Source organism: Cygnus atratus, chromosome 15, assembly GCF_013377495.2.
Source record: "Cygnus atratus isolate AKBS03 ecotype Queensland, Australia chromosome 15, CAtr_DNAZoo_HiC_assembly, whole genome shotgun sequence".
NCBI classification, from domain to species: domain Eukaryota; kingdom Metazoa; phylum Chordata; class Aves; order Anseriformes; family Anatidae; genus Cygnus; species Cygnus atratus.
This window is the reverse complement of record NC_066376.1, coordinates 907687-1157971: the sequence shown is the minus strand read 5'-3', so window position 1 is coordinate 1157971 and position 250285 is coordinate 907687. Positions and strand designations below refer to the sequence as shown.

The window sequence follows — 250285 nt, the reverse complement described above, 5'->3', positions numbered from 1 at the left end:
GAGACAACCGCGCTCTGATTGGCACCAGCACCACGGCACTGACCGAGCACCGCGTCCCTCCTGCCAGGGCTGCGTCTGGGCACCTGTGGCACCCCCCGGCTCTGTCCCCCTGTGCTGCTGCTGCTCCCAGGGCCCCCTCTGCTCCCCAGGGCGGACTGGGGGAGCCGTGGGTGGCCAAGCAAGGAGCCTGCTGTAACACCAGTGCGGCGGCGAAAAGCTGAGTGAAGCAGCAGCGTGGCACGGCTCACCAGTGCTGGCACTAAGAGAGTTCTAAATTCTTAATGACTATTATTTAAGAGGCTTGATGCAGCTCCTGGCTGCGTGCCCTCACATGCATCTGCAGGGAGCTGCCTGGCCCCAAATGTGGCGAGGGCACCATAAAGCTCTCCCTGCTCCTTCAGCACCTCTGCGGCTCCTGTTGCAGCACCCCTGCTGTCCCCTGCAGCGTCCCCTCCCTGTCCAGCCCCATGGGAGCCCCCGGCCCAGCCTGTGCTGTGGTCAGCTCCCCTCCCTCGCACACGTTCTGGGCTTCTTGCTGCAGAGACCACCATGGGGAGCCGGTCCCTGCCCGTCCTGCTGCCAGCAGTGCTGCCTGAAGCCAGGCACTGGTTGCAGGCTCTGCAGCGTTTGCGTTAGCTCACAGGCTGTGACAACAGAGCTGCTCCCCCCAGCTGCGTGCCAGGACACCAGCTTTAGTTTTTGGAGGTTTCTTGGCACACTGAGCAAAACAGCATAAAGGGAAATGGGGATGGGAGGAGGGCCCACACCGGCTGCAGGCAGGATTATTGGGAGAAATGAGGCTTGGTGACAGAGTCCAATTTCTGAGATATGTCGGCATCAGGAGGGCTGGGGGCGAAGCATCAGCTCAGGGCACAGGTGGCTCTGCCCCTGGGGCTGGGGGCGAGGACAGGGGGCTGTGCCGGGAGGAGGGCCCTGCTGCCACGAGCTGGAGTCAGCATGGGGAACGTGATGGAGCTGTGTGGGCACGGGGAGAGCAGCCAGCGCAGCCAGCTCTACGTCAGGCTGGGATCCGTCCCTGCAGCAGCTCTGCCCTGACTCATCGTGTGACTGCAGCCTCCCTGGGGATGGGGGTGTTGGCAGTGACCCCTCCTCGAAGGCTCGGCAGGCTGTGCTCGGTGATAAAGCAGCACACAAGTGTTTCTGCAAATACTCCCAGGAGAGCTGTGCACACCTAAAGGTACCTGGGTTTAGTCACTCCTCATTTTGTAACTTTTAGCATTGTTACAGGTTTCTGAGAATGTCTCTGGAAGGCAGGCTGGTCTTGAGAAGTTTTAGAAAAGTGACTGAGGGTACAGAGCCTATTGCTTTTCCAGCCCTTACAAGTATTGGTGTGAGGTGCCCCGTGTCTGTCCAGGGGAAAGGTGCTGTCCTGGGGCAGGTGTCCCCTGCCTGCAGCGGGGCAGGGTGCGGTGCCAGTCCAGAAACGAGCATTGTGGTCCTGGGGGCAAACCCCACTGGGATGGGGTGGGACACGGGCAACAGAGAGAGAAAATTAACAGGGACATAACCCAGAGCAAGTGAGTGTGGGGAGGGAGAGGGGCATGGCAGGGGCTGCCGGGTGACCTGAGGACAGCCAGAAGGGCAAGAGTGGGACAGGGCCAGGCGGAGGCAGGCAGAGCTGCATCTCCGTGGTGCAGCAACGTGTGTCCTGTCCTGCCAGGAGCGGTGTGCAGGGCCCTGCCTGCTCGCCCTCCTCCGCCTCCCCCAGCTCCCCAGGAAGCCCCAGGGCAAAGCATGTCCTTCTCACCCTGCTGTACAGGCTGCTCCATGGGGAGGCAGAATGCCGTCACAGCAGCTGGCAGGGCAGGAAGGACATTCCCGGCTTTCTGATGGCCCTGTGGGGCTGGCAGAGTCCTGCACAATGCCACCTCTCTGTTGTCAGCTCGCTTGCTTTATTCCCAGCCCAGGAAATGACCCACACATGTGCACGCACATGCACCAAGATGTGTTTTTCTATTTTTAAAAAGGGCAAGGTTGTAGAGACGCTGCAGCAAGGAAATGCCAGAACGAAAGCATCCTTGACTCAGTGCATGCGTCTGCGTGCGGGGCTGGGCAGGGGGACGCGCACCCGGCGTGGGGCCGCGTGGGCCCAGGTGAGCCGGGGCGAAGGCAGCTGCTCGTTCAGGAAGGAAAATGATGCAACCCACAGGAGGAGACAAACAGCGTGAAGATGTCACCGGGACGGTTGTCATAGCAACGCTACAAAAAATGCCAAACCAAACAAGGAGCAGAGCCGCTGCTTCCTCCCCAGGAGGACTCCCCAGGGGTGTTGGAGCTGAGGGGCAGTGGGGAGGCACCGCGGGGGTCCTGAGCGGCCCCGGCCCCTGTTTGGGGGGCAGAGCTCTGCTGGAGCGAGGCTGCAGGCCCCTGGGAGCGGCAGGGTGACCACCTTCCCCTTTCGAGAGGAAGCACGGCCCGCAGCACCCGCAGGAAGCACATTTATAGCTACAGCTGCCTCTGCGCGGGAGCTGGGGCTGGCGCCATGCTCTACCTCGGCTTTGTGCTGCGCCCCGGCTTGGTGCTGAACCACCCCGGCTTGGTGCTGTGCCCCAAATTGGTGCTGTGCCCTGGCTCGGTGCTGTGCCCCAGCTCAATGCTGTGCCCCGGCTCGGTGCTGTGCCCCAGCTGGTGACCGCTGTCCTGTAGGGGCGGCAGCGCTGCCGGTCACGGTCCCCACACGCAGGCCAGGAGGCAGGAGATGGGGTGCCCCATGCACATCCGCACGTCCTTCCCTCTTTTGCTGGTGATGCGTTCAGTACATTCATTTTTAACTTGTCAGGGTGGCTTTTAATAAAGCATCTGTAATACACGTTGTTTTTTCCTGAGTATTATTAAAGGGCTTAATTTATGCTAATTAAATACCAATTAACTTCCAAGCACTTAATGTGCTTTAAGGACACAAAACACATCTCATTCCCATTCAATTAAATTTGCGTCAGGCCTGGCCAGAGGCCTGCACCGTGTTTTTGTCAGCGCATGGATCTGCCGCACGGCCGGGCCCTGCCTGGCGCCTTCCAGGCCCCTCGTGCCATGGGGAGGGGGCTGCCCCCGACCCCCCCCACCCAGGGGCTCACCCGCCGATGCTGCGGGCGCCTGGGCGGATCGGGGCTGTAGCTGCTGCCGCTGGGAGCTGGCGAGGCCACCGACACCCACAGCCCTCCGCGATGCAAAGCACCGAAGGGGAGCCCAAGGCACCGCCTGGTCCAGAGGAGCTGCCAGAAGGCTCCACAGCTCTGCTCAGCTGCTGGCAGCCACGCTTTCTGCCGGTGCTCATGTCACTGTTTGGGTGCGATTTGTTGCAGGGCATTTGTGGGGATGGCCCTGGGCAGGGTGGGGCTGTGGGCACCCGGCACCTCACACTGCAGCTCTTTCACTCGGGATGAACACCCTGGTTCATCATTCACAAGGGGAAGAAAGCAGCTCTGTCCCTGCGGCCGGGCTCCCTGGTGCCACTCCGTGTGCAGGGGACAGCCTGGGGAGACCAGGGCGAGCAGGAGGAGCGGCTGTGGTCGGGCTGGCCACTGGCCCACTGGCTCCAAGCCCATGCCACCCACCCGGCCCTGCAGGGGTTCGACCTGTGCTCAGCACCACGAACACCAAGCCCTGACTGCGCCTGCCCCCCGCTCCTCCCCGCGCAGGGGCCGCTGCCTGCCCCGGCTGGCGGCCCTGTGGGAGGTGGCTGCTGGGGTCGGCATCATGCTGCGAAGAGCTGAGCTGCGGCGTGCAAATGTGTGAGTTAATGAGCCGGTTAATTTGGCTGAGCTTCTCCTTCCCGGCTCTCAGACCTGCCCAGCACCACCACAGCTGCGGCCCCTGGGACTGGGATTCCAGAGTTAGGGGCTACAAACCAGCAGGAGCTGGGCAGCAGCGGGGCACCGACGCTGCACCCGTGCCAGGGCTCAGAGCTTGGTGGCCAGGGCGATGTTTCCTGGCCCCACACCGCCCACAGCCACGCTCCGCGCACAGAAAGCTTCTCACTCGCAGGCAGAACAACCACCTCCCTGTTCCCCTCCCGCCACTCGCCTGGCACCGCCTGGAGCCAAGGAAAGGAGGAGCCCCAAATGTTTTCTTTTCAGATCCTGCCCTCAGAAGGATTACAGGTTTCTTGTGTGCTCCCCCAAAGCCTCATCTGAAAATAACAGCCTCCCTGAGCAGGAGCAGCACATCAAGATGCCAAGAGCATGGCTGCAGCTGAGTATGATGGATGAATGCTTTTTGGAACATGCCCCATGAAAGCTTCTGGGAATTCTCACTATGCTGTTCTGTAAAGGTTTTCTTTGCCAGCCGACAGCTGGAAAAATCACCACCTTAAAAATAAAAGGTGATTTAATTCTTTTAGCTCATTTTGTCCCTTGGGCTGAAGGCACCGGCTGCAGGGGCTGATGGACTCAAAGCAGGGGACCCCGATGCCACAGCTCCTGCTGCAGACCGACACAGCAGCCGAGGCCAGGGCTGTGCAGCAAGGACGGGGGCTGGCAGCGGGGTCAGGTCAGACGCCCCTGCAGGAACAAAGTGTCTGGTGAGGCTGCTCTGGGGCTCCCCCAGCCGCAGCCCTGCTTGTCAGGCTAATGAGGGTCACTGATGAACACGGCAGCTGGGGCTGGGGTTCCCCCATCACAGTCCCATCTGCTAATGAGGGCAGGGGCTTTTAAGAGCAGCCCCCAACACAGGGACATTCTGTGCTCACCTCCTCTCCTGGGGCTGAGCACCTGTGCCCACGTCCCACCTGCCCGGCCCGGCTGCATCCCTGTGCTGGAGCTGTGTCCCGGGGCTGAGCCGCCCCCCTGGATGAGCCCTATCTTGCTGCATGGCCGTGCCCCCCAGGGCTGCAAGGAGCTCAGCACAGCCCCAATCCTCCCCACCCAGGGCAGGTGCCCGTTTTGGCAGCAGAGGGGCTGCTCCTGGAGGGGAGCAGCCCTGGGGCGCCCAGAGCAGGGGCAGCAGCGCCCCTCGTGCTGCTGGGGCAGGTAGAGCGTCTGCCAGGCTGGCACGACTTCCTTGACAGCTCGCACTTGGGCTGGCACGTCTCTTCCAGCCTCTCATCTCCATGTGAGCCCTGGGAGCTCCCTGCTCACTGCCCCAGGTTTTGGGGAGCCCCCGTGGGTCCTGGTGTGGGGCCGGGGTACCCCAGGGATGAGGGTGGTGGGGGCTGTGTGGGCACCAGAGCGGGGGCGGACAGCGGAGGTGGGCAGTGACGTGCGGAGCTGGCACCGTGCGTGAGCTGGCATCTGCATGTAGGAGATGGGGAGAGAGGCGATGGTAAAGGGAGTGGGAGTCTAAAATATATGCTGGGGAAGCTTTTAAACCATGCCATCAGCAGGGTCCAAGAGGTGTGGGCGCAGGGACGAGCTCATGCCCTTCACTGCGGGCTGTGCTTGGATGGTGCCGTGGGGCCAAGGGATGCACCCCGAGGCCAGGTGGCTGCCCTTGCACTGCTCTATTTGCTCTGCATGTGGAGACCAAGGCACAAATGCCAGAGCAACCTCCCCAACCATTAGCATATATGCAAAGAGCACTTACGAGCATCATCACCACATGAAAAACTCTGGCAGTTTCAGCAGAGGACAGCAGCAGGGGTGCTGGGGGTGCCTCATGGGGACCCGTCCCTCAGGCAGCTGGGGGTGTCCCCAGCTCTGCTCTGGGGGCCCAACCCGACCGTCCCTGCTCTGGGACCCCGTGGTGGCGCAGGAGAGACCCCAGATGGAAGGGAACTGGGGTGGGGGTGGTTACTGCTCCGCTTCCCACCCCCAGCTTCTGCTTTTACTCCTCATTTTATTGATCTTTAATTTCTTTTCGCTTTCAGTCATCGCAGCCCACTTGGGCTCCCTGGAGAGGAGCCGGTACCAGCGTGCCTCCCGGGAGGGGGCCTGGGGCGCGGGGGCCGGGGTCTCCCCCGCACGCGAGCGCGGCGGTGCAGGGCCGGCCCCTGTGCTCCCCCCAAGCCCCTCTCCATCTGCATGGCAATTTCAGCCTCGCTTTCCGTGGCACCGAGGTGGTTCTTTGCCCAGCTTTGCTGTATTTTAAGATGGGTTCAGATAGATGTTTATTTCCAAGTAATATTTTTTTTTGGCTTTTGCCAGTGTGATTGTTTGTGGAGAGGAAATATTGAACAGAAGCCACAAAGACAAAGCCTCAGATACTAATTTGTGCTTATGCAAATGTGACAGGGGTGGAAGCCCGAGTTCAGGCACGTAACTCCTGGGCCTCGCACTCGGTGCAAGTACCGGCGGTGGGTGCGCGATCCCCCTGCTCGGGCCATGGGATCCCCCTGCCCCCCCCTGCCTGTCCCCACGTGCTGTGCCCCCCGGTGGCACGGCCCCGCCGGCCCCAGCCCTGCACCCAGCGCCGGGAGCCCGCTGCTGGTCACCATGGAGACCCGGAGGAGGATTTGGAACCATCGCAGAGAAATTTCAGCATTCCCCTGGCCATGCACAGCCCGTGCTCTCTCCTGGCTGCGGTTTTGTTCTGCCCAGCCCCAAGCAGGGCGGCAGAGCTGTTTGCAGGACCGTGCACCCCGTTTCCCCCTGAGGGCAGCCACCAAGGTGCCAGCTGGTGCCAACCCAGCACAGAGCCTGCCGCTGTCATTTCCCAGCCTTGGGACAACACCCAGGTGTGCTCCTGTGGTGGGGCTGAGTCCTCCTGGCCCTCTGAGGGGCTTGCGTCTCCTGCAGATTGTTCTTAACCTGCCCCGTCCCAGAGGTTTGCCCATAGAGGCTGATCCCACTGCTACCAGCAAGAACCTGAGGAATGGGTTTTGTTTCAGAAACAAGAGTTTCTGTTGCTGTTCGCTGCTGCTGGGTTTCTCGGTTCTTGGAGGACATTGAACCTCTGGCTGCCTTGTAGCAGCGAGGATCAGCGCAGTGGGACGGAGTGGGGTGGTGGGGCTTGGCCGCAGGTCGCTGGGTGCCCAGATTTGGGCGGAGGGGCTGCTGGAGCCAGCAGGACGGGTGGGAGCAAGGGCTCGGAGGAAGGGGAATGCTAATCAGGCTGTGTGCTGGCAGCAGCCAGAATGCTGCACAATAAATAGCCATTTTAATTACTGCACAATATTTACAAGATTGCTTCCTCATTTGGGAAATTAAAACAAATGCTCCATCAAAATGATCAACATTGTACAGAGAAGCAGAGGGCTGATAAAGAAATACATCGGCTGTTAATGAAAGTGTAATTGGCACCTTGGTGCTCGCATGACTGTCTCCTCTTCTTTGCAGCCATGGCACAAATGACAGCAAAGAGCACCACGGCCACAGCAGCACCAAGCGGGGTGGGGGCACTTGTCCCCACACCGGGGTCCCCTGCCAAACCGGGGCAGGAGGGGGGGCCTTGACAACCCAGCCCTGCTAAGGCTCTGCAGAAAGAGGACACCTGAATGTTGGGCAGGGGATGCTGAGCTGCAAAATCCCTCTTTCATATAGACAGGTTTCTTTTGTCTGTCTGCCTGTCCTGCCTGCATTACCACCAGGAGCTGGCGGTTGCTGGTCCCAGCTCTGGCTGCTTTGAGGCCCCTCTCCCGATGTTATTCCCCAGGCTACAGGTCCTGGGATCATGTGATGAGTTGGGGGACTCATGCTTAATAAAAAAGGCTTTTCCAGCTAAACTGGCCATGGAGAAAATGTCTCAAAATGTAGTCATGGATGAGCATGGAGGATAGAGTGGTTTGAGAGCATTTGAAGTAGGTAAGACCTTGTTGGTACTGAGGGAAGTAGTTGCCACCAGCCCCAGCAGTGGTGATGCTGCTGGTCCGGGTGGTTCCCCAGACCTGAGAGAACTCCTCTTCCTCCCCGGTCCATTCTGCAGAGCCCTGCTGTGCATGCTGCAGCCCAAGGGCTTGGAAACATCTGGATCTGGAGAGGCAGCCCCGACCTTGGTCCTTTGCTGGGGGCTTGCGTGACCTGGCAGCCCTGCACATGGCCGTGGTGTGGGCTTCCAGCACCAAGAGCTGCCGAGATCAAAGCGCATCCCACGGGGATGACAGGGTGCCCACAGGGCTGGCACCTGGCCTGGCCCCCCGGCACCTCCCAAGGTGCAGAGGGACCCGTGCTGGGGTCCCCGTGTGGGCACCGCTGCAGTGGTCCTGGCACCGGCGAGCATCCCAGCCTGGCAGGGACAGTCCCTGCAGGGTGGCGGGGACACCCTGGGCACCACAACCCATTTCTGGGCTGCCCCTTCCCTTCCCCCTCCCCGCGCCTTTATTCATCTCCCCTTCTTCCTTTTTTTGCAGCGCTTCTGTTGCCATGGGAATGGTGATATCAGTGCTCGGGGTGGGGCTTGGTGACACTGATGAGCGCGGCACAAGCCCGTTTATGTAACGGGCGCTGCATCCCTGCTCCGGCCACGCTGGCTCCAGCTGGGCTCGCAGCGGGATGAGGCACCCAGCACCCCACGGGGTGGCTCCCAAGGGACCGAGTTCTGTGCCCCCTGCGCCTCCCTGTGCTCGGCTGGGTGGAGGGAGCGGTGGGCAAGGGGGTTCGTGGAGAGGCAGGGACAGAGACGTGCGGCTGCAGCCGCAGATCTGGGCAGGTCCACAGCCCTGCCCGGCATTCCTCCCAGCCACGCAGCGCTGTCCTTTCCTTCTCCCACCGGGCGTGTTAATTACAGCCTGTGTCAATGGCTTTTACTGTTTGATCATTAAACCAGAGAGAACATCAAACAGTGTCAAAGGGAAGGCTCGTTTCCTGCACGGCCAGTGAGGTTTAGAGGACAGGTACTGGCGCTACCGAGATGCATCAGAAGTGGGTCAGGCATAAGACTTCCAAGGACATTTGAGAAAGCAGCAGGAATTAATTATGTTCGGATACCTGCTGACAGTCCAGAAGTATTTCAGGGGAGGAGATTCCACCTCGAACGAACCAGGGGAAGAAATGTCAGGAAGGCCCTTCATCTGCCAAGCGTCTGTTCATACAGGAGCGCACAGGACCCCGATGGGACATGGTCCAGACTGAGCTGGCAGTGCCAAGGGTTTTACCTTTTGCTTGCTCCAGGAGCAGCAGTCCGCAGGGAGGGTGCCGGGAAAGCCCAGGTGACAACTCTGGGGCTGTCCTCAGGCCCCAGCACTGCCCCAGGCTTGTGGAAGCGAATGGATATCGCGGATATCGCAGAGATTAAAAAAAATAGTTTAAAGGGAGAGGTGGGGAAAGTGGCCAGCTCAGCGGCTGTTCGTGAAGCACAGACCTTCCTTGGTGTCAGCAGAAAAATCCCGCCCAGCTGGTGCCCACTTGCCCTGCCTGGTGCTGGGGCTGTTGGCAGCCGGGGCAGGGTCCTGGGGTTGGGCAGGTGGCCCCGCAGCCCCCTGGTGTGCTGCCTGGGGTGTGCTCGGGGCAATGACACCTGAAAGCAGCTGAATGAGCCCTGGGGCTGCTGTCCAAAGCGAGTCATTTAGTGAGAGAGGAGTGAAAACCTTATGCTAATGTTTTCCATTCAAAAATTCTTTTGATTTCTAAATTAGTAAAGCAGCAGGTCTTTCTGGGGGATTTCCTTTTTCTTTTTCTTTCTTTTTTTTTTTTTTTGGCAAAAAGTTTCAAATATTTCTGGAAATTCATCCACAGGTAGGTTGTTCTGTTTTCAAAAATTTTCTTCATTGCTTTTCTTGTGTGTGTGTGCCCAGGCCTTCGAGGCTGAGGCCCCTTCCCACCAGAAAGGGCCATGGATGGGGAAGGAGGAGGGAAGCCTGGGGTTTCCCAAAGCTTCCACCTGCCTTCGCAGCCCCCTGCCCTGCACAGTGCCAGGACTCACTGCTGCAAGCACACGGCGGGGGGCAGCAGGACGTGGGGGCGGCGGGGCAGGATGTCAGGCACGCCTGGCCCCAGCTCTCATCTGTGCCCTGCCTCTGTGCCGGAATAATCTCTGGTGGAAAATAACGAGTGATAAAAGTGGTGAGAAAAGGCAAACCGCACCCCGCACTGAAGGGAAATCTGTGCTTTATCGCAGACCTGGTTTTGCTGGGAAATGACCAGAGCAGCTGGAAAAATCCAGAGACCCCAGACCAGAGCTGCTCGAGGGATAGAGAGCCGAGTAGCAGAGCAAAGCCTTAGCGGGTTAAGCCAAGGCCAACCGGTGTTCACTTGGAGTGAACAAGCAGGGAAGAGCCACCTCATTTTTCATGAAGTATCTGTGAGAAGGGATTTACATGCTCAGGGCATGCCAGCAGCAGTGCCAGGATAAGCTGGGGGTGGACGAAGGCCAAGGCCATGACAGGAACATCTCTGAGGGTTTCCATCTCCCTGGATTTAAGGCATCCAGGTGACGGCATTCCTGAAGAAATGAGCTTTGGAGCATCCCCAGGCTGGCATCCCGGACCCGCAGCGGGGTGCCTTGGGACACTGCAGGCCCGAGGATTTGCTGGACTCCTGCAGGACCTGGCTGGAGTCGATCAGCTGGAGGTGGCTGTAAGTGGAAAAAGCGAATGGCTCGGCTGTGAGGAAAGCCCTCCCGGAGGCAAAGCTTAATGAAGAAGTCGTTGTGCATTGGGATCAGACCTGCCGCCTGTAACCGAGCCTCATTGTTATTTAAATTGGGCTCCTGGCAGGGCTGGGTGAATAACTTCATGATCAGACAATTCTTCTGAGCAATGAGATGAACCGCACATATAAAGCCTGCCGTCCCTTACGAGGAGGAGGACTGGAGAGAAACCTGGTTCCCCGGGGAATGGCAGCTGGAGCAGAATTGGTGTGCATCCAAACAGCCTCAGATGAAGCCACCCCGAGGGGCGAGAGTGCTGCAAGGTGTGGAGGCTGCTGCTGTGTGCCCTGGGCTTTGGGCTGCCCCACCTGCAGTGCTGAGCTTGGGCTACGGGCAGGATGTGTCCCGGGGAAGGGTGAGGGGACCCTGAGCATGGCCGGGGCTGTGCCAGGCACCCCAGCTGCACTGCTGCTGGGATGGGAAGGTCGCCCTGCACAGGCACGGTGCTTGCTGCCGTGCTGTTTGGGCTGCACTTCTAAAATCCAGCAGAACGTTTTCAGAGCTGTCCCTATGTCTTCAGTGCTTTGCTACCCAGAGCCCAGAGCTCCCCTTTGCACGCAGGTAAAACACGTGGCAGGCACAGTGCCGCTCTGGCTCCCCTCACCACACAAAGTTCACTCAGGTGCTCACCTGGCTCACAAGGCAGCAGAAAATCCCCACTGGCCTGGATCAATAGGAAAAAGTAATGCCTGCTTCCTATCTTCAAGTCAGAGGACATGAAACCCTCTTATTGATCAAATGGTTTTGGAAACGAGCAGCAAAACACGGAGGATTTTACCACTAGCTTTGTTTAACCAGCTGTGCAGGAAGAATGTTTGACGTGGGCCACTTTTGGGTACATGAAACAGAATTAATGTTGTCCCTGAGAACCCAGCAGACAGGAATATGAAATATTTAAATTGCCTAACCATGTTTGTGATGTGCCGAACCACGCAAGCACCCAACGGGTGGCTGCGCTTCCCATGCGTGGAGGTCTGGAGCACTCGGCTTCTGCAGCTTTCGTGTCGGGTTTGGTGCCTGTGCCCTTTGCCTGAGTGGGAGACCCAGTGAAAGACATGGTTTGCAGGGTTTTCTTATCTCATTTATTCATCTGCAACGTGCTCTGCCTTGAGCAGTGATGGAAAAAATGTTTTGGGCCCGAAAACCAGTGCTGCACATCTGCACATTGAGCCAGAAAGCAGCTTGCAGCCCCGGCTCTCCACTGCTGCTTCTGGCAGCTCCATGCTGGGACCTGTGACCCCAGGCTTCTCTGTGTCCACGAGCCCTAGCAGAGCAGCACGAGGTGGCTGGAAGAGCCTGGAAACCAGGCACAAGCTCTGCTTCTGCTGAAAATGTTCTCTGGTGTGATGGGAAGATGCTGTCCTGTCTGCTCTGCCCTGGGTGGGTGGATTTGGGGTGGACAGGGCCCAGTTTAAGAACGTTTTTTGTTGCATCCCCTACCCTCTGCCCATGCATTCCTGCCTGGACAGGCTATGCAGAGGTTGGCATGTGACAGCTCTCTGCCAGCTGAATAACCTGAGTAACCCGTGCTCTGCTCTCTTCTCTGTGGACTGCTAGGGTTAACATTTCCTTGCTCTCTTTGCAACGGCTTTCCTCATCCCTGCCCAAGATTCTGCCTCTGCTCCATGCTTTTGAAAGCCTCCCTGTGTGAGTGGAGCTGCGGTGTCCCCCAGCAGCCCCTCACCTGCAGGCCTGCCCGATCCGCTCCTGCACCTCCACGTGCATGCAGACCAGGAGGGGACAGCAATTCTGCATCTGCCCTGCCAAATCTTAACAAGGCCGCTAAAAATGTGAGCAGGAAGTAAATGAGAAGTGATTGCTTTTCAGGTCTGAAATTGGAGCAGCGGCTGCTCGCACCCGGCTGTGCCTCTACGGCTCTCCCATCACCGGCGATGGTGTGAGGGTTTATGTAACGCTCCCGCGCTAACGTTCGGGCTGCTTTGTTTTTACAGAGGCTGGCTGAGGATGCTCTCGCCACGGTGGGTGTGTAAGTAGGTCTCTCCTCACTTGAATGCAGCTTCTCTCTCCCCCCTATATCCTCTTTGCATGGAAGATGTGAAACATGCAAAAACTGTGAAAGCAGAAAGGGAAACCCCAGAGCAGCTGACCTAGCCTTGGGCGCCAGGGGAGCCCCCCATTCTCCCCCATCACACCTGGGGCAGACCAGGAATCCTCGGGGGGTGCCTGGTGGGGGCAGCACTGCCGGGGGATGCTCCAGGTGTGGGAGTGCCCAGGTTGCGTGGCTGAACCCTGCACAACCCACAGCATCGCTGTGGGTGCACTGTGCTCAGGTACCGCTCCAGCAGCCCTGCTGCAGGCCCCACAGGAACAACAACTGTGAGCCACAGGAGGCTTTTCCAGCCCTGATGGAGTCCTAAGAAAGAAAACCATGGGGGAGGGCGGAGTCTGCACTTTGTTGGCATAGACGGTTTGGGGTGAAAGCTTTTAAAACTCTGCTTATATCTCCCCAGACCGGTTACTGCCTGGCTGCCCCATGGACAGTGCAGCAGCCCTGGCTGCATGCAGTAGGAGCCACCCCCTCCATCCCCTCCACCCAGAGCAGGCGGCAGCCTGGGGCAGCAGGGGTGCTCCTGAGGGTCACCCGGCCTCCAGGACCCCATCCCCACTGGCCTTCCTAGCACGCTGCGGGGTGAGGCAGCATCTGCAACAGGCGGAGGCTGCCGAGCGCTGCTGAGACACCTTTATATTTAATTAGAGCTTGACTCTTCCTCCACCTGTTTCCTGTGGAGGATTTAGGTCCCTAAGAAACCCACATGGAGAAAAAGAGAAAATCTGTTTTCAAGCTTCTTTGAATTCTTTAGGAAAAGCCAATCTGGGCATGAAGGGAAAAGCATCCCTACAGCAGTGAAGGCTGGAGGCAGTGGCAAGCCTGCCGGGACCTTGTCTGCCTCCCATGAGAGCCGCAGCTCCGCCACGTAACTCCTGTCCATGCCAGGAGCGTGCCAGGCTCCTGGGTGTGTGTGGGGGAGGTTCCTTAGGAAATGGGGAGAATTTGCCTCTCCCCACCTCTCCCTCTCCTTTGCAGCATCTTTGGGGATGCTGCCTCTCTGCTGGACCTGTGGTGCTGGAGCCGCCTGGGTACAGCACTGCAGTGGGTGGCTGATCTGAACCCCGTGGCTCTGGCTTCCCTTCGGGAGGACTCGTGGTTCTGCCTCCTACAGCCATGGTCCCGCAGCCTGGAGCCAGTCCCCCCCAGTCCCACATTTCCCGCAGCGAGCGGCAGCCCTGCAGCATTCTCAGCTCTTCCCCTTCCACCAAGCAGATCCCCGGTTGCCTGTGGGAGGATGAGGGCCCTTCCTCAGGATATGAATCACGTCTCTATGGAGCTGCTCCTGCACCCGTTGTCTCCGTGTCTCCCGCAGCGCGGGGCTGCTCTCCCCCCGGTGAGCACAGCGGGGCCGCAGGGAGCGAGGAGCCAGGTGGCAAAGCTGTGTGCTCCCCGGCGGTGCTCTGCTGCTGCAGGCAGGGGCAGGAGAGCCCGCTACCCTGATTTCCTCAGCTACAAGTGGGGATGATGCCAGCCCCCCCAGAGTACTGGAGCTCTTAAATATGTGTGGTTTTTTTTTGTTTGTTTTTTTAATAGACATTATCATATTTCCCAGACCTAAAAGAGTGAGTGCAATGCTCACCTTTGTGCAGTGAGCAAGGTCCTTCCAGGGGAGGAGTGAGCTACGGGGGCAGTGTGGCTGAAGCACTTTTGTCATCAGCTCCCTGCTCTGCCTGCCTGGCAGGAGCCAACGGCGAGGGAAATGTGGTAGAGAATCTGCAGTTTTACGGAAACAGGAGTGAACGGTGCTGATTTCTCCTCTGCTCCATGCACTACACTCCCTTGAGAGTGCTGGTTTGGAGTTGTTTGTGTGTTCGTCCTCTCATTGCACCTGTGGGGACTTTACTTGCATTAATAAATACAATAATTTCCTCAGAGGAAAGAGCTGTATGGATGTTCAGCCTGACATTTCAGAGTGCTGAGGGGATCTGGATACCCAGCTCCCATGAAAATCAGCACGGCCTTGAAAATCCTACCTTTAATATAATGTGATTCTCAGTGCGTTAAATAATGGAAATGGTAAAATAAGGGAAAAAAAAAAAAAAAGGCAAAAAAAAACTCATGAAAGCAGGAGCTGTACCTGGCTTTTGTACTTCTTGGCCCAGCAGAGGGAAGAAAGCTTGCACATGAATACTAACATGAATATCAGTGCTTATATGGGGAAATGAAAGACATCTTCTCAGTGGTTTGTGCTGCCGCTGGGTTTCATATGCAACAGCTATGCGGGCTGTGTTTGGAAATGGGTACATGCATTAAAAGAACAACAAAGAAGGAATAAGCAAAGCACAGTTAAAATGAGAAGAATTCAGCCTAGTATGGCTACATGCTAAGTGTAGCATGCACTTAGGATAATATACTAGTTTCCTTCGCAAAAGTACACAGGAAAGGAATCAAAATGACCTGTTATTATTTTCCTTATTACTCCCATTCCTTTGCATGTGTGAAGAGTTATTTCTGCTGCGAAATTTCCATGTGCAAGCCAGCAGTGAATAGGGCCTCACCCCCAAGGCAGGAGGCGCCCCGCAGCGAGGGCTGGCAGCACGACCTGGAGCAGAAAGCACCACCTTCGGCCAGCGCTTTCTCTCCCCCACCGCGGGAGCCCTGGGAAGGTTCCCCTTCATTTCCTCATGACAAAATCGCAGCATGAAGAGGGATGCCTGCAATTTATTTCTCCTTCTTAGCATTAAAATCACATGGTGCTGGGTGTTGGTAACAAGCCTGTCTGTTTATGGAAAGACAACATCAGCAGGACAGGTCAGCTATGTTTTATTATTATAATGAACCCTTTAAAACAGCTGCATAATAACAGCTCTGGGCCTATTTCTGGTAAGCCTCCTGTGCGTTTAATTCCATGGAGCTCGAGGGGCTTTCTTCAGAGAAAGAGCCCGTGGGATGGGGGGTTGGATCACGGCAGAGCGGCGATGGTCTCGGTCCATGGATGGAAAGCGATCACACGGCTGCAGAGCCAGAATTAAATCCTGCAAATGAGAATTTTGACATGTTTGTTGTTCACAGAAATATTTTCATTCATATGTTTTAACTAAAGTTTTCTTCCATTTTGACTTAAATTTTCCCTTCCTCAGCTCCCAAACCAGGTGCGGTGCAGCACTGGGCTGGCACCAGCAGACCTGGATGTTTCAGTGACCCTCTGGGGAGGAGGCTGATGGAGCTGATTTTCAGCGTCCATGGACACAGGCAGGTAGCAAGAAAGATGGATGGCAAAAGCAGCTGGAAAACTCCTCCATGCGGGTTAGCTGAGGTGTTTGCAGTGAGCTGGGTAAAAGAAGGTTTTTGTTGGATGTAAGTTCAGAAATCAGCCCGAGAGGCGGGCTTTGTATCCACCGTGCCTGTGTGTGCCCAGCACAGGAGCCACCCTGCCCAGGCTGCTGCTCCCCTGGCTCATGCGGTGCAGAAAGTCAGGGCAGGCCGAGGTAATTCTGGCCTTAACATTGCAAAGCATCGGAGTTTGGGAAAACAGCATCCTTGTCACTGCCGGTCCCGCAGCAGGCACTCTCCAGTCGGTGTAGATGCCTCCTGCGCCCGACCTGAGGCCGGGACTTCCCTGCGGCTGCTCCTGGTGCCGTTGTTGCCGCCCTGGCAGCGCCGCACACCCGGGCCCGGCCCCTGCCCCTGCCCCTGCCCCTGCCCGTGCCCCCCGCCCGCAGCAGTGCCGAGGGGCGCGGTGCCGAGCGGGGCTGGGGGCGCGGCGCGCCGGGATGCAGGTGCGGTATGCGAATGAGGCAGTGGGCGGGGCCCCTCTCGGCCACGCCCCCCGGACCCCGCGGCGCGGCGCTATGCAAATCAGCATGCAAAGCAGGGGGCGGGGCTCGAGCCGCGCGGCGCCAGCGGAGGGCGGGGCCTGCCCATCCGAGGAGGAGCTCGGTATGCAGATGAGCGGGCGTGGCCGCCGCGTTATGTAGATGAGGGGGCGGGGCCGCGCCGGGCGTGTGTCGGCGCCTGCCGCCAGCTGCAGCCAGCGGTGCCGAGCGGCGCCAGCCCCGGCCCCAGCTGCAGCGCCCGGGCCGGGCCGGACCCGGCCGAGCCGAGCCGGCCGCCCGCAGCCCCCGGCCCGCCGCCCGCAGCCCCCGGCCCGCCGCCCGCAGCCCTCAGCCCGTTCCCAGCATGGCCGAGCCGCCGGCGGCGCCGGGCCCCGAGGGCGAGGAGGGCCCGGTGCGCTTCGCCCGCAAGGGCGCCCTGCGGCAGAAGAACGTGCACGAGGTGAAGAACCACAAGTTCACGGCGCGGTTCTTCAAGCAGCCCACCTTCTGCAGCCACTGCACCGACTTCATCTGGTGAGCGCCCGCCCCGCGCCCCCCGCCCCGCCTCCATCCCCCTGGTCCCCCCCCGGGACCCTTCGACCGCCCCGGGCCGCTCCCGTCCCCCCGGTGCGCCCCCTCCCCAGCCGGGACCGGGACGCCCCCTCGCAGCCCCCCGAGCCCTGCTCGCGCCCCGTCCCCGCGCCGCTTCCCTCGGCCGGCCCCGGACACCCCCTGCCGGCGCCGTTCCCCTCCCGTCCTCCCCGGGGTCCCCTCGGCCCGGCCGCCCGAGGGGTGGTCGCGGTGCGGAGCCGGTGCCGGGGGTGTTCACCCGCCTCTCTTCCCGCAGGGGCTTCGGGAAGCAGGGCTTCCAGTGTCAAGGTGAGTGTCGCGCACCGGCGGGGACGCGGGGCAGGGGCCGGGGCATCGCTGGGGGGGCTGCCGGGGGGGCGCCGGGCAGGGCCGTGCGGGCAGCGCCGTGCCCGGGGTGCGGAAGCAGCTTCGTCATTTTCTTACCCCTCCCGAGCGAGCGCTTGGTGCTCTAACGCTGCTTGCCGGTCAGGTTTTGTTACCGGAGACAAGTGCCCAAGGCTTTAGAGGAGCTCACCCCAAAAAAAAGGCAGAGGGAAGTTTGTTGTTCTTAATGCACCTAACATGAAAATGTGTTATAGTGGCAAGCGGGCTGCATGCCGGCTTGGTGGCAGTCCGCTGCCGTAGCTACGCAGTCGGGAAGAACTTGAATGGCTTAGTTGTGTTGCTGGGGAAAAAAATGAGGCTTTATAACGAAATATGTTGCAATGGCTTCTAGGTTACTACAACCAGAGTTCTTTGTTCTGACAGTGCCGGGATTCTGGAAGGGCTCTTTAGGGGTTTATGGTGAGCCCTCGTGAAATTAAGATGAATTAACCTGGTTTTATTGGTTTGGTTGCTTGGTGCTCCTCTAGCTAGCCTGGCTGGGGGCATCATGCATGCTCGCAGACAGTGTAGTGAATCCTGGCTGTGATGGTGCCGGTCACACCTGTGTGAGGTTAAAGTCAGGGCTTGTGATTCAATCAGGGTTGATGCTTGCAGTTGCTGGCACTGAAATTTTGCTCTAGTGAGTATTTAGAGCAAAGCTTTATTTTGCCGGGTGGCTGAATCCCAAGATAAGGTATTTTGCATGAGAATATAACCACTGTACAACTCAAGCTGTTATTGTGGCACTGTCTTGGCATACTTCACTTGTATCTGGACCAGAAAACAGCACCCCTGATGATGATGTGGCACAGGATTGAAACTCAGGGTGTGAGGTGCCACAGGGGATCCAAGCCTCGGATGCTAACTCTGTCTGTACTGCACCTGGGAGTTGGGGTGGCTGCAGGTGGCAAGGTTTTGTCTTGGGTGCTCTGGGGAGCATCTCTGCAGATGATCTTACAAGCTCTAGGCCAAACTGAATGGTGCTGCTGCTCATCCATAGCACCTGCTTAAGGGTGTAACCTTAAAGTACCAAGTGTCCCCCTGCCACCTGTCTCAAGCCCCCTCAAATGCCTGGGCTGGTGCTGACAAGCAGAGGAAATCAGGTGTGGAGGCTAAAACATGTCCTGGTGGTGATCTTCATGGTCATCCTTTCCACTGGTACCTGAGGTTTCATACATGGGCAGTTGTGTTACTCGGAGGAGTTTAGTGTAGCCTGTACCTCATTGTGGGGCTTCTGAGGCTTACCCAGCCATTAATTCTCTGACTCTCCTTGTGGTGCATGCAGCACCACGGCAGGTGTATTGGTACAAACACAGCATCTCTGAAATTGAAGTTCCCTAGAGAAGGCTGTGGGGGGGGTCATCTACTGGTGGGGCAGGAGTTTTTCTTTCTTCCTCTGTAATTTCTAGTGCTTTGCTCGGTTCTACCTATAGTATTCAATATCAGATAATTTGAGCCTTTTCAAGTCTCTCTTCCAGCCATTGAGAACTATTGTCCAAACCTGTAATTGTGCACTTGCTCCAAGGTTTAACCTTAAATGTTTTAACTAATATTAAATCAGTCTCCAGTGTGAGGTCGGTAAATGGGACCCATAACGGTAGTCTCAGATGTGCTAATGCACAGCAATTGGCCAGGAATTGACCCTGCCCCCCAGATATTAAACAGAGCAATCCTCCCTGTGGTTTCTTGAAGCAGGAGGCTTTACGAGCTGCAGTAACACCAGTAGGATTCCCATTAGCGTGCTGTGCTCAATGACATTTCCAAAGGTGTGTGTGACTGGTCTATAACATATCTTTCTGCCTTAAGAAACCACTTTCCAGGTTATTCTGGTATTACAGACATGAAAACTACATTTCTGTATTACAGTAAATTTTGCAGGCTGTGGCGTGTAAAACAGACCAATTCTTTATTTCAAACACCTTCCAAAAATCAATGCTCTCTCAACTTCCATGTCTGCCCCCTCTGCGGGGTTCTGAGATCCTGTGGCACAAGTGTTGTGATCAGTGCAAGCTGTAGCTCAGCCTGTGGGTGTGATCCTCATTAGAGCGAAAGCATCTTGCAGCTGGTGCCGTGCGATGGAGGCACGCGGTGTCCCCGAGTACAGCGCTTCCAGGTCGGGAAGGCGAGCTCGAGCCCCGTGCTGCTGTCACGCACCATCTGCATGGGCACTGTGGCTGCCCTAGGGGGGAGATGGCTGCTCACAGCGGTGGGGCGCCAGGCCCAGCACGGGGCCTCGCTCCATCCCCTGAAGTCACCAGGCTGCTCACTGGGGATCCATCGCGGCGGCTGCTCAGGCTGTGTGTGACTCCCCCTTCAGTGGGCTGCTGGGGTTGTGCCCCGTCGGTGTCCTGCAGCCGTTGCTGAATTTGGTAAATGAATCAAATCTGCAGAGAAGAAAAACCTCAGGACCAGCTTTTGCTTAAGGGTTCTCTTTCTTCAGCTGCATGAGGCTTACCGTAAGCTTTGATTCTAGGTTTTTAGCTCTCTTATAGAATACAGCTTCGATTCAACTCAAACAACTTCCCCAACTATTTTATCCTATTGCTCAGTGATTATGGGTGGAAATGTAGCTAGAGCACATGGCTGTCTTGTTTCTGAGCTGTTTCCTATTGCCATGCTTGCTTAAGTAGGTTCTCACCTGTGCCCTGATTTCTTTCTAGGGCATTTGCAATAATTAGATTGTTAATTAGCTCATTACTTGTGACTTTTGGCAGGACGTTTGCAGAAACTGACTCTTTGTAGCTTGAAATACTAATGGATACCACAAATGCCACTTAATTGCTTGCTAATCTCCTTATCCTTGCGTGCAATCTCCTTCTTATCCTTGCATACATCTTAAAACTCCTGGGGCTAATGTCTTTCCTCAGCCCAGCAGCAGGTCTGTGTGCCGGCTGCCTGGAGGTGCGGGGCTGCTCCCCGTGGTCAGGGCTCGGTGCCAGGGCACTGGCAGTGCTGGAAGGCACGGATCTCAGTGCTGTGCTGTGGATGTGCCTGGGGCTGCCTGTAACAGCCTCTTGCTGGGGGGAAAGCTCGGTGTGCTGGCCTCGTGTCAGCAGGAGATGCAGATGGGGCTTCTAGCTATGCCATAAGGATCTGTCAGAGCTGCAAGGTACGCTGGCTTTCGTGTGACCTCGGCAATGACAAAGAGAAAAGGGTGCGTGTTCTCCCCTCCACCTCCTTCCTGGATTATGAAATCCATCTGTCCGATACCATTACCAGGAAACGTATGAAGAGGGCAGAGAAGCGTCTTATCTGCAGGTTGTCTGGGTGAAAGAATGGTGTGTGGCTAAGTTAATACTGATGGCTTTGCTGTCTCTGTTCCCCTAACTTCAGAAGGGTTTTGAGGATGCCAAAGGAAAGGGAACTCATTTGAAAGCTGTAGAAAATGCTGTTCTTGGTCTTGTTCTCAGAATGTGCTGATTTAGTGAACTGCAAGCTTTCTCTTCATCTTTTTTGCTAATGTTCCCTATTTGCCATCCTTGGGGTATATTTCTCTGTTGTCCAAACAGCTCTTGGTCTCTCTGTGGATCAGGGTGCTGGCTGTGTTGGAGGCACTGTGAGGAGGGCACCTGCCCTGGTAACTGCATTTGTTCAACCTGCAGTCACCATCACAGCTGTTGGGCTGTGCTTTCACCTTGGGAACTTGGGAAGAAGTGCTTGTGTAGAGGTGAAGAGCCATGTAATGTGATTCTCACTTACAAGCAAAAAATAACCTGCATCTGTTACTGCTTTCACGTGTACAGAGTAAGTAGAAAAGATCTTGGAAAGAAGAATCTTGGTTCCTTAAGAGGAGAAAGGGGAAAAAAAAAAAAAGGCAGCATCGTTTGGTAATGGACGCTTGGATCTCATGCAGAAACTTTTCTGTGTAAAATGTTTACTTCTTATCCCTAGCTATGGCTCGGTAAGCAAAGATACCCTTCAAATTTGTTCTCTTTCCAAACTTAATGCCAAATATACTTCCACATACGTTTTCAATTCAACACTTGATGCAAAAACAAAGTAGCTGGAGAATGTCAGCGCTTACCTTTTAAGCGAGTATTTCTCTCTTGCTATCTGCCTTCAAAACCCACCCTTCCTTCCCCCACCTCTGTGCTGCCCTCCAGACGGAAGTGAAACCCATCAGCTCTAGCCTCTTGAGCTGCAGCTCGTGGTGGTGGTTGTCGCCATTAGCTCCATGCAGGCATTCAGCGTGCACTTTTATTGACTGTATTAAGCAAGTGAGAAACAAAAGCAAAACAAACTCCAATCATTCAGAGTTGCCTCAAAACCAGTAATTTCGTGTCAACATATTATGCACAGTGGAGAAATGTTAGTGTTCAAATAGACTAATTAAAAATGTTACCGCAATTACTTTTGCAACACAAATGATGCTAATTATATAATGCTGCAGAAATTGGAAACATAATTTTGGAGGATTTTCGTGTGCCTTGCAGTGGTAATACAATTCTCAGTGCTGTAGCAATGAAGTCTATGGGCACAGGGAGCCCCGCTCTTGGGCTGCTGGGGCAGTGCATTGGAGCAGGTAGAAATAGAAAGGGGAAGTCAGTCTGGTCCCCTGCTCGCTGCGCCAGATGGTCTGTGGTTCTGCAGAATTGTGAATAAAAACAGAGCTGAGAGGGAAAATGGGAAGATGTGCCCCTGGACATTTTGGCTGAATGGTCAGGTCTCCTTTAAAGATGAGTGTTAAAGCCTGTGGCCTGATCTGGTTTCCCTACTCCTGCTCTTTCCTGGACTAGGTGCTTGCAATTCTGAAGAGCACCTGAGGAAGGAGATATGTTTTGGAAGGAAATCTGGACTTGCAGAAGCCTCTTGCAGTGTCGGGTCCATGGCTATCAGGTTCAGCAGGGATCACTTGATATGTTAAGCCCTGTCAGTGTCTCCTTACAGTGCAGAAGGTTCGTTTTAGTTTCTCAGTGGAAGTGGTTTCTCTTTGCCCTCCCCCTTTGTAATTAGCATGGTAGATTTTTTTCTTATCTCCTGAGATAACTGTCATCCTAAAATGATCTTCAAACTTTGATAACGAAGCGGGCTGTTTCCTTCCTAGGGTATCTGCCACTGACCAGTGTCAGAAACAGGCTGGGCGGGGGGGTCTCGGCTGGCTCCTGGGCTGCTGTGGGTTTGCAGTGAGCTGCTTTGTCACTTGGGGCTCCAGCGCAGAGGTTAAGCCGCCCTGGTACATGAGCCTTCATGATGATGATTCTCCAGCTGTTGAGCCTTCCAGGGGAGTTTAATGCCTGGGCGGTCCCTAAGGAGACTTTTCAGCAGATGGCACAGGCTTTTCCGCATATCTGCTAGCTCGTTTGCATGCGATCCTACCAATTCCCTGGGCTCCTGGGGTGTGTGTAGGGCATCCCCACGCAGCAGTGAGGGTGCTCTGCCCTCCCTGGTTCCCTGCTCCAGGCTCTGCTGCTGGCCTGGGACGCCCGGTGGGGTGTGCAGTGTATCTGGCTCCTGCTCGCCTCTGCAGACTGACCTGCGGGTGGGAGGCACTGGGGCCACAAACCGGCAAGACCGCCCATGTTTGATTTCTGGTGTGGGATGGGATGGGTTGAATCTCCTTCCAAAGTTTGGTATAGATTCTGTTAATGCAGGGCTTTATCCAGACACTCGAGCTAGAAGAGCTCCACTAGCCCTTCTGCTGTGTTACTGCTCTCCCAGCCAGCAAGCACAGCTCCTCAGCCCTCTGAATGCGTTTGAGAAGACCAAAATCTAAGAAACCTTGATACACTCATCAATGCTATCCAGTCCCCCTTTGGATTTATCAGCAAATAAGTCGCATGATCACCGTGACTAAGAAATTAACTTCTAACTGTGCCCGTTATTTAGTTCAGGGCAGAACTGCTTGGAACACATAATTAAGAAGTGCACAATCAGAAGGGAAATGTTAAAGTGCTGTCTCCTGTTCTGCCTCGAATGTGTGTGGTAATGAGGAGGGATGCTTGTAATGGTGGGTGGGATGGGATTTTGCCCAAGAGAAATGTTTGGGTGGATTATTCCTGCAGAAACCAGCTGTGCAGAGGATTAGTGCTGTACATTAACATAAACAGAGCGCTGGACCTGCCAGAGTCCAGCTGTGGGTTGCCTTCTTATGCATGTGGTGCAAGGCTCCAAGATGAAGGACAACACAGAACAGCAGTGGAGGGTGTTTGCAGTGCTGTGCGATTAATTCCTCTAGAAGGGCTTCATGAATCATTATTCCAGAAGTCCAGAAATTAGAGCCATTTAGAAAAGGTGAGTAACAAGCTCCCTGTAGGAGAGGAGTAACCGTAGGTTTTCTGGGCAGCATGCTCCTTGTTTTTGTCAAGGCTTGCCATGTAAGGCAGATTGCTAAGAACAAACCTTCTGGAAAAGGCACAGAAACACAACTGTATAAGCAGGGCTCCTTGCACAGCGATCCTGGGCGCAACCTTGGGTATGCTGTCTGACAGGCATCAGCATGTCATCTGCGATAGCCAGGCAGAGGAAGGAGGGAGGCGAGAGCATGGACAGATGACCCCCCTAGCTTTCCAAGCAATGCTGTAGAAAGCAAAGCGAGGCAGGTGACTTGTTCATCCAGGAGCCCCCTGAGGCAAAGCAAACGAGAGGTGAGATTACTAGTAGAGAGGTAAAATGGATGGGCAAATGCTCTAGTCCTCTGGACAAAAATCTCCCCGAAGCATTTCAGTCCCATCAGACCTTACACGAAGGGCTGCTCCCTGGCACAGGACTGCTGCTGATGAGCTCACCAGGAGCGACCTGGCCCTGCTCATTGCCGGCTGCCCCAGCCTGCCAGGGAAGCCAACTTTTCCACAAAAGCTGTAGGAGAAGTGGGGGAGATGAGAGGAAAGCTCCAGCCGTGTGGCGCTCAGTAGCAGCCAAGCGCTTTGCATTAGGCAGCAGTGGTTCCTGCAAGTCGCGGCTCTGGCTGTGACTTCCCAGCGAGGCAGTGTTCCTGGCCGCCGAGCTGTTTGGTGAGCCTCGCACCGGTGCTGTGCGAGGGCAGAGGCAGCCCAGCACCAGGTGGGCTCTGCCAGGGCCAGAGGGATGATTCCTGTGGGCATGGTGCTGTGCTGACCGCACGGAGCTGGGCTGGGGGTGAGCTCCCTGCACCGAGTCGAGCACTCCTCCCACGTGTCTGCCTGTGCTCAGGGACCGGGACTTGCTCTGACCAGCCGGAGGGAGGACCCTGTGCAAGCAGCTCCCCTGGTTAGGGGTCACTTGTTTGGCTTCTCCGTCCGACCCGTCCCGGTGGCGGTCACAGTGCTGCTGCACAGCCGCGAGCTGCTGCCGCACAACAGCTGCTGCCCTGTGAGAGATGCTTCTGCAGGTTTGCAGCCTGCAGAGCCGAGGAGGAGGGAGAGCAGAAGCCTTCCCTCTCCATGAGCAGCAGGTGGTGGGCACGCAGCCCGGGGTGTGCGGGGCTCTCCATGGCTTGTGGCCGCTTGGTGTTAGCGCTGCCATGCCCTCTTCTGATTACCTCGATGCAGGCTGTGAGTGATTTATCGCTCCTGTTCTTAGATCAGCCTGTGTTGGAGAAGTAAAATAAACTCAAACATTCTCTGCATGAGGGGGCTACCTGAATCCTGTATAACCAAACAAACCAACAACTTGCAAGCAGCTGTCCTTTTTTTTTCCTTTGGAGGATTACTTCGCTGTTTATTGATACAAGAGAAAGCAAGACCAGCACATACGGGATCACACTTCATACAGTAGCTCAGCTCTCACCATCGCTTCCGATAGCTGATTCTGTTTCCCTCTAAAGGGAAATGCATTTCATGAAATCGTGACAGATGTATTCCTGCAGGTTCAGCTGAATGCTGCCAGCGTGCTTCAGCTCAGTATTTGCTGGCAGCGGTGGGCACTGTCTGCTGGCCACGTGCTGATCTGCAGTGCATAAATCGCCTTGGGACTGTTCCCCTGCAGCCGCCTCATCCACAATGCAATGTTCATTGTGAACTGCAATAGGACTGGTCTACCTCTTCCTGGGAAGAGGTTCCTGGAAGCCCGTTAATTCCTCTTCTTGCTTACCAAGTGCCTCTTTTTCTGGAAGTCACCCAAGGCTGGACAGATGCAGGGACAGCACTAGCTACTCTCCTGTCAGGTGCTGATAAATGCTGTTAATGAAGACTTGAGTCTTCCCCTTGCTGCTGCTCGGGCATGCTTGAGCTGCCCACGTGGTGTATCTATCTGCTGGCATGTGCCAGCTGAGGGAAGGATGCGTGCGGGCGCGTGCCTGGCGTGTGCCCTCAAAAGCCCGGTGCTGTCTGGGCAGTGCTTCGTGGCGTGTAGCTAACCTGAGGCAGAGCTGTGTGCTTTTGAGAGGTTTGGGCTGACTTCCTCAGCTGGTCATAGCTGTCCTGCTCTTCCCATCGTGTGGGGGAAAAATAGTTCTAGCATGGTACTTGAGTCAGCAAGTGTTTGGTGAACTGCTGTAGCCTTGTTAGCCTCCTGCGTTCCGAGTTTAACTTCGGTAGCACAGGAGGACGAGTGCCACCGTGGCCAAGTCTTCCTGCTGCAGCTGAAGCGTGGTGCCTGCTGTACATCTAGTGCACTCCAGTTGCATCTCCTCCATTAATTCACTTCCATATTTGGTCTTGCTTTTGTGCCAGGTTTATACATCTTGTTTAGATGTGCCAAGCAGAATATGCTCGCAGCTGATCCTAGCTGTGCAGGCAATGCTTGCCAAAAGACCCAGTAGTAGTACTAGGTTACAGTATCTGCAAGCTCCTGGGCTTGCTGACCTGAGGTGCGTTGCAATACAACCCATTAAATTGGCTCTCTTGCATCCAGCTGAACCTGGTCTTCCGGAGAATCAGTCTACTTGCAAACTTTCCTCTTTGTGTAGAAGTGCTAACTCCTCTGAGCAAGAAAATCTTTCTTGTTCCAAGCAGGTGATTCTGGGGGGCTGGTTGGGGAAATAGAGGCAAAATTAGTGGCTCTGCAAGAGTTCTCTTTGAGCAGCTGGGCTTGAGGAGGGCTCGTGGTCGCTGGTGCAAGTTCACGGGTGATGTGTGCAGAGGGCAGGTGGGTTAGGCAAGCACGTGTGCTCTCCTTAGAGCGATGGAAACTGCCGGCTGCTCGGGATGGCTCTGCCTCACTCTGTTGGGTGGGAATCGCATTTCAGAGCTTCAGTCATCCTTAGCTCTGATCTGGTCTTCCTACATTTGATATTTAGTCAGCAGCAGTGAAGCTAAAAAAGACTGTAATGCCTCAATCGCAGCCTTCAGGCGCTCCTTGTCTCCTGCTTGGTGACGCCGGCCGGTTCCTCCCGTCACCTGTTGCCACGTGGAGTGATGCGCCAGTAATAGCTTCACCTTTAGAGAGAACAGCTAAATACCTCTGTTCTGACGGTCTGAACAGCAAGCGCATTTAATAGTTGACACTCCTAGTGCATGAACAAATGCATTTTCATGATTTCCAATTATAGCAGAAGAATGAGAGAGTGCGGTTGTGAAGAGGAGGGAAAGTCGTCCTGGCTCTTGTGAATGGCTTAATGCAACTCTGCTCAGTGACATCGCTGTGAAGTCAGGAGTCAGTACGAAGGCTGTTCTATAATATCAGTGAGAAGCTGGAGTGAGGGGGAAGTGGCCCACGAATTTAATTTGCATCACTGAGTGGATTAGCTCCTGACGCAGTGCAAAGTCATTATTTACCACTAGATCTGCTGCCTTTATCAGTGCAATGATTTGGGGAGAGGCTGATTCAGAGATCATTACATCTCGGTGTTTCACTTGGCGGGGACCGTTAACACTTGCCTTGTAAGCAAAATGATGGCGCTTGTCAAGATTGTTAATATTGTGCCTACCCAAAGAGGCTGAGTAATTTGTTTTTAGGTTTTCTTTCTTTCCATTTTTTACAGTCCATGCTTTGCCTTAGTTCAGGAATACTTGGAAGCACTCCATAGCTTGCCAGTACCCTAGGGTAGCCAAGAAGAGAAGGCTGAAGGTTGCCTAGGTGGTAGGAGCGGTGCGGCCCCTGTCCCTGCTCCAGTGGGTGCCTCTCCCACCAAGCAGCACGCACTGGGGTCGCGGTGGTGCCGGCGAGCTTTGGGAGCGTGGCGTGGTCTCAGCTGCTCTCGTCTCCACCATGATGCTGGAGCTCAGGCGCCTTCAGGCACAGCCGGCACGTTGTCACCTCCCTGTACTGATGGAAGATTCATGCGCAGCTTGAAATAACTCTCCGGGCTGTTATTTATAGGCTGGTGTCGGGCTCTGGAATCTGCTTTTGCTGTGGAGCGACCTCTGCTATGTTGTCATGTGGAGGTTACCTCTGCTGGAGGCTTGGTGTTCGCTTCAGCCTTTGTGTGGGCCTCTTCAGGAGAGCAGTCATTAAAGTAGGGGTTATCAACTTCTCCAGGCTCATTTGGTATCTGGAGAGTTCATGGAATAACTGGCTTTTGGGGGCTGGTTGGAGATCAGGGCCCTCTCATGCAGCAGCTGCAATTGCAAGTGGAGAGAGCTGCTGAGAGCCCAGCACTGCCCAGAGGGGACGTCTGTGCACAGGGGGAGTTGGGGCTGGAGCAGGAGACCTCTGCTCCCTATTTCCCTCATCTGCCATGGGAGATTGCTGCTCTTCTGTTTGCAGCCCTAGGAATGGTTGTAAAACCAAACTAATTCGCATTTGTGTGATCATGCAGCTAAGGACTGTCTCAAATAGCTCAGTCCATTAACTTCCAAATTTATCTTACTCATTTGTCTTTGATGGAGAGGTGCCTCAGGGCCAAAGTCTTCTGGAAATGAGGCTTGTAGGTCTGTAGCAGTAGCGAGTTATTCTCCAGAGTGAAACGAAGTGACCTTCATGGCAGCTGAGAAGCTGATTTCAGAGATTGCTTCTGGGGCTTTCCCTGCCTCAGACATCAGCATCTGCACTCCCATGGCCTGGCAGCTCGTCCTGCAAGCCGTCCCCTTCAGAGTCTGGCACATGTTTGTCCCAGAAGCCTTCTACTGTGGTGTCACCTCCTTGACGCCATCTCCTCCCAGTGGGAGGGAGGCAGCCCTGTCCCTCACCACAGCTGTGGTGTTCTGCGGGGTGGCTGTGTGGTGGAAGCAGAACTTTGTGCAGAAGCAGAGGAGGTCTTACTTCACCCTCAAGTTTTCTCTCTCATCCTTGGACCTCTCCAGGCACCTGGACCCTCTCCGTGCCACCGTGCATGGGGTGGGCTGAAGGATGCTCCTTGCCCCGGGGAGCATATGTCTTGAGGGCCGACCCCAGTGGCTGCAGCTGTGGGGCCAGCAGGGGAAGGGGAAGCAGGAAGGGCTCCCGGCATGGCTTCCTCTGCCCGTGGAGGAAGGAAGGGGCTCCCCGGCCACATGGCACACAGGCAGCCCGCAGGCGTGCGGGGGTAGCTGGGCTAGGCTGGGCACTGAAGCCCCTGGCTGGGGAGGGAGCAGGGGTTTGGGCAGGGCGGGCTCTGGGGAGGCCATTCCCAAGGGCACCCTGCAGGGTTCACAGCTGAGATGCGCATTCGCTGCTGGGACATGTGGCAAGGTGTGAGCCCTGCTGGCAGTGGGATGTGAGCTCTGCTCCAGGGTGGGGTGTCCCCTCTGTCCTCAGCCTCCGTGGGGGGGCTGCAGAAGGCGGGAGGCTAGTGAGAGAGGTGTCCTTGAATCTGCCCCTGTGCCACGTAGCCAAGGGCAGGGTGAGATGTGCCAGGACATCGGCCCGTGTTACTCCTTGGCGGGCAGGGTGTGGGCAGATGCGCGGATGTGGCAGTGGTCAGAGCAGAGCTGACCTGGTGTCTCCTGGGGCTTCCGAGGTGGAAAAAGTCTCACTTATTGGGTCACTTAGAGACTCTGGATCTGGGCTTTTGGCAGGAGGAAAGGCTTTAATTAGCTGCTGCTCAGTAGGGCTGCTATTAGATCTTCTGAGCAAGATGCTGCTGGACTGGAAAAATGTAACAATAGCTCATTTGCTTAGGAAACCATTATGGTGATTTGCATTTCTGTTGAGTACTAAACCCTTGTAGAGAATCTCTTCTAAAGTAACTTCAAACTGTACAGCTTAAGTTTCTTCCTTCCCCAAAACTCTATGAATATCTATTTTAATGCCAACCAATTTAGAATTCGAATTCATTTGTTTTGGTGTTCTTATCCTGATGTAAGAGAAGAAAATACTTGTCTGGGCTGTGGACAAATGCTGTCATCAAAAGCTGCATGAAGAATGGCTTGCTTGTCTCAACCTTGGAGCAGAATTAAATTCTCCCTCATCGTATACGTAAAACCATTTTTTTCTTTAACAGCAGTCCCTCTGTTGACCCAAATACTCAGGAGATGCGTACAGGCATAGAAAGCTTTGCAGAATGTTTTCTGAATCTCATCTCTGCTGCCGATTGAAAATAAAGTGCTTTGAAATGCATTCTGTGAACTTTGTGTTTCTGCCTGTGTTGTCAGCTAGCCCAAGGTGACGTTGAGCGTCGCCAGCACAAGAAAACGAGCTCGTGGCCTCGAGCTGGCAGTGAGAGGCTCCAGGCTCCACGCACCCATCTGGCCAGTGGGCAAGGGCAGAGAGCTGCCTGTGGTGGGTCAGGGCGTGGGAGGTGACAGCCCTGTCCTGAGGGTTTGCAGGGGGCAGAGGGGGCTCGTGGGCTGTCCTGGGCCACTCTCCTCTGCTGGGCTCTGGAGAGCACAGGGCTGGCTTTCCTCAGTGGCACCTCCTCAGCTTGCTCGGGAGCCTTTCTGCATGGATCTTTCTAATTGATAACGTTGCCTTTTTATCCTTTAAAAAAATAAAAAAATAAAAATTGTTTTGCTGAGGTTTTTCTGCAAGTGGTTGCTGTTCCTGTCCTAAATACACGTTAGAAATCTCCAGCTGTTTTGGCCTCAACATGGCTCACTTCAGAAGAGAGAAGTCCTTTGCCCTCAGTTGGGCTAGAGTTTGGCCCAAACAACAAGTGACTGGGCAAGGGGCTCGTCTTGTTGATCTGGTTTAGCCCTTTCCTCAGGCAGGTGTGAGAGCTGCTTCCTGTGTGGGCAGGAAAAATGGGATAATAGCGCTGTGCCAATGTGCTGATGCTACCTCCCTGACACTGGCGGGGAAGGCGTCTGGCACGGGGGGGGGCAGCGGGATGTTCCCCCTGCCTGCCTGCAGGAGCTGCACGCAGCATCCCTGGGCAGCGCTGCTGATAGCTCAGCAGCGTGGCAGAGCCTCCTGCAGAACCCGCTCCTCTCTTCTAGGCATTGGAAATCTTGAAGAAACTTAATTTCTCTAGTGTTACTATTATCTGAATCCAAGAGGATGAAAATAAATGACTGTTGCGAAGGGTAGACTGACTCACTTTCTAGTTCTCCTGTAAATTTCCATTTAAGTTTCAGTTTAAGCTCAGGTATGAGGGGAGTGAAAGCTAGTAATTTGTGACAAAAACTTCTATTTTAGATCACTGTAGAAGAACTCCCTTTCTAATTGCAGAAATTATAAGGCTGTGATTCTTGTAAAGGAATACTGAATCCAGTAGTTACCTATGAATTGCCTTTCAGATGCTTCTCTGTAAAGCCAGCAAAACAAGCCTTATGCACGGTAACTTGTGCTTTGGTACCTTGGTGCTGCTTGTGCCGGGGCTGCGCAGGGCAGCCCTGGTAAGTGGCACAAGCCAGGAGCGCTGCCCACTGCCCCATCACCGCCTGTTTGCTTTGGGACCTGCTGTTGCTGTCTGTGTGATGGCCTCGAGCTCTTGTTCTGGAAACCACTCGGCCCCTGCCCACCTCTCTTGTGCTGGCTGTGATTTGTGGGCTTTGTCTTCCCTCATTTGTACCCCCTTCAGGTTGCAGGGTTCCAGCCTGCTTCATAATTCCCCATGTTAGTGATTTGGTAATTCCAATCACTTTTCCCTTTTCCTGGCCCCTGGCCATGGGAGTTCAAAGGGTCCACCCTCTTCCCAAGGGGGTGGAAGTGCATCCCTCCATCCCCCTGTATCCGTGGGGGCTGTCTGGCAGCAGCATCCTAGCTGCGGGCACACTGCTTTATCTTATTCCTGAATCTGCTGCCTTGGCTGCTGTGCGCTCCAGCCTGCAGCTCTGCTGCAAGTTCCTCCCTTATTGCAGGCTGCTTGGCTATAATTTCTATTCCACCATGTCAGAGTGAAACAAAAATACTTCTTTAAAAAGCAAGAGGAAAATCATGTGAGTACCCAGTGTTATGTCAGCATTTAGAGAGGGTTCAAAATGACATGGCCGATCTGGTAACTTCCCAAGGGGGAAGCAGAGGCTGCAGGCACAAGGGTGTTCTGCCTTCCTCCCTGTGTGTGGGGATGCTCGGACAAGTGCTGCGGGGTGCTGGCTGTGGCTGGCTCTTGCTCAGAGCAGGACTGCAGGTATAAGCCTGCGCTGGGCCTCCTGCGGCTGTGAGAGCTGTGGCTGTCCCCAAACACTGCTCCTCCGCCCTGCACCTGCATGCACAAATGGGAAAGCTGCTTGGAGCTTTGGGGATGCAGCATGCTTGGAGGTTTTGGCATGCCCAGCACTGCCTGTCCCTATTCAGCCAGCCTCTGCACCTGCTTCCGCTGTAGACAAGTACTTGTGTGGTGCCAGTGCTCTTTCTCTTGTGCTTCTCCCTCTTGGCATGGGCGATGCCTGTAACCAGCTGCATCGTGCTTCAGACCAAGAAGTGCCTTCTCCCTCCGTCGCTGAAGGCAGGCTCCCTGGGATGCTCCATTCCATGCTCCTCAGCAGCACGAAGAAGTATTTCCCACCCTTCTTTAAAACAACTAATTCCCCGGATATATTTTGGGGATATATGCTCTTAGGCAGCATTTTTCTTTCCATCCTCCTGCAGTCACTTGCATGCAGTAGCTGCAGCCCTGTGGAGCCGGCTGGGAAGTGCTCTGTTGTTCGGTGGGGCTGTGGGATGGAAGCACAACCATCCCCTCCGTGTCCTTCTGTGCCCTAAATTAGAGCTGCAAGATGCTGCAGTGGGTCCATATGGAGACTTCTAAAATAATAGCTGTCAGCTCTCTGCTGAGTTGTATGGGGTGCTAAAGCTTTTGGCTTTAGGGATGACAGCAAATGAAAAATGCCGATCGGCTCTAGCCAGACCCACTGCCCATGTGTCTTTATCCCACGGGACGTGTGTGTACTTTGAGATGATTGCTCTCGGGATCACGGTCTCCTAGCTGTTATCCTATGACTTCTGAGGAGCTGCTGTTACCCATCGATTTATTACAAGGCCCAAGCTGACCTTTCAGAAGAGCTAGGGTCAAATGGTTTCTTTTAAAGCTGATTGTTCACAAAACTTCCAGGGCAAGTAAATGGCCCTGCAATGCAGAGTTCATGAGTGTGTGCCTGAGTGCTGGGGCAGTTGCTGCATAATTGTCTGGGTTTTGTAGTTAAGGAGGTGTCGGGAACCCTGCTGCTTGTATTTAAATTCATCTTCCTTGCCTGTTGGTTTTGATGTGCTTTTCCCCTAACAAGCGGGGGCCAATGGATGCCTCATAAAGAGCTCATCTTTCCATCACTGCGGAGACCATTGGGCTCCTAATTACTCTGCAGTGGCCTTCTAGAGGTTGCTGCCTGTCAGGACAGCTGTTCCCATTTGATTGGGTTATTGCGCATTCAGGTCTTGTCCTGTTTAGGTTTTATTTGCTGTCCAGGCCCTTCTGTACAGGAACTGCCAAGCCATTACATGGAAGTGAGTGGTTTAATTGAGGAGGCTCATGGCTCGGCATTTCTGATGCCGTCGGTGGGAGCAGGAGCTGCGGGTGTCCTCCAGCAGAGCCAGCGGGGAGCAGCGCTGGTACCATGCGTGCTGCTAAACCAGGGAGAGATGCCTGTGCCCAACCAGGGGCTGTAATAAACTCATGCTGAAATAGCAGGGGAAGTGATGGTCTGCGAGCACTGCTTTCCCCTTGCCTGTTAATGGAGCCGTTATTCTTCACTTGGGGTGCAGCCGGTGGCCCCCTCTCCACAGCGGTGTGGAGAAGCAGCTTGCAGCAAGAGCTGCTGGGGCCGCACGTCATGGGGATGGCTGTGTCAGGCAGCAGCAGTGGGCTGCTGAAATCCATGTGTTTGCTTTGAATTCAGTTCTGCTGGGGCTTGACTGGAACCTTTGGCTTCTGTGGAGCAGAATCGGGGCTTTGCTGCCACTGCTGCTTGGTGCCATGCACCTACAGCACTGCTCCCCTGACACCCCTCTTCCAAGGTGCAGATCTCAGCTGTGCTGTCAAATAACATCCCACAATTGCCTTATTGCTGGCTTTGGAGGGAGCAAGAAGGACGTGTTAATTACCCTGCTTTGTGTGGAAGAGCTGAGGGAGAAGTGCGGGATGCCGCTTGTTTCTCCTGTGACATCTCTGGCTCCTGCGCTGCGATAATGCACGCCTGTCCTGGTGCTGCTGTGGGCACATGGGCCCCACTTGTCACCAGTGTTCCTCTGCCTTTGGGTGGGATGGGGGGCTTTCTGTCTTCACCCTGGCAGCACCGATGTTCAGCATGTTCCCCTCGCACCAGCTAATGGGGTTGCTCTTTGAAGTGTCCCCTGGCCACGGTGGCTGGGGCTCGGCCGTGTCGCTGTTGTACCCCACAGTATTGCTGTGTTCTGAGTCCGATCCAGAACCTGAGTTTTCACTTTCGCTCTGTGCCCTTTAGGCTGTAGAGTAGACTTCAAAACAAGCCAGAAGCTTAAATGAGGATCTAACCACACACACTGCAGATGTTTGTGTGTAGGGTGTAGTCACAAACTTTTTTTTAAACTTGTTGGCATGTATGTGACTGGTGCAGGGGTACACCCTGGGCGGCCAGCTGGGGCATGGAGCGCCTCTCCTGCCTTTCAAGGGGAGCTGGTGCTCGGCCTGGGGGTGTCACTGTACCTGGATGAAACCTTTCCATGTAGTTCAGCTTATTTCCTTGGACTATGGTGTTGTGCTGCAGGGCTGTGTGTTCGTCAGCCCGCTCCAAAGCAGTGTAATCGCATACCTGCTGCATGCGGTGCTCTGTTGGTCCTTCACAACCCAGGAGCATACATGTTACTTCAGGCTCAGAGCTGACCTCTGTTTTTGTAAAAGCTCAAAGACTGGTGTAGCTGTGCGTGGCCTCCTGGCTGAAGTAACACAGCACGCAGATTGCAAAACCCGAGGTAACGGCACCCAGCGTGTGGGATCACAAAGCTGGTCTGTCTTCTTGACATCCTGACGAGAGCAACGAAACCCGTCCACGTGAAACACAGCGCTCCTTCAAGGCAGCTCAACGCGAGTGGGTGCCTGGCACAGCCCACGTGGGCAGGAGTCCCTGGCCAGGGCTGTGCTGAGCTCCGCTTGCCTGCGTTAGTTGGCTGGAAAAAGTCAACGGAAGGCACCGACAGCCTGGCTTCAAGGCTTCCAGCTCCTCGCTTCTTCACAGATTCTCCTGAGGGCAGCCGAATTCATCAGCCACCAGGCGTTGGTGCGAGTGCTGCCTGTTCCTTCCTGGCTGCCAGCTTCTCAAATGGGGCTGGGGCAAATGCGTGTTGCGTGAAGTCTCTGGCTGGCTACAGCCACATTTGTTTTGCAGCTTTTCCTATCACTTTTGTTGTTACTGCAGTCAATATCCATCTATCTCTGTGCTTCTGGCCTGCTGTGTAGTGATTTCTCTTTCTGTGAAGACTTGTGAGTGAGCTGGATTGAGGAAGGGGTGGATCCCTTGCAGAATCTGCACTGCTTCAGCTGCAAGAAGAAATATTTTGAGGTTTGACACAACTTTAGCAGCTTCTCTGCAGGGAAAGCCGGGGTGATAGAAGTGGTAGCAGGTCAGGTTGTCTATTTTTAGAAGTCCCGTTTAATTGTCTGATGTTATTCTTGCAGCACTTGTAGCTGGATGGTTAGTTATTTACAGCCAAAGTTTATTAGCGTGACCCAGCTCCTATTGCATGCTTGTATTTATTAAACAACAGATCTCACATAGAGTCCTGGATCTTCGTGCTGTATCTTGGTTGGGAGAGAGATGAATGTTGTGAGAAAGCACCCCACATCTGTGAATTTTAATGGCAAAGAAACGTTACAGTTCTTGTAAGTCAGTCGTCTGCTCCTCTCCCCCCATTACCGTGTGCGGGTGAGTTCAGCGAGCATCTCCGGCCTGGGGAGGCTGTGCTGAAGGCTTCTCGCAGACGGTGTCTGCTGGCAAGCTCTGCCACCGTCCCTGAGCTGCTGCAGCTCCATTGCACTTGTTGGATTTGGTTTCATGCTCTCATATTTCATCTCAGTTGCGTAAAGGAAGCGTTCTCTGCAGTAGCGAGGTCTTTAACTAAATACTTTTTATTCACATAAGTTAGTGATAAAAAACTGTCGCTTTTGCCTGTTCCCGTGCTCCATAACGGGTATATTTGGTGTGTAAGGAGCCTTGATTTGAGTCACCAGACAGCTGCCTGTGTGGACAGAAGGTGCCATCTGCACGCAGCCTGTGATGTTTGGGGTGTGGGGGTCTCCCAAGGCTTTGGGGTTGTGCCTCTGCAGGGAGAGGACTTGAGGCAGCCTCGTTCCCATGAGCATCTACAGCAGCATGCTCTGCTCCTACCAGCTCCTGAGATCTGATCCTCTGGGAACCACTTTGCAAGCAGACGTCCCAGCATTTGATTGCACAGCACTTCCCTGCACCCCAGCAGCACTGTGTGGTGGCAGAGGAGCATTCAGGTCCTCCCCAGTCCCCAGGAGTTGCAGCAGGCCTGGGGAAGGCGTTGCTGCTGGGCTTTGGGAATGCTGTAGCTCAGTTCCCTGTTCTGCCGCAATCTGCCTGTGTAACCTTGGGGTCCCTTAGCCTCGGTGAGCAAATTATACTCCGGCCTCTTAAAAAGAGAGTGGGAGGATAAATACAGTAAAGGTAGCAAGGTGTTTGCCTGACCTACTCCACCGTGTTCATCGTGCACAGACCGGGGATGGAAGTACAGCTCATTTGTGCTGCGGCTCTGGCTTGCTGCATCGAAGTCACCGGCTTGTTCAGTCTCATACAAATGCTGCTCTTTGCCCTCTGCTCCTTCAGGTGTTGGTAATGGCTTCAAGTGTTCCCACAACTGAAGCACGACTTCTGCAGTCACCGAGGCTGAAGTAAAACTCTCAAAAGTCAACACCTGATGTCTGTTGAGGAGCGCGGTGCCCTGACACCAAAGGCCTGGCTGTTGCGTTGCCGTGTGGCTGGTTCTTAGAACAAGCTGCTGCAGAAGACAGGAGCCAGCGTACCAGCGTTACTTGCTGCGTCCCGCTGATGCAATTGGCTTTGTTTAGGGTCTGGAATATTTTGGAGCATGCTGGTTTGAGTGAATAGTTTTAATTAGTTACATTCTTAGGCTGTGGTTTACTGTGCTGACTCACTTCCAGCTCTCTGATAACTTGAACACATGACTTCATATCAAGGCAGAAGAACAGAAAATAACATGAGGGAAGATGGCAACACACAGCCTGGGTGCAGTGTATTCCTGTAGCCTCTGGGTTCAGCTTTGCAGTAATGGCTTTAGGGAAGCCAGAGCCAGGCTGGGCCTGGGGCAGCGGGTAGGTGGGACCGGACTGGAAGCAAAGGGAACTCAAGGATGGCAGGCTTCTGCTCCCAGGTTTGCAAAATGGTAGAGAAAAAGGCTCCAGTGTCCATCTAGTGCAGAACTGCGGTGTCCATTTGCTGTTTTCCCCATTTCCTCAGGCAAACACAGCTCAGTGGCTTGGCCACACCAGCACTTTGGAAGCTTAGCTCTCCTCTGAGCATGTACGTGTGCTGCTCGGGCAGCTCAGCTCGGCGCCGTCCTCCCCGCTCATGGGAGAGCAGGAAGCTGCAGCGCGGTGCCAGCCGTGAAGTCCCCTTGCGAGCTCTGAGGTTTGATCTGTGGTATTGCTTCCCCAAAGCTATTTCTGGAGCCCGGAGGTTCTTGTTAACAACTGTGAACTTCAGTTGTGCTTGGTGCCTGGCACAGCGTGAGCATCGATGCTGGGTGTGACTGCGCGTCCTTCTCAGGGTCCTGCTTGTCCCTGTGCTGAGGAGGTTTTGGGGTAGGGGCTGTGATGGAGGCTGCAGGAGAGGTGTTGAGCTGCTGCAGACAGGCAGCGTGCGAGAGCCTGGACACCCTGGGCTCCCTGCTCCTGGAAATTCTGCAGTAAAAGGGAAGTCTGGCATATGCTTAGTCTCTGGTGGTTTTGTCGAAGGCTTTGTCCCTAGTTTTTCCCTTGCAAAGCAGCCCAGATTCTTCTCTTGGCAGAGGACCTGGTGCCATGCTCAGCCTCTCCTTGCTGCCACGTGGGGATTCTGGCTCTAGTTGCACTTTCAGTGCTGGAACATCGCTCTTCTGGGCTCCACCTGGCTGGCAGCATAGGTTTGGCCTCCCTTCCATCCTGCACTGGGACATCAGGGCCGAAGCAGACGTACCCTGTTGCAATAAAGCTCGCTACGAGAGCAGCTCAGGATTTGTAAGCCGGCTGCTGCTTGGGCAGCGCGGGGCTCCCTGTATTCCCTGGGCAGCATTCCCCTCCTGCTGCCTCCTCGCCTGCCGTCCGGCACGTTGCATGCGCTCTGTGGAAGCAAGACTCTGCTTGCGGCACTGGCCCCCAGTTTGCAGCCAGGGCTGGCGAGCTGGTGGCTCTGCATCGTGTCTCCATCGGCAGCATCGGGTTGCCAATCGTGTGTCCCTGGCCACCAGTGGGGCCAGCAGCCCCCTGCAGCCCTGGCCAGGGGCTGCGGGGTGGCTGCGAGCGGCTGCTGGCGCGGAGGAAGGTGCTCGTGAGTGGGAAGGCTGGAGGGGGAGAAGCTCGCTGCTGTTCCTCCTAATTGCTCTCCCACTTCTGTACCTGCGCTCGCGACGAGCTGTCTTGAGTTGTGTCCCTGGGGACGCTGCCTGCCTGTCAGTACCCGGGACGCTCCCCTAATCGGGCAACTTCAATCCCATCCTTCGCTCTGCTTTGACTCGGTCCGTCTTCCCTTTGACGTGAGTGATCCATCCTCCTCTTGCCACAGCACGGGGCGCACCCCTGGGCCAGCGTGGGGGAGCTGCGGGGACTGTTCCCCCCAGCACGGATACCAGTGAAGGAGCAGGATGCTGCTCCCTGGGCATCAGGGCCCTCCGCCTGCTGGGAGCCATTTCTGTAAGCTGACCGTAGTCCTGAGCTTGCTCTCTGTCCCTGCCTTAGCCACGGCCAGGTTTGCTGAGCTGCTCCATGCAAGGCCTCAGTCCTGCTTGTCCTGTTGGTGCTGAGCAAACGCTGCAGATGCAGCCTTGAGGTGCTGAGGAACTGGTGCCCCTGACCACAGCCTGCACACAGAGGGAGGCTGGAGCTCCCATCTGCTGTCCGAGCCAGTTTTGATCTTTGCTGCCTTCCATTTTCTTCACTTGTGCCCTTTTTTCTCATCTGCCCTGAGTTTGTTGCTGCTCCCCCAAGGTTGCACTGTTCAAATGACAATCTGACGCAGCAGTGAAGCCTCGAATGCTGGGGATGAATTGTAGCTGTCTGCACCCGGTGGGAGAGGTTAGATTTCTGGAGCTTCTGTGCATCAGCTGAGCAACGGTTCCTGATGAACCATTTTTAGGCAAGGAAGGTCAAAATGCTGTCATTGAGGGGAAGTTTCTGCTGCAGCCTGCAGAAAGATGGCAGCTTTCACTCCTGCTTGCTCTTTCAAGTATTTTTTTTCCTCGCTTAAAGAAATCCTTGCTCCAGACTTGCTACTAGAAACTGGTAATAAAACTTGCAGAAGGTTTTTCTTGTAGATGTGGTGAGGGTGTGCAGGAAGAGCTTCCTTGATCTGTGTGGGTGGTTTTACTTGGTCTGGGGTTGTATAAAGCCTCTTGGGCTGTAGTCCTGCAGGCTTTGAGATGGAAACCCTGATTTCACCGAGACGATGGTGTGAGGCTGCCATGTAACACAACTGAGTAGTAGCAGCCAAACCAGGCTGCACTTTGCGCGTACTGAGGTGTTGGTGGGCCTCAGGTGGGTGTGATGCAGTGAGGCTTTCCGTGGGGCACATCTCCTGAAACATGCGAGGGCTCCCGCAGGACGAGCATTTCTGTTGAGGGAGACAAAGGCTCTGCCAATGCTAATGTGACGCAGTTATATGCAGAAGCTGGGTCAGTCCTTCCAAAATCAGCATTTACTGACCTGTTTGTAGCCCCTAAAACCCGTCACATTCCCTGCGCAGCGTGCTGGGCTGCTTGGAACTCCCTTGCTGGTGTGAACCTGGAATCCCGACATGCTGGAGCTGATCCTCCAAGCGGGGTTTTGGTGGTTTTTCTGGCAGCTGCAGCTGGATGGTGAGGGGTTGTCTCCAGAGATGTCCTGTCTTCACTGTGGCTCCACCTGCCCCTGGTGGCACCGCAGGACTACGCGCTCGTCTTTTTGCCAGCACATGTGCCAAAAACCAGACTTCTGTGGCAGACTTCTTTTGAGTTTTATCCAATAAACTTGGTCTAAGCTTGTGCAGAAAGCCTCCAGAGAACACGGGTGCTGTGGGAGGCAAAGCTTCCGAGTCCTTTGAGATCAGTTCATCCGTGACGTGTGACTCTTTCCGCGTGGGTGCTGGGTCCCGCAGATTCCCGTGGGGTGCGTGGCACGTCAGTGTGGGTGCTGGCTCGATGCGGCCGAGGGGCAGCGTGGGCCCTGTTGAAAGAGCAAGTGGGACAGCATATTTGTTGTTCCCAGGCTTGTTCTGTGCTAATGCCGGGTCACTCTCAGGGTTGAGCCAGCTGAAAAACAAATATCCAAGTCTAACAGGAGTGAAACCAAAGGGCTGCATTGCATTATCATGCATAGCATTATCATGATTACTTTGGGATAAAAAGGAGCTTTCCTCTCTGTAGTGACCCAGCTGTAGTCACCCAGCAGTTTTGACCTGAGGGTTGACTTCAGGCTGATCCTGCAGAAGGTTAAGGTTGTGTTTTTCCTGGTCTTTATATCAGTAGAAATACTGATGCCTGAATACTGCATCACTGGCTGGTCAGGAATTCACAGGAGGGCTGCTGATGATTCCCAAGGGAAACGTTCACGCACTGGTAACTTTTGCTTCTCGTATGCCCATCTGAAAGCTTTTTCCCTAGAGAAAATTACCAGATCAGTAGTGTTTAAACACTTGCTCTTTGCAGATGGCACTGGTCCCTCTGTTTATTCCCTGCTATCAGAACAAAGCTTCAAAAACCAGCTTGTTTCTGCAGCGGCACCCCTGGAGCTCCTGCCAGATCAGACTGCTTTCTCTTGGAAACTTCCCTTAATTCCTGGCCTCCCCGGGGTGTGGTGCCGGCTCCCCTCGCAGCCTGGCTGTGAGCTCCTCCAGCGTGCAAGGTGTGGGGCAGTCTGCCCGTGCTTCTCCTTGTCATGTCCTCCAGGTGATGGATATCAGCAGAAATCTGTATGCGAAATACCTCTACACCCATGGCATCTGAGAGCCATCCTCAAACTCTGCCGTTGCTACGGGAACGGGTTTTCTCGTGTTTGAATGTGGATTTAATTCTTTCTTCTCCTCCCTGCTCCCTACTAGTTAAGACACTCAGATGGATTTTAAGTTGCAAATATAATAGTCTTTCAGATTGTGCAGGGAGTTCAAGAATATTTTTTGCTAATGAAAGAGCTGCCTGAACTCTCAAGGGATTGAATGAGATTTTTTTCTCAATACCTACTATGAAAAGCCAAGTTTACCAGCGCTGTGTGCCTCAGGGCTGCTCCCTGTGCCACCTGCATGGATAATTAAGACCTTTCAGGTTGCCATAGAGAGTGGTTTTGCTTCCAATATTGTATCAATTGATATTTGGGATGTTTTTCTTTAAAACCACAGGAGCTGGGAATGTTGTCTTTATAGCACGCACAGGTGGCAGATACAGAAGTGGAGGATTTTCTGAGCGCCGTGCTTTCACAAGCCCTGTAATTTGCAGGAGGGCTCACCTTAGCTGTGTGGGCTGGCACACGAGTGGCTGAAGGCCCGGGGGGGCGGTGGCAGCGGTGCCCCCCCTGAGGACCTGCGATGGGGTGCATGCTGCGGTGCCCCCAGTGCTGGGGGTGCGTCAGGCACGGCAAGACACAGCATCTCCTAAAAAAGTGAAATGATTCACTGTTAGGTCTAAGGCTGAATGAAAATGGAGATGATGATCAAAACTGTAGCTATTGCTTTTCATTTAGGGTTTTAACAAAAATTGTCCAGAATGTTCCTTTCCCCCAAGAGTGTCTGTCAGCAGCCTGTTCGAGGTGTAATGGGATTTTATGTATGCCAAATCCGGATCTTATAATGGAGCAAGCAGCTTCAGAGGAATTGTTCCTCAGTCGTCAGCCAAACTGAAAATAATTTGGCTTCTTCTTGAACTTAGCACACTTGAGTGGGTATTACAACTTCAGAAGAATAATATTGAAAGAGGAAATCATCTTCAGTGCTGAGAACTTGTTCTGCTCCTGGGAGTTTGCTCTCTCTTGCTTTCTAAAACGTGGTGTTGATGGTGGTGGCTTGTTCAGGTGGCGATGAAACCCACACATGCGTTCAAATTGGAGCCCTCCACGGAGCCATGCTTCACCTGGCGGCCAGGCCTCTTGCCCTGGCAGGGTTGGGAGCTCAGCAGCACTGGAAAGACAAGCAGCACGAAGCTTTTCTGTTGAGTTATAACTTCAGAGAAAAGAGCTTCTCTGAAGTGTCAGGCCCTGTGTGCTGAGGTTTTTTTGGTGGCATTTCTCAGGGTACAGACTGGGACAACAGCAACTGCAGCACGATGTTGTGGAAGCCAAGGGGCTGGCTGTGCCCGTGCAAACACTGACCTTGGGGAAGTGAGGAGGCTCCAGTGGCATTGGGACATTGCTTTCATCATCTCCTTCCTTTTTGGTACGAGCAGGTGGCTGTGTAAGCCTGTAGCTCCCCAAAGCTGTAGCCTGTCTGATGGGGGATCAGCAGCAACGAAACGTTTACCAGGTCACTTCAGGCTCCTTTCCATGAGTTGGTGCAGGTGGAGGAGCCCTCCAGCAGGGATGCCATGTGGGCCGTGCCAGCAGGGTTGCCACGTGGGTCATGCCAGCAGCACTGCCTGTAGGGTCTGGGGTCTGCACGGGAGCGTCCTGCCCCGCAGGAGCTCACTGCAGAGCGTGCTGGGCTCCTGGGGTGCGTTTTGGGGAGAAGTGCAGAGCTGGGAGCAAGCCAGTGCTTGTGGGAATAGAGCGCTGGTGGCTCAGTGAGGATGTCTCCAAAGCCTGTGGCTTCTCCTCGCCCACAGTTCGTGAAGGTGGAGATCCCACAGGGTAAAGCAGGAGGGGGCTCAGGCACCCGAGGAGCCCTTGGTTCTCCCACCCGCCTGCCCGTGTGCTCCCAGAGCTCTGGAGATGCAGAGGGAGAAATAATCCCATTAGTAATGAATATGCTGTGTTCAGCCTTTGTCATCCAAAATAATGTTGTAATGAAATAGAATTATAATGTAATTATTATTAATGTCGCCAAAGTTGGAATCGGGCTGACGCAGGCAGGGAAGTGTCATGTTGGGCTGCTGCTGAGCAGCACTGACCTGGTGGTGATGGAAGAGGAGGAAGATCCTGGAACAGCTGAAGAGGAATGGTGATGTAACGCAGAAAAATATGCAATGAAGAAGGGGATTTAGCAATCTAAGTATACTCTGCTAGAGAACTGCATTTATAGTGAATTAGAATCCTGGCAGGGTGTAGAACAGACGCATTTTTTGGGAAACACCTTTTAGTGGGTGTGTGTTTCATGCTCCCGGAGTCTGAAGGGCAGAGAAGTGCTTCCCTGGGGGCGGCTGGCAAATGAGTTTGCTGTCCTAGTCTGAACCTGTTTCCTTTTCTGTAGCTTCAGTCTGCATCAGTTCCAAGATAAATAGCCTGTGTGGTGTGCAGCATTTCACTGAGGGACCGCGTTTATTCTAGCTTGGAAAGCTGTGTGCGGGGGTCTCAGTTACGGATCGGGCAGGATCTGCAGTGTTCGGAGCTGGGAGCAGCCGGGATGCCAGGAGATGCAGGAGGGGGACGGGTGCAGCCTCGGGGAGGAGAGGCTGCAGTATCCCATGCTGAAGGGCGGCCACGATGAGCTCCCCCTCACCGTGCTGAGCCTGGGCTGCACAGGTGAAGGGAGCTGAGCTCTCGTGCCGTGCTCTGGCCAAACTTCGGGGGGCTTCATTTTTATAGCTGGCAGATCTGGAGAGAGGAACCAGGAGCCTCCACAGCCTGGGATGAATGAGTGTCGCATCTGGCAGCCCCGGCAGCCCCCTCTGGGTGCTGGGATGTCAGGCACCTGGGTTGGGGCTGTGGCAGGGTTGGGGCAGGCTCCCGGGGAGCTCCGCAGCAAGGAGCGGGCTCTTCAGCTGAGCCTCTGCAATGTGTTGTTACTGTTTATACAAAAATAACAAATCTTTCCAAATATTTATTACTATATCATGCGCTGAGGAGCGGGTGCTGTGCATTCTGAAATGGAAAGCCGCCCCCAGGCAGCTGCCAATCTCCGCTGAGGCTAAGCTCGAGATGCGGGAGCAGGGCAGGAGCCAGCAGTTGGGGCAGCCGTGTGCGGTGCTGGGGGTGGCGGGGGGGCACGGGGCTCCCCCTGCCCAGCAGGCGGCGTGCAGGGCTGAGGACCCTCAGGAAGGCCCAGCACAGCTCGGTGCTGTGAGGGGCGGCTGGGGGGGTCTGCATGGAGGTGGGATGGCTTTGGGTCCGCCTGCTGCAGCTCCTGCTCTGGTGAGCTGACCTGGCTTTGTGGTGTGGAAGCATGTCAGAGATGAGGGTGAGCAGCTCTTCAGCTGAAGGCCAGGTTTTCACTCATAAAGCAAGCCTGAGGGTCACGCTGGGTGCTGTGAGCTCCTGTGGGGTGCTGGCAGGTGCTGCTAGGTGTCCCCCAAGCCCAGCCAACAGCTTCCCGTGGCTCAGCACAGAAGTTTTTCTTTACCCTGCATAGCAAAGGGAAAATGGGAAGAGCCCTGTGTGAAAGAGGGAGACCTGCCGTGGGTGTAAAAACAAAGCGAAGCTTTGTATTACTGAAATCTGCCCTATTTCATTTATATGAAGTACCATGTAGCAGCTGGAAGAAATTTCAGGCAAGTTTAAATATTTTTATGGTTCCCTTTAGGTTCTTATGTATGGCTTTTTTTTCCTTTCATTGCTTTATTTTAATAAAATAAAGTGAATGCAAAACCACCTTTGGGCTAGCTGGGGATGGCCTGCATTTCCTGTGCTGAGGATGGTGCAGGTGCTACGGCAGTGCAAACATTTATATAAATCTGCTTCCCTTGGTGACAGCAGCTGCCCCGTAAATCACCTGGGCTTGTAGCAGGCCAGCCGTGGCCGTCTGCGTGGTGGTGCTGCCCCAGCGCAGGCTTTGTGCGGGGGTTAGAGTGGCCGCTGTGCTGAGGGATAGGCTAAGTGGCTTGTCCAAATTCCATTAAAAATGCAAATGGATTCTTTCACTGGGACAGAGTTGCATTAAAAAGTAGGCCATATCGTAAACATTAATAAAGTCATATTGGCCAGCAGGGACGTGGATGTGGAAAGTGAGCCAAAAAGGCTCTTTGCAGAGCTCCGTGTAAATAAAATGACTCTTCTCTTTTCTCTTCTCTTCCCCTCCGAATGCTGGCAGCCTAGATAACGTTCTAATTGAACACAGTGACATGAGTGCCATGTAATCATACAGGACTGTTGCCCAAGAAGAGCGAATCCAATTCATAGTTTGATGGTTTTGTTTGTGAAGCAGAAGCTGAACATACTGGTCATTTGGAGCTAAAGCAAAATTCAACTAAACAGTAGTTTAATTTAAACAAAACAAAGCCCTAAGGTCTGGCTTCCCTCCCCCATCCCAATGTGTTTTGAGATGTGTCCCTTAGCGGGATACTGCAGGCAATGTCTGATTCCTGCTGCTCCCCTGACCTTGGTCAGGTGTTCATGTGCCTCTGCACCACCGGCTTTCCCCAGCCCTTGGGTCTAGCAGGGTTCTGCCTGGATTTTACCCCGAGCTGAGTTCTGGAGCTCCCCCATGCAGGAGGCAGCTGCCCCAGCAGCAAGGTGACCCCCCCGCCCTGCTCTGCACTGCGCACCGCCTGTCTTGCAGCATCAATAAAAACCTTGTTCTGAGCGGCTTTCGCTGGAGGGAGAGCAGCGAGCAGACGCAGTAAACCTACATGTTGGAAATGTTATTTTAATATCTTAGTCGTATAGCATCAAAAGGAGTGCCAAGTACACTAGAGATCTTGCCAGCTGCAGCCCTTTGAATGTCTTAAAGGCAGTAATGTTGCTGTATAATAACATATAGTGCTCCAAACTGTCATGAGATAATGGCCTGTTTTCAAGGGAAGAAAAACAACAAAAAACCGTAATCTACATCCTTTCCTGCAGCAGTGTCGTTGTGGCGTGTGGGGGCTGGAGTGTGGTAGCACTCATCTCATGAGGGTCAGCTCTGAGGGATTTTGCTGCTTGCAAGCCTCCCTCCTGCCAAGTGAACATTCACATCCCGGCTGCAGCCGAGCCGGGGGCAGCGGGGCGAGAGCAAGCCAGGCTGCTGGGTGCCTGCCCTGGCCTGGGCGCAGCACTGGGTGCCCCGGTGGGAGCCACAGGGCGAGCATAGAGGGACCGGGAGGGACCAGGAGGAGCCCATGGCCTTGGTGGTGTGGATGGGTCGGGCTGAGCATACCTAGGGCGAGAGACATTGGTCCTAGCCACAGCACAGAGCTGCTGTGCTGCCCTGCTCGGTTCACCAAAGCTGCCTTTTTTTTCCGTTTATTTTTTTCCTGCAGAGGAAGTGGCTGGATTTCTTATCAGCACGTCCCCATCTGCAGTGCTCTCAGCAGGAAACCTGCGAGACCTCCCGAAATTCCCCTGTGGAGTTTGGGACTGAGCAGACACAGAACAAGGCAGAGCAGCTACGGATGCTCCAGGCATCGCTGCTGGGCGCTGCAGGGCTCCCCTGTGGGCCCCGCTGCAGGTGCTGAGGCAGAGTTGAGGCTTGGCAGGAGCGAGCATGCGCTGGCTGTTGACGCAAAATTGGGATTTTGCGGCACTGTGCCCAGATTTATGCCAGAGCTGGGCAAGTCATTGTGCTCTGTGGTGGTCTCTGAACTGCCATCAGGTCCTTGTAAGCCTCAGACTTGCCTGGGGGAGGCTGCCTGGTGCTGGGGGAGCCCAGTCTGTGCCCATGGGCTACCCAGGGTCCCACTGCTCAGAGTTCAGGGTCACCATGTGGGAGGCGTCTTTCTGCTGCTGGGCCTGTCCAGGCTGTCCTTGACCCCCAGCATGGGAGGCCAATGTTTGATAAATGGCTTTTTGCCAGGATTGGAAAATTTGCAAATCATTAGGGTTTTTTTTTGCCTGCCCTCCTCACCATCTTTCCTCTTGCTGCCTGGTGGGAGGAAAGGGTTTAATGTCAGCAGCGTGCTGTGAGAATTTCCAAGGAAATCAGCTGTCCAAGTACAAAACGTGTGGGAGTTTCTTCATTTAACAATGTGAAATTGGGCTAGAATGGTGCGAGGAGAAGGGCAGCAGGCCCCAGGGATGGGGAGAGCCATGCGGAGAGGCTGGGACTTCAGGAGGGTTTGGGATTGTCTCATTCTCATTTTTATGAGTGAATTAGGGAAATGTGGTTTGGGCAAGTGCTTCTGGTGGGATTTGCTGTGATGAAGGGGGGGTGGGTGGGGGACTGGAAGCTCACCTAGCGGAGAGGCCTCGGGGAGGCTGCTCATGGCTTGGAGCCCTCCCCTTGCTCCTTGGCCCTGGCAGCGTGGCGCGTGCCCAGGCACTGGGCCCTTTGCACTGGGATTAACAGACATCTCACGTGGGCAATGGGTTTCCGAAGCAGCAAATTGCCTCTGCAGACAGCCTGAATGCAGCTCCACGTGCTGGGGCCGCAGCCCTGCCCCACGGCTCCTGCCGTTTGGTGTGGGTGTTCTGGTGCTGCCATGGAGCCTGGGAGCCTTCAGCACCCCATGCCCTGGGCGGCTTCATGTGAGCATCCAGCTTGTGTTAGGTGAAACTGGAGGCACTCAAGGGATGGGGTGTGCGGGTCCCTGGGGCACTGGTACCTGGAGAAACGTGGGCAGCAGCTCCTGGCCTGCCAGCCCCAAGCCCCCCGTGGCAGGCAGGGCTGTTTTCTGTGCCCCCCTGCTGGGGCACGAGGGAGGGATTGAAAACTGCCTTGGAGACTTAAGCTCATCACATTAGCAGTGTCTGCTGGGGAACACAAGTGATGTGTGAAGGCAAGCGGCAGTGAACTGAAGCTGTAGAGCCTGGCTTTCTCTTCCCTTTGGTGTCCCCTTACAGCACGCTGTGTGGCTTTGCTTGCTGCTGCAGGTGCCCTCAGCAGGGCGAGGGCTGGCTGGCCGGTGACTGCGGCCACCCCTGCTGCGCTGCGCTGCTCCGCACCCTCCTTCGCAGCCAGAAACCTTGGTGCTGGCACGTGGCAGAGGCACGCCTCGGCTGGGTTCTGGGTGGCAGTGTGCACTCTTGCAGCAGCCTGGTGCATCTGCAGAGAAATGCTTCGAGCGGGCCCCCCGCTGTTAGCACAGGGAGAACCACGTTAATGCTGAGCCCCCCCTCCTGAGAGGCACAGCGGGGAGCGAGCACTGGGGCAGGCAAACAGCCGGCTGCTGCTGTCCCCATGGAGCAAACAGCTCCTGGGGCTGCAGGCTGTTGTGGATGGGCATTTGTTCTTGTGGCTGCGTGCCATAGTTATAGGAATTGCTTCTCTAACGGTTTTGGAAAGCCGCTTGGTGGGAGCTGCTGGCGGAGCTGTGCCCTGCCGCGTGAGGATGCCCTGTGCCTGCCTGCAGCTTGTTGGGGCATTTGGCGCTGCAGATGCACAGGGAAGTGGTGACCTTTTTAAAGCAGGGAGATGGTGTGGTGAGAAACCAGTAATGCTTCACTTTTCCTTTTATAAAAGGACTTTTTGGCGAACTTTTTGGCAAGTCTGTTGCTGGCTGACGTGGCCACTGATCCCCATGCAGCCCCTGTGAGCCCACTCCCTGCTTGCCCAGGGGGCTTGTGGTGGAGTGGGGAGGTGCCGAGCATGGTGGGGGGACTGTGGAGCGTGGGGGGAAGCACAAGGCAGCAGCAGCCCCTGCAGATGGGAGCTGCTGCCTCCATATTGCGGCTGGCAGCTCTGTGGGACTGCCCTGGCCCTGCCGCCCTCCTGGCCACCACCAGCGGAGGTTTGGGGCCCCGCTCCCTGGTGGGAGAGCACACTGTTATCGGGGCAGGGGAGTCACAAACTAGAGGAAGCACCTGCTCTGCTTCAGAGCTGCTGAAGATGAACCTGCTTTCTGCCAGAGCATTGCGGGAGGAAGTGGTTGAAATAACAAGATAACGTCCAGCGCACCGCTCCGCGGGGCTGGGGAGGGGGCAGCAGCACGGTCCCGCACCCTCCTGGGGGCTGCAGGAGCAGGCACAGGTGGCCAGGCCGGGCAGCATCGCCCTGCCACGGGCCGGCTGTGGCCAACACCACGTGCTGGGGTGGTGGTAGAGGCTTTTGCCATCCTACCTCGTGGGAACAGGCATGCAGCAGGTGGAGCTTCATCTCCTGCCATCTGGCGAGCCCTGCGCTGTCTCCTGGGCTTGGAAGCTCCAAAATGTGCTGGCAACGGGGGTCGTTAGTCTGGCTGAGGTGGTGGGGAGAGATGCATGCAGGGTAGGTAGGAGTGGAAGTGCTGGAGGCAGCATTTGGGTTCAGCACACGCAGCAATCATCTTCCGACCTCCTCATGCCCTGGTCTGGCCCCCTCTGGCTGCAGGCACGTGAAGGGTGCCCAGCGGTGTGCTGCTGGCCTGCAGGGCTGGGCAGGCACTTGTGGCATGGGTCTGCAGGAGGGAGAGGGCAGAGATTAAGTGAAAAGCGTCTTGAAACTGTCTTGAATGCTCCCGTTAGCTTCTTGATAGGCTGCAAGCATGGGAGGTATGTTAATGTCGGGAGTCATTTGTGCCTGCATTTAATGGTGCTGTCAGGGCAAATTAGTGCCTTGGGTTCTTGTCTTCTGAGCCAGGCTGATGCTGGTGAGCGTTGGGTTATTTGGGGAAACTGCTGGTGGTGAACCAGCAGGGAGCTGAGGTCAGAGCTGAGAAACGCTCAGAGTTTTGTTGTAGGAAGCCTAGGACCGTGGCACAATCACACGACACGATTGCAGCATAAATCCTACGTAGGAAGCTTCATGTTAAGAGGACCCTGGCTAACTGCTGCGTTCCGTTGTACTTAAAGCAAGCTGTTACCATATCTGGGTGTTTAAGAAACCATTCAAACATCACTTTGTATGTAGAGAACAAAAACTCCCAAGATGCCGCGTGCTCAAAATAAGCCAGAGGCAGCAGCAGGGAAGTCGTTAGTCTTTATATCGGCCGAAAAAATATTTTACTGTTGTATTCAGGATGTTTTTTTCCCTGCACTTCCTGAAAAGCAAAGGGACTATGCAGCAACTCTGACACTTCAGAGCAAGTCACAGGGGTCATGCTGGTGCCTCACCAGGTTATCAAAGCTGCTCAGGAGAGCCTGGAAAGCTTCTCTAGGAAGGACTTCTCAGGCCTGCAGGAGATGCAGCGTCTGGAGGACACGGCACGATTGCCTTGAGAGATGCCCGGGGAAAACTTGTCCTGACGGGTCAAGGTTGGGCTTTGCCTGGGCTCTGGCAGTTGAAGCAGGAACTCGCTGGCACGGCAGTACCGTTACGTTGTGATTGCAGTATGTTAAGGGCTGTGCAGATGTAAAACAGAGCCCATGCAGTGCAACTTGCTCCTGCAACGCAGCGTGGGGCAGCAGGGCTGGGGTCCGACCGAGGCACAGCTGCATGGGGGGTGGCTCTGACCGCTGGAGCTAAAAGTGCTGCCTACCATGTAAACACATGGGGTCTAGGTGCTACATGGTGTGTGTTGTTAAATAGAGAAAATATGCTAAAGTGAGGTGAGAAATAACACACACCTGTGCTGTTCTATTGGTTTAGGTAAGTTTACTTTAGTTTCCACACATTTGGATTAGTCTGAATTATAAAAATATATATATATTTTTATATATAGTCTGAGAACAAGATTAGACCTCTCTGTCTTTTGAGCAGTCTATAAACGCCTTCCAAGCTTTGCTGTACAGTAGCTCTGTGTTTATGATCCAGTGTTGGTTGAAGACCTTAAATCCTTTACATTTGTAGGGCCAATTGTAAACTCCAGCCCTTGGACCCCCTGGTTGCAAGTTACTGGAGGTAACCCAAGAGTTCCTCGAGGGTAACCAGGAGTAAAGCAAGGACACTTCTGGCCAGGGGTGCTTGGGAAACTTCTCGTCCATGTATGAGCTTAGCTCTGTACCCTAAATAGAATATCTAAAGGAAATGACTGCTTTATCTTGCAACATGTGTTCAGCATAAATGCCTCTTGCTTTAGTGTTCAGAAACAAAAAGTAGCTCAGCCTCTCTTGATCTCCAGTGCCATGGAAAATGAATTGTAGTATTGGAACTGTGAAGCCTGTTGACCAGCATCTATGGGCATGATGAAATTTTCTCTCTACTTGGCTTCCATCTGTAGGTTTCAAATGTATTCCAGGTTCAGGAAAGATGCAATCTGTGTGGAACCTGCCTGCACCCCAAGATGCCGTGGTGCTTTGTAGTCAGTGCGATGGGGACATGCTGGGAGGGGATGGTTACAGGTCAGCTACTTAAATTTCTTCAGTGTAGGCACGTGGCTGACCCCTGATCCCATCATCCTGAGATACACAAAGTATGCACGATCCACAATTTGTATAGGAAACTGATTTAATGTTGGTCATTTGTAGAAAAGGCTCCTTAATCCACTTGCTTTGGTTAGATGTCCTTGTTACAAGCTGGAGTCACCCGCATGGTTGTTCTGTGGGTTCTGGTGCACCACTGAGGCTTACACGACACCAACTGTCTAGGCTGATAAGCCCATAATATTCCCAAAACAGATCTGCGCAGATACGTGCACAGATACATCTGTGCCTCCGTGGGACTTTGAGTAGCAGCTGCCCCTGCAGATCCTCCTCAGGTTCATGAAGGGAGCTTGCAGAAACCAGCCCACATCTCTCTCCCGGAGCTGTGGGAGTCTCTTCATCCTCTATTTACAGTCTGACACCCTGTTACTCGTAACAGGCTAATCCTGGGTCTGCAGAGTTTGAAAGACATCTTTTTGAGAAACTGTCATTAATTTTAAATCCCATCTGTGAAAGCATCACTGGAGGTTACCCTGGTTATGTCAGGCAAGCCTGACGAATCTGCCGCTGGAGTGAGCGTTTTGAAACGCTGGCAGGGCTGGGAGGCAAAATCACGTTGCGGTCAGATGCGGGGATTTTAAACAGCCACCAAATTAACCTGGAGCAGTTGGATGGTGCAAACACAGTAAAGCTTGCAGCAGGTATGGGGGTTAGCGTGGCTTTTCCTTGTAGCTGCAGAGGCCGGGGCAGCACTGGCTGCTGGCGAGATGAGCGCTCCCAGGGCCCAGCGCCTGGCAGAGGGGAGCCACGCGTGGGGGTGCCTGGCACAGGAGAACCAAACGTGGGGGTGCCTGGCTGGAAGCTGAGCTGCCCCTGGCCAGGATGGAGCGGGCAGCTGGGGCTGCTCCCACCTCTGGTCCTCGAACCACCAAGAAGTCCAGAACCAGCCCGGTGCCTCTGAAGCCTCCCTGCCTGCCTGAAGGTGAAGGCAGTGTTATCTGGGTGTTGCTCCTTAGTAATAGCCCTGATCTCCAGCTTTGGATGCGAGACGATGTTCAGAGTATCCAATTTTAACGGGGGGGATGAGAGGAAGAAAAAGGGGAGTGAAGTTCCCCTCTCTGCTTTGGCGATAAGTGACAAAATTCAGCTTTAACTGAGTTACATTATTAGCACTTTGGGGACTGGGTTTTTATCTTCCTTGAACAGGATTAATATGCTCTTACGGGAAAAAAAAAGTCTTCAAAGCAAGCTAGCAGCCGTCTTCCAGGGCTCTGAGATGCAAATACAATAATTGGGATGATGGTGGGTTACCTGCATCTGGGTTTGCCCTCTTAATGTCTGACTTGCTCTCTGGGTAGGATTGATTCTGCAGGGATACCTCTCCATATTTCTACCTCCTCTCAAGAGGCTGACCCGGAGTTTCAATTACAATATTAAATTACCAGGTCACCAGAGTTAAAGTAGGCTGCCAAGTTTTTAACGATCTTCTCTTGTCGTGTGTGTTTTTTTCCAAGCCTCCTTTCCATCTATGCACTTTTAATTGAGACCATCTGTAATTTAACACATCGCAGCAGCGAGCCCAAGAAGCGAGCGAGCGGCGAGTTGTGTAACTGGTGCACTTGAGTCAGGATTTTAAGAGGACTCCGGTGTTAATTCTCTGGGGACTGCTGCAGCTTTCCACTTCCAGTGCCTTTGTAAGAAATCCAGAACTAATTTCTAAGACTGTTTAATCTGGTCCCTCAGGGCCTTGATTAATCATACAGTACTTATTTTTCATCTCTCACTGGTGGAGATGCTGAAGGTGCAGCTGGGGGCTGGGACAGGTCCTGGAGCTGTGGCACGGGTGTTTGTGGGCAGAGCTGGCCTCGTGGCCCCCTGGAATGCCCAGGGGACCTTGACCTGGTTCCCTGGCAAAGGGACCTGGCTCTGAGTGGGGCTGCGGCGTGTTGCTGGATGTCTCCTCGATGTTCCCTGGTGCTGGATTAAGGTAAATAGCCATTGTCTGTCAGTTCCTCATGGAGAAGCCTCTCATCTGCTAAACTCTATCCAGCCCCTGGGTGCTTTTCTGCTGCCTGTGACCCAGACCTCAGGCAGCAGCAGAGCCATTCCTGTCCCTGATGGCTCTGCAGCCCTGCCCCGTGCTCGTGGGCTGAGGCTGTGCCCGACCCCTGCATGCCCTGCCAGGAGGCTCGCAGTCTGGGCTCCAAAGAATCAGGTTGGGGGATGTTAACACCGAAAGAAACAAATTCGAGCTTGGAAAATTACCTGTTAGTGTTGCTGCAACATGTCACCTGGCTATAATTAAAGATTAGAGAATAGTACGTTTCCCTCTGGTTCATTCAGGGCAGCTGTCAGGGCCTGCGTGTGGGCAGCTCCGCTGCGGGTTCGGTTCCCCTTGTTCCGTGCGTGGGTCTCTGAAACAGCACCTGGCACGGTGAGCGGAGAGGGGGAGAGCAGTGCCTGCGAGACGTGCCAGGAAACGTACGGGCAGCATCGTCCTCGCTGCTCCGAACTCCTCGCCTGGCTCTGGGACAGGGGTGCACGGCCCCACCACGCCGTACCCGTGGGCACTGCGCTGTGCGAGGAGCCCACCCCAACTGGAGCTGGCTGCCAAGCAGCCCCCCTGCCCCTCCCTGGCAGCCAGAGCCTGGCTTGGGGTGTTTCTGTCGAATTTGGTGGGAGAAGGAAGATCTCTCCCCGATCTGAGCTCTACTGCAGTCATCGTCCCCTTCCCCGCCCACACCTATTATATTGCCGTGGATGATTGATGCTCCTCATCCCGCCTGGCTTCATTACATTCATTGTCATGCAGAGTGTGTTGTCAATTCATTACTGGTATTTCATATAAAAGCTGCAGACTTTTTTTGAATGTTTTGTTCGTACGTACTCAAATCCTTCTAATAGTGCATGGCTGGGCTCAAAATATTTAACCCCTTTAAAAAAAGATGAATATTAAAGATGCCTATTTTGGAAAGGAGCAGTGCAATGGCCTTCCTCCGCCTGCTCTGCAGCACGGCTGCTGTGGGTGCTTGTGCACGCTGAGCCCTACGGGTGCTGGACTCGCTCTGTTTTGCTGATGAGCCATTACCCCTGGGAGCAAGAAGTGCCCCCTGTACCCCCAGCTGCAGCACCTGAATGCTGCTGCTCGCTGCTGGGCACTGACTTTTTCACCTGGGGGGGGTCCACGCTCTCCTGCACTCCCTGAGGGCTCCTCGGGTTCTGCTGTGGCTGTCGCAGGAATGTGCATGGCCGGGGGCTCGGGGCTGAGGTCAGGGGCTTCATGTCCTTCGGGGAAGGGCGCGTTCTGAACACTGCCTCCCCTGTGGCGCCTCTCCTCCTGGTGCCCTCCCGAGGGCCTCGGGTGGGTGCTGCCAGTTCGGCTCGTGGCCCAACTTGTGTTGGGAAGTGCTGCGTTCGGCCAGCCCTCGTGTGTCAGAAACACCTGAAGAAACTGGAGGAGCCCAAAGAGCGAGCGAATTCACAGCCAGCTCCCAAGGGAAGATGAAGCAATGAACGCCTGCACAGCGGAGGGCTGGGGGCAGCTGCTCCGTGGAGCCCGGGGCGAGCCAGGGGCTCGTGGCCAGCCCCTGCACTGCCAGCAGCTGCTGTGCGTGCCGTGCTGGCCAGGTGCTCGTACAGGCTAAATTATTCAGTCTGCAAGTGAATCTCTGTTACAGCTTGGTACGTGAGAAATGCTGATGAAGTATTTAAATTCTGAGCCATTTTTCTCTGAGTTGGGCCGAGGCTCTCTTATGTAAAATTAATGTCGTCGTGTCTCTGGCAGTGTCTCTCAGCCCTGGCCTTGTGGTGCTGCTGGCCGGCCTGAGGGAGGTGGGTGCTGGGGCTGGGCTCTTCCTGAAGCTCCTAGACCCTCCCTGGCCCAGCCTGGCCCAAGCGAGTGCTGCCCACCTTCCCCTGCCAAGCAGCAAGTGACAGAAGTGATGTGGTCCCTGCTCCCCTATCTGCCGGAGCAAAACAAAGCTGTGCCAATTGCTTTTATAATGGCTGGAAGATTGTGTGGCTTAAAAAAAATAAAGTATCATATTGCTTTTACTTCAGAAATACCAGGAAATGCAGTTTTATCTTCCTGGCACTGAATGACAGGTTTCACAGCACTAATTTGAAAGGCTGGGCCTCTTCAAATCTGTAGTGAAGGTTTCTTTGTGCCATTAGTGCAGAATTAACTGGTCTGAATAAGAATTGCTTTCTTGGATTGAAAATTATTGTAGCTGTTCAGGCAATCACAGTCTTCCAGGGAAATAAAGCCGGTGAGACCTCTCAGAAGAGAAGCCTGCTGTCTTGCTCTTTTCTTCACCTATTCCTTAAGAAAAAACCAACCCCTTCTTTTCTGTAAGAAACTGAAACCACACAAATGCCTTTTGCCACTCCTAATCTCCTTCACCCCCTTCATCTTTTGCTTGCAGTTGGCGGCATCTCCTCCCTTCTCCCTCTGCCTTCTGCCCACCCATCAGCTCCCCCCTTCATGCCAAATGGCACAAATGAGCAACAGCCCTCGTGTCTGTCAGGGGACTGGAGTTGTTCATCGTGCCTTGGGACTGCTTTGCCATGGTGAAGGCAGACATAAGCCTAGTGAGTGAGGGCCCTCTTCTCTTTGCACTGAATTCACTGCAATTCATGGCCCTTCCTTCCAGGGGCAGGGTGGGAGCGTACTGCAGGGAGGGTTTGACTTGTGAAGTGCCTGCTGCAAACCAGGGGAGTATTGGAGCAAAGAAACAAAAATGTACCATGGGTTTAGCTGCAAAACCAAGTAATTGGAAAGTGACAGTAATTGCTCAAAATACGAAACGCTCGGGCACAGCCACCAGCTTGGCATCCTTGCCCTGCAGCTTGCGCGGATCTCACCGTGGGCCCGAGGGGTGGCTGCAAACCAGCGCGATGTGAGCGAAGGGAAGAGCAGCTGGGGCAGCCTCCCCCCGGCCGGGCATGGCTCCGACCCTGGGTGGCATCCCCAGTCCCAGGGAGCTGCTCCGGCAGCGCCTGCTCCGACCCCTCGGAGTCCAAACCAGCCACTGCGGTGCTGCTCCAGCGGGCGCCCCAGAGCCCAGCCTCTCGCAGCCGTGTCCTGGCAGTGCTTTGTAGAAAGGAGCCGTACTCCAAAAACCCCAGGGCACGTCCGTTTTTACTGGGTAAAACGGAAAAACTGCTGAAGTCTGATGGGGAATTAAAGATATTTGTTGCATTGTAAGGACTCCGGGAAGCTTTTAACCAAAGCTGGGGATTAAATCCAAATAGCACAAATTTTAGCTCAGCTTCTCTTTATGTGCTGTAAGTGATTAAAAGCTGTAAAGCGCTGTCAGAAATTTAGGACTTCCCCTCCTGGAAACCTTCTTTCCCTCTATTTTACAATTATCATGCTTCGCTGACTGTTTGATATACCAAGTCTTAGTTTTTAACATGGCAACGGCAAACGGAGGGCTGCTGCTGGCTACGGTGCATTTCCATGCATCATGGAGGCAAAGCCGGGCTAATGCGTCTGACCTCGTGGTTTGCCCAGCGTAGGTGGATAAAGGCAAAGCTCCTTTAAAAATATCTTTTTTGTTATTTTGTTTTCTCCAGTTCGGATGATCAGAATTCCAGCCCGTTTCCTGGATCTCCTGTTATTTATTTTAATGGAAACATTATCCAAATGAGAGTTTCCATGGGGTTGCAGGGGAGCAGCTACGCACTGAGATACGCTCAAAATAATCTTTGAGTTTCATGATATTAGAACCATCTGCTAAATTATGGATGTCAGCTCTCTGGGGAGGTTTTTAACTCCTCACTGAGCTTGATTTTTAGATGAATCTTGGTTGATCTTTATTCTCTCTCTGTTAACTCTCCATCTGTCTGCCTTATTTGACATACTGTATCTGGTATGGTTCTTGATGCCTTCAGAACTTTCCTCTGCCCAACAGAGGATGACAAAGGGCTTTTCTTTGGTGGGAATGTATATTCTGGGGAAAATGTACTTGGAGGGGAGCAAACATTGGAGGTGACTTCCCTGAATTATGCATTTCGTGAAGGGCTTGGGGAAAATTGATTAGCCCCTTCTCCACAACGTCAGAACAAGGAGTTCATACAATGAAATTAGAGCATCAAATGGAGATCAAATAAAAGGCAGTGGTGCTTTATGTGGCATCCAGTTGCTAGGCAAGGTTCATTCTTGCAGGAAGTCATTTGTCACAGTGTCTGGGTTTTTGAGGAGGGCTGGATACCTTCCTGCCAGCTAACTGCATTTTGTATGGGAGATGAGGCTAATCAAATCTCATGTGGCAGGCTCCAAGCTGATAGCGTGCAGGGGTCAGGAAATGATTTATCATCGCGAGCCAGCCACGCTTGGCGTGCCAGGTGCGCCGCAGGTTTGTGTGCTCTCCTGGCATCCTGCAGCCCTCGGCTGCGGGCTGGTGCCAAGACCCCTTGCAGACGGCCGGGGGCCCGTGGCGGAGCTGCAGCTGCCGGGAGGCAGCTCTGGGGCTCTCCTGGCTTTCCTGAGCCGAGCGGAGATGGGGCGCGCCTCCGCTGCTGCCCCTCCAGCCACGGTCACCCAGCTCCTGCAGCATGCCCAGGGGTGGTGCAGGGCAGCCTTCCCACGGAGCGCACTTCCAGCACCCCAAAAAGCTGATCCAGAGCCCGGCCAGAGAAGGCTGGAGAAACAGGGCCCCAAAGTAGCTCTCCAAAGGTTGTAAAGGGGCTGAGGATGGAAGCCTGAAGTCTCTTGGATATGCCAATACCTTCAGAAACAGAAGCACTTGGCCAGAAACTGAAAAAAGCTCCTCATCGTGGTCCTGTCAGCGTCCCTCCCCAGGGACAGCTCTCTCGCTGTGACAGCCGTGGTGGTGTGGGCAGGCGGTTCCAGCACTTGGACATGTCCCAGACCCGCTGCCGCTGCCTCGGACCCACACCTGGGCTGGGAGCAGCACAGTGTTGGGGACCCAGCTCCGGAGCCTGGGCCTGCTGCTGCTGTGCTGCCTGCTTGGACGGGCTCAGCCAGCTCCAGCACTGGGAGTTGCAACTAAAACACGAACCCGGAGACTGCTCCAGGCTTTGGTATTCCTGGGAACACGCATCCGGGCTGGCTCCCCTCGGTAGCCTGAGTGCCAGTATAAGGAGCTTAGTGCTCTGATGAAGGCTTGTCCTGGGCAGGAGGCGTTGGACTGGGAAGGGTTTTGTATTCTAAGAGCAAATCTTTCAGCATTGTTGTGTCTTTGGGCAAGCTGCCCAACTGTCTGCTTTTGGAAACTCATGTGAGTGGAGACGGAGCATGTGAGGTGAGGTATCTTGCATATGGTGGGGAAATTCTTTGCATTTGTTTACATTTGGTAAACAGAAGAAAATACTCGGAATGAGAAAGAAGGTGTGCGTGCAGGCGACACAGGGCAAACAAGCCCTCTGTTTGCTGTAAATAAATCTGGCAAGCCAGAGGCGGGGATACCTGCCTTGCTCGTTAAAGGGGTGGAATTAGCAGTTGCCAGGGCTGTGTCTGGTCTGCCCTGGCTTCGGGGCCATGGTGGTGACGGTGACCGCGGGTGGGCTCTGGCCTCGTGCGCTGGGGCTGCTCCCCACACCGGGGGACCAGCGGGGACCTCAGCAAGGAAATGCTGCGTGGTGGCTGCATGCCTGGTTCCTCGCTAACATGGGGGGTGCCTGTGAGTGATTTCATGTGCCAGAGTGTTCCCTGCGTGCCTCCTGTTGGGGCTGGCTTTTCCCCGCAGCTCTCCCACACGTCAAGGTTACTGTACCTTAACGCAGGACTGTCTGCTCCTGGAGCTGCTGCGAGGCTGTGGAAGCATCAGCTCTCCTCTAATTGTGCTTCATTTAGTGTCAAGGTCTGTCAGCTCTTTTTTTTTTTTTTTTTTTTTTTTAATTTTTTTTTCACTTTCACTGGAGGTTTCCTTTTTAGCTCTGTCCCGCCGACCACTGCTGCAATCCAGGTGCAGAGGTGAGACCTGGCAGTACAGCAGAGGCAGTGCTGAAGTCAGCTCCAAGATTAGCGTTCATTTTGTAGCTCAGCTTGGTCACCAGCCTTGTGTCTGTGATACTGAAAGTCCTCAGCAATTAGGGGGCTTCCACCCGGCAGCTCGTGGCAATATTTCTGCATAGTGCAATCAAATGCTGGGTTTGTCCCTCCTGCCATCGCTGAGGACTTACCAGGGGGCTTCTGTCTGCTGCAATAATTTGCAGCATTGTTGCAAAACACGCAAACCTACAACTGCTCCCAACCGCACGCTGTTGTATAAAGCTTTAATTTGCTGGCCTGTCTCCCTGTGTTCAGCCTCCCGGTTTGGCTGGCTGTCAGCATCCTGGAGCTGATGGATGTTCTGCCTCCTGCCGAGCTGTGCTAGCAGCCCTCTCTTCCCCCAGGAGGTCCCTTCCCATGCTGGAAGTGCAGCTGGACATGTGCTGTGCAATGCTCGTGCTCTTGGAAAGCTTCTTAATTCGTTTTTGCTGGCTCTCGGTTTCTGCGATCAGTTTAGGAAACAGCTTTATAGTTTTCTTGGGGATTTTTGAGCAGTGGTTTAGGCAAAGAAGCTTATAAGTATCTTTGTTTTGGTTTTGTTCTTTTTGGTGCCCACCCTCCCTCAACACCATTAGTATTTTCTCTCTTTCCGTCCTTCAAAATAAGGCTCTTTCCAAGGGTCTGGAAATATCCTAATGATTTTGTGAGTTCTTAGCTGTGGAAACCAACCTTCTTGGAAACCTTTCTTCTTCAGCCAAATGCACGGCTCGGCTGCGAGCTGCCTTGTCCTGCAGCTGTCTGCTGGTGCTCCTGAGCCCCGGCGCGCAGCTCTGGTGGAGCTGCAGCCAGCTTGCTCGGGCTCCTGCAGCCCCTGCCTGAGCAGTGCCGCAGGTTTCTGCTTGCTAGCGCCAGAGCTGCTTCAGGTAGAAATTCTTTTCCCAAGCCGTATCCAGGATCACAAGGAAAGGAGAAACTTGATCTTGCTGTGATGCATTGGTGCAAGTTGCCCCAGATCTGAGAAACTGTGCTGCAGCTGCCGTTAAAAGTGTGCGTTCCAGCAGGTCCTGTAAGCCTGCGGAGAGTATCGGAGCTAGAGGACTCTGCCTCTCGTCGTTTGTAGGGTTTTCAGTTCTTCACTTCCCCCACGACAGTGATGTTTCGCCAGTTGCCTGTAATAGAGATAGCACTAAAGAAGAATTTAGGGCCAGTAAGCAGTCTTGCATTATGCAACAACAAATGGTAAAGGTTAATGTTTCATTTTGTTGGATATAAATGACTCAGGACGTTTGTAGCTCACCAGTGGGATTTGATAACTTTATTATCATATAATAAGATTTACAAATTAACTGTCTAATTAGCAACCTGGGAAAGCTGCTGCTCGTACTGTAGTTTCTACGCTGACAAAGATGCAAAAACTCTGATGTAATGAAACCAAGCACGGCGTGGGAGTGCCCGCCCCAGCGGTGCTCCGTGGGGCTGCCGGTCCTGCTGCCGTGCTTGTGGAGCCTCCGCTCGCAGAGGGGGAAGCTCCCGCTCTCTTTATGCTATCACGCACGAGTCACGGGAGGAAAGATCTATCAAATCTTCTTGTGTCTGCCAGGTGGGATGCATGCTCATGAGTTGAGGCAGGATTACCTGCATAAGCTCCTGTACCTGATTAATTCTCTTGGATGGTTTTCTGCAGAGACTTATATTCACCTAAGCATGCATAAAATGTTTGTGTGGATTTTTTCAAGGCTTGCAGAGCTTCGTTTGAGGCGTTGGGTGCGAAGCCCACACCACTGCAGTCAGCAGAGAGCCACTTGCTTTGGATGCGTAGGCAAGCGTTGCACTTCATCATCTTCAAATGGATTTTCCTTGCGAACTATATTAATATTGATTGCTGAAGAACCTGCTACTCTTGCTAAATATTCGGTCGCCACAAAGGTGGCCTGCAGTGACTTTGAATATCATTTACTTAATTGAACTGTAGTATGGAATGTTTTGAGGACGCTGCAATCATTTTTCCACTTGGAGAGAAAATACTGCATTTCTAATACATTCTTTAGGTCCCTGCTCAAAGGGCAGGAGGTGTTAACTGGGTGTGTATATTTAATGCCTTCTTTAATAATTAAACTCTTCAATAGAACCTTGAAAAAATAAGGGGAGGTTGTAATAAGAATCTGGCATGCTTTTGAGCTTCTCAGGTGCTGGCTTTCTAGTCTCTTACCGCTAGAAATGGGTATTTCCCCTCTTCTGCTCACGCACGTGGAAAGGTGAAATGAGCGTGTTCTGTTTTCACGGTTTCTGTCAAGGCAGAAGTGAATAGCTAGCGCAGGGCTTGTGTGTGCTTCACTCTCGCTTCAGCCATCCTCTAGGCTGTCTGTAAGGATCAATCACTCACCGCGTTCTCCTTTCCCTTACTTCTTCGGTATTCCCTCCTTGTTTCCCCTTATCGCCTAACTTCTGCCTGACAAACGAAACATGTAATGAGCAGAGCGTGAGAAGCCACTGCAGATTCTTCATGCACAGCAGTACTTAAGGCTTGAATTTTTTAATGCTTTGTTTTTAAACCAACTGCAATCAAACCCCACAGTTCCACTGATGTGCTGTATCTCCTGGCTGTGCGATGCAGGCTCCAGGGACTGATACATCTCTGTTAAGGTGCTGGCGTAGCAGGGCCCTGGTCTCATCTGCCTGACGCAGGGGATCCGGGAGCGTTGCTTCGAAACCAAAGCACCACGGGTTTCTGCCAGAGCAAAAATAGAAAGGTCAGATTTCTGACTTTCCATAAACTGAAGTCAAAGTGACAGCCTGCCCTCTCCCTATTCAGGGGAGGTGTGTGTGAAAAGTAAAACAGAATATACACAGAAATAACTAATTTGGTGAAGCTCTCCTCTAGCCCGCTCTTACAAGGGGCAGGAGCAAACCTTGCTTTAGTCCCCGTGTACCTCGTGTGCTCAGCGCTGCTGGTGGCAGCGTCTGGGGAGGGCACTTTCTTCAGCATGGTACTGAATTGCAGGAAATTTGTCACCGCGTGCAGCGCTGGTTTAGGTGGGGTGAGCTTTGTGCTCGGGGTGGTGCTCCTGTTATTCAGGAGGGCTTTCCACAGAGCTGCCGTGGGGTTAGCTCAGCAAACTGACAGTGCACCGCGTTACGTGGGGCAGTTGAGAAAAGGAAGGAGTGGTTAGCCGATGGAAGGAGTGTGGCAAGAAAACCTGTTGCAATGCCCAGCAGCTTGCTGTGGTGGAAGAGGAGCGAGGTTGCTTCTCCCGGGGGCCCTAGGGGCAGAGCGGGGCTGGCTGCGGGCAGGGCGCAGAGCACAGGGCAGGGCAGTGCTGCTGAGAGCCCCGAAGGCAGGGCCAGCATGCACACAACTGCTTCTTTCCTCTTCCAGCCACGGCCACCCCAAAAGGCAGGCAGGTTATTTTCCTGAGGCAGGAACAAACATTGCTGTCCCTGAAGTGCAAAAGCTGCTTAGGTGCTGGGGAAGGTGGAGCTCCGAAGGACTTGCTTTTCTTTTTTTTACATACTCTTGAGCGTCAGGTTTGCATTCACCAGCCTATTTTATATGGCACTGAGGAATGGCATTCGGCAGGCCAGCCTGGTAAGCTTGCTTCTTCAGCCCAACCAAATTACCCCATTTCTGCTGGGAACCTCCTGCAGCATCAGTGTGCAACTCCCAACAGTGCCCGCGCTCCGGCGTGTCGGGGAGGCTTATTGAGTTTATACACACACTTCAGGACAAATCTTTGCTAATAGAGTTCTAATTTCTTCCTTCCTGCTTCCCAGATGCTTCTGTCTGCGTATACAAATGACAGAAATGGTGAACAATGTTTTCAAGAAATGTTTATTTGTTAGACTCAGAAAAGCAAGTGAGAGGTCCTGTGAGGAAAGAGTTCCTGGCAGCTGCTGTGCCTCTCCAACCTTCTGTGTTTGTTCTTTTCATAATGAAAAATGTGAAAAGGAAAATGAATTTAAAACTGTATGTAGCAGGACACGATAAGGGGATTCTGAGTTTAATGGGAAACGTCACTTGGTTTCTCCTCGTTCCTTAAGAACAATCCTATGCGGATGCAATTGAGACCTGTTTCGTTTAGGTGCGCCTCAATTTGCTTTTCATGCTCAGTTTCTCAGAATCCCCTCAGCCAGCGCAGCTCGTCTGTTGTTGCTCTTGCTTTTGGCATAACTACAGCCCTTGGGAAAAGGATGTAGCAGCAAGAGAGCTCTAAGACACAGCTGAGCTCAGCGCCCAGGTTTCACTCACACAAAGCACAGACCGACACGGCTCGGCTCTGCTAGGAAAACCAGCAGTCCCCAGGGCTGGGACCGGCTCCTGCGAGCGGCGCTGCCCGCAGCGGTGGCTGGTGCGGGCGGCCTCTGGGTGCCTGTCGCTGCAAGTAAGGTGTGCACGTGGCGTGGGGAAAAATTAGCCTTTAAGTACAGAGCGTTGGCTGCACAGACTGCAAAACACTGCTGGCGGCTTCAGATTAGTGTGTGCTGTCAGGGTTTGCTGGTTTAAGGGATGTGGATTTAGCTCCGGATACTCATGCTTGAAAGTCTGGGTGATGGCACGTTGGGATTAATTTACTGCGCCGCTCCCAGAAGATTGACTTTGTCATCTACGTGCGTGTGTGAGGAGGGAGAAGAGGGAGAAGTACGTGTCTTCTGGTCTGGCAAATGGAGGCTGTGGAGTTACTAAAGAAAAGCAGGGCTGTGGGAGGAAAATTGCCCACCTGTTCTCGTCGGTACAGGCTTCCATTTTTGGACACATGAACTTTTCAGCTCAGATATCCACGTATGCCAGTTACTCCCTCTTCTCATACATGGGGGTGACCTCAGCGTGCTTTCAGCAAGTGACAATGAGCTCAAAGTGAATGTAAGGGTTCCCAGCCCTTCTCTGATGTTTCTTCAACATTTTGCTTTTGCTTAGTTTTACTGAAATGCCTGGTCCAGTTGACAGTAGTCGATAAAGAAATCCGTAGCAGAATTTTAAATCTTAAAAAAAAAAAAAAACAACTGCCTAGAGTCCTAGATGCCTCTTCTCATAAATCAACCTAATTGCTTTTTATTTTTTCAGTTCTGGATTCATGTGGTGCAAAATCTCAACGCGCCTCTGATGCTGTCCCTGTCTTCTCTCTGCAGTTTGCTGCTTCGTCGTGCACAAGCGGTGCCATGAGTTCGTTACCTTCTCGTGCCCCGGCGCTGATAAGGGCCCTGCCTCTGATGTAAGTAACCAGCCCAGTGCCACGACTGGTGTTTGTGTCGCTTTGTTTCACAGCACTTTGCAGAAGGCATTCCTCCGGCTTTCGTGGCTGACGACACTTCTGTGACGCTATTTCACGTGCACCTCTAATTCATTGTTATCATAGCTGTGTGGGCTCCTGTATATTTCGAGACACTCAAAATATTTTCAAATCCCCCAATAACTTGCTCTCAGCAGCTCAGGGAGAATGTGCAGGAATCCAGAGACGTTTCAGTCTGGGACAACAGCCGATAGCCTTACCTCATCTCCCCTGAGTCACAGCCTCAGCTTTCCCATCGAGGGGCCGCCACGTGAACTATGTTTTATGTTTCGGGTTAATTAACATGCACAAAGCACTGACCACTAAAAAGATGTATTAATCTTCCCGTGGATGACTTTAGCCAATGTGCTCTGAGCTGAAGAATGCTCTCTCTTCTGGCAAGGTTTGGCTCAATGTGTTGATCAATTCCTTTTGTCGTAAGTGGTATACCTGGAAGAATTAGCTGTCATTTAAAAGGTGCTTACTGTGTTGGAGTTAAAAGATGCTTACTAGACTGGAGTTAGCCTCAGGATATATGCCTGTCCTTGTTCCTCCTCAGCTCATTACTTTTTTTGAAGGCATCACTGCCCCGCATCATTGTTTAGGTGTCGGTTCTGCACTGCCCTGTGTTTGCTCAGCGTTACCGGTTCCCGCGGCTCTCAGCTGCTCGCGTGCAGGTTCCCTGGTGCCAACCTGGGGCCCTTATCAGGAAGAGCAGACGTCGCTTTTTCAAGACTCTGTTTCGTATCATCTTGCAGGTTTAATTAAGCTGGTACATATGTTTGTTGGTCTACTCAGGAAAAAACCTGAAGACACATGTCGTGCTTGCTTGTGATTTGCATGGTGGGTGTTGCCTCCTAGGCTCTGACTCCCTCAGACAGAAAACACAAAACTCACAAGGCAGCATCATCAAGGACAAAAAAAATAAATTACTGGATAATACCAGTTTAGATGTGACTTTCAGAAAGCAGTAGTGATGTTTCTTTAAACAAAATACATAAAGCAAACACGACCGAAAATGCAGAACACTCCCCCTCGCCCCCTCCCAAGCCAGCTGACTTTATGTCCCCATCCTTATTTTCACAAGGGTGTAATTTTCTGGTGGATCCCAGTGCTTTCGGGGGCGAGTGACAGAGCTGGAGTAGCAAAGCAGAGCTCACTCAAACCTCTCTGCACGGCTCTGCCAGAGCGTTTCAGGTCTGTCTGGCAGTTTGTGTGTTTTACCGTGGAAACTGGCTAATTTGGGGAACTGCTAGGAGAAAAGAGATTGAATTGGGGAAACTACAGTGCACCAGAACTCTCACCCTTAAAAATAGAACCAGTGGGAGCAGGAAGTGCAGCACACAGCTGAAGGTGGGGGCTACACACACGTTGTCAGTCTCCTTGCCCGGAATGGGGCTGGTGCTGGGATCTGGGGAAGTGCCACTCGCCTGGCTGGCAGAGAGGGGCAGACCTGGGCAGGGCGCAGGGCAAGTGCTGTGGGTCTGGGGGTGTTTGAAGCTGGGACATGTCCTGCCCGGCCCTGGACTTGAGGATCCTCCCTGGCCCACAGGAGATGTCTGCAGGGGAGACAGAGACTGTTTGTGCCGGTGGGATAGAGTCTGGGGGGGCACGGAGAAGGCTGAGCGTCAGTCAAGGTGGTCTGGGATCCTTTGCCAAAACTGCTTTACTTTTCCAGCCAAACCAGAACCCAGGCTTACTGTCTCCCCCTTCTGCCTGACTTCTCCTTCTGTATGAGTTTACTGGGTTTGGAGCAATCCTGGCTGGGCTTTGGTCCCGAAGAACCAGCAGGGTAGCTCCATCACGGAGCTGGCATCAGGGACCCTGGCAGCAGCGATGGGTGGGCTGGTGCCTGACGCCCCCAGGCCCCAGCACTGCTCTGGAAGCTGCTCGCTCTGCCTCCAGCAGAGCAGTGACTTTATCTCAATGCCCAGCCTGGTCCACATGTACAGTCTTTCGGGTCAGGTGGCATTTCTGCATCACCACATGGGGGTCAGGAGCTGGACTGGAAGCACACCTCTGAATGCTTCGCAAGGGCTCACGTGTGTGAGCAGCTGGCTCCGTGGCAGCACAGAGCATGCAGCCAGCTGACAGTAAGGGAGTGTGTGCTTTCTTGCAATGCATCTTGCTTTTATCCCTCTTAAGGCTCATAGTCGAGTCCCAGCTTGAATTTCACAGATTTCTTGGGGCGTGTTTGCTCACAGCTCCTCAGCCTCAGGCTGCACAGCACAGTGCCCTCCAGTGTGCTGAAGCCTTCCTGACAGTGCTCCTCGCTTCCAGGGAGGATGCTTGGCAGAGCGGTGGTGTCAATGTGCTGTCAAAGGAGGAAGAGGCAAATGAAGCTCCTGGGTGTTCCCAGGGCTGAGGGCAGGGAAGCTGCCCTGCTTGGTGCCTCCCAGTTCTCCGGGCTGGAAGCTGGGTGCTGGGAGCACTGCTCTGAGGCTTCTTGGTTAAGGGCAGTCAGGAGCATGCTTCAAAGCATGCAGGGCATTAAGCCCGTGTGTAGCAAGCCCTTCTCTTACAACATCTCTTGGAGCGGCCGTTAGCTCGGCTCTCCTCATGCAGAAACTCTGCCAGAGGCTGCGCTGTTCTGCTGGGACGTGGTGCTCGCTGCTCTCCCGGGCTGCATGGTGGGACTCGTGCGCACTTTGATAAGCCCACTTTTATTTTCACTTCCCACCAGACAATTAGACAAGGTACTCTGTGTTGTTTTTTAAATCGCCCCCCCCCGGCACTTTGCATATGGCTACTGCTTTTCTCACGGAAGGCTTTCAGCTCCGCAGGGACTGCTGCTAATTGCAGCGTATTGGTAGCTATTGAACCTTACAAATCAGTTAGTGGAGGGGAAAAGGAGATGCGGTAGAGATGCTAACCTAAGGGAGACTAGCGCGTCCCCAAATGCTCTGATCCTGAGGACTGCTGGTCCGTGGCACTTCTGTATGAGGAGGAGGGTCCGGAGCGGCTGCTGTGCCCCATCTGACCATGTTGAGCTCGGGGCATGCCGCAGCATTATTCCTGGCCCCGGTGGCAGACGCGCCCCTGGCCCGAGCCGTGGCAGTGCTGTGACGGGCTTTGCAGCGTGCAATTTCTCTGCAGCACGCTGCAATTAAGTCCGTGGTGACGAAGAGGGGGCGAGGTCTTCCTTCCTTGCACAGGGAGGTCTCTGCTCACCCACCGGGCTTCCTGTGCTGCCGGGAGGCTGCCGAGGAGGCTGGGGGGGCGTGAGCGCAGCCGGCTCCGGGGGCTCTGAGTCACCCCTGGAGGCACCCGCTGCCTCTGGAGCCTGGGCTCTGATGCTTGTCATTGAAATAGCACTGAATTTATGTGGCTAAAAACCAGTGCAAATGGTCCCCCTCTGCTTCGCCTGCCCCAGGGTCTTGGTGTCGGGGCCAAGGGGCAGTGGGAAGCTTTTCTGCCTGCTCCGACTGTGTGGGGTGGCCCAGCCCAGGGGTTCCCCAGGCACCTACCTGTCCTGGTGCTCTGTGCTCGGGTAGGGGGGCAGGAACATCCCCCGGCTGCTGGGAGAAGCATAGCCCAGCCGTCTACCCTTGACACCCTGCTCCTTTTTACATTGTGGTCTTTATACTTTACCTTCTTAGAAGTCTGTTAATAAATGAGGGAAAACCTTTTCATCCTAGCACAGGAATGTGCTCTTCTGTATGCACACTCCTGTGCTAGAATTCAGCACGCAGGTCAGGCAGCAGAGCTGCTGCCACCAGTGGTCCCCCTGCTGCCACCCTGTGCTTGCAGAGAAGTGCAGGGTGCCCAGGGCCGCTCGTGAGCAGCCAGCACAGTGGAGGCTTTGCAGTGTCCTTCACTGCTAAGTGGTGTCACGCTGTGAGATTCCTTCCAGCTGTCGGCTGAGCTCTAACGCGGGCACTTTCTCTCCTTTACTCTGTCATCTACAACTCATAAAGAAAATGGCAGCAAGACCCACTTGTACCCTGCAGACCTGGCTCAGGCTATGAGATGTATGTCATGTATCTAAAAATATATACATTTAGGTATATATTTAGATATTTGTGTGTGCAGAGATGAAATTTGAGGCTGCTGTAGCTGGAGGAGGAGATGCTGCTTGAGCAGAGCCTGGAGGCTCCCGCCCCGTCTGCCTGCAGCGGCAGGTGCTGGCTGCTCTGGGCAAGGAGTGGGGGGCTGCTGAGGCTGGGTGCTGAGCACGACGTGGGGTGGGCCGGGGGTCAGGGCAGGACCCCAGCACCAGCTCTTTGTTCCCGCTGGCCTGGACATGCCTGGAGCACCAATGCAGAGCATGGTCCCGTGTTCTGGCTGGTGCCAGAGGGGGCCTGCTTGCTTTTCTCCTGCTAAGCATAAAGCTAAAGCCCATCTGGCTCTGGGTGCTGACTTGAGGTCTGTTTGCTTGAGTTCTGGGAGCTGCAAATAAGCGCCAGGCAGCACGAACGAGTGGCTGGGGTTGCTGGGGAGCCGCACGCTGCCCCCCAGGTGCTGGCCCCTTGCCCCTGCTGCAGCCCCGGCCCTGGGGCGCTGCGCAGGGCTCACAGGCGGCAGAGCTGAAAACTTCCTGACGTGGTGCGAAAGTGGCAGAAAGGTGCCAGCAAACGTGACTGCAGCAGAGAGAGACGGAACGAAGGATCCTGAAATGCTGAAACCACTTAACCTTGTTCAAGGAAAATGGGGTTTGGCAGTGGGAGAGCTGCGAGCCAGATGCCACCTCCTGAGCCGTGCGCGGGAGCTGGGCAGCCTGCCCACCCAGGCACCGCTTCCTCGTCCTCGCTCATCATCTGGACAGCAGCTCACAGCAGGCAGCAAAGGCAGCAGGTGCCAGGGAGATGTTTTGCCCATTTCTGTGTGGTTTTGTCTGGGGGTTGATGTCATGCTTTCTCCCCACCAGCCCTGCCCAAGCTGGAGGGAACAAGCAGAAACGAGAAGCATCTGACAGCCTGGTCCCGGTCCCAGTGTGCAGCCCCCTTGGCCGGTTGATTACCAGCAGTTTGCCTCCACGTCCAACTGTGGGTTAACCGTGGGTAGCCTCTGCCTGGAAAGGGAAAGATCTAACTTAAATCTAAACTGTCACATTTTTAGAGGTGCCACTTGGAACCAGGACGTGCCTAAAGGCCCCGGATCAAATTATCTATAGCTTGCCGTTATTGCTCGGTAAGTGTTGCCACTGTGGCTCCTCAAGCGGACATGTAAAGGCTGCCCAGCTGGTGTTAGTTCATTTTTAATACATTATTTCCAAAAATGGAGAGAGGAATGCAGATGCTCGAGACTTAAAATAGGGAGCAAAAATGGCCCTTTTGTACCTGGATGTTATTTTGTGAAACTCTGGGAGATCTTCTGTTTTGTACTCCTGGATGCCTGTCAGGTGGGATTTAACGGGGGGATGCATGCAGGGCAAACTTTATTCCTTCTGCACTGGCAATCAGGCTTCTTGCAGCAATTTAATCCTTAAGAAGCTTTGAATCAGGAGACAGAAAACTGCTTTGGCAAATAACAATGCCTTGTCTACATTGGGAATCAACTGGGGACAGGGCTTCCTTCCGAACTAATGCGAAGCTTGAGTTTTCCTCTGCTCTGTTGTCACTAATAACCATGGCATGAGTCTAGAGCGACCTGTAATTATGTCAAACACTGATAGAATCTAGGTTGTAACAATTTTAGCTATGTTTTTTTGGTCTGTGGAGCAATCTGGTAACTGTCATTCCTTTCACAAATACTAATATCCAATTAAATCTTGCAGAAAGAATGAGTTTAATTTATCGCATTTGTTTAAACCTTACAGTATGTTCTTCATTACAATGGGCCACGTGTTTTTGCTGAGCTGGCGAGGGAAGAGATCATCTCCCTGAGATGGCATCCCCGTGCTCAGCATCCGCAGGGTCGGTGCGGAGCAGCAGCTGACACGGGCGGTGCTGTCGGGAGCTGCAGACATGGGATGCAGCAGTTTCAGCCAGGTCCCGGGCTGGTCTGGGGCTTGTAAGCCCCGCTGGCTGCTGGTTCTCATCCCCAGAGCTGCTGTATTCTGGTATGCTGGCCACAGAGCCAATGGAAAAATATATTTTAAAAATTTCTAACTTTTCTGCTTGATCTCTGTATCTTTTAGTACTTCATAGTTACTTCAGGATCAATGAAAAAAAAAAAACAACAACATTTTGCATCCTGTGAAGTACTTGTGGTACATGTGGATGCTTAATTCTAAGCAGCTGGGTGATATTAGTTACCTAAAACTATTGTCTGTTCAAAGCTAAGTATGTGCTGAAGTGTTTTATGGGACGGTGGTTTGTGCATGTCTCAGGCATATGGCCCTGGGAGGAGGCTGACATTTTCCACTTTTCAGAGCGTAACAAGACTGCAGAGCGGTGAAATGTCAAAGTCTTTCTGTTATCGTTGACTAGTTCTGCTTTGGAGCAGTTTTCTGTTTGATCTGGTTGTGTTTGAACCTCCTGGAGGAACGTGCATGTGTTTAACCTTGCAAAGCCTACAGAGTATGAGTCTTCCACCCAGGAGAGGAGGACTAATTATACAGAGATGATAGGGCTTTTAAGTAAAAAAAAAAAAAAAAAAAAGCTTCTCACAATGGAGACTGAAGCTCTAGATACAAATGCTGGTACTGAAGCTGCTGGGGCTGTTTTCATGCTAGATTGGTCCTAAGTCACGGCAGGATTTTTTTGCTTTTGATGTCTGGAGATGTTCCAGTGGGTCTGTGTTTTGGCCATCAACATTGCTGAGGACAGTACCTTTGTTATGCAGCTGACTAGCTGAAGACAGTGGTGCTTTTGCCATTTACTTCACTAATTCAGTCCAAATGTGCCCTGTGTTGGGCTTTGGGGTGCTGCTGCTTACAGCCACACACTGTGCCCATGCTGCACTGTGCTCAAACTGCTGCCTGCCTTGCATTCCTGCCGAAGGTTTTAGCTTTGCCATAGTCTTCATGTTAATGTTGTTGAAATCCTTATTAACACAAACGTATTAAGCTGTGCTGTTCTTTATTACAAGCTCTGACACTCCTGTGTTCTCCTGTTTGCAGGAGGCAGAGTTAGCATGCCCATTCAAGCTGAAGTTTTCTGAAATATGGCAAGGTCTTCAGGAGCTGAAATCAGGCATGTGTAATGTAATGCAGTTGGCAAACCTAATTATAGTCAGAGCTATTAGTAGAATGCATAATTATTTAAATCGTAGACAAAATAATCATGAAAATGACCTCCTTTGCATTATCCTGTTAAAGGTCATCTAATCAAGATGCATTAATAAATATCCGAGTTGCTCCAGGAAGATAACAGGCCACTGTAGCTTCATTTTGATTTTGCTTTTAATTTTTCCAGCACTTGCAGCTTTAGGATAGGATATCTGCGGTGCTGTTGGTGCGGTACCCATGCCCTGTCCACACTCTCTGCTTGCTGGAGGCAGAACCATTTCATCTTTGCCTTGGACTCCTCCTTTCGTGAAAAGATCCAGAATTGTGTGTGTGTGCTGAAAAACATATTGTCATTTACTTTTAGAAGAGAGAAGCTTCATGGGGAATGCTAGAGCTGTGGCCCTACTGGTGCTTCTAGAATCAGTGTCAGTGGGTGCTCCTTGTCCTGCATACGCCCATCCCTTTGTGCTTCCCATCACCAGCTGCCACACCAACACTTGCAGCAGGGGCAGGGGATGTTCCTCGACTTGCCAAAGCTTGCATTATTCTCTGGAGCATCTGGGTAAACGTGTGATGGCAACAATTAGCAGCGAGCTCTCAGCGGCAGCAGAAGCAGACGCCGCCTGTGCTGCCCGAGAACCGGCAGCTCCTTCAGGTTTCTGCTCTCCGGGCTGCGTCCAGGGGCGGGGGCTGCAGCCAGCCCCTCCGTGCAGGACGGCAGCGCCTCGCTGCAACTTGCTGCTCGCTTTCGTCGTGCTAATTAACTTCTCCAGCTCTCGGCGGGTGCCATCTGCCCCTCGTGCAAGGGCACATGCTGGCTCCTCCTGCAGGCGCTGCGGGCGCAGACGGCCGGTGACAGTTCCTGTGGGATGAAGATGTATCGGCGCTGCTCCCTCCCAGCACCTTCTGGTGCTTCCCTGGCTCCGCCAGAGCCGAGTTCGTTCGCCTGCCAGTTTGCACTTGTCTTCAGCCCTGCAATTTGAAAAGCTCTTCTCTCATTTCCTCGGGGAGCTGTGTGTGTCTAGTTACGTCTGTTAAGATTGCAGCCTCCCGTTAAATGACTGGGTGGGAGACTGAGGTTGGGTCTGCGCCCAGCCTGCATCCCCAGAGACCTCCTGGCTTGGTGTGTGCAGAGCAAAACGATCTGGGGGGCAGAAGCGGGTGGTGCCACACGTGCCCACCTGAGCAGCATTGGTGAGGGGCATCCAGCAACAGCGTGTCCGGCGGGCTGGGGCAGTTCGGAGGCCTCCCAGTGCCCTCGGGCAGCCTCCAGGCTGCAGCCTGTGCAGACAGGGCTGGGGGAGCCTGCTCCATGCAGCTAGCTTAAACAGGAACAGTGGCTCTCACACCATGTGAACGATTAATAAACATTTTTAAATAATGTTGAGATGCTCGTGCTGCTTGGGGAAAAAAAGCAGAGTTTGTCTTTTTGCTGCTCAGTAAGCGGAGTGTATTTTATTCAGTGTTGGCAGCAGCAAGAGAAGAATAACTGTCATCTGTGTCCCTTTGTGGTTGTCTGACTAGCAGATGAGATCTTTTGTCAATAAAAATGTATTAAGTTGCTGGAAGCTGCCAAGGAAAGCCGCCAAAGGCAGGTTTTACCTGCGGCCGTGTGTTTGACACTGAAGCAGCGCCAGCTGCGATGCTCGTGGCCGTGCCTGCACAGCCGAGCCCCCGGCCCTCCAGTGCCGAGGCCTGGTCCAGCTGCGGTGCTGCGAAGGGTAGAAAAGCAAGAGACCTGGAGGCTGGGGCTGAGCGGCTGCAGGGCTGGGACACGGAGCCTGGGTGCAGGCAGGCGCAGAGCTGCGCTGTGCACAGCCCGTCCTCGCCAGAAGCGCCAGTCCCCATCGGGGTGGCCGCAGTTGTCTTCAGTTTGTTGCCCCCCAGCTGCATCTGGGTTTCGCCAGCAAGAACGCGTGCAGGATGAGGATGCTCCTGGAGCTTTCTCGTTAGTGTTCCCGATGCCTCACAGTTATCCTCCCTGGAGGGAGCGCAGGCTTTGCTTTCCAGTGTCACCTTCAGAGTCACTGTTAGGTCGCTCCTGTGCCTCTGCTGTGAGTTGCTCGTTATGTACCACGGGGGACTTTCCCTGGGGGAAATGTGGGAGCAAAGTGCAAGGTTTTTGATTTAATGTCCGCGGGTTGGGATTCATTAGGTGCAGACAGCAAGCTGTCACTGTGTTGTATGAGCTCTGCTATTAAGCTGCCTAAATTGCTATGAAATTCACTTGAAAATAGTCTCTTCACATGAGCTGCGTTAATTCTTCAGAAGAGATAATTTACGGCTTTCTCTGCAATAAGATATGGAAAGCAGGGGCACATAATTTTGGAGCAAACCTCAGTGGCTGTTCTGTAGAGTCCAGCAAATTTTGTCAGTACAAAGGATTAAAATAGCATCACCATCCTCAGCCTGGATGCCTGCATCCCAGAGGAGAGGAGATGGCTGCGCGCTGCTGAAGGACAAATGGTGCCGTGGTGTGGGAGAAAGCCACAGGAGCTGGGGCCTGGGATTTTTATTATTTATCTTTTTTATCATCATGAGGAAAGCAAAGAAACTGAAGTGCCCTGCATGTGTGACTTATTTTAAAGATGAACCTGAGTGAGCTGGGTATGTTTTTAAAATATTTTATGGCTCAGGCTTCTGGGCCTAAGGAAGGCTCTGGTCCCCCCCACCTCTCACCTTCCCCGTGTTGAAGGCAAAGGCATTTCCTGAGCTACGTCTCCTCTTAGCCAGGTAAAGCTGAATTTACTGCAGAAGTAAATAAAAGCCCAAACAGCACCCAGTGCACTGTTTGCAGTTCTGGGTATGACAAAGGTGCTCTGCTCGCACCCTGTTCGTGCCCTGGTGCTGGGCCTCTGCTGCGATGCTGTCCTGACAGAAAGAGCCACCGGTACCTGCCTGCCAGGAGCTGCGGGTGAATTGTCAACCTGGTCGCTGCTCCCAGCCGCCGGCTGCACGCCGGTGGAGAGCACCGGCTCCTGCAGCAGCCCCCGCGGGAAGGCACGTCTCGCACCGAGGCAGTCATCCAGCGGGCTCGGTGGTGGGTATGACCCTGACGAAAGGCAGAGGCGACGACTGAGATCTCTGCAAGTCAGAGATGCAGTTCTGCAGTAGCTCGTTGCACACCAGAAGCCTGCTGTCGAGCCGAGAAGCAGGAGCCTCTCTGGTGGGTAGGGACCTGCCGGTACCGCTCAGAGCCAGCAGCTGCTCCTCTTGTTCCCTGGCGCACGTGCTGACCTGCTCATTTCAGCTCCCGTCCTCGGGACATGCAGGCATCTCTCCACGCGGAGGATGACAGATCTGTGGCAGTGCTGATGAGAAAGGTCAGAGCTTCTCGGTGCAGTAAAACACTCTTAATGGCATTTTCTAATTCCGCTCCAAAGAAAGCTTTTTCTGTCCTGTTCTTTGGGGACCGCGCTGCTCTGGTAGGAGTGAAGGAGGAGCAGATTTTCTTTTCTTGGCAAACTTCGTTTTAACTGTTCTTGTTTTAAGTCTCTCAGCATCTGCATACGCAGTGATCTCGTCATCTCTGTCTCTGCGGTACAAAAATAGGCTCTTTGTGTAAAGACTTCAGCCTTGTTCGAAAATGATACCCAGAATTTCCAGGTTCTGGCACGTTCCAATGCACCACTGAGGGTGAGGCAGGTCCCTCCTGCTCCCTTGTGCTCAGGGAGCAGCCGTACCTTCCCCGAGCCCATTCCTCCGTCACCCTCGTGCCCTGCTGGGCTCCAGCCCTCGGCTGCCTCCAGCTGCCAGGTCTCTGCAAACCAGCCCCTCGGGGGTGGGCAGCAACGGGTAAAGCCCCAAACGCCCCAGTGATGGATCTGGCGTCCTCCGAGCGGAGGATCTCTGCCCCGCAGCCTCGGGACGCTGGGGGCTGTTTGGAGATGCTGCGGCTGTTCCACGGCAGCACGTCTTGCCGCTGAAGCACTGCTCGCTGCGTGCCTGGATTGTCTCTCTCTGACTTCTTTGAAACTCCCAGTTCCAGGGGGAATTTAAAATCATTTGCATGAGGTGGAAACTGTCTCGTTTTGCATGAAGCTTGTGTTTTTTATGAATGACTAAAGCTTTCATTTGCCTAAACAGGAATATCTCTATAAAGAAGGGAGCACAGAAATTGGAGCGCTCGGGGGCGATTCCTCCCCGTGCCACACGCTGGGGTTTGGCGGGCCCGTGGCTCGTGCTCGAGGTGCCCGGGTCCTGCTGGCATCGCCCCGGTGCCATGAGGGCAGGGGGTGGTCGGCCAATGCCCCCCAGCTGGGGCTGCTTGGACCCAGGGGTAGCCCTAACATCAAGACTTAGGTTATCTGTGCTCACTTGCATCTCTGGGGAATGTAAAAGGCTCTTGAAGGTACACTGTTACTTACCAAACTGTATTTTTGGTAGCTGGAGGTTGTCAGGAGACGGGTGAATTGTGAACCCTCTTCTCAGGCCTCCTGTCACACAGCTGACAGGTGAGCTGCTGGGAGGAGGCGTCTTGCATTCGGTATCAACAAGAGGTTTGCTTCAGGTGAAACGTGAGAGATTTCCAGCTTCAAGTGACATAAATTTGCTGCAGCTTGTACCTAATCCCTTGCACTTAACAGGTTGAATTAAATGAAGCTCAATTACTTGTCCGTCTTTCTGGTATCGCTCAAGTTATCTGTGACACTGAGAAAGAATAGAGAATATTAGTGGTTAATGCAGCTGAAAGCTTCAGTGCAAGAGTGGTAGGAAAATTAATTTAAGGGGAAGGTACTGTACTGGCAGCTATGTCATGCTAGGCTCTGACTCTGCTCTTTATTTATTTACTTAGCCTATAGTGTCCCGAAGAGGTGACTTTCCTCATGCCTGGGCACCTTTCCAGGCCATTAGAAAGCCAGTCAGCTCAAATGACTGAGCCAGGAGCTGTGCCTCATCCCTAACCTCTAAACAATTAACCTGAGATGAAATTAAGCCAGCCGACACTTGCCGTGGTCTTGTCCTTGCTTCAGCTCTGCTCGCGGCGTCTGAGGACAGAGGTTTTTGAACGTGACCCCCCTCAGGTTAGGGGGGTCTTGCTGAGAGCCTCTTGGCTGCTGGGCCCCCCTGCTGGCAGAGCAGCAGGAGGCCGGGGGGGCCTTGGGGCCGGACCCCCACTGAGGCACCAGGGTCACCGCGGGAGCTGGTGCTGGCGGGGCGAGGACGTGCTGCTCGCAGAGCCCAGGAAAGGGCATCCTGGTGCTGAGGGCTTCCTGAAAGCAGGGCCCTGCTTGCAAGGCTGCACAAGACTGCAAAGTGACTTCAATAAACCAGGCGCTCCTGGCTTGGCATGCAGCGCTGCAGGAGCATCGGCAGTTGGCTTTAAGAAAGCTCCAGACATTAGAAGTGTTCCTTATGCTGCTCGATTCCCTCAAAGCGTGCTGGGGAGGGGTGGGTACCAGGGCACAAAGGAGTTTACTGGCTAGTCTTAGTACTGGTGGACATCACGGGTGTTTTTTCTTGCTTTACCCCGCTGGGTTGCCATGCATCTTGAGCGGTGTCCAGGCCTTCTCTTGGTTCTCTACATACCAATTTCACCTGGTGTTTGCTGTGCTAAGACCAAGTTATTTAAAAACAATAAATCCCTAAACAAGCCAATGCCTTGCTTTTTCATTGTTATAGCAACACAGAGAGAGAGTAATAACGCTGGATCTTGGTGGCTGTTGGAAAAGGTCCACATCAATCGGTGGCTGCTGACTGAAGTCCATTAACGGCACCTCTGAAGCCAGCTGGCATGCAGAACACAGTGAACGGAGGTTCCCTGCCAGTATTTGATGCAAGTTTATAATCTTTTTCTTCTGTTTTCCTCCTAGGATCCCCGGAGCAAACACAAGTTTAAAATCCACACGTATTCCAGCCCCACCTTCTGTGACCACTGCGGGTCGTTGCTGTATGGGCTCATTCACCAGGGGATGAAATGTGACAGTAAGTGGTGTAACTGGCAGCTGTAGTTGCAGCAGAGGAGGCAGAGCCAGCAGCGGGGACCTCACCTGGCGGCGGGGTCTGGGGGTGCCGCTGGCACCCGGAGAGCAGGGGCAGGGGCACCCAGCCTGCTCCAGCACTCGGGTCTGCAGAAGCCTGACCTCAGGCACAGGAGCAGCTGGGGAGTTACACGGAGAGAAGGTGGGGGATGGAGGAAGAGGGGGGATAGGGAGAGAGATTAGTTACTTTCCAAGTCAATCTTGTACATTCCTATTTAAAATGACTGTGAATATACAGCGTCTGCTTACATGCTTACGCCGTCTGCAGGGAACAGCATACTCTGGTGCTCACCATGTGCTGGTTTTCTCATAAATATAGAAGCTTGCTGACTGTTATGGGAACAGTGTATTCATTATCACCTTAAAATGTTACCAAGTAGAACTGAGTTAGTTTAACATATACATATATATATACAGGTAAAGGCATGGGGGTATTTGATGCCTTTTATCAAGTCCTGGTGAATCCAGCTGAATTCCCAGCATTGCACCATGGGTGGCATGGAAGAGAAGTCTGATAAATCAGTAAAATTCTTGAGTAATTAGAGCAAGGGCTAAAAGCCCTGCAGTCTGTAGGCGAGATCCAGGGATGCTGGTGGGGCCCCATCTCTGTGCAGTGCTCTGCTGGAGTCCCAGGTCTCTGGCTGGGTTTGGAGGTCCATTTGCTGCGTGTTTGTCCCCGAGTCCCTCGCAAACATCCTCACTTAAAGGGAGAGGGGTTCTTCCCCGCAGCCCACCCCCAACTCCCCTGTGAGCTGTGGCAGGACAACAGGAGGTGCTGAGCAAACCTTTCCTTCTCTCTGCAGCCTGCATGATGAACGTGCACAAGCGCTGCGTGATGAACGTCCCGAGCTTGTGTGGGACGGACCACACCGAGCGCCGGGGCCGGATATACATCAGGGCCGACATCGAGAAGGATGTTCTAACCGTTGTAGGTGGGTGCGTGGCACGGGGACGAGCCCTGCCCACGGGCTTTTCAGGTCCCGGGAGGGAGGGCTGGGAGCTCCTCCAGTCCGCTCTGCCCCGTGGAAAAGCGCGGTGTTTGTTTTGTGCTGCCCGTGTGAGAGCCAACGTCCATTTCCGATTATCTGTCCATGCCTTTAACGGTCTCTGGGCCTCTCGGTGGGGATTTGGGATGGCGTTTTTGCCTGGCTAAAGCCCTGCAGCATGCGCTCAGGGCTCTGGAAGCTGCAGCGTGCCCCCCATGCCCGAGGTGCTTGCTGTCCTCCTGGCTGCTGCTGGGCCAGAGGCTGCCCCGCCCCGTGCTCCTGGGGCAAACAGCGGCCACCCCCTTGCCGGTACCCGCTGCCATCACCCCGGCTGTGCCCGGCGAGCAGCTCGAGTGCCGCTGCTCTCTTGCAGGCTCTGCCCTTGGATGTGTGGGGCTGGAGCCACAGGCAGGTGGCTGGGGAGTGCAGGCAGGAGCGGGGTGCGCAGCAGTTCCCTTGGAGGTGCCTGAGAATGACTAGGCAGGGGCACAAGCAACCTCAGCCTTGCATAAGAAAATTATTTTTTCCCTTAAAGGAGAGCTTCACTGAAACATGGGACTTTCTTTTACGCCAATACTGCTCTCTAGGCACCTTGCTCCAGGGGACGAGGCAGGACTTGTACCCAGCCTCTCATGCGCCCAGGCTGAGTGGATGGGCATACAGAGCTGCCAGTCCCACGAGCACAGAAGGCTCCCAGACACCGAGGTGGTGTTCCCGTGGCTCGGGAGGCAGGGCAGAAACTCCCTCAGCCCTTTCTGTGCAGCTGGAATTTCTTTTCTTCAGCTGGGTTTGAAAGACTGTTTTATTTCTGGCCCTTTATGGAGGTGTTGGTGAAAACATGTCATCCGTTGGCTTTTCCAGAAAAGCAAGGAAAATGTACTGTGCTCCCCAGCTCTGCTGCATAGCTAATGAAGGAGTGGGAGCACTTTGAGAGTGGAGAGACTTTGTGCACTCACTGCTGAGTTTCCTCCTACCTGACCAGGCAGGTGAGGGCCTTGGGCTTTTCATTGCAGAATTCGGAGGGAGGTGGAAATGTCCACCCAGACCCAAGCAAACGTGGCACTGGCATTTGGGAGCCACGTGTGTGCAGACTGCCGCTGGGCACCACAGTTTGTGCTGCTGGCGCCTGCTTTGGCTCACATCCAGTAGGGCGACAGATTTCCGTTCCCCCAGTGGCTGTTTGCTTCAAGGAGGCAGAGCCTGCAGATAATTTCTGGGTTTGTGGCGGTGTGTTTTTGGCAGGGAGAGGCCAGAACCTGTAAAACTGGGGCATGGTTGCAGCACAGCTCCTCTGGTGATGCAGCCCAGCACGGGGCGCTGGGGAGATGGGGCTGAGCCAGCGGGGGGCTTTGCTGGAGCTGATTCCTGGTGGGCGATGCCCTTTACACATTTCCTGCAGAAATCCTGGTTCGGGGCAGGCAGGGAGCGACAGCATGGCACCACCAGCTGCGGTCCTGTGGCAGTGGCTGCTGGGGATGAAGCCTCGTCCCCGGGGCACCTGTGTCCCCCTGGGCCCCACACGGGCACATCCGCAGCTCACCGGCACCCGGCTGGCCGAGCCCGGAGGGCTGAACCCCGAACCAGACATGAGCAGCATCCTCTTTGAAGACAGTGCTTTACCGAAACAATAAAACTAAAGCCCCCCCTGCTGCCAGCCTCACAAATCTGTCTGCATTTCCAAACCCTGCACACGGTCTCCCTGCTGCCAGCTCCTCTCTTCTCCTGGGCAATTTCTTTCTGCTGCTTCACGAGGCAGTGCTGGACGCCGTAACGTGCTGAGCTGTTGGGGTAGTGCAGGGCCGGGGTCTGTTTTTGAGGGGCTCTTGATGATGCCTAAGCGCCAGTGTACCTGGCTGCATGGCAAAATGCAGATTCTGGTGCTGGGGCAAGATCTTTTCTCCATCCTGTCGGGTTTGCAGGGCCCTTGTCCAGAAATCTGTTAAGCTCTCCCGTGGCCCAGAGCATCGCAACTGGAGCAAGAGATGTGAAAGGTCCCTCGGTGCTTGGCTGTGGTGGCAGCAAGCAGGCAGCGTGAGCTTAGCAGGAGCAAGTGCCTGCAGGTGGCAGCATGGGCATGGCATTGGAGCTGAGGAAGTAAATGCTTTTATTTTTTCCTTGGTTTGAATTTGACAGGATTTGCGAAATGCTTTTTGGTAGCTTGTTTTTCTTTTCTCCCTCTTTCTCTGACTCTTTTTCTTCTAATGATAACCTTTTCCTCTCGATGGAAAATGCGGCTTTTTGGTTAAACAAAATGTGGTGTTTGATCTGAAATGACTTGTTTGGTCAGCTAGCAATATGCAGAACTGCATCTGCTCATACCCCCTTTTTGAAGACCATGGTTTGCCCCAGGCAGTGTTTCTCCCTCCCTCTGAGACCTCCTCTGCACGCTGGCAGCAGACAGGACGCTGCTGCTCTTATCAGCACAGTGGGTGCTCGTGATCCTAATCTCACAAAATGAAAATCAATAAGAAAGGAAACATGTTGAAACATAACGCGAACATGCTCTGTGAAACTCGCTGCCGCAAGGTGCAATTTTAACCACAAACCTCAACATGACATGGGAAAGGAGTGGATGTTTTGCAGGGACGCAAGTTCCAGGCTTATACGTAAGCTGTGGTTTCGTCGAGCTGTGCTCTCATTTTGCTGCTTTATAGCACTCGACATGGTACAGTCCTGTCTACAGCAGGGTCTGTAGATACTAAAATTGTAAAAAAAAAAATAAAATGCTAATACAAGAAAAATCCAAGCTCCAATATTCTTAGCTCTAAAGAACTGGGATGAACCTCAAAGCTATGGGGTGGATGACTGGAGAGAGCGGCTGTGTTGGTTCCCATGAGGCTTGGGTAGTGGCTGTTGGGCGAGACAGGAGATCAGAACGCAGCAGCTGAAACTGCACATTGCTCCAGGTCCACGAAACGTGCACAGAATGGTCCTGGCTGGCTCTCGATGGAGTTGACTTGTGCCAGCTGCAGTGATGTGATCAGGAGCAGCGCTGGCCCCGGCTGATGCCTGCTCTGAGGGCATGGGCGAGAGGCTGGTGGCAGGGACCCAGCCCCATGCTCCCAGGAACGGGTGCTGGGCTGGGGCTGCTTGGCTGGGCCCGGAGCTGCCCCTCCTTGGAACTCCAGGTTGTGGTGTTAATCGCTCCTTGGTGTTTGGGGAGCGGCCCCCTTACGGCTCCGGTCACACTGTGCATTGAGTGCAACTGTATAATGGTGCACCCAAGAGTGCAGCTTTGCTCACTGCAATCAAAGCCCTGTGAGTGCAATTGTCTGCTGCTGCAAGGGTGTTTCTGAAGCACCGGGATTTATTGGTGTTCCCAGTGTGTAAAAATGCATGGTGTTGTCTAATAACAAGGTATCTGGACAAATAAATGGCACCTTCCTAAGGCTGTGGCTCTGCGCCGTTGCCACAGGCTTGGTGCGTGTCTGCCCAGCTGGTGCTGGGACAGGTGTCTGGGGGCCTTGTTATTAGGGCACAAAACAACCTGCATCCCACCCAGCTACGCAGTTCTGTACATGCTCTTAGAGAGTGCTGTCTTCTCTCCTGAAGCACTGGGGGCTGTGGGAGCACCATCCACGTCCACAGGCGGTGACTGCAAGCCCAGGGGCATGCGTGGGGCCAAGAAGGAGCAGAGTGGGCCGGTGCCAACCCAGCTGGGTCACGCTGAGCATTGCTTTGGGCTGCGCACGGTGCAGGGGGTGCCAGGCCCAGCTGGCTCCCCACGCTCAGCTCGCTCGTTTGGCATGGTTGGTGCTCGGCACAGAGCAGCGTCAGTTGTGCGAGGCGTCCTACGTGGTGCCTTAGCAGGAGGCAGGCTTTGGCTCCAGGCCTAATTAGACAAGATGGATTTGAGCAGAAGGAGAAACGTGTTTGGACGTCCAGCACTCCTGTGCAGTTAGACGGGCTGGAGCTGAAACTTACCTTCAGCGCTGGCAGAACAGGACGCAGGGAGTGGATACATGAGGCTGGGACACCACAAGCAAGTGGCTAGAAATGGCTAATTGTGCTAGCAGGTCTGCTTGCTGGCTGCATGATTTTTAGTGGCGACAAAGCCTCCTTGCAGCCAGTGCCGTGCCATGCAGCTGCAGGACTGGGCCCCGCTGAGCCGAGCACCCTCCGAAGCACCCAACCCGTGCCAGCCGCCGCGCGCACAGCCCTGTGCAGAACTATAGTGGTGAGCTGCCGGAGATAAACCTCAGCACCTTGGCTTCCTGACATCAGCACCGCTGATTTGGTAATAGCCTTTGGAGGCTCTCGCCCTTTCAGAAGGGCAGTCACATGTTGGGTGGGATTTTCCAGCTGGAAGCTTGGGAGCGTGCAGGAGCCGACCGGTGGCTGCTGAGGAGCAGAGGGGGCCGGGAGGTGGCGAGGATGGCAGCAGCTGCCCTGCTGCACCCAGCCCCAGGAGGGCTCTGTTCGGTTGCTTCTCCTTTAATGGCAAAAAGATCTCTGTTTCTCTCACCCACCACGTAAACCACAGCAAACTCACACTTATGGCTTTGTCATACTAAGTAGGTAGTGTGGGCCGGGTTATTTAGCTTGAGCTGCCTGATGAAATAAAAGTGATTTTTTGGGCCTGGTAAACAAAGTGTTTGGGTACCTAGAAGTCCTCCGAGACTTGTGAGACTGCCAAAACAAATTAAGTCCTTTCAAAAGCCACCTAAAAATGCTTCATTGACTTGGGCAGATTTTACCTCAGCCACTTCAGGACTCTGGTCTGTTACGCTCAGCAAGCCTACAAACACTTGCACTCAGGGGTTGCTGGGACTCCTTGTTTCACCTGGAATGCAAAGAGGATCCCCTGGGGCTGGTCACGGCTGCTCTGTGCCCACAGGTGAGGGCTGGCCAGCTCGGAGGGCAGCAGTGCAGCCGGGTTACGCCATTCTCTGACCCCACGTGTGGCATGAACTCACAGCCAGGTCTGCAGGCAATGAGACTCGCGAGTGCAGCGCTGATCCCAGTGCACGGGATGCCGTGCGCACCCGCGGGCATGCGCGATCTGCTGCGATGCGGCGGCAGGACGCTGCCGGGTAGGAGCGATGTGCTGTGTGTCTGTGTCGTGCCTAATGTGGAAGGCAGAGTGATGGAGTGTGACAGGGCATAATTTGGCTAATGTTGGACAACAGCAAATGTATATTCACAGTCTGTGTTCTGTTCTGGGCTTTGATCAAGTATCTTATTAGCAGGAAAAGACTGCTGGATAAAGTGGGAAATTGTAGCAAATTAAAATGTCATCAAGGCGTTGCACATTTTTGCTTCCATAATAGAAAAGCTTCCCAATGCAGATTATTTTGAGTCTGTTGTATTAAGAGACATGAATATTTGAGTTTGGGAAACAGAGAAGCAAGAGCATATGAAGCTAAGTCATTGCTGGGCTCAGAGTCCATTAAATCTGGCGCTTCTCAGCTCAGACTTCTCAGAGGCAGTAAGGTGCACAGAGCTTTGTCGTGGAAATTGTTTGATATTAGCAGCAGGAAGGACTCTGCTTGTACATCGCTCCTGCCGTGCCTGTCTCCAGTGGGAGATGGGGATTGTTCAGTGCTCTGTAACTGCGGCCGAGGTGCGTGCTAAGGCAGAGCACGCGTTGTCCTAGTGCAAGGGTTGGTGGTTGTGTGCCCTGCATGTGGGGCTGGGAGCACCACGTCCCCTTGCTATGGTCCATGGCCCCTGCCCCAGGGAAGGGGCCTCCTTTTCCTGCCCTTACTGGGGCTCCCAAGCTGCCCTAAGTTTTGCCAGCGCCCGAAAGGTTGGCGCAGGCTGCTTGGACTGAGCCTTGCTATTTACTGAGCTGATGAAGTAAAACACTGACCAAAACTGAAACCAATTATGCCATGATTAGATAAAAGAGCTGGAAGTGCATTAATTAATAATCACCAGCCCAGGAAGATTCGGCCATAATGAGTCCTGTGCCTTTTCTATTGTATAAGCATGTGCAAATATATTCCTCTGCGGAGCATTAATTAAATGTTTTAATGCACGAGGGTGCTAATCTGAGCGCCAGGTGTGCACTGCAGTGTGGCTGCTCCCAGATGGGGATGGTGCCTGCTGCTGGAGGGAAGAAGGTGCAGTGCTGTAGGAAGTCTGCCCAAGAGCCTTCCCCTTCCCCAAAATCCTGTCCAGGAGGTGTGAGATGGGGGCACCGCTGGCAGTTCTGTGCACGTTGCTGGCTGAGGCCACGGTGAGGTGGTGGGGCGGCCAAACTCTGACCTCCCCTTGCAACGAGAGGGCTTTCAGAAGTTTTTTTCCCTGGTGTGCAGTGGGAAGCAGAATGATCTGCACTAAAAGTGTTCCAATGGCCCTGCTTACTCACAGATGAAGGTAAAGGATTTGGCAGCCAGTATAAGTTGTCTTTAAGAGCTGGGTAGGAGTGGGTTTTGTTGTAGGCCTTTTTTTTTTTTTTTTTTCTCCTTCCACGTAGAAGTGAACCCCCATATGGCACTGCATATTTAGCAAAGAACTTTCTGGTCTTTCTTTACCCGGCATATTAATTTTGCCTTCCCATGGAAACCTGGTGCTATCGGCGGGCAGGCAGGTGGCTGGGCCAGCTGCAGCCCTTTGCTGCCCGTGGCTGGGGTGCCCCTGCCCGGTGATGCAAGCCCAGAGCCACCCTCCTGCACCTGCCACCACTCCAGCCGGCAGCTGAGCCCAGCACGAGGCGATGCGGGGACATCTCATCCCAGGGCAGCCGAGTGCTCCCCTGCCAGGACTTCCCCGTGCTGTGGTGCCCACCATGCAGGAGAGGCCACCCTCCGAGCAGCCTCGTGCGATGTGCACGGGGAATCGGTGAAAAATCAGGCTTGTCTGCCCATGCTGCACCCGTGCCGTTGGAGGCACAGCGATGTGTCACTGCGGGGCGAGCAGCGTGCACACGGCGTCAGCGGGGCCGCAGCCCAGGCACACCCCTGCTGTCCTTGTCCCTGCGTGCCTGCACAGATGTGTGCGGAGGTGGTCGTGGGCACCGCTGACGCTGCCGTGGGCAGGTGGGGGCACCATGGACTGCCCCTGCACGCCCCTTCCCTTCCGCAGCCCGCGGTGCTTTCCCCAGGCAGGCGGTGCCTGCGCCCACATCCCCCCCAACGCTGGCGAGGCCCCGCGTGGGGCCGTGCACCTCCCACGATGTTCGCCCGAGGCCGCAGCAGCTTCCTCTCAGCAGGTTTGGTACCCAGAGTGGTTTAAGAGCACCTGCTCGAAATGAGACCATAATTTTCTTACTCCTTGCTATTAATAATGATGTTACTACTTTTCAATGGTGCACAAAACTGTCAGAACGTAAGAGATGTCAAACTATTTTACATCAAATTTAACTGCCAGAGAAATGCCATAAACTGAGAGAAGCATATTTACTCTAACACAAGGTATCACTACAAGGCTTTTTAAACTATTTTTCTTTCACTTAATTGTTTTCTGCGTGAAAACAAACAAACAAACAAAAATCAGAAAGTTACTTAAGGTCAAGCAGAAGCATTATTTTTTTTAATGAAAAGATATTATTATTCCCATTAATGAAATTTCTAGGTCTGCATGCTGAGATAATAACATGAGGTAATCAAATCTCATGCTTCAGGGCATAAACTGATTGACTCTGAGGGTCAGGAATTATTTTTCCTGTTCCATAAAGAACTGAACAATGGCCTGATAAATTACACAGACTTATTCATTTGTCTCTAGAGTACGTTACCCTGGCCGTTTGGACGGTGAAAAATGAGTCGAAGTCAGAGCCTTTGCATGACTCAGTGTGGCACGGTGGCACGTCCCCGCGGCCGGGCGCTGGGTCCCGCAGGCAGCCGAGGTCCCAGCCCTGCGGCCGTTCCCCCGGGCAGCGAGGGCAGGGCACCGAGCGCTGCGAGCTGCAGGAGCTGCTCCCGTGCTTGTGTAGGAACGCTCGGGGGCTGCTTCCTGTACGGCCTCGTTGCTACTTGGGTAGTGGTTTGTCAGGCCCCGCTGTGGGACTTCTCTCCAATACGTTTTCGCGTTTTATAATTCAAGAACAGGGCTGTAAAGATTGTTTGTTTGTTTGTTTCGTATCTAAAAGACACAGATAAAAGCTTATAATGGTGATGAGAAACTGTGTTCTTCTTCTCCGATAAGGGGTGAGGGAGAAGAAGGCACTCTGGCTGGATCAGTGCAGAGCCCTGGCAGGGTCCTTGGAAATTAAACTCATTACTTAGAGATTTCACACAGCAGATTGTGAGCCTTTCTGCTTGGACGGTACAAAGCTTTCCACAGAAGATTTTGACTGAAAGTCCAAATTAAGCTGCAGAATAACTACTGTGTATCCTCTGAAGTGCAGAGCTGGTATTTATGTCCAAACTTTATAAAAAATGATTCATTTATCAAATGGCACATGAAAATAATTGTCAAGACATTACAGAAATGAAGTCATGCTGCTTGTGTCACAGCAAGGAGCTATAAATGGAGGGAGGCACGACTGCTCAGGCTGCTCTCACAGCCCCGTCTGTTGTGCGGGTGAGGCTGGGAAGAGCTGTTCCACCCGCGGTCGCCAGCCCGGCACTGCTGCGGGTTTCCATCTGTGCAGGGGCAGCCCGGGGCTTCTGCAAAGCTGCCCGTCGCCTGGGCTCCGCAGAGCACCGCAGCAGTACCTGGAGAGCCCCAGAGTGGTGGAGGTGGGAACGGGCCTCCAGAGATCACCCAGTGCAGCCGCTGCCCAGCAGGGTCACCCAGAGCACGGAGCACAGGATGGCATCGAGGGGGGTACTGAGCGTCTCCTGAGAAGGAGACCGCACAGCCTCCCTGGCAGCCTGTGCCAGAGCTGTCAGCCTCACAGTAAAGAAGTGTTTTCTCACGTTTGGCTGGAACTTCGTGTGCTTCAGTCTGTGCCCACCGCCTCCTGGCCTGTCTCTGGGCACCACTGAAGCTTGAAAAAGCTTGAGAAGATTGAAAGCCGTGCGGGTCCTATGTTCTGCTGCCCCAGGGATGCCCGGTGTCTGCGTCTTGGTGCTCTCCAGGGTAGGAAGGGTGCATCCTCCTCTCTGGGCATCTCCAAACGGGCACTTCGAGGTTGTCCTGGTGCCCTCAATTCCTCGGGAAGACCCCTCAGCATCTGCCCTGTGGGTGACTTCTGATTTTGGAGCAGAGCCGAGTGCAGGTCCGTGGGTGCTGGCGGCACCGTGGGCGTTGGGTCCTCCTGGGGGAGCTGTGGCTGGGCACAGGAACCTCGTGTGGCACCGAGCTGGTGCCCCCATCCCTGACCTGACCGACTGCTGGCGAGCCTTAATCTTGCAGTGAGGGCATGGGGCCTGTCCTGGACATGACAGCGTCCTCTGCGAGGTCTCTGGACGCTGTGTGTCAGGGTTTCCGAGGCTGCGAGTAATGCAGTCATTCCCTCCCCTTCTCTCGCAGGTGGTGGGGAGGCACTGGTTCCCGCACTGGTCACTGTGGGAGAAATATGTGGGGCTGGAGAATCGATAGGGCTGCCCGGGCACCTTAATTGGGCAGCAGGCAATTCCCGGCAGGCTTGCCTCTCTCTGTCTTGCGAGCTGCTGTCAGGCTGTCGTGTTTGATAAATGAGCTAGTTTATACATGCAGATTTGATTTTTGGCTACAAGTTTTATTCCATGGAGCTGGAAATTGGGCAATGCTTCAGGAGGACAGCAGGAGATTGCAGATTTTGGAGCATTAATTCCTTTTTTAAAACTATCTGGCTCCCAACCTTGCATCAGAAACTCCTTGCTGGTGATTTGGGAGTGGAGCAATTGTTTCTACTCTCACTGACTCTCTGAAAGCATCTTTTAGTTCCTGCAGCACCTCACAGCAAGCTGAGTCCTCTCCTCTGGAATAGGGCACGGGGCAAATCCGTGCCCCGGTGGGACTTGCTGCATTGCTGCTGGAGGCAGCCGGGGGGGTTCAGGCATTTGGGCAGCTGGGCCTGCCTGCAAGCACCCAAAGGAGCTGTGCCTCCCTGCAGTGCAGGGTCAGGGAACTTCTGCTTCAGTTATTTCCAAGCAGCCTTTCCCCTTCCTAGGGCTGTGCTCCACCGTGTCCTAGAGGGCGTTTCAGCTCTGGTATCTCTGGCAGTCTCTCTGCTCAGGCTGAGGGGGAGATAAGCTCCTTCTCCCAGAAGACAGGCCCTTTTTGATTCAGTCCATGGCAAGACACTTAGATCATCCCCGTCGTATTTCACTTGTCAGAGCCACAATCCAATTACAAGCCTCCTCAGTAGCCCGCAGGTTCGCCCTCGCCCTCCTGTGCTTGCTGCCCTTTGGTCCCTCCTCATCGAGAGCGGCTGCAGGCAGCCCCGCTCCATGCCCGGAGGAGCGGCCGTCACCTCCCTCGCTGCAGCCAGCGGCAGCCTGGGTGTGCGGGCCTGCAGCAGGGGCCAAGCAAGGACCCTCCCTGGGGAGCCCACTTTGTTTGAAGACAAATTTCCCAACACAAGCGGCCCGGCTGTGTCTGCCTGGCGACTCCTCTCTCCCCCTTCCTGCTGCCGAGTCCCCGCTGCTGGCCGTGTGGCTGCTCTCCGCTCGCCTCCAAACACGGGCACCCCTTGCTGTAGCCTCGCTGCCTCTGCTCTTAGGAGGTCAGGGGAGAGCAGAGCCCACGCTCAGCTCAGCCTCTCCCCGAGCTCTTGTGCTCAGCTGGCACTGGGAGCACAGCAGGAGCCGTCCCGCTGCCCAGCCCTTCACCCGCACCCCCAGCCCCTTGCACTGGCCTTGGGGAAAGGCGGGTGATGCAGCCTGCTGGAGCGCAAGGAGGTGCCCGAGATGAGGACCTGCTGTGTGCACCAAGCCCTGCGAAGCCCCTGCGGGTGCTGGCTGGGCTTTGGGAAGGGGCTTTTTGGAAAGGCTGAGCCCTGGGGCGAGCTGGAGCTGCGAGGGCAGCAGCCGCATGCTGCCACTCCTGAGAGCGCAGGTCGGTGCTGCTCTGCTAGAGGAAAAGCAGCAGCTTTAAACTGCTGCAGGGAAAAGAAAGCAAACAACAAATCATCCTGTCAGAAAATGAAAACAGCCTGTTGAGTCGATCCTTCAGCCTCCGTTGTCCGTTCGAGCTCTATGCTTGGTGTTGCTAACTCTGCCGCTTCTTATGTAATGCCCGTGTCTGCTCACATTCAGCTTTCATTCTGTTTTTAATCGCTATTTTCATACTTGTCGTTGGCACACGGGGATGTTGTCTAGGTTTCTGGATATCTTTTACAGTTTGAGTATTGAATTTAATCCTTTTTCTCCTCCTCAGTAAGAGATGCTAAAAACCTAGTTCCTATGGATCCTAATGGCTTGTCAGATCCCTACGTGAAGCTTAAATTAATCCCTGACCCCAAAAATGAAAGCAAACAGAAGACCAAAACTATAAAGTGCTCCCTGAATCCTGAGTGGAATGAGACATTTAAATTGTAAGTACAAGAAAAATGTTTGAACTTTTAAACTAATTTTTCTCACCCCCTAAGAATTAATGTCATTGTATTTCCTCTGATTTAATTATTCAGAGAGGTTAAGCTGATTCAACTGAGAAATGATTCTTTTCAGTCCCGTAAACGTGGCTCAGAAATGCTCAAATTTCTGCTCTGTCTCCTGACCAAAGCTGAGTGTTTTGGGAAGGAGCTTCACGTTCTCCATTTGAAACAGATGCTGTCAGGAAATCAGTGTTAAGAGCTGCCTTGTTGCTGAAGGCCATCCCTTCATGTTGCACCCACATGCTGATGGCATGTGAAGGCTGTGGTGGCGTAGCAGTGGCTTCCAAAAATCAAACATCCCTTTTCTTTCCTCTCTTCCAGCCAACTGAAAGAGGCAGACAAAGACAGAAGGTTGTCTGTGGAGATTTGGGACTGGGATCTGACCAGCAGGAATGATTTCATGGGCTCCTTGTCTTTCGGGATTTCCGAGCTGCAGAAGTCTGGTGTTGATGGATGGTAAGAATGCAATTGGTTTAAAAGCGCAGAGCTGTGGGCAAAATGGTCTTTTTGTACCCGATGGGAGAAGACACGGCAGCCCCTTGTTCTCTTGGCAGCCTCCTTCCCTTCAGGGACCTTCTTTTGTGGCTTCTTGTTGCCACAGGCACACTGGGATCGCTTCAGGGACGTGTCTGGTCAGCACACTGTTCGTGGCCACGAGGGCCGGCGCTCCCTCTGAGGTCTCAGTACAGAGGCTTCAGAAGGAGAATGTATCGGCTGCCAGGAGAACGAGCATTTTCCAGCAGCTTCGGGTTGGATTCCTGTAACTTCTGTCCTGGGCTGGCAGCACGGCCTCACCAGCCTGAGCCTCTGGAGGCGAGTAGGGCTAGGGCTAGGGCCAGGGGCTCGCGGTACCTGCCTGGCACAGCCGTCCCTGCAGCACGGAGCAGCAGGAGCGATGAGGGGGGCGCTTCAATAAAAGGAGGAGCGCTGCCCAAAGCGTGTAATTACTGTCGCTCGTTACCATACGAAAGATGAACGCAGTGGGTCTGCAAAATCACACTGAATGGGTCTGTTCATTTCCATTTTATCTTCCCCAGCAGGATACATGCCTTATTCCCTTGCTTTTTTTTCCCCCAGCCACTGATGCCTGAGAGCTTGTGTTACTTTTCCACGCTTGCCATGTGAAGTGTAGTAATTGAAAATAGATATTGTATGTCTTTTGGAAACCAAAACCGGTGTGGCATTAATTTGCGTTAGGTGAGGCGAGAAGACACCCCGGAGGGTGTGCTGCCTCCTCCCGCGGGAGCGCGGGGCTGGGGCCCTGCTCAGGGGGAGCTGCGGACCTCAGACCCTCATGCCCCGCTTAGTGTAGAACAGACCATGATTGAGGCATAAATTCTCTTCTGGGGGAAAAAATTGTCACTTCCTCCTAAATTTGCAATCATTTGTGAAGCTGCGTGTGCCTCAGCTGGGGTTGGTGCACCGCCTGTTTCTAATGCAGTGCAAAGTGTGATGGTTTTCCCAGCCTTTTAAAAATCATGTAAGTGGAGATCTAAGTAATTTTCCTTGTCACAGTATTTGGCTGGAATAAACTCTAGAAGGAGCTCTGATGTATATTTCATATCTAAACTACTGCAGTTAATGGAGGAAACGAGCTCAGAGGGAAGAGTCTGTCCCTATATTATGCAAATAGCGCTTTGTTCATTCAGTGCAGACACAGGCTCTATAGATAACACCCAGCTGATAACTGCTCCTCTCTGGCTGCCGGGAGAGGATGCGCTGATGGAGCCAAAGCTTTGCCTGCGGCTGTGTAAAACGCCTCAGATCTGAATGACATTTCCATGATTTCTGATAATTGCTGGTTAAACTCTTCCCCTTCCTGTGAGAGCCCCGGCTGTGTGCTCAGGGCTGTCGGTGCCCGCCTGGCTCCCGGTGGGGTGCGCGTTGTCTCCAGGGAGCCGGAGCTGGGCTCTGCCCTGGCCAGGGCAGTGGTAGGGGGGAGGAACCCATGCCCTGCCTTGCCTGCGGGTTTGGGGCAGGATGGTGCGTCCGAGGAGGCAGCGGTGCTCCGTGCTGCACGGCAGGGGTGTGCTGGCCGACCCCCAGCCCCCTGGGGGTCCCAACAACAGCCCTTTGCCCGGGTGCACGTCTGGAAGCGTGGTGGATGGAAGGTCTGGGGGTGCGAGGTTTGGGGTCCTCCTCACCTCGGGGGTCACCTGGACACGGGCACAGGCGGGGAGAGCCGGTGCCCTGCCCTGACCGTCTCGCTGTCTCCCTCCAGGTTTAAGCTGCTGAGCCAGGAGGAGGGAGAGTACTTCAACGTGCCTGTGCCTCCCGAGGGAGAAGAAGGAAACGAGGAACTGAGGCAGAAATTTGAGGTGAATTGCCTTTTCTTGGGAACTCATTGGGGCCGCAGGGAAGGGTAGGGCTCAGCACCCCCTCCTGCTTTGTGCTGGTGCCCGCGGCCAGTGCAGCACAGCCGTCTGCTCCACACCGGGCCTGGGTGCTGTCCCCAGAAGGCACACTGTTGGTTACGTTAGCTAAAAAAAGTCCCTGAAGAGTTGAAGCTTTCCAGCAATGGCTTGGCTCCGTGAGGTAACAAACAGGGACCTCGCTGCTCCATTCGGGAATGGCAAAGTCCCGGTGCAGCCGCAGTGGTGCTTTTTGAACAGCAGGTCACAGGTCTCAGCTCACAGCTCCCAGTGTTCAGGTGGGTGAGACATAAGCGGCTGACCGCCAACAGGACGTGTTAGCAGGTCAGGAGCTGTGCTGTGCTCTGGGCATGTGTGCCCCATGTGCGCTGAGCCCTGGCGAGTGCTTAGCTCTGCAGCACTCAAGCGTGTGGTAGCCGTGCATGTTTATATTTCTTTCCATCTGCACAGAGATGCCTGCAGCTGGTTTGGATCTCAACGAGGGGTTAACAACACTTGGTGTAATGGTCACGTTTTAATTCAGGTCTGAAGGCAGCCACCTGAAGACAGGGTGAGGGCAAGCTGGGAGAGATGAGCCAAAGGTGGTCATTTCTTAAAAATTGCTGAACAGCACGTTAAAGCACAAGGGTTCAGACGAACCAGGGGCTGCAATGAAGTGTTCATTCACACACGACTCTCTGCTGGGATTGACAGGATGTTTTTTAATTGTAGCACGTTGATCAAGCCATCCTTCAGGAGTACTTCATTCTAATTTGAAAATGCAGTGACCTCCCTGTGCATGTCTCTGGCTTTGCGTGTGGTGGCAGCAGACAGTGGCTTAGCTGGGAAAGGGAACAGTTGTTTCTGGTGGATGAGGATGTGAGAGATGAAAATAATTCTTTGGCACTTATGTCAGGCTGAAAATACAACAGAGAATATTGCACAATGCACAGTTTTGTGTAATGTTTGCTTTGTGCCTTGTGCACTGCTAAGACTGCTTGATCCCATGTCTGCTGTGTGCAGGTAGGAGTCTCAAATCCCATAATTTTTAAGAAGTCATTTCTTCGTACTGCGAGGAAAGCAGCACAACAAACATCGCCCTTTCATTTGCATTGTTTCAGACGATTACTTTCTATTAGGATTACATAACTCACTGTGTTTGCCAAAATGAGTACAGCAGCTAGAAGAGGAGACACTTACTTCGGTTAATGTACTGCCAACACTATTTTCCAATTAAAGAGGGATGAAGACCCTGGGTATGCCGGGGTGGCCTGATGTCACTGTGCTCCCAGTGTCAGCGTGTGCAAACGTTGATACAGCAGCTGTGCCCTGGCTCTGAGGTGCAATAAAATAGCATTTTTTGGTCTGTTTTTTTTTTTTCTGTCATGCTGCTGGTTATGAATTATTACCCCTAAGATAAATTAAGATACTGATATAATTGGATTTGCAGGTAATCTCAGAAAGAAACCCTTTCTTGCCCTGTTGTACATTCTGGTGTGGCAGCCTCTGCGCCCTGCCTGGTGTGCCGAGGCTGCGCAGGGTTTCTGAGAGCCCATGGCTCTGTCGGCTGGACACGGCAGCTGTGACCCCAGACAGGCTCTTTGCACCAAGCTGCTACCTGTCAGAAGTGCTGATGGGGTTAGTGGAGGTGTAAGCCAGGAACAAGAAGCCAGTGATTTAGTTTTTGATAACGCAGGTAACCGTCCTTCCCCTGGCGTGTAGCACTGCTCTCGCAGCCCAAATAACTCCCCAAAGATGCTTCAGGGAGTCTATTCACTACTCAGTAAGCCATAGAAGATTTTGCTGCAATGATTGATCCAGACAGCACTGAATTAATAGATCTTTGCCATTTTTTCAGTACAGCTAAAATCTTCACAGAACCCTGAGGATGAATGTAGCACATCTGGAGCCTTGCCTGAAATGAGCCATACACAAAATAAAATATTTGCCCTTACTGATGTCGGTATGAACTCCCTAACTCTAGCATGGGACTGGAGAGTCAGTTCCTTTCTCTCAATGCCCTTTCTTTTTTTAAATCTCACTTACATATCTCTTTTATATATAACTTGCCTGAATATCCAAGAAAATAAGACAGTTCTAATGCAACAGTTGACATACAACCATATGCCATGGTTGTCAGTTCGGCAGAGAATTAGCTACCCGCTTTTCTTACATTTCTTGATGTTCCAGTGGTGTTAAAACGGTATGTATGGTGGAAGTCACAGATGGCGAGCTGACTGCATATCAGAAAATGTACCGTCCAGAAGTGTCCCTTCGTGCTGCCAGGCTCTGTCTGTATCCCCACCCTACTGCATCTTCCCCTGCTTGCACCCTCCACTGTGACCAAGTCAGCGCTGGAGAGAAAGAAATCCCTGAGTAGCTTGGCCATGGCTCGTGCCAGCTGCCCCGAGAGGTGAGAAGAATGCAGTGGGGCCTGCTTGTAGAGCAGCAGCCAGGGGCCGGCATGCCGTTCCAGAGGATAAGGGCTAAAAGGAATCCTTCGATCGATCTGTGTTAGCGCTGCTTGATCCTGTCTGTTCCTGGGCAGCACAAATCAATAGGACCAAGCTGAGGTGTGCGTGACAGGTTTATATTTTGAGTGGACTTGGCATTGCAGAATTGCCGGCCGAAAGGACGGAGGTGTCAGCCTGCACGGTGCCGCGGGCGTGCTGCCTGCCTGCCGAGCTGCCTCTGCGGGAGCAGTGCCCCGCTCTGGCAGCCTGCAGCGTGGCTCCTGGCCGAAGTCCTGCCTGTGCTCTTCCTGCAGCCTCATGTCTGCAGCGGGCACGTCCTGGGCTCCAGCAGAAAGCCTCCTGAGACAGCAGCCCCGCGTGAAGCCTGGCAGCACACCCGCTGCCAATTCTGCTCGGTCTTTATCAGCCGGTTGCTGGGACAGCTTGATAGATGTGAACATCAGCTGCTATTGCATAAATTTAGATGTAGGGAATTAACTGTGACAAATGGAGTTGGATAACGAAGGTCAAGTGCTTTTTTAATTATTATTTTTTTGTGAGCAGTATTCGACATGCTTCAGTTGTAAACCTTAAAGAGGTCTCAAAATTGTGTCAGCATTAGGAGTGCATTAAAGAACAGGTTAAGGGACTTTTTTTACTCACTTAGAGGTGGACATTAAAGACACTCCATAGCAAAAACCAGACACCACTTCAGGGTGCTGATCTTGACCTCTCCCTGACTGTTATCTTGAGCTCTGTACTTGAAAGACCTTTTTCACTCCTGGCCTAGCTGCATGCTGAGCCTGTTTGATCAAGGAAGCCGTGTTGTATCTGTATCCTCGCCTCCTGTGAACATACTATGATGTCGCAATTCAGGTCAAGCACAGGACTGAGTACGACTGCAGCAGCAGCTCTTCAGCCGCGGACTTGGTGGCAGCAGAGACCTGGAGTCGCTTCCACGCTCGGGTGCTCACCTGGGCACCCGCTGGTGCTGCTGGCAGTGCTGGGACTACAGCTGGCGAATTTGCTGGAGTGAAGCAAATTAAAATCTTCCTCCTTACCCCCTCTTCATGCTCACCTTTCCCGCTTGGCTCGGGAGCAACAGCATCATCCTCCTTGGGTCCAGCTTCATTCAGATTCCCGTGACCAGTGCCGGTGCTGCGGTGTTGGAGCTGCAGGCATGCAGGAGATAAGTGTTTGTCTGAAACGCAGAGGTGTGCTTTTGGGTGTAATTTAATGGAAACACGATGATTGCCCTTGAATCTTGTTCAAGCTTGTTTTCGCAGAGGTTAATTTAGTGTCAAATTTGATCTGACAAGATTGTTTTTTAACTGTGATAGAGTAGTTAGGGAAGCTTTCACAGAACATGACTGTTTTGCCTGCTGATAAGTACACGTTTCTTTTACAGATAGCTTTGGAATACAATAGGGTAAGGATTGCTGAAGGCAAAGTCACACAACATGAGCTGGCTCTGCGACGACGCAAAGGCTGGTCTTGTTTAGTCGCACACATTTGAATCCATCTTCAGCCAAATTAAATGAGCAGCTTTCAGCCAGTGCCATGGCTGTACACTTAGAGGTTTCTCCTTCAAAAGCAGAGATGGATAAGGTGGGGAGTGTCCAAGGCTTTCTGCTCTTCTGATCAGAACTGTGATTATTGTTTTACTTGGGCAAGATTTCAGAGATCTCTGTGCCAAACATCAGGTACAGCCATTTCTCCCTTGGCATGGCGCATGCCAGGAGCTCCAGGTGGTGGGGTGGGCAGCAGGACCGCCAGGGCAGTGCCGTGGGGCACACGAACTGACCTTGACTAAAATGCTCTAGCAGATAGCCCCTTGTGCTGGGGAGGTTGCAACAGCCTAAAGATTGCAGCTAGGGAGAAACTTTGTACTTTTAGAGGGTGGCATCCCTGCCCATGGCAGGGGGGTTGGAACTAGATGATCCTTAAGGTCCCTTCCAACCCCAGACATCCTATGATACATTCAGAGAGGTGACTTTGTTTCCTTTTCTATGTACAAACTCTTTTGTTGTTGTTGTCATTGTTGTTTTCCATCTGAAAGCAAGCATCCTGTGTGTGTTGCTTCGTTTGCAGCAGTTGCAGGTATCAGGCTGTTGAATGATTTCAGCCTCTTCCCTGGGGCACTTGTTCAGAGCTGCATTAGCAATTATGATGTTTGCAAATCCTTGAAACTGTACCTTTAGTTTTCAGTGCAGCAGTTTTTCAGATGTTTGTAGGTGCTGCAGGTGACCTTGAATGGGGAATTTTAGAGCAAGGAGAACCTTGCAATAACCAATTAGCAGCTGCAAAGGCTTGGAGATTACTTGTGAGGCTCCTATCTGGAGGAGCTGCGAGCAGCAGTCAAATTGAACTGCTGGAATTGGGTTAATGGAATTTCATGCTAGACTGAGCACAATGCAAGCCCTACACCGTGGCATATTTCTAAAAATTAAAACCGAATAAATTGTGAGATAGTTTTTACAAATTGTGGTTCAGCAAATTAGATAGCCCCTGGACCAATGAGGTGCCAAGCAACTGATGAGATTTTGTGTTTAAAAAATGTGGGGTTTTGTGAGGGCTTCTTAATAAGCAATTGTGATTGAACCAGCTTGTGTGATTGCTTGGGGATGCAGAAGTGCTTTCTATTCTGCTTTTTTTTCAAAATGAATTTGTAGCTTCTTACGTTCAGCCTGAACTGGCACAGGAGTGCAATTCTCTTTGATATCAGATAGTAACAAAGTTGGAGCTTGATAACAATTCCTGTATTTCACAACAATATATTTATATTTACCTGTCATTTTCTCATAAGGTGAGAGACAAAAGTCAGCTTTGTGAAGGCAAAGCTCGTTTAAGGCTCTGTTTTATACTTGGATGGCCTTGAGCACGTTATGGGTTGGCATTTCTGAGGCAGTGCTCAAGGTTTAAGACACTGAACGCTCCTGGCCGCGGTGCAGTTTTCCCATCTGATGGCAGCGGTCTGTAAGGATGCCCTCCAGAGCCGCCGCCGCTTGCCAGCGTTCCAGGAGGTCGATGCTACCTGCACCTCGGGTGTGGTCCTGGGACCCCCGCTCTAGCTTTGCACCCACCCGCGGGTGTTGTGGAGGTCCCGTGGGTGGCCGTTCAACGTGGGAGAAGCTCCCCTGGCTGTGAGCAGAGGACGGACGGACGCATCCTGTAAGCTGCAGGAGGAGCTGGCAGCTGGAGTGCCCGGGGATGTGGCTCCTGGATTCTCACGGAGCTGAGCTGGGGATGAGCTGGGCTGAGCCACGTGCTGTGTCTGACCCGCACCCAGGGCACTTAGGGAGGCTTCCATAGTTTGGTGTAGCTTTGAGCTAGCAAAGAGCTAATTAACGTGGGATTTCAGGAGCATTCTCTATTTTCATCATGACATTTCTGCACGTTGTTTTCAGTAATTTTTCTCTTTTCTCCATCTCTGTCCCTGCAGAGAGCCAAGATTGGCACAGGGTCCAAGGCTGCAGATGAGAAGACAACAAATGCCATTTCTAAGTTCGATAACAACGGGAGCAGAGATCGGATGAAACTTTCAGATTTCAATTTCCTGATGGTGCTGGGAAAAGGAAGCTTTGGAAAGGTGTGGTAGGACATATGCATTTGCACGTTCTGTATTTAAAATGTTTGTAACATTTCTGAGCAGTGGCCGTGTGGCTGCTCTAGCCCAGGAGTCTGGAGCCCTGCTCTGCCCTTGCTCTGCCTTGTGTCTGGTAATTGGGGTTCGGTTGTTGGCTGCCTTTGGGGCTCTGGTCCTGCTGCGTCACAGTGACAAAGACTTGAGGTGTCGGGTTAGACCAGCACCACAATGAGACGCTCCCTTTGGGAAGCAGGGTGTGTACTGTGTCTTTAAAGCTCGTTTATTTGGGCTTTTTTTTTCCCCCTTTAATAATTACAAATATACATGAACATTTTAATTAACTTTCCAGGCTGGTTATGAGTGGTAACAGAATTTCATTCTTCTAGTAATTATGTGACTCGGAGCCTTCATTTTTCTTGGGGTGTTGCCAACTTTGTCATGATTTCCATTAGAAATTCCAGTCCCCGGACTGCTGCTGTGACTTCAAAGCCCAGGCCAGGAGAAAGGTGGCTGGCTGCGTGCACCAGCGCCGCGTTCGTGGCTGTGACAGATGGCCTGACGCTGCTCTGATTAGCGAACTGCCTTAATTGCAGGGAACATTGCTCTGCCTCCAGGCAGATCTCTGGAGTGGAGGCAGGACAGAAACAAGAGGGGAGCGCTGCTGACACACCCGCAGCGTGCACAGGGGCAATCCTGCCTGTCCCGGCTGGCACCCCGTCACTCCCAGCCTCCTGCCGCTGGCACCTGAGCTCTGGGAGCTCCCAGCCTCTGCCCGGAGCTTGCTGCCTCCCTGGAGGGGCCCGTGGAGAGCTCAGAGAGGCACTGGCACAGCTTTAGCAGAAGGACGGGGGCAGCTCATGGTGGTGCCCAGCATTCAGAGCACCCCCGTTGCCCCTGCAGGCGACGCTGCTGTCGCCCTGTTTTACACGTCTGTTGCACGCTGGCGACGTGGGTGAGCAAGCAAGCACAGTGCTAGTGCCCATGCTGTTCCAACCATGTTCAGCGGTGCAGGTGATGGCGCTGGACCAGCTCAGTTGCTTGCAGGTCACAGCAGGCGCAGCACACAGCTCAGCTCTACTCCCGCAGCTGCCGGGTGCTGGAGGCAGCCGCGGAGGTACGCGGAGTGCGGGGGTGCCTGCCTCATCCCAGCGGAGCCAAAATCCCAGCTCTGAACACCACTTACTGCTTTTACCCTGCCTCCCTCTCTCCCTCCCTCCCAACAAATAATCTCTTTTAAAGTCTGCTGCTTGGCATCTGGAAGCTGTAGTTGTTTTTTCCCCCCTCTTCCTTCTTTTAATTTGAGAAACATTAGCAAACTCTTCAGTCGGCATCATGGCTTATATAAGGGAATGTGTGACAGAAACTGTTCCCTGGAACAGAATGTTATAAATATGCTAATTAGCGCTTATTAAAACAGCACATTGGTTTGTACGGGGAGATGCTGCAGCCTCACCCTCACGTGTGCCTGCGCCTCGCCAGGAGCCTTGCCCCGCGTTTCCGCTCCCGTGGCCAGAGCGGGCACTGCAGCGTGCTCCGGCGCTGCGCTCTGCTGCCACCCAGTCTCTACTGCGTGGGTCCCCACAGCCCCTGAGAGCTCCCCGAGTGTGACCAGCGGGGTGTCAGTGAGCCCGTCGCAGGCGTCAGCTCGTTAACCTGGTGGCACCAGCAGCCCGGATTTGCTGCCGTGTGTTTTCCTTCCTCCTCTGCTGTGGCTGTGCAGGATGAGGAGTACCCATGTGTTGGCCTTGCTTTCTCTGCGTTCAGCATCAGAGTATCTCCAGTTATTATGCTGGAGCATTCCCAAACAAATACTGTATATTACAGGAATAAATCAAGTTAAATATTAGCTCTTTGTGCACCAAAAAGAAAAAAAAAAAAAAAAAGCAGTTTACTTTCCAGAGAGTGAGCTGGCAGATGAAAGTCCCCACTGAGCCAAGCAGCAAGGTCTAGGGGATGGAGGTTCAGCTCTGGTTTTGCACTCTGGAAGACCAGAAAATCACGGGATTGAACACCTCACACGGGCATGCATAGTTACCATAGGGGTGCTCAGCAGCAGGATGCGGGGCAGCCCTCGGTGTCCCTGCCCCAGCTGCTCTGGGGCTGCCCCCAGCTGCCCCCTGCCTGGGCTGGGCTGGCTCTGCAGGCACCCCCGGAGCTGCAGGCGGTGGCAGTCCCCCCCCCCGGCTTGGCAAGGGGATGGGAGATGTTCCCGATGGAGGAACACAGCGCTTGGCACAGCCCGCCCCGGGTTTGCTTTGCTGTAATATAAATAGAGAGAAGTTAAATTCTGGGGCTTGCTCATATTTTTGTAGCTAATCAATCTGTTATGTTATCAAACTGTCAGTCGTTTTGGGGGGGTTTAAGGTGTTTTTCTGAGTAGGGCTGATACTTTTGCCTCTGCTGTTATGGATTAGAGTGCAATGGGAGACAATTTGACAATTTTTGTGTCCCATGAAAATCTTCATGCTGTAAAGTGCTCTCCTGCCCCATCCTGATGTAGAATGTGTCAGAGGACTGGTACCTGGTGCACGCAGGCAGAGCAGCGGCCAGGGCCCAGTCTCTGGCTCGCAGAGAGGTGCTCCAGTCCTGGGCACCTGCTGCATGGTGCTTGCATGCCGCCTCCTCGCAAACACGCGTGTCCTGCGCAGCGTGGTTCAAGGCGTTAGCAAACTGCTCTGGGTGAATTCACTTGTCCTAATCTTTTTGTGTTTAAAAAGCAAAGGGTACAAATCTTCCTCGCTGTCATTAGCAGACGTTGCTGAAGCCGGCTCATCGCTGGCTGTCCTTCCCCTGAGAATTCAGCTGTATCCATGCTGCAGTCACCATAGGAACCGCGATGCCAGCGAGCTGGAGCCAGCCCTGCCGGCGCACCGAGAGCCCAGAGCTCGGCGCGGAGCTCAGCCTTGTGCACCAGGACAGGCTGTGGGTGCCGAACCTGCACCGTGCCGGCACCATGCCGCGGAGCAGCTGCAGGCAGGGCCTGGGGTGCTTGCCCCAGCCCCGCAGGCTGCGAGCTGCCCCGCCTGCTGCTCGGGGAGCAGGCTGAGTCTGCTAAGGCTCACAGACCTCATGCTTGTCGGGCAGGGTGCAGGAGGTATTTTTGTGACGGGCTGTAAAGCAGAGCCTGCAATCCCATCTGCATATGCAAATTCGGAGTGATTACAACATCCTGAACAGCATTAGTCTCGATTTACACTTCTGTAGCTGCTCGCTCTGCCAGCCCAGACGTGAAAGAGCGATACAGTAACGCGGATTTCTGCATCCCCCTTGCACACACCCAGACGTGCACTCGCCCTTGCCCACCGAATGCCCCTCCGCGATGTGTGCAGTACTGCTGATTTGTAGGCAGCTGCAGAGAAGCCCTTTTGCATTTTACATGTCAGTAATGCAGGGCTGGTTGGCTCAGCTGTGGCTCAGGACTGCTATGTCATTGGAAAGCTACTGCATGAAACATTTACAGTCCGTGTAAGCCCTGGAGCAGTTTTTTGCATTAATTCAGTGCACCAGCAAACCTCTGCCTCTCACCCCGCTGCAGAGACCGAGCGCGCTGGGAGCTGTCCCCTGGTCGGTGGGGACGACTCGGTGTCACCCCCCGCTCTGCCTGGGATTTTCTCCCCTACAGGCCTCCAGTCAGCAGAGTTCAGTCCCCACAGCACTATTTACTGCTACCAAACCCCATCCTTCAGCAGCCAATTTTATCTTTACATTTCATCTTTTTGTAGCTCCAGGGAAATTTCCTGGTGTGTTCATCTCCAAACACACTCCGTTACCAACAACAATGCTCTCTCCCCTGAGAGTCCCCAAGCAAAATATCTTGAAAAGCACCAGGATGCTTTCCAAGCTCTGCTCCACGCTGTGATTTCTCTGCTTCCCAAGTGGACTCCTCCTGCTGTTCCCCCCGGAGCAGTCCATCCCTGGCAGTAACAGATGCTAGGTTCAGAGATTCCCTGTTTTATTTGCTTTTTCTCTGAAAGGGTTATGGGTAGCAAGGTACGTCCGCACACTGGTGACACTGCATGTGATCCACTGACTTCCACATAAGTCTTCATTTTCTCTTAACCTGTCCTTGGAGTGGCTGCTTCTCTTTTCCACCAACTTTGAACTGCCAGGGCCCAGGTGGGCTCTCCCAGCCTTTAAAAAATCAGCCCCGTATTTTAGCACCTGTGCACAGCAGCATTGCTCTAGTGCTTGTGCCCCGTGCTGCAGAATCTCAACTTTCTTTAAACATCAGCAAGTAAATAAATCCGTTGCTGAAGTCGCTGCTCTGCTGTCAGTCTGCTTTTTAACACTGCCAATGGATGAGGACGGTGTGTGTTCGCTGCAATCCTGTGCCCCGCTGATGAAAATGTAAATGTCAGTGGCTTTTCCAAAGCACTTGGCGCTCAGAAGCCCTGATGCCTTCCTCGGCTAATCCTGACAAGCAGAGTGTCAAGGACAGCCAGCCTGTCACAGAGCCAGAGCCAAGCGCATGAAATGAGCCAAAGAGCCACATGCTTTTAAAAAATACTCCCTAAATGTGACTGTTATTTTTGCTCTAACAAGTGGGCGGGCAGCAGAGACCTCAGCCTGGCAGCTCGTTGCTGCGGCCCCTGCCTTGCTGCCTGGGGTGGCAGCCGCCGTCCTGTCCCCACGCCTGCTCTGCCCCAACAGGACCAGGGGGCCAGGGGTGGCCACTGGCCCTGCCGCGGGGCAGCTCCGTGCCCGGCTCCTGCTGCCCTGTGGGGACAGCCAGGGGCCATGGTGGGGACAGCCAGGGGCTGTGGTAGGGGCAGCACGGTGCGGGTCGTCTCTCCTTAGCCCTGCCTGGGACCCGCCGGCATTATCGCTGCAAACCTGCTCCAGGGAGGAACGCCTTTCAGTTCCTTGCAGTTCCACCCTTTTGATGTCGAGTTCTCGTAATTTATTTTCAAAACATCCTGACTGCTGTTCCTGATGTGACTGGAGGATTTCAACAGACTCCTCCAAATGTAGAGCAATTCATTTCCACTGAGCTCTCAAATCAAACGTGATGCGAGACTGAGGGAGAGGAGCTGGGATGCAGCACACTCCCGAGCCCCCTTTGCTTTGCTGGCAGCAGGAGGAGCAGCTTACACTGACGGAGCGTGGTGGAACGGCTGGGGGGATCCTCGCTGGGGCGGGTGTGATTAATGAGAGAAATTTGCACCAGCAGAAGCGGTGCATCCCATTTATTGCAGTAAATAAATCTGCAAATGGGTGAAAATGGTTTAAAAAGTGAGGTTGAATGGTTTCTTCTGATGAGAGGGGGATTTGGCTGGGCGATGGGCTGGCACGTAACGAGGTTTTGGGCTGGCATGTAATGAGGTTTTGCTTACTGTGCGCTTTGTGGAGGGTGTTTGCGAGGCAGAGAAAATCTTGCTGGTTTTTGTGTACTATTAGCTATGTACTAACTTTTCCACTGCAAGTTTTTACCATTAAAAAAATGGTAAAATGGTGAATGGTCTGGAACTGCATCATGGGCAAAGCACCTCGGGCTGGGTTCACCAAGGGGACTGGGCCATAAGGATGTAAATGTGTTACCTGTTATGGCAAGAGCTCCCAAATACTTTTGGAAACATCGCTGGTAGCTTTCTGTACCATTTGGCACCTGAATCTCTTCTGAAGGTTGTAATGAGAACTGCACAATACTAAGCGGACTATAGATGTGGCAGATGTGTGTTCACCGACATCCCACACGTGTTCTCTCCCCGGCGCAGGTCATGCTGGCAGAGAGGAAGGGCACCGACGAGCTCTATGCCGTTAAGATCCTGAAGAAGGATGTTGTTATCCAGGACGATGATGTAGAGTGCACCATGGTCGAGAAAAGAGTGCTGGCTCTCTCCGGGAAGCCTCCGTTCCTGACCCAGCTTCACTCTTGCTTTCAGACGATGGTGAGTGCCGGCACCCTGCCCGGGGAACCTCAGCCGTGCTGCTCTGCGTGCCCAGGGCAGGTGGGGAACCCCTGCACCGGACACGTTGGGAGCCTGGCACTTTGCAAACCAGGTGTTGTTCTCTTGGCTTCGCTCATGAGCCAGTGGGCAGAAACCCTCTTCAAGACTACCAGCATTGCCAGTGTCCCAGGGCTGATGCTTTCCTGGGCTACTGCTTGTTTATGCATTTTAGCTTTTCTAAAATGTGCCATTGCTTTCAGCAAACTTATAATTTGCTCGATTTGCTTGCAGAAATGCCTTCGTGAACAAAGTGTTTGTGTGTGCACGTTAGGCTGGAGGCTGTAATGGAGAAGATCTGCGCCCTCGAGATTTTTTCATTAGGCAACTTTTGATTGCATTGATGTGGTTTTGCAGCCCTTCAGAAGGCCCCCTGCCTGTGATTGGAGTTATGATTCAATAGCGAAGTGCTGTGCTTTATCTCTGAATTCATTCTTGTGATCAAAAATCAGAGTAGGCAGTGAAAACTAATACAAAACACAGGAAATTCAGTTTGAAATGGGTGTGCTATTGAGTTTGTACAAATCAGAAACGGGGATGGGGAGTGGGGAAGGGGGACTTTTAAAGCAATCTGTGGGCAGCCATTGGGCAACCTGTAAATGAAAATGTCCAGGTATGTGTCAGCAGGAGCGGGGAGAGGTAATCAGTGCAGCCCTTTGGAACGACGACAGTGCTATCCAGGAGGATTACATTTTAATATTATCCCAGAAATTTCATTTACCAAACACATTCAGTGTATTTAAAGAGCGTGGACCAGCTTTGCAGCACAGTAATCAAACTGTGGCAGGAGAACCTATTTCACACAGCATCTCTGTGGCATCTGAAGTGAGTCAGTGCGGGATTATTCCTGGCAGACCTATAGTAGCTTAATAGTAATCGTATTTGTAATGTAATCAAAATGTATAGCAGGGTGTATTATCAAATGCTGGCACAAAGCACTTTGATTTCTGGGAGCACAGTCCAGAGCGTCCTTCTCAGCCTGGGCTGTTAGCTCAGCTGACAGCTGGGGGAGAGAAAAGCCTGAAATCTGCGTTTTAAAGAAGTGAAGATAAGCGATGAGAGAACTGCGTGGGCCCGGAAGGAGAGGGAAGCTGTAGCCCCCTGGGGACCAGACTGGGGGGCCCTGGGGCTGTCCCCAAAAAGGTGCAGGGTCTGCACGTGGGCTGCTGGGAGGTGCTGATGTAGCTGGGTGTACCCGGCCTTCCCTTCCCTTCCCTTCCCTTCCCTTCCCTTCCCTTCCCTTCCCTTCCCTTCCCTTCCCTTCCCTTCCCTTCCCTTCCCTTCCCTTCCCTTCCCTTCCCTTCCCTTCCCTTCCCTTCCCTTCCCTTCCCTTCCCTTCCCTTCCCTTCCCTTCCCTTCCCTTCCCTTCCCTTCCCTTCCCTTCCCTTCCCTTCCCTTCCCTTCCCTTCCCTTCCCTTCCCTTCCCTTTCCCCTGGGGCTCAGCCCCAGCAGAGGCACTGGGAACAATAAATTCCGGCTGGACGGGGACTTGGTGGTTGTCCCGGCACCGACTCCTGTTCACGGTGCGGAGTCAGGCGGGAGGTGGACAAACCAAATGGTTGATCAGAAGGCGGCGTTGGAAAGAGCCCCTGGAGTCGTGTGCTGGCTGCTCCAGAAAGGGGCCCCGTGCCGCCAGCTCCGTGCGGGCGGTGTCTCAGTATCTGCACCTTGCTGCTGCTCGGTGAGCTCGGGAGCTCCAGACTTGGAGAGACCCTGTCCTTCCTCCCACGGCAGGAGCAGGACAGATCCGTCTGCGTCCCCCTGTTCCAGCCTGTGGGCTGGCCAGCCATCTGGCTGCTTTATTCGTGATTTTTTTTTTCCCCTGAGGCAGCATCATTCTCTTCTCCACCCAAATGAGGAAAGCTCGAATCCTGCTTTTAGAGCTCAGCTGGCTGTTTCAAGAGACCGTCTTTTTAATATTCTTCCTCCCTGAAGTTGATCGATATATTTAGGAAGCAGCTGCAAACAAGCACAGTGTTGCTTGGCCTTCCAGTTCCCGTCAGCAGACAGTGGTGTGACAGTGGCTGCTGAAGGTGACCTTTCCCCCATGCGTGGCTGCTGCGCCGCGAGGCTTGGCAGAGGCGGGCAGGTGCAGAGGGGTACGTGTGGCATTCCTGGTCCGCTGATGAGCTGAAACCCCTCTTCTATCCCATCAGTGCCACGTGTTTTACATAGCCTGACTGCCCCTCGGGTGCTGTTCTTCAGTATCGTTAAGGCTGCAGCTGTCGGGGTGCCCCGTGCAGGGCCAAGGTGCTGCGCCCGGCCGAGGAGCCGATTACCCCCATTACCCGAGCGACTCCGTAGCCGTGGTTATGGGAATGCTCACATTTGCATTTCTTCTGGGCTCCTTGTCCTCAGTGTCCTAAAAGCAGGACGTGGCTTTTTTAAGGAGGAAATGAAGTGAAGAATGAGGATTATTATGTAATGCCACGAACCTGGAGCTCTCCCAGCGCTTCAACCTCTGTGTCTCTGCTTTGGGGTGTCTGCAAGGAGGGCTCGGGGCCGGGGCAAGCCTCGCTGCCTAGGGCTGTCCGTGGGCTCCTGCACACTGGGGCCCCGTGGGCAGGTTTGTGAAGGTTGTAGGGAGCTGGTTGTTGTAGGAAGGGTGACTCAGGCCTGATGTGACAGCGCTTCGCTGTTCCCATCCGCAGCTGACGTGCGCCTGTGCTGGAGCACAGATGCCTGCTGGTAGTAGGGAAGATCCATTTGGGCGGCCGTCTGTGCCCCACTTCTGCAGGCACTCAGGCGGTCCGAAGACGTCGCTTTTCCCTCCCCCAGGAAAGCTCTGTGCTTGTGGCAGGGGGAAGCTGACATGTTTAGGTTGGTGGTTTTGGCGGTCCTGCATGATTTTCTTCGGAGACATTTCCCATTTGAAAAAAAGAGCTGTGAAACATCAGAGGGAAGTGGCATTTCAAGGGCATGGCTCCTCCAGGGTAGAAGTGTCCCTGGCATTGAGCTCCCGCCTGCCCAAGGCTCCCGTGCCTCCTGGGACTGGCAGAGCTCATGCTAGAGCTCTGCTCGGGATGCTGCATGGCCGGACACAGCTGCTTTTGGTTTATTAACCCACGGTTCTGAGCTTTGTGGGAATACTCGGGTCTTGTTTCTCGTCTTGCTGATCTCCTTGGGCTTGGGGCAGGACACAGTGCGAGCCCAGGGTGCCCCGGCACACGGGCTTGGCTTCCACTGGCACAGCATGCTGCAGAGAAAACCACGACTTTTAAGAGCTTGCCTGGAACTTTCTCAGGTCTGTGCCTCTGTTGCTGCCACAGTGTGGAAGCAGGGGAATGCTTTAATACCAGCTAGGTGCTGGCTCATCAAATGCCCTGCAAAATGGGTTCAGTGAAGAATGAAAACTAATTCGTATTAACGAATTCATTGCCATTAGGCAATGAAAAACCTCTGTTGTGGGAATTCTTCCACTTGCTATCAGATCTATCTGCAGAAGTGTATGAGGTTCAAGTCCAGAGCACTGGAAAGGAATTACCACATCTGTCTCACGGGCTCCGTATGAACACAAACTCCACCTGCACCCCTTGGGGAGGGCAGTAATGGTAATTGTATTGCCATGAAAAATACAGACCGGAGCTGTCAATTGCTTTGGCCATTATTTGTGACCTCTGCAAATTCCCTGCTCTAATAATTCTGCTGCTAATTGTTTTCTTTTTTTCTTTAGGATCGCTTGTATTTTGTGATGGAATACGTGAATGGTGGGGACTTAATGTACCAGATCCAGCAGGTTGGGAGGTTTAAAGAGCCACATGCTGTGTAAGTTCAACAGACCTAGTCTGATACCTTCAGGGTAGGTATTTGATGTATTTGTGTCAGTCTCTGGAAAAACAATCCAAGGCACAGGCTTTTGTGGTGCAAGTCCTGAGCAAAAAGAGAGGGGAAAGGAAGGACAGCAGGAGTGGGAAGATGCAAGACAATTCTTTGGTGCTAAGGATGCCAGTGCCTCCGGCTCCTCTTTGGGGTACATTGCACTTATCAGTGGGTAGATAACTGACCTCCATGCACGTACCAGACAGGGAGGTTTGGGGGAGGCGCAGGTGTAGGGGCCAGCTGAGGGCTCCTGCCCGCAGCGCTGCCCCCACACCTCGGTTCTGCCTGCGCACGCCCCTGGGATGTACGAGGGACATTTGGGATTCGGCTGCTCTGCAGGGGTTGCCAACCAGGGTGCTCACTGGTGGCTTTTGTCTCCTGCTCCCTGTGATCTGGACAGAGTGGAATGTGTTTGTGAAACCCTTCATATGCTTAATTAAATAACTTGAATAGTGAACGGAGCCCGGATGGGTTTGAACCAGCATCAGGCACACAGGGCACTCTGTAGCTCTGGCACAGCCCTCCGAGACCCAGAATATTCTTCAAAGAAAACAGTGGCAGTGCATGTTATCCCCTCTGCCTCACCAAGATGACAAATAACTTCTCAAGCTGCATTGCCAGCACACAGTAACAAACAGCCATAGATCCCAGCTCTCTCTTATAGAGAATTTGTGTAACGAGAAGTGACAGCCCCCTGCTAGCCCACAGCAACCTGATCACGTCTCTGCCCGATACGGAGCGGAGGGTAGGTTGTGTCCTTCTCGTGTGATGCTTGTCTGGTATTTTTATGTTGTGGCTGTCTTTATCCTTTGGTCATGTATGCCCAGTGTGTTTCTTCTAGGGCAATTGGATCTGAAAGGTTTTCATTTTGATTTATCTCCTTTAATTATCAGTCCTTCTTTTAAATCTTTCATTTCAGATTCTACGCTGCAGAAATAGCCATTGGCCTCTTCTTCCTGCAAAGCAAAGGCATCATTTATCGGTAGGTGAGCAAGTTCCTCCACCCTCTCTTCCCCAGAGAACTGCAGCCGGAGCAGGTTACAAGGACAGCAATGCAGGGGCTGGCCCAGCTGCTCCAGGGCCCTCTTGTGTGCCACTGCCACAGGCGGAGGTTGGCGGCTGTGCACTGGGTGTGCGTGCCCAAAACAGGGCTGGGAGCCTCGTGGTGACACTGTTTTTTCAGTGTGCTTGTCTTTGTCCTGGTTTTATAGGAAAGAGAGCTCATAAAAGCAGCTTTGATTCTTCTTTTGCCTCTGCTCCATGCGTTTCTCTCCATACAACGCATGCCACTGGCAGCAGGAACTGACTCTGAGCCACGTGTTTTGCTGCAGGGCACTGTTTTCCTATCATTAAATTAAAGTAAGTGCTTATGGAGGGGTTATTCTAAGAGCTCAGTGCAAGTCTGTCACTTATAGTCAGATACTAAAACTTCTTTTCCATTCGCAATATGATTTACAGCATCCAAGGTTAGCTGGATGACTGCTGAGTGCGGGGCCATGCTCCGAGGCTGCTGGTTAAGCACTGAAACTCGTGAGCCACTGCCCTTCCCAGCTTGGGAGTATTCCCAGCGCCCAGGGTAGAGCAGAGCATCCTAATGAGTGTCAGACAGCATTAAGTGCTTGCAAAAAGGAAACGCCAGCTGCACTACTGAGTTGTGAGTTGCTGGAGTTCTGAAGATGAAAGAAGCGGAGCAAGCCTGACGTGAGGGATGATTTTTGCCATCAGCTGCTGCAGAGAGAGATTCTGGGTCTGCCAGTCCCCAGTGCCCCTTTCTTCCTCCAAGTCTGAACACAGACTCGTGTTCACTTGTCTTTGGCCGATCAGGGCTGGAAGCACTGACTAGAAAAAAACTATCTTAGAAAACAGCAAGAAGTCGTAAATTTTGCTGTTCCTTCTCTTATGCTCTTACCTAACTAAGCAAAGTTGAAGCATGCCAAGCAGAAGTATTTAAAGTGTATTTTTGCCTGTCGAATGTTTTTGACTCCAAGAGCAGCCCGATATACTTTGTGTGCGAAGCACGTTACGACAGTGACACTGTTCTGCTGTAGCTTTGGTCCCAGCCCTCCATATGCTTTGGTCCGTGTTCACAAATTGTGCCCCAAATGCCGAGTGTTTGCCACAAAGCTGTCCTTCAGCTCGGAGGACCCATCCTGGTGAGGGCAGGCAGCGCTGGGAACTGGTCGGGGATCGTCTCGGCTGGAGGCACCTCCGGGTTGTGCTGGGGAGCAAAGCTCTGGTGGGAACGGCCACGGCCACCACAAACATGCTGTGGGCGAGGATCAGAGAGAAACAAGGCTGATTTGTATTTTCATGGGGGAGAAAAGCACAGGTGATACAGGGACTTTTGCTGAGTAGGTACCTTCTTATTTGTTGCTGGTGAGCTTTAAACACACTTTGATTTTCATGGGTGCGAAAGAAAGAGCCATTAAATCTGTCTCCCTGCCACACTGAGAGGATTTTCTGTCATACACTTAAAAGCGATTTGCCCAGTGTGGTGTTCCTGCGGGTTAAAAGTAAAATAAACACTTCATCCTGACATCGCCGGCTTGTTTGTACGCATTTCCCCACATGTTATCCTACAAAGAGCCTATGTGAGACGAGGCCGCAGCTCGCTCCCAGGGGTCAGGAGGTTTGTTACTGCTGCATGGCCTCGCTCGTGGTCGTCTGTGTCATTGCTTTACTTTGACTTTGTAGGGACCTGAAGCTGGACAACGTGATGCTGGACAGCGAAGGGCACATCAAGATCGCCGACTTCGGCATGTGCAAGGAGAACATTTGGGACGGGGTCACTACCAAGACCTTCTGCGGCACCCCTGACTACATCGCACCCGAGGTAGGAGACCTGCAAGGCAGGAGGTGTTTGGGGACGGCGCTTCCAGGGGGGAGAACCTCCCTCCGAGGGAGAACCCGCTCAGCAGGAGCCACCGTGCTCCCGTGGGGTCCGAGCGGGAGCCGTGGGGAAGGTGCCGTGCCGGGGAGCCCACGTCCCTGCCGGCCCCAGGCTGGGAGAAAGGAATTACCTGTGGGTAACGGTTCCCTGGGAAGTGGAGATTTTTGGATCCCTCCAGCTTGCTGCCTGCAGGAAGGGCTGCGTGCCTGGGGAGGAAAAGTGCCCTGCCCATGCCTCGGGATCACTCCACTTGCTGTGTGTTTGGTTATCGCTGGCAAGATGAAGTCGCACACGGCACTTACGTGAAGTGCTGTATGGGTGCAATTTAATGTCAGATTTGTGAAATTCAGGTAGGTAATTATTCGCAGACGTCTGTTCCCTTGAAATAAAAATATCCCTCTGAAATCTCACTTTGCTGAATTTTCAATGATGAGATTAATATTTATTCATTTAAATATTTTAGTGAGATTCTCTTTGCTAGGACAGTTAGGTGCACTTGTATGCTAAGCTATGCTGTGTTTTGCTGCAGCCAGAGAGGCTTTTAATTACTAGTTCAAATGTGTATTGCGTATCCTCGTCCCACCAAGATTAATATTGGTGTCCTATTGCTACGCAGCTCTCTTGCTCTGTGTGATTAATACTCTTTCAAAGCAGGACAAATGACCGGTTCTCTTGGTATTTGGCTGAGCATTATCATTTACACTCTTATTTTCTTCTGCTTGCTCTTTTTTTTTTTTTTCCCACAAGAAAAACAGGAAATGGGAAATCAGGATAAAAATCACTGGAGTGTCCAGGGATCCCATTAAAGCCTGCTACCAGTAGGTCTCAGAAGAGAAAACATACACGTCCCCTCCTTCACAACTCAAAGTGGGGCACCGAATTCCATCGTGGCCTGCTGCAGGGTGGCCAAGGCAGTGGCAGGGCCCGGCCCCATGTCCTGCAGGGCAGCGTGTCCTCCCCATGGGACCCCCGTTTTGACCTTTCCTGGCACGCGGCTGGCGAGGTCAAATTGCAGACTGGTTTTCTCGGAGAATTTCTTCCAGGCACTGCTGTCTTTTTGGGCCTTTCTGGTCTGCGCAGCTCATACCTATGTTTCCCCGAGCGCTCATAACCCATCCAACACTCATGTGGGAGGGACTCAAGGTGCTCTTGGTGGAGGGATGTCGGAGCTGATGCTCGAGGTCTGATCTCAGCAGGATGTGTGCGAGGCCGAGGCCGGCCTCCAGGCTGCGTGAGGTGCCCGGAGGCTGGGGAGGCTGCACGCGGAACCCCGAGGCTGCGGGGCTGGAGGACGGCCGTGCGGGGCTGGCAGACCTCTCACACGGGCGGCACGCGATCGGCATTCGTGCCTGAGCGCGTGAGTCTTTGCAGAATAGAGTTCAGTAATTGAGAGGAATAAATTGGGTAATTGTTTTGCATTAAGTAGCAGATGGCGAAGCCCAAGGCCTGTCCAACCCCGAGCGCTGAAATGCCGCCCGTCAGCTGCACCGAGCAAACGAGCCAGAGCCTGGGATGGGAGCCCCTGGGCTCCGCACGCAGCCTGGGCCGAGCCCGCCCTGCTTGGGGGCAATCCCCGTGCCCTCCTGCAGGGCTGTTCCGTTACGGAAGTCACGGGATTTCAGATTTTACAAAGTAAATCGTGGAAAACATAGGAATATTCATGTTTTGGTGCCTTATCCAAAATACATTTTGATATTAGAAATTAAAAACAAAACCCGAAATTACGTCAGCGTTGACTTCAACTGCAAAACAACCGCATTGCTCAGCTAAGGGTGGTGCTGTTAGGTTCTGTTAGTTTTTGCCGTTTGTTTGTGTGTGTGTGTGAGGGAGGTTCTGTAATAAATAAGAGAAAGCAAACTGGCAACCTGGAAGGCAGAGCGTTTTGACTACCCATATTCTGTAAGCGTGTTTTGAAGGGCCTCAGACTGTACACAGAGGGCCAAACTCTGGGTTATTTCAAACCAACTGCACTGAAGTCAGCAGAAAAAAAAATATTGCATCAAGGTAACCACAAAGAGCTCCTGCTCCTGCCCCTGTTGAAGCGACATGCCTTGCTGTGAGTGCTCTGAAAGGGCACAGTACATGTGCTGGAGTTTTGCCTGAATCAGAAGGAATCTGTCCAAAATCAGAGTGAATATTCTGGTGTGGGTTTTTTTTTCCCAATATTTAGTGCACATCTATAGAGTGATTTCTTTTAAACTTACTGGATCCTTGGCCTATTGTGTGTTCTGTTTATAATTGCAATTTCACACTATTTTGGAGAATCGAGTCTCAGTAAATAACCTTGTCCTTTTGACCCGGACTACAGCTTGAAATTAGTTTGCGTTGTGCCAACAGGTGAGAAACGGACGTGTAATCCTGCTGTTTGTGTTGTTTTCAGATAATTGCTTATCAGCCCTATGGGAAGTCGGTGGACTGGTGGGCATTTGGAGTCCTGCTCTATGAAATGTTAGCTGGCCAGGTAATTGAATTTTAATTGATTCCTATGGGTTGGTGCTAAATTCCGTTGTGAGCATATGCCGACGTGCAATTTGTTCTGGTGCTGGCAAGCAACGGGGGCCTCAGCTCCATGCAGGAGATGGAGCTGGGACCGGAGCCGTGCCGTGGTAGTGAGGGGCTGCGCTGCTGCCCCCAGGGGCAGACAGAGAGACACCGCTGAGCCTCTGCTTGCTTTGCTCTAGGCTCCCTTTGAGGGAGAAGACGAAGACGAGCTCTTCCAGTCCATCATGGAGCACAACGTGGCCTACCCCAAGTCCATGTCCAAGGAGGCGGTGGCGATCTGCAAAGGGGTAAGGGCTGGCCGCTGGTGGCCGCGAGCAGCGGGTGTGCTCCCGTCAGGCTGCGGGCTCCCGGAGCAAGTTCATTTGGGTTGTGGTGGATAAAGGCTGGCTAGGTCCTGATGTTGCGTTCGTGGTTGTTGCTTGGGGCTGAGCCTCATCTCAGCCAGACAGTGTTAAGCAGGGCTATAAATATGTTTTTGTGTAGGAATTTTAAAATGTTAGCTTTTAATAGTTAATATTTAAAATTTCTGAACATTCTATATCTCAAAATAGTGTTTCTATCTACAAATGACACATCTTGCATTTAATGCTCCCACTGCTGTCCCTTTCCAGTTTTGGATTCCGAGTTGGTGTTACAAACAGGATGTTTGCTTCTCTAATGGGGCAATGCTGCTGAAGGAGTTCCACGCTCAGACTGGGTCCCAGGGAAGCAAGGCTTCCCCGGCCACTTGGCAGTCACCTTCAGCAGAACACGGTGAAATTGACGCCTCGATTTAGAAACCACACTAGTGACTAAAGGGGGAATTTCCACAAAATTTCCTCACCTTCCTTCATTCTCTTGTCGGTGTTTTGATTGTGGCATGAGGGGAAAGCCTGCTGGTTTTGTGTCTGTGCAGGAGGATGGGAAGGTGCTGTGTAATGCTGAATGCCCTTATCCTTGCCGTGCCTGAGGGAGTGATGCTTCTGAGCAAGCAGAGGCTGGAGCAGGGATAGATCTTTCTGCCTGCTTTGTTTTCTGTTGCATCAGTCAAAATCTGAATGCTGTAAATAGATAAGAAAAGACCGTGATTGAAACGTCTGCTGGGTGTAGCTCTAATGGCTTTTCTCACTTCTGGAAATGTGAGGCTGAATAGGAAGAAATTTAGCCATGCGTAGGAAAGCTTGGTTCTTTATAAATACTTGTCCTTTGGCAATGCAGTGGTTCCCTCTGCACAAGTGCTGTTGCAGGGAAGTGTGCAAACACTCGTGATGTTCTTTGCCGTCACCAAGCTGCTACACCAGAATTTTTTCTTAAAAATATGTGCAGTATTTAGGAACCATCAATAAGCTGGAAACAAAGTTTTTATGTTTTCCCCTCAAATACAGGGAAATACATTGGGGTTCCCCACAGAGCCATTGAGGCCGTGCTGTTTGGGTTGCTGTGTGGCAGGTATTCTGGGAGGGCACAAAACCAGCCTTGTGTCAGTCCGGAGGAAAGCAGTGGAGAAGCCCTCACGTTTGAATGTGAGGGACTTGGTACTTTACTGCCATCCTCTCCCAAAAGGATTGTAGAGGAATTTTGTTGCTCCTACACAGTTTCACTCTGGCATGTGGGTGCCAGTCATCACTTGCTGTGGATTCGGATATTGCGTTGTACAGCTCGGAGATGAAAAGCATTTGATGCTGAAAGCCTTGCATCGGCATGAGCCAAGTAACAAGTGTTCATCAGAGCGAGTTGGCTGGGAAGCAGGATGGAGAGTTAACCAGAACACAGCTCCTTGACACTACAGTCAGTGCCAATTAGTAGATCAAATGGAGCACTTTCCTTCTCTGCTGTCAGCTCAGATTTTGTTCTGAAGGCTGATGCAGGAGCTGTTGTTTCCGTGGTGCAGGTACTTAGTATTGCCGTCTGAACCCTGGCTTGGTTATGAGGACGCAGCTCCCCCATCACCCAGGCTCCTGTTTTGAGCTCATGGAGCAACGAGCTTGTGCATGCACAAGAGTATTGGCACAAATAACCAGCCCTTTTCCTTCCCATATGGAGGGCTTTGACTGTGCCTGAGGAAAGCAGCCCTTTCCAGGTGAACAGATTGCCTGTGAGCATAAGCTCCCTCCTTAATCTCTGCCTAGTAGCAAAGGCATAAAATGGCATGTTTGCCTCCCCAAAGTTTACAGGTATTTAGAGCAGTGTTTCTGCTGGTGGTGCTGCCCCAGAAAGGCAGATAGTACCTGCTGAGCGCCCTGCTTCACCGCAGTGGCCTGCGGGTACAAAGAGGGTGGCTGAGAGGCTGCGGGCGCTCTGGGGCAGCCACTGTGCGTGCTGCGTTGGGATCAGCCGGAATGCCAGGAGCTGCTGGGGTGCTCTGCCGGGACGGGGTGCTGGCACCGGTCTGGCAGCAGCAGGGCTGTGACACCCCCCTTACTCTGCCCCTCGGTGCGAGGCGTGCACTGCCGAATGAAGCCCATGAACACGTAGCATCTACTGGCCTTCAAGAGACAAAAAATAAAGCTGCAGTGAGGGAAAGCGCTTGAGTCCAGGCTTGGACGTGCCTGTATTTAAGCCACCAACATCAGATATCAGATATAACATCACATTGCAGGTGATTTGCATCTTTCAGCATCCTTCCTCATTTACAGAAGTTTGAAGGGGTTTGGTGCATTAGTGTGGGGATTAAATCAACTTGTTCCTGTTTAATACAAACAAAGCTAAATGCTTATCCTATGTAAGCCAGGAGAATCAATCTGCATGTTTATGGGGTCCTATATATCAATAACAGATGGTGCCTTCATGCTCACATGAATAAAGGCACAATAGGAAAACAAGAAAATTTAATTTTTTGATGCATATATTGAAAATACTGAATACGTGTGTTGTAGTACAGCTCTGTTCAGCTTTACAGGCAGGTACATGAAGTAGAAAATCCTTTATGATTCATTAATCAGGCTGAGCTGTTCTGACTGTGGTGTGCATTGGTATTGCAATGAGGAAACCGGGTTTAACACCAACACTTCAATTTAAGCACGGGGGGTGTGCGTGCAAAACAACTCCCAGCACAAAGCAGCAGGTAAGAAACAAGGTTCTGGCTGGGAGAAGCTAATTAGTAAATGAGCAGAGGCCGTGTTTAGTGGTGCGTGAGGGCAGTGTCTGTAGAACAGAGGGGCGCTGAGGGGCACAGCGGCTGGCAGACGTGTTTCCTGGCGCAGGCAGGGGCCTGCTCTCCCCCTGGGTCACATCGGTCCGGCACCGGGGCCCGGCGGGTTTGAGTCCCCTCCGGGGACGGGAGCAGCCAGCGGGGAAGGGGCTGGTGCCCCCCAGCCTCCAGAGCATTTGCAGCGTCCCTGTGGTGCGTGCTGTGCAGATAGGTGACCTTATGTCCCGGCACCTCGCCCTGGGTGAGGCTTTCACAGCTGAATTTTATGCATGGGCATCTGCGAGCTTTAATGTCTGCCGAGACGCAGATCCTGCAGACACAGACCTGCTTTCCCTCATTGCCTCAGATGATCTCCGGCAGTAGAAGTTAAAGAGGTGTGTGCATGTGTTCAGGATCGGCACGTAATAAGCAAGACCCAAGAACAGATTTCTTTCCATGTTTGCTGAATGCAAACTAAGCAATTTGCAGCGACAGCCAAATCACTAAATCAGTTTATTAGCACATTTCAGGCTCTTGAATTGTTGTCAGAGACTTGCTTTAGAAAAACCTTATTGAGACACAGGATGCTTTTTATTTTCCTGCTCTAGTACAGCTAAGCGGGATCTGATTGAATTGTCAGGATGCTGTCCAGAGCCTGGCAAGGGGATGAAAAGATCCTCTTGTTTTGCTGAGCCTGCGTCAGCCTGAAGTGGGTGTAGCGGGAGGCAGCGCTCCTGCCCTGCCGGGTCTCCTGCCCTGTGCCCCATTCCCCTCTGCTGGCAGCGGCGGTGCCACCAGACCCAGCCCGACCTGACCCACCAGTCTGTGCTGCTCCGTCAGCAGCTTCTTCCACCTTGCCAGGCATCTTATGCTCAGGCATACTTTCTTAAAAGAGGCTGCATGCTGCAGTGTCAGAGGAGACCTCATTATTTACCTCCCAAAATAAAACACAAGTTTGAGAAGAATCCCACCGCTGTTTCTGCTGCTGCCCTGCAGCCCCCAGCCCCTCCACCCGTCCCCCTGTGCCCCCCATACCCGTCCCTGCAGCGGCTCCTTGCTGGGGCCCGGCCCTCCCGGCTGCTGCTGGTGCCAGACACATCCTTGCCCGAGCAGAGGCAGGGCTCGCCAGCTGGAGAACCACTTGTGCAGCTTGCGAAGCCTGGCGGCCCCTTGCTGGTTGCAGGTGGGCTTCTGGGGGTTGCTGGCTGGCTGGAGAAGGTCTCGCTCCGTCAGTATTTGAGCTGCAGGTTGCTGTGGCAGCGGGTTCGCCGTGGATGGAGCCCTATTTGCCAGCACAGTGTTTATCAGCCCTGCTCTCACTTGTCATTTGTTAGGGTTTTTTTTTTTGCCTTTTTTTTTTTTTTTTGCTTTTTAAGTTTCTGGGTGGTTTGGAGGGTTTTGTCTGTTTTGCAGGCTGCTCCTTGCTTTCAGGTCCCTGTGGAGCAGTGCTTTTAAAGACCAGCTTCCCTGGACTAGTTCATTTCGTGCAGCCATGAGTGCGGTGGCAGACTCGTGTCGAAGGGCGCGCAGCTCCCCGTGGCCATGGGCATGCTGGGCAGAGGCTGCTCGCTGCGGGGGCAGCTCCGTGCCCTGCCTGGCCCCACGCTGCCTGCGGCCCCTGCTGCTCAGGCTGCCGTGCTGGTTGGTGTCAGGGGACGCCTGGGTATAAAAACCTTTCCTGCTACTCGTCTGTGGGGTGCGGTGCAGGGCCAGCCTGGCTTCAGCCTCTGCACGGCCCAGGGTCATTGCAGACAGCCCTGCGTTTAATAAAGCAGTCCTTGTGTCGCAGGTGCACGGCTCATGTTCTCCGTGCTCATCAACTGTTCTAAATCTCTGGAATCTCCATCTTATCTCCAAACACGGCTCAAACAATGCCCCCCGGATATTAATGTTTGTACAGCCGCCCTTGATTCCCTTGGCCCATTTCACTTCTCTTATTGAGTCAGTGAAGAGAAGTTCAGATGATAAACAGCATTAATGGGTTGTGTGTGCTTTTTTCTGCGAGTTGACTCCTTCGTTAGAAATGCGTCTCTTGTCTGTGTGGCTGCAGATCCAGAGAAGTGGGGGTTCTGCTTCTAGGGCTAATGAAGCCTTTTGAGGGCAGATTGTTCATCTTAAATGGGCAGTGGCCTTTAAAATTAATTATGCAGCTGCTGAGAAGTTTGCCACCAAGCAAGCTGAGTGCTAAGCAGCTTGTTCGCACCCCACTGCCCCTGTTAGAGCCGGCTGGCAAGGCTGCAGTGGTGCTGGCAGGGCTTCTGGCAGCCGGGCGCTTCTGGTGAGCGGTTTCCTTCCGCGAGGAAGAGGAGCTGTGCTGCTCCCACCCTGCTCCTGTACCTGCGCTCTGCTGCGGCCTGCTGCCTTCAGCAGCTGCCAGCCAGCCCCGTCCCTGGAGCTGCTCCTGCTTCTCCCTCCATCCTCTGCCTCCAGCACCAAGCCCGCAGAGCATCTCGGGGCTCCCCGGGCAGGCTTTGCGCATCGCGGGCTGCCCTGTGCCTGCGCGCTGGGCATCACAGCGTCACGGGGACAGTGCCCTCTCCTGCTCCAGGCCCTGGAGATGCTTTGTGGAGCCGCGTGGCACTCCATGAATGACCGCTGCTGCTTTTTCTCTCCCGCAGCTGATGACCAAGCACCCTGCCAAGCGGCTGGGCTGTGGCCCAGAAGGGGAGCGGGACATCAAGGAGCACGCCTTCTTCCGCTACATCGACTGGGACAAGCTGGAGCGCAAAGAGATTCAGCCTCCCTTCAAGCCAAAGGCTGTAAGTGTGACTGTGTTAAGTGTGCTCCGCCTCTCCCCCTCTCCCGCACGCTCTTTCTCTCCTGCACAGTCTCCCACTCACGCTGGTGGGTGCACACGCACACGAGCATATGTGCAGGCGCTGCTCATCTTACCCGCAGTGTGGAGGTATCACTTATTTATCCGTTCAGAAGATCACATATCTGTAGATTTGGCACATGGCAAACAACTGTTGTGAAAGAATCACTTGCTGTACCACCTGGATGCTTTGTCTCGCTCTGACTTACAGGGACAGCAACACCACACATTTCGCTCGCAGATTTAATCGCGTTGCAGTGCTGTCACTTTGTTATCTCAGGGGTCAGTCTTTCTGTCTTCTTTTCTCCCTTTTTCTTAAGCTTTTCTTCCTTTTTCCCTTTCCTTTTCCCTTTTTCTTAAGAACAGGTTTTGCTCTCTCTCTTTTAAATCTAAACTTTATTTTAACATCTAGCTCAGCAGCATCGTCTGCCCCAGTTGGTAACGAAGCTGTGTTTCACTCAACACTTTCTCTCCAAGGTAAACTCGTGGAAGGCTGGAGCCTGACTTGGGTGTGAGCGCTAATGCGGAAATGCAGAGGAGTTCTGCAAGGAGAACGTGGCTGCTCCGTGTCGTGCCTGCCTCTCTCTGAGATGGGTTTCACTAGCGAGGGACGTGCTGTACGCGCTAGGGACTCGGGAGCTCTGACTCTCTCAAGCCCTGCAGCAGCATGGCACCACGTATTTAAATGTCAGACAGATATTTTTGCAAACTTAACTCCTGCATAGTGATGCCTTTGCACAGACCTGGGGGGCTGCTGTCCCCAGAGGCTTTCACTGCAATACCCACAGCATTAACAAAGAGAAACACGCTCCTTCCTGCGTCAGGAACACGGGGATCCAGGCTGCAGGGCAGCTTGTGCTGGGTGCGGGCAGGGGTCTGAACCGCAGCCGGTTCTGCTTTCCAACAGGAGCGGCGTTTTCGAGCCACTAGCCTGTGTAGGGTAGGCATTACTGGGAAAGCATTGACTTTGATATCAAAGTGCAGTAGTACAGAAGTGTTTGGGGGCCATTTGCACACGCCCTGGTTTGTTTGCTTTGGATGGGATCTAGCCTTTGTGCTGACGGTGCTCAGAGACCAGAGCAGAGTGGGTCTGAGCTCAGGTGGGGCAGCAGAGCGCTCCAGGGTGCAGGATCCCAGGCTCCCGAGGCTTTTCCTTACCCTGTAAGAGTCTGTTTCTCCTGAAGTCTGCGGCTGCTGTTGTTTCTCACCTCTGTGCTCGTTTGCTGATGGAACTGGTGCTGTGTCCCTCCCCTGCTGTCTGCCCTTTCCTCCTGCGCAGCGCACTGTTGCACTGTTTGCCGTGTGTTGTGACATGGTGTTACCTCTTGTTTGTCTTGTTACAGCTGAAAACAATTCTGTCACAAATGCCTTCTCACTGTTCTTATGTTTTAAAATATGCAAATTTTATCTTGTTTTAAACGTCTCATTTCTTTAAGAATCCTTTTGATCACGGACTGTGGAACAGGCACCGGTAAGCTGTTGCCTGTTGCCTCTCACCTAACGGCTGCTGTTGGGGAAAATTCCGTGTTTGATAGGGCAGGAAGATTAGTAGAAAGGTAGGCGCAGTTGATTTAGGATTTAGGTAGGATTAAGACAACTCAGGTACCTGCTGATAGCTGATATTTCAACAGCAATGCATCTGTGCAGAAAAAGCTGCTGCTTTCATGCCATCTGTGAGCGCAGATCAGAGCAGCACAGCAATGAAAATCTGGGTTTGGGCAACTTCAGAATGTATTAGGGTGGGAAAGGCGTTGCTTGCTGCTTCTGACCTTTAGCTATTTGTGCAGGGGCCTGAGCACCTGCTAGAGGGGGCGCTTTGTGCTTTTTACCTCTGCCTGAGTCCTTTTCCTTTTAAATCAGCTTTTATAAAGATACGGTTACAGAGATTGCTGGCAAACCAAAGTTGGAAGACGCTGAATAACACGCAAATGCTGTGGGCTCAGTACCTGCCCACGAGCTGCAGGAAGCCCCCGGAGTGGCTCAAGGTGTGGACACCACCCCAGTTTCGCAGAGGTCACACAGAGGTGTGCTAAGCACCATGCCAACAAATTTTGCTTAGCAAAAGGTATCGCAGCTTGGTGCTTGCTCATCGCTCAAGTAATAAAAGCCCCCCTTGCACACACGGCTCTGTGCTGCCCCTGCATCGCTCCCCAGGGGACAGCCCCGGGCTGCAGTCAGCTCGCCGCACAGCCCTCCCTGCTCAGCAGCACGTCGGCATCTTCTTTTATGCCATGTTTCTCTGTTTTTTTAGCAGTTCTGTGGGCAGTGAGCATGGGTGCAGGTGAGGGCTTGCCTCACCTCCCCAGTGCCCAGTCGCCAGGGAGGGTTTCACCGCACCTCTCGCAAAGCTGCAGCCAAGAGAAAAGCGGCCGCTCAGCCCTCCGCCTGACTCGGGCGTTGCATACCCTGAGCTGAAAATAAATTCCCAAGAGCTCGTGCGTTGCTTTGTGCTTTGTGCTTTGTGCTTGATTAACCTTTATCACAGAGACGGTAACGAGACAGATCAGGGTCTGGGTTGTCTTTGGCGTGCAGAAAGTCAGCGGTTTTGACATGGGGCTGTGCTTGGCTGCTCCTGGGTTTGGTTTGTGCATAACAATTCCTTTCAAGGATCTGCATTTACCCTGGGAAGTGTATTTACACTTGCCTGCTCTCTCCATCTCTTATTGAGATAATTATTGTTTTTGGTATCTAATTACTCCTTTACTTTACATAAAGCCTAGTGATTTGAAAAGTCTCCTCATTTTGAAAGCATTGAAATCACATGGCAGAGCACAGGATTGCTCACAACAGGACAGTGGTTTAAAAATTCGCTTTTAATCTAATAATTTTTAATAGCATAAATGAATATTCCTCTAATTACTTTGAATTAAATGATAGTGAAATGCCATTTATAGACCAGGATTTGAAAACACTCCGGTTCTCCTGCCTGTGCATCTTAGTGGCTGCAGTTTCAGTCCCGGGGGAGGAGACCCAGGGACACGGGCAGACATGTGCTCGCCAGGTCATCTCCCCAGGGGCTGTGGCTGCAACCATGGTCTGGGCCAAAAAACTGGGAAAACGAGGGCGTGTTCGGCCTGCTGGGAATGCAGACTTCATCACAGCCCAAAAACAGCCATCCTTGGCTTTCTGTGATCTTTGATCGCGTCTCAGGGATCAATGGAAAATATTTTATGATGCCTTTTGTCTCTATTTGAAATCAAGCTAGAAGCTGATAAAATAAAAAGGCTATCTTCTAAACTGACAGTTTTATTTCTGCTGCTAGAAAAAAAGTCATTTTCTGGTGGCTATAAATATTAGGCAGGACACATTGGGGATTTATGTAAGATAAATTCCCACCCTCCCCCTTTCTCCATTCAGGATGGAGTGATGCCTGCACATTAATAAAGTACTAAAGGCAATTTTTTACAGCGTGGCTTTAGATAAATGTAAAAATTCATACAGCATGTCTCCCGTCCTTTAAAGAGGAACTTAATTTTAGAAGCTGTAAGGGATGGAGCTCCTGCGGGCGTCGGCCGCATGCAGCCCGGAGCAGTAGGACCCTTCTCCCTGCCCCTGCGCGCGGGCAGCCCTCGCCTCCGTACCAGGCGGCTGGCAGGGTGCTGCCACGGAGCTGCTGGGGGCGAGCAGGGTTTGTGTTCCACCAGGCACCTGGTGGCCTTGGTATGAGTGTGCTGAGCGGCACCTCTCCAAGCTAGTTTCAGCTGCTGTCACCATAACAGGACAGCACAGATGCATGGTAACAGCCTTTAAAAGCTGTGTTTGGGGTTGGATGGAGCTTCTGTAAACCCGAAGACAATTTCCAACCTTAAAGTATTTATTTTATCCATGAGAAAGCACACCCTCCTCTTTGGGAGCTATTTGTTTTGTTGACCAGGCAGTGTTATACATCAGAACAGAAGGTCTGCAGGAATAAAAACAATCTTCACAAATCTGGACACAAAACATTATGGATAGGTGCAAGTTCTAAAATTTTCCATCCACATATTCTTGCCTTAGTGCATTATGGTGAGAATTATCATTTGCCAATATGCATATTAAAAGTATATTTGTACCTTCTATCCCAATAACTGGCAGCACTTTACAAGGATTAGTTTTTAAATCTTTCTGATGGAGTTGCTTTTGTTGATTTTTTTTAAGACAGGACATTTCTCCTTAGAGAAAAGAAGGCTAGTGCTGTCAGACATTTCACATGAGCTGCCTCGCATGTCTCCACCAAGATCTCGTGAAGCTAATAGGCAATGACAGCTATATTTTCAAAGCACTGTAAAGCTTTCAGTGTATATTGGATGTTGATAGAATCTGCAGGTGAGCTGCTTATTACCAGGTAAACCCTGCTATGTCCCGTGTTACCGCACTGATAACCTTAAGCACTGCAGACTTTCTCAGTAATCTCACTCATAGTGTATTTTATCTCAGTGCTGAGGGGGAAGACTGGTGACAATGTGGCCTTGCAAAGCCCATGTCTCTTTGTTTCATGATGTTAGCTTCCAGCCTTTGTGGAACTGGCAACTTCAATTTTGGGAATTTATTTTCTATTTTGATGTTAATATGATGGCTTTCAGGAAGGCGTTGGGCTGATGCTGACTTGTCAAACATCTAAAACATGCTTTTGCAAGAATCTAAAGCAGTGCTTGATTGCGTGGTCTGCAGTCTACCAGCTCTTCCCAAAGAAACTGGAGCTGTGATGGGCATTGCTCCAGTTCCTTACGGTGGGAATTACCAGCTTCTCAGGAGCCCACCCTGTGTTAGTTTCTGGATATCTGTGAACTTCGCTGCTGCCCTGCATTAGAGAGGGGTTGCTTTCGGCATTTGAACCACCCAGAAATGAGGTGCACTGCCTCAGCAATGCCCGGGAATGCTCCTGCAGACGAGGCTCTCGGGGCTGTCAGTGCGGCCACGCACCTGCGTTACGGGGAGCTGCGACGTGGCCCTCGGACTGCCCCCAGCCTCAGCAGAGACAGGGACTGGGATCGGACACGGGCTGCAGATGGGGACACTGGTATCGCTGGGAGGATAACCAGAGGTCAGTGCTGCTGCTTCATGGGCACATCCCTGTTAGTTTGTGTCCACCTGTTCCTCCTGGGGAGGAAATTCAGAGAGAACATGGGGAGAATTGCCTGGGGTAGGGTCTGTGCACCTAGTAGGGCTCGGTAAGGTAGGACAAGAGCAGCTAACCAGCCGGGCCTGCCAGTCCTCTCGCTTTGCTTGTGTCTTGTGACTTCATTATCCATCCCCTTACTGGCTTTCTGCTGTTGGTTTTTGTCCCGGGCTCTGTGTTTTCTGGTGCATGGACTCTTACCCTGTCTTTGGAGAGGCCGTTTTCCACCGGGGTCTTTGTGCTTTCAATAAGGAGCTTCCACAAGGTGGCTCCTGGAGGGCATCATGTCGGCAGCATCGTCCCGCGTAACCGCAGCGCTCCGATGAAAGGCCTCTTCAGAGGCTGCATGAAAAGGCTGCTCAGGCTCCTTTGGGAAGCCCTCGTTTTACTACTGTTCCAGTAAACTGGCTTGCACTGTGTTTGCCTGTTCAGTTATGGGCATTTTGTTCGGATTTTTGGGTTTCTTTTTTGCCTAACTCCTCCCCTGGGTAACACCGACTCATTTTTGTATCAAAATACTTGAAAAAGAAGCTGTGTTTACCCTGAGTGCTGCAGTTACATGGCCACAACAGCACGGGAGGGGGGTAGGAGGGGGAAGGTGCTTCCAAGGTCTCCGAGTGCTGAGTTAGAAACCGTGTCCAGCTCAGGGCCATGGCAGGAGATGCGCTGGGGAACAGCAGCTTGACAAAGGCAGGCCAGAAGTGGGCTGTGGACATGGACATGCAAAATAGAAGGATACAGTGCTGTGGAGGAATGGGCTCAGAGGCCGGACGTGCAGGTGTTCAGCACGGCTGTAGCTGGAGTTAAATTGACTCAAACATTACCTGTTGAACTTTTTTCGGAGACTAGGGAATAATAAGTGTCGCACTTGTTGCGATAAGAATGTGGTAAGAGCTGCCAAAAGAACACAGCAGTGGAGGCTGATGGATGTTCCTCTTGTCTTCCCTGAAGCCTCCTCTCTGGCAGAGTAAGGCACTGGGAGATGTTGAAGTTTACATGTATTTGCTTTAATATTTTATTACATTTAGTCTGATGTTTATTAAAAATGTAAATCTGTTTCCTCAGCAAATGAAAGTTAAATACCAGGAGGAATTGTCCCAGCACTTTAGGCATGTGTTCTCCGTAGGGAAATGGATGGGGAGAAGTGACGGGCTGAGCGGTGCTGGCCTCTGCATCTCTCCTGGGGAGGCAGGGCCAGGAGAGCACCGTTTGTGTGACAGCTCCGATAAGAGGGGGAGTTCACCAACCCTTAAAGCGGAGTCATTAGCTGCAGTTCATACGGGATGTGACATGCATGTGATAGGTGGTAATTGAGCGCAATTTGTGGCTGCTGCAGTAACCCAGCATCCACCTGTTTTTAGCTATTGCTATTATTATTATATTAAATAATCACTTGCAGCACAGGAAGTTACAGGACCCTTGTTTTGATTGCTAAGAAAATTAAATAAAGCGTCTGGCACGTCGCCCTGCTCCCAACCTCCCTGGTCCGCTGCAGACGGAGGTGCAGCCAGCCAGGTCCTCGGCTGCTGCCTGGGCACCGGCTCCAAGGCAGCCTAGGGTGATGCTGCCTGGCTCCAGGGAGCTCTGGCTCTCTCAGGTGGTTTTTCTGCCCCGCAGCACTGTGCCAGCTGGGCCGTGCCACCAGGCTCCACTGCTTTTGGGCTCTTCTGTCACCCGGCGATGCTGGGAGGGAGCTCGCCAGCCCCCCTGGCTTCCCTCCCCGCCTCAAGCAGTGTTAATAGCTGCTTTCAAGGGCAAGAGAGAAATGGCTGCAAGAAGGGTGTTTAAAGACAGCCAGCCTTGTGCAGGTGCTGTAGAGAGCTCTCGGGATGCTCTCTACAGAGAACTACACGGCTGCCACGTGCACAAAGCTGCCAGCTTGAGCACCCCAGTGCCCCAGCTCCTGCTGCAGCGGCTGGGCTCTACCTGCCCCTGCCCAGCCCTGGCCAGCCCTCCGTGCCCGGCAGCAGCCTGGGAGCAGCGGGGATGGGGCCTCGGTTGTGGACGAGCGTCCAGCAGACACATCGGGAAGGGACAGAGCAGGCCTGGAAATTTCCAGCAGCACAGCTGCCTGCACCGAGCCTCCAGCCAGCAGTGGTTTATCCAGGAAGAGCTCTGCAGAAGGTGAGAGGCCCTCTCCTTGAGCAGCAACAGGGAGAATCATCTAAGCAGCCCAGGCATGATGAAAACTTGCAGTTCCCAGGACAGGAGGAGTGATCAAGCTCAGGCACATATCTGGCTACAACCTAAAACTGCAGGGGTCTTTCAGAAGAGAAACTGCGTGTGCATGGCAGTGTGGGACAAGGTAGGGGACTGCATGCAGACAGGGGAAAGTCAGCAAGTAATTGCATTCCCATCTCATTCCTCTCTTGCAATTACTTACCATGGCGCACCCAGCAGATTTGTGTCGGTCTCTGGCTATTCCATGAGATACCATCACCTGACAACTAACAAAACCCATGAGTGTTTTGCACCTTTTTCTTTTCTGCCATTTGCTGCGTTGAAATAACCCGCTCTGTGAGGTGTGACTGGGAGGGGTTGCTGCAGACCGCATCCCGTTTGCGTTTGCTTTGTTTCTCCACCCACCATACGTTCTTTTCTTCCCCTCTCATAGTGTGGACGCAATGCTGAAAACTTCGACCGGTTTTTCACTCGCCATCCACCCGTGTTAACACCTCCTGACCAGGAAGTCATCAGGAACATTGACCAGTCAGAATTCGAAGGATTTTCCTTTGTTAACTCTGAGTTTTTTAAACCTGAAGCCAAGAGCTAAGTAGCTGTGCAGATCTCATTCCTGCATCTTTATCATCCAGTCCCAACTGCTGTTGTGGTGACATTTTCCATTGCAAAAGCTGCGTTCATGGTTTTTCTTTAGTAATACTACTAGAGTGACCATATTTCAAAGCCAGAAGTGTCTTCACATGATTTGGGGCATGCCTGAAGGGTAGGTGATGTGCAGTAAGTAAACACAATGTTTTTATGAAATTTTATTTGTAAAAAATGAAAATAGTGTATTGGCTAACAGGTTAAATGGACAGATGTCAGCCATGACGATTAGGAGGAATCTCTTAACCATGTGCTTTGATTCCCTCTCCTCCCCTTTTTAATTCTTTTAATATAATCATGAAATTTTAATCTGTTGCTTTCTTAGCCTTAGTGGCAAGTAAGTGGTTTTTTACTAAGCCTTTCCCCTGGTGCAGGCACACATCCTGCAGTGCAGGTGCTGCCAGCTAAGCCTGTAAGCGCCTCGTAAGAGTGGAGAGTTGGTCAGGAGAGCTGAGATGCTGCAGATCCTTGCTTCTCTGGTAGTTCTACCACGTGTTGGCTTAACCCACCACGGAACCTCCTGCCTCCCCCGTAGACTTGTGTGGGCAGGCACCGCTCTCCTCGTTGGGTCTTCAGTAGCAGTGATAAATTATTAGGGAAGCCAGGTCTGCTGTTTACACAGATTTCTCCTGATTGTGCAGTTTCTAAGTAGCATTTTTATGATCAAAAGAAACATATCCAGTTGTAAACAGGAAATATGAAAGAGCTGCTGTAGATGCTTTCAAATCCGTGGTCACCCTAGTAATTATCACACAACATTGGTTCTCATACCAAAACATTTTCTTTTTTTTTTTCTTTCAAATGCCAAAGCAATTGATTGAGTTTGTTACCTGCGCTTTAAATGTGTCAAAAATGGTATTAACACAAATGAGATGCTATTTAACATTGAACAGTATTGTGAATTCTGATATGAAGCTTGTAAAGAAATTTGTTTCAACTAATATTCCTACTTTAAAAAAAATGCCACTAGATATTTAAATTGCCTAAGTTTTGTTTCTGGCATCAAAGAAAAGTTTCAGGACGGATGCATTTCTCTAGGAACAGTACCAAGCGTACAGCTTCCTTTTATACTGTTCTGCAGATGTTCGTGGGCTATCACTTTGTATCGGTCTGCTTTCAGTTGTAACGTGCCAATTTTTTTTTCCCAGTACTGATGATAAAATAAAAAATGCGAAATAATGTGAAAGAAACCTGCATTTGTTTGGAAGTAATGAACTTCTACAGGCCTGGGCTCAGGGATGCCGGGAGCGCCACGCTGCAGGCTGCCAGCCGCTGAGCTGGGACTGTGCCGGCTCCGCAGTGTCCGGCGAGCAGAGCAGGCAGGAGCACCTGGCACAACGCTGCCCTGCACCTCCCTGCTCCGTCTGCCCAACGTGCAACGCCCTGGGAGCATCTTCCAAGCATGGAGGAAGTGCAGAGGCTGTGCATCAGCAGCAGCAGCCAGCATCGGCCAGCGGTGAGCCTGCTGAGCGGCCTCACGTGCAGGAGGAGAGGCGTTTTTTTCTCTCCGCTGTCCCTCGGAGGAAGGACGACTCGGACATCGGACAGCCCTCCTGTGGGTGCTGCCGTTTGGGTATCTCTTTAAATGTCTTGAATGGAGACAGTAGCAGTGTGCGCTTAGGATTTCTGGAAGCTGCAGTCGCAACTATCTCGGTGAGGCAGCATGCCGTGTGTCGGTGACTCATCGCCCTGCCTGCTCGCTCTCAAAGGAGCAGTTGTTGAAAGCAATTGGCAGTTTCAGCTAAAGAGGGATTACAGGTTCCTGCTAGCATCCCTTCTCCTGAACACATGCAGAATTTCCTTTCTGTCTTTGGAAACCCACTTCTGCTGAATTACCGCAGTTGTGAGCTCTGCAAGATTTTTCTGAGCAGCACCGGATGGCAGCAGTGCTCACGCCAGCAGGAGCCAACCCCAGCTGAGCCCGGCGTGCAGGAAGGGGCTCGGAGGCTGCGGGGTGAGAGGCTCGGGATGGGGACAGGCACTGTCCCACCAGCACCATCCAGGCTGCACGGGGCCAGGTGTGCCCTGCAGGAGCCCGGGTGCTGCTGCCACGCCGTGCCCCCATGCTGCTGTGCCCTGCTCCGCCCTGTCCTGCCCCGCACCTCCTGGAGCCCCTGAGCCCTTCACTGGAGGCGTTTTCAGCCTTGAATTTCCCCATCCTTCTCCTCTCTCTGTTTACCAGATCTGTGTAGCCATTCCCTACCTGCTTACAAGCTATTCGTCATCTTTGACAGAGGCCAAATTGCCAGCAATTTCAGACAAAACTCAAGGTAAGAAATCAGCAGAACCTGCTTTGCTGCACTCACAGCTGAGCTCTCCTGTTTATGCGTTTTCCTGCCAAGGCCATGGAGGAGCGAGAGGCAGAAGCTGCGGGAGGAGGCTGTGCAGGGGGAGCCGGCAGCCCCGAGCCCCTTCCCAGCACAGCGCCGCCAGTTCCGGAGCTCTCTGCAGCCGACAAGACACAGGTTTCACTCACCCCGAGGGCTCCCAGGCTGAGCATTTGCTGCAGAGAAGCAGCCCCCGGCACCACCAGCACAGACTGCTCCGAAGGGCTGGGGACCACCATGGCAGGTTGCACAGGTGCCAGATGTGCCCATTTTGTTCCCCTTCACAGCGTTCCTGCTCAGGGAAGCTCCTGGCTTGGTAGGACAGCATTGTCTGGGTGCTTGTTCGTTCGGGTTGATGTGGCCCTCAGGAACCATTTGACAGCTCAGCATCCCGAGAGCGTGGCAGGAGCCTGGTGCCGGCACCACCTCCTTCCTTCTGCACATGCTGGGGTCTGCCCTACACTTACACTTCTGCTGCTTCCTCCTTTGTCTGGCAGAGCTCTGCATCTGAAGTCTCCCCTTCCCCACTCCTGCTCTGTGCCCCCAGATCCTCCCCTTCTTCCTTCTTGGCGTTTGGGAGGCGAGTGCAGGGCTGTGCCAGCTCCAAGCTGTCTTGTCCGAAGGGAAAGCTGCAGCCCCAGCTCCCGCGGGGTGAGCAGGCTGGGACCGCTGGAGCCAGCAGGGCAGGCAGGGTTCAAGGCTTTGCTCACTTGGCTGTGCATCTACCTCCTGGCTTTTCTCCAGCTCCTTCCTTGCTCCTTGAGCTCCGTCCCTGTTTTTTTTCTGGCTTTGTCTCCTCTTGGCCATCCTTGGCTCTGTCTGCCCTCTTGTCTTCCTCACAAGGCTGGAGCTGCCTCAAAGCAATACTTCCCATGGGGAGCAGCATCCCCACGAAGATGTGGTGGTCCTGGGCCACCACTTGAGTTGGAGCTCGTCTCCAGAGGGTCGATGCAGCTGTGGTGGAGAACATGTTTGTGATGCGATGCTCCTGTGCAGCGCCGTCAGGAGCCAGGGCTGGGCGGAGGGCAGTGGGCCGGGCTGTTTGCAGTATTCTGGCCATGCTCCAGCTCGGGACTCAGAGGTGTTGACATCTCTGCCCCACCACCAGCAGGCACCTGCAGCCCACAGCGTGATTCTGGACAAGAGGAGCTGCAGTTAAAGGGCAGCATATTGCCCGCTGGATGCTTCATGAGTAAAGAGCCGGTGGATGGCTGTGGTGGGGAGGGCAGGCCAGGCTCCCCTGGCACTGCAGAGGCCCTGGTTCAAAGACAGAGGATGAAAAATGACCATTTTGCAGGTTCCTACGAGGCACCGAATTTGTAACCTGCAGGGCCACTTGTCCAGCCCGGCAGCTGCTGGCACAGGGGGCGCTGGCTGTGGGGCTCCCGAAGCATCCCAGCCCTGGGGCTCCTGCTCCTCTCTGCATCAGCCTGGCCTTTGCCATAGCCCAGCCTTCAGCCAAAAGGGAGCCACCATCGTGGTGCAGGAGTGCCCATGGGGCCAGCACAGGTGCCCGGGGGAGGCTGGGCACTGCAGCGAGTCGCAGGGATCTGCTGGTAATTAGGAACACTGGGAGAGGATTGTGAATGACTGAGTTTCCTCCCCATTTAAGCTCCTATGTAGAGACACTGCTGGAAAGCCCTTTGTCCCTACTTGCTTTAACAGCAGCACGGAGCAGCGGCGGTTTCACAGCCCCACATTACGCTGCCAGCCGCTGCTGCTCTGCAAGGAGCATCCTCCCTCCGTGTGCTGCCCTTACGGATGAAGGATCCTGGGTGCTTATGTGGGATCTTCAGCGCCTTGGTTTCCCTTTCAGCCCAGGCTCGGTAACGTCCTGCAGCCAGAACGCACCTTCACTAGGCAGAGGGACTGAGTGACGTGCTAATAGTAGGTTATTGGTGCTGACTGAGACAATGACTTCTTTTTTTTTCTTGTTTTTTTTTTTTCTTGGATGTAGTTGCAAAGTTGTTCCTTTTATGAAATTAAAATGATAAAAGGTTGCATATGTGGAATTTTCATTCTTTGAGGTTTTGAACTGCTGTGTATTTTATATGTACAACCCTGGAGCAAATCACATCCTCACCTTAAATTAAATCAGTAAAACACTGCGTCGATCAGTACCATATCATGACGTAATCTAAAAAAATCAAACTTAAAGTGAAAGGAGCTCTTACAGCTGATCATTTTGTGCAAATTTTGAAATCGTATTGAATGTTTACTTCCATCTCGAGGCGTGTTGCTTCCTCCAGGCTCCTCCTTGCGGGTGTGAGTGCAGTGCTGGGTTTGCATGCCGGGAGCTGCCGCTGTTCTCTCTCAGAGCCAGGTGCAGGGGTGCTCCCTCCTGTCCTCCACTCTCCGGTTGTGTGTCAGAAGCGAGCCGGACAGACGTCGCGCTGCCCTTGCCCATGGTGCCGGTTGTTTTGTTGCGCAGGGGCTGCGGCCGCGTGCAGGGGACCCGGAGCGCTGCTCCCAGTCGCGCAGCGGAGCCCAGCGCTGCCCCGCTCCTGCGCCCCGCGTTACCTGGTTTAACTCTGTGCTTTCCGTTTGACAGAAAGACAAACGAGACACTTCCAACTTCGACAAAGAGTTCACCAGGCAGCCTGTGGAGCTGACGCCCACCGACAAACTCTTCATCATGAACTTGGACCAGAACGAGTTTGCTGGATTCTCCTACACTAACCCGGAATTTGTCATTAACGTGTAGTCGCGGTGCAGACGCTGCCCTCCCTGCTCCCGCAGCCAGAAACTTCAGCTCGCCTTGTAAATACCGACACTAGTCTTCCGGGATCAGCAGTGCATACATACATACCCTCATCAAAACACGACGACCGCTTGTTTTAGGAGGCCTCTGTATGTGTGTGACACTTGCTAGCTTGGGTTCCCTAGCTGGAAATGTGCGGGGTTTTGAGTTAACAAGCAGTAATACTTCTAGGAACTGTAGTTGGTGGTGACTAATAGAGTTTTTAAACAGAAATATACCAAATTGCTACAGTCTTTGTAATTTTTGAAATCAGATGCTGAAATTCTGGTGAACTTAGGTATTCACAAATTGTTTCCGTTGAATGCTAAGCATGGTTGATATTTTAAACCGTTGTGCTGAAGCTTGCAATGACTGTGAACGTGTCTTAGAAGAGCCTTTTGTTCGAGACATGGATACATTTGATCAGTGTGGAAAAGTCTGCTTGTAGACATACTTATATTTTTAAATGCCTTGTACATACAGTCACACCGGCTCCCTGAAGCTGTCTTCCTCCTTAGCCTGCTGTAAGTGTGTGCATTTCACCACATCCCTTCCTATTACTCAGGCATTAAGACCACAAAATGAATTTCATTCCGGTTCTTGTAAATCAGAGCAAATCTTTTTCTAAGTGAAAGGTGGGATTTTTTTTTTTAACATCTGGAACAGTTTGCAGTTTTGATATACTATGTCAGCACTCCCATAAATCTTTCTCCTGTTTTTTCACAGACACTGTCGAAATTTAACAGCTCTGTAAAGGATATTAATATTCTACCAAAACAAAACACATTTATATTCTCGGTTTACGATTTACCAACTGAAAATATGCCCGCTACAGAAGGGCTGTACTGAGGGCTATTTATAAAGGTAACTTTTATACTTTATACCCTCTGCTGTTATCTTAAAGGCTCAAAATCATGGATTTTACAGGCATCTTGGTTTACCTGATTTCAGCCAAAATTCCTGGTGATTTTATTCAGTAATCCAGGACCTTCTGCATTGTTTCAGAACCCCTGACTCCCAAGGGGAAACCGCAGCCGACGCTTTGGCAGCGAAGCTCGCTGTGCATGGGGCAGCGGGGCTGGGTGGTGGCTGCTGCCCGCAGCAGGACGAGGGCTGAGCGTGTGCTCCCGTGACACTGCTGCCATTCCTCTCCTGGCACACACGAGTTCGGTTGGTTTGCAAAGAAAGCACGTACGTTTTTTGAAATACGACCAATTCTAATGTAAATACACATTACTTCATGAGTACGGGGAAAAAATGAGGGTGGAATTTTCTGAATCATGAGGAATCTTACCAAGGAAATTCTGGTTTGTAGATCTTTTATAAACATCAGACTCTACCTTTTGAAATTCTTTTTTCAATGCCTCATTAAGTGAAAGGACTGCTGGAAGCTAATGCTGGTGCCGCAGCTGCTGGCTCAGTGCCGCGAGCAGGTCTCCTCATCCCGTGACCAAACTGAAGGCCGGCCCTGCCTTGTGCGTGTCGGGGTGTGTGAGCTGTGGCTGTGGTCTCAGGTACTGAGCTGGGCTTGAGGAAACAAAACAAAACACAGAAAAACTGCAAATTGTGCCAGATGGACACGGGGGCTTGTGGGCAACTTTGCATCAGACTAAGACCGGGAAAGTCGGAGTTAGTTTCTGGTGAGAGTTCCCATAACCCCAGCACACGTCTCAGAAGACGTCTTGCCATCTTCTGCAGACCACAGTTGATGTTCAGAGCATGTATGTTACTGTAACTTTCAAATCTGTTGCTGCAGAATTAGTATTACTTAAATGGTGAATGTTTTTAATTTGTGTACCTCCAGACCCGAAGACGCTCCCGCGGTCCGGTCGCCCGTGGGTTACTGTGGTACTGGAGTACTGCGATGCTCCTGGGGCCAGGAGGGCACCCGCGGCTGTACGGGATCGATCCACGGGCACTGCTGTAGAGGGAGTTGCGTCTTTTTTGTCTGGGACTCGTGTGTGTGTTGGAGTGACACTTCTGCATGGAGCAGGCTTTGCTTAGGTGCGGGGCTGTGCCAGGAAGGCGTCCTGCCCACGGGTGGCCCAGCTCCGCCGCGGGGCAGCCGCGGTGGCACGCGTTGGGTCTGTGTGCATCTTCGGGATCCTCACAGTACAGTCTGTGCTCCAGGGAGAGCTTAGCAAAGGCAAGGTCTGAAGCCCAGGGAAGTCTGCAGGATGGGAGCATTTCTGATGTTGCCCATTCTGCTACTTTCAGTGCTCTTGGTTTGAGGTTTATTTCCAGATTACCTGTTTCTTCTGTGCAGAAATGTAAAATGGAATGTGCCTGGCCCTGCACAGATGCTGGGATTTATACAAACTCCTCCAAGGAAGGGCAGAGTGACAGTGGTTGACTCACTGTTTGCCGTAATTTGATGATTTAATCTTCACTGTTGGATGAGGAAAGCAGTGCTTCAGGAAGATGCTCAGATGTGAGCGGCTCAGGAGGCTCTGTTAGTCACTGGGGGCTCTGACACGTGGCTGAAGCCCAGTAAGACGATACCGGGCAGTGCTGGCAGGCAGCTGCAGTGCACCCCAGCTGTGTGACTGCTGCAGCAGCAGGGGGACAAGGGGACAGTGTGCTTGCGCCACTGGTGGGGCAGGAGGAAGGTGCTCACAGGGACAGAGGAGGCATCTCAGCCTGCAGCTACAGGCAAGAGAGAAAGCCTGGGGCTGTGGTACCCCATGGCCCTGCCTGCATGGCACAGGGCATTAGGGGCAAGCCCCACGTCCCCACAGGGCTGTGGTGGGACTGGCAGGGGTCTGGGGGTGGGACCCGGAGCTCCGCACCTCCAGGCCCCAGGTGCAGGAGGAGGAGACCGGAGGAGACATGAGGCACTTGTGGCCACCCCCTGCCAGCCGAGGACAAGGACAGCAGGTCCCGACCTCCACCAGGGCTGGTCGCACCTGGACACCGCAGGTAAGTGGGGTGCAGGTGCCTCGGGAGGTCTCAGCATGGTGCGGGGATGAATCCATCCCCAGGGCTGTTTTTTCCAGCACTGATGAGGAATAGGCCAAGACTCCTTGGGGCAGGGGCAGATTCCCACTCCTGCCCGCTGGGATGTGCGGGCTGCTCAGTGCCTGCACCTCCCCGGCGTGCCCTGACCTTCCTTCTGGGAGTGTTACCTAAGGAAAGGCAAGAGGGCTGTGGCTTTGGTCCTGTCCTGCTGCAGCTTGAGGTGGGAGCAGGGGGAGGCTGCTGGGTGCTCACATGGCCCTCGGGGACAGTGGAAGTGATGGGAACAGAGCAGGGCAGCAGGGATGGGGGAAAAGTGGGGCTGGGTCTCGGCCAGAAAGCGCCTGGTCCTGGCGGTCTCTGCAGCGGGCTCTTGGGGGCTGGGAGACCGCAGGCAGACCAGGGTCAGCTACAAATTCTGATCTGCTCTGAGGGCTGCCGGGCAGCTGCATGGGGCTGGAAGCAATGCCAGCCGTCCCGAGGCAGGCACTGCACAGCCTGGGTGAGCTCAGTGCGTGTCTGGGCCAGGACTGGCAGCACAGCAGCACAGCCCCAGTGCAGCGGCTCCCCGGCCACCCCCTGCTCAGCGACTGTGCCGCTGGGATGCTGCTTACACGGGGCATGGGGGCCCTGCTGCCACCGCTGTGGTCCCCTCTGGCCAGACATCAGAGCAGTCGTCTTCTCTAGATAAGAGAGCCATCACCAAATGAGTTACTGACCCTTTCAATCCAAGTAAGAAATGAATGCAAGTTTGCGTGGTGGCAGACCCCCATGGGTGGTCTCAGAGATGGGATGGTGAGAGCAGGTTCTAGGCAGCAGATATGCTCTGGTCATTTAGTCCCAGGATCTCAAATAGAAATTGTGATTTCTGGCGGAGAGTGCAAGGATATAGCTGTTCAACTGGTAGGGCTTACATCTGGAGTGTGGAGCTCACCCACACAAGTGCTGCAGCTTGTCTGCTTTCGCAGTCGCAGGTGAGCCATTGAGCCTGCAACAGCAAAAGAAGCAACAAGCATCTTGCTCCATGCATGGAAGTGTCATCCAAGCTGTTTATTTCTTATCACGTTCAAACTGGCAATTAAAACAAGGAAAAAAGAAAAAAAAAATGTTTATTGTTGAACAGTTTGTGTTTGTGAATTTGATTTCACCTGCAAGTATTTGATGACTTTTCTACATCCTAGACTACCTGCTCTGTGTTTGTCAAAGGATTCTCATAAAGACCTCCTTTTAGATGGGCATATACTCTTTATTCTATTTGCTGCATGTATGAAAAAAATAAAATATATAATTTTAAAGAAACTGTGAGAGCTTGGTTTCCTTTGCCTGCAGGACTCTGGTGGGTGTGGGGAGGGCCAGCAGGGACACCACAGGACCCTGTGGATGGGCAGCTGCCTCTGGGGCAGCCACCCCGAGGGGCCCCGCTGAGCAAATGTTGAAATGTTCAGCTTTTCTGTGAAGAAGGTGCGTATCCTTGTGGCTGGAGCGCATCACCAGATATACAGGAGTGCGATCCAGGCCTGGAAACCTTCAGCTGCGGGTACCTAAAGACGCGCTTAGACCAAGGGGAAGGGAAGGTGCTGGTTGTTTGGCTCTTTGGTCACTTGCTAAATAAGGTGGGTTACGGCAGATGCTCTGCCAACCAGCCCATGAACGCGTGTTCCCAGTCCCCACGCACCACGCAGTGGGCTCGGGGAGGCAGGCAGGATGTGCCCTGGCAGACCCTCTGCAGGCACTTTGCCGCTTGGCTGCAGGCAGAGGACTGCACCTGAGGTCCGGGCTGCAGAGGTGCTGGGGAGGGAGCGTACCTAAACAGGGGCACAATGGAGCTGATATGGAAGCCAGCAGTTCCCCCCTGTTCCAGATAACCAGGAGTCTTGCTGACACGCGGGGCCAGCAGAGCTCTCCCAGATGGCCCCTGTTTTGCTGGGGTTGCATCGGGAGCTGGTGCCCGCAGAGGAATCAGCATCCCGCTGCTCTGTGCTGGCCCCAGGCTGTCCTTGTGCCCCCGGGCCCATCTCCCCTTGGACCTGTGAGTCCCTCTCTGCTGCTGGCTCCAAGCACAGCTCCTGCTTCCAGCTCCACCATCACCATCACCCCGTCCCCTGGCTGCGGGGCTGGCGCAGCGGCCAGGCAGGGCAGGGCGGTCAGCAGGGCTGCGATGGTCTCCAGCAGCCCCAGTGCGTGGTCTCGGTGGGTCCAGTCGAGCCCCCCTCTGGTTCAGTGGTCAGCCCTGACATGCCCATTCCCAGCATTTCGGAAATGCTTCTGAGCTTCAGTTGTTCTGGCTTCTGCAAGTGAAACATTTGGTTTTGTGACACTTTCCTTAATTACGGGAGCTAATGACAAAACCATTGTGACAAATGACTCAGCTTTTGATAGTGAAGTTAATTAATTCTGAAGGTAGAGTCTCCATCAGAGTATCTGGAAAAACCCGATTAAGAAGTCTGCTTACCCGCTGTAATATGGGCAGCAAAAACTTCAGTCCCTACAACTTGCCAGGTAAAATTCTCCCCACCGCGGCAAGGGGATGATCTGCTTGGAGCAGGGATAATAATGGCTAGACATTAGCACAGCAAATGCCTCCTGAGCCATCTCTCCATCCATCAAAGGCATCAGGAGGAACACAGCCTCATTAATGTTTGAATGAGTGACCAGAAGCAGCTTTGCGTTAGACTCTGACCTTCAAGAGCCGTCTCCCTGAAGCCATCTTTCATCTCTTTCATTTGCATTACAATCCTGTTTGCCTCATTATTCGTTATCCTCTTCTTCTTCAAAGAATTTAAATCAAATCAATTAAATTGTGGTGGGCTGGAGCAGCAGCAAACCTTTTATGGGGGCTCAGCACGGCCCAGCTGGACTCAGACTACAAAATATCTCTTAATCTACTGCTATTTGTTCTTTTATTACTTCTGTCATACAGTTGCCTTACAGAATCCCTTCGATAATCTTCCTCCTTTCCACCCATCCAGTTGCATTCATGCTTCGTGCAGAGGCTGGTCTTCCTGTGACCTTGGGACTGGGATTCCCTCGGCTTCCCTCCCGCGGGATGGGATCGGGCTGTCCCTGGCGGGGCTGCTGCGATGGGAAGATGTGGAACTGCGCACCGTGCTTGTACGCTCAGAGCCAGCACGGAGCAGCTGGGGAACCCTGGGGCCCTGGCATGATGTTTGCTGTCCCGTGTCATCCCCTTTCCTGTCCTGGACTTGTTTTGTGTACCCAAGGTATGAGAACAGGAGGAAAAAGCAGACGCAGTTGTGGTGTATGCCAGCGTGCGCAGGCAGTGCATGCACAAGCAGAAGTGTGGGCAAAGTAACGTGGGCTTTAGCATGCAGCAGCTGCCAGCACATTCACCCAGCTCTCCGGAGAGTCTGGATGCTGTTTGTTTCCCCATGCATGGCCACTCCTGCGTAGCCTTTGCATGTTCCCATGATAAGGAGGCTTAACAAGAGTGGATTTCTGTTTCTGTTCCCTGCTATTTTTATTGCTACTAAACCGTAGGAAGCCCAGCAGGGAGCTGCAGAGCTGGTAGGCAGCCGCATAGGCTCGCACTGAGTGAGCCAGCTCGGGTGCGGGCAGCGGGCTCGGGCTTGCCATGGGTGCCTGTGCAGCGGGTGGCAGCCCCCTGCCCCCAGCCCTGCCCCCGTCTCACGGGGTGAGATGTGGGTGCTGTGTGGCCACCTGCCTGCAGCACCTCGGTTCTTTGTGGGGAGCTGCTGCCTGCTGCAGCACCACGGACACGACTGCTGTGAGTCTCAGGGCAGGCCAGGCACAGGGCATTGCTCACTGGGGCCACAGCCGGGAGAAACGCCCCGAACGCAGCTGCACGTCATGTAAGGACACGCCAGCCTCACCGCTGGATTCCTTCTAGAGCAAGTAGATAGCAACCAACATTTCCAAAGCACGTGCGGATATAAATAATCCAGTCGTAGGAGTGGGGAAGGATGAACTCATGTGCCAAAGGCTCCGGAGTCCTTATCCCCTTGCAGCCCCCAGGAGCAGGGAAATGAAGTGAAGACCAGATGAGGCTGGAGCTCAGCATCTTGCTGCATTGCTAATGACCTAAACTCGCCTTGTATCAGCATCTCTCTTCCTTCAAGGAAAAAAAAGCTAATCCAGCTAGGGATTATTTCTGACTACCTACTTTCTGTCACTTTGCCAATGTAAAAGCGCCAGAGCTTTCATCACTGGATTTGGAAGGACAAAGCCTAACAGATCTTGGTTTAGGACATTTCTGTCTGCAAGGACAGCTTGGTTTTTTTGTTGTTGTTTTCTGGTTTGTTGTGTTTTGTTGTTGTTTTTGCACAAGTTGTCAAGTTTTTGCAGCAGGGTCTGATTTCCGTTATGTGTTTCTACTTTGCCCAGCTCAGAAGGGTGCAGGTCCATGAGCAGGTATCTGGTGACGGACACGTCATTGACCAGCAAGGGGTGACAGGAGCTGGAGCCAGACGAGGCCAGGCTGCTCAGGGCAGGGCACCGGGCTGTGCTGCTGGAGCACACAGAGCTGGAGTTGCAGGTCGGGGTGGCAAGGTCCCCAAATTCTTGTTGAATGCACAGCTCAGTGAACCCCTTGCTTGTCCCCTTGTCCCCACATGTGGCTGCTCTGGGCAGAGCTCCAAGATCACTCCTGTTACTGGCTTCTCCATGCAATGAGCGGTAGGAGGGGTGCAGGGGTGTCCCCGCCACCAACCCGTCCAGGGGCCACCAAGATCCGAGGTGTGGACTTTGGTTCTGTTTGAGCTTGCTTTGTTAAAAGCCTAGGAAACGGTACATGTGCACTCTGCACACACCTACACACACGATGTTAAAATAACACAATTAAGGCTGCAAAATCCCCCACTCAGAATGCAATTTGCAGCCCCTTCGCTGTAGGTGTGAGATATCTTTGCTGCCTCCTCCCTGGGACGCCTGCCTCTGCACAGGACGGGGGCCCGGGAGGCTGCTGCTGCCAGGCTCTGCCCCACGCACCGCAGGGCTGGGGGTGGGCGGTGGGACCGGGGGGGGAGAGGGAGCTATGTGTGGCTGGGGCAGCATCCTGGAGCCACGCTGTCTGTCCCTGCACCTTGCCCCAAGCCACCTGCATGGCACCCCTCAGAGCCCTCAAAACAAGCCTCCAGGTGCTGTCAGGCACGGGGCTCATCTCGGTGTCACCAAGGTGTGGCCTGTGACCATCACGTGCTGCTGCCAGTGCCAGTCGCAGATCTGGGCAACTACTATAACCCCTCCTCAAAAAAAAAAAAAATAAAATAAAATAAAAGCACCACGGGAGAAAATTCTGTGATTCAGCTTGGGTGGATGCTTCTGGCCATGATCCCTAACTGCCTGTCCTCCTCCTCCTTCTCCTCTTCAGAGATCGATGTCCATCCTCCCATCCCGCTGAGGACTGCTGCTCTCCAGACGGAAATGCTGGAAGAGCACTAGCTGCTGGAGCGATGGCCTTCAGAGTCAGCAAAGGCAGCGAGCAGGGCAGAGGGCTCATGGCGGAGTAGGAGAATGAAGCCGGGCAGTCAGCACAGCCCGTGCGCTACATGCGCTGGGGAGAAATAGTGTGGCATTATAATTAAAATGCCCTACCTAATGAGTACGCACAAAGGAGGTAATTTAAGGTTGAGAAGGGTACTTAATTTCCACACTACTTAATTTCTCAGTACCTCATTTTTTGGTAACCTTCATAATTTTCTGTTTGCGTTTTGAGAGTAAATAACTAGTATTTACAAGTAAGTGCATACAAATGAGAGCTGTAGGAGTGCACACTATCAGGTAAATCGTACGCTTTCCTGTCTCACCCGCAGCCCTTAAAAGAGTTTTAATTCAAGAGGTGGATATGTTATAGGGCTTATTTGAAAGGTCGCATGAGTCATAAGCTCATCCAACTGCCTGCAAAATCGTTTGAGAGCGATGCGGAGCTAGCGGCGAGCCAGAGGGTTTAACAGAAGCGGCGTGGGGCCCCCCGGGATGTGGCTGCTCACGGTCCCCGCTCCGGGCCGCCTCCGCCACGGCCCGGCCCGGCGCTGGGAACCGGCCTCGGGCCGGGGCATCCCGGGGCGCCCGCGGCGGGGCCCCCTACGGGTGCGGGCGCAGCGGGGCTGTGCGGCCCCCAGCCCCCGCAGCCTCCCCCGGAGCTCCCAGCGCGGAGGGGAGAAGCGGGGGGCGGCGGGGACCGGGGAGCCGGGCTGCCCCGGCCGGGGGTGGCGGCGGCGGGGTGACACCGGGGGGTGGCACCGGGGCGTGTAGAGGGGTGGGGGGGGGGGGGGGCGGGGGCTGCCCCGCCCGGTGCCGGCCCCCCTCCCGCCCCGGGGCAGTCCCCGCCCGGTCCCCGCCCGGTGCCGGCCCCCCCGGGCGGCGGTTTCCCGGCGGCGCGGCCCCCCCGCGGCCCGCCCTCCCTCCGCTGCCCCCCGCCCCCGCCGCCCCCCGCGGATGCCTTGGCCGGGCGGCGCGGGGGAGGCGCCGGGAGAGGCGCCGCGCTGCCGGCCGCGGGCGCACGGCGGAGCCGCTCCGCTCCGCGCCCCGCTCCGCGCCCCGCTCCGCTCGGGCCATGCCGGCCGGGCGCCCGGGGGCTCGGCGGCCCCGAGCAGCGCCGCCGCGGGGCCCCGGCTCGCCGCGGGCCGCGGGGGCATGAGGCGCCGAGCGCGGAGCGCGGCGGCGGGCGGCGGCGCCGGCCCTTCCCCTGCGAGCCGCCGCCGTAGGATGAAGCAGCATGAGGATGTGTGACAGAGGCGTCCAGATGCTCATCACCACGGTGGGAGCCTTCGCAGCCTTCAGCCTGATGACCATCGCCGTGGGCACCGACTACTGGCTCTACTCGCGCGGCGTGTGCAGGACTAAGTCCACCGGCGACAACGACACGAGCCGCAAGAACGAGGAGGTGATGACCCACTCGGGGCTCTGGAGGACGTGCTGCCTGGAAGGTACCGACCGCCCGCCGGCCGCCCCGCCGCCCCCGGCCGCTCGCCGGGGCCCTGCCCAGCCCAGAAGTTCGGGGGAGGGCGGGGGCGCCCCGGGACCCCCAGCGCCGGGCCCCGCGCCCCGCGCCCCCCGGCGGAGCTCCCCCGGCCGCCGGCCCCGGCCCACGCAGGAGGGGCACGGGGGGCCCGGCGCGGCCGGGGGGAAACTTTCTCGCTGGCTCCCGCACACGCAGGACGCGGGGTGCCGGGGGCGGCGGGGAGCGGGGCTGGCTGCGGGCAGCCGCGGTGCCTGCCCCGAGCGGCGCGGTGCGGGTGCGGGTGCGGGTGCCCGCTGTCAGCGCGGCGCGCCTCGGGCTGAGCGGCCACAGGTCCCGCTCCGGGCCCCGGGGCTCGCCTTGACGCCGGTCGGTCGGCGAGCACGTCCCCGCAGCCGCTCCCCAGCGAGGGCTCTGCAGGCACCGGGTGCAGCCAGCAGTCCTGCAGCCCAGCCCCAGCGGCATGGCAGCCCTTCCCCTCGGAGCAGCAGAGCGGGGCAAGGTGTCGTGCTGCTGCCCCACCGCTGCTTCTCCCTCCGTCCCTCGGGGACTGCGCCCCACGCCCCACCTGGGCTGCCCCACGGCCGGGCTTCCACCTGCCCGCCCTCGCAGCTTCGCCCCGCTGCCTTGCCCCTCCCGCAGCAGCAGCCCGCTGGAGAGGCTGCTGCGGTGGTCCTGCAGTGCAGACCCCTGCTCGGGGGGCGGTTGCAGCCCAAAGTTCCTGGCTGAGATTTACACGAGCAACAGCAGGCAGGGCTTAACCGTGAGCCTGAGTGGAGCCTGGGTGCTGGTACCTGTGCAGCAAAAAATGGCCGATGGAATCACCCTGGGCACTAAGTTTTAACATCAACGGCAGTAGTTGGTGGCCTGCAAGCTAACGGGGAGCTGTGGTCCTGGTGGTGTCAGGCTCCTCCGCCCCGGAGCAGCGCCTGACGGCGGGGGCCAGCGAGCCGTGGCAGCTGAGCTGCGCCTGCCACATCGGAAAGTTCTCGGTGAGTCATGGCCCCAGATGCAGAAATCTCCTGCCTGTTCCTGGTGCTCAATCCTAGACCCAGTGAAGTCAATCGGGGCTTTCTTATTGATTCAAGGAGGTTTTGGATCATGCTCTAATTCCATAATAAATAATTGGAGATAATCTGTCTCCCTTCTCAGGCTGAGGGAACACAGGAGGCAGCAGGCAGGGCTGTGAGAGATGGGATCACTGGAGGCATGAGTAATTTCCAAAATTTGTATTTTTGCTGGCTGTGGGTTTTTTTCAGTGGATGCTTTATGCTTCTCTCACTGCCATAAATCACTGCTTTGGAAGAAGCTGGTGCAACCCTGGTCTCTTGGGCACAGCATGCTCAGGAAAGGGCTTAACGGTGCCGTGCCGGAGCTTGGAGCTGAATCACAGGTCAGTGCCCCAAGCCCGGGCACAGGGCAGGGAGCAGCAGGGATGCACTCACTGCGGGGCTCATCCCTGCCCGCTGCTGGCTGTCCCTCGTGGGCCGGGCAGGAGCGGGCGCAGAGCTCTGCACAGGGCCCTGCTGGTGCTGCGCATGGGCACAGGCTCTGGCATCCCTTGCGTGTGGCTGCAGAGTGCGGGCGGGCAGTGGGGGCACCCAGTCGAGATCTGGGCAGAGGGGTCCCACCCGGAACCACCCCACCACCACCCCACACCACCCCGTGCTCAGCGGAGCGTGTGAGGCCACCCACCCTGGCGCTGGGGCCACGCAGTGCCACTCACCACCGCCCAGGTGTTGCTGGAAAGTGGCCGCATGCCTCGGGCTGTGAGCTGAGGCGGTGCTGGGGCAGCCTCCCTCCCCGCAGGGCTGGGCTCCCCCAGCAAGGGCTGTTCCTGCAGCCGCTCGCCCTGCCATGGGGAGCGGGATCTGCGTGGGGCACACGCCGGGGGTCCTGAGGGCAGCAGGTCGTGGGCCTGCTGCTGGCTGGGCCCCGGATTGCTGCGTGCTCCTTGTATCTGGCTGGAGAACCAGGAGCGTTGCACTCCATCATCCTGAGCTTGGAGTGACTCTGGTCGGTGGAGAGGGCCCATTCTCCCAGCGTGCAGGCTGCTTTGAGCGCTGAGCAGAGCCTCTGCTCTTTGGGAAGCGCCTGGGCCTTGAGATTTCCACCCGCAACAAGGGTTTAACGTGTGCTGCGACGAAGGAATTAGATGGAGAGCTCCGTTCCCTCGTCTGGCTGAGTGTTGAGAGCAGATTATTAAAATGACCAAAGCGAGCGTTGGGTGCTTGCTACGTGGCAGCTGCTCTTTAAATACATGTCAGTCACACACGCAGTGCCTGTGTGGGAGCGCCTCGCATCACGTGGCCCTACAAAGCCCATGGGCAAAAGCGGATATGAATGAAGCCGCAGCAGACCTCTGTAGAGACACCCACGCTGGAAAACACAAATTAGTGACTGACTTGGTACCTGGAGTCAAGGCAGGTGTTCACAGACGGCTGTGCTAGAACAGCCTTTGTTTTAAATTGCAGTGTTTGGATTGTAACGATCACTTTTCTGACAGGCAAATACTTCGCAGCTACCTTATTGTACTTCCCACCCAAATGGGACAGGGGCAGGTTGCTGGTGCCCTGTGGCTCTGTCACACACCGTTTTCTTTGGCTTCCTTTTTGTCACAGAAGGCAGGGAGCTATGCCAAACTTTGGGGATGCTGAAGTTGAGAAATTGCTGTTTAGGCTTGTGTTGTTTTAGGCAAATAAAAGAACTATGGTTTTCATCAAACTTAATTAAATTCAGCATCATTAAACACTGGGAGCCTCCTTGGGCTCCCTGCTGCACGGTGCAGCTTGGGACTGGCTCCATGGCACCATGTGGGCATGGAACAGGCAGAGGCAGAGGGAGGATCCGGCCGGGGCTGTGTGAAATGCGGGGTTTTGAAGATGATGTGGTGCTTTCTCTTTCCTCCTCCGTCAGAACTGGCAGGAATAAAGTGCTCTGTCATTTCTGGAGAACCACGAGCGCTGCTCAGCTGCCTCCCGGTGGATACTCCGGTGTCCTTCTGTCCTGTCTGTCCTGTCCTGCCAGCCCATCTGTGCTTCGGCCCCCTTGCCGGGGGCTTGGAGCAGTTTTAGAAGACGTGGCTGTAGGGCCATTCCTGAGCCGCGCTGTGCCTCGGGCCTGGACCATCCCCAGTCCCCACAGCAGCAGGAGGACGGCGTGTGCCAGCAGTTCACTCCCTCCGCTGACCTCAGAGAACTTTTCCTGTTTTTTTTTTTTGTTTGTTTTTTGTTTTTTTGTGGAACCTGTCTAGGTTTTAAATATTATTGCAGGTACTGTGAGTGGACGACAGAGGCAGGGCTGGGACCTGCATGCCCCAGAGCCGTTCCCAGAGCGCCGTCACCTCGAGCGAGTCCCCCCCCGCTCCTGCGTGCCAGCCTCTCGGCAGCCGCAGCACCGGCACGGTGCTGGGAACAAACGAGCTTCGCTCCTGCTCCCCTCTGGCAAGGCTCACAGCTTCCTGCTCTGCCTTCTCCTCTGTGTAACTCCTACTAATTTTCCTAACTTTCTTTGAACATAAAGATTAATCTGTGATATTTAAGCCTCGCTTAGCCACACAAGCCATTTATCCTTATTTCTGCCTGTTCTTAATAGTTGTACACCGGTGGGTACATCTTCATCCCTTTTAGCTCCAGGTGGTTATCCAACACCACCCCAAGTCCTTTCCATGCTGCTGCCTGTCAGGATGTCATCTCCAACCCTGGAACTACAACTTGTTCTCCTAAATGGAAAGCCTTGGACTTGGCTGTATAAAAACAGCCCTTGCTAAATGAGCCCACCGTACAGAGCTGCCAGATTGCCCCATGGCACCTGACCCACCTCCATCATTCATTGGTACTCCAGTCAGACTTTCCTGTGCCATTTGCACCTTTTATCCACAATTAATTCGTGTTATCATTAATAAAGACATTGTTATAGCTCAACACTCTTCTAGTAACAGATCCCACGTACAAATATCCCACTGGAAAACAATTTATGATCTCTGCAATCTGCTTGCCAGTCCCTTTAGTAAAGTGATGTTGATTCTGCATAATGCTATTCTTTTACTTTTTCAGGAGAGCTAAATCAAATAGCTTGTGGAGCACTAAATGTATTATGATAATGGCTTCCTTTATCAACTAAATTGGTAACTGTAACAAGAAAAATGTATGATGTTTGATGGATCTATTTTCCATGAGGCTGTTAGCCATGTATCACATCCCCTGGCTCCTCCCTGCTGCTGCCTCCATGCACTAACCCAGAGCTGACACTGAGTAATACACTTCCTACCATTGCCATCGCTTGTGATGACCAGCACAGTCTAATTAAACATTTACCAGCTTTTCCCGTCTTCCAGAAATTCACCAAAATGCCAAGATTTATTAAAATCCGTTTTAGATCTATTGTTTCAGACCTTGGGCTGTTCTGCTAATGCTCTTGGGACAAAGTTCTTTGGTCCTACCGATTTCATGTTTACACTTACTAGTCTGTTTAGCATCCTCCCTAATCCCTGATGGGATACGGGAGCCTATTTGTCTCCAGGTACAGGACAGAAGTATGCGATGAATAAATAATTGTGTCACTTCTGCTTCGTGACTGACAGTTGTACCGGCCTCATCTAGTAGTGAATTTACACCAGTTGTGAGGCTCCTTTCTTCTAACACATCTAAAGAGTCCTCCTTTTTTTGCTTAAAGCTTTTGGTTGCAGATTTATTTTAACTGATCCCAGTGGCTTCTACCAATATCAGAAGTCCTGATTTTTGATTGTTTAATTGCAATGTTGAGCTCCTCTCCTCGGCAGGTCTGACAGAAGCTTGGGGTGTCAGGGAGGCACCCTGCCATAGCTCCCAAGCCACAGGCGTGGCTCTGTGTTGACATTTTTCCCCCAGTCAGTTGTGCCCATGTTTGCTTTTGGCTCTGCTGAGCTGAGCTGGTTTGCCGCGAAGGCATTAAATTGGGCTGCAAGCAGCTGTGCCTGGACGGCCACCAGCTCTTTGCCTGCTTCCAGCTCCTCTCAGTCCCTCTGAATGAGGCCAAGCAGAGAATTTCCCCAAGGTGACAGCAATATTGTTTCTGTTAGGAAGTTGTTATCTTTAATTTTTAAAAGCGCCAAGCAAATGTCCCTGAGATTGCAATCATCCATGATAGAGCGCTTTTTCTCGCTACTCATTATAGGTGGGTATTTAAGGAGCTGCTCATCCTGTTCCTCTGTCTGGTTGGTGTCTGTAATAGATTCTCATCAACAACCCATCCTGCAATCTAACACTTCTCCGTGGCGCTCGTGGTCCGGCTCCGCTGCGCTGCCAGCAGCGCTGGTGCTGGTGTCTCCGGTGCAGCTCCAAGAGCTTTTTGCTCAGCCATGCTGGCATCCTTGGCACGTGGCGGCTCCGTGTCACCGCAGGGGCAGCCCCAGTGAGCGTGTGTCCTCTCTGCTCCACCCTGTGCAGGCAATGCACGGGGAGACGGGAAAGCCAGCAGTGTGAGGAGGGACTGCGCGGGTTGGGGAGCATCGGCATGGGCTGGAGGTGATGGATGGGGAGACGGGACAATGTAAGGGCATGGGAGCGCTGGGGAGGATGGGTGGGGTGACAGTGTCCTCTTCCCCACAGTACGAGGATGAGGAAGCATCAAATTAAACTGTGTTATAGAAATTAAATAACAGAGGCACCTAAGATTGCAGCGATGGGTGAAGGTGAGGAGGGCACAGTTACCCATCTGAGATGACCTGAGGAAGTTGCCGTGCCACAGGCTTAACCACCCTTCCCTCCTGCCCCAGAAAGCCTCTCCACACAGAACAGCACTGAGCACGGGCAGGACACACACCCAGCGCTGGGGTCAGTTGTGGCACTGGGGTCAAAACAGGACAGGACAAATGCGTGGAGCATGGGGTCAGCAATCTGCGTGTGATGCCCCTGACTTGGGGAATCCCTAAACTTTGGCTTGGTGGAGAATGTGTTGAATAGGCATTAATTACTGTCATCTAATGGAGATGGAAGTCAGGCTGCACCTCTGGCCTGCTCCAGCCCCATGTGCCTGTGGCATGTGGCCAAATGCCAAGAGCCATAAAAAATCCTCCTGGACGGAGCTGGGCCCACGCTGCCTGCCAGCCAGCGCTGCGCTTTCAGGCAGCTGTGCAGCCACATCTCACTGATGGTTTGAAGGTACCCAGTTCTGTGCCTCGGCTCGCTCCCACCAGCTCTGCTTTGAGGAATTGGCGCATGGGACAGCGGGTGCAGAATTTACCCTTGTGGGATGCTGCGGCATTTGTCAGGACAAAAATCCCATCATCCGGGGTGGTGTAGGGAGCTAGCTCCCACATTGCCTGTGAGCAGCACGTGATGAGTAAAATGTATGCTGCAAACAGCTCAGAAACAGGCATTTTACTGCTGCATAGGCGTGGTGCAGAGTCTGTCATCTCAAGAGCTGTTACTGTTTAATAGAGGTGGAAGTCTGAATCTGAATGAGGCTCAAGTGTTGTTTTTTTCCACGCAAGGTCACTATCTCCATTATGGCTGTAAATAATTAGGGGTGGCTAATGAAGGCTGAAAGCCCGAGCACTGGGGCTGGTGGCTGGGGAGCGCGGCCGTGGCAGGGAGAGGCCGCCCCGTTGGCCGGATCCTGCCCGCTGCCCGGGGTGGCATCGCTGGCACTGTGTGCACGGGGACCGGGGAGAGCAGCGGCGATGCTTGGCTCCACCGCCCGGAGTTACACGGCTCTGGCAAATCACTTCTCTTTGCGGGAGCTTTTTGCCTTTCATAGTGTGCAGGTAGGCACGGTCTGGGTGTATTCATTGGTGCTGGTCTCACACAGCTCCCAGGAGGTGCACAGCACCCTCACCGCTGGTCCCGGGGGTGCAGACCCCTCGCCAGTCACTTGCACAGCCCGGCCACGCCGCGCTCCCTGGCACCGCCGGCACCTCTCAGCGGTGCAGGGTGGGGGGCCAGGCGCAGAGATCTGCGAGCCCCCGCGATTGCCCGTGCTGTCTGGGATGGGATGGGAGGAACCAGCCATGGTGTTAAACTTGCTCAGTGCTTCTTGCATCTCGGTGGTTAGTTTTCACATGGAGCTCACCATGGATTTTTAATGAACACGAGGTACACTTCATAAATAGACATCAACCTCCTTTTCCAGGAAGATCAAAATTGCTCTTATCATTCTACAGGTGGATTAACCCATAAATACGGGGTGGCACGCGGCAGGCCGGGCTGCATCCCTGGCTCACCTTGCCGACGAGGTCTGTGCCTGATGGAGGCGCACTGGCAGGGTGCAGGTGTGGCGTATCCGCTGCTAGGAATGCACACCTGCACCTGAGGGTGCCTCAGAGATGCCCAAGGGGAGGCGCCCACCCACTCACGGAGCTACTGGGACACACCACAGGCAGCCAGCGGGGCCGTGCCACAGGGTGCGAGCAGCCGGTGCGCGCTTCGTGAGGGGTTCCCCGCACGCATGGGTGCTCGGAGGAACCGGGGGGCTCTGCCCGCCTGCTCCCCTGCTCTGACCTTAGTAAGGGCTGGAACTGTGCTACGGCATCTGAAAGTCACTTTAATTGTTTACATGACCCTTGGAAGAGGATTGCAGTTGGTGCTTGGCTGCACTTTGGCGTGAGACTTGGTGTTGAGATGGAGGCTCCCGCATCCCATTCTAGGGGCTCGCTGGGGGCTCCACTCTGGCTTGCACTTGAGCTTAGCACCACGAGGTTTTGTTGCTTTTTTTCTGAAGGATAAGCACCCTGGGGAGCACAGCCGTGTTGCCATTCATTTCATGCAGTCCTCCAGCACGGTCTGTAATGAGCCACAGCTCGCTCTGGGGGAACGCAGCAGCAGGCGTCTCGAGATATTTCTTTGATTAAGAAGACACCTGCTGTGGTAAAGAAAGACAGTGCCTGGGTGACAACTGGTATCTTCTCTTGGCTCATGTGCATCGGCGGGGCTCTGTGCAGCTCTGCAGAGAGGAGAGGTTTCAGAATGGTGCTGAGGAGCGAGCACGAGCACGCTGCCTCACCGCGCCGGGGATCTGTTATACAACCGCGAGTGCAAACACTGCTCGTGTCACGGGCTGCCAGGCTCAGCCCTGGTGACTCAGGGGCGCTTCATACATTTTTCTTATCTGGCATTTGTGTTACCTTTTAACCATCTGCTTTCAGCAGATATTTAACAGTATTTTTCAAAATAGGAAGTTCAGGCCAGGTATGCTCCATGCTTTGAGCTGTCTGACGTCCTTTGGACTGGTCATATTCGACACAGTCTGCAGAACATCAACTTCTCTTGGACGTTTTCTGAATCAGAGGCACATCGTGTGACCAGCGGTGCACCAGTGCTTGGGCACAGCATTTCCTAGCCAAAGTTATTGAGCACTGGCTGCCCTTGCCAGCTCTGGGCCCTCGTCTGTCCAAGGTAGGAGGGGATGCAAGGCAGCAGCTGCCTGAGGAGCGCTCCCGTGAGTGAATGCCTGCTCGTTCATCACCACAGCAGCACGGTGACAAAGTGTTCTTATGGTAACTCGGTATTCTGCATTTGCCTACGTGCCACTGGCCGCCAGGCTCGCAGAGGCTTGTGCACGCTGCAGTCAAGGTGCACGCGTGGCTGTGGCTGCCAGGAATACTAATTCTGGAACTGCCGCGGTCCCTCCTCCACCCCTGCTGCTCTGGCCATGCTTTGGGGCTGCCCCCCGGTGCTGGGGCCGCGCCGTGCCACGGTCAGCCCGCCAAACAGAGCCCGGGTGGAGCAGTCCCATTGCAACAGGGCTTTGCTGCTGTTTGAAATGTGTGGTGTGACAGCTGAGATGTGTTTGTCTTCCTAACACTTGCAAAATTCGCTTGCACACTGGATGACTGCATTTGTCAGGCTTGAAAATATCCTTTTTTTTCATAGTCATCATGGAGAGAGGAAGGAGAAATTATTATGGCTGCTGAACAGGTAATATCGCATGATGATGTTCTCAGATATTGCCTGTTTCTTATCTCCTGACACCACAATCTATAGACAAACCTGGCACTGTCGGGCTGCAGAGGATGCTCAGCTGTCACCACATCGGGTTACTGGGAGCCGCGTTGCTTGATCATACAGAGAACAGGGCCACACTGCGATGGCAAGGCAGGCAGGGAAAGGCAGAGAGCAGGCAAGGAAAGCGGCCATGAGGCGCAGGAGCAGGAGCAGCACCACACCAGTGGTCCTGCTGCCTCGCAGCGGGCTCTGGGTGTTGCTTTGTGCCACAAGGTTTGTGTTCCAAGGGCAGGGTTGGGCTGGGAGCAGGAGCCACGGCCCCCGGGGCAGGAGGGGGCAGCAGGCAGATACCTGAGCTCCGGGAAGGTGAATGAGCAGCACAAGACATGACTCAGCCTGCGGAAAGCACTAACAAAAGGCAGCATTTGAGGGTGACATTTGGGCTCGTGCCTTGCAAATGCTCACTCTTCCAGTTTATTTGGTGATTTGGTAATTGTCCCATAATTGTACCTTTACTCTCAATTCGTGCCTGGAACTGTAAATGGAGGGGAAAGCAACTCCCAAAGAGGTTACTGACAAGTGACTACCCTTTTAAAGCATTCCTGATTTTAACTTCTTAAAATCAGCATTGCCTTATGCTGCTGGGACCTTGGTCGTGCCGCTCGTGTCCTCCACACCCACCCCACAGGCCCCAGGCTGCCCCCTCCTTCCATCCCCACAGGGCTGCTCCTTGGTCAGGAGGGAGCCCGGAGCAGAACCCCCCGTGCCAGGCTGGCCGGTGTTCGCCCAGGTTTTGGCAGCTGTCAGTGCTCCCGTGCAGCAGCAGCAGCACATCACACCACGCCATCACACGGGCGATCGCAAGGGGCTGCGCGAGCAGCCGGGCAAGGTGGCTGCCCCTTCCTCACACAGAAGCCGTTTCCCTGTCGTCTTTGCGTGCTGTCCTCAGCCTGCAACAGCTCCAGCGTTGCCTTCGCAGCCAGTCGAGGTAATGACTGCCACCAGGCTGTGCAGCATCCTTGCCAAGCCCTCCATTTGCCGGCAGCAGCACGCCGCTCGCTCGGCCTTATCGCAGCACGGCAGCCGTGCAGAGCTGGGAAAACGTGGACAGGGGCAGTACCCCGGGGCGTCCCCAGCAGCAGGACTCGCCTCTCGCCCCCACCAGCCTGAGGTGCTGCCGCGAGTCAGTGGGCTGAGGACAGGCTGGCCACCTCATGCAGCCTCCTTCAATCCACTCCTGGGGAGTTTCTTCTCATTCCTCAGCATGCTCCAGCCAAGGAAGAAAGTGTTTTATCTGCATTAGTCTTTGGCCTTCCCTCCAACAGGAAAAGCTGAAGAGTAATCCTGCCTTTAATAGGATAGGAAAATGGCAGTCCGAGGTGTGAGATCCCTTCGCCTGGGGGAGAGACAGGACGCGTATCTTCTGCCTCTGTCACCAAACAACTGAAGCACGCTCCAGTGAGGGCGTGGGGATGGCAATGAGACCTTAAGGGAGGTGGTGTGCATGCTCATCGCATTCATTTTCAATAATATCCAGGCTGCACATCGCCCAGCCTGCCCCGATCCCCGTTGCTGCTGTGCTAAGCGTGTGCCCCGCAGCTCGGCCAGGAGGATGCGGTGGGAAGGTCCCCGCAGGGGCTGCCGCGAGAGGGGCTCTCCTGACTGAGCCCCAGCACCCGTGTAGACACATGCCGTGTGGCTTCTGTATTTGTCCCAGCTCTCTAACGGCTGAAGTGACAGACTGACGTGTCAGCGCCTCCGCCGGGAGCCGCGTTCTCGCAGCCGCAGCCTGTCGGCACCGAGCGGGAGCTCTGCTCCCCAGGGAGCGAACGGTGCGCTGGGGTGTGCAGCGGGTGGCACTCTGCCTGCTGAAACGTGCGGTGCCCACATCTGTCACCTGCTCTTGGTACGTCCGAGCTGGTGTCCGTCACCCTGCGGTTTGGTGCCAGTTCGGTGCTGGTAAAGCTGCAGCAGCCTGGCGCTCACATTGCGTGCTGCGTGCTGCACCGCGAGGGTCTCAGGAGCGGTCCTGTCTCTTAAGCAAGGGGGTTTCAGGATACATGAGAGCAGACACTCACTTAGAAATCATTTGCATTGTCAGTTTGGATAGATCTCATCCCCAGAATGAGCAACAAAACAGGAAAAGCAGAATGTCCCATTGGCATCTGGGAGCTTTGTGCCGGGTTCTGGGTTTCATCTTAGCTAGCTCCTCTTGGGCTGTAGCAGCGCCTGGCTGTGTGTCGTTTCAGCTCCTCTCATGCAGAACTTATTTCCAGGGTCGTGGTGAGGGCCCTGACACCCCAGCACAGACGCTGGGGCTGGCCCCAAGCTGCACAGACTGCCCCAGCCCTGCAGCCCTGCCCTCGGGTGCAGCCTGGTGGCCTCCTCCAGCCCCAACCACAGCAGGTGCATCAGCAGGAGCGAGGGCAGGTGTGTGCCACGAGCATAAAGCAACACCCAAGCTGCTGAGCTGCAGCTGTGACAGACCCATTAAAAGTGCTGCTACAGGGTGCTGCTCTCCCTGGAGGACGTGTGCCATGAGCTGAGTGAGGCTGGGGGCAAAGCCGTGCTCCCTGTGCGAGCCTGAGCCCAGGGCAGGGGAAGGGACCTGCGGGAGCAGCACAGGTGGGGGCGGCTGCATCGGTGGGGGGCACAGCCCTGCTGCGCTCGGAGCCGAAGGCAAAACATCTCCTAGCTTCAACAGCGGTAGGGTGGGCTCTGGTGCGTGAATTAAGGCAAAGTGGGAAGGAAATGGAAAGCACTGGCACCAGCTGTGGAGCTGTCTGCTTGCCTGTGCTTCTCAGGGTCTTTTACATTTTTTTCTTCTTCCCCCCCTCCTCAAATTTATATCAGGTTACTGCCTCTGAAAAGGGAAGAGCCGTGTGGGAGCTGGAATTGTTTCAAAGCCCTGCAGTTTCTCTAGCAAAATGCACTGTGCTTTGAGGTGGCTTTGAGGCGCTGGGGGAAGCTGAGGCCCGTTTGCAGTCGAGGTAAGTGGAGGAGCTGGGGGGGCTCTGACTGCAGCGCTGGCCTGCATGTGGGTGGGCAGAGCAGGAGGCTGAGGCAGCAAAATCCTATGTGCAGGCAGGAGAGGGAGGTGATCACCCAGGGTGGCTCAGGAAAGGTGCTCGTGGTGCCCTGGTGCCCCTCAAGTAACAGGCAGAGCACCCCCTGCTCCTGCAGCCCTCCCTGTCCCCACTCCCCGGGCACCAAGCATGCCGCTGCTCGCACAGCTCAGAGGAGCATTCCCAGTGGCAAAATATTCCAGAATGTGGTGGGCTGGAACAAGTGCTATTCAATGGAAAGCGCTCTGAATTTCGGGGAACTTGGTCGTGCACAGGAAGGTGCCTCTTTGTGGTTGTTTTTCCTTTCCCTGGCCGAAGGGACTAGCAGAGCCTCTGCTGCACTTCACGAGCATTCCTGCTCCTGTGCCAGCAGCTGAGCAGTGCAATGCCCCCTGAGCTCCCTGAAACAAATAGGTTTTGATGGATGCAGTCCCTTTTAGTGCATCAGCTGAAAACTTCAAATATTTATATTGTTAGGGAGATGTGACAAGAAGTATATAAAAAAAAAAAAAAGGTGTTTGAGTGGCAATCCCATATTTGAAGTTCAAGTACTTAGCTTCAAATCAGCACTATAAGAGAAAGAAAAAAAGAAATTTAATATCATTTTTGCAAGGAAAACAACCTGCCAAGCCTCCTCCCAGGCTAAATGTGCTTTAAAGATTGACTGTGTGGCTGTGAAAACTATTGATGAACTGTAAACATGAAAAGATCGCCCTGCTCGTGGCCTGTCAAAAGCATTAGGTTGGAAATGCTCTGTGCTCCGCTCCAGCATGACTCACCGAGTCCTGAGCAAATGTGTTTATTTGTAAAGATCCTTATTTCAGAAATAGTGACCTTTTTAATGCCTCGTGCAGTGAGCTCAAAAATTCTAAATTGCCTTTTGGCATCTTCCTAGTCTCGCTGAAGCTCTGACAGCGCTTTCCATGGCGATTTACATATTTTTAGCCTTGGTAGTCTGTACTGTGTGACTCCTTTGAAAACCAATTTACTTTTCACAGCCCTCAAAATGCAGTTGGGCATCAGTGGCGTGGGGCTGGGACCAGAGCGTGCAGGAAGGCAGGTGGGGAGCCACGGTCCTGCCTGCACTGGGAAGCACCAAAGCCTGGGGCCATGATCCCTGGCGAGCTGACTGCTTGCTCTCACCCTGAAAATCGCCTGTCTCTGGGCCCACCTTCCCCTCTTAAATCTTGTTGCGGTTTTGCTGCTGGGCAGAGACCTCTCTTGGAAGGGGTGGGCTGTGCTGTGGGAACTGGGCTCTTTACGGTGCTCTGTCCCAGCCTTCTGCCTCTCAGAAACCTCGCTGTTTAACGTCCGCCTCGAGCACGCAGTGCTGTTAGCCACGCGTCCGAGCAGTCACTTCACCTTGAAATAGGGAAGAACCTTTTGGTGCTGTCACTCCATGCTGTGGCGGGTGGAAACACCAGCTCAGCTCTCCCACCTTCACCAGGCTGCCCCAGCTCTGGCTCCCTGCTCGCCTGCGTGTCCCCGGCGTCCCCCTTTGGTGGCACCAAGGCAAGTGGTTACCAGCGGCCTCGCTCACCCCATGCCTCGGCCCCGTGTTTGTGGTCCTTGTTTTGGGTGTCCTGTCATTGCTCACCATGTGTGATGACGGGAACAACATCCCATCCAGCGGAGGTCTGACTGCAGCGACCTCCAGGTACTGGGCTGGGGACCCCCAGGGGCTGGGGCAGGACCCCTGGCAGAGCTGATCCCCCCCAGCACTGTGCAAGCCTCAGTGCTAATTGCTCGCTCGGCTCTTTTGGCGTCTCTGAGCGCTGGGATGTGACTGCTGCATATGAAATGTCGCACTTGTTATAACAGTTATTTAACGTTTCTCCGTCCTGTGACTAACGCTTCTGCCGTTTTTGTCTAGGAACAGGAGATAGCATTGCTCCTTTTTGTTGTTGTTGTTCATCCTAATGTATCAGGGAAAGATGTTTTGATGGTTTTTCTACTGTTTGTTTGTGTCCTTTATCAGCGCTCTACAATTTTGAGTTGCTGATTTAAATTCAGAGTTATGAATATCTCCTTTCTTCTTTTTGTTGGGCATGTTTTTATTTTTACGGCTGTTTACGTATTAACCAGGCAGCTTTTAAACTGGTGCAAACCCACATCTCCGTTATGAATTTGGGGGTAAAACGCTCATTCTCTATTCACAGCTGTGCTTTTATGTTTAAATCTATTCTCTGAACTGATTTGGCTTATAATTGTTTTCTGCTCTGTGAATTGGCCTTTAAAGCGCTGAGAATATATGTTAGTGCCTTGAACTTCACTCTGTTTGCCCATAAGAAGTGTAATCAAGCCACGATTCCTTGGACCTGAGCAGCAACTAGTTTTTAATTTTTTGATCCATTCCCTTTCAGCTGTCAACACAGTCTAAAATAGCGCTCCCTGTGTGAGATGCCATGCTTCAGAGCTATGAAATTGTCATTTGTAGGTTTTTAGAAATTCAGAGGACATTTTAATACTGGCGAAGTGAAACCTCCAGCTTCCCATCATAATGCAGCTTTCTCTGCTACTTATTATAAATAGGTACTTAAGCAGCCTCTGGTATAATCTGTCCTCTGGTACAGCTCAGGGGGCTGAAGCAGACACCAGAGCACCACAGCTTGTTCCTTCTCTATATATTAATTCTGGTTAAACAAGTGGCCATTAATTCAGACAGGATCCTTTTTAGTTCTTTTTTTGATCCTTGTTTTTCCCACCTTGTCCTTTCTGAGTGGGTTTTTTCATTGATTTTTAGCATTCTGGTTGCACAGATCTCTCCATAGGGTTCAGAAATGCTACATGGGCCAACTGTACTCCAATAAATGAGCCAGTCCTGTCCCTTTGGTTTGTTATCCCAGCTTGCAGCCGTGATGTGCAGGCAATTAAAGGTCTGCCCTTTGCTTTCCTGACAAATTTTGCTCTCGCCACCTCGGTTTCATACTGGAGGAGGATTTGTTTGTGCCCTGGTTCCTCCCTCCTGTTTTGCTGCTGGCTTCATGCCCTCTGCGGGGCTGGTCCTGGCTGGAGGGTGGGCGTGCAAATGCGAGCTGCTGTGTTCCACGCAGGCCCCAGGAGGATCCCCCTGAGACGTGGCACAGAGATGGAAGGTGCCCCCTGAAGGGCTGCTTTCTGAGGAGCTGGGCAGCAGTCCGACCAGGGGCAGGGTCTGGACATAGTCCTGAGTCCTGCATGCAGCTCTGTAATGGCCGTGATGGGGAGAAATGGCTGTGAACGCGGTGGAGCTGGGTTAGAGACGTGCAGCAATGAAGACCAAAAAGCATCGCAGTGAAAGACCAAGGGAGAGAAAACAGCATGATTTGGTGCGTGGAATTTGTGTCCAAATAAGAGCAGGAAAGGGCATGAGTTTCCATAAGTTAAATGAGAGTCCATTAAGGCAGCATAAATGATTGTGAGGAGCGGGACGGGGCGTGGGGAAGCAGAGCCCAGCATTAAGAGGAGCTGCAGGGCTGTCTGGGAGCAGTGGATGGGTGCTGAGCCCAACCTTCTCGCTGGGCGGAGAGGCAGAAGCTCGATGAAGCATTGCAGTAACGGTGCCTGGTCCCATCTGCGGGGCTGATGGGGCTGCATGGCTTTTGGAGGTGGAAGCTGGGCCTCAAACCCTTGGCAGAGGCCAGAGGAGCGTGGGGCAGGCGGCAGAGCTGTGCTGGGCACCTCGGCTGCCAACAGCAGCCCCCCAGCCTGGGGTTGGATGCGGCCAGACAAGAGGATGGCATGGTTAAAGGATGAGGATGGGGCCTGGGGTATGTGGCTGGCTCTGATGGGGGTTCAGATGGGGCAGTTCCCTGCAGCGGCTGGGAAGGGGAAGGTGGGGGTAAGGGGGCTGAGATGAGCCCTCCTCCCCCGGGTCAGTGCAGAGATTCCCCCACTGCCGGGTGGAAATACCTTCCCCAGTCCTGTTTGTAGAAAGCTTCATCATCCAGGAGTCTCCCGGGGCTGAGCTGGCCACCCCAGCTACCGACAGCCAAAGACCAGGCTGAAAGCTCATCGGTTAACCCGCCTGAACCTGATGTTTTTGAAGCAAATGAGGGCTGGATCCCGTCCTGATGGTCCGTGCCTGAGCCTCGGGCAGACCTAGCTCTGACTCCTGCCTGTCTCTTGCCATCAGTATCTCTGAGCTGGCAAACAAAAGATTATTTAAAAAAAAATCCTAGAGTTGTATTAATTTAAAAGGATAAACTCAATCAGCAAAGCTCATTACTTTCTAGCACATGGTTTATTTACACTGATTCTGGTTGCACCAGCCCTTACTTTGCTATCGTAGGAATGTCAATTACATTTCAAAATAAAAATCAATGTTTATTTGCTGTTAAAGACGAAACAAGAAATGGCTTCCTCAGGAGTGCTGGGAGCTCCCCCAGCCTGCTCTTGGTGCTGGTGCCCTGTGCCCCAGGGGCTGCCCCAGCTGCCACAGGGGTTTCATGCCGCTGACCTCTGGGGGAAAGCCCCCAGCCCCCAGCAGCTGCTTTCATCGCTGGGCATCTGCGGTCCTTGGTGAGCTCGGCTGATGGGAAGGAAGCCCAGGGGAGTGTGGGGGTGACCTGAAAGGCAGCTCCAGTGTGTTACCTGATTACTTTTATAATGAGAAAACCAAAGCTGAACCCTCGAAGAGTGCTAGAAATTACCCATCCTTTTCAAACTTTTTTTCCTCTATTATTCAGAATTGTTTTGCTTTTCTGAAGTGCCTTGTGTAGGTTGTAGCAACCCCACAGATTCCAGAATGGGAGATGATGAGTCACTGTCAAAATGTAGATTTTTTTTTTCCCTTTTAGCAATGCTGAGGGAGTAAAGTCTGTGACATGCTGAGCGCTGGAGCATCCCTGGCTAAAACTGGCAGAAGTTCCCAGTCCACCCGTTGGAGCGAGAGCCTGGCCGTGCCCGCAGCTGCCCCCGCGGGGATGCCTGGGCCCCCCCAGCTCCACCACAGAGCTCTGGGCTCACCCCTCAGCGGGGTCTGTGCCGGGAGAGCAGCGTCTCCAGCTGGCAGGGGTCTGGCAGGGGGCTCACGCAGTTTGTCCTCGGGGTGTTCCCTGAAGGGAGGGGGCTGCAGAGTCCTGCTACGGGTGGCCCAGGGGGGGCTGCAGCATGTGGCAGAGCAGTTCTGTGTACCCCCAGCCCCTGGGTGCCAGTGTGTGCCTCGCTGAGCTTCCCATGGCAGCGGGCACCAGGCCGGAGCATCCTACGGTCAGCCTTGGCCGGGGGGCGTGAGCCTGGGCACTGCTCCCTGCCCCTCGAGCCGTGGGTCGCCGCTGCCCAGGGATGGGTCCTGCTGCACTTCTGCTGCACATGTTCCAGCTCCTGTCTGAAGCGGCGTCAGCGCCCGGCCGGCGCTGTAACCGCAAAGCCCGCCTCTGCCGCCTCCTTGCTGTTGCACTTGTTTAATTTGACTTGGGGTTTTTCCACTGTTTTTTTACCAGGAAAAAAAAATCCTTCAGAAAATGCATATCTGTGTAGGTGACTCTGCTGAGACACCAACCACCACCACAGAGAGGGGGAGAGGGTGTGAAAGAGACAGAGCCAGGTTCTGCGCCACCGCCCTGGTGGGGATCTGGCGTGGGGCCACCGCGGGGAGGTGCTGGGGGGGAAGCTGGTCCTGGGGGGAGCGGGTGTCCTGCTGCTGGGGCAGCAATCGGGGAACCCATCCCAACCCGCAAGGATCAGAGGGAGTTTTCCAACCATCACATGTGCTTCGTCTTAGTTTAACTTCTCGCCAGTGAAGTTTGTGCAAGCAGATGCGTTGTAAGGAGGTGACAGCCCATGATCCGAGGGACCACAAAGCTGATCTCGTGGTGGGGGCAGGTTGCTCACCTGAGTCCCCAAGGCTACTGTGGCTCTGGGAGCAGAGCAAGCTCCAGCTGAGCAAACGCCTTCCCGAGGCAGCTGCATTCAGCAGCATCCTCGGATCAAGCAGCTCTTCCAGCTGGGTTGCCCTCACCCCTGGTTTGAGGAGCCCGTAACAGCCCCACTGCCTTCCCTTCCCCAAGCTGCTTGTGTTGCGTTTGAAACCCATCTGTGCTGAAGAGGTAGCGGTGAGGAGGTGAGTGCTGTGCTGGGCTTTGTTTCAGAGGAGCTGGGGGCGGCAGGCTGCCTGCAGGCACCGTTGCTCACATCCAGCTCTCGGGGAGAGGGGAGCAGCCCAGGGGTGCCCCCAGCCTTGGGGTGACTGGCACTGGAGCGAGGGCTGGGCAGAGCTCTGCTGTGCTGGGGCATTACCCTACGTGAGGGAGCAGCGGCCCTAACCTTGGTCTGTCCCCACCGCTTAAATCGGGAGCGCTGGGCGGTTTGCAGGGAGCTGCTTTCAGGCAGATGGTGAGGGCTCAGCCCGGTCTGGCAGCAGCATGGTGCATTTGGGGGTTGAGAGCCCCTTGCCAGGACAGGAGCGGTGCCCTGCAGTAGCTGCTCGGTGCCACCGACCCGTGCCGTGGCAGCTTGTCCCTGCGGTGGTGGCCGGGTCCCACGCAGCCCTGAACGCCTGAGGTTTGCAGCTCCACAGCAGGGACCTTGTGCAAACAGCCTCGGGATCCCTTGCAGAGCGTGAAGCTGGGGAAGGATAAAGATGAATTTCCTTCCAGCTCTCCAGGCATCTGGGAGGTGGGTGGAAGGTAAAAAAAAAAGATGAGCCTTGAAGTTTTAATTCCTTAGAGATATTTAGGTACCTTGCTCTTGTTACTCGAGGGAGCTGAGTGCCTGAGCTCATAACCCAGCACTTTGTAGCCGAGCTTTGACCTCTGTTTCTCCAGCGGATGTTAAATTTCAGAGAACTTTGGGCACAGTGGCCACACCACTTGCTCCATGCAGATTAGGCCTGATACGTTGTCGTTGGGACAGCCGTTCCTGTAGACCATGACTCATGAGACAACTTGCCTGAGCTTACCAGGACGTGCCAAGAGCCGAGGTCTGAAATTTGACCTTGCAGGAGGGCTGAACTCTCAGATCGGGATGTCAGGAATTCTGCTGTCATTTAGGAAAGGTGTTAGCTCATCTCCCCAGGTCTTAGTTCCCACACTGAGGGAGCAGCAACAGCCAGAATAGTGCCTGAAAAGTGTTTCACTGGATGAGAAGTAATGAGATTTTTAGAACCAAAACTAGAGCCTTTTAGTCTTTTGGCTTTCCAGGTTGCGATCAATATTCTTGGCTGTATTTCCACCATCAGCATCGTGAAAATCATAGTTCTGTCGCAAACCCCTCCTTCCCCCTCCAATAACCCTCCCTGGGGGAAAGTGCTTTGAGGGGAAAAAGACCTGAGATAAAATCAATTAATTGCCTTTGCATTCTCTGATAAATGTAGTGCAGAGAGTAATACAAATGAACTAAAGCAGCAGCAACAAAAGCCTGCTGAAAGGAAACATTACCCCATAAGAGCAGCCTGCTCTGGGTGCCAGGCAGGTGTTGGTGGTGTGCAGGGGCAGCTCGGGGTGCTCCGACCTGATGGGGTGAGAGGGATGGAGGAATCCTGCAGAGGGTGAAAAGGAGCCCAGCGGGGGGGAAGGGGATGGATGCCTTTTCAAAGTGAGTGAATGCAAAATATGTTATTTGAGTTCATCTCCTCCAAATTAAACGTTACCTAAAAGGCAGGGCTGTAGTGAGGCTGGAGTAAACAGGCAGATACACTCTGTGCAGCTGGTGATCCAGTTCTCATGTGAAGTGTCCTGCAAGGTTCCTCAACTGGAGAGGGCTTCCCTGCCCTGCCTGGGGACACTGGGGGCACCCTTGCAGCTGCCCACCCAAGGATGCCCCTGGATTAAAGCAGTACCATTAAATCAAGACCGTGAACCGAAGCTCACTGGTGGTGCAGAACATGGACAAATGCTTCTTGCGGACTTCCAAGGGCTTTCTGTGAGGCTGAGCAGAGAGGGGAGGAGCAGACAACTTGAGGCAGGTGGCACTCGGTCAGCAGCAAGGCTGGGGATGCTCGTGCTGCCCCAAGCCCCCAGAGGGTGCCCAAAGTGATGCATCCTCCCGGGCCCAGAGGAGCAGGAGGGCAGGACCTGCTCAGGTGTCCCCCACCCCGGCTGCTCCCCCGACTCCTGCAGCTGCCGCCCGCCCTGCACCACTCGTCCATCACTTCCACAGCTGGCTGGGCTCCTCCAGCACCACAGAGGGGCAGGGAGCTGCTTTGTGCCCTCTTACACAGCGGAGGCTTCAAAACAGCCTGCGCGGGGAGCGCGGAGCTGAGCTGCTGAAGGACACGCTCCTGGGGGCTGGCCTGGCCCAGCGCCATGGTGAACTCATCCGCAGAGGGCATGATTCATCCAGAGCTCGCCCTACTCAGTACATCTTGGACACTCAGTGCCAGCGTATTTTACTGCTGTTGGCTGCTGTTAGGCTTCCCTGTGCCCAGCCCTGGGGGATGCTCCTCGCGGCCGCGGGGCTGTGCAGCCAGCGTCTGGCTGCTGTGGGGCTGTGCGCGGGTGGGGTGCAGGGGAGCAGCGAGCTGTGCGGCTGTGACTCCCTCCTGCAGGAGGGACTGAAGGAGAGCAAAGCAAGCCAGCAGCAGGGAGGGAAATGTAATACCACAAAGGATTAGCTTGCTGGCTTCACGGCTGGCTCTCCTCCAGCTGCCTCAAACCTTTTTTCCCCAGGCTCCTCACCACTGCCTGTTGGCTGGGCACTGTCCACGTCTGTTTGCACATCTGAGGGGCACAGAGCATGCACTCGCATGGGGAGAGTTGGGCTTGCTCATAGTCCTGTGTGGTGGTTGTGCCCCGTGGGTTAGTGAGAAGGCAATGAGGATCTGGTTGTTCGGCACGGAAAAATGCAATGGGAGAAGCTGGCCAGTGCCAGAGCAGGCAAGCAGAGGCTCTGGAGCAGGGCTGTGCAAGTCACAGTGAGAGGAGCCAGCTGCCAAACAGCCCAGGCCCTGGGCAGGGAAGTGCAGCGATAAGCTAAGTTGGCTAATCGGGATTCACACTGACAGGGAGAGAAAATTACCCAGATCCACCACAGAGGCGGCTAAGCGGGGAATGGATAACCACAGCAGTGTTCTGCCTTCGCTCCAGCTCTCCCAGCCAGCAGATGAATTAAAGCCCAGGTGGGGTGACTCACGCACGCGGAGCAGGGTCACTTTGCCAGCACGGGCATCAGCTGTGGAAATGCCAGGCCAGCGGGCTGGGCTGAGCCCAGCACCCCCAGAGCAGCCCCTGCCCAGCAGCAGCTCACCCGTTCCTCCTGCAGCGAGAGAGGAGCCCAGCTTCAGGGAACGTGGGTGGTGTCGGGGAGGCAGCTGTACCCCGAGCAGCCCCTCGGGCAGCATCGCTGCGCTGGGTGCCATGCACGGGCCGGGGCTGAGCCTGCAGCAAGCCAGGAGAGCGTCCCGGTGAGTCCCAGGCTGGTCCTGCCCCGGTGCTCTGGCAGGGGCTGGAGGTGTCTGGGGGTGGGTGCCCCAGCACTGCCCCCGACTGCAGCCCTGCCGAAGGAAAAGTGGGCAGGGGGCTCCGGAGGTCCGACAAAACCCAAACCCTCTTCCTTTACACCCGCGGTGCTCTCGTTAGTAGGGCTCCAGCTGTAAAACCGGGAGAAAGCCCCGAATTTCGAGTTGTCTCCAGGTGGGCTCAGGGCGCGTGGGAGCCCCGCGGTGCGAGCAGCCCCCCCCGGTCCCCCTCCCGGAGCCCCTCCTGCAGCCCCCGGCCGGGAGCGCGCTGGGGCTGCGGGGGCTCGCTGCGGTGGAAGCCCCGGCGGGGTGTGTGTGTGTGGTGTGGGTGTGTTTTGTGTGGTGTGGGTGTGTGGTGTGCGTGTGTGGTGTGCGTGGAGCCCGGGCATTTGTTTGGAGCTGGGGCGGTCTCTCCGCGCCAGGTGAGCGCGCGGTCGCCGTGGTAACGAGCATCGGTAACGAGCATCGGGAGCAAAGGACCCGAAATAAATGTCGGGGCGTGAAAGGGATGCGGCGGGGCCGGCCCGGGCTCCCTGCGGCCCTCGCTGCGTGCGAGCCCCGAGGGCAGCGCCCGGGGGTGCGGGGGGAGCTGCCCTGACCCTCCTGGGAGGGGGGGGCTCCCTTGGCCCGGGGGTGGGGCAGATTTTGGCAAACCTGCTGCAGGGCGAGGGGCTGGCTGGTGAGGAGCATCGCGAGCCCCATGAGCACTGCCCCTAAACAAGCCTCTAGACGTGCAGGTTGCAGGCAGGAGCTGCTGTTCAGTCCTGCAGCTGAGCAAAGGCTCTGTTCCTCAGCTGGGAAAGTCATTTCTCAAAAAAATTTATTTTTTATCTCTGTGGCAATCAAAGTGTTTCGGTGGGACAGGCAGCGCTGAAGCAGAGGTTGCACATCCCAGCTGGGAGCAGCAGACGTAGCTCCCCTGCACGTACTTTGCATCCCAGGCTGAGCAGCGTGACTGCCATGGCATCCTGCAGCTGGGGGGCTGCATCCGAGACTTGGTCTCCAAACTCCTTTCCCACGTGGCACCAAGGGAAAGTTTCCTCTTGTTAATCAGATAATGAGTGCTGGCCACATGACCCTGCCAAGAAGGTTATTTCAGAGGGAAATGTCCCTGTCTTGCGAGCCAGTGCACTTGGAAGAGATCCTGTACCATCCTGCACGGGGCTTCCCTTGCTAAAGGGAGCTTTGCAACCACTGCAGGTCAGGGACAGCAAACTGGCACAGCACAGTGCAGGCGGTGGGCTTGGCTGGTGCCAAGACAGAGCAAGGACCTGCCCCCAGCTGGGTGACAGCTGGGGAAGAAAGGGAGAGATCTGGGGGGTAGCTTGGGGTGCCTGGGGCAGAGCCTGGCTGGCGGGTACGGGGAGAGGGTTGGAGAAGGTGCGTGGAAAGCCAGGAGCAGGGGAGGAGGAGGAGGAAGGCTGTGCCGAGGCTGCTGTCCTCACCGTGCCCGATGCCTCCCCACCCGTTCGTGCCGCCCGTTCTCAGCCTCCCCAGCGCCTGCAGTTCCCAAAGCAACGGGAGCAGGCGCTTCTCCCTCCAAAGCCGTGTCTCTGCTTGGATGACAGCTTGCCACCTCCGGAGCTTCATCTCCAGGCTTTAATTGATGCCTGTCACGATGTTCAGCTCCCCCGAGCTGGTGCTGGAGAGCAGACTGACGGTGTGCTGCTGGGGGTGCCGTGCGGGATGGCTTCTCTCGCCCAGCGCCCTGTCCCCCAGCAGCACATCCTACGAGAGAGGGGACACAGGCAGCGTGGCCTGACTGCGTGGCCTGGCGCTGCTGTCGCATAGAGCTGCTCCCATCGAGCCGCTGTGGGCTGGAAAAGCCATCACCAAAGGTGGACACAGCCCTTCTGAGAGGGATGGGGCACGGGAGAGGAGCAGCGCATCTTGCAATGGCTTGTGGCTAGTCAAAAGTAGGTGGCACACCAATACAAGCGGGGGACAAGTCCCCAGGACCTGCACCACTGCAGTGCGCGGGTGTGAGATGTTTGCTGGCAGGGCCACTGCTGCCATCTGTCCCGCACCAAGCTCTGTGTGAGTGTTGGCAGCTTTGTGGAAGAGCCATAACCCAAATGGGATGGCAAGAGGGATCCCTCCCACCTCAGCCTGCCCTGACACCTCGGGGAAGTAATGCTCTGTGCCTCTGTTTACCCATTTATAATGTCAAGGACAACATTTGTCAATGCTGCAGAGAAAGCACCGTGCATACCCTTGCACTTGTTTGCTGCTTGCTCTGGAGAAGGCAGCTCTGAGAGTCCTGCAGACAGGAACCACCGCAGCTGCCCGGACCCTGGAGGCGCTGCGGTCCCACCCAGCCCCGTGTGCACCGAGCCCTGAGCTGTCCCCAGCAGCGCTCGGTGCCTTGGCGGGCTGCCACGGGGAGCAGGATCTCAGCATCCACAGGCGGAGAAGGGCTGCATCCATCAAAACAAATCCATAAGCGCAACTGGGCATAGCCAGATTTTTTTTGTTTGTTTTAATGCCTTTAATTTCCCTCTGACTGCACATCGGTAGCACACGGACTAGGCTGCTGGATGGATGAGCAGAAACAGTAAAGGAGAGCGACCGTTCACAGCCAGTCTCTTCTCCAGGCTGCCCCACCAACACGTGTGACCTGTCAGGATCTGCCCTCTGTGGACACCCCTGTGCTGTCCCCATTCTCTTCCTGCAGCGTGACCAAGTCCCCAGTGCATCACCTGGCTGAGCCGGGCTCGTCCTTGGCTTTCTCCTTTCATGGCACAACTGCACCACTTTGGCACAGGAGAGAGCCGGGCCCTAAAGCACAGCGAAGAGAAAGCCAAAGCAAACAGGCATTCAAAGGCAAAATGCTTTTGTTTTGCTTCAGAGCCAGGAGGGGGGAAAATCAGGAAAAAAAAAAAAAAAGCCTTTTTTTCCCAAATGCTAAGTGGGAGGCCATCAGATGCCAGAGCATCTGTCTCCTTCCCCAGGGCTTCCAGGCAGCGCTGCCGGTGCCCACCACGGCGGGGCTGCGCTCGACCCCCGCTCTGGGTTTCGGGTGCGGGAGGAGGGGGGCAGCAGGCGTGGGGTGTGGGGCCGTGGGGTGTGGGGGTGTGGGGCCGTGCCGTGGGGCGGGTGGCTCAGCCTTGGCACTCGCCTGTGATGCTGGTGCTTACCCATGGCGTGCGAGTGTGTACAGGCGTGTGCCTGCAGTGCAGGGGCTGCGTGAAGCGGGCTGGAACTAGGTAAGGCCAGGTCTCCTCGGTGACTCTGCCTTCTCCAGCATCTGCTGTGGTTGCCAGCATCCCAGGCACAAAGCAGAGCTGAGAAGCAGCAAGGAATAGAAAGCAGGCGAGAAACCTGTTGTAGTAATTTAGATGAAGTTATCCATGCCTCCAAAAATCACATCTCCAGAGTCAATCTGTGCCCCAGTGTTGTTATTGGGCACAGAGGGGCAGGCAGCCGGTGCTGGTGGGTGCTGCTGGTGAGGGGTCGTGCTGCCCTTCGCTGCAGGCTGCTCCTGCGCACCACCTGCCAGCAGCACTGGCTCTGCAGGGAGGATTGCAGCAGGAGGGCAACACCGAGGCTCACGGGTACCCCCAGGGAGGGGGGGCTGTGGCTGGGGTCACTGGGCAGCCCCGTGCAGCGCTGCCCCCAGCACAGAAGGATCTGAAGGCTTCCTGGCTTGTGTCTCCTCAGGAACCTTCCGAGGAGTGTGCAAGAAAATCGACCACTTCCCCGAGGACGCGGATTACGAGCAGGACACGGCCGAGTATCTCCTCCGTGAGTCCACTTCTGCGCGCTGCCCCCAAGCCCCGTCCCCAGCAGCCCCCCAGCAGCCCCCAGCTGGCAGGAGGCCGAGGGGTGGCAGCCCCGGCTCCCCCCACGGCGGCACCCACCCGAGCACACACACAAAGGGACACGGGCACTGCCCAGCCTGCCAGCAAACACGGTGACAGGCTGAAAGGTCTGCACGGCAGAAGGGCGCCTTTAACACCTACATTTCCAAGGAAGTAGGAATGAGGCAGCGGGTGCAGGCAGCAGCCTCGGAGGCACTGACGTCTCCGGGCTGCCTCAGCTGCTGACACCCCGGGGGAAGGGACCCCGGCACCCCCTGCCCCTCGTGCCGGGGCTGCTGCTGGTCCGGGTGCTGCGCTGAGCTCCCCGTCTTGTAGTGCTCTGCGGGGAGCCATCGGCTCTGCTCACCTGGCTAGGAGGGGAATGTGCCGAATTGGTTTGCAATTTTAGGAGCTGAGCATTTAAGATCTTCTCCCACCCCCTCCCACAGTTAAAACAAAAAGTCTATTTTAAAGCCCCCAGAATGGCATTTTAATGGGGCTTCTGTATCTCTGTGCTTTTAATAAGGGCCCTAAGAGAGGGATGAGAGCCCAAACCAAGGCACGGTGTATTTTAGGTGCCTTTTCTTTAGCAGCAGGTAGTGATTTGCTGTGTTAATTATTCGTTGCAGTCGGTTTGGAAGCTGAACTTCTGATAGGGCAAGTAGAAAAGACCCTTCCCTGCATAGCTCTGGTAAGTGACCCCCGAGCGTGCAGACAGGCCCTGCCCGAGCTAATCCTGCTGATTTAGGGATGGAGCCCGGCCTGGGGCTACAGCACCAGCCCTGCTGGGCTTTGGGTCTTGGGCTTTTTGTTCATTTAGATAATGTTCCTCCCCTACGTCAGAAAACAATTTTAATAAGTAAGTAAATGCAGCTGCGGTGGTTTGGGGACCCAGGTGACAGGTTCCTGACCCCTGCGGCTGGCAGTACAGTGCCTGTGGCTTCATTGGCAGCCCCTTGAGATCTGGGAGGTTTTCTGAAATCCTGAGGATCCAGTCTTATCCACAGCCAAAACCCAGAGGTGCCGTGCTTTGTAATGAGGAGGGAAATTGCTAGTGCTAGCTGCATGACAAGGCTCAAGAGGTAATTCCTTGAAATAGTGTAGGAGAAAAAAAAGAAAGAAAGAAAGAAAAAAAAATCATTGTTTTAAAGGTTTTGTGCCTGGAGGCCTGAATCACAGGTGTTGCGTGGTTATGCAGGACTCCAGAGCAGCTCAGGAGAAAGGAGCAGAGGACACCCAAGGGGAGCGGTGCTGGGCTGCTCCCAGAATCGCATCTGTGAGGCCTGCGAGGGCTGGCTCGTCGGGCTGGGACCCGGCCTGTGGCTGCCAGCCCCCCGCGGGGCAAGCTGGGCTGTGTGCCGCAGAGCCCGGGGGTCCCTCCCCAGCAGGGTCCCCAAATCCAACCCGGCCCAGGGCTGCCATTGGGCTGGGGGTGCCAGCCCCTGACCGTGCCCCCATCCTCACCCCGCAGGTGCGGTGAGAGCCTCCAGCATCTTCCCCATCCTCAGCGTGGGTCTGCTCTTCTTCGGCGGCCTGTGCGTGGCGGCCAGCGAGTTCTACAAGAGCAAACACAACGTCATCCTCAGCGCCGGCATCTTCTTTGTCTCAGCAGGTAGGAGCTGCCCCGCGGGGCAGGAGCGGGGGCTCTCCGGGTGTGCTGCAGGTGTGCACGTGGGGACCTGGGGGGGGACAAGGGGAGCTGGTGGCAGGCTGGGGGTCCTCCCAGGCACAGGGGGACTCAGCCTTGTGAGCGGTCCCATCCTGGGTGAAAAGTCCTCAGGGACAGTGAGGAAAACCCACAGCGGCCCTTGGCCAAGGGGCCACCTTGCCAGAAAGTCCTTTAAATCCCACAGGGTGTCACTGGGGGACCCCAGCATGGGTCAGGTTTTGGGGGGATCTGCCCTCAGCCACCACAGAGCACCCGGCCCTGGGCAGCAGGTGGAGGGGCTGCCGCAGTCCTAAAGGAAAAACAACTCTGCCTTGAGAGGCCGTTCCTTCAGGATTGCTCATTTCTCTGTGCACTGTTCCCCAATGCTTCCACTGATAATTTTATGACAATGTCTTTATCTCAAGGAACTGCTCTATTTTGTGTTTTTCTTCTCCCCACAAAGAGACAAATTACTCTCCCTCCTTCGGCTGGCAGGAGCCGCTGATGCAGATGAGAAAACAACAGAAAGAACATAATCGATTCATTAAGTAAATACAGGAATGCATCAGCCGCTCCTCAGCCTTACGACACAGCCCCACGGCTCTGCTGGCAGTGCAAAAATTGCCCAAATCCCAAACAAAGTCTCCAGGCTCTGCCAGAACTTAAGAGACGGAGCCGCTTTGCTTCCTGGAGCTCTCAGCTCTGACAAAATGGGGCTGGCACCCCTTGGGGCACGGGGACACTCCCGTCCCCCCCATCCCTCTTCCGCTGCTGGAGCAAGCGCCTCTCCCTCTCCTCCCCAAAGGTCTCAGTAACATCATCGGGATCATCGTCTACATCTCGGCAAACGCTGGGGACCCAGGGCAGAGCGACTCCAAGAAGAGCTACTCCTACGGCTGGTCCTTCTACTTCGGCGCGCTGTCCTTCATCATCGCCGAGATGGTGGGGGTGATCGCCGTGCACATGTACATCGAGAAGCACCGCCAGATCCGCGCCAAGTCGCACTCGGAGCTGCTGAAGAGGTCGGCCTTCACCCGCCTCCCCACCTACCGGTACCGCTTCCGCCGGCGGTCCAGCTCCCGCTCCACCGAGCCGCGGTCCCGGGACATGTCGCCCGTCAGCAAGGGCTTCGGCACCATCCCCTCCACCGACATCTCCATGTTCACCCTCTCCAGGGATCCCTCCAAGGTCACCATGGGGACGCTGCTCAACTCCGAGCGGGACCACGGTTTTTTACAGGTCCATAACTCCATCCCCAAAGAGTTCAAGGAGTCTTTGCACAACAACCCGGCCAACAGACGAACCACGCCGGTCTGAGCGGGGCCCCGCCGCCGGGCAGCGTGCAGAGGCGCTTTGTCAGGCTGCATGACATGATCCTCGTGACGGTGTAACCCGTGAAACCCCGTTTTTAAGGACAACCCCAGCAGGCTCCCCGTGCCCCTGCCCCGGAGGGGATGGGTTTCTCTCTCGAGGCCACCCGCCCGGCTGCCCCGCGGCCGGGCTGGGACTGCCGCCCGCCCCCGGCACCGAGGGCACCGCGCTGCACCGCGTCCCCGGCCATGGCGCCCCTGAAGACTGGCTGGGGGCTTCCCAAAGTCACCATCGTTAATGTTGATAATAACCACAGTGTTACCTTAGCTGTATGTCCCCACGGAAATGCTGGCGACAGCCCTGTCTGTGAGAATCCCCATCCGGTAGTTACATTTAAGCGAAACTGCCTGGAAGTCCGGAGTGTGAAGCACTCAGTGGGTAACGTAACGATGCTCGTGTTCCTGAAACCATGTCCCCTGTTGTGATGGATGGAGTGCTCGAGCTGGGTTTCTTTATGGCGTTTCGTGCATGCATTAAATAGCTTGGAATTCAATTTTGTCATGTCGGGTTGGAAAAAACATCCTTTTGCAATTTTCTCTGGTCTTGAAAGGGCTTCTTTCTTTCCTTCCTTCCGTCTTTCTTTCTTTTCTTTCTTTCTTTCTTTCTTTCCTCCCTCCTTTTGGTGCATTCTGACCATGAAAGGACTCAGGAGCAGAATTCCTCCAATGACTGGTAGCAATTAGCCAGCATTTAATTAATCTCTAATGTTGCAAGAAAATGAAATAATTCCCTAAAATTAATACACGCGCAGCCACAGAATACTCTCTGGGCGAATCAAGAGGCAACGCTTGACCCGGTGGTACTTCGGGAGAAGCTGAGTTTATGGCTGGGCCTCCGGCTATGGTTTGTATGCTGTTGGTGTATGATTCTATAATGAACATGACCAGGAGATTAATGAGAAAAATAACAATAAAATTGTCCAAGTTTGGCAAGCAAGTTACTTGGCTGAATAGGCCACGTGTGCTGACCCTGCTGTGGGCACCAGGAAAACCGTGCACCGTGCCTCGTGGGCGTTTCTCCCATGGCTTCGTGGAGGGGCTGAGATGGGGAGGGGGAGATGCTCGGTGTCCCTCCATACCGGACATTTTTGGGCACAAGCAGCGGCGGGGAGAGCACCTCTCCCACCCCACCGGGGCTGTGGCGTGGCCCCGCGGGGAGCCACCAGCACAGGCAGGGGGAGGGCACAGGGCTGGCACCGTGCGTGTGGCCGCGGGTCTGTCCAGAGCAGAGCTCAGCTGCAGGAAGCAGTGCCTGAGTGGCAGATCTTAGCATGACGTGTCACTTAATTGAGGTCTTATTTAGCTGTCTGACAAAACCGATGGATTTCTGGGGGGTTCGTTAGGTGACCGCAGGTGCTGGGGGCCAGATGAGCCCCGTTTGCTCTCCGAAATGGAAGCACCGGGCGCCGCTCCGCGCTCCTGGCAGCCAGCAGCCCCGTGGCGTGGCCGCGCGTGGCTCGGGGCTGCATGAGGGTGCCTTGGCTTCGTCAGGGCTTATTTGCTACTATTGCAAGGGGGTGGTGGCAAGGAGCCCTATTCAGATGCTAATTAGGCCTCTTAATTGCCACAGTCGCTGATTGCATGTATTAAAAACAGCCGAGGAAGTGTAGCATTCTGATCCTAGGGAAATATTTAAAAACAAAGTAGTGAAAGGGCTCGCTGCATAAAACGCAGAAGCAGCAGCATTTTAATTTACCTGGCAAGCAATCGTCAGCCTTGCGAGGGCTCTCTGCAGCTCCCAGCATGCAGCCTCTTTCATCAGGTGGTTGCCCTGTAAGAAGGCCGCCTGAGCACGTGCAGGGGTTGTTTCAGGGAGCTATCCCAGTGCCCCGGACCTCTGACAGTGGCTCTGACAGTGCTCACCCAGCAGCCTTATCCCCTCAGACCCCCTAGCAAATGGCCCAACCTGCCCCATCTGACAGATGTGGTCAGCATAATGCCAGGATCAGTGCGTGCTGAGGACTGCCTTTCAGCGGACCTTTAGGGACTCTGCTAACAGAAACCCCGGTGCTGTGCGGGCTGAACGCCACAGCGAGACCCCACTGAGCCCACGCCGGATCTGGCCGCAGTGGGCACAGAGGTGCTGACCCCACGCGGTGTTACCAGTGCAGGGGCAGGAGCCTGCCCTGAAGCGTCCCTGCCTGCTCACGGGGGCACCTCTGGGCTGTGTGCACGCACGTGCACGCTTTGTGGCTTAAAGGAACATATTTTTCAGACTTAAATCTTCAGAAAACATTCTCCAGCTGAGCCACCAAATACTGCGGGTAAGAAACCCTGGTTGTCCTTATCAGGAACAGCGAGGCGTGTGAACAGGGTACATTTTTCATTAAAACCAAGCCCCACGCCAGCGGAGGGTCGGCTCGGCAGTGGGGCTTGCCCACAAGTGGCAGAGCAGCGCGCTGGGAGCCCGCGCAGGACGAGTGGGTCCAGGGCTGGTTCGGCACGGCAGGAGGCATTGATGGCCAGGAAAACACATGGCCAGCTGCAGATGGATTAGCTCCCGTGTCGTGGCAATTGTTAATAATACAACCCAATAATATAACCCAATAATTGTTAATAATATAACCAGCAGCCGTGCTGTTATAATTATCAATACTGTCGTCACTGCGTTATTTACTGCCATTTTGGTTGCCACCAGGAGCAGCCATTTGTCAGGGGCAGGAACGCCGCGTGCCACCTCCTGGGCAAGCGCAGGACTCTTGGTGCCTCAGGTGTCATTAAAGCCACGTTCAAGGCAATTTGTGTTGCTGTTGTTTGTCTTGAGGGCCAGTGAGCCAGGAGATGGGTCGGCAAAGGATTGTGCTTTGTTTCAGAGAGAAGATCGATTTTCCAAAGTTAATTAAGTTATCCCCTAAGTCACGGAACAGAAGCAGGAGGTGCCCCCAGTACATGGTCCAGTACAGTGGGGTGGCCAAGAGGCAGGTGGTGCAGGAGCAGCCAGACAGCACAGGTTTGCCTTCCTTGAGGCTAAATTTGTGAGCTGAAACATTTGTTTGTTTGTTTCTGAGGCACCCTAACTCCAGCTGTTGTTCTTTCTGATGTCATTGTCCTTCTTTTGTTTCACCCAATGCAGCCGGCTCACCTCGCCCCGGTCAGCACAAAGCGCCGCTGGTGCTGGCTGGACAACTCGTACAGCCGCTGTGTCTGGTGCTGTGCCGGGAGGTGTTAAAGGCAAAGAGGGACAGGACGGGGAGCTGGCTGCAGAGCAGCACATCCAAGCCCTGCTGTGCTGCTGTCCTTGCTTGGAAATGAGACCCTGCTGCTGGAGGCTGCTGTGCAGGGGAGGTTTGGTTACCGCTGCGGGAACCCATCCGCCCCACCTGGGGCAGCAGCAAAACATCCCCTGCGTGGGGACCCTCGGGCAGCCCATGCCAGAGCAGCCCACGGTGCTCCCCGTGCCGGCACCAGCAGGAGCCTGCCCCCATCACGGAGCAGACACCGGGGTTCCGGGCTGGCAGCCCCTCTGCCCCGCCGACGGGCGCCGCCGTGCCGCTGCCTCCACGCCGCAGGGGCTGAGCCGAGCCGCAGCCTCCCCTGCGAGACCAAGCCGCTTGTTTATGGAGGGAGGCCGGGCAGGCGGTGATTGAAGGTGTTTACTGCCACGTGTAATATCTTTCCTTCGTGCCGATGTCTTTCCCCTGAAAGAGAAAATCAATACCCAGGCTAAATCTGGAGGCTTCAATATTTTTCACAGAAGTGCAAATCAATATGGATTTCTTAACAAGTTTAATTTCAATACCTGAAAGTGCACATTCTGCCTATTTCCTGACCTTTCCAATCCTTTGGGGAGGAAGATTAAAAAGATTTGTTCAAATTCAAGAAATTGAATCAGCAATTGCCCTATTACCGTTTTCTTCCTGCCAGACCTTGATAAACAGCGTGATAGCCCGCCATAGCCAAGTGGCCCGCTGCACCTCACCCGGTGCCACTGCTGACACAGCCGTGCCGTCCCACCCTGACCCACGAGGCGCATGTCTGTACCCTGACACCCAGAGCTGCGGCCACCGCAGGACCAGCAGCCCCGGTGGCAATGAAGGGACAGGAGCCAGCCGCGGGCAGATGACCCCACTGCCCCTTCTCACGTCACACAAACCAACCCAAGCCTACACTCGCTTTTGAGCAGCTTGATTTAAGGGTGCTGCAGTGCTCTGGAACAGCTCTATATTTATCGTGCAAAGCCTTTGTGCAGTTTTAGATCATCGTGTGATCACTGCAAATACTGCAAAATGAGCGCAAGCTGTAGGCTCGTCTCACCTGAGCTAAAGACTTCAGGTAACGTTGTGATTGCCCTTGGAGTGATCCCGCTGAAAAGGTAAAGACCATGCAGTTACGTTACTGAAGCAAATGTGTCTGCGAAGGTCAGCGCCTGCTATTTCAATGTCACACCCAGCAGTGGCTGTTGCCATGGGTTACTCGCCTCTCATCCTGCACAGCAGGGAGCTGCACGGGGGGTGCGCAGCGCAGCCCTGGGGAGCCCGGGGCCGGCCCGGGGCAGCAGGGCAACGGGACGGGGACACTGCAGCCCTTGCAGTGGTCGCTGTGGGCTTATGTTCTTGCTTGCTCAACTCGAAAACTCAAGGGAGTTTTTTAATTGCTGCATTTGTGTTGTGGTAGACAGAAGACCCAGCTACAAGTTGCCTGCTGCCAGCCGGTAGAAGTTGCCACCAATACAAACGTGGAGGGAAGACGTCACCTGTGGTGGCTGCAGCAGAGCTCTTCTTCTGACCCTTTTTTCCAAGTCCAGATCTGCAGGTACCTCCGATAAACGTGCAGCTTCCCCATGGTTTGCTGTAGGGGAAAGCTCCTTAACTCAGTTCCTCCAGAGCCTCTTTGGACCTCTTGGTTGTTCCTTTCTCAACATTGCCCTTTGCCCTCTCTTGCTGTGATTTGTTTGTGTGTTTTATTTTTTTACTGTTAGAAATAGCTCATGAAAGCCTAGGTAAGTCCTAGCAATTTATATCATGTGTTCATTATTTACTTGATGGACAGTAATGGCTTCTGTGGTGCCATTACTATCTGTCATCTAAATCCAAATGCTGAGGTGCTTTAAAGGGCAGCCTTTCATTCCAGGGCTGCAGTAGCTGCTCCAGCATCGTTATCTTCTGCTGCGAGAGCCTGCACGCCATAAATCTTTGGCTGGCCATGGCCACTAACTCCAGCTCTTAAAAGTTCCTCAGAAAATTTTCAATGAACGAGACTTTCACCTGCTTTTAGAGTGAAGTCTCATTGCTAATAAACTTGTCACTCTCCCATGAACCTCCCTTCAGTCACTAGAGAAGAAAAACCTCCTTGACGCAACCGCACTTGCATTAGAGGGGGGTGTCAGGAACAGGGGTGCTGTGGGGGGAAAGCAGGCTGTGGGGGGGGGCCTGGCCCAGCCCCCCCGATGGGTGCTATAGCCCTGGGAAGCAATGATGCAGGTAAGTGCAATTATAAATTAATTAGTGTTGGGTTTCATTGCCTGCTCCTGCCGGTGGCTGCAGCCTTGCATTGATGGTAGCTGAGGTGGTGTTTTTAAAATCAAGCATTCCTCCCTTTTCCTTGATAAACTGATTTCTATCAGCAGTCCAAAGGAGCTTGCCAAGGATATGAATTATTCCAGGCCTGCTCTCACCCTGCCCAGTGCAGGACAAGTCTGACAGTGAATAGTGCCGGGATTGCACAAACCGTCCTCCCTTTCTGTCTCTTCTAGGCTTTGTCACCACAGTTTTTGGGCTGTCTGGTTCAGTCGGGCAGCCTCCTTCCACCAGTCAGCATCATCCCGTGGCATCAGCCTAGAACAATTGCAGACCGAGCTGTAGGTGCAAGGCAGGGCAATAATTTGTGCTGTTAGTCTAGGTTATCTGATGTGCAAAGTTAGTGTCTCAATTAATGGAGGGTCAAATTTAGCAGTAACTGAAGGGAACGGAGGCGCCTTGTCCTCACTTGCACACACCTCCTCCTAGGGCCAACCGGCTGCATATTTTTGTTCTGTTTTTGTCCATTTACAGCATTTTTTTAGCCTCTTATTAAGCAACTTTCTCTCCATCCTCTTTGGTTTCCTTAGTTACTCCGTTCCTTGCAGCACCGTCAGTGCTCACAGTGCTGCCACAACACCGGCGTCTCCTGTGCCGCCGGGAGCCGCGGAGCCGGAGCCAGCCAGGGGCTGCCCGGTGCTGGCACTGTGGGGCCGGCCACGGGCACACGGCCACGTCTGCCTTGTGGCAAAACTCTCCGGGAGATGCAGCACTGGGAAGTGCTCACAAACACACGCGGAGGGCTGTAGCCAGCCTGCTGGGGTATTCCAGGAGTGCTGCACCAGCACCTGCTGTGCCAGCACCGTGGCTGCTTGCTTCTAACCACAGCGGTGGCCCTGTCCTGTGAAGACTGCATCGTCCTGGGGGGTTCAGAGCCAGCAGGGATGCTGGTGCCTCCCTCTGGGGCCGTGCGCCACAGCCGTGCCTGGCCCAGCCCCGTGGCACCCCGCACGGCACTGCCGGCTGTGCCTTCCTGATGGCGCAGGCTCTCCTTGGAGAACCCAAGTTTCTGCTTTCTTTAATAACCCCTAGGTCCACTGGAAAACTGCAATGAGTAGCGTTAAGAAGCAACTTGGTAAGTTTATTTTGATGAAATACAATAATTATCATGCTTAGCAGCTGTTGCTATTTAAAATAAGAAAAAACGGGGCTTGCATTGAAAATGTTTTGTAAACCATGTGCACCAACAATCTGTTCCAATGAAACCAGCCATTATGGAAACCGTATAATAGCAGGAGCTCATTATGGAAAGTTAAATTGCAAATCATATTTTGTTTCAAATGAGCTAGATGAATGCATAATTTGCCTCAAAGAAATAGTTTTGCAGTTCTCATCCTCCTGCCAAGAGCTGAAGCTCTCGGGCTGCAGCTGCTGGAGCGGCCTGATTGTCCATTTCAGACTACAGGAAGTTTTGGTTTCAAAGGAAGATTTGAAGTGAGAAGGGGAGGAACAAAAGCAAAGGAAAAAAAGGCAGAACGCCACCACCGCTTTCATAGCAGAGCTGTTGCAAGTGCTCAGCAAGTTTCCTACAGAGACCCCAGCACCTGAGGGGCTGCGCTGGTTGGATTTGAGGGCAAACAAGCCAGGGAGAGGACCCACGTGGCTGGGGCCGACCTGCTGTGACCCACGGGCAGGAGCCACCGCGCCTGGCACAGCGGGGTCTGGGTACTGGCTCGGGGGGGGTCACCGCAGGGTGACCGAGGGGTCCTGGCCCTTCCCACTCCAGAGCTCACAGCACCAACTTCCAGCCTGAAAATATTCTCCTTCCCTAGCAAGGGCATCATTCATGAGCATGGAAGTGGTTATTATCCTTTAATCACTGGCTCTGTCCCAGTGACTCCTCGCAGTCCCCGTGCTGGTAGGAGGCGCACAATAAACGTCGTCAGAGCTCTGTATTTAGACTCATCCATTTTCATCAATTAAAAGCAGTAGTAAATACTCCAGTGAGACTCTAAAGGCTCGCCTGCTCCTCCCCGAGGCCCAGGGGCTGGTGAGCACCCGCGGCTGATTGTTCACTATGGGAGCAGAGCACTTTGGTGGCTCTGGGGACGCAGGTGCTGCGTGTCCCCAGCCTGCTGGCCCCAGCTGCCCGGCCTGGCCACCAGCACCGAGGGGCAGACAGCGGCTGAGAGCCTCCCTGGGAGCCCTGCTCGGTGTGCTGGGGACGTCAGCCCCTGCCTGTCGATGTAAACTATGACCGCTGTGCTTTACTGCCAGCCTTAAAAGAGAGCATGTGTAGTAATGAAACTTGGCGGGGGATCCTGACATGCCCCTATAAATCCTGCAGCTGATGGGGAGTGGAGCAGCAAGCCCGCAGTCCCTGGGAGCCTTCACCCTCCTGCGATGAGGCAGTGGCCAGGACATGGGGGCGAGCTGGGGGGTGGCCATCACCCACGGGACGGGGGCTGCAGGGCTGCGTTTGCCCCACTCCACGCTGCCAGCGTGGCCATGGGCTGCAGGACAGGGGCATTTGCCCCCCAGCAAAGGCCAGGCTAAGGGGGGAACCCCTGAGTGCAGTGTTCAAGCAGCCAAAGCATGACAGCAGCCTGTCCTAAAGTCACCACCCGGGCACCCCCATCCCCATTCCCGCCCCCTGATGCTGCAAGGGCTCTCCGAGGAGTGTGGAGGTGCAGCGCGAGAGGGCTAATTGGGGCAGCACTGACTGCACCTGCACCAGGGGCTGGGGCAGCTGGGGGAAGGACCAAGGCAATTTAGCCAGGGCTGCAGGACCTGCACCCAGCCCCGGACTGAGGCTGAACTGAGCTCGCTGCATCCCCTAGGGTGCCCGTGTGCTGGAGGAGCGGGAGGGCTGCGGTGCCAGGTAAGCTTCTCATCCGCTCATCCCTATTATCAGCCCTGCAAGCGCTGTTGGTGTCAGGGATGTGGCTGAGCAGAGGGTGCTGGTTTAAGTCATTCAGGCTTGCAGCAAATGAAAAAGCAAGAAATTGGCAGCAGGTAAATTGTTGCTATTTGAACCTATAAAATAATGGAGAAAGAGCAAGCACAATGAGCAGTACCATCACGAGCCAGGATGAATAAGGAGCGCAGTCTCCCCACGCCCCGGGGAAGGCAGGCAAGCTTTGCAGAGTCCTTAAACGTGCTGTATATCTTCACAGAGAATTTCAAGCCAGTTAACCTAGCAGCAAACCAGCAAAAATAATTGAAAAGGCTAACGAGTGTTCTGTAACCTTCAAGTAAATAACAAATATTTAAAACTTCAGGCTCTCCTTTTTTTTTTTTTTTTTTTTATCATGGGCCCTTTTTGCTTGTGCAGCCTGGAGCTCAAAGAAGATAGGTGATTTCCTTTTGCTTCGCAGTCTAAATTAGCCTCTATTTCCTGCCCCTTGTCAGCAATATGCAGCAAGCTAATTACTTCTTGCTGCTGACAGGTGTCCTCCCTGCCTGGCTGGTACTTAGAGCAGCCCCTTCCTCCTGCCCTTTGCCTTCGTGGCTTTAGCCCTGGTGACGTCCCCGTTCTTGTCACCAGAGCAGCCACATGTCCAGCTCCATCTGCAAGCCTCATCTCCCTGTCCCAGCACCCTGTGGTCCCAGGGTTTCGTGCAAGGTCTGGTGGCACCCAACACGTGCAATGCTCAGGGCTGGGCTTGCGAGGAGTGCTGAGGGTGCCCAGCGCAGACTGCCTGAGCTCTAGGAGCAAGACATGGCATTAACCCCACACATCTGCATCCCTCACCCTTTGGGTGCACAGGGTTTGGGCTCAGAGGGGCTGGGTGCCCATGGGATGCAGATCAGGGCACAGATCCCCCTGCTGCAGCCTGGGCAGCCCATTCTCTGTACGGCCCGGGGGCGATGGGGCTCCACGGTGCTGGGGTGGGGACAGCCCGTGCCCTGTCCTGCCGTGCCACAGCCCAGCCCTGAAACACCAACTCCCAGCCCCGCAGGCAGAGTGGACCTGCAGCAGCACCGAGCCCATCCCAGAGACAATTTCATTAAACATTAAAAACAACAGCTGCTCACAGTATTAGGGAACGCTTAAAGACAGCAGAAGCACTTTGCAATTAAAATGTGTTTATCTTAGGAAAGAAATCCCAGGAACTTGTAATTAAAATGTTTATACAAAGGGCAATATTTCAGAGCCTGCATCTTTACAAACTTCCTTTCTGGAAGCAGCAGGAGCTTGGGTTAGGCTGTCCCTGGGTAGACACCGGCCTCAGCTCTCTGCCAGGGCTGGTGACGGCACGATGGGGCACCATGTCCTGGGGCATCGGAGCAGCTCGCAGGAGGCTGGGGCAACCAGAGCAGCCCCAGTACTCCAGCTGTGGAAGCCCTCACCCATCTGTCATGTCCGAGAAGGTGCAACTTGGCATTAGCCGAGGCAGCTCCTCCCAAGGTCCAGGTGCTGCCAGGCACAGCCTGGAAGGCCGGGACACCTCCTTGCTATACAGGTGCTGCACAGGCAGAAATAACCCATCCCCGGAGTGATCTGGGATGTGCCCGGGCTCAGACCTTCACTTGCACCACTGTGGGGCTGGAGGTTTCTCCAAAAGCTCTTGCAGAGCTGGCAGGCTGCTGGAGCTGGCTCCAAGGGCAGCCAGCATGCCTCAGCAGCTCGGCCTTGGGCGGTGGGCTCGGTGCCGGGGGCGCTGACCTGCCCCACACATCAGGGGCTCTCCGGGCACTCAGGGCAGGTTCTCACGTGAGCAGCAGTAAATATGCGGTGGGAGGCCTCCGTGGCTCCTCTGATGAGGTACAGCACTCCCTCGGGTTCCCAGGGGAGACAGGACTGGGCTGAAGGCCAGCGATGTGAACTTGGCCAGTTCAAAGTGCTTCGAGTGCTGCTTTGATTTGTACACGCTCTGCTCCTCTGCACATTCACTGCAGTGCTTCTCCCCTGTGCAGGCAATTCGTCTGGCTGCTCTTACAGGATTTTTCTCTTTTGTTGCCCTTTTTTTTTTTTTTTTTTTTTTTTTTCCCAGTTCTCCTTTTGCTGCCATTGGGGTTTTGCTGGTGGTTCTCCCACCCTGCCAGGCACACAGGACTGCAGGGCTGGGGTGAGACCAAAAGGACCCAGGGCTGCAGAGCCCAGCCCTGGGTGAGTTTTGGGGTGCTGGGACCGCAGTGTGGGGCTGGCACTGACTGGGAGGCAGCACCCAGCAGCCTCCCCCTGCCCACACGGCCGCCATTGCCCCTCTCTGTGCCTTGTCTCCTACCGGGGGTCTGCTCCCCCACGTGTTGCAGTGCCACCCCAGGAGCAGAAGCAGCAGCAGAGCCACCAGCCTTGCCAGGCTTGGAAAAGGAAAATCCCATTGGGCTGATTTCCTTCCCTCTGCCCCACCACCAGTCTTCGTGGTGTGTTTTGGTGTGTTCCCAAGCTTTTTGTGCCTCCAGTTATGGCAGGTAGGAACCCCTGTTACAGAGCAGAGGATATGAAAATGTTATCTGGAGAGCTGTAAATTTGTGGGCCATTACAGCCCACACATGCTTTGAGGCTTGCCCTGAGCCAGGAAGGTCTGCAGCAAGCGTGCAGCCCCTGCTAGGACCTGGATTTTAAAGCCTTTTCATATTTATTCCACAGTGATAACAGAAAATAGAAATAAAAAAATAAAACCAGAACAATGGAAGCAAGCTGGTTCTGGGCTGCTGCAGAAGCCATAAATCACTTTCAGAATGCGTCCCAGAGGCTCTCACCTCGGGGTTCAAGTGCCTTTTAACCTCTCAGATCACTGAAACCCGGCAGGAACTCTTTGTCTTGCTATTGTGAGGTTTGTAAGCATCTGATAGTCCCAAACAAGCTGCAAACCCTAAACGCAGGCTGCCTGGGGATACGCGATCACCTTTGGAGATGGTTAAACATCCTAACAGAAGGGATGAAAAGTGTTCTATAAAGCGTGATCTTTTCAGACAGCATGGAAATCACAGGTCCCAGTTCTCTTACAGACAGCACATGGCCGTTGAACAGCGAGTTGGAGCTGCAGCCTGCATCCCTGGGCACAGGAAGAGGTGTCCAAGCCACTTCTCTCAGCCGATGAAGGAAAGACGGGGAAAGACGTGGGTCGTGGCAAACCTTCGGGTGTGGGGCCAGGCCCCACAGAGCATCGCTGCAGGCACCCAGAGGCTGTGGCAGGCTCGGGGCGGGCAGGAGGCACCCCATGGACAGGAGGCACCCCATGGACAGGAGGGACCCCATCACCTGCCCCCATCACCTCCTTTTTCCCCAGAGCATGCCAGGGGGCCTGGCAGCTGCACAGGGGCTGCCCCCGGCCCGGGGTGAGCTGAGCCCCTCGGACCCAGGCCGGCCACGATGTGCCACGACGGTGCCAGCAGCACACGTGGGCACCGAGCCGGCCGCATCGGGCAGGGAGCACCTGGAGCAGGCGGGGGTCTGGCTTTGCCTGCAGTGGCAGGGGCAGAAATTTTGCAAATCCCATCATGTCTTTACCTTGCTCTCTCACAGAGCCTGAGATTGATTTCCCACACTGGGTGTATTTAGGCTGTTTGTTCTGTGAGAAGGCAAATTTGGGAAGACTTACTATTGTGCCGGGCCTGATGAGAAAACCTTGCCAGACGCGGCAGAGCTTCCCTCGGCTCGCGCCCTGACGGCCGATAATTGGGCATTCAGCGCAGCGCCGGCTGCAGATCTGCTCTGCACCCAGCCTGCACAGCCCAGCTCTCTCTGACTCGAGTCACAGCTTAATCCGAGGCTGCATCTGGAGCGCGTGACAGCGGCTTCCCGGAGCACGCAAGGGAACGCGCTGGGGGATTTGGCTGAGATGCTCGCCTTCAAAGCAATTAAAAGCTGCCGCACTGGAAGCCTGTATTGATTGTGGTTGCAACTTCTGCAACCAGAGCAATTTGCCTTTGCACGTTGTGGCAAACCTGGCAGACAACGAGAGGCTGCACGCAACTGGCTGGGCCCTCAGAGGAGCGGTGGACAGAGCCTGCAAGTCCTGTAAGTCCTTCCCCAGTGCCACAGCTGGCTCAGGCCACCCCTTTTGGGTGCTCTTACACTGCAGTAGCCCCCATGGGCCACCCCAGGGGCGCTCTCCCTCTGCAGGAGGGCTCCAGCAGTGAGCAGCCAAGGAGTAAGGCTCCGACCGCCCCTGCCTGCTGCCAGGCAGCCGCAGCGAGGGGTCGGGGAGCGTGGGGTAGCCCGGGACACCCACGAGCAGTGGTGGAGACACCCTCACGTCCGCGCTGTACTGCTCCTGGGGGAGCTGCAGTCCCCTCTGCAGGACATCCCGGCTTGGCGCTGGGGTGTCCTCGAAGCTCACCACCTCTGTGCCTCCTGGAGCCGGCGGCGTGGCCGAGAGGGGCTCAGGGGTCAGGAAGCTCGTCCGCAGCGCAGGGCCCTGAGCTGCTGGGGCAGCACTGAGGAGCCTGGAGCAGCCCTGGCCGGGGGCAGCCTCAGCCCGGCTCGGCTCGGCTCAGCCCAGCCTCCCCATTCCCACCACCAGCAGCACCCACCCGCAGGTGCTCCTTCGGCTGCTCTGGCAACAGGTACCCACTCCAGAGCTCTTGTGGACAACAATGAGCCCTGTCATTATGGCCAGCAATTAACTTAACACTTGTGGTCTGAGGCAGGGTTCCTCTAACCGCTGTTTTGCAGCCTGCACATTTCCCATGGTTTTATTCCAGTCACCCCGTCAGAGCTCTTTCACAGGGCATTGGCAAACATCCGTCCGGCACGTTGCTGCCTGTGATTCCCTGAACTCTCCTACAAAGAACAGTTTCCCAGGGAAACAAGACAAGAAACAGACCAAAGGAACACGAGAGTCCCGCTTCCTTCCACCACCAGAATTACAGATCAGCAGTTTATTCTGTTCCTTCCCTCTCAAAGCACCAAGTCACCTGCTAATTGGCATCAGACCTCAAAGCAGCGACCATTTGCTCCTTTTCTTTTTTTCCCATCAGTTCTTAAACCACGTTTGGTCCCACAGAGAGGAGAAATAATGTATGGGGAACCTGTGCTCTTGTCTGGCAGCTAGAGTAGTCCCGCAGAAACAAGCAGCCTGTTTTGCTCAAAGCCGTAGTGGCTGCTTCCTCCAGTATCACTTTTGCAGCCTGGGCCAAGGCTCAGAGGTACGATTGGCCTCACAGCCCAGCACGGGGCAAACGCCCAGGGCCGCACACACGTGAGGGCAGGAGGACACTCCGAGCGGCCTCGGGAGAAGCAGGAGCATGACCAAGGCACAGCATCACCACGTCTCTGCGCGTTTCCAGCTCACCTCAATGTCCATAATGGTAACACATTTTCGTCCTTGTTGGCAACAAACCGAGAGCCTCTGAAGGTGTCACTACAGCCCAGGAAAGACAGAACTCAGACAGGTGATGGGAAAGCTCAGTGGGAGCTGCTGCTCAGTCTCAGGCAGAGATCTGGGGCTGTTTCTCACATCCCAGTGCCCTGGGCCATGGGTCAGTAGCACCTGGCTCTGCTCCAGGGCTTTGTGCAAGTCTGCCCTGAAGCAGAAAGTGTGAGATGGGGCATGGAGACAGGCAGAGGGAAGGGCCAGGGCCAAGGATGGGGAGAGCCCCGGGGTCTCAGGTCTGCACCCTGCCCCATGGGGAGTGCTGTGGCCCCACTGTTTTTTGCCCTCCCCTGGGCCCCAGCACAGAGGCTCCTGGAGCTGTGCGAGGGCACGAGGCAGCGCGGGAGCCGCTCGCCCCAGCAGCACGGCACGTTCCAGCTGGCAGGGGAAGCGGCGATGTGTCTGTGAACTTGGCACGTGTCGGCGGAGACATACCCGGGAGAGCAGTGCCCCAGTGGAGAGCCTTCTCCTGCACTGCTGAAGTGCACTTGAATCCTGAAGAGCCCCGGCACTCGGTCTGGGTGCCACAGCCAGCCTTTCTCTGAGCCTCTTTGACTTTCTATAACACATTTGCATCTCTCTTGCATGTTTTTATTTCCCCACAGCCGCTAGCTCAGCAGTCAGTGGTGTCTGGCTCCCTGGCTCTCCTCTGACATCGCTGTCTCAGTTGCATCGAGGGGGATGGAGCACCCTGCTGAAGGCAGCCTTGACTGTGCAGCCGAGCTGGAGGTACGGCTGCTGCCCTCCTCCCCAAAGCCACAGGAGGGGACCCCAAGGGAGAACCGGCCTCCTGCCCTGCCATGGGGGCGGGTGGTGGGGACTGAGCTGGTACAGGATCCCCCCAAACCATTCACAGGAGAGAAATGGGGTGACCGTGCCTGGACAGGCGACATGAGTGGAGGTGGCTGGTCCTGCGTACACCTTGCCGGTACTCAGCACGGTGCCCAGCACCAGGTCCAGACCTGCAGGGGCAGGAGTGCTTCGGTAACAGAAATTCTGAGTGCTGAGCGAGAGCCAAAGTCTCTCTGTGAAATCTACATGACAAATACAGGACTTGCTGCAGCTGCTGTTCATCGCCTGTGTCCTACTCCTAGGTCTGATCATTATTTTAATGAGCTGCAGCATCTCGTAAAATGCAGCACAGAGAAAATTATATTAAACAACTGTGAAAAGAAACCATTCATTTCCATAATGTCTATGTTTTGGATTGAAGGGGGAAAAAAAGACTCCAGCAGTATGACTTTTCCTGCCGAGCCACAAAGTGGCAGGTTGCTCATTAGCTTAGATCATTGCTGCTCAAAATGTAATCATCTTTAAAAATGATTAAAAATGTAAACCTCTCCAATAAAAAGCATGGATGCCAAAGCAGCAAAGGGCTTTGCACTTCCAGAGCCCTGGGGGTTTCACCATGATCTCTGCTCTGTCCAGCCTGCAAACCCCGGTAGTGTTCGGGGTAACAGCTTGCAGCCTCGGATCCTAAGATGTGCCGGAGTCCCCAGACCTTGGCCAAATCTTTCCATCTGCTCTGTCCTGAGCTCTCCAGAAATGCAGCCCCGAGGAGGGGCAGCAGCGTGCCCCCAGCTCTGTGGGGCCCCCATCCTCGTCCCCTCCTCCTGCTGCCTCCAGTGCTGTGGCTGCAGCACCCGGAGCCCCTGCAGGGAGTGAAACTGCCCTCTGGACAGCCGAGAAGTGAAACTGGGGTAGGCAGAGCGAGCAGGATGGCTCCTTCCTGGTAACACAGCTGACAAGCGCACACTCCACTTGGATGCGGAAAAAGAAGCAGCATCCATGTCTTTGCAGATTTTTCAGAAAAAAGAAAAAAAAAAAAGAAAAAAAAAAAGCCAGGATTTTTGCAGAAGAACATGGCTGTGTGTCATGGTTATGGTTTAAGCCAGGTGCTGGAGCCTTCCAGTCTGAATTACTGTGTGGTCCTGTGCTGCATCCCACACGTGCATTCTACCAAACCAGGGCCGGACAGAGACAGGAGGTCGGATGGGACCCGGAATGGCCGCAAATCTGCAGGAGCAGAGCAGAGCACGCGGCTCGGCTCCCTCCCAGGACTCATTAGTGGAGCCCATTAAAGCTTATGCTACACAACCAATGCATGAACCAAGACGGGAAATGAGCATGAAATCTGATTGCAAGGTTCGTCAGAGTTGATGGACCTGGGCAGCCGGAACAGCTGTACCTCGAAGGAAGCTGGGGCGCGAGTCGTCAGGCTCTTCCAAGCATTGTTAAATAATCATCTATAGGCAATGATTATTCATGAGCACAATGAAGATTATCATTTAGAATCCTTAACAATTCAGCACAGCTCCTGTTTGATGTGGCGAGGCTCTAGCAGTGCATTTGCATTAGAGAAAGTATTTCTACTTTTGATGGAGGAGAAGGATTACAGGAGAAATCTGCATAAATTTATTGGTAAATGTCATTTAGCATATGTCCAAATGTAATTTGTCACTGTTTTGTAGTGCAGACTGTCTGATTCACACAGGGCTTTTTTTTTTTCAATAAATAACCCCTGGGACAGAATTACCTCACTGGAAGGAAGGGGATATTAAATCACCATCGCTGCAGGTGACCAGCGGCTGCCCGGGGCAGGCCCCAATGCGCTGCCACCCAGCCAAGGGGGCAGAAGTGCCCTTGGTACTGGGGGCTCTCCTCCTGCCCCAGCCTTGGCGCTGGCAGCCCCCCAAGGCCGCTGCCCCTGGGGACACGGGCACACGCTATGGGTTCCCCAGGGTCATCACCCAGGCCCGGCAGCGAGCTGCAGCCCCGTGTCCTCCCCCAGACTGCCACCTCCGCCTCGGCCCCGAGGTCCTGGCAGCCCCGGTCCGTCCCCTCGGGAAGGATTTCCCGGCAAATCCAACAGTTTTCCATTCCCATGGGCCCTTTCAAGACTTCTGTTTGGGCTCATTCTGTTCTTGATTAACTCTCTGGAGGCATGTTCTTATCCACAGAGGCTTTTCCAGCTGCCTTGGCTCTGATGTTTGGTTTCCCCTGATCTGCTTGGTGTTCCCCGTGGGATACGAGGTGGTCTGACACACTGGCTGTGACGGGGTGAGGGCTTTCTGAGGAGTGGGAGCAGCTTCTGAGGCAAGCTAGGAGCCAGTCCCACAAAGCATGCTTTCTGCAAGTGCACCAAGGGGCACGCAATGCCCTGAGGCAGGAGGGCCCCTGCACCGTCAGCAGAACCAGCCCATGGCTGCGTATAACGGGACCTTGCAGCCCGTTCCCTGAGGAAGTCAAGCCTGAGAACCACAAATTTCCACCTGCTTGGAGTTGCGGCCCAGGAAGGCTGAGGGTTGACGCAGACCCCATGCTGGGGCAGGCGATGTCCCATGCTGTCAGACGTCCACTCCCGCAGCGATCGCCACGTCTGACCACCGCCACCCCGCTTCCACACCTCTCCCAAGCAGGCAAAGACAGGCTCCATCATGACTGCCTGATACGCCTTATCATCTTGTTAGCAATTAATATTAGCATGGTAGAAATCACTAATATGTGATATACAATCATTAGAATTCAATATAATTGCCAAGTAGCTCTTTAACTCCGCATACAAATGTGGCTCCCCCTCCCTGGGTGAGAGAGCGATGCATGGGGACGAGGTCATCCCAGGAGCTGGGTGAGGTCAATGCAGCCCAGCTGAGCCCAGTGCAGGGCAGGATCTGGCCTCCCTCCAGCCTGCTGGGGCTGGCAGCGCACCACAGCTGGGCTGGATTTGGCTCTTGGTTCTCTGATGTGCCTTACTGCAGGAGCACGTGGCCTCTTCTCCTCTGGGTCTTGGATGAGGTAGGAGGGAAATGCTTCTCCCAGAAACAGCAGAGTGCTTCATGTGTAGCTGCAGGTGCCCTGCAGATGAAAAAGGAAACAGAGGGCTTTGCAGGGGCTGCCCCACCTGCACTGGTGCTGGATGCAAGACAGGGGCTGTTCTGTGGGCGTGCAGGGGGCTGAGGGCACATGGCTGGCAGAGCGGTGGGGTTTTGCTGACCCTGGGGTGGGAGCGTGGCCTGGGAAGGGGTGGCTCTGCAGAAGGCTTTGGGGTCATGGCAGGTGATTAGTGGCACCAGCGTGGTGCTGCAGCTAATGGGATTCCGGAGTACCAGTACTTGGGAAATGCCTGAGTAGTATCCACAGAGAGGATGTTATCTCCATACAGCACCAGTGGGACCAGCGCAGTGTCGTGTCCCGTGCTGGCGTCCGTGCTCCCAGCGAGATGTTAAGAAGCTGGAGAGTTCTGGCAGGAGCTACAAGAGCTATTCAAGGTCTGAAAAGCTGGCATGGAGTGAGAGATTAAAGAGATCAGCCTATGCCTCTTGTCACAGAGGAGGTTAAAAGCTCACTTGACTGTGGTCTCCAAGTACCTCTGTGTGGAAATCTGTGAGAACGGATGGCAGAAAAGGTGTTTGTCTGAGAATGATTTAAGCTGGACATAAAGTGCACATTTTAACAAAGGGTGAAATTAATCTAGGGACAATTGACCCAAAGATGCCCAGCAGGCTTTGAAATGGAGGTTGCAAATAACACCTGATTTTGGGTTGCTGGTACTGAGGGCAGTGCAGCAATCGCAAGCGAAGCTCATAGGTCAGCATGGTCCCAGAGGCCTGGCAGAGGCAGCCCATGCGGATGGCTGTTTGTCTGTGGGGTTGGTGTCACCTTATCAGCGAGGGCAGGAGCCCAGGGCCCGCCGAGAGCCCTGCCCCGGGAGGAGCCGGCTCCACGAGGCGATGTCCAGCGACCCAGCAGCGAGCCCAGGACAGCTCCGGCCAGGAGCTTACCTTGCGCAGTATTTCTTCCTTTTTCTGAAGTGTAAGCACGGAGGCAAAAGTACCTGCGTAGCAGGGGCTGGATGCGGACGTTATCTCTGAGGGATTAACGGCTGCTGGTGACTCAGAACTGAGATGACTCAAAGCAAGGCAGCATCCAAGGGATAAAGCCAACCACCCCATCGTCAGCCGATTCCACAGACTCAGCACCGTCTCCTGAGCGATTAGTGCAACTGCACAGGGAGTTTGCAGAGCAGCAGTGCTCCATTTTGGCACTCTGTCTCCTGAAAGTCGGTGTCTGTATCCTGTGATAGCAGCCGCACAGCCAGCCAGGCCCGGTTAGGGCTGGGAAAGGAGGGCTCTAGAGGCCGTAAAGAAGGTGCCTTTGATCCCCGTAATTAACTTTGATTTAAAATGTACTGTGAAACTAAGAATTAGGAGGAAAGCTGGGGTTGCTTTGATGTGTGTGTGGGGATGCGGCCAAATTTGTCCAAGTTCAGGCACACCATGTGCCAACAGGAAGCCCTGGGCTCCCTGTGCCCAGGAGAAGATCCAGCCTCTGCAGAGACCATCCAGGCTGGCAAAGTGCCACCAAGGTGTCCGAGTCTGTCCCCACCACAGGTCTCTTGCAACCAAGCAGGGAGAGCCCACGAGCTCCTGCAGCCAGGGCAGCATGAGAAGCTGAAAAGTCCTTGACTTAGTGTGTAAGCACTGCCCTGCAACAACTGAAACATCAGTGTGTTATCAGCATTATTCTCATCCTAAATCCAAAACACGGCACCATACTAGCCACTGTGAAGGAAATTAAAACTCCATCCAAGCCAAAACCAGGACATCCCTGAAGCAGGTGCGGATTTCCAGTGCCAGTGGCAGATGCAGGTGCTGGAGCTGCGAGGCTGGCTGAGCACAGTGCAGTGGGCAGGCAGGGTCCTGCTGTCCTCTGCCCTTTTCCAAAATCCCACAGGGATGAAATATTCCTTAAATGAGATCTAAATCCTCCCGGGTTCCAAGTGAGCAAAAGCACACACTTTAGGAGCCCCACTTTGCAGGCTGAGGAGGATCCTGGAACCCTCTGAAGCTGCCTGGTTGTGTGGTTACAGCTGCACTTCTCTCAGCAGCTCTGCAGTCACAGACTTTCCTGCCCACTAGTGCACTTCAAGGCTTAATTAATGTTTGAGAAGCAATTTACAGATGAAAATTGCAGACATACAACAATCCCAAAAGACAGGTTGGTCAGGAAGAGGCCTGACCCATAACGATGCTTTGCTAAATGTTTTCTGGTGACACTGACTCATTAGAAAACAAATTTCTGTTGCAGGGGTTCTTGAGCAGGGACAGAGCCCTGACAAACCCAGCTGGATGGAGCTGCTGCTGCCCGGTTCCTGTGTGCCTCTGCAACAGGACAAAAGCCGCTTGAAATTTTCTTCCCCGTTGCCCAGGTTGCCAGGTTTCCACAGAGGCATTGCACTTTTGGTCACAGGCAACTTTGCAAAGGAACGGTAGGGACAAGAGATTCCAAAACCTCTGAGCATTTCTGGTGATTTAGAGCACTGTGAGAACAGCATTAAACCTGTGGGGGGAGTTAAATCCCTCATTAATCTCAGGAAATGTATGTGACATTGCCAAAAAAACTGTAGGTGGTCCTGTGAAATCAAACTGTTCCTCCGTGTCTTAGGCGCCCTAGGTCCCTTTCCTTTGACTGTTCATTATTTCTCCTTCCTTTCACTTCGTAAACTGCAGCACAGTCCCTCACAGATATCTGTAATATTTATTAGCACTTAAAATATTAAATAACACCTCACTTGGGCCCCTGGGCCCATTTTTCCTGGCCGGTGCCACCCCAGCAGCCATACATCAGCAGAGCAATGGAAGCACGGTAATGTGCAATGCTGCTGGACAGATGGCTGGTGGCGCGGCCCTGACCATGGTGAACAGGTCAGACAGACCCTAATCTTTAAGGAATCATCCCAGAACTGTAATGGATTTTTTCATGAAAAAGTAACTGGACAGTTTACAGGAGAGCATGCAGACACTGATGGGTAAGAAGGCTCCCAGGAGCTTTAACAAAGCCAACTTCCACCTCTGGGTTTTGAATAGAGACGAGCAGATAATGGCTGAGCTGGGAAAACCACAGGGCAGCCATGGGATGCTGGAACTCTGGGCAGTAAAACAAACTTGCGGTATTTCTCCAGTTCTCAGGTACAGGTACAAATGTCACAGCTAAGCTTCTCCTTAACTATTCCAGCAGAAGGGTCAGTGATTCAGTTAGGGATGTTGGCAGGGCACAAAATAAAAGAATTCTGCTTCTTCATCCCATAGTTATTCTGTATTGTTCTGGGAATAATTGGAGGATTCACAGCTCCCCAGCTGGACTATCAATCCAGCACATTTCACATGCATTCATCAGGCAGTGCCCAAATCACCATTTTTCAGTCTTGCACTCAGAACAATGGGATGGGATATTTATTAAAAACAAGAGGATGTGTTCTGATTAGCTTTGGTCTGTTTCTGACAAAGCTCCTTCTATTTACAGTGGCAAAGATAAGGAAAAGTCAGTATTTCTTTCTCAGCTGATACTATTGTCTTAGGAGAGAAAGCTGGAGGGGCAGAGAGCCGAGGATTGCTGACACCAGGCGTGCACCTCCCCTCCTTCATGCTGCACTGGCGTTTGGGATTCTCCACCTGGCCTTGCAAAGGCATTCTCATCTTGGGAAGCTTTCAGAATCATGAAACCAGAAATTTGAAAGCTTCAGTGACAATTCCTGGAAACTATCCCAGGGATTAAAAAATGCCCATTGGGAACCCCAGCCTCTTTTCTAACCCAGAAATGTGCCCAAGTGAAGTGCAGGTGGGTGATCAGAGCTCTGCAGCACTCAGAGCAAGTGGGGTCTTCAGTCCCTTTGCAAGCAGATTATCATTCCTCCTGTTTTTGTTGGCAGAATGTGGCTCAGCATTAACAGCCTGTTGCCTTATATTTGACCAAATCCCCTTCTTCTTCTCCCCTCAGAAAACAGTTTTATAAAGCCCCGTACAAAGACAGGGAGCTCCAACTCTGTCAGCTTTTACGCTTAGCGGCTGGAAAGGTGTGCTGCACAGACAGCTGCGGACTGCCACCGCATAAGGAATATCCTGCCTGCACAAGGCTGGCTTCGATCCAGGATGATCAGAGTTTTAAGCTTGTGGCTAAGGGGGAAAATCAATAGAATTGTACAGAAATCAGATCCCACAGGTGCAATGTGGAACTGGAACCAGCAAAGGGTCGATACGGCTCAAGTGAGGACCTCCCCGCAGAAAACCGCAGTGCCATTTCCACCTGTGAGCTTTGGTTTCAGGAGGAAAAAGCAAGAAAACCTTCTGGAGACTTTGAAGTATCCTCAGAGCTGGAGAATATGATCAAGATCACCCACGGTTCATCCACTGCTCTGGGTCTTAATGCAGTGTGCAGAGGGTTATACTAAATGATGGCACTTTTCTCCTTACCCTTAAAGTTTGTGAGCATTTGAGTGAAGAGAGCAGCTGTGGATGTGTCACACTTGGGAAGTATGCTGGTTTCTGGCACTGACCATAAGTGGTTTGTGGATATGAAGGTTAAGATGGGAGCTTGGTGAATGCGGTGTGCTGCCACCTCTAACGTGGTTCCTGGCTGGGTACAGATGTGGCCGTGCTGGTTCAACACCTGCTTTCTCCCTTTGGTCAGCAAGGTGGAAGTGCAGACATCTGCATGATGCTGCTCTTGGATGTCCAGATGCCTTCATTTACCACCCCATGGGTTCCAAGTTTTGATCACTGTGATCAAAATGTATTAAGTTACCAATAGTAACAAGTTGGTGTGATGTAGTTGTGAGTCACGGTTTGGTGTGTGTGTGGTGTACGCACACAAGCTGTACACAGAGGAGCTGAACAGAAGGGAGCAGGAGAAGAAAAGAACCAGAGGTTGGTTTGTTGTTTCTTGTTCACGCTTTTTTTTTTTTTTTTCTTAGTGTACTAATGGTATTGTCATCCGTAACTAAAGCTTAGCTTTAACCGGTGCGTGCTCACAGCATGTTACCTCAGAAGCAGCACTGATGACACCGAGCTGTGGAACTGTGACATTACAGAGCCATGTGGATATTCCAGCAAAACTGGCCGTGTGGGCCGTCAGCTCTGTAGGTGCTGGTTTGTGCTCTCAGATTGCTGGAGAGCCCCAAATGCTTATGGCAATGCAAGCTCCACTTTTCTTGTGTAGAGCTCACACCTAAAGTTAAATAAATAAATAAATAATTTTTTTTTAAAAAAAAAAAGGAGGGGGAGTCTTTGCTCCCAACAAAACAAACTGAAGAAAGAAATGCAAACACAGACCATCCCACTATGCCAACCTGCTTATTTACATGTCTTTTTCCGACAGACTTACTACTGTGGCTCTGAAGTTATTCAAAATATTTTGCCCTTTCAGGTTTCAAGAGCTTTTTTGCTTGTTTGCTTTTATACAGTTCAGCTGTATAGCAGGTACTTCCCAGACATTCAGGAACATTTTTGTCGCAGGCAGCGCTCAGTCCAAATGCTCGGGTATCTCAGAATGAAGCAGCACGGACAGCTCGGCAAAAGCGTGCTCGGTGCAGCATGGCAGAAATGTGCAGAGGAATAAGCTGCTTCCAGATCAATAAAGTAGTAAACGAGAGGAAGTTTCCTACACAGCTCCTAATAATCTGTAATGGAAAAACTATGAAACTATGTTTTAACCAAAATACCTTCTTTATTGCTCTTTTTTAAACTAATCTGTGAGTCTGACCTAAAACAGTAACAGCAAACCTTGGGTAACTTATGCTTTAGGTTGTTTTGCGGAACATGGAGGACAATTCACTGCTGAATGTATCTGAAAGCAAAAGGGTTAAAAGTTGCAGAAGTAACTTAGAGCTACAAAAATAGTCGTGATGCCAGCAGGTGTACAGAGAACACCAAGCCACAATGCTGCTTTCATATTTGCCTAGACTTTCAGAACGTAAACCAGCTCTCTCTGAAAGCCACACAAGTGTTTTCTCCTCTTCCTAGGAGGTTCCTTATGTACTTTTTAAAGTTATAAATGAATAATTCTTCATCTGCTGCAACAACAAACCGATATGACACGAACATTTCTGCGGAGCGTGGTTAAACATCATTTAGGCATGTCAAACCCTTTGTGTAAGATGAATTTGTCTCAGTAACAGCACGGCAGCATCAGCACGTGCGGACCTGGTCTCGGAGCCGCTCCCGGGTGTAGCCAGAGGCACAGAGCCATCGGCTGTGGGGATACATCACCTTCTGCTGCATGAGCAGGCCCTACGGCAGGGCTTCATCAGGCATTGCATTCCTTTTGGGACACCTCACAGCAGCTGAGAAGGGCTGGGACTATGTGGTGCAACGTGCCGACCTGGCGCACACTCTGCTGATTCAAATTTGTTCCAGAGCTTGTGGAAGAGGTGAGTTTGGCCCAGCAGACCTTACCCAGGCCAGGCACCATCTGCCTTCAGTGGGCAGCAAAAACCCAAAGGGTAGCATAAACGCAGTGTCATGTGTGCTGTCTGATTCAACGTGAGTGGGACTATGCCTACAGCCGGTTCTCAATGTGTTTATATGAGAGGTGAGCCAGGGTACACAGGTCTGGTGCTTATGTGGAAGCTAGTTTAAAAAACCAGTAGTACGGATGTGCTGACATTCTTTCACGGAATTATTAAAACCTCAAACAATCGAGTGGAGACAGACTGTTTTATGCACAGCCTGCGTAGGCTGCAGACCCCACATACTTCACAGCCCAGTCCCCTCGCACACGCAGGTCCTTTTTCCCTGGAGCGCACGAAACCCCCGAATGTAATCTGTAGGGTTTAGATACCAAAAGATTCCTAGCCTAGCAGTTTAGATGAGAAATGTTTGTTTGTTTCTTTGCCTGTTAGTCTTCCCTATTTTTACTTCAGAAATGTACCTGGTTTTAGGTTGGTTTGTTTCAGATGGCACTGCACCGCCTGATACTCTAAAGTATCAGGTTTAAAGTATCAGGTATAAAGTTTATCTGCACAGACTTGGGTCCAGAGGATTAGGAACAAACGCTTGTACAGTGAAGGATTGCACTCCGAAAGTTTGTCGCTGTTTAGTGATAAATGGGTTGGCTATTGAGCAGCACAGAACTATAAACAAACGGGTTTAATCATGACGTTAATAAAAATACGACATCCACAGGAAGGTGATTAATATCAATTGTGTAGTTTGATGTAATTTATTAGCAGGCAAATACCAGGGAAAGGAAAAAGGTGGGCGGGGGGCGCGAGGGACACGGCGCTCTGGGGGCTGGAGTGAGGCGGCACGGGAGGGGGGGACACGGGAGGTGACACGGGGGGTGACACCGTGAGGCGGCTCCGTGAGGTGACACGGGAGCTGACGCCATCGCACACCGTCCCCCCCGGCCGCCAACGGCCGCTCCGCTGGGGGGCGCGCGCAGCCCTTCGGGGAGGGCGTGGCGGCGCCGCCCACGTGACGCGGGCCGCGCGGCCGCTTTGTCATACTGCGCTGCGTCACGTGGGGTGGGCGCGGCGTGCCGTTGCGCACGCGCAGTGCGGCGCCCGCGGCGGCCCGTGCGGTTGGCGGCCGGGAAACCCCTCGGAGGAGCGCCGAGGCGGGGGCGCCGCAGCCGCCATAGCGACCGGGCCGGGCCGGGCCGGGCCGGGCCGGGGGGCGCCGCCGCGAGGGGCCGGGAGCGGAGCGGAGCGGGACCGGGCCGAGCCGAGCGGCCGGGAGGAGCCGGGGGCGCGTCGCCGCCGCCGCGGCCCAGCTCGATCGCGAGGGCCGGAGTCGTCGCGGGGCGGGGGCGGGGGCCGGGGCCTGGCGGCGCCGCCGCCGCCATGGAGCGCTGAGGCCTCCGCCCGCCCAGCCCGGCCCAGGCCGCGCGGCCTGCCCATGGCGGAGCGGCGCGGCCCCTGAGCGCCGCCCGAGCCCAGCCTCCGCCGGCCGCCGCCGGCCCGCGCTGCCCTGCCCCGCGCTGCCCTGCCCCGCCTGGCCGCGGGGCCGCACCCGGCGCCGAGGCCGTGCCGCCGCCGTCCCGCAGCGGGCGCCGCCCGGCCCCAGCCATGTCGTGCGTGCACTACAAGTTCTCGTCCAAGCTCAACTATGACACGGTCACCTTCGACGGCCTCCACATCTCCCTGTGCGACCTCAAGCGCCAGATCATGGCCCGCGAGAAGCTGAAGGCGGCCGACTGCGACCTGCAGATCACCAACGCCCAGACCAAAGAAGGTGCGTGGGGCGCCGCGGCGCGGCTCGGCCCGGCACGGGGCTCGGCCCGGGGCCCGGCTGGCTCCTCGCGGCGCCGGGCGGGGGCCGGGGGGCGAGCGGAGCGCGGCGGGGCCCAGCTCGGCAGCCGCGGCCTGGATGGAGGCCGCAGCCCCGACGGCTCCGTGCTGGGCGAGGCGCGGGGGGACGCGCGGCTGGGGCGCCCGCGTAGCGCCCGAACAAGTTTTGGGGGCTTGGGGTCCTTCGAACTCTTCCAGCTCAAACGGTAAGGGAACGCGGGAGGGCAACTGCTCGTGGCAAATTTGCCAGGTTTATTTGAAAATCGATGGAGAAAGCTGAAAGCGATAGGAATAGGACAGATGGGTAATGTATTTGAAGAAAAAAAAGTGGGTTTGGTGACTTCCATATACTCCACCATATTGGAAAATCAGCTTTGTGGCTGTTGTGGAAACGGCTCGCTCCCAGTGTCTTCTGTTAAGAGTGTATCTGTGACCATCAGCTTCACAGACCCTTTAAAACCACTTCACCCACAAGCGTTCTCAGTATGTAAACTATACTTTGGAATTTCCTGTTAACGCAACCTGTTTTTTCACCGAAGACATTGTCATTCAAGTGCTATTGAGCATGGTGTCATCATTCACTTGTAACTTTTTTTTTTCCTGGTTCCACGTACTAACCATGTTAGGACGCTGGTGAAGGGTGATGGCACAGCACTTACAGAGAGCATAATAAGAAATTCTTGGAAATGTCATAAATTCTAATATGGTGCTCAATTGTCAGTGATGATAAAGCTTTTATGTTGCCTAGTATGATACTTTAGTTTATAGCGGTGATCTGCCATCTTGATAAGTTTGGATGCGATTAAAGACTTTGGGATGTCACTTTTCAGAAATAAAAAGAATTCTGAAGTGTTTTCATTTCTCATACAGTAAACTCTTTTTTTCCTGTTCACCTTGTGGTTCTGTGACATTTTTACAGCAATCTTTTCTTTAAAATGTGTACTAGTTTTTTTCCTTCTCCTGTTTCACAGAGTAAAATTCAAATTGGGTAATATGTCTGTACACTGCAGTAACTGTAACTTCAACCCTAGCCTTTAAAATGATTGGACTTAAAGCTCGCTGATTGTCTACAAATATTAAAAAATATATGTTCTCAGGAGGATGTCTGTAAAGGGACTTAACAGCACAATGTTCAGGGGCTGCTGATGGATTTTGTTGTGTTGCATGACACATAGGTAGATACATTTCAGAAGTCTTGATTTTATTTTTTTATAGTAGTATTGAATAAAATTGTCAGAACCTTTTGAAAAATGTTTAATTTGTTTTAAGGGCTTTGCTACAGGAGGGTCTCTAAACTTTGTCCGCGGTCGCTAATGTATTGTAAGTTTCACAAATACTAGCGGGCTGATTGGCCAGCTGTCTGAAGTCTCAGTTGTAATAGCTGTAATAAACAGCCTTAAAACCAGAAAGTTGGATGGTAACACTGTGATGGAGCCCAATTACTGCTGGGGGGGTGGGGGGGTGCGAAGCCTGTTTAAAAAAAGTTTGTTTTCAAAGCCTTGTTCTCATGCATGCCAGAATCCGGGGAAGAAAAAGTATCTGCCTCAGTAGGTTACAATGTTAAGTGCAGTGTTGCCTAAAGATGGAGTTAAAGCATCTCTCTTAAAGAGCATCACTCATTTCAAGGCAGTAAGATCCTCTTCTAGGTACCTTGTGTTGCTCTTAGACCGTTGTGATTTATTTTTTTTTTTAAATAAATTCTAAACTTGGTGTATTAGCAGCACAGATACTTACTGAAGTTCTTGTAAGGGTGATTTCCACTTTAAAAAAAGAAAAAGGAAGTTGAAAATTTCATTTCTTACTAATTGGATGTAGATATTTAAACGCGTTGTTCAAAGATAAAGGAAAAATTAAATTAGGACTTCTGCCTAAATGACATGTCTGGAATTCTTAAATATGGGTGTAAAGCACTGGTTTCTTACAACTTCTGTCTGTGTAGGAGTTCTGAGATGTTAAAATGATATTGGAGAGAACAAAGTGAAGCTTACGAATGGTCTACTTGTTCAGGTGTGTCAGAATACTCTGACCTTTCAAAATGCAGTAACTGTCACTCTCATAAGGGAATTCTAGTAATCAAAGGAATGCTAGTATAAGCTGAAAGTAAATAGGAACTTAAATATCAGTGGAAAAAATATGACCTGATGAACTCTTTCAGAGGCTGGGAAGGCAAAAAGGATGGTGGGGACCCATTTCAAAAAAAAAAAAAAGGCCTGTTCTCAAGAATGAGTATTTAAACGTGACTCCTCTTCGTTTGATCTGAATTTGATTACCGTCTTTCACAATAGATATTCTCACAACATCCGCATTTTTTGTGGAAAAACTGCAAACTTTAGAACTCTTGTTTCTTGAACAGGCTTTTTCTGCCCTAAAGCATTCTGACTCAAAAACACTTGGAGAAGGTATAAGGAAAGCATTTCTATCTGGCAGAATAAATTTAAAAAATGATTAACTCTGAACTGGTCGTGGTGAGATGAATAGTTTTAAGGAAGAATAGTGTTTTTAAAAGACACTCTTGAACCCGGGACTTTCATGAGTTCATTGTTGCAGCCTGCACTTGACAGCTTTAGTAATGCCCGATGTGATGTCTTAAAACTCATGCTAACTCCAAAATCACTTGGTCTCGCTGCTGAGGTGTCTACTGAAAGGTCAACAATATGCAAATTTAGCACATTAGATAAGACATTTAAGCAATTTTTAAACCTCGTCCTTCACCGTACAAGTTTACATTGCAGTGCTAGTATCAGGGATTGCTTTGGTTACACCTCAGTGCAATTAATTCTTGGGCTGCCACGCAGTGTTATTATGCAGAGCCTTCAGAAAAGATGTGGAGTTCCCGGTTTCCCTGCTGAAGCTGAGTGTAAGTCATGTACCTGTTCAAAAGCTGTTGTGGAGCTCGGGTGCAGTGCCGGTCTGGGAGTCAGCTGCTTGAACTCTGTCACCAGCAGGTTTGGGATCCATCCTCCTTGGGAGTGTGGAGTCAGCTAGATTATTGTCCCTTTGCCCAGCGCTTAAGGCAGGCTCAGTTTGGTCGATCTTCACCTTGTCTCCGGCATTGCTTCCGCTTCCACCAGTCACAGGCTGAAGTGGCACGTGATGCCACTAAGGCATTAAGGCTTCAGACAGTCAGTGTGGTCAGATTAATGACTCAAAGTTTGTTAGATTTGTCAGCTCTTCCTTTCAAGACCATGATGACACAAACGAAAGATCTGTGAGCCATTTGGGCAACTGAACTAGCTAATTCAGGAAACGATGGTGTGCCAGTGGTAGCTGAGATCGTGGATACCTATGTTGGTGGAAGCTAAAAACCTAGAAATAGTAGTCCGCCCCATCAGTAAGGGTGTTCTGAGGCAGTGCTTTCAGTGCCAGCTGCAGAGCTCATTTTGCTTGCTGCAAAGTGTGCAAATGAGCATTGATAAGAACAGAGTTAAAATACGTTCCCTCATCTCATTTTTTAAGTGCTAGGGAGAAAAGGCGTTCTTGGGAGTTGCACTGTTTTCTGGTAGAGACGATCTTGAATGTTGCTGGTGGTCGTCATCTTTTACTCTTCAAATCCTTCCACCGATAGTATATTGTCTCACTATTAAGCAAAGCTTAGATGCCTAGCAAAGGTGGTTTCACCTACAGGGTTGCTCTCTAATGATGTTTTTGAAGAGCACGTGTACTTTATCCAGGTGAAAATACTTCTCTACGTAGTGCTCAAAAGATGCTCTCTGCAGTCCTGCCAGACTCAACATGGTGGATTAAAACAGGCCATAAAACCCAGAACGAACTTTTTAGAGTAACTCGTTCATAGTATACATTTGATGCAAATTAGTAAAAATATCAGATTTTCAGGTTTTTATACTATTTTTGCAGGAAGGTCGCAGACATGCAGGTTTTGAATTGAGATTTCTACATAGGTATGAGGCAGCAAATCAGTTTTTTTTTTTAACTTGTTTGCCTCCATTCCTTGAAACTTTTCTTTCCCTTGTCTCTTTCAAGTATACTATCTTCTTATAAAAGATACAGCAGTTTTTACACTGTTACGCCTGTTCTGCTTAATGTAACATCCATTTTTTCCTTCGTTTTTGCAAGCTTTCTGTGCTAATCGAATCCATATTTTTAATCACAGGTCAGGCTGACGAAAGCCCAGTAGCCAGTTACTGGCTGGCACCATCAGTAGAACAAGTTTTGTACCGTAAGGGAATAGCAATCAACAGAACGGTCACCTCCTGCTTTGCCGAACGCTTCTGCTCGAGCTCTGCTTGGACAAGTGTGAAAAGTGGCCTTGTTGAGTGTGATCTCACCGCTCGTTTTGCAGATGTCCCGTCACGTGGGGGGGCAGGGTCTGCAGAGTGACACTATTTTGCAGATCCTGGGAGTTGCCAAGTCCCTGCTAGGGGATATTGCTGCCCATGGGGAACAAGCTTCTGCTGGGGGATGCCAGTTCAGTCTTAGAGCTGTTAGACTAAGCTGGCCTCTGTTAAATTCAAATTAGGCAAACAAGTTTCCAGAGACTTCGAGAATAGCTCTTCAGCTTTAGCCCTCGTCCGATTTTAAAAGAAATTAAGTTTTTGCTTTGCGTTGTTTTACTTCACTTTTATTAAAATTTCATCACCAAAACGCATTCAAATAGTTAAGACAAAGGAAAAATAAAGGTACTAAAGCCAACTGGAATGGGGTCCTCTCACAGAAGTAACTCAGCTACTCACTCTCCTGGATGTGATCACTCTTCCACAAATTCTCTGTCACAAGCAAATTGGATAATTTTAATTACTAAATACCAATAAGTGTCCTATACAAATGAAGTCTTTCCTTCATGAGGAATTATTGCTCTTCTGTTGATCAGTTTAAATATGTAATAAAAGCACAGATGAACATTTAAAGTAAATTCATTCTTACATCATTTTGTTCCTGGCTGGCTGGAGCTTTCTTCAATGCACACTTAACATACAGACTGAAAGCGAGGAAATTTATGTATGCACACGAGGATAGCTTATTCAGAAGGCAAATGTTAATGCATCTCTTCTAAGGGTCAATAGATTTTCACAAAATACTAAAAGAGCACTTCTTCATCTGTACCATAGATGTTTTATGCTTGTTTGAATTGGCCTGTCTGCAAGCTTGTTTAATTTGTGGATAAATCCCTTGGCTATAGGAGACAATAGTTTACAGTCAGAGCAGACTTATAGTGGGAACAGAAATGAAGCATATTTTCACTGTTAAGGAAGAACAGACATTTTAAAAAATGCACAAGTTTTCTAATAAAAGCATAAGTTCTCAAAGGAAAAATGTGTCTTTTTGGAATAGTTATGGCTGTCATAATCTGGTATGAAAGTGCAAAAATTTTACTGTTTTTTACTTGTGAGCCTGGGAATGGTGGATAAAAACTTCAAAAACAGCTCCTCATAATATTCCTTGTCTATAGATGTGTCATGCACAAACAAAACAGTATCTTTCCTGTTTCTTTCAGCTGATGTCCAGGCAGATGCAGCTGGGCTAGTCAGCTGTTCTCATGTTTACAGTGTAGGAGAGGTGCCAGTTGTAACCTTCTGCAGAACTTCCAAATTCTGCATGTGGCACAGGCGTAGCAAACTCTGATGTTCTTGTGGAGCCGCTGTTGCTTATCCCAGAGCTCTGACGTCTCCATCCAGTGGCTTGTTCTCTAGACCAGCAACAATGCAGTACGTGACGTCATTCAGCGGGTAGAAACAGCTACTTTGGGAACTGCAGCTCACCAGATCTCTCAGTTGCTTATCTAGGTCTCAGTATTCCTTGAACGTCTCCAAAAAGTCCTATTTCAGGCCTTTCTTGACTGCTAGCTTTGTAATGGTTAGATTTTCCTTTTGAGAAGAGCTCTAGGAGTTGTTTCAGGATATATGACTTCTCAGGATATATGACTTGCTCCTGTTTGCATGGATTTCATTAGGAACTGTTTGCTCACACAGTTCTAAACTGCTGTGAAGTTCAGAGGAAGTCTGCTCTTTGGTTCCCTTGGGGAAGATCAGGAATTAGTTTCAGCTAAAAGATTTCTCAGTTTTCTGTAGAAGCATTTTGTCGTCTGGAAATAGAAGTAACATTTTGATTTCAGTGTTGAAATGATTCTCTGGTAGGTGTGTTTCAGTCTAAAGGAGACTTGTCTCTAGGAAAAACATTCTGAAAAATGGAGCATAAATTATGAAATATTCTTATTTTATGTTTGATCACTGGGAAAACCACCCTGACAGTGCGTGACTAGATACATGGTGTCTTTGATTTTCACACCAAGGTTCTGATTCGGTCTGCAAAGGTAAGGGCTTTTAGTATTTAAAACTGTAGGTAGGTTATAGGGATTGGCTGCTGATAGTGCTTCAAAAGGGGTATATCTGACTTGTATAAGTACAATAGAAAAGCCATTCTAATAGAGAGATCTGCGTGTTTCAAGCTCACTCGGTGTCTCGGGTAGTTGGGGGGCCATCCTATGTAAAAGGTCAAAAGGTTTTCTCCTTTTCAAAAGAGCAATATGATGTGAACCAAGGTAAAGCATGGATAGCTTCAGGCACGCTGTTTTCTAAAAGCTTTTTGAAATCTGCCTTTGTAAGCAATTTTGAGTTATTTTGCTCTGCAAAAAGTGACTGGAAAGATTTCGCCCCTTTGCAGTTAATTCTAGCCAGGTAATTAGCTTAAGAGGAGATGTACTACTTTCATTTGAGCCAATTCTGGCCTGTTTGTGAAAGCAAGCGAAAAAAAACCACGAAGATTGTGTGAGAAAGTTTCTAGCAATGCCAGTTTAGTTTCCACTTAAATTTAAAGCCCTGAGTAGCTGAAAAGCCTGGTGGCTGTTGATTAATTAAGCTCCAAGAAATGGACAGAGTTGGCAGGTTCTCTTCTCCTGTGTTCTGTCTCAACCACTAGCAGCAGAAGTGAATTGGGTTTAGTTATCAACTATGAAAGCAATGGCTGAAAGTTTTCAAGCTTTAGTTAAGTCCCTGTGCCATTACAGGGCAAGCTAATTGGGCTTAAGAATTTGGTTTATGATTGTGCTGTGGTTTCTTTTTCTCCAAAACTCTGCTGGTGTTACAGCCTAATAGAAGTAAAAGCAATTTAATCAAGAACAGGAAAGAACCTCATGCAGTAGCAGGGACTCCCCTTAAGAGACCTTTGAGACCGTTTTCCTGTTGGCATTCAGACTAGTTTAAAAAAAAAAAAAAACACAAAACCCATGATCTTGCTGCTTATATTTGATTATAAATGTAAAGACATTTTTAGAAGCAGACTGTTACTTCAAGACAATGAAAGTACATTGTTACATGTAAAATTCCACTTTTATATCTGTAAAAGGGTGCTCAGAAGTGCTGTCTAATTACATATTAATATGCATTCTTATTGCTAATCTTTTTCTGTGTTTGTGGTGTGTTTTTTTTTTTTAGAATACACAGACGATAATGCCCTGATTCCTAAGAACTCGTCAGTAATTGTTAGAAGAATCCCTATTGGAGGAGTTAAAGCTACCAGCAAAACATACGTTATGTAAGTATCCATAAAGCATTGCATTCTTTGTGAGGGTTTTCTTAACTTACTTTTTGATTGATCTTAGTTTGTGAGAGGCATTCAGATTGTATATTTCTTGTAAAAGGTGCTGTTAGTTTTTGTTGTAATGGAGTAGATTTTCATATATCTGTCCCAAAATAGGCTAATATTTTTAGACCTACTAGGGCATTGGGTTTGAACTCCAGCAGTGGTAACTTTTAACACCCATTCTATTGGCTTTTTAGGGGGGAGGTCATTTTCTGAGACCTGAGATCTGAATGGGTTTACATCCCGTTTCCTCTACAACAGGAGATCCCTTATTATATATATTGCTCTTCTTTATTTTACAGTTGACACAAATATGCATGGTGCTGTAAATTTATAACTTGTTCCCATCTCAGTAGAGTCTGCTTCTCAGTGTGTGACTTTCTTGCATTTTTGTTTTTGGGATGTGGCAGGTATTCTTATGGCCCAAACCTGCTATTTTTGCATACTAGCAATAGAGGAAGGAGCAAGGGTTGCCATTTGGTGAGCCATGCAAACAAGAAGTCTCATACATAAGTGAATTTTGTTAGCTTCCTAAAGACAGTGGTTGTTTAAGGCAAGGGAAAAAAAAAGAACAATGTCCTTAAGTTTATTGCCTTTTGTGTCTGTACTGTGAAGGCATAGCTAAAGCTTGCCTTACTGGAAACTCAGTAAGCGGTTCAGCATGCTACCGTTACTAGTTATCTTTCTGTTTCACCCGAAGCTGGTATCTGTGCTCCAGGTTTTCACCTGTATTCCTAGCATTCATGAAGAACAGAGAATCACATGTATTGATTAAAATTAGGCGTTCAAACGCATTCCTGACTACAGGATTAGTGCTGTCGTTCATTTATTTGTACAATCCAGTTCTGCATCAGCCACATTAGTATTGTTTGAATGGCTGTCTTTTCCAACCTCCTTAAAGATATGCCCCTCCACCGCAACTGGTAAATGTTATTGGTTTGTGGTTTTGCTATGCCTTTTTAATGTTGGTTCTCAATAAGTAAGGTGTACTGATGAGTTACGGTATGTCTCTAACAAACTGTCCAGCAGCATCCTGGTACCCATGAAGCATTTGCATGCAAAAAAGTTGAATTTGTATGGCTCTGCACATGAACTTAAGCACATTGCTGCTGTAAGTAGCTGTAGTGCTTTCAGGCTCTACCTAGCAATTCTAGACCCCATATTTTTGTACTTATAAGCATTGCCTTGTCTTAGGGCGTAATTTAAGTACGTATGCTTAGTGCCGTCTTGTCAGTGCATCCTCCATCTCTGGTTGGATGGCACCCTCTCCTGGTATTGTAATGCAGTTGTAAAATTAGAGGATAGATGCTGCTAGCATCAAAGATCAATTAAATACCTGTATGTGGGGATAAAGAATTGCACTGCTGTTCTAATGTTGAAAATTAACCAGGCAGATGAGCTTTGTCCCTAGCTGGAAATATTACAGAAACAAGTGATGGAGTAGTTAATGTTTAGGAATTATGAGTGTATGCTGCAACGGTGGAGAGGCCTCCAAAAATGTGTTAACTCCTCTTGTAGCATGTTCCTCAAGGTAAACATATGAAGAAACCATTGTGTGGTAATCTAAATATTTCCTTATACTTCCTCATCGTCAGGGAGTATGTGGCTCTAACTGTGAGCCTAGTGGTTTTCTAGCAGTGGCAGGAAACACGAGCCTTTCAATTTGTACATAAATTCCACAGCAGCCTTTAATTGCCTCTGCTCATGGGACACTTCGGATGATGTATGAATTGTTTGTTAACTATATTAGTGGTTGCATGCCTGATTCATAAGTAGCATGCAGATACAGATCAATCAGTATGTGGAATCTCGGCAAGTTTTCAAATGTACTAAAGAAATAGTTCCTAAAATATTGTAGCATTTTCAAGATTATTTTAAAGCAAATTATGGCAATTAAGACCTTTTTTTTTTGTCACAGGACTCCTAAATCGCACAAAATCCTAGAAACTGCTTTCAGGTGACATTTCTACTACTATTTTTAGTCAATGTAGCATATGTAACACGTTTAATATTTTGGCACTTTCATGGCTAAATATAGTAGATATCTGAACACAGTGCTTGGGCTTCCACAAAGAAACACAGCTCTAAAGACTATGCTGCTGTCATTTTTATTTTATTCCTTCCTTCATCAGATGACTGTTTTTTTGTTTTGTTTTGTTTTCCCACTTGAATAAACTTGTACTTCAGAGTGTCTAGACTATCACTGTTCTTTCTTAGAAATTAAAGTATTGTATCTGGTACCTAATTGTAATGCTAAGGATATACAGATTGGCTAAAGCTAGCTTCATGCTTAGAACATTGATTAAGAACACAAAACTGTAGTACAGACTTCGTATTTTTGCTCCTGATACAGCAGAGACAAAATACCTGAGGACTTGTGCTTGCACTGTTGTGTTCTGTATCTGTAAATCTTAAAATAATATTTAACAAAGTAGAAATGAGATTGTTTTTAGTTGCACTGAATGTACCGAGGGAGAACAGTTTATGTATGTGAATAAATTTCTACATTCATTAGACTACCAGAACATAATGTTTCGATGCTCAGGTTTTATAACCTGTTTTCACTGCTGTATGTTGGATACAAGTGCTTTCTATTAAATTCTGATCACCTTTATTTCTTCTTTTAGAAGTCGAACTGAACCAGTGAGTGGAACATCAAAAGCAGTATGTAAAAACACAATCTCACACTTTTTTCTACACACTGCACTTAATTATAAACAATGTAGCCTTGCATTAATTTTCCAAGTATTAACTTAATATATTTTCAGCAAAACATAGTATATGTTGTAAATACAATGTATTTGATTCAGCATAGTAAAAACTGAGTAATGCCATCATTTGCACAGTTCTAATGTGAATTTTGGTATTTGTGCCTAGTAATGCATTGTATTTCATATTGAATATGCTAGAATATTTCCTGTATGACTTTGTGTTGTACAGATACTGTATGATCATTTTTAGATCATGTAGGTTTGAGGTTTGCACAATTGAACATGGTGCCATGTTCTACATCTGTCTGTCTATAGCTAGTAATATGTATGTTTGTATAGGTTGTTGTGTGCTTTTTGTTTCTTGCAATAAAAATGTTTGGAGTGTATTTTTTGCCATTTTCACATTGTATCACTTAGCTTTTGTTTTTAAATACTTTTTTGCCTAATGGTTTTTGAAAATGTTATCAAAAACCACTGAGAAACCATTATTGTTAAACTCGGTATTGTTTCTTATTTCTGACTTGGGGGTTCAAACAAATACCAAAACCAGCATATCCCATACAATTTCTGAGGACATTTCTGTGCAGCTAAATAATTCCTTTTTGTGTCCTTAAATACTCAAGTATTTATTCCTAAAACTGAAATTGAAGTGATATTGTTTGGGCCCCTCAGAGTACATAAATGTCTTGAAAAGATGTGAAGACATGAATTTAAATATCATTGCTACACAAAGTGGTATTCTAAAGTTCTGTGTTTGGTCTTTTGCTTTATCTAATAAAACAGTTTAGTTTAATAGTTTGACTGCAAGCGGAAATATCTAAAACCTGGTATAAAAATTTTGGCACAAGGTTAGAGCCTGGTGCATTTGTGGATAAAGTCCATGTCATCTTTCTTAACTTTCATCTGCAGTATATTTTTGGATCTGGGTGGCTTCAGGGTTGGATGCTGCTTTAATTTCCCAAAGGTTAAGCCTCCCTTTAGTATACCACCATTTTGAATTTCCATTTGGAAAAGGGGGCAGCATTTTTCTTCAGGCTTGAAAACACGCTGTTACTCTGCTGCTAAAATATAGATAAGTACATGAGGAAATACTTGATTGGTAATGGTCTTAGATACTGATTTGCCACTTGGGTCAAATATTATGTATAACTACGGATTTCAAAATAGTTCTTACAGTATAAAAATTACTACTCGGTGTTTTTTATTTTTCATCTTTATTTTAAGTATAACTGCTTTTTTCTTCACTAGAATGGTGTGAGGCATTACACTAACCCTGGATCATTGGATCTGATCACTCATTAAGCTGTTAGGATAACTTAATCTAGAAATTCATGAACTCTGTGTCTGCGTTCTGTGAAGAATGCAGCCTCTGGTTCCCATGGAGTGGTGTGCAATCAACCTCAGATGAAAACCTTTTTAAATGTAGGTCTGAAAAGACTTAAATCTGAATCTGACATCCGTAATTCTATCACCGATTGGTTCGAATTCCTTTTTCGACATGAATGCCTCCCGTTGTGAGTTCAAGTTAGTTTAACTGGCCCAGTGACCCTAGTAGTTAATGTAATGCATTTGTGTAAACCACGTTTATAGTATTTGATCTAATTCAGATGGGTTTTTATTTCTTGAAAACAGTTATTTTCCTTTTTGTTTACTAGCATGTGTATAAACACAAATCACATGTTCATAAATAAAGTTAACATTCTTTTAGCCTTGTGTGTTCCCTGGCATGTCTGTATTACATTTTTAAGTAGCATCTGACCATAAGCTAACATAGACGTCTCAAAAAATAAAAAAGAAAGAAAGAAAAAAATGGGAAAAAGTATCTGGAGTGGTGGGGGGAAGACTTAGTGTTAGTTAGAACAGATTAAAGTAAATGGAAGAGAAAGCAAAAATATTCCCCTCTTGTTTGCTCTGACTACCTGATTTGGGCTGTGGGTAGGCATAGGGAGGGTGGAAACGTCCTTGGAACTCTCTCTTTACAAGTCTTACATATGGATGGAGATGGATGGGTACTTAGATATGAAAATTAAAGATTACTGTAAAAACACTGCAGTGTCAGGCACTTCTAGTGTCGGAAGCACAGTGAGATTTGCTTTTAAAGCCAGCTCAGATCTTGGCCTAAAGTTTTTGTTTGTTTTTAAATATATGTATTTCTGTATGTATTTCAAAGTAGAGACAGAATCTTAGTGTGGTAGGAATAAATTACTGGAAAGCTCACCAATTACTGTTAAACAGTAAAGCATAAGCAGCAAAGTTAAAGTGAGTAAGAAAAACAAAAAGGATGCACAAAAGCTTATGGCTTGAACATTTTTTCACTGTCTTGCTGTTTTATGTTAGCTGTTATTTTATGCTTCCAAATTTGTAGTGGTGTCATGCTGTTATTACAGCCAATCAAGGAAGTGGATCCTTTTTGTTTTAGCATTAGTATTTCAACAACTGCAAGCATCTCTGTTTATCCTTAGAGTCTGCATAAACACACAGTTGTGTCCCCTTGTTTCAGTGCCATTGAATGCAACTGCGATCCTTTCTGGCAGGATTTTCAGTTTAGCTAAGATCTCGGGTTTTAGGAAACCACTATAATTTGGATATACCACACTAGCAGCAAAACTAGCCTTTTCCCTATTTTCTGTCCCAGTTTCTGCTTGCCGTTTTTTAGCTTCTGTTTAGTCTTCTGTATGAAATGAGAGTTAATACATTTGGCTCTCAGTTCTGTTTTCTTTCTCTGATTCTTCTGCAGTATTATCTTAGGGCTGTGTACTAGATTCATGGAGATTTGTTTCTGCTTCACTAATTTGAGGGACTGGCAGGAGCTACTTCAATGGAAATGTAAAGATTAAAAAAAAAAAGAATGAAAAGAATGCAGGATTGTTGGAAGATGGCCATTGGGCACACTTACTCAATAGTGCATTGTCTGTCTGCTGCTTTTGGTACCAGTTTGGTAGAAATGAGTGCCATCATCTCCTTTAAGAAATTAGACTGTTGCCTGCAGGCTGAACAATATTGTTTCCTAATAAAATATAAACACTAATTAACATTTTATTAATCGTTTTGTTTCAGTAACTGGTCAATACTAGACTGTTTAATATCTCATTAGATTGCTAGGCTCCAATAGATAACTTCCCTAATATTTTAGTTGCCTCTGAAAACACACAAAATGGTAGCAGTTGTGCCTCCCTCGAGAGACCTCTTTTTTCCACATGTAAAGCTTCACAGTACTTAATCAGACATCCTTTTAAACATAACTAAGTACAAAATCTTCTGAAAAGAACGGAAGTTGAATCTTCTGGTAACAGTTGCAGTGGAAAAAAGGTCTCTTATTCCAGGTCTAGGTCTTTTCAAAGGGACAATTTAAAAATATGTTCAGTTAGTAATATAGTAATGTTCATGTGTTTTTCCAAACATATAGGGAAGGAATGATTAACTAAAACCAGTGCTTTACTGGAGTAAGGAAACATCTGCTGCGGGTCGATATTTTTTCCCCTACAGTCTGCTAAAGCTATTGCCTTGAGTTCTTCCACCATGTTAGGTAGTAGAGGACAAGAGTGTTGGGTTTTTGTTTTTTCAGGGAAGGGTTTTTAATCTTTTTTGATCAATTTTGTGATCTCTTGAGGAGAGCTGTTCAATTTACATTCTGAAATTTTATTCTACTTTTTTTTGAACAACTTATAATAAGCAGAATTTGGAATGTCTTTCTGATAGCGTTAACTGGTGTAAGCTTACTGCTGCCTGTGACATAATTCAATAATTCATAATACTGGAAAAGGAAAGGGAGTTACTGTTTTCAGTTGTGGAAAAACTACACTTCGGTGTTGGTTCTCAATAACCACAGCAGTCCATTGTTAACTAGTGGCCTTAAGAGCTCATTCCTGCAAGCTGTTCCTGTAGGTAGCTGAGAGTGAGGAGAGTGGTTGCAATAGGAAAAAAAATGACAGGATTATGTTCTGAATCCATCTTTCATTATCAATAATATGCTTTATGTTTCTTGCTCTTGTGCATTTAGTACTAGGCTGCTATCTGAAAACTATTTTTGGTCTGATAGCAAGGAGAATACTGAATACTCACACTTTCCAAACTAATTCATAGTATGTGGTCTAATAATAAATAATGCTAGAAATTAGTTTTCTCATTTTTTATAGACTATCATGGTAAACACCTTAATTTCAATGATTTAAGGAGGTTTGGGTTTTTATCTAGGCAAAGTGATGGGTTGTTTTTATGACTGATGTTTTGGATTGGTATTTTTATTAGGGTTTTGTGGGGTGTGGTGAGTTTGGCATTTTTAAACGATGTGAGGGGCAGAGTTCATGGTTCAGAGCTAATATGCCTGTGCTTTATTTTCACAGGCAGCTACTGTGTTCACAAAAACATAACCCTGTGCATTTAAAAATGATGAAACGTTACGCAATTGGTTTACAAATTACACTGAAAATAAGTTTCCTGTAGTGATGCTTCCTTCTCAAATATTTTTTTTGAAAAAATCTTTTTAGCAGAAAATTGACAGTTTCCTTACCCCTTTGACTTTTATGCAGCTGTGAGCATTTGACAAAATTCCCTCTGAGATACTCTTGAGCAATAAGTTGATCTCAGTTGGTTTGGTTGTTTTAGTTTCTTCTCGTTAACCGTATAGACACTCTTAAACTCTTGTAAGTCTGGACTTTGTTTTGAACAAATACAAATTACACTAGGTTAGAAGTGCCTCTTCCAGAGAGACACAGATGATATAGTGCAGACTTTCAGACTACAGTAGAGGTTAACTGTTGCTATGTTTTGATTGTAGAACTTGAATATGTGTTTAATTTTTTGTGAACAGATTGATGACTCTTCTGCATCTATTTCTCTGGCCCAGCTTACTAAGGTATATATATATATTCTTGTCAAATATTAAAAAAAAAAAAAAAGTGTTTGCTTCCTATTTTAAATCTTATATTGTGATCTATAGCTGGCTTACTGTTGTAATTTGAAAAAAAAAAACCACAACACTTTAATTTTTAATAAGTTAAAGTATTTATTTTAACTTTAAAATGTGTGTAAAATTTGATACTATCCTGTAAAGAGTAGTACCCAGTTTGGGAAGATTGAAGGGGAGTACCTTATCAGCCTCAACATAATGTTGCAGTATTATTCATCTTCAAGACACAAAGAAGAAGCACTTCAGAAGCTGTTTACCGTTTTTCATACGTTTCGTTAATTTTTCGTTGGAAACTAACACAATTTTTACAGAAGAATTTAATTGGCTGTAAGTTATGGACATTTCAGGGGGGTTTGCAACAGCCAAAATACAAACATTTCTGTAACATGGACAATTGCATGGTTTTTTTTGAATTTCTAGTCTTCATAGATATAGATCCATTCTTGAATGTTGCACAGTTTCATAAGTTGTAGAATATATAGTGGGCAACACGATCTAATTTGTTTGAACACAGACTGTAAATTGTGTAAATGTACCTAATTGTTTATAGGAATATACCAATGTGTATGTGTGGCATATTAGCACGTGACCTTCTGAAATTGTTGTAATGCCATGTTTTGATATGAAACTGCTTGCATTTTTTGCTCAATAATGTGTAACTTTGTCTGGGAAAGCACTAGTGATTGCACTTTGGAAAAGGCTTAGTTCTAGCCAATTAAACTACCAGTCTTTAAATTACAAAGATTAGAGAAGGCAGGGTCTAATGCAGAGTAGCTAGAGTTTGTTCTTCTGAAAAGAAAAGCTGGAGTTCATGTCCAAGAAAGAGAAGTCTTCCCACTGGTAAATTTTTCCCCTACCCACTGCAGAAATTAAATTGTATACATCTGTCCAAAAAAAAAAAAAAAAGGGAATGTAGCCACCTAAAGAAATTGGTCTCCATTAGTGCTGTCCCTAAACATGTCCTTGGTTCTGTGAACTCATGTCAAGTTTTATTCTAAACTGTGAGAAACTGTCCAAGCGGTGTGCACATTTAAGTTTTCAACAAAATCTGAACATTTTAGAACAACACAGGAACATAACGAAGCAGCTCAAAACTGTTACGTACCCTAACCTCTTCAGTGCAGACTGGCTTAGCCTGGAGGCAATGTGTTAACAGTTTCCTGTTTTATTACTACTATGTATTAAATGCCATATTTGAATTTTGGTCTATTCCTAATAATGTTTTGTGGGTTTTGGATGTGTTTTGTAAACCGTTTGGGTTCAAACAAATTAGTCAAGTATTTGTAAAAGTTTTCTGTAAATGTTCATGGAAACGGTTTCATAGATGTCGATCTGGATTATGTTAATGTTGAGAAAAACTGTGTATATGAAACAACCATTTAATAAAATGTTGAAACTAGTTGGTTGCTTTTGTGAATGAATGCATATAAAACCAAGAACATGAGTGGTTGATCTGAATGATAGGTGCTTGAAGGTTCAAATAATTTACAGTCACTCCCTTAGACCCTGCTTGTATCTGGACTAGTGTGTAAAAACATTTTAACAAATACTGCTTAAAAATCAGCTAGCTTCAATGATTAGAAAATACAGCTCTAGATAAGGTTTATATTACAATTTGTGTGTTAAAAGGACACAATCAACTTGAAAAAAAAACCTTCATTATTGCTTGTAGTTCAAGCACTTAGTATGAAGAATTGTGTTGGGAGGAACATGCAGCTTGGACTCTACAGTACGTTATGGTCAAATTTCTACTGAAAAGTCTTTTTTCTTGCTGGGGGTTTATAAAAGCTTGATTCCTTTTAATGCTTATGTGTTAGAAGCTGAATTTCAGCAAGCAGAAACAGCTTCGCAACAGCAAGTTGTGTGTCCTTGTAATGCTGCAAAATGTAAATAATAGTACTTGGCATCCGTGTTTCTGAATTGAATGTACCATGGATATCTTCTCCTTCAAATAGTCTGGAGCATAAAATTTGTTGAAAAATACTAGATATTGGTGGGGTTTTTTGTTGTTTTTGGGTTTTTGTTTGTTTGTTCTTACACATAGCTTCAGTCCACTTTGTATTGAAGAAAATTGGATTGGTTACACAAGTCTTTATGTAAGGTACAAACAGAGCCTAAGGTTTTGAGTGCCCAAGAATGCTCTCTTCAAGTAGGTTAACAGGCACATAAACATCATGTAATGGCATAAGGACTCCCCAGAACATCTTCAGGACAAATATATTTTATATAAGCAGCTGTTTCATGCAACCTCAGCTAGAGTTGTGCTGCTCTTTACAGGATTGGATGAGTGGTGTTGTCTTTGGCTGTGTGGACTTAAATGTGTTTCTAATGTGTGTGTCAAATAATTACCTGTTAAACAGACTGCCAATCTGGCTGAAGCCAATGCTTCCGAAGAAGATAAAATAAAAGCTATGATGTCACAGTCTGGCCATGAATATGATCCAATCAAGTAAGTGTTGCTGAAGTCAAATCTGTTCTTTGAAGATTGTGAAAAAATTGTAGAGTTGTTTGCTCTAAGGGGAGATACACGTGTACCTTTTTATTTTTTGTTTTTTCCAAACTTTTTTAGTTACATGAAGAAACCCTTGGGTCCACCTCCACCATCATATACTTGCTTTCGTTGTGGAAAACCTGGCCACTATATCAAGAACTGCCCAACAAATGGGGTAAGATTACAGTGGACTGCTGGTGTTACTTAGTTTTGTTTGTTTTGTTTTGTTTTTATTGTTTTTTAATTTAGTTACTTAAGTTACTTTAGTTACTTAAATACATCAACATTCATATTAAGAATCATTTTTCCTGAGGTGAGATACAGAGGTTGTAAGACAATATTACAAAGCCCTTGAAATGTAAAGAGAAAGCTGGAATTATAAACATAAAACTGCCTAATTTTCCTAGGTCATAGGCATTAAATATGTCCATAGATTTTTTTCTGTGTACTTTCATTCATATATTGATACTTTTCAGTTTAATTGGAATTTTTTCTTTAACTTTTAAATGACCATTAACATTTGTTAATACTTCGTATTACAAGAGGAGAGGATATTTCTCTTGACCCAATCTTTTGAAGATTTACATGTTTTAATTACGCTATCTCTGGTTAAGTATTCATGACAGTTAGCATTAGTCACTAAAGATAGGCATGAGGTATGAATTGAACCTTCATACATAGAGGTGAATTTAAGTTTCTTCAGTGACTGATTCAAAGCACTGAAATAAGCTTGCAGTCTGACTTGTACTATGAATGTTTCTGTCCTGATGTAAGTTAGGGGATGTTTAACCCCTAAGGAGCCAGAAGTTAAGCCACATGAATATCTATTCAGTTCAAAATGACGCTAAACCTTTGAAACATCCTGGCTGTATTCGTTTATGAAAATAAATATTTTAACCATGCAGTCCTCATGTTAGAGAAAAGGAGAGGATTAAAGGATTTTGCCGCTTAGAGTAGTCATTGAAATGTCATTTAAGTGAGACTTTTAGGATGAAATATGTCTGAATTTCTTTTCTTAACAGGACAAAAATTTTGAGTCTGTTCCCAGGATTAAAAAGAGCACAGGAATTCCCAGAAGTTTCATGATGGAAGTGAAAGATCCTAACACAAAGGGTGCTATGCTAACAAACACTGGAAAATATGCAATACCAACAATTGATGCGTAAGTATGGAATTTATCAGGTGGACCAAAATGTTTCCTCCCCCTTTGACTGTCAGGTCTCACATGTGAAACAGTGTTTTTGCTGTTGGTATAAGCTAAGGACATCCTACTGTGCTGAGGACAGCAGTTGCTTCTATTCCAGTTTTAGAAGAGTTTGGTAGTACTTCTGTTTTCTGTTGTTTTCTGAATCTCCTTTTGTAGAAGCTGCAAGGTCGATGACTTCAATTTAGAAAAGTGTCATTTCTTGGAGATTAAATTTATCCTGACCCTACAACTTAGATTTTACCCTCTGGCACAGAAGGGATTCATTTCACAGAATTTCCAGCTGTCAGTTGTTTTTCTGGTCTAGGCTGATTTCTCACCTCAGTTGAGCTAATGCATGGGAGAGTTCTCCAGAAAGGATAGATAGACACTCCCTCTTCTAGTGTTGTGACTGTAGAAAAGTATTTTGAATTAAACGCCTATGTTTTTAAAAGGCTGATAGTAAAATTCTTTGATAAAGTCCAAAGCTTGGAAAAGTTGTCTTCAAATTCTTCAAATTTCTTCGATTTCTTCAAAATTTCTTCATCTTCAAATTATTTTATTTTTCCTCTCCCCCCAGGGAAGCTTATGCTATAGGAAAGAAAGAGAAGCCTCCTTTCTTGCCAGAGGATCCATCCTCCTCCTCTGAAGAAGATGATCCTATTCCAGATGAGTTGTTGTGTCTGATTTGTAAAGATATAATGACAGATGCGGTTGTTATTCCCTGCTGTGGAAACAGTTACTGTGATGAATGTAAGTATTACTCCCACGTTTGTTAATTCAGATCATCAAACCTGAAAGCAAAAATAGGAGCTAACGAGATTAGTTTTGTTACTAGCTCTATTTAATGCTTAAGAATAGCCCGAATAAGAAAGGACTTCTCTGGTATAAAAGGAAAAAAAAAAAAAAGCAGGCTTTTTTCCTCTTTTTAAGTATCTAGTTAAATCCTTTCTACATGCAGAAAGAGGAGTATGAGAAGTGTACAAAATTGTGCAGGTGATTACGGTGTTAGATAGTGAATGCATTTACTTTGTCTCCAGACTTTTCTCTCATTAAATAAAATGTTACTATTATATAGCCAACTCTGACTACTGTGGACTTCAACTCCGTCTTACCGTGGATTGCAACAATTGGGTAGTTAGATATTTAACCTTCTAGGGAGAGTTCGTTAAAACCTTTAGAACCTAAACTTTTTTTAGAAATGTTTTATTTGTTAACCTTATGGTTGGTTGACTGGTAGTGGGAAAAAGGACTAATCAAAATGGCAAGAAGCAGTCTACTCTGTAGCTTCAAATGTTATAGTAATGAAATATCAAAACTGTATAGTTATTTGCTGCATATACTATTGAACATTTACAGCTTTATGATCTCAATTCAAGACCATATTCACTCACTAATCACGCACGTGGTTTTATAATTGATTAGAGCCCACAAAATTTTCTTAGTTTGTCTAAAAAATTATGTTGATGATTGTAATGATTCACAGGTATCAGAACAGCATTACTGGAATCTGAGGAACATACATGCCCAACATGTCATCAAACAGATGTGTCTCCTGATGCTTTAATTGCCAACAAGTTCTTACGCCAGGTAACATGATCACTTTTACGTACATTATTCATAAGAAAAGTCTATTTGTAAGAAAGAAAAGAAAAAGAAGAAGGGAAAGAAAATGCTAATTTAACTCTAAATTGAGTAAGGCTAAATTTACTTTTCAGATATATTATCCATTAATACAGAAGCTTACAGCTCCTTAGAGGCAGTCACGTAAATTCAGGTCAATATGTTATTTAACATGATTGCCTCACTTTTGGATTCAGTGTTAACACTGAAGTTAAGTATTTTAAATAAAAATACATTTACAAGAGTACACAAGTAATTTTACTCCTTGGAAAGTTTTTTTCATACATTTGCTGAATTTTTGTACGACTTTTGTAAATGTTTTTCCACGTATAGGCTGTGAACAACTTCAAAAATGAAACTGGCTACACCAAAAGACTCCGTAAGATTCAGCAGCAACAACAGCAGCAGCCACCACCACCACCACCTCCACCACCACTGATGAGACAAACAATAACACGCAACCTGCAGCCTCTAATGAGGCCAACAATTTCCAGACAGCAAGATCCACTAATGATTCCATTAGCTTCTCTGTCTTCTCATTCTGCTGCTTTGGCCCCTGGTCAGCCCGTGGCAGCTGCGCTGCCAGTAAATCCATCTTCTGTCATTGTCTCTGATCTTCCTCCAGCCGTGTCCCTGTCTCTCCGCGCTGAAAAGCCAGATGGACCTTTTCAGTAAGTAAATCTGTAGATCAACGCAAATGTAAATGAAGTCAAGATGCTGAAGTTAGATTCTTCCTCTCGAGCTTCTCAGTGATTTATGGATCATTAATGACAGTTCCAAATAGTTGCGGAAGTTCTGCTTTTTGTTTTTAGTTTGAATGAGGACACTTTGATAAGTTGGAAGTGTACTTTATTTAAGGACTTTCTCAGAATTGTTTCTTGTTTGATACCCTATCAGTCATTCAGTACAGGTTTACCTTGTAAGAGGAACATTTTTTTCCCTAGCAGCCCTTTATTTAAATGACAATCAGTTCCTAAAGTATTCATCTAGTTATCACGTCAAACCTTCTGGTTGAGTGTATTAATTTTCCTTTACTACTGAGGAGATGGTGTTTTCATGAAAAGTATACAAGTTCAGTTACAGGTAGAACTAACCGGGTGTTTTGACATTACTTTTTTCTAAAGTAGTTCTGTAATCATTTTTATGATAAGTCAGAATCATTATCAGTAATACAGATAACGTAGTCAGTGACACATGCAGATTTGGATAATAGCTCTTTAAAATGTTGTAAATTTAAAGTATTTACAAACATAAAAGTCTAAGTTTGCAACCCAAAGATGTTCAATGAAAATATATTGAAAATACTAACTACTATTTAGGGTTTATATCCTTTCAACTTTATGCCTTGAATATAAATAATTGCTCTGTCGAGAAGACTGTCAGGCTTAGCTGTACAGGAGGACAGCTTGAGGACAAAGAATCACAATTTAAAGGAACCTCGAAGGCAGCCTCTGAACTAGCACATAAACATATTTCCTAATAGAATTTTTGTTCTTGTATCTTCCAAAATGAGTTTCAGTGTGGGGGTTATACATACTCTAAGCCTTTCCTTTGCAACTAGCATAATAAAATAGTTTGCCGTTGAACTTCCTCTTTAAATACCAGTAGTCCAAACTGACTTTAGTACTTCATTTGGAATTGACCAACTTTATATTTGTAAATCTGATGAAGATTATTTTTTAGTTCATTTTTCAATTTACAGTAGTCAGCCTTTTCTTACCTTTGACTTTATATTTCAAGTAGCATTTCAAAATGGTGTATTTGGTTTGTTGGTTTTTTTTCTGTAGTGACGCAGATGCTGTTATACCTCCTGCTCTGATGACCGCCGCTGAACTTTCTAAATCTTCCCCTCTGTCAATCAGCAGTTTGTTGGAAGAAAAGGTAAATTTTATTTCAACAAATACAGTGATTCTTGTATTTTGTTAGAGCCTATTTCTAACAGTTTGCATTTATTCACAAGGGTTATCAGGTTCCTGTACTAAGACAACCAGCATTACAAAGTCTTCTGGGCCCACAAGGACAATCAATACCCACAACTGGTAAATATCTGCAGCTTTAGAATTTCTTTTTAAAAAAAAATCTTCGGATAAACTGAATGGGATTTTTTTCCTATCCAATCCAAAAGGTCATCCCATGAGAGCCGGTACAATTCGCTCGGCAGGCGGCAGGCCAGGTTGGGAACTGTAAGTATATTCTACAGAAATTAATACATTATCACTTGTAACCTGTTCAATTAGGCAGTGTCACATAACTTATACAACAGCTGATTAATAATGAAATAAGTATGTACAGATAGTTGTGGAGAATGTAAGTGATAATTAATTTGTAAATGATTTTATTTGAATTAGCTCTAACAAGAGGGGGATCTGTGCTTCCAGTAAGACTATTTAAAAGAAAACTCCAGTGCATAATTGAAGAGGACTCTGAAAAATTAATACTTTTTCAGGAAACTGTAACTATATGAACAAGTTAAATATAATTAAAGGATCAGATGAAAAGCCACCCTTTTGATTACTGGCTGAATATGGCTGACAAAATTGATTTTGCAATAGAATTTGGCCTCCAACATTATTTTTTAACAACTTAGTTGATAGTGACTGAGCAAATTGTTGGAAAAGTCAATGCTCTGATTTTATGACAATCTGGAGTTTCTTCAGTTTAGGCCTCTCAAACAGGCAAGCTGCTTTCTCTTACTTGGAGAGAGAGGAGTCCGTTTTATTTATTAATCGTAGTGTCAAGTTTGTCCTTCATTCTGGTATACATTTGTTATAGATAGATTGTAAGTGTGTGTTACCTTTATAAAATCTTAAAACAAAAACGAGGATCCATCTCACAGATTATCTAAAATCTCAAATTCAGTAAGCAAGAAAATAACAACAATTCAGGGACAAGAACAGGCCAAATGCATCATCATGAGGCAACAACGTAGAAAGCCTATGTGGAAGATGTTAAAAAGAAGTTCAAGAGAAGATTAGTTAATATTTGTGCAGTACTTTGAAGATCAGAAGTTTGAAGTATTAAGTATATCAAGGAGTGGCAGAGGAGCGGTGGGCACTTGGCACTTGTGAAATAGGAGTCTTCTTTAAGCATAGGCAGCCTCCATCCACAGTTGCAAAGCTGAGTATAAGCAGAGAAGACTGGGGGAACTGTTGGGGGTGAGAATGTGGAAAGCAAGTATGAGGATCAAGAAATGTGTGTAGACCCAAATGAACAGAAAGCAGGGAGAAAAACACTTAAGTTCAAGAAGTACTCCCCACTGTTCTCCTGCTTCCATTCGCTTTCCTCTTTAAAATCAGGGCAGAGTGTAACAAACAGTGACACATGTTTTTGGGTTTCTTTAGAAGTTCAAATCGAGGACGCCCGCATAGTGAACGTACACAAAGGACTCAGGCCCCAACACTGCCAGCATCAGCACCAGTCTTTGTGCCTGTGCCTCCACCTCCCTTGTATCCTCCACCTCCCCATGCACTTCCTCTTCCACCGGGGGTACCACCACCACAGTTTCCTCCTCAGTTTCCACCTGGTCAGCCTCCATCAGCTGGGTACACTGTCCCCCCTCCAGGATATCCCCCAGCTCCTGCAAACATGTCATCAGCTTGGGTACCAACAGCAGTACCAACGGCTCATTCAAATACCATCCCAACGACACAAGCACCTCCTTTATCTAGGGAGGAGTTTTACAGAGAACAACGGAGACTTAAAGAGGAGTAAGTATTTGGCTCAATGAAGTTGTGTTGTTTTTCATTTTTGTATTTCAATAGCATATCGGGCTGCAGTTACACTAAAGTGCGTCTGACATAAGCAAAAGTTACATATAGAACATTTTTTTCCAATATACATTTTCATTGTGGATGGTAAACATGCAAAACTAAAGACAAATGTAACTCTAAAACTTTCCCTAAAACTCGTAGGAATTCTAAACTGTTTTTGCATAAATAGGATGTTCACCTTTTGCATTTGCATGCAGTATACATTTTCTCATATTGGCCATGTTTTGTTTCTTGATGTCTTTTTGTAATAAAGGTCAAACTATAATTGTAATAAAGGTCAAACTTATTTTAACAGGGAAAAGAAAAAGTCCAAACTTGATGAGTTTACAAATGATTTTGCTAAGGAATTGATGGAATATAAAAAGATTCAAAAGGAGCGTAGGCGTTCGTTTTCCAGGTAACTGCTTTACATGTCCGTAATGGAGAAGCAGATTGTCTAGAAGAATCAGGAGGAGTTCCACTCCACCTCACTATCTTTAGATGGATTGGATAATTCAAGGGATTAGCAGTGACAGGATTTTCCTACGTAGCTCAGATATAGCAGAGCTTGCAGTTGACTGATAGTTATCATTTGGCAGCAGTTATTAAGAAGCAGGTGTCTCTTACTAAAGCATCTCTATAACCATCCTTCACCTCCTGACAACCTTGAGGAGGCCAAAAAGTGAATTAAGTGTAGTTGCTAGATGTTCTCTGTCTCCCTATTCTGATTGTAACCATTACTTCAGTGCACTTTGGAGGAGATAGGTGAGAGAAATTGTCTTCATTTCCTCTTTTGTCTATCTTATATGGATACACGGAGAGATTTTAACCTGGACTGCAAACTGGTGGCTTGCGCTAGTATCTTGTTTACATTGTTAAATTTTTCTTAGGACTTAAAAGATCAGACGTGTTTATAATGAATTCTTAAATTGTTGAAGGACTTTCAGAGGAAGAATGATGCTAATGAGTATGTGCAGATTAACGTGAAATAGTTCTTTAAAAATTAACGAAAGAAAAACTTGTAAAGGAAAATACTCAGGATAGTTTACATTTTCTATCCCAAAAATTCACTTGGGCAGCAGCCTGAATAACTATTAGTAATGTTTGTTACTAATAGTCTGAATGTCTATTAGTAATGTTGTCAATATCTTTATTAAGAGTAATGGCATTGATTCATAATATTACTAGAAGCTGTTTAAAAGCTTTTACATATCGTTTTACTTGAAATGAGGTCACTTGCCTTGGCTAGAACTAGAAATATGTGCAAAATTTTGCTAGGACATCTGGCTAGAAGTTTATTAAATTTTACGGCATGTAATGTTGCAATACAAAGTATTATGTCTCCTGTACAGATTGCCAAATAAGCAGTGAAGTTAAATTGTCTAAGCTGGCATTTTAGAATTGAGCTTTACTGTCTTCAGACAAACTCATATTTTCTTGATACTTGGTACTGCACTGTAGCCGTTAAGACTTGCGGTTTTTTTGCATCTTACTGCAACATAAATGATTTGCATTGCATTGTAGTTGCTGAGTAGTAAAAAAAATGTACATTTGTGTACCAGCAGAGGCCAGTATACACCACCTTAAATCAATCAATAGCTGTGGTAGTCAATATAATAGAAGTGAGTGGAAATAGACTTTACTCTTCCTGTATGTTTTTACACTAACAAAGCAGCAACTGTTCCGTCTTGTAAGCAAAAACTTTTACATGTTTTCAAGTTCTTCAGTTTGCAGTAGCATTATGTCAGCAGCTGAAAGAAGCTTTGACATAAGCATGTGGAGAGGAAAAAAAAGAATTGAGAGAAAAAAAAATGGGGAGAGCGACTGTTTTGAATTAACTTCTTCTTTGGTTTTTGTGTTGTGTTTTTTTTAAGGTCCAAGTCTCCCTATAGTGCTTCATCTTACTCTAGAAGTTCATATACCTACTCCAAGTCAAGATCAGGTTCTTCCCGCTCCCGCTCCTACTCTCGATCATTTAGTCGTTCCCATTCTCGTTCCTACTCGCGATCTCCTCCGTATCCAAGAAGAGGCAAAGGGAAGAGTCGTAACTATCGTTCTAGGTCAAGGTCACATGGTTATCACCGTTCAAGGTCAAGGTCACCTCCATACAGAAGATACCATTCTCGATCAAGGTCTCCAGTATTTAGAGGCCAGTCTCCCACTAAACGGACTATACCACAAGGGGAAGGAGAAAGGGAGTATTTTAACAGATACAGAGAAGTTCCACCATATGATATAAAAGCTTACTATGGCAGATCTGTTGACTTTAGAGATCCTTTTGAAAAGGAAAGATACAGAGAATGGGAAAGGAACTATAGAGAATGGTATGAAAAGTTCTACAAGGGCTATGCTGTTGGTGCTCAACCTCGACCTCCAGTAAATAGAGAGAACTTTTCTCCGGATAGGTTTGGTCCACCTGGAACCAGACGAGAGAATTCACCATATGCTCGGGGACGTAGGGAGGATTATGCTGGTGGGCAGAGCCATAGAAATCGTAATATAGCTGGAAATTACCCTGAAAAACTTTCTGGAAGAGAGAGCCATGGTATAAAAGATCCTACAAAATCAAAAGAAAAGGAGGTTGAAAATCCATTGGGAGACGGCAAAGGAAATAAACATAAAAAACACCGGAAGAGGAGAAAAGGGGATGAGAATGAAGGTTTTCCCACTGCTGAGTTGTTAGACAGTGCAAGAAAACCAAGAGAACCAGGTACAGCAGAAGATGTTAAAACAGACTCTCTGTTCATGCTCCCAAGTAGAGATGATGCCACACCTGTGAGAGATGAACCTATGGAAGCAGATTCTATTGCTTTCAAACCAGTGTCTGAAAAGGAGAAAAAAGAGAAGGATAAGCCAAAAGCAAAAATAGACAAGGCAAAACGGAAAGCAGAAGTGGCTGCTCCTCCTAAAAAAGACAATATAATAAAACCAGCTAAAGCTTCCCAAGAGAAGGTGGACACCGATCGTGAAAAATCGCCTCGAATAGAACCTCCTGTGAAAAAAGTGAAGGAAGAGTTGCCAAAGGCAGACAGTGTTAAAACGTCTTCCTCTCAAAAGGATGAGAAGGCTACTGGTACACCACGGAAAGTTCATCCAAAAGTGACAAAGGATCACCCGGAAACCAGACCAGCCAAGGAAGAAAAGACAAAGAAGGACCATACAAAGGAAATCAAGTCAGAGAAACCCTCCAACAAAGAGGACAAGTCAAAAAAAACTGTTGAAAAAGGCAAACCTTCTGATGCAAAAGCTGAAAAAAGAAAAAGAAAAGCCGATGAAAAGGTTGATAAAGAACACGAAGCAACTTCGATAAAGGCCTCTAAACCAGAAAGTGCTGAATCAAAAACATCACCAAAGGGAAAAACTGAACCTGATGGTGAAAAAGGAGAGAGAACTCCAGAAAAGGATAAATCTGCTTTTCTTACCACTCCTGCAAAAAAGATTAAACTTAACCGAGAAACTGGCAAAAAGATTGTGAGTGGAGAAAATGTGCCACCCGTGAAAGAACCTGTTGAGAAAGCTGAGCCAAGCAGCAGCAAAGTTAAACAAGAAAAAGTGAAAGGAAAAGCGAGAAGAAAAGTAACAGCAGCTGATGGATCTGGTTCAACTCTTGTAGATTATACCAGGTACCTAATCGTTTCTTTTCTTATGCTTTCTCCCTTCTTCCCCTCTAAAATGTAATGTCCTTCTTATAACTAATGAAAGGAAAAACAAAATCCATGCTCAGTGAGTGAGTGAGTCATCGTTGAGCTTTTCAGTTAAACTGTACTTGGGTCCAAATCAAATTTCGTGGGAGCAAACAAGCAGTCTGTAGTGAACAGAAAGGTTATGAGCTTAATTCATGGGTGATATGGTTGACCCTTACTTCTGGGTCTTTTTTTCCCTCTTAATCATTACCCTTTTGAGTACTGCTACACATTGCCTCTTCGTGGTGTCCTTTCTGTCTTGTCTTCAGCTTAATGCTAAAGGCAAGGATAACAGATATGTCTGTACAGTGCAGTGTTTTGTATTTTAAAAATTGCAAGGTATTGTAGCTGTCTTCTTCTGTTAGAGTGACATGAAATTATAACTTGCAGAAGTAGCATCTTGGTTGCCAATACACTGTACTGCTTTGAGCCCCTAATTGCTCCTTAATTGCTTGCTTACTTGTCGAAACAAGAATATATATCTAATTTATCTACTATTGATAGAAATAGGACATCAAGGAATTACCAGATCAGACAGTTCCCAATCTGATAATCTCATGTCTTTGTTAATTAAATGCATAGTAGGAAGATACTAAATTAATTGATTGCTCATAATCTTAGCCAGTGGACTCATCCTTTTTCATCTGTTCCTTTGTTGAGTATCTTTTGAAAAAAATATTGAAGATTTACAAGTGAAACAAAGGCCATTTTATAAAATACTATAAAAGACAGCTGTGCTTGCATCTCTACCCCCTTATTAATGTATGGGTTTTTTTCTTCTTAGTACAAGTTCTACTGGAGGAAGCCCTGTTAGAAAGTCTGAAGAGAAGCCAGATACAAAACGAACTGTCATCAAGACAATGGAGGAGTATAATAATGATATAACTGCTCCTGCTGAAGATGTCATTATTATGATCCAGGTTCCTCAGTCAAAGTGGGATAAGGATGACTTTGAGTCTGAAGAGGAAGACATTAAATCTACCCAGCCTCCTTCAAACATAGGAAAACCTGCTAGTGTTGTAAAAAATGTGAGTAGTAAGCCTTCAAATCCTGTAAAACACAACGAAAAAGAGACTGAGCCTTTGGAGAAAACACAGAAAACTACAAAAGAGTTGAGTTATGAAAGCTCCCAGCATGATGCAAAAAGTTCAAAAAGTTCGATGTCAAATGAAAAAGGGAAAACCAAAGAGCGAGATCATTCTCTGTCAGACAAGGATGCTTCTGAGAAGAGAAAGAGCAGTGTTCAGCCAGAAAAAGACCACTCAGAACGTGCAACTGAACAAGGAAATGGAAAAAATATTTCTCAATCTTCCAAAGACGGTAGATCTTCAGACAAACATGATTCTGGCCGTGGATCCACTGCTAAAGACTTTACTCCTAACCGAGACAAAAAATCTGACCATGATAGCAACAGAGAGCATTCTAGTTCCAAGCGTAGAGATGAAAAAAGTGAATTAGCAAGGAGAAAAGACTCCCCTTCTCGAAACAGAGAATCTACATCAGGACAAAAAAGTAAACCAAGAGATGAACGAGCAGAGTGCTCCAAAAAGGGCACTGGAGATTCCAAAAGGAGCAGCTACAGTCCTCTACGTGACCGAAAGCAGTCAGATCACAAAACTACTCATGATTCCAAGCGTTCATTAGAGGAGCACAAACCTCTAGATAAAAATTCAGGGAAGGAAAAGGAGAAGGAGAAAGAAAAGGAGAAGGAGAAGGAAAAGGAAAAGGAGAAAGAAAAGGAGAAGGAGAAGGAGAAGGAGAAAGAAAAGGAAAAGGAGAGGGAGAAGGAGAAAGAAAAGGAAAAGGAGAGGGAGAAGGAGAAAGAAAAGGAAAAGGAGAGGGAGAAGGAGAAAGAAAAGGAAAAGGAGAGGGAGAAGGAGAAAGAAAAGGAAAAGGAGAGGGAGAAGGAGAAAGAAAAGGAAAAGGAGAGGGAGAAGGAGAAAGAAAAGGAAAAGGAGAGGGAGAAGGAGAAAGAAAAGGAGAAGGAGAGGGAGAAAGAAAAGGAGAAGGAGAGGGAGAAAGAAAAGGAGAAGGAGAGGGAGAAAGAAAAGGAGAAGGAGAGGGAGAAAGAAAAGGAGAAGGAGAGGGAGAAAGAAAAGGAGAAGGAGAAAGAAAAGGAGAAGGAGAGGGAGAAAGAAAAGGAGAAGGAGAGGGAGAAAGAAAAGGAGAAGGAGAGGGAGAAAGAAAAGGAGAAGGAGAAGGAAAAGGAGAAGGAGAAGGAGAGGGAGAAGGAAAAGGAGAAGGAGAAGGAGAAGGAGGAGAAAGAAAAGGAGAAGGACAAGCACATGTCTGAAATAAAGAGCAATAAAGAAAAAGAGTTGGGTTGCAATAAGCCACCTTTGAGACAAGAATCACCAGATGCAAAAAATGAGAAAGAAAACATGACTGGACAAAACGATAAAACTGGTGTCAAGCCTAAGCCTCAGGTGAGCAACCCCTCACGGCTGTCTTCTGATCCAACTCGAGAAACTGATGAGGCTGCATTTGTACCAGACTACAATGAAAGTGACAGTGAAAGTAATGTATCTGCAAAAGATGAGGAAACTGTAGGAAAAAATTCTAAAGAATTGAAAGAAAAAGCTGTTGATAAGGTTAAAGAGGATACAGCAGCACCTGCCACAGTTGACCAGCCTGAAGCAGGCAGAAGTCAAAGTCAAAGCAGCCCCAGCGTTAGCCGCAGTCGTAGTCAAAGCCCTTCTGAGAGTCAAACTCGAAGCCACAGCAGCAGTGCCAGCTCAGGAGAGAGTCAAGACAGCAAGAAAAAGAAAAAGAAGAAAGAGAAGAAGAAGCACAAGAAACACAAAAAACATAAGAAGCATAAGAAACACACCGGAAATGAATCAGAATTGGAGAAAAGCCAAAAACACAAACACAAGAAGAAAAAATCAAAGAAGAGCAAAGATAAAGAGAAAGATGACCAAAAAGTTAAATCTGTCACTATATAGAATGACAGATAAGAAAAAATTGACTTAATTCCTAAGTCATCTGTATTAAATTTTGTTAAAATGTAAACGAATTCAAGCGTTGTAAATAATGACATGAAAGACCCTGTGCTGCACTTAAAATATTGCTGCTTGATTATTTGATTTTTACATCAGAGCTTTATAAAAGTGAACATTTTGTACAGAATTGTGAGTTGTGACCATGTAACATGAAAGGTTTTGCTGGGGCATCTTATTTTTAACCACCGTTAATTAGTTTGGGTGGAGTTTACTGTACTGTGAAAATTTTCACATTTGAATTTTTTTTTAATTGCCTGGCGGAAGAAGCTGGTATCAGTTATGAAATATCTGCAGAATGATTTGCAGAATACATTACAGCCCTGTTATGTCACTTTTTGATTACAATAAAAAGTTTTCAGTAAACTTTATTCCATGTGATGAGATTTCCAGTGATAGCTGAACATAAGCAGAGAAAGGAGTGTCAGAAAAAAAATTACTGGTAGCTTGCTGATAACTAATGTATGAAATATAATGTATCGGGGGGTTAATTTTGAAAAGACTGCTTGAACTTGAAATCTTTTGAACTGGTACAATGTGGGGAGGTATTTGCCAAGAGGTGTCCTTTTCCATGTGCCCCATCGAATTTGTTTTTATATTTCAAAAAGTATATGGCCCCAGAAATATAGCCACTGTTAACATCTGGTACTGACTATTTTAGAACAATGTTATATGGGAAGTTGTCATATTTCAACACTCTTCCAGTTTGTTTAGAAAGCTGTTGCCATTTGTTGGCAAACATTTACACATACATTTTAACATGTCCTGTAATCTGTATTTCCTCTCACAACCAAAAATGAATTTGGAAAAAGAAGAAAAAATATTAGAAAGGCAGATTTCTGCTTTAGACTGGTTTGAACAAGGGCAGAAAATCTAGAAAATACAAATTTAATTAGCTTGGTAGTTTCAAGAAGGAAGTCATTTCTTCTTTCTTTTCACAGGTGGCAGTGGTGGGTGTTGCTAAACTGTCGGAAAACCAGCATATGGTGATAAATACATCTCATAGTGCATGAAGGGCATAACATCCCAGTAACAACTGGACTTCGTAGTGAAAGCTCTCCACTGTTTCTCTGTGGGATTTGCCCCAAATGAATTATAAGTACTAGATATTAAAGCAGCATTTCAGGGCTTCCTGCTTGCAGAAATTATTTTGTTCAAATATCGGCATTGTTTGTAGGAACTGTCACTGGGATATTTAGCAGTACAGAGATAATAAAGTAATTCTTCGTTTTGCTTTTCAGTCGGTTGACTCACATTTTAAATATCAGGTTAGAGGTAGAGCATCTTTTCCTTCTTCTGATGGCTAAAAACAATAGCAGAACTAGTACTGGATTCGCTTCCAGTACTTTGCCAAGGCATTCTTGGTAAATTTCAGATGTTTTCTGCACAGGCTTTCTTTCCAGAAGAGAAGAAGTGGCTAATAGACATTGTGTGTTCATCTAGCATTTCCTGCGTGTGGTCCAACAAATGTGTCTGACCAAAGTATACACCAGATGTATTGGAATTTTAGGCAGCTTCAGACTGACCATTTTTATATAGTCTGGGCTTATGATGATGAGGCCAATGAAAACAGAAAATGTATTTAGCACTCTTCACTGTCTGTGAGTATACTTTGGCCTAATGAAATACAGAAAATTTAGCTCTAAGTGAAATGGGATTCTTACTTGAGTCAGAATGTGTTAATGTGCTTTCTTATTAAGGGTCAGAGTAATTGGTAAGCTTATGTAGAAGTTTCTTTGTGAAATAGCTCCATAAAAACAGGCAAAATGCTGTATTTTTATATAACGTGCTGAGAAAGCCGTAGTCAATGCCTGTCTTAATACTCTGTTAAACTCTCCGTATTTTTTTTCAGAGCTCTGTAACTGTTACTGATTTTTCAGTCTCCTGTGAATTTAATTGACCGCACATAGAATTTATGATTACTTTTTTTCCAAGATTTTTGAGCTGAAGGTACCTAAAATGTGCCTGTGCTCGGGCTTGAATGGGTAATTTTTACTACAGTCAGGTTTAGAAGTCTTTGGACTGAATTTCTGAAGCTTTTATGCGTTGCCTACAGTAATGCAAAGGGGTGTATCCAAACTGTGTTCTCTAGGTGTGAGAGTAAATTTGCCTGGAATGCATTTGATTTCACATGGTGAAATACTTTTAAGATGGTTTTAATCACAGAGAAGGAAAACATACTTACAGAGAAAACTAAGTTTTGACTGTCTTCTTCAGACATGAGAAACAGTTGTTGACTCAGTGGATTTAATATATTCCTAAAGCAATACTGCTTTGTCATGTACTAATGGTAAGTGTGGTCTGGTCCTCTAAAATGGTCACAATTCCTTATGCCAGTGTCTTCAGAGAATTGTTGGACTCATCTCATCTTCTTTCTTCAATTTATTCTAAATAGGTTAGAATGCTGTTTGAACATACTGGTAGGTAGCAACTCAAGCTGGAAAAGCCCAGGAAAGAAAGTAGTTTGAAAAATGTAAATGGCCAAGCAGAAAACTGCCCCAAACCAGGCAACAAACTAGGTTATCATCCAGGCCTTTGAAATAAAGGAAATGTGTGAAAAAGGCAAGGGCTTAAGGTGCAGGATAAAGTAATGTCATGCATTGGTAGAGGTAAAATTAAGAAGCCTAGGACTCAAAATGAGTTTTAGTTAGAACCCCTAATAACTGTTGTGCATGTTAAAAGTAAAGGCCGAGAAGTGGAAGCTATATTCGTTATTTAATGAGAGTAAATAATGGGTGAAACAGCAATGGTTGACTAAACAGTGTATGAGTTTAGTAAAATATGAGGATCACGGGTTAAAGAATAGAGCACGTTAAACAACGTTCAGATGGTGCTTGAATGCGAAGGCTACTAGTCAAGGTGCTTTCTGTGCACTCTGAGGGAGGGTGTTATGTCTTGGATGACTGAAGAGCAAGCCTTGTCCCTAGCTTCACAGGAGAAAAGAATTGGAATGTGTTTAAATATTTGTTGTAATACCAATCCGGATTTGGCTGAACATTTGGTAGTGTGTTAACACACAGGAGGTAACAGGGTGAAGAATAGTCATTAGCAAACCGAAGAAGAATCAAACCCGGTCCCTTCTCCTTAAAGTCTGTTTGAGAGCAAGGTTTGGAAACTCAAGCTCTTGTGCAGATCTAGAAAAACTTCCTGCCTGGGTTCTGTGCCACACTTCTGTGCTCGTATGTTATTATGTGTGAGGACTCGAGCACATCTAAATGCACACAGGCTCCTTGAAAAATGGAATTGCAGCTGCTTTATATTGGAACACGTCTGTGGGAAACGAAGGTGGTGCTTGGCCCCTTGATTTATATAATGCCTTGTAATTGTTGGACTTGCCCAGACAGTTGGAGGTGCAGAGTTCATACCCTCAGCCTGAGGCTTTCACGCCTGTATCGTTCCTTACACCTCCAAAAATGAGGAGACTCGCAGACCTAAGGGAGCACCAGCGGGACTGCATCGCTGTAGCCAAGAGGCTGTGGGACATGTGTGAGGGTAGGGATGAGTTCTGGCTTCTGACATAGCATTACGCATAAGGTGCAGGAAGCAGAATTTAGGCTTGACTTTAATATGGATGTTCAGTACAAATAGCAAGGGGCTGGATGCTGCCAGAGCCTGCAGGATCTCTGTCCTGAGAGTAGGGCAGGCTGCCATCAGCAGGGCCAGGTGCTGACCTTGGCACTGGGATCGCTGTGGTAGCTGAGTTCTTGACAGCTTCTACCAACCATATTTTCCTGATTCAAAATGCTTTCTTAGGTGTGATTACGAAGAGAGTGGTGGGTGTTTTGTCAGTTGTTTGCATTGGTTGTATTGTCTGACGGGAAACAGCCGTAGAAGTGTATGAGCCGAGATGCTGTTAGAAGCATACGGGTTCTTTCCTTAGAAGTGATGGAGTGGTTAGACAAACATGTTGGGCATATCCAGTCTGCCCCAGAGCAAAGAATGGAATAGGTAATTTGAGTCTACAAATGATAGGATCACTGAAAAAGCAATGCTAATGTGCAAAATCCCAAACTACCACAATTAGCAACGAGAACTAGCATATAGGCTTCATAGATCTTGTAATGCAGTTTGAATCATTGAAACGCTGGGAAGCTGCGAGAAACTGCGAAGAAAATGCTGTCAGTTCTCAGTACCAGGCAAGCTGCAAAGGCAAACCCTGACAGAAAATAAATTACAGAGAAGGGTCTGAGTCCTCAAAATAAATCTTGAAATTTACTCTGGGTAAGAGGCATCTGGGTAGTCAGGGATTTGAGGTGCTTCACAGCCCTCTGTGCTGTCACCACGCAGGTATCTCACTGTCGGCAGGGGCACTGCCATGTTTTAGTATCTGATAGGTTTTCTTAAATAGCAGAAGCAACACGTACCCTTCCTGTCTGTGTAATGATCTTCACCCTAACGGGGATGAGGCATGCAACTAATCCTGCTCATCAGCTTAGACCAAATACTGGTATTTGTGGAAGGGGAGAAATAGTTATTAATTTCTGTATGCAACCTGATACCTTCCCAGACTGCAGTGTTTGTTGCTGAACTTTTTTTAGCTCCCAACAGCTTACAAGTAAATGCCAAGCAGGAAGCACAGCACTTAAATGGTTGCCAAATTGCTTCTTGTGTTCTTGCCTAGCAAGCTGATGGGGGTCATTTAAATTAGATTGGGTTTTATATTGAAATGGGATCAACTGAGATTTACTGTTTGCATCGTTGCCCTGAATTTTAATATAGAACCATCATATTGTGAGCCTAGCTGTCCACTCAGCACAGGGCCTGCGAGCACAGCGCCCCGCTGTGAACCCCCCCGAACAGGGGCAGGGCCAGGGCTGCTCCTGGGGGAATCAGCCCCGCTGGCCGCCCCCTGCACCGGGCCCAGGGGGCATCAAGGGCAGGTCGCAGCGCGCTGGCCTCCCACGGTTTGTTCCTGCGCCTCGCTGCGCGCTGCTGGCGGCCAGGCTGCAGGTGGACTCCAGTGCACAGAGAATCCGCGGGTTTTCCTTCTCCCTCCGCTTACTCCCTGGTTGCAGTGGATGACCTGAGGCGCTGGCTGAAGCCGGCAGCCGGCGGTGCCACAGCTTTGGTGCTTGAACCTGGCGTCTTGCCGCTCTCCGAATGTCTCCCAAATGGCTTTGGGTGGAGCTCTGGGGATGATGCTTTTGTACCAGCGTCTGTGGACTTGGTGGCTGGATGGTGAGGGACCCCGGCAGGGGATGCCGCCAGGTCCTTGCCTCAGCCCCACTGCAGGGAGAGGGGGTGCCCGGGTCTGGCAGCGCTGGGCTCGCGCCGTGCCCTGGGGCCGTGGGGATGGAGCGGGGACTGCTGGGGTCTGCTCAACAGGGCAGGAAAGAAAGCAAAGACAGCCCAAGGTTGAAGGAGGCAACACCTCTGAATGAAGACTAATTAAAAGGAAGAGCTAATCAAGGCCTTGAGCTCTCAGGAGTCCTGCTGGCAGGGATGCTGGGTGAGCTGGTGATGGAGCATGCCTTTTGGGGGAAGGAGGCTTCCTAATTAAATAGGGGCTGCTGAGCTGGGGGAGGGGGGTGGGGGAAGCTCTGGGGCCAGCATGCGGTGCTCTGCCAGCCAGGTGGGCAGAGGGCTCATTTCAGCCGTGACCCTCAGCAGCACAGTGGCACGTGCTCGTCTGGGAAGTGCTCAGGAGAAGCAGTGAGCAGGCAGGGGCAGCGAGCGAGGCAGGAGGCTGTTAGCAATGGTCAGAGCTCCGCTGCGGCCTTAGTGGGCGGATGAGTAATTAACTTATTTGACAAACATGCAGGAAAGATCATGATCAGTTGGGGAACAGACCCAACTGCTCCCCAAGTCCGAGATGATTAATCCAGGGCTTGTCCTGGGAAGGTGTCTGGGGTCTGCCAGGGGTGCCGGCTGCCCACGGGGCATTTTACGGGGCGAGCACCAGCTCCCAGGGACCCAGCTGCCTGCGAGGGGTCTGGCTGCGCTGGCAGCAAGGGACAGAGCTGGCCCATGCAGAGGCACAGAGAAGCAGGTCCTGGGGCAAAGCTCTTGTCCCAGCCCCACGGGAGGGCTGCTGGGGACGTGGCAGCCCTGGCCACAGCTCTGCCACCCGCCTGCTCTGCAGAGCTGCGCACGTTTCGGTGCCGTTTCCAGCGCAGGTCTGGGTGCCTCAGCCCCGTCCTGCCCTGCACCCACATCCCACGAGAGGCAGGAAGACCTCAGCCAGTGGGAAGGGGCTTTGTCCATCAGGGCAGCTACGGGTGCCCCGGGGGCATGGGGTTTGTGGTGCCTGCAGTGAGACCAGTGCCCATGGGCGCTGGGGGGGCCCGGACCTGAGCGCCTCCACCCCCAGCACAGGCAGCTCCTGCACGGAGCAGAGCCTGAGCAGAAGATGTCCCACAAATGCACGGCCCGCAGATGCACCAGGGCGGGTTTTGCAAACTCAGACTGTGAATTTCAGAGACCCAGCGCGGCACCTGGATGCCTCCCCCAGCCGGAGGACGATGGGCAGACCTCTCCTGCTTTGCAGGTACCAGCGCGTTCCCCATCCCTGCGCTCACAAATAAAATGTCCCGAAGAAAGGAGTTGCAGACGGTCTGCAGCTGAGAAAATCCCCCAGAACGAGTGGTTTTGAAGTTAAGAATCACACACAGCTGTGGGTTTGGGTCACTCGAGGGCCATTTCCATTCACAGCTCCTTTTCCCTGAGTTCTCCAGCCCACCCTGTGTCCAGCCGTGTAACTGCGGCGGGTGAGCAGTTTGTGTGCTTGTAGAACCCCTCTGTGGACATAACAACAGGAACCTGTACAGCCGTGTGAACTCTGGTCTAACCCGCTGAGCAGAGGCAGCCCTATAAAATGCTCATGCCTATAAAATGTGTGTGTAAGATCCTTATTTTTTTTTCCAAGTCTTACTTTGCAAATGATTAAGTTAGGAATTTTGTTGCAATTTACATTTCAGTTGGAATCTGAGCCAGTACTTTAAATTGTTTTTGTGGACCTGGGCAAAATACTGCTGAGCTGTGGTTTTAATTCTTTTGTACTACAATTTTCAGCAATGATATTGATTAAATCTTTTCTAATGAAATAATGTCAGAGAATCAAATACATAAAAACAGGAGACACAGCTCTGACTTCCCCATTTCCACACTACCCTGAGAAGGACAGGTATTTAATGCTTGTGAGCCTGGAACTTCAGAAAGGATGCGGTCTGTGCTTCCAATTCTGAATTTCAAATAGTATTTTCTATTTCATAGATCTATTTCTGTTGTCCAGACCATCCTCCCCCACAGCCCCATCAGTATGCTCAAATTATTTGTAAATATATTTTGATAGGAAATATTTTATGAAGACTACACCAGTTTCTTATCACTGCTCATACTGTATCGCATCTGTGGTCTTTGCAGACTGGCTGCAATCTGCAACGTTCTGCCACACCTGAAATGTGCATTTATCTTTATCTGCTCCTCTCTGTCTGAAAAATGTATTACACGTGAGGGCGAAATACAATAATAAAGCAGTCATTGTCTCTTCCGAAATACATTTAATGTTTTAAATGTCTGCAGATGGGTTTCTCTCTTTCTGGATACTAAACAGAGAAGCCGTGGGCTTCTTGTTATCTGTCACTTTTAAGTTTTTGACACAGCTCGAGATGAATACATTAATTACAGTTATTTAAAGCACTGGGAGGTTTCTGCTTTAAACATTCAAACCTCTATGCTTTTTGCTGAACTAAAGCTGTTCATTACGTTTTTTTTTCTGTTCCTGTCTAGCTATCTGCCTGCAGCACACGCACACAGCCTATTGCAGAGATCCAAATAAAAGTCTGGGGTTCGTGTGTCAAGATGACACGCTGGTATTTTCTTAAAGACAGCAGGTAAGGTAGTTTGCTTGGATATAATGTCTTTCATTTAGCTTCCCTAATGTATAATCTTGGAGTCAATTTCAATTAAAAGTGAAATGTTTTGATGATTCCCATCCTTATTTTAATTCCCCTCTGTGTAGAATATGCTGTAAATTGATAAAGCAAGAAATTTGGCACTGCCAAAGCCAGCATAGTCACTTTGCACTTCCTTTGTCCGTGTGTGCACCAGTTTATAAAATAACAGGCTTGCTTTTGTCTAAAATTTAACTTGTTGGGCTTTTATGCTAAATATTTGACTATAGCCCATGGCAACCCAAGCGTTTACTGCACAGCTCATTCCTGTGCATTTTGCCGCTCCTCTCCAGCAATGTTTAATCACATTGACTGTTGTCTCTTCTCTATTACAAGAGGAAAAAAGAAAACAGACAAAAAAGTGAATATCATAATGAAACCAACCCAAACCCCTGCTTCAAATTAAATAGCAGCATCACCTTTTCATCAGCCGAGGTTCAGACTGGGGCACCCGGATGGGCAGACGAGCTGTGTGGTGCTGAGAGCAGCTCCAAGCCACCCGGGCTGGTCCTGTTTGGCTGCACCCCAAACGCCCTCCCCGCGTCCCCAGCAGCCTCCCCGCGTTCCCTGCGTCCCCAGTGCCCTCCCTGTCTGTTTAGGGGCTGACAGCGGCGTGTGGGGTTGGGCTGGTTTGTGCTTATTTCAAGTGGATTTTCCCGAAGCGCTGCTCGGTGGCATCCTCTTTGTTCCCGCTCAGCGCGGTGGTTTGCAGGAAGCCCATTTCGGCACTCCCAGGCTGACTTCTCATTCTGCCCTCACCCGGCTGCCCTGGCCCTGTGGACCCCCTCCTGCTGGCGGTCCCGTCGGGCACGATGCCAGGGCACGGGGTGTCGGGCGCTGCCACCCCTCCGCATGGGCACAGGCACCCGTTCAGGTCAGCACTTTGCACCTGTGCTCATGCAGATTTTCCCTCCCTGGCTCGGTGTGCGATGGCCCGGTGCCTGCCAGGGGGATGTGGCACGACGCGGCGTGCCAGCAGATCCAACGGCATGGGAACGGGATGGTGGCATCCCGGCCCCATCACCACAGCACCCGGCTTCTGTCTAAAAAAGAGAAGCCTTGCTGTGCTGCGCCAGGCGCAGGAGTGCTGACGAGAGGACAGGGGGTCCCCGGGGAGGAGGAGGAGGCTGCCACAGCACAGGGTGCCCTGCGGGACCCTGGCTGGTCCCTGGCGTGGTGTGGCTGACATCCGCACCAGGCACAAAGGGCCCAGCTCCTTGTCCTCTCAGGGAAATGCCTCCACAAACACCGTCAGTGCCTGCTCGTTTGAGAGGTAAATGAGAGGTGAATAATTAGCCATGATGCATTCGGTGGCAAAATTTCTCAGCTTTAATTTACCTCGGCTAGCGCGTAGCGAGGCCGTGGAGGCTGCTTGGGCACCGGCCCCTCCCAGAGCCCCCTTTGGGGCAGCGGGGCCAGGCAGGATTAGTCTTTTGCAGTCATTTTTTTTCCATCCAAATTTTGTGTGCGTGCCTGGGCTTTTGTCACCCTTTTGTGAGCGAAATGGTTGTTTGGTAGCAACGAGCAAGGGCTCCTTGCCAAGCCTGCCTAATTAAGATTAAGCATATGCAGATTTGCCTTGTTTTCAGCTAATGACAGCTGCAAACAATTATTTGTCATGCTTGCTGATTGTTGATTGGTAAAGGCGAGGCCATGCAAGAACCGTACACGGTGGTCTTTGTGCGGTGGCGCTGCCGCTTGCTCCCATGGCCGTGGACACCCGCGAGCAGCGCCCTCCTCCCCGCAGCCTGGGGCTCGCTCGGGGCTCACCGGTGCCCACGGCGCCTGGAGCAGTGATGCCGGGTCGGGGCGGCCACGGCGTTGGCCTGCTCAGGCAGCCTCCATGCAGCTCGTTGGGTTGGGGTCGGCTGGATGGGGGATTTCTTTGTTTTTTTATGTCGCCGTTGGCATAAGCACGTTGTGATATTTTTTGCAGGAAAATAAATAAAGATGTCTGAAAACGTATCTGACGTTTGTAGTTTTCAAGCCAGCAGCCTTCTTCAATTTTCTGCAAGCTGAGAACCAAAGCAGAGACCAAATTAGTCAGGAGGCTTTCTTCCTGGAGTCCTGCGCTGAGAGCTTTCAGCTTCGCACAGAGCCTGAGTGCATCTCAGGAAGCACCTTGGCATCTCTCCAAAGTGCCTGGGCTTTTTAAGGACATTCTCAGAAAGAGCTTGATTTTTTTGTTGTTGTTTTATTATTATGCTGATGAAAGGAGAGAGCCTCTTAGACAAAAGAATGCCTGAGAAAATGAAATTCTCCATGTTGCAGATGAAAACACTCTGCATTGTTTTAAGGATGGCAGGGAAATGAGGACACGTTGAAAAAATAGTCGTCACAGAGAGATAATTATATCCTGTTCGACATACACGCTGCTCCTCAATGCTCGCCTCACGGACGGACGTGTGCTCGCTCGCAGCCTCCCTGCCTTTGTCTGCGGTGCCGGAGTCTGGCAGCGCCGGAGGTGCCCCGGTCCCTTCAGATGCTCTCAGAATTTCTCCCTGTGTGTCTCGGCTGATTTCTGTAAATCTCTCTCAGCTGTTTTCAATCCAGATGCAATTTAAAATAGAGTTGAGGAAAACAGAAATGTTCTGGGAGGAAAAATTAGAAAATGTGTCTTCTCAATAGCTGCTTGTAGCTATTGAGAGCTGCGCTCTCAAGAGCGCATCCGAGGCTCGCTGCCGGTCGGGGAGTGTCTGCACGGGGCCGAGCCCGCGGCCGTGGGCACGGGGGGTGGCTGGCGGCTCCCCCGCGCTGCGGCATGGCTTCGGTGCGGCCGTGCAGGAGGGAAGGGCACAGCCCCACTCTCCTGATAGCGTGTCCTCTGCAGGGTGCCGGGCTGCAGTGCGTGCTTCGTGGTTTTCCAAAGGCACTGGGACGCCCGCAGCCAGCAGGTGTCTGTGCCATTGCCTGTCCGCCCTGTGCCACCGGCAAATCTGTTCCAGCTTGCACCCACGCAGAGGCAGGGTGGCCACGGGGCTGTCCTCCCAGCCCCGGGGTGTGAGGAAGGCAAGGGCCTGGTTTGGGCTTTGAGCAGAGTGGGACTGATTGCAAGCTGGGGTCTCGGTGGCTTCTCCATCAGCTGGAAGATGGGCACTGGTGGCTGTGGTCAGCTTTCTTCGTGCAGCGGGGCCGGGAGGTGGCCCCCTGAATGTGCAGTGAGAAAACCACCTCTGCGTCGCCCCTGGGCAGGAGGCAGCTGCAGCCTGCTCCGGAGATCGGCCACAGCGCTCGAACACCCACATGTCCCTGAGAACATTTTGGAGAGATCCTGATTTTAATTGGGTTTACTTAATTATTATTTACTTTGACTGAAGAAACTGTTGTATTTAAATAACACTGCTTTTTGCCAAAACGCTGTCATGGAGAAGCTGCTTTCCCTTCAGGAGCCCTCAAACATGGGCTCCCTTCCAAGCCCTTGGGCTCCGTGGCTGTGTGGAGCATCCGCCGCCGCGCTGCTGCCCCGGGCCTGGCAGGGGAGCCCCGGCCTCACACGGCTGCGGGCAGCGCCTGCCCCGGCCCGAGCACTGGGCAGGTGGCAGGAAGGGTGAACCAGGAGATTTGCACTGCTCCCAGCCAGCCGCTGGTATTTGGCACCGGAGCCCAGCAGGGCTGAAGGTCTCAGCTGTGAGTGTCCTGCAGGCTGGGCCAGCCTAGTGTGCCTTCCACAAGCTTGTGACTCTAAGGGAAAACAGATCCAAGGAGCAGCTACTCGCTGGAAGGATAAACGACCGAATGCAGAAGAATGGTGGGAAGAAAACTGAACTTCAAGGGATGAAAAGCAGAGCGTAATTACAGACAGCAACAATAGCCAGCAGTTGTACTGAATTATAAGCAGACGCGTTCTCATTTCAAATCGTAGTGTGGTGTTGCTTTCCAGTCCCTTTTCCCTCCTTTCTCTTGTGTTTTTAGTCTGGGTTCAGCAGCCCCCAGGCTCTCCCCAGAGCTGGAAGTCCCTGCGCTGGGCAGCCGATGCTTCCCCATCGCGGCGGGCAGCGCTCGGGGACCGGGGGCACCCGCCTGGGGGCTGCCTCCGCTCCTGGCTCCGTCTGCAGCGCTGCTGCCTCTGCTGCGCTCAGCGGGGGCTGGGGCCACCTCTGGGCCTGTCTGCGGCTACCAGTCCCTCCTCCTACCTCGGCTGAAGCCCAAGAAAGGCCGCTGTGCCCCGGGAGGTGTGTGTGGTGCGGCACAGGCCGGCAGGCAGGGGCTGGGGGCTTCACACAGCACACCCGGCAGGGTGGTAGTCCTGAGGGCTATGTCCGCACCTTGGCATGTTTTCACTTGTAATTGTTCCTAAATCCCCACAAAAAAAAAAAAAAAAAAAAGTGATTATTTTATTGCCAGCCTTGAGAGACCTCCACACCTTCTGTTTTTTTTTTTTTCTTTTGTTGGGGGGGCTGTGATTTGTGAGTTCCCAGGTAAGATGCCCGCCCTGCCCTGCCCAGGAGCCCGAGCAGCAGAGCTGCCTGGTCCTGAAGTGTGCACACGCGGCTGAACGCGGAGCACGGCCTTCGCCGGAGCCTCAGCGCTCACGAGACCTCTCATGGGATGCTGCAGGTGCCTCGGGGGTGCCAGAAGAAAGCCCGAGCTCAGCTGCGGGGACCCTGGAGGGCACCAGACCCCGCGGCATGGGCAGCTCGGGGGGGAGCTGGTGGAAGGTGCAGGGCTCTCAGGGGAGCCCTACATTAGGTTATCCAAGCAGCCGTTCTTTGAAAAGCTACAAAAAAATTAGAGCCTGGGACAAGTGTTTGTTTGCAGCTAGCAGTGCTCTCCTCCCCAGTCAGGACTGCTCGTGTGGGACGTGTTGGCGCTCTGATGTCTGTTCTGATGTTGTCTAATGAGCGCCTAGCATGCCTCTCTGCTGCTGCTGCCTGACGTATTGGAAGGAGATCTGTACCTATTACACAGAGGATACAGGAAAACCAGCAATTTGAACGTGACTATTTTCTGATTCAAGCTGCTGAATATTCAACAAAAATCATTTGTGACCTATATTCAGTGTAATTGCTATTATTGCAGGGTGGGTAACAGAAATGTCAGCGCAGGCACCGCAGACCTCCGTTCTCATCTCCGCGCCACTTTGTTCAGGAGGTAGCTGGGAAGGGAAGGGACTGGAGGCAGCGCCCGGCTCCAGCCGCCCCTCTCCCGGCTTTGCCCTCAGGGAGCGATCGCTTCCCCAAATCTTGATCTGTCGCCTTTGCAGTTGTAAAGGAAACACAAAGCAAACCAAAGAGGCAGCAAGTGCCGCTCCCGCTGGGAGCACCAGGTGCTCTGGGGGCTCGGGGCTCCCCCGGGGGCACGTTTAGGGGGTGCCTTGGAGCCGGGACCTCCCTGCCACCCCTCGGGCCACTTCTCTCCTCCTCGCTCAGCTGCCCAGGGGCAGGAGGCAGTGACCTGGCCCCGGTCTGGCAGCGGGCTCCCGCAGCAGGGTTGGGCAGCGCGGGGGCTTCGGCAGCGCCTCCCCGGTCCCGCAGGGTTGGGCTCACCCCGGATCTCTCTGAGATGCACCCAGAGAAAACCTCCGCTTCCAGCGCGTGTGGTTGGGTTCTGTGCTCAGTAACACCACTTTTCTATCATTTGGTCTCCTTATTTGGTATTTCTTTAATAATTAGCGGCAGATTTTGTACTTATGTTTGCAATTATCTAAATGCCTTTGGGACATGTTCTGCCAGATAATTGAATCTCCTTGGTATGTGACTGCAAAGATATTGTTACTGAACGCATGCTGGAGACGGAGAATGTTTTGCTGGCTTTTGGTGTCCTGTTCGGATAAATTGGACTTTTTTCCTTTTAAAAAACTAACAGAAACAAAGTGTTTTGCTTTGCTGTCCTCAGCAAAAGCTTTGCTAGCAGCCTATATTGGAGAGGGAAATGCATTATTAACAGCAATTAATGGGATGTACATTTTAATTATAGGCAGCGTCTCTTTCCTGGGTTTCAGCAAATCCTCCGTGTGCCCCATCCGCAGCTGTACAAGGACCGAAGCACAAAATGCAGGTGGGGCCGGAGGAGGTGGTGGAGCGGGGGAAGCTCTGCGGGACCCTCGCCGCTGGGCTTGGCACTGCCCGGGGCAGCTCCCAAGAGGTGGGTGCCAGGCCGGGCTGCAGGATGCAGCCGTGGGGCAGTGCCCTTGGTGGGGGCAGGCGATGCCCCGCGGCACCGGGTCCCCTCCTCGCGCTCGCAGCACAGAGCTTTCTGTCTCAGTGGCATTGGGATCTCAGCGCCAAGCCAGGGACAGGAAACTTCCTGCCTTAACTGCCACTCTTGAGAGTAAGGGCTAAACTACTTGGCTTCTAAACACCCTAATTTAGGGAGATTCCCTGACATTCCTTCCATCGGCATCATTACTTCTCGTAGGACACAGATAGGCAGAAGACAGGGAGGCTTGGCGGGGTGTGCTGCTCCCAGGGGGCTCTGTGGGCAGGATGCCCTCTGCTCCCTGCTCCAAGCAGAGGCCTGAATTTGTAAGAAAAAAAAAAAAAAAAAGATAAATAGATACAAATCAAGCCATAAAGATGAATGAATAAGTTAGAGGGATAACTGGGTCTGTCTCAAAGATAACCTAACGCTGCAGCTGTTAGAACAGCCTGCTCTGAGCAATGACTCCTCTGGAGCTTTAAGTAGCTTTAGGGTTGCCGTTCCTATTACTTATTTTACATTACTTTTTTTTTTCCCCCAAATATTGAATTTTCTCCCTTTTAAAAATACAGCTGCAATTTGCCTCCACTGCACCAGCGAGGTGAGCGGGGAGCGAGGGCCGGCCGGCAGGAGCCTGAGCACACCAGCTGCTGGAAGCATCCCTGCCTGGCTCCTTGGGACCCTCGCATGTGGTTCTTGTGCTGTCCGTGCGATGCCGCCACGGCTCCCCTGACCCGACCCTCGCCCTGGTGTTTGGGCTCTGCTCTTGCAGACGCCCTCCAGGTGCTGGTGTGGGCTGGGGGCTGGGGGCTGGGGGCCGTGCCTCCAGTCCCTGTTTGATGCCCTCATTGCAGGCAGCCTGAGTGGGCTTTTCTCTGGAGCTTTTTCTAACCCGAAAGCAGGGAGGGTGCAGTAACTAAAAATCTCGTACTGAAGGTACATCACGAAGCAGCAAAGCACAGAGATCTGTAACGAGCAGCTCTGACAATGGGGCCTGGGCAGCTGCGGGCAGCTCTGGGGGCTGCTGGGGAGCCCGGACCGGGGCCCTGGCTTTGGGCTCCAGCTGCAGCCTCCAGCCACAACCCAGTACCTGCCCTGAGGCTGCAAAGGGCCCCTCCAGCACAAAGCCTTTGAAAGGTGAACAGAGGGCAGCTGCCAGGTGGGGCATTATGGTACTGGAAGACTTTTCTTCCTAAACATCTTGTGGGAGGATGGGAGAGGGGTGTCCATGCACATCTGCTCTGCATCATGGGGTGCTCCCTGGCCTGGCTGCAGCATGCCCAGTACTAGTGGAGGTCCCAGAGGGGGCCAGGGAAGTGAGAAGCCCGATTGGCACTGCCCCTTCCCCCGGGACAAGCACCGTTGCTCCGTCTGTACTGAACGGCTGTGCTTCTCCTTGGGGTTCGGGGCTTGTTTTGCTTTTCTCCATGGCTGGGGGTGCTGATGTGGCTCCATGCTCTAGAGCAATCTGTGGCTGTTCCCATCGGTGGCCGGCAGCCCTGGTGTTTGTGGCACCTCCTTGTCATTGGCACCACATGCGGGACCTCTGCCCCTCGATGGCGGGGAGCAGCAGCAGTGGGCACATGGTACCCGGGCCTGTGGCTCTGGGACACCCCTTGGGGACAATGCCCTGCCTGTCCCTGTGCTCCTGCTCTCATCTGGGCAGGTTGGGGCTGCTTAACCCCCACAACAGCACACGCAGCACTGGGATAACCTCTGCGAGGTGCGGTGTCCCACCTGCCCGCTGCCCCTGGCCCTTTCCAAGGGGATGCCCAGCCTGGGGTTAACGCCTGCCAGCCCCGCTGCCTGCAGCCCAGCCGTGCCCCCACACACCCCCTGCTCCTGCGCTTCGCCCCAGCCACAAAGCAGTTAATATTTGTTGATCGCGGCGGCGTGCTCGGCTCTCTGTGCAGCTCTCGGAGGCAGCGCGATACTCCCTGGTCTCCAGGGATCTCGTGGCATTTTGCCCAGATGGCATCGGTCTGTGTCTCAAGGACATAACACAGCGCCTACGGATCCTTGCAGCAGCGCTGTAGTGACAGATGAAGCCAGGGCGCTCCTTCGTCTCCACCGAGAGGGAAGAAAAGCTCCACAAAATGCCCGGTCTCCAGCCGGCCGCTCCCTTTCGCCTCCACGAATGAGCCAGTGCCCGGCGGCTGCCCGGGTTGCTTCGCGCAGGGGCAGAGCTGGCTGAGCACGGGGGGGTCCCCTCCCCGCGGAGGAGAGGGCGCTCGGCTCCGTCCCCTTCTGCCAGCACCGCAGGTAGGTGGAGACGTCCCCGCTGTGCCCGTGCCACCGGTGCCCGCCGTGCCCTGCTCTGCTGCCCACTGCCCCGGCTGAGGCCGATGCTCACCCTTCTGCAGAGATGCCGCTGGTGGCCTGGCCTCGGCACGCAGACTGGCATGGGTCAGCATTGATGCTGCCCGGGGGGGGGTGGCCCCCATCCTCTCGGCTGCGTTTTGCAGCAGGCAACGTGCCGGGCCCAGCAGCCACGGGGGAGGCTGTGAGCAGCACCGCACCAGCCCCCGGGGCCACAGCATCTGCCCCAGCACCATGCAGTGCGGGAGGGCTGGCGAGGGGCTCGATGGCACCATCCTGCACCCAAACGGTGGGGGTGCCCATGGCTACCTGCATGCTCGGTGCCATCCTGCCTGTGCTTCGTGGAGCTGTGGCCACTGCTGCGGGTGTTGGTGCCTGTGGGGTTGCGGTGGTCTCGGCAGACAACGGCTGCGGCGGGTTTTGGGCAGCGCACGGTGTGGGGAGCTCGCCGTGCCCAGCTGGAGCACCCACGTCCCCGCACAGTGAGCACGGCAGGGCTGGACCCGTCCTGAGGCCGTGCCCAGAAGCGTGCTGCCCTCCTGCCTGCCCCACGGCCACGCACCCCGCTCTGCAGGGCCTGCCTGCCCCGTTCCCTCTCACCCCCACCCTGGCAGTCTGTTAAGGCCTGTGCTCCAGGGCCTTCGAGCCTCAGGGAGGTGCTTGTGTGGTCTCAGGGGCTGACAGAGTGTGGGGCAGTTTGGTATCCTGAGGGACCTGTGAAACGCTCGCAGCGCCTGTACAGTGGCCGTGGTGCAGTGCATGGGTGGAGAGAGGGGGATGCGCGTCCTCGGCACCCTGCAGCCGTGCCAGCGGCATGGGCACAAGAGCAGTGGTGCCCTTCATCGGCTGAGTTTTACTGACACATTTTGGTTCCCTGCGTGCCGGAGGTGGTGAACACGTCGTGGCGATGGGGCTCGGGCTGGCTGCCGGCGCGCCGTGGCGGGTGAGGACATGAGGACGATCAGCTCTCGGTGGGAGCTGAGGCCATGGTCCCTCCTCGTGCCGTGAGCCCCTCGGGAAGGAGAAAGGCATCTCCGGGAGGGGCCCGCCACCGGGCGATGGGTGGCAGCCTCCTGTGCTGCCACAGGGTGTGGGGCTGGTGGCACCCCTGCCCTGGGGGTGTCTGTCAGATGTGGGGTTCCAGGGTTGGCCCAGCGGGACAGGGTGTGTGACGCCTCCCTGGCAGCATGAGGAGCGTGTCCTTCTGAAGGAAGCAAGGCATCGCCTCAGCCCCTGTGCCCCCTCGCTCTGCCCGCACCAGGCAGCCCAACCCCCCCACACCAGAGGTGCGAGGGTGCCGGGGGGGAGCTGCAAACAGCCCCGCACCCATGGGCGGGAACCCCACGTTTCCCTGCGATATGTGCGGCTGATTTAATACGAAATGAAAATTGGATTTGTTTTCTCTTTTTTTCCCCTTTTCTCCTGCATGTGGCCAATCGAGTGTTTCCTTGCCGCGTTTCATTACAGCCTGCACAGGCTCAGACACGGCTTCCAGTGGCTGCCCGTGTGCCGGGAATGCAAATGAGCCTGCCTGCATGGCTGCACCGTGCAGCAACTGCAAAGTGTATTTGTCCTGAGTGCAGAATAATTAATGGTTTGGGAGAATCAAGTGAATTACATCGGAGCTGTTGCCCAATTAGTTAAACTAATTGAGAAGTAGGGGCGGCTATCAGAGCCCTCGTGTCCCGGCTGCCCTGCAGCAGCCGCTGTGGTCCCCGCCGGCAGTCAGTCCCAGCCCTGCTGTGGAAATGGGGCCGTTCGGCAGCCTCCCTGCAGAGCCCAGGTTTCATTTTTTTGATGTTCTGCTCCATTTTCATAGGGACAGCCTGCTTTATTTCTGGATGCGATCTGTAGGTCTGCGGGCATGCAAAACTAAATTTTTAATTTCAGCACCTTGATGCCGAGCAGGGACCAGTCCTCTTACCAGTAACGTCCCCCAGTAGCAGGTCCGGCCCCAGGCCTGGCGGTGCCTGCGCCCTGCCCCTGAGCTGGGGAGGCCGAGGGGCACTGCTGCTGCTCGCAGCTCGAGCAGCCCCCTCTGGTCTCGCAGGCATCCAGGGGGTGGTTGTGTCAGGCGGCGTAATGTTTGTTGGGGGCTGAGGAGATGTTTATTTGTGGAGTTGCAGAAATGGTCATACCTTGTTATTTCCTGCTTGAAATTAAGAAATTTCAAATAACGCAAAATCCTGCACTTAAAATGGCTGGAACGAACCCCAGCTTCCTGCTGCTAATTCTGGTTGGAAAAAAAATATATATATACATATAAAAAAATGTTAATTTTTATTTATTGATATATATGTGTGTGTGTGTGTACAGGGTGTCTATATTGGTGTAAGGGCAGGGGAGCACCCTCTGCACCGCGGCGCAGCCTGGCTGCGGGACCAGCCCCGCGCTTTGTAGGTGCTGCACGCCGCGGCCGGGTGCGCGCTCATTGAGTTATGCTTCCCCCCGTATTCGCTGTGACAGATTACAGCTTGATAGAGCTGCAAACACCGAATAGCAACAGAGGCGTCAATTTAGTTATTAACAAAGGATGGTATTCAAATGGCGCTGGCATGGCTCCAAGTCACAGGAGCTTATGAGGAGCGCGGCGGGTGTATTAAATATTCATTGAAATCTTGGCATTTCGTTCCCATCTCCTTCTCTCCCGCCCCCTCCCCCCGAAATTATTTGGTTCTAAAGGTTAGAAGCCTACTTCAAAAATTAATTATTTCATTAACCCATTATAAATTAGATTTTTACAACTAAGTTTTTTAGGGTCGAGGCGAAATGGGTCTTAGTGGCACTTCATCAGGTTTGCTCGTCACGTGAGCCCTGACCCCAGCCACGTGATGGTGCAGACCGATGCTAACGGCAGCATGTGACCCTAAATGCTACGTGAGCTCAAAAAAAAAAAAAAATTAAATACAAAAATATAAGCAGGTCTGTCTCCTTCCTTCACCTGCCCTTTTGTAGTTGAGCCGTACCTGCCGCCCGGAGACCCCCGGGCACGGGGAGCTCCGTGCCGCCGCCACGCTGCAAAACCCTGCCCTCTAATTTGGCACCACGGCTCCCCATTTGGTAAGTTAACAGTTACTTCGAGCAATTAATTGGCGCAGCTCTCCCGGCGCCGCTCATTAGCATGCAGCACGCGCGCGGGCGCTCCGCCGCGTGCAGCCTCGCCTCCACGGGCAGCACGGCCCTGACGGATGGAGCGGGGTGCTGCCGCCCGTGGGGGCCGTGGGGCCACGCACCGGGGTCTGCGTGTGCTCGGCGTGCATGTGTGCCTCTCCGTCCTCCCGCCCTGCACGCAGCTCCCCGCCGCGGTCCCACCGGCTGCGTCCGCGCAGGCATGGCGATGCTCCACAAAGGGCTCCTTGCAGGTGGGAGCCGGGGTGCCCCGTGTCCGCTGCCCGTTAGTGCTTTGATGCTGGGATTAAAAAAAAAAAAAAAATCAAGCAGATGTATCCCGAGTGCGGCGGTTTTGGGGGGGCTTTTCCCTTTCCTTCCGCATCCGAGGGGCGTTTGGTGGCGAGCGCTCAGAGCGATGGTGGTCCATGCTGCTGCCGGTGCGTTCAGCCCCGCTGGTCCCTGCGTGGCGGCTCTCAGACAAAGCGAGCTCTGTTTCGGTGCTGAGGGTCCCGGCAGCACCCGAACGAGAGCGTGGCTCGGCCGGTGCCTCGGCGCTCCCCCGCCACGTCCCCGCCAGGGTGGGGCCGCTCGTCCCCCAGCAGCGTGTGCAGAACAAGGAGCCGCCACGCCGCGCTGCCCGGGGCGGACGGGGGCTGAATCCTAATGCTGGGGGTGCGGCCCCCACCCAGCCCAGCCGGGAAGGGGCCGCAGGGGCCCGGCTGCCGGGCGGTGGGCGCGGGCGAAGCGGCCGCCCGTGATTAGGATGCAGGTCCATCGCCATCTCCCTGGAGACCATGGGAAAGGAGGGCTCAGTGAATCGTTGTCTGGTACGACTGGCAGCCGTGCTGGGAAGAGGGCAGCTGCGTGCAGTCTCTGAAGGGCGCTGATGAATTACTGCCCCTGTTCAGGCACCAGCCTTTGTTCCCCGCACATTGTCAGCGGAGAAATTGGAGAGAAAAGTAAAATTAATCAGGCGCAGCTAGTGATACGGGGAAGATAATGGGCTGAGCTCATAGTCGGAGATAGGACTGCGCAGCAGCATCCGCCTTAGTTTTAAGCATTAGTAGCAATTTTTTTTTGTCCTTGAACTAATTATCCACAAAAGCTCTTTTGAGCTGACACCGAATATGAATTGCCGTTCTGGTGTGGCATTGTGACTGTAGTGATCCCATATTTAATACTTGGGGCATTCCTGGGCAATCATTAGCCCCTTTGTGTCGCTGAAGGAAGCCATATGTTTCAGAGACATCTTTAAAGATGCTTGCAAAAACAACAAAAAAAGGGATTTCTGTGTGTTGCTGAATGCGGCTGCCAATCACCCGGCGTCCCGCTCGGGCTCCCTTGTGCTCGCCTGGAATGCGAGGCGGCGGCAGCAGCTTCAGTAAATACGGGCTCGTGTTTGTAGTCGGGATTTGCCGTCTGGGGGAATGAGCTCTGCAAGCTTTTTAATTGGCACGAATGTCCGCCCTGCCCCTTTCGCACATTTGCTGGCTCTCCCCAGCATAACTCTTTAATTCAATCGCGAGGAAGCGACTTCCACAGCTTCGCTGCTTGAGAATAATTTTTCTCTGCTGCCTGTACAGGTTTTCTTTGACTCTCAGCCAGCTGTCGCTGTGAGCGAGCGGTTAAACAAACAAACAACTGACCCGGGCCATGCCTCGCCTGCTGCGTCGCCATCCCCCGGTACCAGCTCCCTTCTCGAGCTCTCCCTGTAGCACTTTACTCAGACCCTGTGTTTTATTCGGTTTAATTGGTTCCGTAATAGTTTTGTGGGAAGCAATTCTGCTCCCATCAAAACCTTCTCATGTGAATGTTCCCCTGTGGTATGGAGAAGATAAGTAATGAGGAAAATTGATCCCCGTCAGCTGCAGGGGCTCTGTGGCGGTGCCACAGCACAGGTGTGCGTGGGGTGGCCGGGGCTGGCTGTGCCCCCGCGCTGCTGAGATGGGTACTTCTGGGGAAGTAACCCAGGCCGAGCTCACTCGAGGATCAGGAGATGCTGCCACCAGCCCCACAAAGAGAGAGGATGCGTTTGTCTGTTGTTTAGTATACGAGGGCTTTTTGAAGCTTGAATTCGGTTGTGGATTATGTAGGGAGGGAGGTGCAGGGATGTACTTGCAGCACAGAAGGTGTTAATGGGACTTTTTTTGGCCTGCCACAGCCCTCTGGCTTGGCTCTGGCTTCATTTCTGAGCCCAGCAGCAACCGTGGCAGCTCTTTGAAGCAGGTCCACAGACCTCCACTGAGCGAGGAGCTCACCCGGTGCCCGCAGAGGCTCGGCAGCTCGGGGCTCAGCTCGGGGCCCCCAGCAGGGCCTGGGGCCAGGGGTGCGCCTGGGCGCCAGCTCCATGCCACCAGCAGCCTGCAGCCGTGGCTGAGCTGAGCTCCGGGGCTGCTGGCTCTGCTCCAGGCACCACCGGGGCTCACAAGAGACCAGAGAAACCTCAGGAATTCAGGAATTGTGGCATTAAGCCGCACAGCAGCGGAGCCCACCCTAGGAGCTGCTCGTGGAGTGAGGGCACCCCCAGCGCTTCCTGCAGGGCCGCCCGCAGCGCGCGGCAGAAGGCAGCAGCTGCGAGTGGGGGTGGCTGCACTGAGCCTCGCTGTCAGCCGGGGCAGTGGCCACCGAGAGCCCGGTGCTGAGTGCAGCCAAACCACGGCCGGTGCCCCCCGGGCAGGACAACCGGGGCAGGCGGGAGGGCTCACCTGGGGTGCCTGCTCCGGCCCCCAGCCCCAATTTCAGGCCCAACTTCTGAAGGTCAGCTTGGGCATGCTGCGTAGGATCTTCTCGGTGGGCTTTTTGCTTGGTTTTTGCTCATATGGATTTATGTCCAGCCTTCTCTCATACCCTGGGACCCGTCTCTTTCCAGAGCACCCCATTATGTAGGAATGGACTTAAACCCACATGGGCAAAGCCTCTCCTGTCCCTGTCCCTGTCCCCTCGGCGCTGAGCTCTGCTGTGGTGCCTGGGGGTACAAGTGTGGCTGCCGCTCCCCTTGCTTTGCCCCCACCCCACCCAGTGCCTCCCGTCCTGCTCTCGGCAGCCGCCTGCCCTCCGCTGCCTCTCCCACAGCCGCAGCCCAGACCCCGTGCCCTCGGCCACCCCGGCCTCCTTCGTGCCGGGGGCTGGCGTTTGTCCTTGCCCCTGCCCACGCTGACAGCCCCCTATCTCCAGAGCTGCCCGTCCGCCTCCTTTGGTCTCTGCACTCCCCATCAAACACCTGGCACACAAAGCACAGCTCTCCATCTTGATTTAATAAGTGTCTGGAAATGTCATAAAAGACATGATAATAAAATATCAGATGCGGGAAAATGACTAGCCAAAAGGCATTTAAAAAAGTGAAGAGTGTAAATGTAGTAGATTAAGACACTAATTCCTACCTCTTGTATGTTCTCCATCTTTCCCGTGTCTTGACAGACAGAAATAAATGCCCCCTCCCTCCGCAGAGCGCTATCTGCCTCTCCTTGCTGTACTGTAACCACGGGGTGCCCACCGCTGTAACAGCCCATTTATTCTCAAGATTTGATGCTTTATCACTTTCAAAGGAGAGGCTCAGCTAGTTCATCACACATTCCCACTGCAAGCACTTATACTTAAAGAGCAGATAGAGATTCTGATGGTAATAGCTAAATTTGATTTTTGATGCTCTGAAGTTTCTCCAAATTAAAGACCTGCAATTTGTGCCTTTGTTTAGACCATGTGAAAAGGCAGCAAAAACAAAGACAAAAAGGTAAATGATGAAAATGATGAAATAGTTTAAATGAGTTTGGTGGAGGCAGGGGATCCCTCTGTAACTCAGTATCTGTGAAAGTGATAGCTGGTGGGTTTTTTTGTGTTTTTTTTTTTCCTTGTAAATGTAGCTTTGAACCAAATAAAATGCTAGTAAATTCCCAGGCCCAACACACAGTGCAATAAAGACAGGAGCCAGATCAGCAGCTAAGTGATGGATGTGTTAATGTTTTAATAGGCTGATCACCTCATAAATAATTTGCTCAGTTCTAGAGTAATTGACCTGGTCACAGAGGTAATAAAGGGCTTTCCCCTGGGTTCTTGTTCAAAGGTTCAGCAAACCCTTTCAGAGGACGCCTTAAGTGGCTTTTAACAAT

The 250285-nt window shown here is 51.9% G+C and overlaps 3 protein-coding genes across 7 annotated transcripts; all 3 read left to right on the top strand.

The window, feature by feature from the left end:
• Positions 1-16669: 16669 nt before the first annotated feature.
• On the top strand, positions 16670-132501 carry PRKCB (protein kinase C beta). 2 transcript variants are annotated; one of them, XM_035563459.1, is made up of 17 exons: positions 16670-16839; positions 17153-17184; positions 63828-63910; positions 76892-77003; positions 77863-77991; positions 89239-89395; positions 89777-89911; positions 91677-91773; positions 97702-97848; positions 103560-103733; positions 107464-107555; positions 108529-108591; positions 110304-110442; positions 112880-112960; positions 113181-113288; positions 118729-118869; positions 131728-132501. In XM_035563459.1, exons 1-17 carry the CDS (start codon positions 16670-16672, stop codon positions 131878-131880), a joined length of 2013 nt encoding a protein of 670 aa, XP_035419352.1. In that variant the 3' UTR covers positions 131881-132501. The 2 variants fall into 2 exon arrangements, with proteins under 2 accessions (XP_035419352.1, XP_035419351.1); XM_035563458.1 differs by lacking the exon at positions 131728-132501 and adding an exon at positions 126638-126796.
• An 8988-nt stretch (positions 132502-141489) lies between these two features.
• Positions 141490-170925, top strand: CACNG3 (calcium voltage-gated channel auxiliary subunit gamma 3). Its single transcript, XM_035563474.2, has 4 exons — positions 141490-141776; positions 166831-166914; positions 168442-168582; positions 169424-170925. The coding sequence occupies exons 1-4, from the start codon at positions 141566-141568 to the stop codon at positions 169933-169935; spliced, it is 948 nt and encodes a 315-aa protein (XP_035419367.1). The 5' UTR covers positions 141490-141565; the 3' UTR covers positions 169936-170925.
• A 24597-nt stretch (positions 170926-195522) lies between these two features.
• Positions 195523-227090, top strand: RBBP6 (RB binding protein 6, ubiquitin ligase). Of its 4 annotated transcripts, XM_035563417.2 has the most exons (18): positions 195524-195779; positions 203224-203323; positions 205290-205328; positions 205999-206035; positions 210893-210937; positions 213352-213440; positions 213561-213657; positions 214505-214644; positions 215246-215418; positions 216152-216255; positions 216622-216959; positions 218076-218169; positions 218249-218327; positions 218414-218471; positions 219630-219995; positions 220354-220455; positions 221912-223660; positions 224505-227090. In XM_035563417.2, the coding sequence occupies exons 1-18, from the start codon at positions 195614-195616 to the stop codon at positions 226663-226665; spliced, it is 5937 nt and encodes a 1978-aa protein (XP_035419310.1). In that variant the 5' UTR covers positions 195524-195613; the 3' UTR covers positions 226666-227090. The 4 variants fall into 4 exon arrangements, with proteins under 4 accessions (XP_035419311.1, XP_035419312.1, XP_035419313.1 ...); XM_035563418.2 differs by lacking the exon at positions 205290-205328 and having other exon boundaries at positions 195523-195779; XM_035563419.2 differs by lacking the exon at positions 220354-220455 and having other exon boundaries at positions 195523-195779.
• Positions 227091-250285: the final 23195 nt, after the last annotated feature.

Excerpts from the sequence above, each read along its gene's own strand:
- CACNG3 (XM_035563474.2), top strand. The coding sequence starts at position 141,566 with ATGAGGATGTGTGACAGAGGCGTCCAGATGCTCATCACCACGGTGGGA. Across the intron at positions 166,915-168,441 it reads CACGGCCGAGTATCTCCTCC|GTGCGGTGAGAGCCTCCAGC; the intron begins GTGAGTCCACTT and ends CTCACCCCGCAG. Across the intron at positions 168,583-169,423 it reads CATCTTCTTTGTCTCAGCAG|GTCTCAGTAACATCATCGGG; the intron begins GTAGGAGCTGCC and ends TCCTCCCCAAAG.
- PRKCB (XM_035563458.1), top strand. The coding sequence starts at position 16,670 with ATGGCCGAGCCGCCGGCGGCGCCGGGCCCCGAGGGCGAGGAGGGCCCG. Across the intron at positions 63,911-76,891 it reads ATAAGGGCCCTGCCTCTGAT|GATCCCCGGAGCAAACACAA; the intron begins GTAAGTAACCAG and ends TTTTCCTCCTAG. Across the intron at positions 89,396-89,776 it reads TGGAATGAGACATTTAAATT|CCAACTGAAAGAGGCAGACA; the intron begins GTAAGTACAAGA and ends CCTCTCTTCCAG.
- RBBP6 (XM_035563417.2), top strand. The coding sequence starts at position 195,614 with ATGTCGTGCGTGCACTACAAGTTCTCGTCCAAGCTCAACTATGACACG. Across the intron at positions 214,645-215,245 it reads GCAATACCAACAATTGATGC|GGAAGCTTATGCTATAGGAA; the intron begins GTAAGTATGGAA and ends CTCTCCCCCCAG. Across the intron at positions 216,256-216,621 it reads CCAACAAGTTCTTACGCCAG|GCTGTGAACAACTTCAAAAA; the intron begins GTAACATGATCA and ends TTCCACGTATAG.